The sequence below is a fragment of the Diabrotica virgifera genome, chromosome 6, assembly GCF_917563875.1.
Source record: "Diabrotica virgifera virgifera chromosome 6, PGI_DIABVI_V3a".
NCBI classification, from domain to species: Eukaryota; Metazoa; Arthropoda; class Insecta; order Coleoptera; family Chrysomelidae; genus Diabrotica; species Diabrotica virgifera.
The window spans coordinates 199,335,728-199,624,085 of record NC_065448.1 but is presented as its reverse complement, the minus strand read 5'-3'; the positions used below and the strand labels follow the sequence as shown (position 1 = coordinate 199,624,085).

The 288,358-nt window shown below is 33.2% G+C and overlaps 3 protein-coding genes across 4 annotated transcripts in view; 1 reads left to right on the top strand and 2 right to left on the bottom strand.

The window, feature by feature from the left end:
* LOC126887131 (organic cation transporter protein-like) overlaps positions 1 to 59,345 on the bottom strand; it is a 179,370-nt gene extending 120,025 nt beyond the window's left edge. The window contains exon 1 of the mRNA XM_050654487.1: positions 59,171 to 59,345. Within this exon, the coding sequence (XP_050510444.1) occupies positions 59,171 to 59,219 (49 nt within the window). The 5' untranslated portion in view covers positions 59,220 to 59,345. The remainder of the gene's footprint in view (positions 1 to 59,170) is intronic.
* Positions 59,346 to 75,272: 15,927 nt separating this feature from the next.
* Positions 75,273 to 99,997, top strand: LOC126887132 (cyclin-K). Its single transcript, XM_050654489.1, has 4 exons — positions 75,273 to 75,507; positions 78,601 to 78,860; positions 88,749 to 89,093; positions 98,333 to 99,997. The coding sequence occupies exons 1-4, from the start codon at positions 75,411 to 75,413 to the stop codon at positions 98,807 to 98,809; spliced, it is 1,179 nt and encodes a 392-aa protein (XP_050510446.1). The 5' UTR covers positions 75,273 to 75,410; the 3' UTR covers positions 98,810 to 99,997.
* Positions 99,998 to 120,996: 20,999 nt separating this feature from the next.
* On the bottom strand, positions 120,997 to 240,976 carry LOC126887130 (tyrosine-protein phosphatase non-receptor type 21). 2 transcript variants are annotated; one of them, XM_050654485.1, is made up of 15 exons: positions 240,768 to 240,976; positions 240,294 to 240,665; positions 239,484 to 239,652; positions 235,002 to 235,246; positions 225,198 to 225,417; positions 223,103 to 223,328; positions 218,165 to 218,567; positions 186,713 to 186,927; positions 173,451 to 173,681; positions 163,701 to 164,194; positions 143,592 to 143,810; positions 141,409 to 141,591; positions 140,984 to 141,310; positions 137,559 to 137,635; positions 120,997 to 123,440 (listed from the first exon to the last, which is right to left on the bottom strand). In XM_050654485.1, the coding sequence occupies exons 2-15, from the start codon at positions 240,644 to 240,646 to the stop codon at positions 123,347 to 123,349; spliced, it is 3,456 nt and encodes a 1,151-aa protein (XP_050510442.1). In that variant the 5' UTR covers positions 240,647 to 240,665; positions 240,768 to 240,976; the 3' UTR covers positions 120,997 to 123,346. The 2 variants fall into 2 exon arrangements, with proteins under 2 accessions (XP_050510442.1, XP_050510443.1); XM_050654486.1 differs by having other exon boundaries at positions 240,764 to 240,946.
* Between the last annotated feature and the right edge of the window lie 47,382 nt (positions 240,977 to 288,358).

Genomic DNA, 288,358 nt, shown 5'->3' with positions numbered 1-288,358 from the left:
TTAAATGCACTTTTTACATAAATGGAACTCTAAATCATCATAATTGCCGTTATTGCTCTGATTAAAACTCAAAACTTTTATGAGGTGCAGTGGGATCATAGTCCAGAGAAATAAGATTTTTCTCGTGACACATCCCCCTCCAGGCCGAAACCAAATTGTTTGAGTAGTATGGACATCTATAATAATAACCTTGTTTTTATTTCTCTATGATAATAACCTATATGTTTACTGCAGCCGATTTTGATGATATACATAGTTATAAACAAATCAAGATCAAAAAACGGTAAATTTTCGGTTTTTTCTTCTATTACTAAAAAGTGAAGCATTCTAAACAAATTTGAGAATGAGATACTCATAAATCATATATAAAACTTCAATATGGCGTTCGCTAAATATGTCTATCCTTATTTGTTGCTTAGAAAATTGCAAAATAAGTCATAAATTTTGAGATTTTATAAATGTTCATAACTTATGTAAAAATTAAGTTAGAACCTTCATATTATACGGAGTGTTGAGACATATTTTGCTTAAATTATATTTTAAATTTCAAAGCAATTGGTCAAATAGTTTAAAAGTTATTTAATTTGTTTATCCCAAATTCATTTTTTTGCAACACTATAAGTCAGAAAATTATGAGGTTACAGTAATACTTCGGACAGTTAATGAAAGAAAAACATTTATACTATTAACTTAATTAAAAAAAATGACAAAATAGTTATTTATCTACCCTATGTCATATTATGTAGAAGTTTTTAGTTTGTGAAAACTGTCATTATAGATAGCAGTGCATGAAGGATTTAAAGTGTGCGTGAAGTAACAATGTATTTTAGATGGGACATACTTTTTCGCACTGTTTTTAACTTTCACGTTGTCATGGTGATGACATTATGAGCAATGAATTACAACAAAAGTTTTGACAGTTTTGTGGCTTGAAAGTAGTTAGAATTTTTAAATGTCAAAGTTCTAAAAATTGTACAGAGTTACAGCTTTTTTTATTTGTTTATCGTAGATAAAATATTGTATGAAACTGTGCGTGAAGTACTTTTTGCGAACTTACGCGATTTATAGCACTCGCTCCGTTGTCGCTCGTGCTCTAAAATTCGCGTGCGTTCGCAAAAAGCATACTTCACGAACTGTTTCATAAATAACTATTTCCTAACAAGTGCAGAAAGTCATACTTTTCAGCACGCGACTGCAGTTTGAAGAACGACGCAAAGCGGGAGTTCGGCAAGCAGTCGAGTGCGGAAAAGAGACTTTCTGCAAGAGTTAGGAACAATATTTTTTCTACGAGTCTTTAAAAAATGACCAAATCTTAATCAATTAGTTTAATTAATATGAAAATACATACACAAATTAATTCTTTGACAAGGTTGTCAAAACCAAACTTTCAATATAATTAGTTAGCATGACGACGATCTTGGTTTCCATGACGATGATTCAAAACGACTGTTATTGTCTACCGATTTGGCTTTCGAATTTATGTCAAAATAATTTTATTTCATCGAATTTTCGCGTTAATTTCATTAAAACAGGAGCACAATAAGATACATGTGAAAGAAAATAGTAAATAATATCTAAATATTAGTTTATTGCATGTATTGTAATTATTTTAAGGCCATATTAAAATATCTAAACGAGTGCGGAAAAGTAAAACGCGTGCGGAAAAGTAAAACTTTCTAAACTAAAACGCGTGCGCGAAAGTAGACATTTTTGCACGCTCGTAGAAAAAGTAATTTTAAACAGTGTAAAATTATTTTGCAAAAACATGTCGATTTTTTGCTTACTTATAAACAATTAGAATAACTTTTTAACCGGTAACCGTAGAAAAATTATTTTCTCATATTTAGAAAGACTGGATTTTTATACACATTTATAAAGAAAAACAATTGTACTAGGACAATTAGGGACGAAGTTAGCCCCCCTCCCATTTTTTAAATTACATGTTCTTGCAAAATAATTTTGCAATATTTAGAATTATTTTTTGTCATTTTTTTAATTAAATTAATAGTGTAAATATTCTTCTTTCATAAACCATCCAACGTATTACTGTAACTTCATCATTTTCTGACTTATAGTGTTGCAAAAATATTAATTTGGGATAAACAAATTAAATAACTTTTAAACTATTTGACCGATTGCTTTGAAATTTAGGGTATGATTTAAGCACCAGAAGTCTCAGCATTCCGTGTAATAAGAAAGTTCTAAGTTAATTTTTACAAAAGTTATGAATATTTATAAAAACTCAAAATTTATGATTTATTTTGCAATTTTCTAAGCAACCAATAAGGATAGACATATTCATCGAACGCCATATTAAAGTTTTTTATACGATTTATGAGTTTCTTACTCCCAAATTTGTTTAAAATGCTTAACTTTTTGGTAATAGACGAACAAAGCAAAAATTTACCGTTTTTTTTTATCTTTATTTGTTTATAACTATGTATATTATCAAAATCGGCTGCAAGAAACATATAGGTTATTAATATAGATGTCCATACTACTCTAAAAATGTGGTTTCGGCCTGGAGGGGGTTGTGTCACCAACAGGATATTTTTTTCCTTATTTCTCTGAACTATCATTCGACGCGATCTAAGACTGCCTTATGATCTAAGACGTCAAAATACAAAATATTAATAAATAATAATAATTAATAATGTTTTGTATGTTGAAAACAATTTCCGAAGTGTAAATCGAAACGTCAAATAAACTTAATTTCTCAACTCAAGCTCTTCATAGAATCTGTAAAAATTCGTTTAAATTAAGTTTTTTTATAAGCCAAATATTAGGCAGTAATTTAAAATAATAGAAAACCCGGTATTATTGATAAACTATGATATTGTGTAATTAACTAATTTTTTGTTGATTTATAATACGTTTATTCCAATTTATTAATTGTAAAATTAATAAACAGGTTTTCTGATTAAATATTTATAATAATCGGAACCAAATGTGTTCAACACAATATTTGTGTATGTAAATAATTTTAATGAATAACAAAATAGTGTATATCTAATGATAAAATAATCTACCCTACCAGCAAGATGCTTTTAGACGTTCATAGCAAAAATGGGCGGAAAAAAAATTTTCTGTTGAGTTTTCTTCATTCAATTCTAATTGAGACCCTTAGAACACAAGGGGTGTAAGTGCTAAGTTTTAAAAAAACTTTGTTCAAAGTTCTAGACTTTAAAATATCCTGATAGGTACTACTTAGCATGTTTTCAATGACATGTCATTTTTAATCATGTTATTGTTAGTTTATGCAGAAAGTTTGAAGCCACCATGTTTTCTAGGTGTTTGGGAGTCCATTTTTGTATTTAACCCAATTTCCTAAAAATTGTCACTTACACCCCTTGTGTTCTAGGGGTCTCAATTTTACTTGTTCTTCTTTTAATAGAAGCTTAATATGTAGGTCTTTGGTTTTGTGCTCCTTTCTAAATATACAGGACGTTGAATTTGTTACGACTTTCATTTAAATTTGGTTAGAATTTTTTTAATGCCAAGAGGTAAAGTTTTCAATCCTAATAGCAACATTAATAATTTTGAAAAATATTAAAAATATTACTAAAAGATTTTTAAATTAAAAACTTATTGGTCCATTTCCCTGGTGACACCTCCAAGGCTTCTACAATTTGCAAGCCAGATGGATGTTGCAGTGAAGACAAAGGGAAGGAATTCTAAACGTTGCAACTCACAACCCCCGTCTGCAGCTTGGTAAAGTTCCAACGGAAAATGGACCTAGTTACTCTATAGGAGTAATACTAATATAAAATAAATAATAAACTAAAATAAAATAAAAATAAAAATGTATACCATTTGTATTCAGTTGCAATGCGAAGGCAAAACAATCTTATTTTTCACTAAGAATAAGGAGCGCAGTCCAGCACTCTGAATCGACGATTTTCGACTCTTATTGGAGTCATCATCGGAGAGGCGTAGGCCTGCTGCTCTCTACTCGAAGTGACCAACCATGAAAGTTTATCCCCACACTGCAACTGACGTGTATGAATTAGGTGACTAGCGTCATCTGGCAATTGAAAGGTAAAGTTTTCAATCCTAATAGCAACATTAATAATATTGAAAAATATTAAAAATATTACTAAAAAAATCACATAATTTTTGCGGAAGTGGATTATACAACAAAGCAAATTAATATTCAATGTAAATAAATAAGAACTTTAGAAACCGAAAACAAGAATTAAGTTATAATCTTACGTTAAAGTAAATAATAAAAACAGTATATTATAGTAATATAATAAAACAAATACTTATAGTAAAGAATAAAAACAAATATGAAGTGTCAATACCGCAACTGTCAAATAAATGTTACTAATTTATGCCAAAATGTCACCTTTGTTCGATTGCAGTTAGAGTGTAATCCGAACAAGTGTGCTTTATAAAAACGCTTTATATTTCACTTACACAAATTAAATGAAACAAATTAGGGTATGTTTCTTTAAATGTACATTAATAGAAATCTTCGAATATTATTTCTACGCGTATATAATAAAATATGTCTAGTGGCTGTAATTCCCGTGTACTCGGCTAAATGATTCTAAAAAGTAACAGATCTACCATCTAAATATTTCGTGTTGGTATCATGTGACGTCACCGGCTATGACGCGGATGACGTGCAACGGTAATAGGACAAAAAAGGTGATTAATAGCAAGCTGAAAATTTGTTAATAGCTTAAGGGTGTCTGGTCGGACAAAATTTTATATATGGGAACACTGGAACAGGGGAAGTTTTAATTGTGGAACAGGTTAAAAATTTTAAACGGTCAGACCACGAAAACGGCACATGTATTTTGTCCGAGAGAACAGACTTAAACTCTCCGAACAGAGATTAAACTCTCATGTAAAAATCAGACTGCTATTTATCACCAAATGGGCGTTTTAATGAGTGGAACATGTAAAATATGTCAAATGACAGGAATTATGACAGGTGATAAATAGCAGTCTGATTTTTGCATGAGAGTTTAATCTCTGTTCGGAGAGTTTAAGTCTATTCTGTCGGACAAAATAAATGTGCCGTTTTCGTGGTCTGACCGTTCCAAATTTTTAATATGTTCCACAATTAAAACTGCCCCTGTTCCAGTGTTCCCATATATCAAAGTTTATCCGACTAGACACCCTTAAGCTATTAACAAATTTTCAGCTTGCTATTAATCACCTTTTTTTCATACGCAGGATTCAGACCTATAAGTATATTCTACGGACTGTATCTATAGAGGCATCACGACGAAATGAATTTCTAACGAAATAATTCAATCCTACAAAAAATAATGATTTAACCACACTGCTGCGCTCTGGAGTCGTGAAATTGGCGAAAATTTAATGGTCTAAAACTCAAGTTTTGCCAATAAGTGACACCCTCTCATAGAATAGTCATAGAAAAGCCTGTACAAAAGAGCAGTTAAAGAAGACCATGACAAAAATGAAGTAATAATGTTAAAGAGGATTTAAAAATAAGCGTCTCTTTGTAAAGACAATGAAGTCGACTTTACTAAGTAACAAGGCATTTACTCAACACACACATTACACATTAGGTACACTATAATCTGATTGCGACTGGCTGAATGATCACGATGGGCCACATATTCAAATAGCGAGACGTACACCGGAAAACAGAACTCCGGGTCTATAAAACAATAATCGGGCCCATAGTAAGTTATGGGTGTAAAAGATGGCTTATAATACAGAAATCTGCCAAGGCATTAGACGTGTTCGAAATAAAAAAAAATTACGTAGGATACTGGACCCAATAAGTGAAAATAACAACTGGTGTGTGTGTGTTCACAAAGAGGGGATGGCATTAGATGAACTTTTTGCCACAGATATTTGAAAATTGAAGATTGAAGATGTCATATTAAATTTTTATTTTAGAATCTTTAAGAAATTGTATGATAATATCATTAATAGTTTTGGTATTGAAGCTTAGTAGATGTGAAATATTCAGCGGTAAACTTACATTCCGCTCCTGAAGTCTAGCAATTAGTGCTTTCGTATGGTTTTTATTAAGTTCACAATTAAAGATTATATGATTTAAATCTGCAGTAGAGTAGTTATCACATGAACAGAGAGAGTTGATACGCATTCCTATTTTAGCTAAATGTGCAGGAAAATTGCCATGGTTTAATCTTAAGCGACTTAGGGATGTGGAATAAAACCGAGTAACGTGATAATCAAATATGTGTGGGATATTTTGCGGAAGTTGTGGGTATATGTAAGTGTATGGATTCCTCGAAGTTTGTACAAACTTAAGCCAAATAGTTTCCCATTTCTTTCTTAATTTTTTATGCAATTCTGGAATGTAATCGCTGGAGATTGTTAAATCTACTATTTCATTTAAAGTTGCCGAATTCTTTGCCATTTCATCCACTATCTCATTTTCTTTGATTCCAGCATGTCCTTTTACCCAGATAAAGACCAAGTCACTACTCTTATTTTTAAATCGAGCGATTGTCTTTCTAATATGGCATAACAACTCATTGTTGTGTTTTTTGGTTATTGGTTGTGATATTGCCTCAAGAGCAGATAAAGAATCTGATAGTATAACCGTGTCTCCAAAGTTCTGTTCAACCGCGTAAGTTAGGGCTCTTTCAATAGCATAAAGTTCGGCAGTGAAGATAGATGTACATTTAGGTAGTCTAAAAGAATTACCACTTTTTATATTAGAAACATAATAAGCACTACCTACACTATTACATGTTTTCGAACCATCTGTATAGATGTATTTATAATTAGAAAATTCAGATAAGATTAATTTTATAATTTTATTGTTTTGGCATGGTAGGTTTCTATATGTAGGTTTTATGATCTTTGGAAAGATTGCGATTTCCTCAATAGAAAGGTTATATATGGGTAATATTTGTTTAGTGTTAATGCTAAAGTTGTTAGTTTCTAGATAAGCATCTGTAAGAGGGGGAGAAGTTTTAATTCTCCAATAAGAATTTGTTAAGTTATATTCAGTGAGACTGTTAATTTTACTTAATAATTTATGTGAGTCTAAAGTCCTGGTCTTTAATAGAAACTTATTAGACAAGAATTCTCTTCTAAGGTTTAGAGGAGGTTCCTGCGCTTCTGCTAGAATTGCAGCACATGGCGTTGACTTAAACGCACTAATACATATACGTATTGCCTTATACTGAATATGATCGATTTTTGATAAATTAGATTTTGACGATGAACCATATAAAAAGCATCCATAATCAATGATTGACCGAATATACGATTTATAGAACATTAATGCTATCTTTGGGTCGGCACCCCATCTAGCTTTACATATGCAACGAAGCATGTTTAAACCTTTTTCGCATTTGTTGATAATGTGATTCACATGGAGTGTCCAGGTTAGTTTTTTGTCCAAAACCACGCCCAGATACTTATGGTGAGAGGATACATTAATATCAACATTACTTAAATTTATACTGGTAGGGGAACTTAACCTATGTCTAGTGAAAAAGGTGATGCTAGATTTTTCAGGGGATAACGTGAAATTAAAAGCCATAGACCATCTTTTTACACATTGCATTATCAGATCCAAATCGCATAAACACTCATTATATGATTTACGGCTGCTGTATATACAGAAATCGTCTGCATACTGAATAATTTTAATTGTATTATTTGTTTCATTTAACATGTCATGCAATTCTGCAGTATAGATATTAAAAAGTACTGGACTTAGGACTGAACCTTGCGGAATTCCGACTGATAATAATCGAGGGCCGTAAATGTGATTTTCTGAATCTCGAATGAAAACTTCTCTGTCCCTATACAAATCTGTGATTCTTTGTGCGAATTTATAATTTAGACCGTATTTTATGAGCTGAACAGTTAAAATATCAATATCCAGAGTATCATAAGCCCCTTTAATATCTAAAAACAAGCATGCCGTTATAAGATTAACGGAAAGTGCATTCTGAATGTCGGAAACTAATTGAGCTAATGCTTCAGAGGTGCCTTTGCCTCTGCGATATCCAAATTGATTAATAGGTAATAAACAATTACTTTCAAAATGCAATTCCATTCTTAATTTGATAATTCTCTCAAATGTTTTTGTAATGCATGATATTAATGAAATTGGTCTGTAAGAGTTAGGTAGACTTAAATTTTTGTTGGGTTTAGCAAGTAAGCAAATTACAGTTTTTTTTAAACTTTGGTCATATAATCCTTGCAACCACCAACTATTAAAAATATTTAAAAGAATTCCTTTAGCAATTTCAGGCAAGTATTCAATCATTTTATATGTAATGCTATCAAAACCCGGTGCTGTACTTTTAGATTGTTTGATTGCTAATCGTAATTCCTCCAAACTGATAGGCATATAAAATGATTCATTGCATGCTACATTACTATTAAATTTACTGAAGTCGATTTTATTTGATGCAAATTTGGGAATAAAAAACTCAAAAAAATCGTCCACCATATCAGCTGATATACTGCCCGATCCCGTTGAGTCTTTGTTTGATATTTTTTTTATAAATTGCCAAATTTTAGTAGGGTGCGTGTTTTTATTAATATTGCTTATGAAAGATATCCAGCTATCTCGAGCTTTTTTAGAAAATAGTAATTTAGTTTGACTAGCTACATTTTGATATTGACAATAGTTTGTATAGTTTGAGACACGTTTATACTGGTTCAGGGCTTCTTTTCTGCGACGAAACATATCATAGCATTCGGTATCCCACCATATTGGACGTTGAGTTACTTGTTGTCTTGCTCTTTTTAGGGGAATAGTTGCGGATGCTGCCTCTGAGACCTTTTCCATAAAAATAGAGAAGCTTAGTAGATTGGAGTTTAGATTTTGGTTTGTACTAATTAACGAATTTTCCAGTATAGTGGAGTATGCAGACCAATCAGCTAATTTATCATTCCATTTAGATGCTGGATTTTTATTTATTATAACTCTATCCCTAATAATTTCAAATTTGATTAAGCAATGATCTGAACCTAACGCATCTGGTACGACATCCCATACACAACAATCACTAGCCAAACTAGCAGAGCAAAATGTAATGTCTACCGCCGAAGGTAGCTCTTCTGGACGAGAAATTCTAGTTGGTTTACCATTATTGAGAACAACATAGTTATTGTCATCTAAGGCTTCTACTAATTGATTACCACAAGCTTTATTAATATGAGATCCCCAAAGTGTATGATGGCTGTTAAAATCGCCACAGAAGATAACAGGAGAATTAAATTGCCGAAAGATATTTGACCAATCTGATTTAGAAACATTTAATTTAGGTGGTTTATACACCGATACTAGTATGATATTTAAGGACGGAAATTTAACTGCGCAAAGTTCTAAATCTTTTTTATATGCAAAAGTAATAGGAAAATTTATAAATTTAATGTCTTGGCGAACTGCAATGGCAACACCGCCAAAGCCATTTGCACGATCCTGTCGGATAATCTTATACCCTTTTAGTTTAAAAGAATGGTTTGGTTTTTTGAAGGTTTCTGATAAAGCTATAATATCTACAGGATTATTGTGTAAAAAATTTAATAAACTTGGATGGTTTTTAGAGAAAGAACGAATATTCCATTGGATAACTTTAATGTTTTTACTATTGGGTGTACTTATCTTATTAGTGGATTGAATCATCAGAACAAGATTCAATGTCGATTTCTGGAATTAGATTTGAAGGACTTAATATAGAGGAGATCATATTTCTAATATTTTCTTCTAAATTGTAATTTGTTTCGGATGAATCTGAATTAACTACTTGTTTAACTGCGGTTATTATCTGACTTGTTAGTTTTTCCTTATATTGGATAAAGTCATCTCTGTGAGGATTTGGTATGATGGGATTATGTGAAGATTTGGTTTTTTTTGATTGAAAATGGGAAGAAGTAGGCAGAGACGGAGAAATAGGTGGAGACTCCGGAGCAGATGGCTTACGTTTTTGCACTTGTCTTTTGGGTGAAGTATTTCGAACAATGGGTTTACGTAGCAAAAAGCTAGAATTTGGAGTTTGGGACGTACTGGGGAGTGGCAGAGAGGGAAAATTAGTGGAATTATTAAGAACTGAAAATCTATTATTTGTAGAAATCTTGGCATAAGATGGATTATCATGCAATCTTTCAGCTTCTTTAAATGTAATATTTTCCCTGGCCATGAGTTGTTTGATATTTTTTTGTTTCTTATATACTGGACAATCTCTGGATGTAGAGCAGTGTTCATTATTTTGGCAATAAATGCAGAATTTTTCGCAAGAAGAGTCTGACGTATGATTTAGGCTAGAACAGTTTCGACAGTGAGAAGATTTGGTTTTACATTGCTTGGCAGAATGCCCATATCGCAGGCAATTAAAACATTGAACAACGGGAAATATATATGGTTCTACAGAGAAATTGCATAAATTAATTGTTATATTTTGAGGAAGTTCATTTCCTACAAATTGAACAATAACCATTTGTCTGTTTACATATGAAATATTACCGTCTTTATCTGTTACCTTTCGTTTCATGCGTTGAACTTGAACCACCTCTTTATTAGATATTATGGCATTTTTTAAATATTCCTCAGAAAAGTATGTGTCAATATTCCTCAACACACCCTTCTTGTGTGTAAAAAATTTGGGTATATACGCTACTAAGTTATTATTAGACATAATTTTATTATTAACTAGATAATTAGCTTTTTCATAAGACTTAAAAATAACTTTAACGCGATTAAGACCAATCGATTTGATATCAAGAACATCGGATTTTATATAATTGTCAGTCAACAAAACGTGACCAATCCGGATTGGGAAAATTCTTCCCAAATGCTTATCAGTACTCTCAATATATACAAAATATGGACCTTTATCCTCAGTTCTATATCTATTATTTAAATCTATAAAATTATTTACATACCTATCCTCCTCTGCGTCCTTATTTTCGGGTGGCGAAGTGCCACCCGAGGTCTCATCCATTATATATTTTTTTAATCACTTACCTAACCTACCTATTATAAACAATAAAGAAAATTAACAAAAGGAACACTAATTAACACAATAACACACAATACACCGAGAACTGCTCGTTTGTATCGTTAAAATCAAACTATTAAACTGCGGAGAATAAAAATTCGTGTCCACACTTTGACAGTTATTTGACAATGAATAACAACTGGAGAATTAGATATAATAAAGAAATCTACGAAGAATATAGCGAACCAACACTAGCACAGTACACTATACTAAAATCAAAATAAAGATTCACTAGAAATAAGCAAACCAAGGCACGTTGAATTTTACAAGGAGCACTTCCACATCATGATTTACACTTTATTTATTTATTTAGCGTATGGCTTAAGTACATCACAGAATATTATTTAGATTTATGCATTATACAATGCATCACAAACAGATGTCCAGTTTTTTTTATATATTCGATTGACCCTTCGGTTGCCATTACAAAGTCTATAGGGTCGCCTCTGTATGCTCTGCGTGGGCAGTCCTGAACAATGTGTCTGATCGTCTGTCTTGCAGCGCCGCAGTCACAAGAAGGCGAGGGAAGTTTACCCCATCTGTAGAGGGAGTCGGCGCATCTTCCACAGTTTGTTCGAATTCGATTAAGGGCTGTCCAAATCTTACGGCGACGCTCAAATTCGCCAGGTTTTTCTATGAAGTCCGGTAGGCTATGGTAATGCGGATCTGTATTACTTTCCCAATCTTCTCTCCATCGGGTATTTAATTCAAAGTTGGATTGCTGCAGCGCTTGAGCAGACTGTAGAGAGGGTAACCTGGATCGGAGTCGGTTTCCAAGAATATCGGGGATGTCGTTGTGGACTAGAAGCTGGCGACTCTCCATTATTTTGTTGTATTCTTTAACCAATGCATGTTCGCGGCGTAGGTTGGGTGGTGCTATATTACTAAGGGTGGGTAGCCACATTGTAGGGGTGGGCTTAATTGTGCCCGTTATCATACGCATAGTACGGTTCAGTTGAGTGTCGACCAGGTGGGTATGCTTGCTATTTAGCCACACTGGTGCACAGTATTCTGCCACCGGATATATCAGGCCAAGAGCAGAGGATCTTAAAGTGGATGCTGTGGACCCCCATGTAGTGCCGCAGAGTTTCTGTATTATATTGTTGCGTGTTTTCAATTTTGCTGCTGTTTTCGTCAGGTGTTCTCTGAATGTGAGCATTCGATCTAGAGTAACTCCAAGGTATTTCGGGTATTTATTGTGTTTCAACAGCTTTTATTAAAATACACTCGCAATTCTCTGTTTGCCAGCTTGTTGTTGAGATGAAAAGCTGATACTTCAGTTTTTGTAGTACTTGGTTGTAGTCTCCATTTCTTAAGGTATTCGCTGTGGATGGATAAGTCATTCGTGAGAGTGATTTCTGCAGTTTCTAAAGATCGGTGGCTTGTTGCAAGGGTCCAGTCGTCAGCATATCCAAACTTCCGAGATTCGGTTTCAGCCATGTCAGCAATATAGAGGCTGAAAAGTAAGGGGGCAAGGACAGAACCCTGTGGAAGGCCATTGTTTAGTTTCATCTGTCTACTCGTCTCCTTTCCCATTATAACCTGAAAGGCTCTGTTTGTCAGCATGTTGTCAATGAGGTTAATTATCTTTTTGCAGGGGATAATACGGGCCAGTTTATATATTAATCCCTGTCTCCAAACAGTATCATATGCTGCTGTTAGATCTATGAATACTGTTGCTGTCTTTTGTTTCTTTTGAAAACTAGCTTCTATAAAAGTTGTTAATGACAGCACTTGGTCCGTACAGCTTCAATGAGGGCGGAAGCCAGCTTGTTCAATGGGGACGTTTTCTAGAATCCTGTGACTAATTCTGTTGAGGAGAAGCTTTTCTAATAGTTTATATACCATGCTGAGTAGATCTATGGGGTGGTAGTTTTCTGGCTTATCATTTGATTTGCCCGGTTTCGGAATTGTAATTATCTTTGTTCGCTTAAGTGAGAAAGGAATGTTACCTGACTGAAGTATATCATCAAAGAAAATTGCCAGCCACTGTTTCGTGCATGCACCACTATGTATCAAGAACTCAGGATGGATACCATCAAACTCAGGTGCTTTACCTGATTTCATTTCTCTCAGCGCATGTGTGATTTCAGAAATAAGTATTCTTGCTGAATATTCGGAGTTCGTTCTGTTCGTTTGTTTTAATGCCCGTAAGTCTCTTTTCACGTTGGTAGTATGTGTTCGATCTCGTGGAGCTCTGGATAGAGATACTATATGGGAGGCAACCTTGTTGGGAGACATTTTAGAGTCTCTGGATTCCATCTGGTTAGCTCCTCCAATTTTCCGCAACAGGGACCATGCCTGCCGGCTTGATTTTTTGAAGTCAAGGTTTTCGACAGTTTTTATCCATTTTTGGCGTTTAGCTGTATCGATGTTGTGTAAAAGCTCGTCGGCTATTTCTCGGTCACCACTTTCGAGAAACTTCGCGTATAAGTCTTCACATGTTTCAGTCCATCCGGGCACATATTCTTTGCGATACCCCCTAGGGATGGTTTCCTTGGCAGCGCTTATTACTGCACCCACGAACCTCTCATAATGTTTGCTGGTTGGAGGGACCCAGCTCAAGGTCCGGTCTAGTTGTTCAGAGAACTTCTTCCAGTTTGCTTTTCTAAGATTCCACCTGGGTCGAGGATATGATCTAATTATTGGAATTGATATTAGTATATGGGTTGAGTATGTGGGAAGTCTGCAAGGACACTTCTCGCAGTTGTTAGTGGTCTGTCATTAGTATCTTTTGAGACAAAACATAGGTCTGGGTTATACTCCTTTCTCCATGCAGCTGATTTAAAGGTTCCTCTGTCTTTGGCATCAAAAACTAGATATGTGTTTTGCTCTTCGGACCATTCTACTAGTGCCTCCCCATTTTCATCATTCGTGGTATACTTCCACATTTCGTGGTGGCTGTTGAAGTCACCGATGTATATAGTAGGATGAGGATGAGTCTTTAGCACTTCTGGGTTCCATGTAGTGGCTGGAGGTTTGTATATGTTAACTACGGTTATCTCTCCAATTTTGGTGACCACTTCATGTATATTATTTTCATTGGAAGCAGAAAGCAGGAAACCATTTTCTATATTGTAGCGAATGTAGGTTGCGACGCCGTAACGTTTATCATAAGTGGCTCCCAGTAAATCGTAGCCAGGTATCTTTCCCCTTAAATCAAGCTGGACTTTGTCTTCAGTATGGGTCTCTTGTATGGCAACCAGGTCAATGTCGTTATCGTGTAGGATTTTTTGCAACACTTGGCATTTTGCCTTGCTTGTGCCCTCGATGTTAAGGTGACAGACTCGGATACACGGTCCGAGATCTCTAGTCAGTTGGTTCTGAGAAGAACCTTTATTTGTTCCCATCGTATGTTTACGTAAAGATAAGATTTCTGTTTGTGATCTGTGATGTTGGCAGGATTTTTTTTTGTTTTCGTTCGTCTGCCGCCAAATTTTGCTAGTTCATTTAGCGTTACCCAGGGTGCACCACATGGAGGCGAACTAGCATTACACACCCATGATTTACACTGTATATACATTATAAATCCCAAATCATGATTTACAAAGTTTATACATTGTAGATCATGATTCGGGAGTGGTCCTCGTAACATTCAACGTGTCTTGGTTTGTTTATTTCTAGTGCATCTTTATTGTGAGTTTAGGTTAGGCTGTAGAGATTACGGTGGGCACGGCACGTGGTCGGCATGGCATGCATGAGCACAGAATCCCAAAAAAATGCTAAATGCAAGAATGCAAGGAAAAAGACCTGTTGGAAGACCAAAAAAAATATGGGAGGGCGAAGTAGATGAGGATGTCAAAAGGCTCGTAAAAACGCGTTCATGGAAAAGAACAGCACCAGCAGTACATCGAGATGATTGGAGAAGCTTGCTGAAGGAGGCCAAGACCCGCTATGGGCTGTAGTGCCATTGGAAAGACTGGATGCACAAAATAGAAGAAAATAAAAGGAACTGATAAATAACTTGTAATTTTTTGAGAAGTATTTTTTATAATTAGGTAGTTTGTATTGTGTGACTAGGGATTGCAATTGCTGGATCCAGAATCCATCAATCCAGCTGGATCCAGCGCTTTTTTTTACATGCTGGATCCAGCGAGCGGATCCGCAAACGTGTCAAATTCGAAATAAGTTACTAAATGTCTTCATTAGCCTCTTTATTCAAAGCCGTGAGTCGGCCACTTGCCATTCTATCGCGCTGGCAGTAGTTCAGTATTCTGGAAAGTTTCTATAGCTTAAAAGTTTGAATCGATAAAGCGTTGATATACATTGATTCTGCGATAAAATTCTCTGCTGGCGAGTGGTCAAAAATCGCCACTTTCCACGGGAGTTAATCGCCACTTTTAACCTGCTGCGGCTGTAGAAGCTCTTTGCAGAATAGAGTCCACTTTGTTAACGGCCGACACAATCATGAAATTTGTCTTAGACAAACTAAGGGCCAATTTCTCATATCGAGTTCAACTCCAGTTTAACCTGAACTTTTAGGGCCAATTTCTCATATCGAGTTCAACTCCAGTTTAACCTGAACTTCTAGTAAACGTCAGTTTAAAGTCAAAATCGTCTTTCTCAATTCCCGTTCAACCGATGGCAGTTTAAACTTGAACGATGCTTGAACGGTGGAATTCGGCCGTTCAAAGATTTCAGAACTCAGTTCAGATGATTTCATGGACTACGCATGCGTTGTATTAACACGAAACGCTGTCATAATATAAATATATCCTATTTTATTATATTAAGCCTAACGATAAACGATAACATTATTTGTGTTTTTATAATATTTATTTATAATTATTAAAATGACTATTTGACTATAAATACTTAAATTTAACTTTATTCAAAAACAGCATAAAAAGGGTAGTTCAAAATGGCGACAGTTTTTACCTTTTGCCATCTATTGGCATTTCTCGAAAGCTGTAGAACGAGCACTGACATGAACGCGCAATGAGAAATGCATTCCAAACAGAACCGGAGATCACCCGTGAACCCGGTTCAACTGAACCATAGATTAACGCAGGTATGAGAAATCGACCCTTAGTAAACGTCAGTTTAAAGTCAAAATCGTCTTTCTCAATTCCCGTTCAACCGATGGCAGTTTAAACTTGAACGATGATTGAACGGTGGAATTCGGCCGTTCAAAGATTTCAGAACTCAGTTCAGATGATTTCATGGACTACGCATGCGTTGTATTAACACGAAACGCTGTCATAATATAAATATATCCTATTTTATTATATTAAGCCTAACGATAAACGATAACATTATTTGTGTTTTTATAATATTTATTTATAATTATTAAAATGACTATTTGACTATAAATACTTAAATTTAACTTTATTCAAAAACAGCATAAAAAAGGTAGTTCAAATGGCGACAGTTTTTTGCCTTTTGCCATCTATTGGCATTTCTCGAAAGCTGTAGAACGAGCACTGACATGAACGCGCAATGAGAAATGCATTCCAAACAGAACCGGAGATCACCTGTGAACCCGGTTCAACTGAACCATAGATTAACGCAGGTATGAGAAATCGACCCTAAATAGCTAGGACTCTAGCATTAGTGCCGATCTACCGGAAGCACTACGCAACAGAATCACGGAACGGCGCCTCTCTGAGATTACGGGTACATTAGTGTTTGGCAAAATCAAAAAAAGTATGACGAAGGACTAAACAATCCTGGTTACTTCCCCATGCCGAAAAAGAATGCAATGCGACAAGAGATGAAAAATTTGTTGATTCGTATAAATAAACAAGTAACTATGAAACCAGTGCAAGATATACCCGTGAATTTTACTTTGGAACAAGAACTTAAGATTTAATTGAAACGAGAAAGAGAAAACATTTATAGCCAAAAAAAACTGGGTCTCAAAAAAATTACGAAAAGATTTTGGAAAAGGAAATGGCGGTTTATGAGACCGAAGGAGTGAAAGGCGATCGTTTGTCAATGGTCTATGACTATTTGATGACCTTAAAACCGACCAGAACAGAGGCCGAAAGGGCTTTTTCCGCAACCGGCTATATGTGCAGTTCTGTGCGAAGTAGGTAAGGCCTATGCTATTAAGGTATCACTTTCAAAAAACTAAATAATTCATAAAAATCTCATACAGAAGTAAAAACTTCAAGTTGTATACTGGTTTAAAGTTGTTTATTAAAAAACTTCATAAAATGTCGTGCAAAACGTTTTCGTTCTAATTCAGAACATCTTCAGTGCATTCTGTAAGTAATTGTAACTAGCACACTATTTAAAGTGGTAACTTCATAATACATGGTTTACATTTTAACTTTTATGAAAATATGATAACTACCAGTCGATGTTACAAGATTAAATTAAGTACATGCTTAAAGGGCACCATGCTTCCCTGCTCGAAAAAACTAGATACTTGCCAGTTCAATGAGCACCCACAGACCAACTTCCCTTTTCGAGCAGGGAAGCATGGTGCCCTTTAAGCATGTACTTAATTTAATCTTGTAACATCGACTGGTAGTCACCATATTTTCATAAAATTTAAAATGTAAACCATGTATTATGAAGTTACCACTTTAAATAGTGTGCTAGTTACAATTACTTAGCAGAATGCACTGAAGATGTTCTGAATTAGAACGAAAACGTTTTGCATGACATTTTATGAAGTTTTTTAATATACAATTTTATACCAGTAGGTATACAACTTGAAGTTTTTACTTCTGTATGAGTTTTTTAAACTATGGTATACAGCCAACTATTGGGATTTTCCCATTGATTTTAAATAATTCATGTTTCTGTTGTTTAAAAATTTAGCATACAGACAAAAAAAACGTTAAAATCGTGTTTTTATTTTGATTCCACATTTTGCTGGATCCGCGCTGGATTCAGGCCAATCTTGCAAAAATCCAGCTGGATTGAAAATGCTGATGGATTGCAATCCCTATGTGTGACTTAGGATTATATTTTTTAAGCCCTAGGACATAAGTGTAAAGTAAACAAATAAATATCTTTGTCAAGTACTGATCGACCCTATCAAATATTGATTTGAAAATTTTATAGATAAGGTTTCAATGATCCGCACTATTTGTAAACTCGTTTCAAAACGCAACATCAATTCAAGTTGCATCATCTTGCAACTTAGATATACCTCGGGAATTTTTATTTCTTGAATTCTTCTTTTTAGTTGTATTAAAAAGATGTTTTATAGTTGTATTTCCAGTTGCATTATATCGCTTTGCAGACATACCTGGGGAATCTCTGTTTCTTGAATTTTTAGTTTTTATTTAAACGGGATCTCTCGAAACTCGAGATACGTACGAGGACGAGGACTATTCTGCAAATTCTTGGTAATAAGAAAACTACTTTTTTTATATGACTAACGTTAATGTTTTAATAACTAATTTTCTGATTTGTATGGATTTTTTATTTCTTCTTATTATTTACAGAGTAATATATGCTAATATACTTTAAAAAGTTTCTTTTTGGAAGTCCCTACATTTAAATTCTTAAATTTTTAAATCTATAAATTATTTTATTTAATAGGAGAAGTTAAGCTACAGTCGGAAAAATGAAAGAATACCCATGAACGAACATATAAAATACGCTGTATTTTCCTGTCAGCGTGTCACAAAGAAAATTGTCCAGTGCAAGTACATGTAACAAAATTATTACATGTACTTGCGCTGGCCAATTTTTTGTGTGACACGGTGACAGGAAAATACAGCGTGTTTTATATGTTCATTCATGGGTATTCTTTCATTTTTCCTACTGTATATTACCAGTATTAAGCAAAAAGAAATTAGTTAAAAAATATTTAATAATATATGAGATATTTCATTTGTTTATCAAATGTTACTATATTTTCAATTGCAAAAACGCGGTTGTTATCAATCAAAAGAATATAAAACTGTGTAAAACCTCATTTGTTTTATATTTATGTATATTTTCGATAAATGTATTGATAAATTCAAATTTCAATTTAACTCCCCTCTAAAATGACATTTGAAAATAGTTCTAATTTGATTATAATTTGTCTTTTTAATAACGTCACGGGGATTAAATATTCTGAAATGCTGTTCCCATAATCCGGTTCCTGGGAATTTTTCACTAATTAACAAATTTTTTGTCGTTTTTTCTTCTTCTTCTTTTTCCTTATAGTAAAAGATATAGTTTTGCTGATAGAGGGGGATTCGTTAAGAATGTCCAATCTCTGAGTTATCGATTGTAGACCTCAAAATATTAAGATTTAACCAAAATCACTTCAATAAAATATGGCTCCTTGTTGAGTTACAGGGTGTTTTATTTAAAAATTATTTTTGCTCAGTATTTTAAAACTATTCTACATATCCTTTTCATACTTGGTAGAAAGTGTAGGTACTATACACCCTATGAAATTATGTTAAATGCAGGTTTCCGGCTATTACCACAGGCGTACGACAGGCGGACAGGGGAAAGCAAATGGTTGACCCTTCCTAAATTCTACGTCACTGGCGAAATTGCCATTTTAGCGCAATTTTTAGATTCTCCCATACTCTCAATGTAAATAACTTACTTTTCACTCGTAACGATAATGTCATTAGTTTTCGAGATATTTGCAGTTAAACATGTAACGGCACAGTTATTTTATTTTGATTAAGGTTTTGCGCCGCTTAATTTTTAATTTCAAATATCTCGAAAGCTAATGATTTTATCGTTAAGACTGAAGAGTGTATCATTCATTCTTAACGATAAAATCATTAGTTTTTGAGATACTTGAAACTAAAAATTAAGCGGCACAATATTTAATCAAAATAACTAAATAACTGCGCCATTACATGTTTAACTTCAAATATCTCGAAAACTAATGACTTTATCGTTACGAGTAAAGAGAATGTTATTTACATAGACAGTATTGAAGAATTTAAAAATTGTGATTAAATGGCAATTTCACCAGTGACGTAGAATTTGGGAAGGGTCAACCATTTGCTTTCCCCTGTCCGCCTGTCGTACGCCTCTGGTAATAGCCGGAAACCTGTATTTAACATAATTTTATAGGGTGTATGTATAGTAACCTACACTTTTTACCAAATATGAAAAGGATTTGTCGAATAGTTTTAAAATACTGAGCAAAAATAATGTTTGAATTTTTAAATAAAACACCCAATAACTGTAACTCAATAAGGAGCCATATTTTATTGAAGTGATTTTGGTTAAATCTTAATATTTTGAAGTCTAGAATCGACAACTCAGAGATTGGACATTCTTAATGAAACCCCCTCTATAAGCAAAACTATATCTTTTACTATAAGGAAAAAAAGAAGAAAAATGACAAAAAACATTTGTTAATTAGTGAAAAATTCCCAGGAACCGGATTATCGGAACAGTATTTCAAAATGTTTAATCCCCGCGACGTTATTAAAAAAACAAATTAGAACAATTTTCAAATGTCATTTTAGAGGGGAGTTAAATTGAAATTTGAATTTATCAATACATTTATCGAAATCATACATAAAAATAAAAGTAATGAGATTTTAAGCAGGTTTATATTCTTTTGGTAACAACCGCATTTTTGCAATTGAAAATATAGTAACAATTGATAAACAAATTAAATATCTCATAAATTATTAAATATCTTTTAACCAATTTTTTTTTGCTTAATACTGGTAACATAGCGCAACTTCTGTTATTAAATAAAATAAATTTATAGATCTTATTTAAAACGCAAAAAATATTTTTTGCAAACTTGATTTTTAAATTTTATATATAATTATTTAAATAAATAGGGGGTCAAATTTAATTTATTAAGTATTAGGTGAAAGATTTGTCCTTCAGCTTTGTAGAAAAAAACCCTAAAGACCTTCATTAAAATGTAAATTACGTCAGCAATTAAAAAAGTAAATATTGTGCAAAAATGACCCCTTTTTAATTATTTAAACAATGATCCCCTCATATGATTTGGATACTTTTTTGAAAATATCTTTTGTATTCACCTAAACTTTGATATAAAATTTATTCCAACCTGTACGGAATTACATTTTGATTTTTTTTATTTTATTAGGCTAGAACACATTTGTCATTGTTGTACCGCAATCATAGATAAACCGGCTTCAGCATCATCCTTCTATATTTTTCTGGGACGGTCTAATGATCTTCTACCATCAAATTTAGTCTCTCAAAAAATACTGTCTTTAACACTCTATCTTGATCTGATCTTACCATATAACCTGACCATCTTATCCGGTTAGCTTTTATGTCTGACGATGTTTTTAGTACCAGAGTCACCAATTCAGCATTGCGGCGCCTCCTTCACTCTCCTATCACTTTGAGGGTCAAATATCAATCTAGGAACCTTCCTTTCAAATACCACCAGCTTATTTCAGTGGCATAACCGGGGGGTTTGGGGGTTGTAACACCCCTCATTGGGTTACAGCCCCCAAAACCCCCCCATTGGGATGTAACTACTTTGAGCTATATACGCTTAACCCCATTACTATTCCATACCCCCTAGAGACCCTCCAGTAACCCCCCCCCTTAGGATCATCCTGGTTACACCGTTGGCTTATTTAATTCCCGCTGATGTAGAGTTCATGTTTCGCTTCCATATGTTATGTAACAACTGGGCGAATAATTATCTACTGTCTTAATTTAGATTTTCTTTTTACACACAGAACTCACAGAAGATTTTACACACGATCGAATAATTATTATAATATATGTACATAAGAACATGTTTCACGCGGAGTCATTCTATGTAGGGTTACTCTGGGTTACTGAATGTATGCTCTATATTATTCAAACAAAGAAAAATTTAGCAAGGAGCGTAGGCTTTGAAGACCATTATTTAAAAAAAAAACAGTAAAATCCTGTATAAAAGGTATATTTAAACTAAAAAGACTTGCCGTCTCACTCCCAACATGTGAACAAGTCATATCTAGATCTCAGATGTTGTCTAGGGCAAATTAAATAATATTTTAAACATCCAGGCTTAAGGTAGCCAGGGCCGTAACTACCAAGAGGGCCCCCGTTTGGTTGGCCTTGCATAGATTGTAACGAGGTCAAATAAACTTTTTAAGTACTTTCAGTCAAGTTCTACTTCGAGTTTTCCGATTATAATAAATAGTTACACGGCATATTAATTCTAACAACTTCAAAGATCGATTTTAACCTGTTTCACCTGCACCATTATAAAAAATTTTGTCTCAAAATCTCTTCATAAAGTCACCCTATTTTCTTTGCTTTCAAACCACACAGCAACTCCGTATTTTAGATGGCTTCTTATAATTTCTTTGCAGTCTTTGAAGTTCAGCATATGTTTGGATTTTTTTTAAGATTTTAATGAAAGGTATCGGATATCGTTTTCTAAATTAAATCTCTGCCAAATTGAATTCTGCTCTCATTAGAGCTGTATACAATTACTTTCTGACAGTCTCTTCCTTTTTGACATTATCCTATCTTCTTCAATTTTTCTTCCACTTTTTCCATATCGAGTTTTAACGCATTCTAGAATTTTCTTCCACTTTTTTAAGTTTCTGGATCTTCTCAGCAATCTGGTTTACCTCTTACTGCATTTTCTCTAAATAAATCTTCATATCATTCTTTCTTATCTTTCTTCAAACCTTTCGTTGGGAGGCACTGAAGTCCTCATACCAATCTGAAAGATGTGCCTCGAAAGTGACTCTAAAACCTCTCAATTCAACACGCTGGGCTGAAGACTTGATGCAGTCAATACATTGAAATACAGACATTGCGATGTTTTGAAGTGCCTTTCAAGTCTAGTTCTGACAAGTAACAAAAGAAATGAAAGAGACGAAGCAGCACAACTGAAAAATAGAAAATAGAACCATTCAAATTTGTTTTGTTACTAGTTGTGCAAAATAAAGTCCTTGAAATCCTCAACATAGTCTCGAAAACACTGCAATCAAAATCTTTGGACCTTTTAACAGCTTATAGTTTACTTAAAGAGAGCCTCTTAAAACTATCTGAAATGAGAGGACAATTTGAAACCTTCTTTGAAGTGGCTTCAAATATGTGTCAACGTTGGGGAATACCATTAGGGTTCGCTCCAAAGAGAATGCAGAAGATAAAAAAATATTTCGATGAACTGTGCGAAGATAAAAGACTTCAAGATCCCAAGTGATGCTTTAGGGTAACCGTGTTTTACTCAATGATCGACACATTATGATGCCATCAGCTAGACACTCGCTTTCAAGGAATGAAAGGAGTGTAAGATACGTACCGAATTGTTCAACCTGATTTTATTTTATATTCCAACGAACAAGACCTTCAAAACAAAGCAATCAACTTCATAAAACGTTTTCCAGATGATTCCAGATGAAAGATTGAGGGTTTACCCTTCCTCTGGGGGGTAAACCCCCAATACCCCCGGTAGGGGGCCCCCAGATCACGTTTGCCCCAGGGCCCCCAACATAGTAGTTACGGCCCTGAAGGTAGCATTTTATACCTATGTTTCCTTGACGGACTACTTTTACTGGGCTTTGACCCACATATTTTTGTTTAATACTATCTTGGTGGTTAGCATGTACATTGTACGTAAGCACTGATGATGACTGGTAAACCAGTCGAAAACTAGTTATGTGAATTTGATGTGGCCCTTTTGAGGGTTTTTAAATATACCTTTTATACAGGATTTTACTGTTTTTTTGTATCACATGGTGTACAGCCAACTACAGGAAAACTTTTTCCTTGTGGATTTATTATTTTTTAATTGTACACTATTTTTGGCTGTGATTTGGAGTTATATCTTCCTGGCGTTTCATCTTCAACCACGGCAAACTAATACACTAGTAAGTGTAAGACGTAATTAAGTTATTGCAAAATTGTCCATGAAAAAAATCTAACAGTAAGTCTCACATTTTTTCTTCTTTAGCCTGTTTGCATCCACTCCTGGACAAAAGCCTCCCCATGAGTTATCCACTCTTCTCTGTTCGATACTATTTGGTGCCAGTTTCTCCACACTTTTGCTTTGATGTCGTATAGCCATAGTTTTTTGGTCTTCCTCTACTACCACTGTGCTCGCATAATCTCCAATGTACAATGTTTCTTGTCCACCTTTCGTTGTTTTGTCGTAATTCTTCTAGTTATTTCTGCCGTTTGATTCTGTTTGGTTAGTTTGATTGTGTAACCTAGGTATACCCTTCGAGTATATTTTGTTAAACTTTTCAATAAGTGTATATTATGTGTTCTTGTATTAACAATATCTATTCTCTCCTACAAATAAGGAGTTTTATAAGATAAAAAACTGAAATTTCCACGAGAGTAGGGAATAAATACAATAATATAACATTTAAAACAACCAACACACTGAAATCACAGAATAGGAAACAATTGTTTCCTATTATGTGCTGAACCCTAAACCAAATCTAAACCTTTTGTATCCAAAACCAAACCAAACAATTTACAACAAAGATACAATAGCTGCTGTTATAAAATACTAATACCTTGTGAATGTTATAATTTTTATCTAGGTAAAACGTCAAAACCACTATCTAACTACGGACTGACGCCTGTTGACTATTAACTTTCACCAGCATTAATCTAAATATAAAAACAGATCAATTGATAGATCTCAAATATGCAAACATGCCTAAGACTGTGAACAGAAAGTCAAAAGTCAAATGAAAAAAATACATCAATAGCTACGAAAGAAACAGATAGTAAAAAGAAAAAATGATTAGAGGTGCCGCCCCCATCTTACTAAATAAAACAAAATATCTAGCAAACTCATCGATAGAATCCAGCAAGATCTGGTTACCGATACTCAAGAAGAAGTCACCAGTTAGATTATACAAATACTAATGATCCGACAGCAGATCAAGGACACACCATATAGTCGGTTCGCTAAACTCAGACACAACTGGCTAGTGATTTTAGTAGATAATTTTTTTTTGTTTTTGGCCCAATTTTCCAAAATTGCCAAAATTACTAACTATTTAGTAATTATTAACCATTTAGTAATTATTTTTTTGGCCAATTTTACTAAATTGGCAAAATTACTTACTAAAATCACCAGCCAGTTGTGTCTGAGTTTAGCGAACCGACTTTACGTGTATAATCAATATTAACATAATACCCAACCCAATATCCACAGAAAAATCAGCATTTCATATCTATATAACCTTTTAATCTGAATTATATCGAACCAAATCTAGTAGCTTGACATTCTCTGTCGCTTTTCTTTAAAAGTCACTAGATGACTCCTTAATATGTTTGATAAAATATTTCATTATGACTTTCTTCTTTAGAAAAAGTATAAAATAATGTGTAAATAATGTACTAAAAGGAATATGCATATCTTGTTTTGTCTAACCTGCCATTCGGTGACACGTGGTTCGCTCTTATTAGCTCATTAGACAGAACTTGCTGGTAAAGACGAAGCAAAGAGAATATTATTTCGTATATTGGTGGTTAATAGTAATACACAACCAATATAAGAACAGAAATATTTACACCTCGTCTACCTGTCATTCTGTGATACGTATTTCGCTATTATTAGCTCATCAGGCAGAACTTCCTGGTATAGACGGAGTGAAGAACGTATCCATTTGTATATCGGTGTTTGATACAATACTTTTCAGTCATTCACTGACTAGTGCAATCTAGATTATATCGAAGCAAACCTCCTAGCTTGACATTATCTTTAAAGACTAGAGCTAAAGACTAAAGAACTAAAGGCGCCTGACTTGACGGTCGTTTTTAGATATTTTATGAAAAAGATCAGGCGTCATCTACTGACCTTTAAATGAAAGGGACAGAGAATGACAAACTAGTAGGTTTGCTTCGATATAATCTAGATTACACTAGTCAGTGACTGATTAAAGGTTTTGTATCAACCACCGATATACGAATAGATACGTCCTTCACTCCATCTATACTAGCAATATCTGTCTGATGAGCTAATAATAGCGAAATACCTATCGCAGAATGGCTTATAGACGAAGTGTGAATATTTCTGTTCAAATATTATTAACACCTTTTAAGACTTTCAGCTCTAAAAATGCAATCATGCCTGATGGTTCCAAGATCAAGGCCAAATCTAGCTGTCAGAATTTCTTTTCTACATCTTCAATTAAAATTAGAGTCTATCCTACCCTTGTGGGATCGGCACTCACCGGAGGGACAGCAGACATTCGGATACAATTAGCGTATTTTTGTAAAGACAATGAAGTCGACTTTACTAAGTAATAAGACATTTACTCAACACATTCACTACACATTACACTATCTGATTGCGAAATCACTGTACCATGCAATGGTCATTAGTTGTCGAGTCATTAAGCTAAATAAAAAAAAATTCTTAATTTTTGTTCAACATTTTTATGAAATCGATTTTAGCATTGGAAATCGAAACAACAAATCAAACCAAACAATATTACAATAATTCATTGTGGTCTATTCTCATGTATAAAAATGTTTAGTAAAATTAAATACAAAATTAAATTTAACGATATTGTAGTTCTATAATCAATTTTTTGTGTAAGTTCTGATAACAACCGTGTATACTGAAAACCGTCAATTATGTTTAGTTTATTGACCTATTTTATTTATTGACTTTTTCCTTATCTTTAACTTAGTAAACTGATAAGTTTGAACTCAACTTACCTCCGAAATATCATTTCCGCTATTTTACGAGCATTTATCTGTAAATTATATCGTAAACACTGTGCGTAAATTATACAAGAATAAAAAACCGCTAAACGCCGTAAAAATGAGTGGCGCATACAATATTCCAGCTACAAAAGATCTGATATGAATATTACGTGGCGCGAAAATGTATTTTCATTTTGATGCAAAACAAAATTCTAGTTTTATTTTAAAAGATTTTCCATAATATTTGCTAAATTTGAAGTAAAAGGCGCCACAAAAGAGTTTCAAAATTCAAACTGTATTAAGGTTACTCTTTTGTGGCGCGTTTTACTTCAAATTTAGCAAATATTATGGAAAAATCTTTTAAAATAAAACTAGAATTTTGTTTTGCATCAAAATGAAAATACATTTTTGCGCCACGTAGTATTCATATCAGATCTTCTGAAGATCTTTTGTAGGAATGGAATATTGTATGCGCCACTCATTTTTACGGCGTTTAGCGGTTTTTTCTTCTTGTATCAGGAGTTTTTCAAAGTTATTTATAAATTAAATGTATGAAGTTAAATGCAATGTTTCTCGATTACGCGTTAAGCTTTATAAATAGTCGCCTTTGTCGCATTATCTTCCAAATGATCTAGTGTCCATCGAATGTACAGTAGATTTTTTTCTATTCGAAATAGAAAAAAAATATTGGGATGGCCGGTAAATGAACTCGAATTGCCTGTTGCCAGATCAAATTTAGCGTCGTAACCACTACAACTACATAAACCATTTAGGGAATAATCGTTAATTGGATTATACTTTTGTAGCTTAATAACTTCTAAACGGCTTAACCGATTTTGATCACTAAACATGAGTTTGAAACGTATTGACAAGTAGTACCTGATGAATCTAAGGTCAAGTATGATAACTGAAGCTATTACAGGAATTATTGAGCTTGAAAAGCCGTTTTTCCCATAAGAAATAGATATCATCATAATTTTGAAGCCTATAACTTAAAAATTCGAATTTTCCCGGATATGAGGTATACACCGTTAGATTCGCCTAAAGTCATTCTGCAAACGCTCAGTTATTGGCGCAATTCGTAGGTTGAAATTTTGAGTAATTGTCGAAAAACCAAAATTTTCAAAGTTTAGTTTTTCAGTTTTTCGGCTATTCTGAGCCGTGTGTATGTCATCCTGGCGGTTTAGACACCATTTGAAAGCTTAACTCAATACTATTGATTTGATGTATTTGCAGTTCTCCTGTCTCTTCTTGAACCGAAGATATATACCCCCAAAAAATATGCCGTTTTGTACCTACCAAGTCCGGGTAGTCAAAAGTTACAAACTACATCGGTTATGAATCGGCCCTGACCCCATCTTCGAACAGAGAAAAAAAATTCAGATCGGTTTAACTTTTCCACATACATACATACATACATGCATACATATGGACAAACATTTTCCCTTTTTTAAATAAAAATTGAGTCATATTTCTGAGCTCGGTAACTTTTGAATGGTATAACCGATTTTCAAAATTAGACATGCGTTAGAAAGGTAATGATCAGTACTATCAGAAGCCGCAAAGGTCGGGGTTAAATTTTCGAAGTTTTTGGGAGTTTTGGGGATGAGTACGAAAAACAGACCCTAAATAGGAAGGGCCGTAAAATCCACACCCGTGGACCAAAATGGATGGTTGACATATGAATGGGTGAGTCTTTTCCTGAACATTAAGATGGAAGTTGCCCCAATTTTGAATTCAGTCAGATTTAGAAAATCGAAAATTTCGTGTATATACAGGGTGTTTGGTAAAGAATGGGCCATAGCTTAACCTCAGGTTCCTGAGGTTAAAATAGGCCGATTTAAGCTAACTGACCGTAGTAAAAAGTTTATAATAACCGAGATACAGGGTGTCAAAGTTAAACTTTTTTTTATTTATTATTAAATATTTCCTGACAGGTATGAGATAACAACATCAAATTTGGTATGTGGGGATTTTTTGGGTCGAGAAAACTAAATTCTCTACCAAAAATTATGTATTGGGCAGAGGGCGCTACATACGCCTTTCAGCACTCATTTATTACGTTCAATTTTTTTTATCCCTCACTCTGTATAATTTTGACATTAAACTTTTTATTCTCCTATTAGTTCTACTTAAAAAAGGTATACTTCTTTCATCTCCCTAAACTCAACTGTTTTCGAGATAAACGCATTTTATATCTGCGATACACCATCATTTTTAGCATAATATCATTGTAGTTACACCCGAAAAATAACTTAAAACCATAAAATTATCCAAAAATGTATCGCAAATTTCTTCAAATTAAATTTGCGATGCAATGACATAAATTTGAGAACTGGCACAATTATTATGGTTTTAAGTTATTTTTCGGGTGGAACTACAATGATATTATGCTAAAAATGATGGTGTATCGCAGATTTAAAATGCATTTATCTCGAAAACGGTTGAGTTTAGGGAGATGAAAGAAGTATAGCTTCTTTAAGTAAAACTAATAGGAGAATAAAAATTTTAATGTTAAAATTATACAGAGTGAGGGATAAAAAAAATTGAACGTAGTAAATGAGTGCTGAAAGGCGTATGTGGCGCCCTCTGGGAAATACATAATTTTTGGTAGGGAATTTAGTTTTCTCGAACAAAAAACCCCCACATATTCAATAATAAATAAAAAAAGTTTAACTTTGACACCCTGTATCTCGATTATTATAAACTTCGTACTAATGTAAGTTAGCTTAAATCGGCCTATTTTAACCTCAGGAACCTGAGGTTAAGCTATGGCCCATTCTTTACCAAACACCCTGTATAATGTCGCGTCTAGGGGAGTGTTGATGTGCGCCACTGGCGAGAACTGCCGTTCTCTGTTAATTTACACATTAACATGTTATTTGCTTCTCTCTTTCCCAATTCATAATCTTTGGATTTTTATGACATATCTTTCCTCCAATATCCTAACTTAACTTCAGCATTTTATGTTTTTACATCTTAGTCGACCCTTCTTCTTCTTCAAGTGCAATCTTCACGACGCGACGGAGGTCGGCAATTATCATAGTTATTAGCAGAGCCGGATTTAAGGCAGTGGGGGCCCCTGGACAGAATTATTGTGGGGCACTACCTTCTATCATTAAAAAAATTGTTACTATAACTATGGTAGGTACCTATACACGTATACGTATACAGCCAACTGCAGGATTTTCCCGCTTAGAAATTAAAAAAATGTTGATCTAAGCTCTGCAGTTAGTTAGTATCAGAACTAAATATAAACGCAGTGTCACCTCAACGTTTCCCCCTCAACCCACGAAAACGCACCATTCACATTCTTTTCTTTTAGCAGTCGGTACATTTCAAGTTCTTTACTTATATTTGATGAGCCGATTTCCTCTTTAAATGAACTAAAAAATTCAACAAATTGTACCACTTCGATACATAGGTTTTCATCTAAATCATTGCTATAAATGTCGGTAAGTTTCATTTTCATTACATTTTCAAAATTATGTGAAAATACAAAATTGGAATGAATGGATTCGTATGCAGAAAGCCTCTGACTGAAATGAAGTTATTTATAATACCGATAAAATTTCTAGTCCTAAATTTCTCCGATGTTGTCATTTCAGTCTCTGGAGATGTTCCATAATCCAGTGGAGTCAGTCGAATATTCCTTAAAAGAATATAAATTCTTTAAATAATCTAAGTGCCACCACTCCTGAATTAAGGTCAATATTTGGATCTTGGAGAATATAACTTGAGCTGTTCGTCCTCTCTAAGATTTCATTCTAAAATATTGCAAATATTTCTGTTTCCAGTAAACACATTCGATTACACAAACCATTTGCATCGCTACGAGTTTTAAATTGCTGCTCTTCGTCTTCTGAAATTTTGGATAATGCTCCTTTAATCTGATTATAACCTTAACTAGTGCTTTTGCGGCATCACTTCTAAATAACCATCTAGTAGTATGTATTACTCTTTTAGGAACAATAATATTTCTGCCACGATAGACGTTGCTCTCGCTTAACATCTCGTTAAACATTCGATTAACAAGTTGTATCTATGTATGTATATGTAGAGGAAGTGAAAAATACATACAGTTCATATAGTTCTTTAAAGAACTCAAAGAATGCTATGGCAGCAGGACAACACTCAGCTGCAGCTTTTGCAACTAAATTTAGAGACTGGGCTGCACACGGAATCCATAACGCCAAGATATTATGTTCTCTAATTTTAGCCTGATAGTCCAGGAACCGAAGCTTTTCACCTCGCAATAGGGCTTTTCATTCACAGTCATTTGTTTCGAGCTTCTGTCAAGTGTCACATAATATTAATATATCTACGTCATACGTTATTGATATAACCAATTATACAAACCAAAGACTTATGACGTAGATATATTAATATTATGTGACACATGACAGAAGCTCGAAACAAATGACAATCGATGAAAAGCCCTATTTTTACAGAATGGATCGATTTGCTTGAATATTTAAGAATAAGTCCAAGGATCAAAATCTATATGATACCGAAAGGTGCTTTTACCATGGGGGTGGTTGCCACCCCATCTCGGGGATGGAAACTTTTTATTATATTTTGACCGCAAAAGTTGATAAAAGCATTCATTCTAAGCTAAAAATGTTCTATACATTTTTTTGATAAAATTAATAATTACTTGATTCTTGATTTTCAACATTCTTTAACTAAATCACTTGTTTCATAATTAAATTACATCTGTTGCATATCCAACCAATCCATTCTAACATTACACACCCAGTTTTTACATCTATAATTTTCTTGAACATCCTGAACAACATCTATTAATTCTATATAAATAAAATCTATACAAATAATCAAAATAACATCACTTTATATGTAAGGAACAATTTGTCGGTTTAATGTCGGGTTGGTTTCTTATTATTACCACCGTACTCCCCTCAAGATCCTGCCAAATTTTGTTAGTTTAATGCAGTCACATCTATAAAGAGAGGATAAAGAGACTTGGTGGTGGTCAAACGAAGTACAAGGAAAAATAAAAGAGAAGAGAAAATTATATAAAAAGTGGCAAGAAACCAGATCCGACACAGATCTTCAAAACTATGTATATGGTGGAGAAAAAGGAAGCGAAAGTAGCAGTAGCAAAAGCCAAAGCAGAAGCGTATTCAAACCTATACGATCAACTTGATACCACGGAAGGCGAAACGAAGATATATAAAATAGCCAAACAGAGAGCAAAGAAAGCAAAAGATTTTAATCAGATTAGATGTATCCGAGATGAAAATAACAAAATACTAATTCACGAAAGGGATGTCAAAAAGAGATGAAGAAAGTACTTTGACAGCTTATTAAATGAAGAATTTGACAGATAGCCTGTAGAGTCAACGGAGACAGTAGCAGCAATGGTCACCAAAATAACAAACGAGGAAGTGGCTCAAGCGCTTCAAAAAATAAACAAAGGAAAAGCGGTAGGACCAGATGATATTCCTGGGGAAGTATGGAGAGCATTGTGAGAGACAGGAACAAGGTGGCTAGCAGGTCTATTTAATAGAATTATGGAAGTTGGACAAATTCCAGACGAATGGAGAAGCAGTATACTGGTACCTGTTTACAAAAACAAGGGAGATATACAACAATGTGCAAACTACAGGGCTATAAAACTGCTTAGCCGCACCATGAAAATATGGGAAAGAGTAATTGATAGACGGATACGTGAAGAGATCGAAATATCCGAGAATCAATTTGGCTTTATGCAGGGCAGATCAACAACAGATGCAATTTTCATTATAAGGCAGTTGATGGAAAAATACAGGAGTAAAGAAACAAACGCTCATATGGTATTCATTGATCTTGAGAAAGCATATGATAGAGTTCCTCGAGAGATTCTGTGGTGGGCACTCAATAAGAAAGGAGTCCTTGGTGAATATGTAAAGATTGTGAGGGATATGAATGAGGGAGTAACGACTAGTGTTAGCACAGGTGTGGAAGAGACTGATAAATTTCATGTGAAAGTAGGATTGCACCAAGGCTCTGTGCTTAGTCCGTATAACCAGATAACAGCGAAACTACAGGGTAACATTCCATGGTGCTTAATGTATGCTGATGATGTCGTGTTAGTAGGAAATAGTGAAAGAGACTTGGAACAAAAACTGGAACAGTGGAGGCAAGCTCTGGAGGAAAAAGGTTTAAAACTTAGTAGGACAAAAACAGAGTATTTGGAATGTTCATTTAAAGATGGAATTACTACAAATTAAATGGTATCTTTGGATGGTGAACTGATTGTAAAAAGCAATAGTTTTAAGTACCTGGGATCGGTATTACAGAGTAATGGAGAAATAGATGGAGATGCATGCAGTAGAATTAGGTCTGGATGGATAAAGTGGAAAGAAGAAAGTGGTGTGATGTGTCACAGAAAAATTCCAATGAAGCTGAAGGGAAAATTCTATAACACAGCCATAAGACCGGCTATGATGTAGGGAACTGAATGTTGGGCAGTGAAGAAGAAGAGGAACAACGAATGCATGTGGCGGAAATGAAAATGCTCAGATGGATGAGTGGAGTGACAAAGAAGGATAAAAGTAGAAATGAGTATATTAGGGGAAGTCTAGGTGTGGCACCAATTGATGCCAAAATGAGAGAGCATAGGTTAAGATGGATTGGTCATGTTCAACGTCGAGACGTTAATCACCCAATACGAAGAATAGCTGAAGTGCAGATTCCTGGAAGGAGTAGGAGAGGAAGAACAAAGGAGACCTGGGGAGACGATAAATCAGGATACGTTGGTAAAGGGGATTGACATTGATATGACCCAAGATAGAATTGTGTGGAGAAATGCAATTAGGGAAGCCGACCCCGCATAGGAATAAGGCAAAGAGAATGATGATGAATGCAGTCACATCTATGCTAGCTACCAACCCTCCTTTTAGCAAAGTACTGAGCAAAAGTATGATAATGACTTCTACTAAAATCATCCCTTTTACCGGAATCATTAAATTTTACTTTAACCGAGACCTGAGGATGACGTGCAAATTGTAGACAGAGAAACCGGTCGTCAGTTGTAAAATAAAGATTTGTAAGAACGTCTTTTTTTGCTACATCAATTTTATTTCTTTTCGTACTTCCGGGCCTAAAGTGACAACTTCACTCCCTTGTGACAGGTACTAAAGTGTCACATTTAATCCCTCCGGGATTAAATATTGACGAAACTCCCGGAACGATTAAATCACAAACAAACGAATTTAAGGGATATTTTATTGAAAAATATAATTAATTAGAATGGTAATTAACGTTAATATTCAAATTAATATTGTGACAGTAAAGTAGACTAACAGCGCATTTTCAGTAGGTTGTCTCACATTTTTTAAGCGGCACCACTTTTTAAAAGCATCGTACTGCTGCTCGTATAGTTTTCTAGATTTCGGTGGTAACAATTCTTCACCTACTTCGGCTGCTCTTTTATCAATATCAGATACACCTTCTTCACTCATGATACCAATAATTATCAATAACAATGTTTCTTTACAATGACACTAGTAATGACAATGTTTCTAAATTATAACTGTCACAACGCAATGTTACTATGGTAACTTATTTTAAAGACAGTTTATTAAATGAGTTGAAGAGAGAAAAAACTGATTGAAATTATTGAAATAATTAATAAAATCATACCGGAAGTACGAAAAGTATCGTATATACCTTGCGACTGAAGTACATTTAATCCTTCAGGTAAATTATGGCCCTCCCTGCGGTCGGGCCATAAACTTTACCTTCAGGATTAAATGTACTACTTCAGTCCCGCGGTATATAATGTACTATTATTGCTAATTCTCGGTCACATTTTTTGATTTTTATTATTAAACGCTTTTTTTTAGTTCAATCGTTTGTGTCAAATCTTTAGACGTTGATTTGACTGCCTTTTCTTCAATGAAAATGAATGAAAATTTGCAGACATATGTACTCGCGGGAACAATACACGAATAGTCAATAATTTTTTTTTATTTTTATTAATTGTTAAAAAAACGATTTTAATGGAAAATTCTTCAATTCTCTTGTTTTTTACTAATTGTTTTGATTGTAGCTAATTATATGAACTATACATAATTTCACTTTTTACGTTAATTGTTTACGTTATGCTTCATAAATAAACAATAAATTTTCAAATTTTTTGCCGATTCCGACTACTTTTCATGTTTATACATAGTGTGACCAACTCCAATTCAGTCGAATCCGGGACAATGCTGAAAAAAATACCTAAAATCCGGGACTTTTGAATGAAAATCGGGCCATTTGTAATTTTTTTAAATACAGGACTCTAATATCATCATTTTATTGGTTATTTAACATTTTTATGTTGACAATGATATTTTTGATGGGCTTAATCAAATGATACGCCCAAACACCTTCCCGAGCTGCTGTCTCTAAATCAATGCTCGATGAAGCTGTTGGCTTGAAAAATTGGGTCCATTTTTTGCTGCTGGACGCGGAGCAGATACCTCTTCGGTGTTTTTCACTTTTGATGTGACTTAGTATATCCGCTCTACCACTGTGGGCGATCGAAAATTCCGATCCACAAGTATCACACTTCATGTCACTGTTAGAGTTACTTTTTTTTTCAAAAATAGAAATTTTTCTTCCAATATTTTATTGAAAGTGCAATATCGTTTTCTGTTTTTACTTTCTTGGGTTGGTTCCATATTCATATTAACAATAATAATATATTGGAATGAAAAAGTCAGGTCAAAAACAATAATTCCGAGATGGTCACTAATCGATTTTCGGATTCAAACTGATTACTGTACTGACAATAAAATAAATGTTTAGATAAAAAACTCATATTGCAACGCAGCAGATTTGAATTTGGCTCAAAGCATGCAACGGTTTGGAAATTAATCATATTTCGCGAATGAGCTCAAGAGGTTTATCTACTTAAAGTGGTTGACAAAACCGAAAAAAAAGATGCATCAGCAATCATTACATTACATTTTTCGATGCGGCATGCGTGCCTAGGCATGATTCATTGTGACATGAATTATTATTGTTTTTGAATGGTCTTTTCGGAAGACGATAGTTAAAACACAAATAAAAAAAATTCCACAGTTTTCGTTTTCTTTCATAGAACTATTAAAATTTATACCACGATAAAAATTTTTTTTTCGTCTCAACAATTTAATTTGATGTAAATTCTTAGAATAAAAACGAAAATATAGATTTTTACCAAAAAGTTGAAAATTCGGATGGCCCGGAAGCCTTGTCCGGGACGCCGGGACACAACTTCGTAATTCGGGCCATGTCCCGGATTTTTCGGGCTAGTTGGTCACACTAATACATCATGTCTATAAAAATCCTAAGCGGCGACGATTTTAAATGCTCATATTTTTTAAACTCTTTTATTTAGTTCAATAGATTGCGTCAAATCTTTGGATGTTAATTTGACTACGTTTTCTTCCATGCAAATGAATGAAAATTTGCAGACATATGCATTCGCGGGAACAATACACGAATAGAAAACAAAAAATTTTTGTTTATGTTTATTAATTGTTTAAATAAAAAAAAACGATTTTAATGGAAAAAGGCCTAAATTTTCTTGTTTTTTACAATGTCGAATCTTGAAACTTTTACGGATTGTAGCTAATGATATAACCTATACATAATTTCACTTTTTAAGTTAATTGTTTACGTTATGCATCATAAATAAACAATAAAGTTTTAAATTTTGAACACTCATATATTTGTTTATACAGTACGATGAAAATGAAAGGAATAAATTCGTTATTTCGTAAAAAGGCGACTTTAAGGAAAAATCCCGAAAGAAGTCGATTTTTATTTTTAAATTACGATATTTTGGCATATATGTCATACTAATGACGTCATACATCTGGGCGCGATGACGTAATCGATGATTTTTTTTTAAATGAGAATAGGGGACATGCGATAGCTCATTTGAAAGGTCATTCAATTCTTTATTCAGTAATATAAAAATTTCTATAATTATTTGTAATTATTTGTTTTTAATTAAATTATTTGACAAAAAAGAAGAATGTACCTATGTAATTTATTTAACTCAGAATACATTTTACAGTTGCCCGTAAACAGAAAAAAATGTGTATTTCAGAAATAAACATTGCTTTTCGATTAAATTAAATATTCAAGCCAGCTCCCGCCAGCCACCTACCTCTTGGAATTTTTAACATTCAATTTAAGCGAAAGGCATTATTTGTGATATAAACATTTTTGTCTGGTTTCTGACAGCAGTAAAATGTATTTTAATTTAAATTTAATAAGTTACACACATTCTTCTTTTTTTAAACGCTTTTCTTTGCTTCAATAGTTTGCAACAAATCTTTAGACTTTTTTTTTCTTTATCGAAATCTTTAGAGAAACAAACATGGCACTACCGAACAAGTACATAGAATAGTTAACAAGATTAACGATGACTTCCAACAAAAACGTTATTGTTCTGCTGCATTTATTGATATGTCACAAGCATTCGATAAAGTTTGGCATATTGGCCTCTTCTACAAAATTAAGAAGCTACTTCCATATCACAACTTCCTGTTACTAAAATCATACCTAACCAATAGACACTTCCTTGTCAGACAAAACCAAGAATACTCTTCTCTGAACGCCATAAAATCAGGGGTACCACAGGGCAGTGTACTCGGACCTATCCTGTATTTGTTATACACAAGTGATCTTCCTACTACACCGATGGTTACAATAGCCACATTTGCGGACGATACAGCTGCTCTCTCTTCACACGAAGACCCAAAGATGGCATCAAGACAACTTCAAATCTGCCTTAACAAGATACAAAAATGGCTGTCGAAATGGCGCATGAAAGCTAACGAACTAAAATCTACACATGTAACATTTACACTCCGTAAAGAAACTTGCCCACCAGTACAACTTAACAACAACGATTTACCTCAAGCCGAAGATGTAAAATATTTGGGAATCCACCTAGACAGAAGACTAACATGGCGAAAACATATTTTCACTAAACGCAAACAGTTAGGACTAAAGCTAAGCCGTATATATTGGATTATCGGCAGAAACTCAAAGTTGTATCTAGAAAACAAACTACTGGTCTACAAAGCCATTATAAAGCCCATTTGGACCTACGGTATCCAGCTCTGGGGAGCAGCTTCTAATAGCAATCTAAATATAATACAGAGGTTCCAAAACAAGACGATAAGGCTGATTCTTTATGCTCCATACTACGTACCCAACTACGTGATCCAACGAGACTTAGCAATTCCAACAGTGCAAGAGGTGATAAGTGAATATAGTGCAACATATCGCGAAAGAGTGTCTGAACATCCTAACGAGTTAGCCAAGCGGTTGTTTGAAGACTTACATGAACATGAAGAAAGAAGATTAAAAAAATTCAAACCAAGAGACTTAATTAATAGGTTTAAGTAATTAGTAATATACACATTTTTGTAAATAATAACATATTGTAAATATTAGAGGTAATGCCACAAAGTTAGCAATAGCTACATTATAAAACAGGGTGCTTAATGGAGCATCCTGTACATGTCATAATCATTTATCAACAAAGACGCTTATTGTCATTAATGATAGATTGCAGAATAAAGGAGTTAAAAAAAATCTTTAGACGTTAATTTGACTGACTTTTCTTCAATGCAAATGAATGAAAATTTGCAGACAATGCATTCGCGGGAACAATACACGAATAGTCAATAAAAAATTTTTTGTTTATTAATTGTTTAAATAAAAAACGATTTTAACGGAAAATGCTTAAATTCTCTTGTTTTTTTTTACAATGAAGAAACTTGAAATTTTAAAGATTGTAGCTAATTATATGAACTATACATAACTTCACTTTTTACGTTAATTGTTTACGTTATGCTTCATAAATAAACAATAAAGTTTCAAATTTTTTGCTGATTCCGAATTCCGACTACTTTTCATGTTTGTACATCATGTGTTTTATACATATTTTAATAACGGTATACATATTTTAATGTTTGAAAAGTGTAAGACTAAAAAGTAAAAAATAAAAAAATATGAAAAAAATATTTTTAGGAAACGCTTTTCTTTAGTTACGAGTGACTAAAATTAAACATATAAAAAAATGAACTAAAAAGCAAAAAATAAAAAAAATTGAAAAAATCTAACACATTCGTTAAAGAAAAGCGTGGTGCGAAAACCGTTTATTCGATAAAGACGCGCCACGCTTTTATTTGACGAATGTGTTAGATTTTTTTCAATTTTTTTTATTATTAGCTTTTTAGTTCATTTTTTTATAATATGTTTTTATAATTTTTATATGTTTTTATAGTTTTAGTCAGTCGTAACTAAAGAAAAGCGTTTCCTAAAAATATTTATATTGTTTATTTGTTTCATATTTTTTTATTGTTTATATAAACATCGGCGCTTATTCGTGTCAAATTTCAATACGTTACGAAACAAAACTTCAACCAAAACTCGAATTCAAAAAATTCGTGTTTTTAACGTAGTCTTAGAAAAACCACCGGTAGAGACGTTCCCTACTACAATTATTAACATTAGAATTCGTTTTGGCGTATTAATTCAAAGTTTGTTACGAACCCTTAATGGATGGAGTGGAAATTAACAGGGTTTACACCATGCAATTATAAAGCATTAGAAGAGATGGAAAGACTGCGAAAACTGTAATAGGTGTAAATAATGATTTTAATTAAGAAATGTATGAAGAAATTACTGGTGTTTGATCGGTCTATGAAGGAGCGGTACGGCAAGGGATAAGGGCTTGCGGCTTGGTGATACTCCTCCATAGATACCTACTGAAGGGCGTTGACGCCTACAAACGGTGTGTGTATATATATGAAGAAATTACAGAAAATGTACAATTTATGTATCAAATGTTGAAATAAATACAAACAAGCTGAAAATGCGAGCATTATCATAACGAAAACTTTGTTTATTTACGTATTTAAATTCATAATATGGAAAATTTATATTATGAAAAGTTGTTTAGTTTTAAATGCTATGTTTTAATATGCAATTATATCCTAATTTAAATATTGTGAAATAAGGTACTCTACTCTCGAACGAAATTCATATTTTTTGACATACCTCGAATAAAATTGATAAAATTTGATATATGATGATTGCATCTTAGATTTTAGACCATGCAGATCTTTTTATGAAGAATAACTTTTCTTCGTAAAATTAATAACAAAAGAGTTATGAATGAAAATGGTATTGGTATCCGTAATTTGAAAAAAAATTTCAAATACATATTTTTTTATCTTTAGAAGGATGTACCGGGTGTCCCAATAAGAATGGCTCTCGGCCATATCTCAGGAACCGTTTATAGTACAGCTTTGGGAAAAAAATTTTTATAACAAAAGTTGCCTCGAGAAAAGCCTGGAAATTATTTTCATATTTGTAAGTCCGCCGCTAGAGGGCGTAATTGAATATCAAAAATTTAAAAATCAAAATTTTACAAAATTTACGTAATGAAAGGGCACTGAAAATCTTCGCAAAATTCTGCGAATATTTGATTTCACAAGTGTAACTCTACCTTTGCAAATAAGAGGTGGGGGTGAGTGGGAACCTTGTTATGAAAAATGGCTGTAAGTCCGGTTCTGCTTAATCGATTTTTGCACACTTGGTCTCGTTGAAAACAGATCTTTTTCTTTAATGTAAAAGTTATAATTACGAAAGAGCCTAGTAAGTAATATGCCAGCTAGGGGGCGCTATTTTATGTTTTTCAGAAATCTAGTTTTCTTTGGAAAATATTAAATACAAGTATGCACTTTTAACCCTGTATTACAAAATTAGACCAAATTATCAACAGAATATCGAAAACCGCATGTCGATACCTTGTTTCTATCTCAAGATATCTTAAGAAACGTATAAATTGTAAACAAACTGATAATGTCACCGGTAAACAAAGTTAAGGAAATCAAAGTGAAAATAGGTAGTGTGCTATGGAAACAAATTAGAGCGGGGCACTTGCGGAGTGCCGATAGAAGTGAATATTTCTCATAGATTCAATTATATTCGGTTCGATTCAATTCGATTCCATTTAATTGGATTTAATTTTATTTATTATAATTATGCTTATAATTTAATATATTTAAAATCTACCCAATTTAATACATAATGGTTTGTCAAACGTAGGAAAGAGTTTGAAAATCTTACAATCGCCGAAATTTTTAAACTTTTTGCTACGTTTGACAAACTGTATTAGTGATTTTACCCATTAATTTTAGAATTAACAAACTTTCAAAAGAAGTTTTACTTCAAATTTGATAGTGAATTTAATTATTATTATATAAAATGAATAGGATTTTTAAAAATACAATTTGAGGATAAGTAGGTTGAAAGGAATAATGTAATCAACAAATTTAAAAAAGTCACTTTTGTATAACGGCCTCCCCTTTAATGAGAGTATCTGAAAATAAATGAACTCTTCCATGCATTATTTACGATTAAAATTTACACTAAGTATTTACTATACTTCATCAGTAATTACATTTTTAAATTAAAAAATATCGGTTACATTATTAAGAAAAATAATAATTTAAAGCTTTATGTATCTTTATATCTTATTAATCCTAATTTTAACGGTAAAATCACTAGTATATAATATTATGTATTAAATTAGGTATATATTATATGTTTATATTAAAATATAGATATAATATATATTAAATAAAATTAAATCTAATCGAATGGAATCTAATTGAATCAAACGAATATAATCGAATCTATAATAAGTATTCACTTCTGTCGGCATTCCACAAGTGTCACGCTTTAATTTTTTTCCACAGCACACTACTTGTTTCCACTTTGATTTCCGTAACTTCGTTTACAGGAGACATCATCAGTTATGTTTAAAAATTAACACGTTTCTTAAGATATCTCGAGATAGAAAAAAGGTATCGACATGCGGTTTTCGATATTCTGTTGACAATTTGGTCTAATTTTGTAATACCGGGTTAAAAGTGCATACTTGTATTTAATATTTTCCAAAGAAAACTAGATTTCTGAAAAACATAAAATAGCGCCCCCTAGCTGGCATATTACTTATTACCCTGTTTTGTAATTATAACTCTTACATTAACGAAAAAGATCTGTTTTTAACGAGACCAAGTTTTCAAAAATCGATTAAGCAGAACCGGACTTACAGCCATTTTTCATAACAAGGTTCCTACTCACCCCCACCTCTTATTTGCAAAGGTAGAGTTACACTTGTGAAATCAAATATTCGCAGAATTTTGCGAAGAATACGATGATTGGATTTTCAGTGCCCTTTCATTATGTAAATTGTGTAAAAATTTTATTTTTAAATTTTTGACATTCAATTACGCCCTCTAGCGGTGGACTGACAAATATGAAAATAATTTCCAGGCTTTTCTCGAGGTAACTTTTGTTACAAAATTTTTTTCCCCAAAGCTGTATTATAAACGGTTCCTGAGATATGGCCGAGAGCCATTCTTATTGGGACACCCGGTACAAGTAATAATTGCATATTAGAACATAGTTTTTAACTCCAAACAACTTTTTATAATAACACTTTTCAATATTGTGAAAAATAAAGTACTTTAATCTTGATCGAACTTCATATTTTTTGACATACCTCGTATAATATAGATTTGATATCTAATAAAAATAAATAAATACAAAATACAGTTTTCCTTGAGAATAGTGGACCGTAATTTAACATTACATTAACATAAATAAATAAAATTTGTTTTTCTACGACCGTTTAATAACGTGCTCATTATTTGCTATTTTTTCATAGATAATAGCACCCATTACTGTACCCGTGAATAATAATTCATTACTCACGGGCTGAAGTTACTCACGGGTCATTACTCACGGGCTGAAGTTAGATTCAAGTGGCGCATGCCACTTTTAATATTAATCGTATATACACTGCAAATAAAAGTACTTAAACGTGTTTATTTAATAAAATAATTATTTTAATTTATACCAATAATTAAGTACGAGAAATTTTTAAAGGAATTTTAACTGTAACAATGTCAGTATATTTTTGACCTTTATATTTTGTTTACTAAAAATTTTGACGTTTATCATTTAATTTAGTGACAGTGACATTAGCGCATTTTGTTTATGTTAATTGGAATTTATAACTAATATTGTGTTTGTTTTTTAAGTTATATTGTGTTAAATATGTTATAACATATTACGTAAGTTATATTATTATATTATATATAGTTAAATATAAATATACATTATAACTAAATATTACATGAAATACGTCCACCGACAACAGCCATTTCCTATTTATTAGATTCATTGACTGTAGGTACAAATTTAAGCTTATAATTTTTCGGAAACGAGTAGAACTTATATTGACTATTTCTAGTTGTATTTTTACAATAAATAAGAATTTAATAATAGTAGGCAACCAATTATTCAGCAACGTACTAGGGGTAAATAGCATTTAGGTATTTTGGTAATTTATTATAATTTAAATCTCGAGTAGTTGATAATTAAATTTTTTACTAATTAAAATAAAAAAAAGGTAGTAGAAAAAGTATAGTATTCTACTCGCATGTAATGGCTATTACTCACTCTGACGAATTACGACACTCGCCTACGGCTCGTGTCGCAAACTTCATCATCGTGAGTAATATCCATCATTACATGCTCGTTGAATAATATACTATTATCTGACATTTCAATTTTATGTTGACGTTTAGTTGCGTCAAACGAAAACAAAGTAGAGTTGACGTTTCTTTGTCGGAAGAAAATGACAATTTAAAGGAGGCTTGTGACGTCACAATGACGATTTTGAGGTCGGATATCTCGAAGATGGTTAGAGATAGCGAAATGCCGTTTTCAGATTTGGATTCAGAAGACAAAACTACATAGGAATCCATCGCTAGGTGGCCTCTAGGTATTTCAGGAGCGGCAACGCAATAACACACACACTTTTGCGAATTTATAAACGAAAAGTTTTCGTTGAAAATGTGTATCATATACATACATCTTTTTTTTTTTAAGATGACGATATATTTTAATGTTTGAAAAGTGTAAAACTAAAAAGTAAAAAATAAAAAAATATGAAAATTTTTTTAAGAAACGCTTTTCTTTAGTTGACGAGAAACAAAAATTAAAAATATTATAAAAAAATCAACTAAAAAGCCAAAAATAAAAAAAATTCAAACTCGAAGGATTATTCCAAAAAAACTGTTATGACAGATTAAATATACAAAATCTCACACATTTGTTGAAAAATTGAAAAAATCTAACACATTCGTTAAAGAAAAGCGTGGGACGCGTTTTCGTCGAATAAACGGTTTGAGGATAGATACTTTTTTACTTATCGCGCCCCACGCTTTTCTTTAACGAATGTGTTAGATTTTTTCAATTTTTTAACGAATGTGTGAGATTTTTGTATATTTAATCTAACAGTTTTTTTTTCGAATAATCTTTGGAGTTTGAATGTTTTTTATTTTTTGCTTTTTAGTTGATTTTTTTATATTTTTAATTTTTGTTTCTCGTCAACTAAAGAAAAGCGTTTCTTAAAAAAAATTTTCATATTTTTTTAATTAGATGCAATGTTTTAGATTTCTGTGATGATTAATTTGGTTTGGAATTATTGTAGTGACGTACGATAGATATTGAATCAAACCAAACATTGCGTATGACATATCTTTATTTGGACTTTGTTACTTTTAACAAATTGTATAATCTTTGTTTTGTTTTAAAGACTTGACTGTATTTATAACTATCTGAAGTCAAAATAACGTACATAGTTTTCACTATCTCCAAGCGATATCCCGCTCCGTTTGTGTTTGTGTTTTGCGGATGTATTAAAAAATAGTTAATTTGATAAGAATAAAACTGAATCATGTGTAAGAATATGTACTTTTTACCCCAAGAATTATGTTAGTGGAAATAACAAGTTGTATAGACATGACTCTGTCTGTTTTTTCAATGTGTCTCTAGTAAGTTGTCGTTCCATCATTTTCGTGGTCTTCCCACTGATCGTCTTCCTATTGGGGAACCGTCTCTCGCTGTCCCGACTACCCTATTTGTTGTCGTCAGTCGCCTAATGTGGTCATCCCATTCTATTCTTCTGTTTCTTACCCAGTTATTAATGTTATACACTATACACCTTGCATCTCCGTCGTATATCCTTTTTTGTTGGAAATAAGTCACAATTTTAGCTTGAAAATAAATTTATTTGACGTTCCCATTTCCACTTCGAAAATTTATTAAAAAATTTAAAAAAAGAACGATTTCCGAAGTTGAAATAGAAATGTCAAATAAACTTAATTTTAAAGTAAAATTGTGGCTTATTCCCAACAAAAATAGTAACCAACATTGATGCACACAAATGCTTTTTAATCTATATGTCGTAGTTTCTTAGAGAATCAGCGTTTTAGCTAAGAAACCAGCCACTTAGCTAAGAAGCGCTTCTTAGACTAATGAAATTTAATGTCTCCGCCCTCTTTTCTATAAGGCTGAAATATCCAGCTTCTTAGACAATTTTCTCACGTTTTAGTCTAAAAAGCTAAAATCTTCAGTCACTTAGACTAAAGTCATATAATTGCCCCGCCTCTTCTCTATAAAACTGAAACCGAAGCAGTTTTATAGAAGAATTATTGGAAAACATCTGTCTTAAAAGCTGTTGTATGTAGTAATTGTCGGTATAACGCCAAGTGGGAACTGGAATTCCCGTTATGTCAAATAACCTTTTGTTTTTATTTAACGAATAAACTAAAATCCCTCTTATTATATTATTTTATAGGCCTGGATCCCGCGTACCAAAAAAGATTAATCAATAGCAAGCTGAAAATTTGTTAATAGCTTAACGGAGTCGGACAAACTTTGATGTATGGGAACACTGGAACAGGGGAAGTTTTAACTGTGGAACAGGTTAAAAATTTGGAACGTCAGACTACGAAAATATACCATGTACCTATTTTGTCGGACAGAACTTCCAGTTGATTTGTTACCCTTTCATTAAACTCTCGTGCAAAAATCAGACTGGTGTTTATCACCAACTGGGCAATTTAATAAGTCCCACACGTAGAACATGTCAAATGACAGGAATTATGTTGGTGATAAATAGCAGTCTGATTTTGCATGAGAGTTTAATGAAACGGCAACAAATCAATTTGAAGTTCTGTCCGATAATATACATGGGACGTTTTCGTAGTCTGATATTCCAAATTTTTAACCTGTTCCACAATTACAACTTCTCCTATTCCAGTGTTCCCGTACATCAAAGTTTATCCGACTAGACACCGTTAAGCTATTAACAAATCTTCAGCTTGCTATTAACTACCTTTTTTTGGTACGCGGGATCCAGGCCCAATAGCATGAGCATTGCATATTATTAAAACAAAAATCTATTATATCGGCCCACATACTCACGCCTTTGCCCTAAAAGTGTACTTTAGTTTTGATAATACAGGAAAAGTAATTTATAAATTAATGGTTTAAAGGCCATATTATCTCATCTAATCTGAATACTTTTTCCTATAGATATAATAATAAGAAAAGTTTATTACACCAATAACTTCTCTTATACCTATAATTTGAATTTTATTATTCTAACTATAGTCGTTGCTATAGTACATAATATTATAAAGATTAAATACACCCCCTCTCTGTGGCTGAGAGGCAAGGGAACTTACTTTTGGATTCAGTGGTCGTGAGTTCGATCTCAGCTGGGAGGAAATTTTTCGATTATTAAATATTAATAAATGAAAATAATTACTATCCTTGTGAGATCGGTACTCACCGGAGGGACCGCAGACGTTCGGATACCATTAGCGTCTCTTTGTAAAGACAATGAAGCCGACTTTTTAAAGTAACAAGACATTTACTCATCACATGCACTACACACTACACTAGGTATCTGATTGCAAAATCAACTGTACCACGCTAATAGCCATTAGTTATCGAGGCATTAAGCTAATAGGTCTGGATCCCGCGTATGAAAAAAAAGTTGATTAATAGCAAGCTGAAAATTTGTTAATAGCTTAAGGGTGTCTAGTCGAATAAACTTTGATATATGGGAACACTGAAACAGGGGTAGTTTTAATTGTGGAACAGGTTAAAAATTTGGAACGGTCACAGCACGAAAACGGCACATTTATTTTGTCCGACAGAACAGACTTAAACTCTCCGAACAGAGATTAAACTCTCATGAAAAAATCAGACTGCTATTTATTACCTGTCATAATTCCTGTCATTTGACATATTCTACATGTTCCACTCATTAAAACGCCCATTTGGTGATAAATAGCAGTCTGATCTTTGCATGAGAGTTTAATCTCTGTTCGAAGAGTTTAAGTCTGTTCTGTCGGACAAAATAAATGTTCCGTTTTCGTGCTGTGACCGTTCCAAATTTTTAACCTGTTCCACAATTAAAACTACCCCTGTTCCAGTGTTCACACATATCAAAGTTTATTCGACTAGACACCCTTAAGCTATTAACAAATTTTCAGCTTGCTATTAATCAACTTTTTTTTCATACGCGGGATCCAGACCTATAAATAAAAAAAGACCATTGGAATGATACAGTAGATTTTTGCAATCAGGTACTTGTGTAATGTGTAGTGTGTGTGTTGAATAAGTGTCTTGTTACTTTGCAAAGTCGACGCCATTGTCTCTGCTAAGAGACGCTAATTGTATCCGAACGTCTGCGGTCCCTCCCGTGAAGAAAAAAATAAATACTTAAATATTATAGTAAAACCCGAAATGTAGAAAAATGAATTATTCAATTTATTTATGTATTTATTTATATATTTACTGATTTATTAGACTGGGAGACACGTGTTAAAATTTTGGTTATTAAAAAATAATAATTTGAATATTTAAATAATATTTCATTTAAACTTTTTGATCCCGAAACAAATTTTTTTATATATTTTAGAGTTATTCTGAAAAGCGCCTAGCTTTGGATCGAAAGGTCCGAATGGTCGTAAGTTCGAATCTCACCAGGGTCAGGAATTTTTCGTTTATTATAAATTAATAAATGAAAATGGTTTCTGTCCTTGTGGGATCGGTCGGTACTCACCGGAGGGACCGCAGACGTTCGGATACAATTAGCGTATTTTTGCAAAGACAATGACGTCGACTTTGCAAAGTAACAAGACACTTACTCAACACACACACTACACATTACTCCCCTGAGTTAGTGATAAGTTATAGTCTAAAAAATCATTATGAAATTGACTGGCCAGTTGGTTGTGAAAGCCAGTGATAATAAAATAAGTACAAACACACACACAGAGTTATTCTGGATCGAAAAAATCTCTTGTAAATTTTTTGTAACAGTTTTCCGGAAATGCGTCGTTGAAAGATGAAAAATCATGAATTTTGCAATTTTTAACCATTTGAAAAGTCACGAAAATTTCGAAAATACCGAATTTTCTACGTAATAGATAATATACATTGTCATATAAACTCTCATTTAGCAATAGATAAAAGCCGTTTTTTTGAGAACGTAATCTGTGAGAATGGTATTTGGAGAGGGTGATATAACTTCGAATTATACGAGAAGTATAATTATTAGTATAATAAAGAAATAGTAAATGGTAGATACATATATGTATCTTATGTATGTATTTGTCTTTCATAAAAATATGTAGGCTTAGATATACTGGACATGTGCCTAGAGCAAATGAAAATTACTCACCCAAACAAAACCTGTTAGCGGTACCAGTAGGAAATATGAGTAGAGGAAGGTCAAGCCTGAGATAGAGGGACAGTGTGGAAGAGAACGCGAGGAAGATCGTCACAGCAAATTGGCAACTGTTGTCGATGAACAGAAACGACGCGAAATAGACTGGGAAAGGTCGGAGCTCAACTGGGGCTGATGATGAAAAGTCGTTTTACGTTAGCTGCATTAAAAATGTGCTATTTTTCGATGTAAAGTTTTTTGCTTACGCCACGCTATTGCATACGATAGAAATTCCGAGATTTTGCAATTTTCCTTTAATTTTCATTTTCAGTGTTTATTTGCACAGGTAGAACTTGCATGACATCCAGAACTACACTTCAATTTCCCTTTTAAACGAGCACACCTATTGGTTTGGCATTGGCATTTTGATGCTTTACAGTTGCACTTTTTGAAGCCTAGATAAAGATTCGTGCTCTTTATTATTGCTATTTACTTCAGCTGTAATAAGTTCTTCGTGTTCCATAGAAGTAAAATCTGCATGGGATATATATACTCCACACGTGAAGATGTACCTTGTTCAGAAGTAGTAGAATCCAGTTCTTCAAGAAATGCATTTGTATTGTACGATTTAGTTTCTTCATTTGGAGAAATATTTAGATCCTGTCGGAGTGGATTTGTACTTATTAAATCAGTTAGGAATTGCCTTACTTCAACTTCACGTTCTACGGATGGAAGCACTACTAGCAGTATTATTGACTGTTTGCTGATGTAATTTGTTAGTAAAATGTTCTGAAGGTACTGCAGCTTCAGGTACAAACTCAGCAGATTAAGAGTTCAGAGGTTGCTCGGTGATAATTTCTTCATTTGAAGATAATAAATCCGTACACCCTCATGAGTCCTTTCGATTACCCTATGATAAGATAGAATTAATAAATAGAATTTCTTGTGATAAATGGTACAGAACCAGCTACAGAAAATAATTTTTTTGTGGATTTTTTATAGTTATTTTCCTAACAAGTGCAGAAAGTCATACTTTTCCGCACGCGACTGCAGTTTGCCGAAAGACGCGAAGCGGGAGTTGGGAGTTTGACAAGGTTGTCAAAATCAAACTTTCAATATAATTAGTTAGCATGACGACGATCTTGGTTTCCATGACGATGATTCAAAACGACTGTTATTGTCTGCCGATTTGACTTTCGAATATTATGTCAAAATAATTTTATTTCATCGAATTGTCGCGTTAATTTCATTAAAACAGGAACACAATAAGATACATTTGAAATAAAATAGTAAATAATATCTAAATATTAGTTTATTGCATGTATTAATTATAATTATTTTAAGGCCATATTAAAATATCTACACGCGTGCGGAAAAGTAAAACGCGTACGGAAAAGTACAACTTTCTAAACTAAAATGCGTGCGAAAAAGTAGACATTTTTGCACGCTCGTAGAAAATAGTATATTGTGCAACAAGTGCAGAAAGGTACTAATTTCTCACGAGTTTGAAAAGTTGCGGTACGAGCGCAAGCGAGTGCCGCAATTCAAACGAGTGAGAAATTACCTTTCTGCACGTGTTTCACACTATACTTTTTCTACAAGCACAGTTTTTCCTAAAAATAAAAATCACAATTTCCAAACGACGATTAATTATAATAGGTACCTATGTATTTAAACTGTATTTAATTAATACCTACTAATCAATTTAAATTCCTTATACCTAAATAAATTGCACAGAAATCAGTTAAAAAATTAATGCACTGCCTTAATTTGTTTAAATTTAAACAATTATTACACATTATTGACATTATATTTATGCAGTCACGGATTTACACAAAACCTACTTCATTCGACGTCTCTTGCACAGGTTGCTAAATCCTTATTGGTTATTTGATAATTATAAAATGTTTAATAAGAATAAAATTGTAAAATAAAACAGTTGTAACATCCATAATTTAGTTTCTATGCTATAGTTAAATATAATAATTGTCTTATAGGTTATATATTTGTCTAAAGTTTAACCACGGATGTAAACAGAATATAACGTTACTCAGAATGCGGTAGTCCACGGATGTAAACAGAATATAACGATACTCAGAATGAGGTAGTCAACTGTGCAGAAAAGAACTTTGCGGCACAGAAACGTCACTTTGCGGCACAGAAACGTCACTTTTCTGCACACTAATGTCAAATATCTTATACTGTGAGAAAATATCAAGTTTGCTAACATAAAACCGTGCAGAAAAGTGCACTTTGAATAGTGATTGTAGAAAAAATTATTTACTTTCGCCATTTTATCAAAACTAAACTACAATTTAAGGGCTAAGGGGTGAGTCTGTATCGGCTGATCTAATATATATTTTTTTTAAATACAATATAATATGCAATGCAAATATAATGTCAATAAAAATACAATGAAATATGCAATGCTCATGTTGAAAATATGCTCCTAGGGTTTTTAGTTTATTCGTTAAAAAATAACAAAAGATCATTTAACATAACGGGAATTCCAGTTCCCATCCTATTTGGTGTTATACTTAGAAGAGGCTGACAATTTCAGCCACAGATGTTTTCCAATAATACTTAATTCTTCTTCTATAAAACTGCTTCGATTTCAGTTTTATAGAGAAGAGGCGGGGCAATTATATGACTTTAGTCTAAGTGACTGAAGATTTTAGCTTTTTAGACTAAAACGTGAGAAAATTGTCTAAGAAGCTGGATATTTCAGCCTTATAGAAAAGAGGGCGGAGACATTAAATTTCATTAGTCTAAGAAGCGCTTCTTAGCTAAGTGGCTGGTTTCTTAGCTAAAAGGCTGATTCTCTAAGAAACTACGACATATGTCAAGTTTACTTTTATTTATTTTTTTAAGATAATTTGTAATCAATATCATGTATCAGAATAATCTACTTAAAAAATAAACGAAGATCAAATTTATAAATTACAAATAATAAAAAAAATATATGAATAGTAATTATAACAAAAATACAGGCCATAAATTAAATCACATATTCTGGGACCAAAAATTGTTTGAATGAACATAACTTACCTTAGTACAAATATGCACATAAAAAAAGTTACAGCCCTTTGAAGTTACAAAATGAAAATCGATTTTTTCGAATATATCGAAAACTATTGGAGATTTTTTATTGAAAACATTATGGCACATATAAAACACATATTCTTATGGCAGAAACATCTTAATAGTGAAATTTGTGCACCCCATAAATATTTTATGGGGATTTTGTTCCCTTAAACCCCCCCAAACTTTTTTGTTCGTCTTAATTAAATTATTATTGTGGTACCATTAGTTAAATTCAATATTATTAAAACTTTTTTGCCCCTTAGCATTTTTTTGGTAAGGCAGTTTTCATCGAGTTGAGGCTTATTTTTCAGTATGTTTACATAAAAATTTTATGGGGGTTTTGTTCTTTTAAACCCCCCAAATGTTTGTGTACGTTCCAGTTAAAATATTACTGCGGTACCATTAGTTAAACACAGTGGTTTTAAAACTTTTTTGCCTCTTTGTATTTTTTCCAAAAGGCACCTTTTATCGAGATGTGACTTCTTTTTTAATATGGTTCAAAATATCCCTAAAAATGTAAATCATAAATAAATGTTCATATTATTACCAAGTCTCCATAATCGTACTTAATTAACCATATACAAATATGTGGTGGATTTGACAAATATTCGAAATATCTCGATAAAAACTGACTTCTCGAAAAAGTACTAAGAGGCAAAAAAGTTTTAAAAACATTGTGTTTAACTAATGGTACTACAATAATAATTTAATTGGAATGTACACAAAAGTTGGGGGGGGGGGGGGGGTTTAAAGGAACAAAACCCCCATAAAATTTTTATGGGGTGTCCAAATTTCACTATAATTTTTTCTTAAGATCATACTGCCATAAGAATGGCACATGTCCATTTTCAATAAAAAATCTACAACAGTTTTCGATACATTCGAAAAAATCGATTTTCATTTTGTAACTTAAAAAGGCTGTAACTTTTTTATGTGCATATTTGTACTAAGGTAAGTTAGGTTTAATCGAATTATTTTTGGTCCTAGAATATGTGATTAAATTTATGACCTGTATTTTTGTTACACCCTGTATATTAGATAGTGACGCCTGTCAAACGCCTTAATGGTTAAATCATTTTGTCGTTCTCTAAAGTTTGCACTTGCCATGCGTGCTTTAAAGTGAAATATAAAAAAGCTTTGTTACGAATTCGTTGTGGAATTAATTAATTTTTATTATTTATACGTTACATCAGTTTCCATAAGTAGGTATACACGTAATAAATAATATAAAGTAATAATTAAATTTTTAGCAAGGAATCATAATATTTATATAATTGGATGCTAAAAGGACTATTAAAATGCCTCCAAAAAATAAAACAACGGGAAGAAGAGACAAAAAAGCAAAAAAATACGGGATTCTTTAAATTAGAAGAAATCTAGACAAAGTTAACTGAAAATAATTCTCAATTACAATAATTATATATTAATTCTGGATTCCAGCGAGACTTCTACATCTGGTCTACTCTCTGATACTCTCTACCTCAAATCTAAACAATCAACAACCGAAAACAAATCTGGAACTGCCTAACGTTAGTAAACAAAATGTTAAAACGCTCACTATACTACTCTCCAAGTCGATCGAAGTTCAGCAAGTACAAGAGTGTAGACAGGCACCTTATGCGACTTCGCTGTGCCTCGGCCTACTTCCATTCGGTGGCAGTTTTTGCGACCGAGTCAAAGGAATCGAAGTCCTTATCGCTTGGCGTGAATGTGTTCCTCGCGAAGTAGAACGAGTGTGTAGTGACGGTTACTTCGGACTTCGGTCAACTTTGCCGAAGTACTTCGCCGAGAGTGTGGTGTTTGCTTAACGAAAATTTTAAATATACCTGATGATCTGGGTACTTGACTAGGTACTTGAACTCTATTCTACATACAGATATCATATTATTGCATTTTATTTTTCGATAACAAAAGAAATTGATTATAATTTTATGTATCCACGAGATTCGGATAATCGTGATTTTAATAAAACAATATATCAATTATTATAGGATAACTTCAAATGGAGAGCATTTTTTACGTTCATGGTTATATTATTCAAGAAGTATTTGTTCTAAATTATTTTACACAGATAAAGTCAAGTGGTCCTCAGCAACAACAGGCGATTTTAACTGGAAACATAAGTAAGTATGTATTAAAACGGCATGAAAATGCTACTGAACATTTACTTAAATAAGTTTATTAAATGGTCTGATACACGGAAAAGATTTCGGATTTATAAAGTAATTGATATAAATATTCAATCATCTATTGCTAAAGAAGAGGAACACTGATAGAATTTATTAGAAAGACTAATGAATATTGTGTTATATTTAGCAAAACACAATTTGACTTTTCGTGGTTCATCCGATCAATTTTTCACTAAAAATAATGGGAATTTCTTGTGGTTGGTTGAACTTATAGACCTGGACCCCGCGTACCAAAAAAAGTTGATTAATAGCAAGCTGAAAATTTGTTAATAGCTTAACGGTGTCTAGTTGGACAAACATTGATGTATGAGAACACTGGAACAGGGGAAGTTTTAATTGTGGAACAGGTTAAAAACTTGGAACGTTAGACTACGAAAACTTTAAATGTATTTTGTCGAACAGAACTTCCAATTGATTTGTTACCATTTTATTAAACTCTCATGCAAAAATCAGACTGGTGTTTATCACCAACTGGGCATTTTAATAAGTGGAACACGAAGAACATGTCAAATGACAGGAATAATGTTGGTTAGTAATAGCAGCCTGATTTTTGCATGAGAGTTTAATGAAAGGGTAACAAATCAATGGGATGTTCTGTCCGACAAAATACATGGGACGTTTTCGTAATCTGACGTTCCAAATTTTTAAACTGTTCCACAATTAAAACTTCCCCTGTTCCAGTGTTCCCGTACATCAAAATTTTGTCCGAATAGACACCGTTAAGCTATTAACAAATTTTCAGCTTGCCCTTAAACAACTTTTTTTTGGTCTGCGGGATCCCGATCTATTAGTAAACATGACGTTACTTTATAATATGAACATGATCGTCAAATAATATCAAATGATATTGAAGTAAAACAAAACACAATGAGGTAATCACATTATTGGCATATTCTGTTGTCTGTTCGTGATAATGTTTGTGAACGTACCCGTAAAACGAAAAATTTTAATATTATATTAGATTCTACTTCTAGTATTAGTTATAAATAAAAATAAGGAACAACTTTCATTTACGTTACGTTTTGTAGATATAATGATGGCAGCTTGAAAATCAAGGAGCATTTTATTAGCTACCAAGAAATTGGAAAATCTTATTGTAATCCTCGTAAAACAAACTGGGACTGGGAAGCATATCAAGAAGAATTGCAACGTTGAACACTGGACTTTGATATGACCACCAAACAATTTCAAGAGGTGTCATGTCAGCGTTCGAAAACGATTGGCGGAGGCAGTGAAGAATTCCAACAGAAAAGTATCCTGGTGGAATGTCACCCTTGCAAATCAAAAGACAGAAGTCAGACCCAAATTTCATTTCACCAACGGCAAAGCTCTGACTAATAATAATAAGGAACTGAGAAGGGCAAGAGGAGAATCGTTGCGAAGGTATTACAAAGTGATAGAACATACTGTAGAAATGTCAAGGCTCTATGGAATTCCCTCAAAGAACCCTCAGATAAGTATTCCCCACTCTAAAAGGAGTTACTTAAATATACAGAATTGTGAAGAGACCCTGAAAGAACTTTTCATGGTGCACTTTCCCGAGTCTAAAAATGTGTCCAAATGTGATTTTTGTTCAGTTTTAGGGTAAGTTAATGTTATAATAGATCATAATGTCTTCTATCAATGAAAACTATTTATATTATTGCACTTTTCATTAGTTTAGCACTTTTGAATATACGACGAAGGTGGTCTTTATGTATTAGATGTTATGATTTGATAGATATTGCTGAATCAACTCATTGGTTTGCTATTCATTCAGTAGTGTAAATTTGGGTAGAATAGGTCTTTTCATCGATTGTCATTTGTTTCGAGCTTCTGTCATATGTTGTGTAATCTGTGTATAATTAATATGCACGGATTATACGACATATGACAGAAGCTCGAAACAAATGACTGTCAATGATAAGGCCTATACCCATTTGCCGAAATTAATTTATGATCGAACTTATCATCTGGAAAACCACTCAATTTTTAAAACTATGAGTATCATCATCAACCCGTACGCATCGACTGCTGGACATAGGTCTCCCTCAGCTCTTTCCATATGTCTCTGTTTTGTGCGGCTTGCATGCAGTTACCGATGATAACACGCTTCAAATAGTCGGTCCATCTGGTTGGTGGGTTTTTTGTATAAGACTGTCTTAATCGTGATGTTGAAAATAGTTACCTACCGAAGTTTTTTTTCGAAATAATTATGTTAACAAAAAAATGTGCATTGTTTGTATGTAACATTGAAGGCATGTCAAATATTTTAAATTATTTTCTAAACTTGGCTATTTACATGAATAAAAACAATTACCATTAATTTCTATCCTTGAAAATTGCATGATCTAATGTAAACAATTTGGAAAATATGTCACAGACGTTTTCAATTTCCATATTTTATCATATTAATTAATTCTTATTATATAGCCTTTTCAATATTTTAATTTTATTGCTGGATTGAAACAATATTAAATCAGGGTGGAAAGAATAACTACAAGACAAAACGCAACAAATATATCAAAGATAAAAAATAGATGCAGAGACTAAAAGTTAAAGAAAGAGTCAAAAATGAGAAAAAGAAATGCTGGAACAAGTTAGAAGAAAAAATGGAACCAACCAGTAAATAAAATGTAAAATTGTGTAAAACAAATAAATAAAACAGAAGAATATTGAAGAGTAAGGAAAAGCAAGTAAGGTCAACAAAGATAGAGAACTGCTAAACACTGTTAAACATCGAAAAATGTCTTATCTGGGACATATAGTGAGGGGAAGTCGATATAAAATATTACAACTGATCCTTAAAGGCAAAATAGAGGGCCCTAGAGGTGTAGGAAGAAAACAAATTTCTTGGTTAAAAAACATTCGAGAATGGACTCAGATACCAAATGCAGGACAATTATTCCATATTGCAGAAGATCGAGAAGCCTTCGCAATGGTGATCGCCAACGTCGGATAACTCTGATATGGCATGTGAAGAAGAAGAAGGAAAAGCAAAAGAAAATAAAAAACGTAATTGGCGAATCAGAAGAAAACACGGAGGAAACAAAAGCTATACAGAAAGACTAACTAGAGGAAGCAATAGGAAAGATAAAGACTGGGAAAGCTGCTGGGAGCGATGAAGCTAGTCCAGAGATTTTGAAATATATAGAAGAAAAAGCAAAGTAAAGATTATTATACATCCTAAATCTACTATGGAAGAAAAAATATTGTATAGCGAATGGTCAAATGCAATCATTGTACCAGTGCACAAAAAGGAAGCAAAAGAAATGAAACTAGTAGAGGTGGAAATTATCGATATAAACGTATGAATTAACATTATATTACATACAGTCGGAAAAATGAAAGAATACCCATGAACGATCACATCAATTTGCTATCTTTTTCTATATCAAACGTTTGTTATTTATAGAAAAAGACAGCTAATACAAAATAAGTGATTGATGTGATCGTTCATGGGTATTCTTTCATTTTTCCGACTGTATGTAGTTGAAACGTATCGGAGGAGTATGACAACTGTCACTGTGACAGGAAATGTTTATAAAATAATCCTCTTCTCACAAACGCCTAAATAGACCGATCAAAGAACAATCTGACCCCAAAAAAAAATAAAGGAAGGATGAAAATTTGGGAATAGGTAGTTGAAATTGTCTATTATTATAGAAGAAAAAGTTTACAATTCTACATCCCCTCCATTTTACAAAAATGGAAGGGAATACCCCCTCTCGAAGATGAAAAAAATTCATTCAAAATAAGACCGAAATTGGATAAAATAACTAATTCTAAACAACTTTTCTTCTATAGAGTTTTTTCACGAAGTCAATATTTTCGAGTTATTTGCGAGTGAATATGTTCATGTTTAACAAAATAAAATATGTTTTTGGACGGTTTTTCTGAGATAACTCAAAAAGTAAGTATTTTAGCGAAAAAAAATATTCTTAGCAAAAATATAGCCCATAAAAAACTTGAAAAAAATGGTGTATACATGAGGTCTGTAGACCCAGTAGAAGCAGAGTTGCAGCTAATAAAAAGTAGGTTCTTCTTCGTCAAATTCCAAATCGAATATTTCAATGTGAAATAACCCAAAAACGGAGCACTTTTAGGGGAAAATTCATTTTTAACTTTTTTAAAGTGTTTAAAAAAGATTTATTTTTGTTTTTAAAAAAAACTTGTAATATTAAAAGTAAGTGAATTACGCCCAAAATATTGTTGGTCCCTTTTATTTTTTGGTAAAAAAATCACGAAAATCACCCCCTAATTAGCATCACATATACATTTTAACATAACCACTTCACAATTTACTTTGTCTATGTATTATTTATATGATCTGTAAGTTTCATCGGTTCAAAGTGCTTCGTTTTGAAAAAGCTGCAGTTAAATGGCTTGAACGAGTAACTAATCACGAGTTTAGGCAAATTTTGAACAGCCATAGCATAACCAATTTTTGTCTATCAAGAAAACAAAACAGCAAAAATATTCAGAAAAGCAAACCGTACATTTTATTACTCTTTGAGATTTTTGGTATTCCTAATTGTTTTTAAGTTAATTCCATAAACAATTACGATTTTTTTCAAAATAAAAAAAAATGTTTTATTTTAAACCCAATTTTTTTCAAAACTGAGCACTTTGAACCAATGAAACTTATGGATAATATAAACAATACATAAGTAAAGTAACTTGTAAAGCGGTAACGATTAATTTTATTTGAGAAGCTAATTAAGGGGTGATTATTGCCATTTTTTTTACCAGAAAATAAAATAGACCAACAATATTTTGAGCGTAACTCACTTACTTTTAATGTTAGAAGTTCTTTTAAAAAACAAAAATAAACCTTTTTTTAAACACTTTAAAAAAGTTGTAAAGAATTTTCCCCGAAAAGTGCTCCGTTTTTTGGTTATTTCACATTGAAATATTCGATTTGGAATTTGTGGAAGAAGAACCTACACTTCATTAGCTGCAACTCTGCTTCTACTGGGTCTGCAGACCTCACGCATACACCATTTTTTTCAATTTTTTATAAGCTATATTTTTACTAAAAATATTTTTTTCGCTAAAATACTACTTTTTGAGTTATCTCCGAAAAACCGTCCAAAAACAATTTTTTTTGGTTAAAAATGAACACATTCACTCGCAAGTAACTCGAAAAGTATTGACTTAGTAAAAAAACTCTATAGAACAAAAGTTACTTAAAATTAGTCATTTTATCCAATTTCGGACTTATTTCGAACGTATATTTTTTCACCCCCGAGAAAAAATTTTTCACCCCGTATTTTCCAATTTTTGTAAAACGAAGGGGATGTAGAATTGTAAACTTTTTCTTATATAATAATATACAATTTCAACTACCTATTCCCAAATTTTCATCCTTCCTTTATTTTTTTGGAGGTTTTCGTAAAATTTTGCGTTCCCTGATCGGGCTAAAAGATGGGAAACTACATGTAATGTAATGTTAATTTATACGTTTATATCGATAAGTTCCACCTCTACAAGTTTCATGTTTTTTATTTCACAATGTATTATGTTTTCCATCTTTTGCGTTATTTTACCGATTATTAGCTCGCTCATCACTGTGTACCTGTGTAGGCATATCCCTATTATAGTCCACAGTAGGTATATCTCTTCTCAGAGATCTTACAGTCAGAAACTAATGAAATAAGAATCGTAGGGTAGCCTTATTAATAAAAGAAAAAAAAACTACTATATTCATGGATAATTCTCAAAATTTGTGAGAGAAATTCAAACACCATAAAATTTCATAATGATTATTTAAACATTTCCCTTACCTGTTTGTAGTAAACCAGATGCTTCATTCTGTTTTTCTTCTGTCTCCATCTCTTACTGCAGAAAATCGCGGTAAAAATCTTAACTACAACTACCACTGCTTTAAACGAATATGATTCCTTCACTCATAAATAAATTATCTATCTTCGTTTGTCTGTGTATTACATAGGACTTACTATAATAATATTATCTCTTTTAAAGTAGGAAAACATGTTCAACATATCATTAAATAAATATCAGATTAATAAATTAGTGAACGATTCTGAAAAGCAGGGTATACGTTGTCACCAAAAAATGTGTAGTAAACTTACCTTATCAATCACGGTAATGTCTAGACTACCTACACTTACATAACAATCGAAGTACATAGTAGTTATATACAGGGTGTTTCCGAAATTATATCAATAATCCTTTCCTGGACGATTCGGTTGTTTTAATTCCTGCAGATGTAGATATAGCCCAATAAATGACCGTTTTGGAGTGTAATTTCCAGGGGCAACTCCGAATTGCATGAAAATTTGGATTTAGGTTCTACTTACCCTCCACTTCAAAGTTGAATTTGTGCCGTTCGTTGGTTGCTTTTACTTGGGGGTGACATTTACACCTTCTCGGGGGGTGAAAAACACGTGTTTAAAGTAAGGCCGGAAATATTGACTTATTTTAAGCACCTTTTGTTCTATAAAGTTTTTTACGTAAGTCAATACTTTTCGAGTTATTCGCGATTTAAAATGTTGATTTTTCGACAAAAAAAACTACGTTTTCAAAGCGTTTTTCCCAAATAACTCAAAAAGTCGAAAAGTAGATATTTTATCGAAATAAATATTTTTAGCAAAAGTGTAGCCTATAAAAAAACGAAAAAATGGTGTACCAGTAAAGTCTACAAATTGAGCAGAAGCAAAGTTGTAGCTCATGAAAAATACGTTCTTATTCGTCTAATTTCAAATCGGATAATTCAACGCGAAATCACCGAAGAAAGAAGCGTTTTTCGGGAAAACCTTATTAACATTTTTAAAGTATCGAAAAAAAGCTTATTATTTGTTTTTTACAAAAGTTTACAGCATCAAAAATAAGCGAGTTACACTGAAAAAAGTTGGCCCCTTTTTTTGGTAAAAAAAATCGTGAAAACCTCCCTCTATTTAGCACCCTAAATGAAATTAATCGTTTGGCTTTACCATTTATTTTAACTGTATGTGTATTGTTTATGTGATCTGTAAGTTTGATTGGTTTGAAGTGCTTATTTTTGAAAACATTTGATTTTATAGTAAAAAAAAATTTCTAAAAATTTTTGAAAAATTTCATTTTTTCAAAATAACTTGAAAAGTATTAGTGATAAGAAAAATCTTAAAGAGTAAAAAAATGTAGGTTTTGCTATTATAAATATGCTAGTTTCATTTTGTTTCTCTGTAAGACAAAAATTGGTTAAGATATGGCTGTTCAAAATTTGCATACACTCGTGATTAGTGACCCATTCAAGCTTTCTCAATTATAACCCTTTCAAAAATAAACACTTTAAACCGGTGAGACTGACAGATCATATAAAAAATAGATAGATATGTAAATTGTTTGTAAAGCGGTAGCGATTAATTTCATTTGGGGAGCTAAACACGGCGAGATTTTCATGATTTTTTACAAAAAAAAGAGAGGGCCAACTTTATTTTGAGCGTAACTCGCTTATTTTTAATGCTAAAACTTTTGTTAACAATTAAAACAAAGCTTTTTATAAAACTTTAAAAAAGTTTTAATGAGGTTTTCCCGAAAAGTGCTTAATTTTTCGGTGATTTCACCTTGAAATATTCGATTTGGAATTAGACGAATAAGAACGTATTTTTCATGAGCTACAACTTTGTTTTTATTTGATTGATACACTTTACTGATACCTACACAATTTTTTTGGGTTTTTATAAGCTACACTTTTGCTGAGGATATTTTTTTCGATAAAATATTTACTTTTTGAGTTATATGCGAAAAACCGTCTGAAAACGAATTTTTTTTTGTCGAAAAATTAACATTTTCAATGGCAATTAACTCGAAAAGTATTGACTTACGTAAAAAACTCTATAGAACAAAAGTTGGTTAAAATCAGTCAATTTATCCATTTACGGTCTTATCTTGAACGTATGTTTTTTCACCCCCGAGAAGGGGTGACTGTTACCCCCCAAGTAAAAGCAACCAACGGCACAATTTCAACTTTGAAGTGGAGGGTAAGTAGAACCTAAATCCAAATTTTCATGCGGAGTTGCCCCCAAATTACACGGCATCGCCGAATTTCCCGTTCATTTACTGGGCTAATATTTCAATTTTTCATTTTGATCTTTATTCATTTTAATTAACGTAAAGAAGGTATCAGAAAACAATTCAAACTGCCGGAATTTTTTTCAATATTTTGCGCTGAAGCTGTTGCGATTTATGAAGCTTTACTTCTGTTTACTGAATGCAATTTTTAAAGTGTTTTAATTTTTTCATATTCGCTATCGGTATTACAAGCGATTGGAAAAATTGATATACCAAAAACACAAAGCGACACTTTGATAACTTTAATCAGTAAAAACATTTTCAGTTTAAGAAGTGTTGGAAGATACATAAAATTCATTTGGGTGAAAGCACACATTGGGATTAAAGATAATGAGACTGTTGATTTTTTGGCAAAGGAGAGCATTTTCGTAGGAGCGGAAGCTAATTATGATAGAAGTTCTAAGGATGTCTAAAAATAAAGTCCTTAATAGATGGAACTATGCATGGAAGGAATACTGTTTTACAAACCCCAATACATACAACAGTAGTCAACCAGTTCCCCCCAAAGAATATTGGCATAAAGAACTTGATGTGCCAAGGAAATACATCACAACGATATTCAGAATGAAATTTGGTCATGCATGTTATTCTTCACATTTATATAAGTTGAAAGTAACTGAATCTGAAAATTGTGAACATTGTGGCGTGAAAGGTGACTTAGACCATTTATTTTTTGGATGCATTAAAATATACAATAATCAAATAAATTATATAATAGTTTTTTAACGTTGGTATTGCAATCTCCTGCTAATATACAGTATTTAATATCTTTGGGATTGGAAGTAATATATTTAGGTTACTTATTGACTTTCTCACAAATTGTATTATAATAGTAGCTTAGGGTTTAGTTAGTGTTTGACACCTATGTCTAACCTTTTCTAAATTTACCTTACTTATCCGGGGCCTAGTCTTGTGTTGTTGTATACTACTACTATTGGTTTACAGCGTTCTCCGACGCCTACCGACTCCTAACCGCCATTCTTTTCTGTTTGACCATATACCTGGAGGTATTTCTCTTTCCTCTAGTTCTTTTTCAGTTCCCACCCTCTTCTTGGCCTTCCTCTTTTCCTTCTCCCTTTTGGTGTTCACGCCAAAATCTGTTTAGGGATCCTGTCAACTGGCAGTCTCTGTACATGGCGGTACCATATTAGTTGTTTTGTTTTTACGTCATCAATTATTGTATGTGTGACTCCCATGATTTCCCGTATTCTTCTTGATTTGCCTGCTCTCTCTTATCCAGAAGTCTATTTCTATTACTAGTAACACTTTCTCTGTTCTTTGTTTCAGTGGCCAAAATCACTGCCATAGAGATTACACTTTTAAGCATGGTATTGTATATGAGCTGTTTGTTCGCTTTAGATACTGTTTGGTCCCACAGAATGCCGTTCAGCTTAGATATGGCTTTTCTACCATGTATGTTTCTATCTTTTATAGCAGCATCGAGTGTTCCATGTTAAGTTATATTTATGCCCAGTTATTTGTATTTCTCACAGTGTTCAATTTCTACCCCATCGTCTAATGCACCGTTTTCCAAACTTATTTTTCTGTGGCCCGGTTATTTTTGTGCTTATCCTTCGTGACCCACAATTTTTTTGTATACCCTGGTATGTGTGTACAAGAAAACATATATTTAAATGTATATTATAGTTTTATATATTTTAATAAAGAATCATTAGCTCAAACAAAAATGTAATAAAACAAAATATAAATCAAATAATTTATTAATGATAAGTATGTTAGTTGTTTCTGGTTAACTAAAAAACTCACGTTTGCTCATTGCTGAGTGTCATGATTCCCTGTATACGAGCAACTATCTCTTTCCATCGGCTTCTGTCCTGAGCTTCCCTCATGAATTCAGATAATGTTTTTGCACTGGCTTTCTGTACTTGATCCGTCCATCGAGTAGGTGAGCGACCTCTACTTCTGCGCCCTTCAACGTTTCCCAAAATTATAAGTCTCTCAAGATTATCATCACTTCTTCTTGCAATATCGTCAAAAAATTTTAAGGCGGTGGAGAGGCAAATAGAGGAAAGTCGAGTCTGAATATTAAGCTCTTGGAGGATTGAGTGATTTGTTTGTTCCGTCCATGAGATCCGAAGCATTCTTCTCCAGCACCACATTTCAAAGGCGTCAATCCTTTTTCTGTCGTCCGATTTCATTGTCCATGTTTCAGATCCGTAATTAAATATGGGAAAAATTAAGGCACGTACTAGTCTTATTTTGGTGTTCTTTGACAAGGAGCGATCTTTCCAGATTTTCGATAATCGACTCATAGCGTTTTTGATCACAAGATCCTGTATTACTGATGTAGGTTTGTTTCACAAGATCCTGTATTACTGATGTAGGATCCTAGATAATTGAACTCGTTAACCACTTCAAACTGGTCTAAGGCTCCTGTTCTCTGAAGTGAATTTGAATTATCTACTATCATAATTTTTGTTTTTTGTTTATTGATCTTGAGACCACATCTATTGCTTTCGGCTTCCACTAGCTGCAGTAGGCTGGACATTTCTTCTTCGGATGCAGTTATTAATGTTGTATCATCTGCATATCTGAGATTTGACATCTTCTTTCCTGCGATAGAAATACCGCCATTCCGAAAGTTTATATGTACAGCCTAAAAGTTTGCATCGATAAAGCGTTGATAGACATTGATTCTGCGATAAGATTCTCTGCTGGTGAGTGGTCAATAATCAATGAGTTGATAGCCACTCTTTAACCGGTGAAACTGGTTGTAGAAGCTCTTTACAGAAGAGAGTCCACTTTGATAACGGCCGACACAACCATGAAATGTGACCGAGACAAACTAAATAGCCAGGACTCTAGCCTTGCTGTCGATCTATCGGAAGCACTACGCAACAGAATCGCGGAACCGCGCCTCTCTGAAATTACAGGTACATTAGTGTACTTACAAAATCAAACAAAGTATGACGAAGGACTAAATAATCCTGGTTATTTCCCCATGCCGAAAAAGAATGCAATGCGACAAGAGATGAAAAATTTGTGATTTGTATAAATAAACAAGTAACTGTGGAACCAGTGTAAGAGAACATAATGGAAGAAGATGGGCCAACTAATCCGGAGCCCGTGATTTTTACTTTGGAACAAGAACTTGAGATTGAATTGAAACGAGAAAGAGAAAACTTTTATAACCAAAAAAACTGGTTCTCAAAAAGATTACGAAAAGATTTTGGAAAAGGAAATGGCCGTTTATGAGACTGAACGAGTAAAAGGCGATCATTTGTCAATGGTCTATGACTATCTGATGACCTTAAAACCGACCAGCACAGAGGCCGGAAGGGCTTCCTCCGTAACCGACTATCCTGTGCAGTTCCGTGCGAAGTTGTTAGACTTATGTTTTCTAAGGTCTCACTTCCAAAAAATTCTGTTGTTTAGAAATTTAGAATATAGACAAAAAACATTAAAACCGTGTTTTTATTGTGATTACACATTCTTGGCAATCTTGCAAAAACCCAGCTGGGTTGAAAATGCTGCTGGATTGCACTTCCTATCCATAAAACTCCAGGAGAAGACGTGAATACCGAAATACCGAGCACCAGGTACCTCTTACAGTTTCGCTGACCCGATATTCGTGTTCGGTGACCTCAAAAACCCCCGATTATGAAAATTAAATTCATTTCCGTGATTAGTTTCCGAGTTGTGAATTTTTATTTTTTGAACACTTTGAGATATACTTTGGAAAATGCATTTTCCGCCTACAACAATGCAATTTTCATTTGTCCCTTATTTTGATAAGTCAACTTTTTTCCTGAAGCCCTCCCGATTCAAATGCAAAAGGTTTCATAACGTCTTAGTTTAAAGAAGTTTGAGATTTAGGTGATTTTAGTGTTTTATATCCTCGTCTAAGAGTAAGGCATAAGGTAGTGACTCTAAGGTAGCATAAGATTCGCGTAACTCAGAGGGCTATGGAGCTGCAGATGTTGGGTGTCTGCCTAAGAGACCGAATCCTAAACGAAGAAATACATCGTGTGTACAGACGCCGTAGAAAGAATCGCGTCCCTAAAGTGGAACAGGGCAGGACACGTCGCCAAATTATCAAACAACCGATGGACAAAACGTATTGTCAAGTGGAAGCCACGAGAAGAAGCACTACGGAGCATAGGACGCCCACCAACCAGATGGACCAATGATCTTAAACGTGTTACCAGTAACTGGATGCAAGCCGTACAAGGACAGAGACAGATGGAAAGAGGTGAGGAAGACCAATGTCCAGCAGTGGACGCGTACGGGTTGATGATGATGACATTCTAATTCTAGACTGACAAACGGGTCATGCACCATCTGCGGCTGGAAGATATTACAGAAATTATTGAGGCAATACTCAATGCTTAGTGCGGGGCCGCAAGTGTAGGTAACGGAGACCGGTAGAGTTACATCAAAAACTCATCTTAGTACAACAAGGAGATTAGAAAATGAATAGGTTCAGAAAATTCTGCGAATAAATCAACGGACTGATCTACGTACGTCAGAGAGTGGGAAAGAAACTGTCATGCTTTTATTAGAACCGTACTTCCTACATAGTGAACCCGTTCATGAATAAACGAAATAGGTAGGTACTCGCAGAGAAATCCATCCAGGAAAGCTGCTTCGATGATCAAAACATATGCAGTAGTGGACGGCAGGAGTCGGCAACAGACCTTCCACTCATACAAATTTTCAGGAGCAGACGGAATCTTTACACTCCTAAAAAAAGCATTACAGGTGCAGAGCCGGATTTAAGGCAGTGGGGGCCCCTGGGCAGAATTGGTGTGGGGGCCCCTGGGCAGAATTGGTGTGGGGCCCTACCTCCTACTATTAAACAAATTGTTGTTATGACTGTTATGACTATGGTATGGTCAAAGTCCGGGTACTTTTTGAGATTTCTTTAACTGAAAATTCCTTGATTATGTCGGGCATGTCTAGTTGCTTTAAGGGCCGGTTGTTCGAACGCTAATCAACAATGATCATTATCAAATAATTAATTACTGTCAATGTAAATTGTTAAAACATAATTAATTACAATTCTGAGACTATAATCAATTAATATAACAATAATTATTAACATAATTAATAATAAATCTCATAATTGTAATTAATTATGTTTTCAGCAACCCAAACAAAGTTGACATTGACAGTTTTGGTGACAGTAGTTAAATATTTAATAATGATCATTGTTGATTAGCGTTCGAACAACCGGTCCTTAGGCTATCATAGACCGAAGTCGATTTTTAATTAACTTCAATTTTTAGAATGATCTCTCTCCACTGCAGTTAGTTACCATCAGAACTAAATATAAACGAAGTGTCACTACAACGTTTGGAACCGCAGCATTCACATTTTTCTCTTTTAACCGTCGGTACATTTGAAGTTCTTTACTTATATTTGATGAGCCGATTTCCTCTTTAAATGAATTGAAAAATTCTACAAATTGTACTAGTTCGACACCTAGTTTTTTTATCTAAATCATTGCTATAATTGTCGGTAAGCTTCAGTGAGTGAGCTTCAATTTCATTGGGAGTTAAATTTTCCAAATAATGTAAAAATCCAAAATTGGAATGAATGGATACATATGCCGAAAGCCTATGACTTGAAGAGGAAATGAAGTGATCTATAATAGCTATAAAATTTGAGTCCTAAATTTCTCTGATGTTGTCATTTCAGTCTCTAAAATATTCCTTAAAAGAATATAAATTTTTTAATTGATCGTCACTCCTGAATTAAGGTCAATATTTCGATCTTGGTGAATACGACTTGTGCTGTTTGTCCTCTTTAAGATTTCGTTCTAAAATATTGCAAATATCCCTGTTTTCAGTAAACAAACTCGATTATACAAACCATTTGTATCGCTACGAGTTTCAAATTGTTGCCCATCGTGTTTTGAAATTTTGGATAATACTCCTTTAATTTGATTATAACCTTTAACTAGTTCTTTTGCGGCATCACTTCTAGACGACCATCTAGTAGTATTTAGTCTTTTTTAGGAACAATAATATTTCTGCCATGGTCGGCGTTTGCTCTCGCTTAAAGACGTTTTTAAACATTCGATTAACAAGTTGCATCTATATTATGTAGAGGAAGTGAAAAATACGTAGGGTTCATACAGTCCTTAAAAAAATCAAAGAATTCTATGGCAGCAGGACAACACTTAGCTGCAGCTTTAGCAACTAAATTTAGAGAGTGGGCGACACATGGAATCTACAACGCCAAGATATTGTGTTATGTAAATTTTAGCTGAACACAATTGTATTTTCCACTCATAACTGGCGCATTGTCGTAGGACTGTCCCTGCAGCTTTTCAAATCAATATAATCTTCTTGCAAGAATGTCAAATATATCTTCTGCTTTATGACCGTAATTTGCCAAAAATACATTTTTAATAGGAGAGAAACCTTCCATATAACGAAATATTACAGTTAATTGATTGACAAAAATTATTCTATGTGAATAAAGTGCTGTTTTTTTTAAGTTTGGGGATTTGTTGGGGCCCCCAAAATGTGGGGGCCCCGGGCAGCTGCCCAGCCTGCCCTCCCTTATATCCGGCCCTGTACAGGTGTGACAAAGCGGATTTGTATTTTGTATATAAAAGAATCGATCAGAGTACCTTAGAACTGGGATATACAGTATGTAAATCATTCAGCTGGACATAGGGAACATAACTCCTCTCCGTTTTTGTGAGTAGAATTTTTAGTTTACATTGATCATCCCGTGTTGTGTATCTCCACATTTAAAAAAACAATATAATAGATCCTGAAACAGTTTATTCCAATATACAAGTGTGTCATCAACATTTCGGGCCTGTATATTTTTGGAAGTTTGTGAAAGATTATAAGGTATTTATCTAAACAATCATCCTACAAGATTATTTCAAAAATTTTCATTCAACTCAATATTACACATCAGTGCTTTCACGTGACACATGACAGTAGTGTTTATAGCATTTTGAAAACAAATTAGGCATTCCAAATCACGTGATATAATATGGCTGCTGGATGGCGAAACTGTCATCCATAGGCGTATCCAATGTTTAAACCACTTCATATTTAATTTGCTATCACAATTTCACAAATTTCTCTACACAATTAACAAAAAAACAAAACCAAACAGGATATTCTTTGCAAATTTGTCAATATTCAATGTAAACATTAGATACGCCATGACCACCCCCCTTAACTATGTCTATGTGCATGTCAGTTTAGCCATCCACCGACCACCACTGACAGTTCATTGGAACCCCTAATTGGAATATTTGAAGTTTTCAGTAAAACATTGAATAAAACATTGAATTGTCTTTCTGTTGTTTTAATTTCCTGCGAAATTTCATCAAAAATCCCGCAAAATTTATAATTTGAAATTTCCACGTAACTAAAATTTGTCAATTTAGTTCCCATTCCAATCAAGAGATGGCGTTAATTCGATCCGAAAGATTAACATGGCCGTGAAACGTCTATGAGTATGTATGGTTTGTGACAACTCATTTCGACAGATACAAATAAACGTCAAAATATGACAATGTAGTAGCTAAATATTTTTGGCCTAAGGGAATGGGAAACCTGTTTAGTTTTGAAATTAATGTTTAAATAAAAAATATTTTAAAAATTAGTTAAAGTAAACTTTGTTTTTGAGTTATTTATGGCAGCCTTGCTTCAAAACCAACTCATTCTATTCGTTCTAACAGCTCTATCGCACCAAGAACCCGTACTCGAACAGAAGCTTCAACTAACACAGGTTAGCGCAGTTGCCACAATTCTCTCAATGTATATTCCCTATGTCCAGCTGAACGATTTACGTACTGTATACAAAAACATCACAGAGGAACAGTGGTGTGTGAAATGTGGAAGTAGAGCCCTTCTACGGGCGTATATGAAAGAATGACGCGACGGGCCTATAAATAAGCCTGGACTCAAAACTCCTGGACAAAATATCAAGCGCCTTTCAAGCGGAAGCTTCTATTAAACGATGCTGCCGTTAAAATGGGATCAAAAATATAGAAGACAAGAGATTATCGTAAGTAATTTCCTATGGCTAAGCAGCTATCAAAGCTTTGAAATCACATATATGATAAACTTCAAAGTGGTATGGAAATCGGGGAAATTAAATAAACTAATCAAGGAAAATTCAATTCACTCAACATATTATAAGGAAATAGAATCATTGATTTTATAAAATATTTCTAAAACTGACTGCTTGTTCACAATGGACGTAACCATAAGATGAACGTAAACCGTTATAATTTCATAAACCGTAATTTGTACATAATTTTATGCAGCGTTCGCAATAGACTTAAATTTTACGTAAAGACTTTATGTATCTTTACGTAAAATTTAAGTCTATTGTGAACGCTGCATAAAATTATGTACAAATTACGGTTTACGAAATGATAACGGTTTACGTTCATCTTCAGCGCTCAAAGACCACAGTGGCAGGTCCAAAAGCACAAATTAGTTAAAGATTAAAAACAGAATAATAGAATAATTATTGATTACTCTAAGAAAATGCACATAATATCAGAACATAGCAGGAAACAAATAGAATTTTGTTCTAAATACATATACGTTAATTAGTGGAATTGGCTCCGTGCGTCTCCCCTCTACTTACAGTCACGTGACACGCTGTCAGATTTTGTCAGGACGTTTTTAGCATTGAGTCTTATGGGATTATTTTGTTAAACTTGAATATTTTATTTTGTAGTGATATAATAACCGAATACAATTGTTAGAATTCATTCGTTATTAATTTATACTGTAATTTATACTGCAACAAAAATATTTTCTTTTTCGTTAATAAAGATTTATTGACATAAACTGCGATAGTGAGGTTATGTATACAAAATCAAACTGATAATCAATAGTGGAAATAGAAAAATTTATATCAGATTAAGTGCGTTTTTTTATTATATTAATACATAATATCACTAGCGTGACACGGCATTTTTTTTAATGTCTCTAATGTCTCATTTAAACATACACAAAGCGTCCTGATAAAATTTCAAAAAACCGCCACCATGAGCAGGTCGGTCGATTTTGCTTTGACACTTTGTTAACGCTCAGAGCGAATTGGCGAGGAACCGCAAAGTGGGCGACGCCTGGTGGCGAAATTGAAAAGCATCAACTCAAGGAAAACATTGACTTTGCCATTAACTTGTGTACATATTTGCGGTCAGTTGTTGTAATTAACAATTATTTCGACTTAAAAAAACTATTGCAGTGTTCCTCAGTATTCATTCCTATTATACTCTACGTAATGACCTAAATTAACCAATGCCAAATCACACATTTTGTTAATTTAACGTTTGTATTAAACGTAGTATTTTTTAATGTTTAAGCGACTGCAAAATTAAATAAATGAATAAGATGTAGTATACAGGGTGTAACAAAAATACAGGTCATAAATTAAACCACATATTCTGGGACCACAAATAGTTCTAATAAACCTAACTTACCTTAGTACAAATATGCACACAAAAGAAGTTACAGCCCTTTGAAGTTACAAAATAAAAATCAATTTTTTTGAATATATCGAAAACCATTAGAGATTTTTTGTTGAAAATGGACATGTGGCATTCTTATGGAAAGAACATAATAAAGAAAAATTTTAGTGAAATTTGTGCACCCCATAACAATTTTATGGGGGTTTTGTTCCCTTAAACCTCCCCAAACTTTTGTGTCCGTTCCAAATAAATTATTATTGTGGTGCCATTAGTTAAATTCAATATTTTTAAAACTTTTTTGCCTCTTAATATTTTTTCGATAAGGCAGTTTTTATCGAGTTACGGCTTCTTTTTTAATATGTTTACATAAAAATTTTATGAGGGTTTTGTTCCTTTAAACCCCCCAAATGTTTGTGTACGTTCCAATTAAACTATTACTGCGGTACCATTAGTTAAACACAGTGTTTTTAAAAAATTTTTGCCTCTGTATTTTTTTGATAAAGCATCTTTTATCGAGATGTGGCTTCTTTTATAATATGGTTCAAAATATACTTAAAAAAATGTAAATCATAAATTTTTCATATTATTACCAAGTCTCCATAATCGTACTTTACCATATACAAATATGTGGTGGATTTGACAAATATTCAAATATCTCGATAAAAACTGACTTTTGGAAAAAGTACTAAGAGACAAAAAAGTTTTTAAAAACTTGTGTTTAACTAATGTCGCTACAATAATAATTAAATTGGAACGTACACAAAAGTTTGGGGGGGTTTAAAGGAACCTAACCCCCATAAAATTTTTATGGAGTGTCCAAATTTCATTATCATTTTTTCTTAAAATACTACTGCCATAAGAATACCACATGTCCATTTTCAATAAAAAATCTCTAATAGTTTTCGATATATTGGAAAAATCGATTTTCATTTTGTAACTTCAAAGGGCTGTAACTTTTTTTCCGGGCACATTTGTACTAAGGTAAGTTAGGTTCAATCGAACTATTTTTGGTCCCAGAATATGCGATTAAATTTATGACCTGTATTTTTGTTACACCCTGTATATTCTGTACATATAATGTACATTGTTATGAAAAATATCCCGACCACTTCGTAATTTCCAGATATAACACAATTATTATAAAATAAATTCACCTACTTAGTTTCCAAGTTTCCAGTTTTTATTTAATTAAAAATTGTTATCTGTCGGTGTAAAATAAACTGTAGTGCACCTATTAATTAAATAAAAACAAAATTAGAAATCCTAAGATAGATTAATGATTTTTAGAACGCTGTGTGATTATCGGGGGCCAGATTTTTTTATGAAAAAAAGGTAAAAACAAATCAGTAGTTAGCATCAAATTTTAATGAATGCATACAGATTAAACATAATTTTGAGTCGTCTTTAACTTATAAGATGTCTTAGTTGCAAAACTTAGTGGTTACTTTCACAAACTATAAGGTAATATTTATCTAAACAATCATCCTACAAGATTTTTTCAAAAATTTTCATTCAACTCAATGGGTGCGTTCGGACGACCATAGCGGCTGGCTGTCAGCAGAAATCGGCTGAGTGGTTGAATCCAGCCGTGATAGGGAAAGCTTAGTAAATCTCTCAGCAGCTGGCTTCCAGCGGTGACGTCTGACAGCTACTGCTGGCTCAGCTGTCCAGCCGCTGTGGTCGTCCGAACGCACCCAATATTACACATCAGTGCTTTCACGTGACACATGGCAGTAGTGCATAGAAAAAAGTGTTGTGTGATTTGGTAGAATGCGATCTTACCCTTCAAAAAATATGTCACGTATTTCAGCACCTGGAAAATTGGAAGGATACTACAAATCTGGCCTCCACATAAGTGGTCTGTAGCTTCGACATGATAGGTGTGAAATTTTAAACGTTCTTGCTGTTGATTGGATAGGAAGGGTAGCGTTATCTAGCCTCCACGCTAGGTACACCATAGCCTCCATACGGTAGTTCCAATATTGAATATTATTTTATTCAAGTGGACAATAAAGGTAAAACACAAACAACTTTTGTTTCTTAATTATTTATTTATACAATAATGTGACATTTTACATGAAAATATGAGTATTTAATTTCAATTAAATATATGTTTACTTGTTGAATTTATCGGCTGCACACAACAGCTGATCGGCCATTAGACCCAACAACAAAACGCGAAATAAAATGTGTATTTTAAAACTGTTGGATAAACAGTACTACAATCAGAAAAACTTACCTTTAAAAAGGTACTCGATTATGAAATAACAAAAATATCAAAAAACACGACTGAATATCAGCTTTTTATGGTGACACAAACTAAACACAAACACCAAACCAAACACATCACATAACCGACCATATAAAATAAGTGAACGACAACGAACGAACGAACACGAACACAGCATAGGGATTACGTACACTCGATACGCATCGTATCCGCCATGTTTTCCCGTAAGGCGCTATGGGAAAACATGGCGGATACGATGCGTATCGAGTGTACGTAATCCGGGCCCAGATTACAGATTCACAGATAGCGCAGGATTTGTCAAAAGTCATGTTCCACCAATCACAATGCCGACATCAGCGCCTCTGACTAAACGGAAGGAAAATAAATACGATTACATGTTTTTTATTAGAGTTAGCGGGGCATGCAGTAGTGTTTAGCATTTTGAAAACCAATTGGAATATTTGAAGTTTTCAGTAAAATATTGAATAAAACATTGAATTGTCTTTCTGTTGTTTTAATTTCCTGCGAAATTTCATCAAAAATCCCGCAAAATTTATAAGTTGAAATTCCCACGTAACTAAAATTTGTCAATTTAGTTCCCATTCCAATCAAGAGATGGCGTTAATTCGATCCGAAAGATTAACACGGTCGTGAAACGTCTATAAGTATATATGGTCTGTGGTTACTTTGGCAAAACACTCCTGTAAATGATCATAGATTAATAATATAGTATTACCGGATAGATAGGCAACTCACTGTAAAAATTTGGTTCCTTTCGCCACTTGCGACCGTAGTGTTAACTAATCACCATTTGGCGGGAAATTTAAATGGACAAGCATTAATTTCATCCGTTCAGCGCCTCTTGCGGGCCCTTTCGTTACTAATTAAAATATCTTCTTATAATCTCACCTATATTATTAAAATAAAATACCAGAACTTACTAAGCTTGTTAAAGTATTTTATTTAAATAATATCTAAGTAATACTCATAAATTATTCGGAATTCCCAAGTTACAAAAATATGTTATTTTTGCTGTAAAATTTAGTAAGGAAAAGGGATATAAAAAAAGTTATGACAATGTTTTTCTAAATATAGGTACGTGTATTTATTTGTTGTTTCAGATAAAACAGTTATAAACTAATTACTATTTACCTATCTATGCATTTTTCTAACGTTTCTATGATTTGTACACAACGGTACACAACAATAATAAACCATGTTCAGTTTTTTTATTAACACAACACAAAAGTTCTTTCGTTTCGTAACTAAAACAAAACTACACTTTATCAACGAAGGATAAGGAACCAACTTAAATTGAAATTACTAAGAACAAATCGTTAAAGGTAATACAATAAAAAATAAAAACTGTAAACTAATGGAAAAATTTTTCCACTAACTGTCATTACTTTTGACAGAATTGACATTGCCGAGTTAAGCCTCGTTTGATTATTTTATTTATGACATTCAGATATGGCGTTAACATAAATGATTGGTTAAAGTCTTCGTGAGCGAGATAGGCTGTCATTTCTCTTTATTAGCTGACGGTAGTGAAAGTGATGGGGGAAATTCCCCAGTTTGTTCATATAAGATTCCGGGGCATGGTAAATGATTTTAGGCTTGTTCCAACTAGCGGTCAAACCAGTCAGAAACTATCAGCGAATAGTCGATTAATACGAGTAGAGGGGATAGCACTTATGACTGCATTATGTTCTCGCACTGGCCAACTGTTTGCTGACGATTTCTGACTAGTTTGACTGTTGGTTGGAACAGACCTTTTAATTTAACGTTTTAGAACTGTGAATTCAAATGACAAAATGAATTGTTTCCTAGCGTTGTCGTCCATCTTTGAAATTTTGAGCGCCCTCTGTTGGAATTTAATTTTGCGAATAGGCTTATTAGAAAATAATTATCGAAGATAATAGAAATATACGAAAAGTTTGAATGTTATCAGGCCGGTTCGAATACTAACCATTAGACTTAAGGGAAAGTACAGTTAATTTTAATTGTATAAGAATAAACAAATATTTCAATAAGATAAGTTGGCTGTAAACAATGACGCATAAAGTCATTGGCTGGATAGGTGTCAAGAAGAAGTTATTTGTTAAAATGTCATACGTCAGCGTTAAAATGTCACCACAAATGTCATAAACTTTCATTTTATAATAAGTTAGGTTATAAAATTTAGTTTTGTGAATTTGTGATCTGTTATTTTAGGTATTTAATAAATTACAAAACAAATGAGAAAATTATTAATCATAACTTACATTATTATTGAATAGAGTTAACCAGGAAAATGCCAGGGTGGTATTTTAATAAAAAAGAACTGAAAAATACACCTTCATCTCAAGATGGAATCGACTATAAGACTGAAATGCGATATCGTAAAGAAGGTAAGCTTCTTGTTTAATAAAATAAACGTTAAATAGATCTAATTTGTTTCTGTAAATGAATTCGTCAAGTTCATTGAAAGCAATTATCAGAAGAATTCTATAAATTTGTGATCTTTGAGTTGTAAATTTGGGTTCTTTAACTTGTTTTACTCGACCGGAACTAGTAAACACATAGGACCTATATTCTGACAAAACAAATTGCAAGTTTAATAATTACTATATTTCAATTTGGTTATCTTAATTTTAGTAGTTAATGTAGAAGAGTGATAGTGTTCTGCATCAAATTTTCGATTTTCATGGATACAAATTATATCACATAAAATATTATTGTGCTAAGCTTATCTTTGTACATTTTTGGGGTTAAAATCAATAATTTTCCACTCTATTGAAAACTGGTTTATTCCTAGTCTCACTCTATCTGAAACCCATCACATACAAAGTACAAATTTCACTCTTGCTTTTACTTAGACAAATATTAATGTCAGTATCTGTTCATACATGAATCATTTGTTACATTTTGCATGCAAAAGTCCATTGTTATATCATGATCATCAGTGGTGCTACAGCCCTAATTGAGTCTCAACCTTCCCCAGTCGTTTCTGTCCATTGCCAACCGTTGCCAATTTGCTGTTCTGATTTTTCTCGTGTCCTTGTCCACACCTTCCCTCCATCTCAGACTTGGTTTACCTCTATTCCTATTTCCTACTGGCGCCTCTAATATGGTTCTTCTGAATGGGTCATTTTCATTTGCTCCTGACACATGTCCAGTCCATATGTGTTTATGAAAGACATTAAATCTCTACCATTTACTATTTCTTTATACAGTAAAACCTCGATAGAATGGACCTCTATTTAACGGACTTCGGATATAATAGACAACAAATCCTATCAACTGTAAAAAAAATTGAAAACCGAATTCTGGAAGAAAAATCAGCAAGGACAGGTTCTCGGCACTGCTTTGTGCTAACGCCGATGGATCGCTTGGATTGTCTGCTATAATTTTGGCAAATCTGGTAAACCTAGAGCTGTCAAAGATATAATGCATTACCTGCCCGTTTCATATTATAGCTCTAATAAGACATGGTTCATCACAGCTATTTGTACCTGCATGTGCAGTGAGAAAATTTCAAGAGAAGAAACAGGAAATACCGCCGAAAGAGGTGAAATTTTTATTGATTTTAGACAGCGCTCCTGCTTACCCCATTGAAAATATTCGACATTTAGAAGATGGCATCTTCTATGTTTTTGCCAAAAAAATACATCGTTTATTCAACTCAGGGATCAGTGAATAATTTTGGCAACCAAACGAGTATATTGCAGATAGTTTATAGATGAAGTAGGAAAGTAAAAAAGTAGCAAAAAAACTGGATTTCTTGTTCAATTACAGATTTGTACACTGTATATAAATACAGCAGACGATATTTTCAAAAAAAAATGTGATTGATTTTAAACCTATTTTTATATAACGGACTTTCGGCTTTAACGGACATTCTGTCCCCCAATTAGTCCGTTGTATCGATGTTTTACTGTACTTGTCATATAATTCGAAGTTATATTGCCTTCTCCAAATACCATTCTACAGATTGCATCCATTATTCTACTTGGTTAGTTAGACACATTAGTTAGTAACACTGGAAACATTGATTTTCTATTATGCTGAGACATTCAATCCAGCCAGTCCAGAGCTTTCGAAGGTGGAAAATTAAAATGTTTTAAGGTGTATTTTAAATCTTGATATTATAGCTCATCTATATTTAACTCATTCGATATCCATACTGTAAACATACCTCAACTGAGGTACCCAGCTTGTAACAGTTGATTGTACCCTCAGTACCCTCATGCTGATACACTGTTGGAGTGAGCACTGATCGAGTTAAGGATATCTATTGTCCTCAATATTTTCTTTGAGCAAAATTTTGTATCACCACATTCAATTTTATAATACCAATGGTGGCCTGTATTAGATGTATCTACTTTTTAGTTTACTGGTTTAGTGTAGTTTTACTTTTTAGTTTAATATCTTGTTTATTATTTATAGATTATTTGTTTATAGAAGTGAACACCCACAATTTTTTCACCCCTGGAAGTTAATGTGGATTCCACAGCACCCGCTGTGGCCACACTTGAGTCAAGGGCTTCATAAGAAATATGAATGCTAATCATTCTCACACTTTAAGTGTGGTTTTGTATATTATTTCTAATATAAGAAAGCATTCTTCTTGTTTACAAGTTTACTGTTGGAGAAAATACAGGCCACATAATATTATTTTGGAGATGTGTTTTTGATGTAAGATAAGTGGTGCCACACATCTCACAACACTAATATTGTTTTTTAATCACAACCATACATGAACAACAGTCTAATCACTGTTTTATATATCCTGATTGTTGATGTTTGTGCTAGGCTGTTTTCTGCCCGAATTCTCCCTTTTATCTCTTCTGTGATATCATTATCTGCAGTGATTGTCTCTCTGAGATATTTAAAACTATCCAGTCTTTCTAAGTTATAGGAGTCTAATGTACATATATTTGGTTTTCTCTTCATTGACCCTTAGACCACTTTGCGTTGCCTCTCTCTAATTTATTCAAAATCTCCTTCACATTAGTGGCTGTTTCCCACAATGTCAATGTCATTCGTGCATGTTAGTAGTCATTTACTGTCAGTAGTTCTGTTCTAATTTATGCTGTTCTTACTACTTTTTCCGGGATTATATTAAAAAGGAGAGGTGACAGAGCATCTCCTTGTTTCAGGCCACTATTTATTTCTAATAATTCTGAGAGTTTGTTACCTGTCCACTCTGGATCTAACTAAAATATATCATATAACAATCAGTTTAACAGCTTGGCTGTGTTTAGAGATGATATTTATAAACTTACATCGAGTGCGTTAGAAGGCATATTTATGTCCTATATATGACCTTTGCCCCAGTGCGGTATGACATAGTCTACACAGCCAACCTTTAGTGTAATTACGAGGTCTATTTGTCTCGTAACTCAGCCAAGATGTAAAAGATGAATTTTTGTGTCACAATAGGACTATGACATAAACAGTAATTTTTTAAAAGATTATGTATTCCAATGATTGTTTTTCAGGTGCCAGGCTGATCATAGATACTGGTACAAAAATGGATTTAGGATACAATACAATGGCAACTGGTGTAGTTTATTACCACAGATTTTACATGTTTCATTCCTTTAAACAGTTTCCTAGATATGTCACTGCCTGTTGTTGTTTATTCCTGGCTGGAAAGGTGGAGGAAACGCCAAAGAAATGTAAAGACATTATAAAAACTGCCAGAGGCTTACTTAATGATCATAAATTTGCAACATTTGGAGAGGACCCAAAGGAAGAGGTAATATTAATGTTTTGTACAGCGAATATTATCTTGTGCAGTTTTTATGTAGGGGAAGGCATTGTACCTTGGGACGGTTTTGAAACAAAAATTTTTATTATTACTTGGGTCAATTTTATAATAGTTTTATTAATACTGAATTAAAGCCCATGTTTTAGGGAATCTATTAATATTTTAAAATATAAAATTAGTCAATTATTAAGTGAGTAAAAAATTATTTTCTTTACCCTTGCCAAGTATCCCAAGGTACATCAGGGTGTTGTACATTGGGATACAGGGTGTTGTACCTTGGGACTAAGTAAAAGAGTGGCATATGAGGGAGCGAAGGCAACTTGCATATGATTTCTCCCTCGTCTATTTCATAATTGAGTTTCCTTTCTTAACAGAAAAGTATTTCTTCCAGTTTTACAATGATTTCATACAAACTGTCTACATATTTTTTGTACAACTTTTGCTACATAATAAACAGATTTCTTCTTACCATCAATGTTAACTAAAACAATCGTCTTGTTTTATTTCTTCACATTTAATCTTCTCCTGTAAGGCTATATACATTTCTTCCTCCAAAACTCCTTGTATTAATTCTTGCATGGATATATCACAATCTTCTTCGTCGGACAAAAAAGTCATTTCTTCATCCTCAAAACTACCGGTCTCTACAGACTTCTTTTCTTTTCAAATTTGTTATCTATCTCCTTTTTTCCAGCGTGTCTGTCAGTATTCTGTTCCTTCCAGGTTGTCTTCCTCTTTTGGTCTTATTTCTCGCCTGAGGTTTTGGAAATAGGCGAATCGTTTTGGGTGTCACTATTTTAGATGTTAATTGGATCTGTAGGTGATATATATTCGATGATGATCGCTGGACTAAAGGCTCACTCACTTCAAAATGACTGGTAGAATCCAACACAACTTCGTTTCTTGGTCCTTGAGTCTTTTCAATGTCTGTAGGCCTACCAATTGTATTTTCCTGAACCAGTTCATGATCAGTTACATAGGATGAAAGAAACTCGTCATAAAATTTTTTTTTTTCAAATGGAAATATTACTACCGCCTGAAAACTTTTGTTAATATTTTATTTTGTAAATGCTTTGTTGTAAGCACTGCCAATTAATCCAACTACATTATATAGTCTGGTAAAATAAGATTACACTACATGTAAATCAAAATGTAAATTCGTACAGGTTGGAACAAATTTTATATCAAAGTTTAGGTGAGTACAAAAGATATTTTCAAGAAAGTATCCAAATCATATAAGGGGATCATTGTTTAAATAATTTTTAAACATTTTTGAACAATATTTACATTTTAGTGAAGGTCTTTAGGGTTTTTTTCTACAAAGCTGAAGGACAAATCTTTCACCTAAGACTTACTAAATTTGACCCCCTATTTATTTAAATAATTATATATAAAATTGAAAAATCAAATTTGCAAAAAAGTATTTATTGCATTTTAAATAAGCACTATAAATTATTTTATTTAATAGGAGAAGTTGCGCTAGACTACCACTATTAAGCAAAAAAAAATTGGTTAAAAAATATTTAATAATTTATGAGATATTTCATTTGTTTATCAAATATTTTTATATTATTATTAAGTTTTAGGTGAAAGATTTGTACAGCTTTGTAGAAAAAAAAACCCAAAGACCTTTATTTAAACAATGATCCCCTCATATGATTTGGATACTTTTTTGAAAATATCTTTTGTATTCACCTAAACTTTGATATAAAATTTATTCCAACCTGTACGGAATTACATTTTGATTTTTTTTTATTTTATTAGGCTAATATCCTATCTGATGTATCTAATACCTTTCAATTAATGCATTAAATTGAAAAAAAATATATCAGTGTTTTACCTTGGGACGTCCTAAGGTACAACTGCAGTTCAGTCCCAAGGTACAACACATTGCAGAAAACTAAAAAGTGCATCTTAAATATATTTGAGTTTAGTTGTACACGATAAATAATTATAGCATTGAGTAGAGCACATCTCAGAGTATAATAAATGTTTTATGTTTATCCATAAATTAAAGAGTAAAAATTATAAAAAATAAAGACTGAAACAACAAAAAATTACTTACGAATAATAATTTCGTATTTAGTTCTGTAGCTCCCACACAGCTCTCTTAAATGTATCCAATCACTTTACACTACCCCCTGGTGTCTAAGTGATAAACTTTAACAGGTTAGTTTGGTCTGTCACTCATATATGACAAAGCAATTAAGATCGTCCCTAGGTACAACGCTTTCCCCTACTTGAGTGATTTGATTGGCCTAGCATGTATAATTTTATATGTATTTAGCATTTTTCTTCATGTGTCCCTCCACTAAAGTAATATTACATCAACCGTGAATTCTTTGATGGTATTTTAAATACGGATAAATACAAAACATATGAGCATATAAATGTTTGTTTGAATATAGAATATAAAAAACATACAAATAAAAAGATTATTAGGTTTAATGGATAAAACATACAGGTAGTAAGTCCCAGGAATTCAACTCATAAATATTGGCACTATCATTTTAAAGTAGTCTACTTTAAAATGTGTAATAATAGGTATGCCTGAATTGTCAATATGAATGAGTCAGAAAATTTAACGCCAGTTGTTATCTTTTATTTTTAATCAGGTTTTGACACCGTAAAATTACTTATAATATTAATTAAAATCAGCTTATTATGTTTCATTTCGTCCGTTTTGGCCTCTAGACCTCTTCAGTCTTCGAAATCAAGCTGCCTATTTAAGGCCATCGGTACATAATTCGCAAATATTTTACGGCTATCCCTACTTTTCTGTCTTTACACGGCAAATTACGTGTAGTAAAATTCTCACTGGTATGGATATGTAAACTTTACTTAACAATGTCATCATTAACTTTAAAGATGGCTTTTGAATGTTCTTAGATAACTGTTACTTGTATAATTAATTCCCTTAATTATTAATTCAGTTAATTAATATGATTATTTCATTCATAGGAGATTCTGACCAATAGAAAGCTACAGAAATAAAAATTAAACTGATAATTTTTGATAATATCCCGTCGTCAAGTATATTACGTCAGATGCCCTTCGTTGCTACGAAAAAATACATTCAGTGACATTAATGACAATTAATGTTTTAAAAATTATAAAAGTGATGACTTTTAACCGTCAAATATTTATAACAACCTGTGTGTTTAATTGTACTAATTTGTACGTACATAAATAAATTACAATAAAATTTTGGTTTTCAACCGTTTTATTCATGAAATAATCGCAATAAATTGCACTCGATCCGATCTCTAAAATTATTATCGAATTTTTGCCCTCGTGACACTTTGACATTAAAACTGTCAAAGTGTCACTCGGGAAAAATTCGATAATTTTAGAGCTCTTGTGCAATTACTACTGATAATTTTTTCACTAACTGTGTATTCAGTGATTGTAATAATTTATCTACTGTACAACAAAAACTAATAATCAATCGAGAAAAGAGGAAAAGTAGTGATAAAGTGATTTTTTAATAATATATTGTTACTATGAAACGCTTACAATTTTGAACATCTTTAACAACAAAATACTTGGATCACTGAATATATCCTGGTGTATTCTCTGCTTGGATCTTCCATAAATAATAAACAATAAATAACTTTTTATCAAGTTCACGTCTTAAATCAATTATGTATCAAATACACTATGCTTTTTCTCATGAGGATCTTTCAGTGCGTCACAGTTTTTCGATTTCTTTCTAACGCATTAAACTGTATGTGACAGAAAAAAACGCACGTCGGTGATTACATTTCGTCGATGACATTTATAACATTTATTCTAGTTGTCAATAGATGGTGCTACAAGCGAAAATAAAATAATTTGCGAATTATATAATATATCTACGAATATAACTGAACAATTTAAAAGACTATACAAATCAAAGAAAATACCATTTTATAAATGCAATAAATACAATTGATTTGGTTTTATGCCAAATTGCAAATAAAATTTGACAACTGTCAGATTTAACTAAAAGTCATGTCACTAAAATGTATATTATCACGGACTTACCTTTTTTTTTTTATCATTTGTGACGCACTGAAAAATACTCATGAAAAGAAGCATATCAATATTATTTAATCAACAACTCAAAATATTCCCGATGCCATGTCAAATATTTAAAATTTTCACTGTCTGACTGACAATATGCTGACAATATTCTATTCGACTGATTGCGTTGTATGACAAAGATAGAGTTGGAAAATCTTACCACCGACATTGTGTTTATTTTTTTCGAATCCTGAAAAAACCAATAAATATTTTTGAAAAATTTAAACGCAGAATGAAAGACTAAATTATTACCGAGGGCCGAAAGTCCCTTAGAATAAATAAAAAGTTTATTTTGAATGAGATATTTGAAATTAAAAATCACTAAATTTTCTCTTAATTTTTCACCCCTGTAACTTATTAAAATAAACATTATAGAAGTTCTCAGGGACTTTCGGCCCTAGCTAATAACGTAATCTTTCATTCGGCGTTTAAATTTTTCAAAAATACTTATTAGTTTTCTCAGGATTCGAAAAAAATAAATCCCATTTGAATAGCATTGGAGCAGAAACTACGTACCCATCCTCTTAAGCAGAATTATAAAAATAAATGGCAGCTTGGTTTCGTTTTGATTCAGAGGTGCTCATGTAGCCCCACTGAAGAGGTCTAGAGACCGAAACAGATGTATGGGGATGGTGGATCATCTCTGAACCAAAATGAAACATAACGCTACCTACATTCTATGAGGATTTTTAGGCGAAAGAGTTAGAGGTTGATTCTGAGTATATTGCGCACGCACTACTGAATTATCCTAATCCCAAGTACAAGAAATACTGTTTTCTCGTACTTGGGATTAGAATCATTCGGTAGAGCGTGTGCAATATACTCAGAATCAACCTCTAACTCTTTCGCTTAAAAATCCTCATACGTAGTATTAGAATGTAGGTAGCGATAAGCTGTTTTTAATTTCAAGTCAAGTCAAGTCAAATTTATTCATCACATGCGACATTATACAAAGTTGTACATGTATGAGACAAGTCAAAGTTACAGACATATAATGTACATATTAAAAGTATATAAATTAATAAATACGACAAAACAAACTTAAAAGTTATTTTTAGAATATGGCTCTAGCTCACAAATGTATTGATGTACACACCTCCGAAAGTTTGGCTGATGTAAATTCATTCGTATATCTATTGGCAATTTGTTAAAGAAACTTATGGCTGCATAATGTGTGCTACCTTCCAACAAAACAGAACGATGTTGTGGAAGCATAAAGTGGTTGTCTCTGAGTCTTGTTGAATAAACATGGTTAAATTGAAATTTATTGAATTCATAAATTTTGCAATGTAAATACATTATACACGAAAATATATACAGACCAGGAATTGTAAGAATATTATTTTGTCTAAAGATACCTCTACAAGAATCTCTAAATTTCATTTTATATATTATTCTAATAGCTCTTTTCTGAAGTACGAATATCTGCTCTAATTCAGAGGTACAACCCCAGACTTCAATGCCATATTTGGCTATTGAGTAAAAATGGGCAAAGTATACTGTTTTTAATATTGATGTATTAAAGAGACGTGAAAGAATTCTCAATGCATAACATGCGCTACTTAATCTGGATTTCAAATTAGAAATGTGGTTTGACCATTTAAAATTACTGTCTAACAGGACCCCCAGCAACTTCGTGCAGTCTGTTTTATCTATTGCTGCTTGTATAGTGGCTTGATGGTTTAATAAATTATTTGACGTGAAAATCATATACTTTGATTTCTCTTCATTTAAAACTAGTTTGTTGGATAAGAAATAACTGTTGATGGTGGATAGTATCTGTGTAGTTTTATTTTGCAAATTTTGATCGCATGTTGCTGTGACTAGAATGTTGGTATCATCCGCATAACTGATGATGTTAACTCCACTCAGTGAATTAGTTATCAAAGCTATATCATTAATATATACTATAAAAAGTAGAGGACCCAATACACTACCCTGAGGGACACCATAATGGATATCCAACGTGTTTGATTCGTATTTAAGTCCATTAGATGTTATCTTTACTTTTTGTCTTCTATTTTCTAGGTAGGAAGTAAACCATTTTAGAACTACACCACGAATACCAATCCCCTCAAGTTTTATTAGCAACAAATTATGATCCAAAGTATCAAAAGCCTTGGACAAATCGAGAAATAAACCACATGCCTTCTCTCGTCTGTCCAAAGCATCCAACACTAAGCTGACGAAATTTGCAAGAGCTGTAGTTGTAGACTTAGAAGATGTAAAACCATGTTGAAAATTATGAAAGACACTATGCTTTTTTAGGAATGCGTTTATTCTAGTATAAACCAGAGTTTCAATTATCTTTGAAAACACAGATAAGAGACTTATGGGACGGTAGTTGTTAAGGTCATCTTTATCACCACTTTTGAATAAAGGGATTACAATAGATAGTTTAAACATACTAGGAAATATTCCTTGTTGAAAAGAGGCATTACAAATATCCGTCAGTGGATCTGCGAAAGCGTGAATGCATTGTTTTAATAACTTAGGGGAAATCTGATCAAAACCACAACTGTCTTTGGATTTAAAACTTCCGACTACACTAGTTATTTCCTGTGGGTTAGTTGGATATAAAAACATAGAACAACTATTACGGTTTTTTTATGCTGATGTAAACCCACCTATTTTAGTAGGATCCAAAGCATCAAGTAACTTTGGTGCCATTTCAACAAAATGGTGGTTAAATTTGTCTGCTAAATTATTATTATTATCACTAGGTACTTTTGAGTTGTTTTGTTTCCCGACTGTTAAGTTTACTAAATGCCAAATACATTTCATTTTATTTGATGATTCGTTTAACTGTCTCATGAAGTGACTACTTTTAGCTGCTTTTAATTTAATCGAATATTCTGTCTTTGCCAAATGAAGGACTGGCCTAAGATGACTATTTTGCTGACAGATCGTTTCTAAAAGTTTTAGCTGATTCCTTAAATTGTACAGTTCCTGCGTAAACCAATTCGAACGTGTACATTTTTTAGGTTTACATTTAAGTAGTGGAAAATGGGACCGAAAGTAATTTTGGATAGTATTTAAAAAAGCTAATGATTTATCCTCAGCAGAAATTGTATTAAATACCTCTGACCAATTTGTTGACTCAAGGGTTTGAACAAAACGATTTATGTTCCTTTCACCATATGAACGGATGAATATATAGGCATCATTGTCTGTGTTAATGCTACATCGGAACAATTGCGCACGATGATCAGAGATAAAACCTTCCACCTTTGTTTTTTGTTGGTGATTTATGTTTGTAGCAATATAATCAATTTGAGTTTTACTAGTTGCAGTTACTCTTGTATAATCATTTACAGTTACGGTTAAGCCATAAGAATCTAAAACATTTACCAAGTTCTCCTTACTTAGTGAATTTGATTTGAAATCTATATTAAAATCACCTGTTAATATTATAGCCTTACCTTCGGAGACTAGCACATCAAGTATTAGATCCAGTTTTGACATAAAAACATCAATAGAGCCACGTCCAGGCAGATAAATACACAACACAACACAATTAAAAAGGCAATAGTCTATTTCAACAGCACTCACTTCAAAATTATATTTCTCAGATTGAGAACATATATTAGAACGTTCCTTCCAAACCACACCCTCTTTCACATAGATTGAAGACCCTCCATGTTCCCCTTGGTCACGGCAGAAAGATGAAGCCAGAGAAAATCCATTTATATGGTGTAGTTCTAGTTGTTCTTTAGATTTCCAGTGCTCAGTTAAACAGACACATACATTATGTAGACCTTCGCACTGCAGGAAGAACTCTAGTTTTTCAATGCTTGTTGATACACATTGTATATTTTGATGAAGTAAGCCAAAACTTTTTTGATTGATAGTTGAAGCATTTTTACCAACTGTTTCAAAATTAGGAGAATTGAATACTTCTAACTTATCCAATTTAAAACCAGTCTTCTGACTAACACTTGGGATATTTAATAATGTAATATCTGGATCAATTATTTTTTCTGGTATTTTCCATTTTCCTCATATTTTGAGTACACGGAATTAACTTTCGTTGGAATTTTTAGACGAGTAGGAATGTGACTGTATATTATAGAGCCCCTTTCGTCTCCTTGCCTTATAAATTGTAAAAGGCAGCGATTAAGGATGTTACCAAAAAGTGGTTCCACGAGAATTTTCCAGATTTATTGTTTAGATCTGGGACTTCTCATTTCTCTACTTATAATATAAACTCCTGGACAAAATTAACGCACCACTTTAATTATTCTAAATATTTACAATATGAACACAAAATAAAACTAAGTTACATTGAAATAATAATACCTACAACTGACTTTATCATAATAATAATACTGACTTTATCATGACCTTAATTTGCCTTATTGTTTCTTTAAAAATTTGTTTTTGTCGGAAATGCGTAAATAAGCTAGCATAACTCCAAATTGCAAAAAGAAAAAAATCAGTAAAGTAACACAATAAAATGCATCTGGGTCAACACTAATACCGTGTAGGTCCTCCTCTACTTCTTATGACTGCATTTATGCGTCGAGGCATGCTTGATATAAAATGTTCAACAAAAGCTTGCGGAATATTCTCCCATTCTTCAATAACGGCCTCAATGAGTTGGTTGTGATTGGCAATAGGGAGTCTACGACTTCGAATCTTTTTTTTAAGATAGTCCCATAGATGCTCTATAGGATTCATGTCCGGACTGTTAGGTGGCCACTCTAATAATGGAATATCAACATCATTTAGGTAGCCAATAACCTGTCGAGCCACATGAGGACGAGCGTTGTCTTGCATAAATAAAAAATTATTTCCAAGAAACGGAGCAAAAGGCATTACATGTTCGACAATAATGTTGTCTTAGTAATAATGGGCATTCATAGATCTCGTACGTATGGGGACCAACTCCGTACGAGCTTCAAAACAAATTCCCCCCAAAACATTTTAGACCCACCACCAAAAGGTACTTTAGGAGAGATATTGCAGCTGGCAAACCTTTCTTCTCGCCTTCGCCAGACACGCTCACGACCACTGGAGCTTTTAGGCTTACTCTAGTCTCATCGGAGAAAAGAACTCGTTTCCCATCATCGATGGTCCCATTTTGATGCAATCTTGCAAAATTCAATCTCTGAACCCTGTGTTCTCTGGTAAGCAAGGGTTTTTTGGCCGGTTTTCTGTTGCTCAATTCTGCTTCATGTAAACGTCTTCTAACTGTTCGAGACGATATCGCGACATTTCTAACATCTGCTAGTTCATTTTTTAGCAAATTGCTGGTGACTCTCCTATCTCTGAGAGCACGTTGTCTCAAAAACGATCATCAATTTGATTAGTGCAACGTTTTCGCCCTTGCCTTATCTTCGATGGTACGACCCGTTACATCATATCGCCTCACCTTGCGGCTGATGCTGGAATGATGTCTTCCACAAACCTGCAACTTATCGCATTGAATATCCTTCATTTAGGAGAGTCGATGCTCGCACTGCCTCCTCCACTGACAAATTTCTTTGGCGGTTCATTTTTTATTTGATATGAACTTCCAAACATGCATGTGATGAAAAATATCACAATAAAAAGCTTGTTTCTCACAAGCACTTTGCTTTAATCGGCACTTTTTATGAAAAGTTTAACTCACTTTTAGCCTAAACCGAAGTTTAATACAAATTATTGTTAAAACAAGACTATTATTAGCTTACATAACAACTGTCACTGTCAAACAAGGTCCATAGGCAACTTGTGGTACAGTAAATTATTAATAAATAAAGATTATTGAGAAAAATATGAGTGGTGCGTTAATTTTGTCCAGTTGTTTATTTATGTTTCATATTTTAGGTGATGACTTTAGAAAGAATTTTACTTCAAACAATCAAATTTGATTTACAAGTAGAACATCCTTATCAGTACCTGTTAAAATATGCAAAATGTCTAAAAGGTGACAAAGGTAAATTGCAAAAGATGGTTCAAATGGCTTGGACCTTTGTAAATGACAGTTTATGTACCACATTATGCCTCCAGTGGGAACCTGAAATAATTGCTGTAGCATTAATGTACTTGGCTGGAAAACTTAGTAAATTTGAAGTTATAGACTGGATAGGCAGGCATTCTAAACATTGCAGATGGTGGGACATGTTTGTAGAAGATGTTACCATGGATCTATTAGAGGACATATGTCATCAGGTAATTATTATTATTTAATTATCTAATCTTATAAAATTAAAAATAGATAAGGCAGGAGGAGATGATGAAATTGAACCGGAAATGGTAAAATACATGGGAGAAGAGGGAATAAACTGGCTATGGACAATATATAAAGAGGTGTGGGAAAAACAAGCAATCCCTAGAGACTGGCAGAATAACATAATTGTACCAATATACAAAAAAGGAGAACATATAAACTGCGAAAACTACAGAGCTATATGTCTGTCATCGGTATGCTTTAAAATGTATACGAAAATAATAGAGAAAAGACTAAGGCAAGAAGTAGAAATGAAATTGGGAGATGAACAAGCGGCCTTTAGACCAGGAAGACAAACAAATGACAACATATATACCATCAGGAACCTAATTGAAAGATGCTTAGACACGGGGGGAAAACTGGTATTAGCATTCATAGGTCTAAGAGCAGCATTTGACACGATAGAAAGACAAATTATAGGGGAATGCTTGAGGAAAATAAATGTACCAAAAAGATTGATAAAAATTATAGAAAGTGCTTACAAAGAGGTAAAAGGAAGAGTACAAATAGCAGGGGAACGCTCAGAAGAATTTAATTGGAATAGAGGTATTAAACAAGGAGATAGTCTCAGCCCTTTGCTATTCATAATCGTAATGAATGAATTAATAAGAAAAACTAGAGCAAGAAACAACCAATTACAGACAATAATAGCATACCATAGATTACAACCGGTAACAATAGAGTCCTTAGTGTATGCGGACGACATAGTACTAATAGCAGATTCCGAGAACAAAGTGCAGAAACTAATGGATATATGGGTAGAGGAAATAGAAGAGATAAAAATGGAAATAAACGTGGAAAAAGGTAAGATAATGATAATCAACGGCAAAGAAGATAATGAAATAAAGATAAAATACAAAAACTCAGAACTGGAAATAGTTACAACTTACGAATACCTGGGAAGTATCATTACTAACGACGGAAAAATAGACTGGGAAATAACAAATAGAGCAAAGAAATCAAACAAGTTATACTATGCCTTAGCCCCAATACTGGGGAAAAGAGAACTTGCAAGAGAGACAAAAATAAACATATATAACACAATAGTGATACCGACTGTGCTCTACGCAAGTGAAAACTGGACAATTCTGGAAAAACATAAGAGCAGAATAAATGCAATGGAGATGAGACATTTAAGAAGGATAGTTGGAAAGACAAAATGGGATAGATTAAGCAACGATACTATTAGGAGAATGGCCAACCAAGAACCAATAATGAATAAACTAAAAAAGAGACAAATGAATTGGTATGGGCATTTGATGAGGATGCAACCCAACAGAATTACGAGAAGAATCCACGAAGCAAGGAACATTGCAAAAAGAAAAAGAGGCAGACCAAGAAAAAAATGGATACAGCAAATAGTAGAGGCGGGAAAAGTTGAAGGAAAATCACTCGAGGAATTAAAAATATTGGCGGAAAACAGAAAAGAATGGAAGAGATGGGTGAATGTAAATTAAAATAGCGATCCTAAATCCGACACCGTGATAGGGTACAAGGAAGGGGAGAAAGAAAGAAAGAAAGAAAGAATCTTATAAAATCCTAATGCGACAAGTCACGGAGTCTGTCCGGTACCTTTTCGATATGTAAACATTGAATTACGTTTAATAAACGTCATTTTATCTTGTTATATTTTTTTTATAACAGCTCCAGAATGATTGAATCGAATTAGCTAATTTCGATGTTAAAACATTTGAGACCATCAGAATCAAAACCTGCTAAATCCTAAATTTTTCGTTTTCCCTTTTTTACACAATTTCAAAGTTTAAGCATATATTAATCCACATGCTAAGGTTGTAGCTCACAACCTTATTAATCCTTTTCAAAATACCACTGAAATATTAACATAGAATCAAACCCTGCTATGTTCATAGTTTTATTAACAATAAAATACTTCTTTTTCTTGTATATTTTGTCTTCCTATAAAAAATGGTTTAATCACGCTAATGGACACTTTTAGTGCTTAATTGCGCCTAAAAGCAGTTGAAAATGAGCATTATGTGGGCTTAGAATCGAAATCTGCTAAATCCAAACTAAAACTAAAAGTACACATTTCTGAAGATTTAAGGGGCATTAGTGTGACCAACTAGTCCGAAAAATCCGGGACATGGCCCGAATTACGAAGTCGTGTCCCATCGTCCCAGATAAGTCTTCCGGACCATCTGAATTTTGAACGTTTTGGTAAAATTCTATTTTGAAATTTTGAATACGTTATTCTTCTAGAAATTTGTGGGACGAAAAAAAGTTGAGAATTTTTAAAGTGTGATACTAATACCACATTCAAAACGCATGCATTTTATATCGTGGATAGTTCTACGAAAGCTCAAACTTTGGACTTTTTTCGTTTCTGTATTTTAAATATCGTCTTCTGAAAAGACGATTCAAAAACAATATCAGCTGTCCGAGGCATGACGCATGCAACGATGTAGTGATGGCTGATAAATGTTTCTTTTTTCGGTTTTTGGAAAATGGCCTGATTTTCAATGAAAAGTCCTGGATTTCAGGTATTTTTTTCAGCCTTGTCCCGAATTCGACTGAATTGGAGTTGGTAACACTAGCGCATGCAGAAAAATGACTCTACAGGGTCATTGATTAGTAGGGTAAAGCTCAATAGCTCCGCTATAGTAATAGATAGCAATAAAAGTTAATAACAAAAATTTTAGCCACCTTTGAGCTTCACATTACAAAATTAATTAGGATGTTACAGGGTGTTCGATAACACAGTGGCAGACCTAACTTATGTTTTTTAAATGGAACACCCTATATTTTATTTTATATTCGAAATCCTGTTAACTTCTCCATCACAAAAATATAAAGGTTTGTAATGTTATACAGGGTATTTACAAAGTTATAACCAATTTTGTATGAAAATCGTAACAAGTTCAACTCCCTGTATAAATAAAAATAAGCACAACAGCAATGGTTTATTAATGCCATATTTTTTTATTTATTGTCAAAATTTTTAAGAATTGTTGATATTGCTAATTTTCTTTATATTGTAGCGTGATTAGTGTAATTACTTCTAATTACAATAAAACTAGCGGTTCGTAATTTATATACGACTTTATTTATATAAGTTACAGACGAATTTATCTTATACACTAAACTTATTCACAAAATATGCCCGTATTTATACCCAGTTGTTATTCTGGAACAATCGACTCCCATCTCGAGCTATCGGCTTGTTCCGCCTACGTGACGTACCTTCCAGAATTCTCCGGCGAGGCCTAGCACATCCGATTACGTCATTCTCGAGGTGTTTACTGTTATACGGGGATCGGCCAAGATTTCTCTTCCGCTACACTGCTCCCCTCTTAAGATCTGAGCGTCTCGATCAGCAACTCTAAATGAAGGCCCAGGATGGCGGAATCTACACGACTCTCCAGCTCTGCATACACCCTTCAAGAAGAAATAACAGTCTACTGTCTTTGAAGGGTACGACATCTTCGGGTTCATGCAACACACAGTGATTTGTACACCAGTTCCTCTGAAGACCACTTCAAGCATGCTTCTCACAATCTTCCAATCCAGATTTTCTACTGCATGGCCTATTTTTGGTAAAGCCAAATTTTTGATGTCATAATTACACACGATTTTCTTCAAATTAGTTAGAGCACGCCATATGTTCTCGTAGCTTGGCGTGTCCGTATAAGACTTTCTGGTCACCATATACAGCAAAGATCGAGGACCATCTTCCAATCGCAGTACTCTTCCAATTTTAGGCTGCTGATTTCTTAACTCGTCCAGGCGGCCGAACTTTCTATTGAATACGGACGATATTCCTTTAGTCATCTCGAGGTCTTGGGCAACACAGTGGGCCAGAGAGACGTTTTCTGGAACACCAAACAGATCTTGCTGAACTTCTGTGGTCACGCCGAATCTAGCACTCTTTCTCGCTGCGTAATTTGACATAAATTGATTAAAACTTGGTTGTGCGACATCTTTCATCTCCTGTTGGAGGACTCGTGCTTCTTCTGTTTCATTTGAGCCAGCATATGGTGCAAGACGATTTATGTGAATAACTTTTGGTTTACCGTTTGGCAACTTCTTAATTCTATATATTACGTCATTTATTTTCTTCTTAACTTCATATGGACCTTCCCATTGTCTTTGCAGTTTAGGACATAAGCCTCGACGACGTTGCGGATTATAAAGCCAGACAAGATCACCTTCTTCGAAGCTTTCATTCTTGCATCGAGAATCATATTGATCTTTCATTCTGTCACTGGCTATCTGGATGTGTTGTCGGGCAAGTTCATGAATGTTGTTCATTCGTAATTTCAGGCGGTCAACGTAGTCTTCGCCTGCAACATATTCCTCGGAAGGTCTGCAGCCAAACTCTAGGTCGCAGGGCAAACGAACTTCACGACCCAACATCAGGCAGGTTGGTGTTTGACCTGTAGTTTCATTCACGGCCGAGCGGTAGGCCATCAGGAATAAATGAATGTGTTGATCCCAATCTCGCTGATGTTCAGATACAACTTTGGACAAGTGTTTACCCATCGTTCGGTTCATCCTCTCGACCATCCCATCTGATTGAGGATGCAGGGGTGTTGTTCTGGTCTTATTGGCACCAATCAATTTACAAACGTTTTGGAAAAGAGCTGACTCAAAGTTTCGCCCTTGGTCGGAGTGGATCTCCAAGGGAACACCAAATCGGCTAAAGAATTCTTTAACAAGTACCTCTGCAACGGTAGCAGCTTCTTGATTTGGTAATGCATAGGCCTCAGTCCATTTTGTAAAATAATCCATGGCTACCAGGATGTATTTATTTCCAGCATCGGTTTCTGGAAATGGACCTGCAATGTCGATAGCTACTCTTTGCATAGGACTTCCAACATTGTACTGTCTCATGGGTGCTCTCTTTTTTACCAACCGGACCATTACCGGATGCACACAGTTCACATTTTCGGCACCATCTTCTTACATCATCTTTACAGTTCACCCAATAGAACCGTTCTCGAACCTTTTGCAGAGTCTTCGTAATACCAAAGTGTCCACCTGATGTACCGTCATGCAACTGACGCAATACTTCTGACACTTTACTTTTAGGTACAATTAACTGAAGCTTAGATTCTGTACCATCATCGTTCTCAAAGGTTCTGTACAGAAGATCATCTTTTAGTACCAGGCAATTCCATTGGCTCCAGTAGGCCTTGACTTCTGGACTACATGCACTAATGTTCTGCCAACTAGGTCTCTCACCTTGCCGCATCCAATCCAATACTCTTTTTATACATGGATCATCTTCTTGGGCGTCTTGTAACTGTTGGGGCTGCCATTGCTCATTAACGACGGTGGTTCGTCTCACAGGGCAAAGCTGCTCCTCTACTTTAAGCCGGTGATTACAACTTTCACCGCATGGCCGTATTGAGGAAGCATCTGTATTTGAACCAACTCTTCCAGCCCTCTTCACGCGTCTCTTCGGGATCGTGTCACGAATCACCCTCCGTACCATTTCCACCAAACGTTCATCTATTCTCTTATCGCCTTTTTCCACGGTTATTACTCGATTGTTTCGTGAAGCTTGGCTAGCTGCTTCGTGTTCCAAGGCAATAGCAAGTGCTTCATCTAAAACTTTCGGTCTTGCTAGTCGTAAAGCTTTCTGTAGTTCACTATCTTTCAGCCCATTGACGAAGGTATCTACCGCAATTTCTTCTAAAACGCTGTCTGGCACCTCTGGATAAGCCAACCGCACCACACGAGCCACATCTGCTTCAAATTCTTGCAGATTCTCACTTGCTCGTTGACTTCTATTTCTCAGTTGTGCTTTGTATACTTGTTGTAGATGGGCATCTCCATAGCGTTTTTCTAAACGAGTGAACAAGGTCTGGTAACATTTTTCTTGACCCTTAGGAATTGATCTTAATATATCTGCAGCATCACCTCGCAAAGCAGCAGTCAAGGAAACAGCCTTTTCTTGTTCGGTCCAATGGTTGGCGGTCGCAATAGCTTCGAATTGTCTAAGGTATATGGACCAAGAGGACTTCCCATCGAATGGTGGTAATTTAAATCTCATATGATGCGATATTTCGTCTCTCGGTGTTTCATCCTTCACTACAAGATCTAAAGCTACTGCATTAACTGATGGTTGTACTTTTGTATCAGTTATCATGCTCTCTAGTTGTTTGATCTTCTCTTCTAGCATTTCTTTATTGTCGTCTACACTTTTCTGTATCTTATCGAATGTTCTGGAAACTTCTTCAAATTTCTCGTCGGTCTGTCTACAAACGTCTTTTATTACTTGAGAAACACTTTCAAATTTCTCATCGCTTTTTCTAGAAGTTTCATCGATCTTTTGAGAAATGGTTTCGAATTTCTCATTGTTTTTTTTACTAACTTCTTCAAGTTTCTCGTCGCTTTTTCTAGAAGTTTCATCGATCTTTTGAGAAACACTTTCAAATTTCTCGTTGCTTATCTTAGAAGTATCATCAATCGTTTCAGAAACAGTTTTTAATTTCGATAAGATTGCTTGTTCTGCTGACTGGAAGTGGAACGTCTCTGGATCATCTCCGTTCTTCGTTAGGACTTCCTCGAGTCGTGCTTGTAGGACTATCTTGAGCCCACTGCTGTCCAGATCCCGTTCCTCTAGCTGTTCACGGAGCTGTTTTACTGTAAGTTCTCGTAGCAACATCTTTGGTCGGCACACACGTACTTTCCAAAATGTCTTTTAAAAGTCTTTCCGAATACCGAACAATCAACGCACTTTAACTATTCCCGACGAATAAAGTCCAAAAGTATTTTAAAGTCTTTCCGAATACCGAACAATTAACGCACTCCGGTTATTCCCGACGAATAAAGTTCAAAAGTCTTTTAAAGTCTCTCTGTAATTCACTTATTTATATCGCACTAAGTTTACCGAACACCGACACCAACTGTAGCGTGATTAGTGTAATTACTTCTAATTACAATAAAACTAGCGGTTCGTAATTTATATACGACTTTATTTATATAAGTTACAGACGAATTTATCTTATACACTAAACTTATTCACAAAATATGCCCGTATTTATACCCAGTTGTTATTCTGGAACAATCGACTCCCATCTCGAGCTATCGGCTTGTTCCGCCTACGTGACGTACCTTCCAGAATTCTCCGGCGAGGCCTAGCACATCCGATTACGTCATTCTCGAGGTGTTTACTGTTATACGGGGATCGGCCAAGATTTCTCTTCCGCTACAATATCAAATACAAGGTGAGTCAAAACGCAAGTACATTATTTTCTCAGTAATGTTAAATGGAACACCCTGTATTTTATATCATGATTGAAAAGTAACATTAACGTACTTTAATTTTTATATAACATTCCCTATGCCCAAATTTATTAGTTTTCGAGATATTTTCATTTTTAGAGCAAATTATTTTAGGTGTTTAAATTTATCTAAATTTTAAGTAAGCCATGACTGAATTGACAATTATTGAAGATTACCGATTGTTAATCCGGTAATCAATGTAACACTGTAGCAAATAAAGAAATAAAAATATTTAATTAGTAATACATTTTACAAACAAAAACACAACCACTACATGCAACATTTTTGAAACAATTAAAAACTATCTTTTTATGTAAATGCAACGAATAAACAAAGAAAATTAGTAATAAATTTTACAAAAAAAACACACTAACACAAAATACAATATTTTGTGAAGACAATTAAACACTACTTTTGTATGTAAATGTAATAATGTAACAAATAAAAAACGAAACATAATTTATCAGTAATACATTTTGCAAAAAAACATGTTTGAAAAAATTAGAAGCTACTTTTAATAAAATATTTTTAATATTTAATTACATAAGGTGTTTAAAATTATCTCCTAACACATTTATGTACGCCTAAAAACGATCATTGAATGAGCTACTTACTCTACGGAGCATTTGTAAATTAACACATCGAAATACACTTTGTATTCTATTTTTCATCTCATCCCTTGTTGTTGGAGGTATTTTATAAACTTCATTATTAACGTAACCCCAAAAAAATCAGTCCAGTTTATTAAATTCTGGTGATTTGGGTGGCCACGCTACTGGTCCATTGAAAAATGAAAATATCTCGAAAACTAATAAATTTAGACATAGGGAATGTTATCTAAAAATTAAAGTACGGTAATGGTACTTTTCAATAGTGATATAAAATACAGGGTGTTTCATTTAAAATTACTGAGAAAATAATGTACTTGCGTTTTGACTCACCCTGTATTTGATATAAAGAAAATTAGCAATATCGACCATTCTTGAAAATTTTGACAATACATTAAAAAATATGGCATTAATAAACCATTGTTGTTTTGCTTATTTTTATTTATACAGGGAGTTAAACTTGTTACGATTTTCATGTAAAATTGGTTATAACTTTGTAAATACCCTGTATAACATAACAAACCTTTATATTTTTGTGATGGAGAAGTTAACAGAATTTCGAATTTAAAATAAAATATAGGGTGTTCCATTTAAAAAACATAAGTTTGGTCTGCCACTGTGTTATCGAACACCCTGTAACATTCTAACTAATTTTGTAATGTGAAGCTCAAAGGTGGCTAAAATTTTTGTTATTAACTTTTATTGCTATCTATTACTATAGTGGAGCTATTGAGCTTTACCCTACTAATCACTCACCCTGTATACCAAATTGGTGTGCTATTTTATGACATTTATTGATTAAGAAATGACGGATACTTTTTTGGAAATTTACATATTTAATGTTTTTTTTCTCCTGAAAAATTTCAAAAAATGGATCTAGCAGGTTTGGATTCTACAGGCCTCATTTGTAGGAGTCCCAAGGAGGGTTTAAAAGGTGACAAAATGTGAAGAAATTGTAAAGAAAATACTAAAAACAACAATGTTATTGTCATATACACACATATATATTATACTCCTTTATATTTGCGTCACGAAAACTGCGAATAACTTCGGGTCTATTTACTTTTTACGTTTCCCGTGAAATCCACGCTTTTGACACCTTGTTTGATCTAAATATATGGTATTTAGAATGGTTTCCTTAAATTTTTAAATAATTAAAATGTATCGCCAATACAAAAAGGGACGATCTTGTTCTTAGAAAAGAGCCTCTCATGTAGCTAAAGTGTTGCAAAAGCCAAATCAGTACTTGTTTAAATTTAAATATATTAACTAGTGATAAAGGTACAGTAGTTAAATGTTTATCTTACATTTAAATGTTTTAGGTTTTGGATTTATATTCGCAATCAGATACAAATCCTCCAGACAGTCCACCAATGGCACAAAAAGGTCCACAAACACCATCACCAATACCAAGAGCTTCAAATGGTCACGAAAAACCTTCTTCGCCTGAACAGCCCCCTCCGATGGTCAAAATACCACCTCATTCAGAAGTGCCCCAATTTCCTTACCAAACTTTTACTTGTGGCCCCCCACCTACGGCTGTATATCCTACTCCAGTTCCAACATTCTCCGCACCTCCAACCACACATCCACCTCATCTAACAGGTCCTCCACCTGGACCACCTCCTCACATTAGCGCTCCTCCACCAAACGTGTTTCCATCATTTGTAAACCATCCTCCACCATTTGCTCCTCCACCTGTAGTTCCTACTGCAGCTCCTCCACCATTTTTCCCTGCAAATGCTCCTCCTCCGAATCAACCTCCACCACACAGGCCATTCTATGCGCCTCCTACGTAGTTTCCATTTTCCTAATTTTATAGAATAAACAATTAGGAATAGGCCCTAATGTTTTCTAATTTAAGGGTTCCATTTTTCACAATTTGACCAGATTTAGACAATTTATTGCATTTTGACGTTTGAAGTTTGCGATTTTGTGACACCACGTGATCAATATTACAGTCTGGAACATCTGGAATTACTGAGTTACGTAGTATTGGTATAAACTTACAGATGTTTGAAATGTGTCGAATACGTTTTAAATATCTTAAATTAAGTATTATACTAAAATCACCATAAAGATGCATCAGAAATAAACAAACCAAGACACGTTGAATGTTACGATGAGCACTCCCGAATCATGATCTACAACGTATAAACTTTGTAAATCATGATTTGGGTTTTACAATGTATACAGGGTGTCCCCGAAAATAGTGCGTTTCTTTAAGGTATGGATATAATACACAATTTAGAACAAAAAAGTCCTATAACATGTTTTTCTAAAGTTAACCGTTTACAAGAAAAAAATTACATTGTTCTCCAAATAAGTGAATTTTTATTTTCATAAATCTGAATGACATGGCAACGTAGCCTAGAATAACTTGCTGTGATTGTGGAAATTTAACCTAATAACCCTTTGTTTATTTACTTTGAGGTGTTATTTTTGGGGTTGTTGACATCGTAGATACCTACCTGCAAAATAATAATATGGGTTTGGTTGATATTTACATTATTTTACCAACCAGATGCAACTGACCTACAAACCTACTTTTTTAATCTCTAGATTTTTGAGTTGCGCGTTGTTGCCAGACTTCAATTTGCATATCAAAATGTATTTTCGTTTTTTGGTCAAACGGATCAATTTAGAAAAAAATGTTGTCTTTTTTGCTCTACATTGTGCCTTCTACTTATACCTTTAAGGAACGCACTATTTTCGGGGACACCCTGTATACATTGTAAATTATGATTTGGGAGTGTTCCTCCTAACATTCAACGTATCTTGGTTTGTTTATTTCTAGTGCATCTTTATTGTGATTGTAGTATAGGTACTTTAGTTTTAAGATGTGATATTTTTTACTAATGTAAAAAATGGTTGCTTCAAACATTGAATTTTTTGTTATTTTGTAAATTTCATAAATTATTTTAAAACATAAATGGGAGATATATCTTGTATGATACAAATGTATTATCAATATATTTTTATCAAAAGTGTGTTTTTTTATTTACTACCAAAAATGGAAGAGATTATTTTATCTCAAACAACAAAAGAATATTTGAAGACGTCACAACAATAAACAACGTAACCACGGATAGTGACCATCGTATAATTAGAGCAAAAATAAATATTAACATGAAAGAATAGAGAAAAAGGATCTTAAAAAACAATGCGGATAGATGCCTTTAAACTAAGAACAAATGAAGAGCAATTCCGAGAGGTCTTAGCGGATAAGTTCGAATCTGATCCTAAGACCAAATTGACGAGATTAATAAAAACCTTCTCGAAGCCGGATTACAAGTCGCAAAGAAGACAAAATAAGCAACGAACCTAAACAACTAATGACGAATCGAGAACTACTAGCGCAAAATAAACGCCATACTCAAGAATACATAGCACTTAATAAAACAATTGGAAAAGAACTAAATCGCGACATACAAAAATGGAACGAGAACTTAAGAGCAAACAGAAGCGATCAACAGGTAGCAACAAACGCGTTCCAAGATTGCGGCTCTAATTTTGAATATTTTGTCGAGATATTTGGCACACATATTCGTAATATAATAAAGAATGGCGGTACAGAGCCCAATTTCAGAAATATGTTAGTATGTGGAAATTACTCTACAACTAAATAAAATATTGAAAAAAGGAGCCTGTACTGCCATTAAGAAAGACAAAAAAATACACTTTCTTCAAATAAACTTTTTTATCCCGTGCCTAGATTTTGTGTCACATTGGAACTACTAAAAATCGATTTTTTTATAACAAAAAATCGAACGTCACTGGCTTGGCAACATTTCGCGCCTATGTGTATAAAAATTATTGTTTTTGATAGTGTTAACGTCACTGTCAGTGTCGAATTACCGACGCACTGTTACCTCACTTTTGAAAGTTCGCAGAACTTTCGCAATCTTGGACCGCGTTTGTTGCTACCTGTTGATCGCTACTGTGTGCTCTTAATAGAGCGACACATTGAAAACAACAGAGGCTTAAAATATCTAAGACCAGCACTGGGTGTTCAAAAAATCATCAAAATTAAAAACGCCAATAATAACCTAGAAGGCAAAACCTTGTACAGCTCGCAAAGCCAGCCAATGAATCAACAAAGGAGAACGTCAAAAGAAAAATAAAAACACAAGGATCTACAGACCGAGCTAGTCTCGTAAATTCCACGGCTTCGAGCCACGCTTCACGCAACCGTATTTGCGTACTTGTGTTTCGAGTTGTGTGGTCGTGCGCTGGTGGACCAAATTTAAATATAATCGTTTCTACTGATTCATAATATAATATATTAAAGTTTTTAACATTGTATTTTAATACAATTTTTTTATTCAGTCGTGTGATGGATGACCGAAGTGATCGTTAACGTAAAGTTACCCTGTAGTTATGTTATAATCCTCGAATTGGTGTGATGGATCATACTTGACTTAACTACTTGCGTTAACATTACCTAATTTTACCTAATATTAATTACCTAATATTAATATTACCTAAGTATTGCACCTAGTTCTAAAAAAGTACAAGATAAATACCGCGGTTTTTTTCATATGAAATGTTACACTTAGTACAACGATTCATTTTCTACTTACAACAAAAAGAACACTTTGAAAATAAAACAAGCGTTTAAATTATAAACACAAAACTAAATAAATAATTTCTCGCAACGGTTAAAAACCACACTTAAAAGTTTTAAAAATTCACAACACAGAATATCAGTTAGGTACGCAAATTTTCAAACAGAATCCAAACACCTGACACAGTGTCTCAAGTAAGATTGCGCGAGGCCGTGGAATTTACGAGACGAGCTCGGTCTGTAGATCCAAGTAATAAAAACGGGGGATCCGAAGTACCTACTACCAAATACATATAGACCGGGCAGTATCGTCCCCCCGCTAGCGCAATTATTCTGATTCGATTTTTTTGCACAAACTTACTCAAAAAGAGGTCCTTATAACATATCCACAGGGTGCCGGGCGGTGTCGTGGTCGAAAAATTTTTTAAATATTTTTTTTAAACAAATTCACAAAAATAATTTTTTTATTTCCAACAATTTTTTTTTTAATTTACATCATTCTGAGCAAAAAAGGTCTCCTGTCATTTTTCTCTAAAATTGTCTGTTGTCGAGTTATACGCGATTAAATATTTAAAAAATGCGAAAATGGCCATTTTCAAGGCTTCATAACTCGATTAAAAATGATTATTATGAAATTCAAAAAGTGATAAAATCAAGATTCAAATATGTTCTTCAACGTCTTGAAGAGAATTTTGGCATTATTTTATTACAAAGCTGTTACTTTTAGTTATTAACAATTAGCGCTATAGTCCAACTGTATCGTCGCCCCCGCTAGCGCAATTATTTCGATTCGATTTTTTTGCACAAACTTACTCAAAAAGGGGTCCTTATAACATATCCACAGGGTGCCAAGCGGTGCCGTGGTTGAAAAATTTTTTAAACAATTTTTTTTAAACAAATTCACAAAAATAATTTTTTCATTTCCGACAATTTTTTTAGATATTTTGGGTCATTGTGAGTAAAAAAGGTCTCTGGTCATTTTTCTCTAAACTTGACTGTTGTCGAGTTATACGCGATTAAAAATTTGAAAAATGCGAAAATGGCCATTTTCAAGGCTTCTAACTCGATTAAAAATTATTATTATGAAATTAAAAAAGTGACAAAATCAAGATTCAAATATCTTCTTCAACGTCTTGAAGAGATTTTTGGCATTATTTTATTACAAAGCTGTTACTTTTAGTTATTAACAATTAGCGCTATAGTCCAACTGTATCGTCACCCCCGTTAGCGGAACTATTTCGATTAGATTTTTTTTGCACAAACTTACTCAAAAAGAGGTCCTTATAACATATCCACAGGGTGTCGGCCGGTGCCGTGGTCTAAAAATTCTTTAAACAATTTTTTTAAACAAATACACAAAAATAATTTTTTCATTTCCAACAATTTTTTTTTATAATTTGGGTCATTCTGAGCAAAAAAGGTCTCTTGTCATTTTTCTCTAAAATTGACTGTTGTCGAGTTATACGCGATTAAAAATTTTAAAAATGCGAAAATGGCCATTTTCAAGGCTTCTAACTCGATTAAAAATTATTATTATGAAATTAAAAAAGTGACAAAATCAAGATTCAAATATCTTCTTCAACGTCTTGAAGAGATTTTTGGCATTATTTTATTACAAAGCTGTTACTTTTAGTTATTAACAATTAGCGCTATAGTCCAACTGTATCGTCACCCCCGTTAGCGGAACTATTTCGATTAGATTTTTTTTGCACAAACTTACTCAAAAAGAGGTCCTTATAACATATCCACAGGGTGTCGGCCGGTGCCGTGGTCTAAAAATTCTTTAAACAATTTTTTTAAACAAATACACAAAAATAATTTTTTCATTTCCAACAATTTTTTTTATAATTTGGGTCATTCTGAGCAAAAAAGGTCTCTTGTCATTTTTCTCTAAAATTGACTGTTGTCGAGTTATACGCGATTAAAAATTTTAAAAATGCGAAAATGGCCATTTTCAAGGCTTCATAACTCGATTAAAAATTATTATTATGTAATTCAAAAAGTGATAAAATCAAGATTCAAATATGTTCTTCAACGTCTTGAAGAGAATTTTGGCATTATTTTATTACAAAGCTGTTACTTTTAGTTATTAACAATTAGCGCTATAGTCCAACTGTATCGTCGCCCCCGCTAGCGCAATTATTTCGATTCCATTTTTTTGCACAAACTTACTCAAAAAGGGGTCCTTATAACATATCCACAGGGTGCCAAGCGGTGCCGTGGTTGAAAAATTTTTTAAACAATTTTTTTTAAACAAATTCACAAAAATAATTTTTTCATTTCCGACAATTTTTTTAGATATTTTGGGTCATTGTGAGTAAAAAAGGTCTCTGGTCATTTTTCTCTAAACTTGACTGTTGTCGAGTTATACGCGATTAAAAATTTGAAAAATGCGAAAATGGCCATTTTCAAGGCTTCTAACTCGATTAAAAATTATTATTATGAAATTAAAAAAGTGACAAAATCAAGATTCAAATATCTTCTTCAACGTCTTGAAGAGATTTTTGGCATTATTTTATTACAAAGCTGTTACTTTTAGTTATTAACAATTAGCGCTATAGTCCAACTGTATCGTCACCCCCGTTAGCGGAACTATTTCGATTAGATTTTTTTTGCACAAACTTACTCAAAAAGAGGTCCTTATAACATATCCACAGGGTGTCGGCCGGTGCCGTGGTCTAAAAATTCTTTAAACAATTTTTTTAAACAAATACACAAAAATAATTTTTTCATTTCCAACAATTTTTTTTTATAATTTGGGTCATTCTGAGCAAAAAAGGTCTCTTGTCATTTTTCTCTAAAATTGACTGTTGTCGAGTTATACGCGATTAAAAATTTTAAAAATGCGAAAATGGCCATTTTCAAGGCTTCTAACTCGATTAAAAATTATTATTATGAAATTAAAAAAGTGACAAAATCAAGATTCAAATATCTTCTTCAACGTCTTGAAGAGATTTTTGGCATTATTTTATTACAAAGCTGTTACTTTTAGTTATTAACAATTAGCGCTATAGTCCAACTGTATCGTCACCCCCGTTAGCGGAACTATTTCGATTAGATTTTTTTTGCACAAACTTACTCAAAAAGAGGTCCTTATAACATATCCACAGGGTGTCGGCCGGTGCCGTGGTCTAAAAATTCTTTAAACAATTTTTTTAAACAAATACACAAAAATAATTTTTTCATTTCCAACAATTTTTTTTTATAATTTGGGTCATTCTGAGCAAAAAAGGTCTCGTTGTCATTTTTCTCTAGAATTGACTGTTGTTGAGTTATGTGCGAGTAAAAATTTGAAAAATGCGAAACTGGCCATTTTTAAGGCTTAATAACTCGATTAAAAATTATCACTATGAAATTCAAAAAGTGGCCACATCAAAGTTTCAAATCCCTTCTTCAAGGTTCTGAAGAGATTTTTTCATTATTTTATCACAAAGCTGTTCCTTTATAATTATTCACAATTAGCGCTATAGTCCAGCTGTATCAACGCTCCCGTTAGCGAAACTATACCGCTAATTGTTAATAACTAAAAATAACGGTTTTGTAATAAAATAATGACAAAAATCTCTTCAGGGCGCTGAAGAAGGTATTTCAATCTTGATTTTGTCACTTTTTGAATTTCATAATAATCATTTTTAATCGAGTTATGAAGCCTTGAAATGGCCATTTTCGCATTTTTCAAATTTTTAATCGCATATAACTCGACAACAATCAATTTTAGAGAAAAATCACAAGAGACCTTTTTTGCTCAGAATGACCCAAGTTATCTTAGGTCAAAATTGATTTATTTGAAACGTCACTTCTAAATGTTTAAATCGTAAAATTTATTGTAAAAATAGATAAAACAGAATCAAAAGTCATGGTAATTCTCATCGAAGATGAATTCATGATGGGCGCCAGAGGAGCCCATCACAAATTATTTGCAATCCTTTTTTTTTAATTTTATGAGATTTTCGTAGATCCGATAAAGAAAATTTAAGAGTAACTGAATTAGTGAGAAGAGCAGCCCAAATTTGAAGACAGATGAGCAAAAAGACTATTTTTTATTCCTTTTTGTAAATTTTAAAATTATTTAGTGTTGTATTATAATCAAAATTTAACCCTCACGCACAAGTTGTACATACAACTTCAGTGAGGAACTGAGTTTATTTTATATGTACAATTTATTTGCTACAAATAAACTCCATTATTATTATTATCTAAAAAAAATTGTTGGAAATAAAAAAATTATTTTTGTGAATTTGTTTAAAAAAAATTGTTTAAAAAATTTTTCGACCACGGCACCGCAAGGCACCCTATGGGTATGTTATGAGGACCCCTTTTTGAGTAAGTTTGTGAAAAAAATCTAATCGAAATTGTTCCGCTAACGGGGACGACGATACAGTTAGACTATAGCGCTAATTGTTAATAACTAAAAATAACAGCTTTGTAATAAATTAATGACAAAAATCTCTTCAGAACGCTGAAAAAGGTATTTGAATCTTGATTTTGTCACTTTTTGAATTTCATAATAATCAACTCTCCCACTAAAGACCGATAAACAAATCGAACAAGCAGTAGAACATTTTAACACAGTTTTACAGGAAGCAGCATGGAACTCAACACCATTACCTACAAATCGACATATGAACAAACACTGTTCCAATACAATACATGAAAAAATAATTGAGAAAAGAAGACTCAGAAAACAATGGCAATTATCAAGATCACCTCAAAGTAAAACAAACCTCAATAAAGCACAAAAAGACCTAAAAAAATTGATAATAGCAGAAAAAAATGCAAGCTTTCAGGAATACCTACAAAAACTAGATGCAACTCAAGCTACTGACTACTCGTTATGGAAGGCTACAAGGACTCTACGAAGGCAGAACTATACAGTCCCACCACTAAGAACACAAACAGGACAATGGGCGAGAAGTCCTCTAGAAAAGGCCGAAACATTTGCGACACACCTTAAAAAAGTCTTTACATCAAATGAGGGAAGTTACTCACTACAAACTGAAGAAGAAATTATTTCGATACTCACAAAACCTTATCAACTAGAACTTCCTGAAAAAAGATTCACAAAAAATGAGGTAAAAAATATTATACAACACAACATCGATCCAAAAAAGGCTCCAGGATACGACCTGATTACAGGAAAAACTCTTCAGCAACTCCCAGAGAAAGGCTTCCAATTTCTGACACAGTTATTTAACTCTATAATGAGACTAGGTCATTTCCCATCACAGTGGAAACTAGCACAAATAACAATGATACCAAAGCCAGGAAAAGAACCAGAAAATGTACAGTCCTACCGTCCTATTAGTCTTCTTCCCGTGGTATCCAAAGTTTTTGAAAAGCTGACACTTACTAAGCTAATGCCTATACTAGAAAACAAAAAACTAATACCACCACACCAATTTGGGTTTATAAAACAACATTCAACAATACAACAGGTACATAGAATTGTAGAGAGAATCAACGAGGACTTTGAAAATAATAGGTACTGCTCGGCGGTATTTCTGGACGTAAGTCAGGCATTTGATAAAGTCTGGCATAAAGGCCTATTATGTAAACTAAAACAGAATTTACCTACAAATTACTATATACTCTTAAAGTCATATATCACCAACAGAAACTTCCAGGTAAAGTATGAGAATGAATACACAAACATACAACAAATTCTCGCTGGGGTGCCCCAAGGAAGTGTACTAGGACCTATATTATACCTTATATTCACTGCTGACTTACCGACAGATACACATATCACTACAGCCACATTTGCGGATGATACGGCAATACTATCATCGAACAAAAATCCCAAAATAGCCTCAGAAATCTTACAAAATAATCTAAATAAAATTCAACAATGGATGACAAAATGGAGAGTCAAAATTAATGAAAACAAATCGCTACACCTAACATTTACCACGCGTAGGGAAACATGTCCGGCTGTATACTTAAACGATAAAGGAATCCCACAAGGGGATGAAGTCAAATATCTAGGTATGTACTTGGACAGAAGATTAAACTGGAGGAAGCATATATTTACTAAGCGAAAACAACTGGGTCATAAGTTAAGAACCATATATTGGCTGTTGGGCAAAAAATCAAAACTATCAACTGAAAATAAAATATTAATCTACAAATCCATCCTAAAACCAGTGTGGACTTATGGGATAGAATTATGGGGAACCGCCGCACATTCCAACATTGAAATCATACAAAGATTTCAGTCCAAAATATTGAGATCAATACTAGGAGTTCCATGGTTCATAACCAATGAAGCCATCCATCGGGACGCCGGACTACCATACGTCAAAGATGACATCAAAAAGTGCGCGAAAAAACATACAGAAAAACTTAGTGCATCCAAACGTGTTAGCAAAAAATTTAGTGAATAAACCGCGTACTGTTCGTAGGTTAAAACGAAAAGTTCCGTTAGAGTTAAGTGAACAATAGGTACTAAATTAATGTGTATAAGTTTATGTCAGAAATAGTCAGTGTTGTAGGCTAAGTTTTAAAAAAGGGGTGCATCACTGGATGCCTCCCTACATGTCATTCCTAATTATTGTCAGTCCTATTACTTATTGTCTGTTATCTACCTAAACATTTAGGTTTAGATTGTATAGATAGATTGTAATAAATGTGGGGTTAAAATAAAAAAAAAAATAAATAATAATCAACTTGTCGAAACCAAAAGACTCCATTTTCAAACAAATAAATGTTTAAAAAAATAATAAAATCTTTGGATTTCTTAGTTCGGAAACAGATTCTCTCTTATACCTATTCCCCATCCTTCTAAAATTTGCAAGGAATAAAGGGTGATGAATGCAGAGACGTGGGGGTCTATATAGTTGCACTCCACAACACATCTTTTCATCGAGGCAAAGATCAACGAAACTGTCTCCTTGTACTCAATACGTGAGTAAGAACGTAGGTAGATAATTAAAATAATGCCTTTATCTTCATATCTTCATTATCAATTAAAATAAAAATAATGCCTTTATCTTCATAATAATCATTTTTGATCGAGTTATGAAGCCTTGAAAATGGCCATTTTCGCATTTTTCAAATTTTTAATCGCGTATAACTCGATAACAGTCAATTTTAGAGAAAAATGACAAGAGACCTTTTTTGCTCAGAATGACCCAAATTATCTAAAAAAACATTTTTGGAAATAAAAAATTATTTTTGTGAATTTGTTTAAAAAATTTTTCGACCACGGCACCGCCCGGCACCCTGTGGATATGTTATAAGGACCTCTTTTTGAGTAAGTTTGTGCAAAAAAATCGAATCGGAATAATTGCGCTAGCGGGGGCGACGATACTGGCCGGTCTAATATACAATCCGAAAAATGAAAGAATACCCATGAACGAACATATAAAACACACTGTATTTTCCTGTCACCGTGTCACACATAAAATTGGCCAGCGCAAGTATATGTAATAATTATTATTACATGTACTTGCGCTGGGCAATTTTCTTGACAAACTGGTCAAACAAAAGAGTAAATGAATTAAAAATGTATAAACGTTCTCAATTTCTTTGCAACACGAAAATGCAGCAGCTGCATAATACTATGGTCAAATCTGAGAGTGCAGGAAGAGTCTATACCGGTTTCGGGGGTTGTTTCCCCCTCATCAGTAGTCCCATATCCTCTTCTCTCAGATTCTTCCACGTACCACACTTTACACCTTTCCGAATTGCAAAGAAAGAAATGTCACGGATGAACTAGGGCCATCTACCGAAAAACAAAGTAAGTTATCAATCGAAGTAGCACAGAAAACGACAATAAACATCGTCTCCATACCACCAGATTGACAACTTGGTCAATATTCCAAGGTGGAATACTTTCTTTGGTTATTTTAATTAATTAAAATTCTCTCATCTTAATTTCCTCGGCAATATATGATTCCTCCTGTATGATTTATAAATTTTGAGAATCTCAGGAGGTGTAACCAAAGAAAGTATTCCACCTGTTGTCAATCTGGTGCTGGTGGTATGGAGACGATATTTATTGTCGTTTTCTGTGCTACTTCGATTGATAACTTACTTTGGAAATATATTATTCAGGATAGAGACCGATGGAAGGAGTTGGGAGAGGCATATGTCCAAACATGGACGATAGAAGGCCAAGAAGAAGAAGTGTTTTTTTTGTATACCTACTCCTTTCACAAAACTTTTTTTTTATTATTTTTTAACGACTAAATTTTCAATGTGACAAAAATAGTAACTAGTTTAACAGCATAGCGCTGTTGCCCATTTTTGCCTATTTTCTTCCAGTTGTCTTCATGTAGCTATATTTTCATTGTTTATGTTGTTCTGAAGCTATTTCCTTGTGGCATTTTTATAATTAACTATTTAGATGGGAAATAAGCCACAATTAACTTGAAAAAAATAATTTTATTAACGTTTCGACGCCCAAATCGGGTATCGTTGTCAAAATACAAAATACTACTAAATAAACAAAAATGTTAATGCTTAGTAAAAATTATTGTAATAATTTATTTAATCTGACTGATTTATATTGGCAATTCAGACATGTATTATTCATTTTAAAGTAGAAGACTTTAAAATAATATTGCCAATATTTATGAGTTGCGTTCCTGGGACGACTTTACTGAAAGATAGTTCATTCGATTACATGAAATCAACCCCAACTCAAGAATATCCGTCACAAAAAATCATAGTATGTGATCTGCCTTTAAAAAGACAACCAAATGCAACGGTGACAGTAAAATTCTCGCGTTAGAGATTCCATATAGTAAATCACGAGGGAAAACCAGGAAAAAACCTCGTGATACTATCCCGACATCGTAAGTATTTGGTCTTACATTTAGTTTACTCTCAAAACTAATACCAAATTCTGACTTTAAGGTACTGGTACACTTTAGAAGGCCAAAAATAAGCATTTTTTCAAGATTTTTTTTCTCGGAACCTTTATTAAAAATGAACATAAGACTTTCTACATATTAATATCTAACTCTTAGAGAATACCAAAAATATATAGTTTTTCATTTATGCATGTACACTAATATCGTAGAGGGCGCCAAAGTCGAGGCCTCGAAAAAAAGTAGTTCCGATGGCGGACAGTTAATCTAAGGATTGGGATCACTGAAACAAAAAAATCGTACGGCATTTAAAAAAGGAAGGTTTCTTACGTGACAATTTACCACCGTTAGTGAACAATTTCGCAAAACAAAGATTTTACGGAAATTTGAAAAAATTTTGTGAAAAAGTCACCCGTTTTTCTTCAGTTTTTCATGGTTAAAAAGTATTTATTTTTTATTTTTTGGTCAAATTGTGGTAAATTGTCACGTAAGAAACCTTCCTTTTTCAAACTCATTACGATTTTTTTGTTTAAGATATCCCAATCCTGAGATTAACTGTCCGCCATCATTTTTCGAGGCCTCGACTTTTGCGCCCTCTACAATATTAGTGTACGAGAATAAATGAAAAAAGATATATATTTTGCACTCTCTCAGAGTTAAATATTAATATGTAACAATTTTTATGTTCATTTTTAATAAAGGTTTTGAGAAAAAAAATCTTCAAAAAAATCATAATTTTTGGTCTTCTAAAGTGTACTAGTACCTTAATATATATATATATATATATATATATATATATATATATATATATATATATATATATATATATATATATATATGTTGTTTAAATTATAAATAATATTAATAATACATAGATATATAAGTAATACTAAAATATAAAATATTTACTAACTCAATATGTTATTGACTTACTATTCGTGGTATTTTCTTTCTATTGACTTCCTCTTTCAGTATGGGTAACCACATCCTACTGCATTCTACCGAGGAATTTGCGACACAATTGGTTTCATTTAGCATAATTAGAGCCGCTTCTTTGATTTTTATCTTTTTACCATCTATTTCTTTCAGGACTATACTTGAATCTCTCCACTGAACTCTATGTTCATTATCCCATGCGTGTTGACATATTTGAGATCTATCAAATTCTCTATTTTTAATATAAGACTGATGTTCACTTATTCTAACGTTTAATGATTTTAGATTCAAGTATAGTCCTGAAAGAAACAGATAGTAAAAAGAGAAAAATCAAAGAAGCGACTCTAATTATGCTAAATGGAACCAATTGTGTCGCAAATTCCTCGGTAGAATGCAGTAGGATGTGGTTACCCATACTGAAAGAGGAAGTCAATAGAAAGAAAATGCCACGAATAGTAAGTCAATAACATATTGAGTTAGTAAATATTTTATATTTTAGTATTACTTATATATCTATGTATTATTAATATTATTTATAATTTAAACAACATATAATGTATATTAAAGTCAGAATTTGGTATTAGTTTTGAGAGTAAACTAAATCTAAGACCAAATACTTACGATGTCGGGATAGTATCACGAGGTTTTTTCCTGGTTTTCCCTTGTGATTTACTATGGAATCTCTAACGCGAGAATTTTACTGTCACCGTTGCATTTAGTTGTCTTTTTAAAGGCAGATCACATGCTATGAATTTTTGTGGCGGATATTCTTGAGTTGGGGTTGATTTCATGTAATCGAATGAACTATCTTTCAGTAAAGTCGTCCCAGGAACGCAACTCATAAATATTGGCAATATCATTTTTAAGACTTCTACTTTAAAATGTATAATATATGTCTGAATTGCCAATATAAATGAGTCAGATTAAATAAATTTAATTATTAGAAGAATTTTTACTAAGCAACAACATTTTTGTTTATTTAGTAGTATTTTGTATTTTGACAACGACACCCGATTTGGGCGTCGAAATGTTAATAAAATTATCTTTTTCAAGTTAATTGTGGCTTATTTCCAATCTAAATAGTTAATTTCATTGTTTAATATACTAAACGTCTATCTCCTCCGGTATGGTTTCCATTTAACAAAAATTACTTTTAAAATGGGAAACAGTTTATTTAAATTTTAATTACAATATAAAATTATTGCATGATCACTTATGAATATAAAATACAATGGTATAATACAAGTAAGGCACTGGATCAAAAATCACAAGGAGCATGATATTCAAATAAAATTCGAACACGGATACAATTACATATTATACAAACTTATTTACATAGCCTTATAATAACGAATTTGTTAAATCAATTTCTAGTAAGTTTCAAAAGGTAAAATTTAAGTCAATAAAGTTCTAATGATCTATAATAATTATCAAAACTTTTTAACAGAATTGAGGCTATCAGAGAAACAGTGGCCTAAGCCCAAAAACGAAGTTTTGAGATAAATGCAATCTTTGCATTCGTATTTCCATTATGTTTATGATATGGCGATACAAATTATGTAGCGCCATCTAGCCAAATTTAGAGGTATGTTGTGTGAGCACCTGTAAATACGAAGATTTGTTGTTGCTGCTTTTATTGATATATTAATCTAAAAATGCTCAATCTGTGGGTTAGGCCACTGTTGCTCTGATGAGTCTGAGGATATTAACTGCTTAAGAATAATCGGTTTAATATTTAACAACTTTGGTAAAGGAAGTCAACAAATAGGATCTGAAAGTGAACGAAAATGATAGTACAGTTTGCAGGTGTTCTATGTATAACTGAAATGTTCTTTATAAAATGTATATAGGCAGAATTTGAACAGAACTCAATTACACTAATTGAAAAGAAATTACACGAATACAAAAAGAATGCGAACAAATCCCTTTCTAATCTTTTATATCATGAAATAAAAAATAAATACGGAAAAACTTACTGTGTAGATAACATTGAAAGATTTTGTATTTTAGGTGAATGCTTTACATCTAAACCTTTGTGTTCGGTTATTGATTTTTCTATGTTGGTCACAATTATATTTTCACGAATTTCACTAAATGAAACATGCATATGAAATGTTCCACTATCATTCAATAGCTTAGTAGGTTTGCGTCTTTGTTCGTGATACACCCTATATATTAAATTATTGTCTAGTAAAATAACTAAAATTTAATATTTATTTTATTTGAAAACATAACAATCGCATAATACAATAGAATCTTAAATTATAAATAATATTGAATACAATTTACTACTCATAAATTGATATCTTATATTTTGCTAGACAAACACAATGTTACAAATTATATAAATAGAAGCGCTAAAGGCACACGTATATCAGACTCTTGAATCTCTAATATTACTCACAGATATTTAAAGCCAATTTAGATTTTTAAATAATAAGTAGAGGTCAGTTGGAAAATATCAATGGCAGTTACAGAATATTTATAAAAAATATCACTGAATATTTCCTTGTTAGTACAATTTTTTATCATCAATTCGTTAAATACATGAAATTTAAAAAGTGTTGTTGTCATTGAAGGGTGCTTAGAATAGCATGGACGCAGAAGAAAACACGAAAGTATTGCCAGAAATGGGCAGAAAATAAGCAATAATAAACGCAATAAAAATTAAATTGTGCCTATACTTTGTTTCAAGTTAAGAATAGAACGTTACGCTTACGGAGATCAGTGGTGCCAAACCTATCGCGCACGGGTGGAGACTAGACTGCCGATATATGATTCATTCTAGTCAGTACGGCGTGGCATCGGCGCACTTCTATCGTCCGTAAGAAATACATGGGGCTATCTCCGTAATGTTCTATTCTGAACGTGATTCGCTCTATACATATTTGTCTGCTTAGATATCTGTGTCAAGAGATATGACCTAGATTTTTAAGTTTTTTTCGGTTAATTGTGCTCGCGATTTTTTTTTCAAATTCTGTGGATTACCTACCTCTATGTTGGTGACATGTTCGGTCCAGGATATATGAAGATTGCGTCGGTTTATCCACATGTCGAACGTCTTTGTTAAAAAATAAATGAATATACTTTATAAAATATCTGGGAAGATACACATCTCTCTACACAGAGAAATAACCGAAAGCATAAACCATATACATTCAAGGTTGAAAATATCAATGTATCATAACAAAATGAGTGGAATGGAATTTATTATCAGGCTAAAAGAAGGAAGAGGGTTAGAATCACCAATGTTAGCGCAACACTTTGCCGCTAAATATTTAAAATTAAAAGCTTCAAAAAACACACAGCTAGTTCTACGCAGGGTACCACTGCTGCGCATAAGCGCTAGAGGTACGACCAGAGAGATATTAGAAAACCGGCGAAGAATCAACATCTAAGCACCGTCCGCGTGTAACAAAATTTCTCGTCTAAAATCAATCATCGGCGTGATACACGAATCTAAAGTTGCTGCTTTGGTGCATTTAAGAGTGCAGCGCTGATGCCCCACATTAGAAGAAAACAACGACACTAAAGGTTGGTACCCAATTTTTTATATCAGTTGTGTGTTTGGCTGAACATCATTTTATCTAAAAATAAAATAAAAATTTTATTTTTAATTCAGTTGCAATGCGAAGGCAAAACAATCTTACTTTTCAATTAGAATACGGAGCACAGTCCAGTCCCTTGAATCGCGATTTTCGGCTCTTATTGGAGCCTCATCGGAAAGAACGTAGGCTTGTTCTCCATACCCCAATTGATCAGCACTTAGAGGTTCTCCCACCCATTGCAACTGAAGTGAAAATATTAGGTGACTAGCGTCATCTGGCAATTAAAAGATGAAGTTTTCGATCCTAATAGCATTATTAATAATATTTAGAAAATATTAAAATATTACTAAAAGATTTTTAAATCGAAAAATTTATTGGTCCATTTCCTTGGTAACACCTCCAAGGCTTCTACAATTTGCAAGCCAAATGGATGCTGAAGCGAAGAAGACAAGAGGGAATTCAAAAAACTTACAATTCACGACCCCGTCTGTTCAGCTGGTAAATTCCAACAGAAAATGGACCTAGTTACTCGAAGGAGTAAAGACCAATATAAAAATAAAATAAAAAGTTTATTTTTAATTCAGTTGCAATGCGAAGGCAAAACAATCTTACTTTTCAATTAGAATACGGAGCACAGTCCAGTCCCTTGAATCGCGATTTTCGGCTCTTATTGGAGCATCATCGGAAAGAACCTAGGCTTGTTCTCCATACCCCAATTGATCAGCACTAAGAGGTTCTCCCACCCATTGCACCTGAAGTGAAAATATTAGGTGACTAGCGTCATCTGGCAATTAAAAGATGAAGTTTTCGATCCTAATAGCATTATTAATAATATTTAGAAAATATTAAAATATTACTAAAAGATTTTTAAATCGAAAACTTATTGGTCCATTTCCTTGGTAACACCTCCAAGGCTTCTAAAATTTGCAAGCCAAATGGATGCTGAAGCGAAGAAGACAAGAGGGAATTCAAAAAACTTACAATTCACGACCCCGTCTGTTCAGCTGGTAAATTCCAACAGAAAATGGATCTAGTTACTCGAAGGAGTAAAGACCAATATAAAAATAAAATAAAAATTTTATTTTTAATTCAGTTGCAATGCGAAGGCAAAACAATCTTACTTTTCAATTAGAATACGGAGCACAGTCCAGTCCCTTGAATCGCGATTTTCGGCTCTTATTGGAGCCTCATCGGAAAGAACGTAGGCTTGTTCTCCATACCCCAATTGATCAGCACTTAGATGTTCTCCCACCCATTTCAACTGAATTGAAAATATTAGGTGACTAGGGACTGGACTGTGCTCCGTATTCTAATTGAAAAGTAAGATTGTTTTGCCTTCGCATTGCAACTGAATTAAAAATAAACTTTTTATTTTATTTTTATATTGGCCTTTACTCCTTCGAGTAACTAGGTCCATTTTCTGTTGGAATTTACCAGCTGAACAGACGGGGTCGTGAATTGTAAGTTTTTTGAATTCCCTCTTGTCTTCTTCGCTTCAGCATCCATTTGGCTTGCAAATTTTAGAAGCCTTGGAGGTATTACCAAGGAAATGGACCAATAAGTTTTCTATTTAAAAATCTTTTAGTAATATTTTAATATTTTCTAAATATTATTAATAATGCTATTAGGATCGAAAACTTTTCATCTTTTAATTGCCAGATGACGCTAGTCACCTAATATTTTCACTTCAGTTGCAATGGGTGGGAGAACCTCTAAGTGCTGATCAATTGGGGTATGGAGAACAAGCCTACGTTCTTTCCGATGAGGCTCCAATAAGAGCCGAAAATCGCGATTCAAGGGACTGGACTGTGCTCCGTATTCTAATTGAAAAGTAAGATTGTTTTGCCTTCGCATTGCAACTGAATTAAAAATAAAAAATTTTTATTTTTTTATTTTATTTTTATATTGGTCTTTACTCCTTCGAGTAACTAGGTCCATTTTCTGTTGGAATTTACCAGCTGAACAGACGGGGTCGTGAATTGTAAGTTTTTTGAATTCCCTCTTGTCTTCTTCGCTTCAGCATCCATTTGGCTTGCAAATTTTAGAAGCCTTGGAGGTGTTACCAAGGAAATGGACCAATAAGTTTTCGATTTAAAAATCTTTTAGTAATATTTTAATATTTTCTAAATATTATTAATAATGCTATTAGGATCGAAAACTTCATCTTTTTTCATCTTTTCATCTTTTTTATCATTTTATCTTTTTATCTATCGATATCAAATTTGGATGTTAGTGCATGGAAGTACCAATAGCAGACCTAAATTACAGTCCACAAAATAAATCCATCACGTGCGTTAACAACCAATATGACATCAGAGTGTGGTACAGCTCCAAAAGAGGGGGAGCTATGACTTTATTTTAGCATTAAGGAGTTGATGATTTTAACTGTGTTGTGTCTTACGTATTTTTCAGTTTATATTGTCAGTAAATTATATTTGACCACTCTCAATTGTTTATGATATTAAATGCCACTGATATTTTCTAAGAATTAGGAGTGAAAGAAAATTTTTACACGTTTTTTATAGAACTTTTTAGAAATTGTTTATAGTCATATTTTATAGATGCTTTGCCATTAAAATTACTAAAAATTTTGTATACATCTGAACATTACTTTAAAATTCAATTTATATTTCACTTTTTCAAAAATTAAAAAGTCGTACTCACATTGCATGGCAATTAAATAAAATAACTAAGAACTATAGTGTAATACAACGTAAATAATGAATTATGGAAAAGGTAGCTGCTTTAAACGTAAAAAAAAAATAAAATAAATGAAGGGCCGCGGCCGTAAGAAAAACGGAATTTCAAAGAATTTGCTTATTGGTAACTATATAACATTTACGCTTTGGATTTTTCATTTGGATTTAACGGTAAACAGGTTATATGGATAATGATGCAACTCTTAAAATATGCCGACGAATCACTCAGCTGAATTACGAAACATTCACAATGCCATTGAAAAACAAGTTTAACCCTTAACTGCCGCCCTGTCATCTCGAAGACGATAGCATTTGCTATACTAATATTTTTTAAATCAAAATTTACTTGCATTTCAAGTGTGACAGCTTTCATTACATATCGACATTGCTTTCTTAATACTGCTCTGTATATATTAGTAGGTATTTCTTTCTCGACAAACATAATCCAGCTTTGTGCTACTTTCCCCTCCATTATATCTACTTAACTCACAAAATAGGTCGAAATGTTCGTTAAAGGTCAAATTTTTTTACCTCATACATAAATCTAACAAGGTTATTACCCTGACCCATCGCCACAAAACAAGTAATTTGTGCCGACCTTTGGACACCTTCACGATTTATTAGCGTTAAAAGCTTTTAATAGCCGGTTGTTAGATATTTTATTGCTTTTAGCTAACTGTAAGCTATAAATCACACACCTGTATTTTTTATCGTTCTATTTTTACTATTGTGCGTTTCGCAGTCACTTTGCAGTGCGAGCAGCATATCCCCATATAAATCTAACGGAACCTTGCAGATCAGTGTTACAGGTTTTAAGAAGACGAACTTAAAGTCCGTCTATATAGAATATTCGAGAAGTCCAAAACATCTTGATTTGAAAATCTGTGGGTTTTGTTATTTTTAGCCAATTCATAGATAGGTACTATGAAATATTTTTATACGGTATTAATGATAACATAGCAGAAAAATATCAATTGTTTAAAATATATCTCTTGGCAACACTGTTCTTCGTAAGAATCTGTACTGAAAGGTGACCGTGAAACGAAGGATAGAAGGTTTCTTAATAGTCGAATAAAAGAAACGTTTGAATGTATACACTAGAAGGTAATAAAAAATATCGTTATCCTAGTTACTACAATTCCCTATAAATTGCCGCTTCTTAGCCGTAACAACTCATTCTCTAAACAGTTCACAAGACTGATGTACGGTTATTTCATGCTTCAAACATTAACTACTCAGTATAGTACAAATTTTGGACATTTTGGATATTAGTGCATCCTAATAATATGTCTGTGTAGATTTTGGCATTGGATCCGACCATCACTTGTAACACCGTTGCCGTATCCTCTATTTTTTCATACTATCACGTTACAATTTTTTGTGATATTATACACGAGCGGAACACCCTCAAAAAAGCGCTTAGTTTTCGAGATACTGACCACGGAGGGGTGAATGGCTAATTTGATTAACACTTTATATTTTCGAGGGTGCTGAAAACGAAAATGAGGTTTATTTTGAATTTCATGTGGGGGAACATTGTCAAAATCGCAATTTTAACCTAAAAATAAAAAAATGAAATCACGTTTTTTGAGTTTACCTCGCTACAACTCTGTTCCATTTTAATATTTTTTTCTGAAATTTTTACAGTATATAGCTCTAACATTTCTGAAGACAGAGGTACCTACTTCAAGTTTTTATTCTTATCATGATAAAGGTTATGAATTTTTCAAAGAAAAAGGTGCGGATTTGTGCATTGCAAAGTTTAATCGCAAAAGTTGTGTGACAAAGTTTAAAATTTAGCTTCTTAATCACGTTTATTTGAAAGTAGAGAGTACAAAGAAGTTTTCTGGTAAGTTTTAGATCAAAATGTTTTAAAGAAAAAAAATAGTGCAACTTTTAATGCCGACACTAGAAATCCACAATATAACGCTTATTTTTTGAGAGACAGACAATCTAGGTCTAATTTCTCACCTTTAGTACTATCCTTGGATTATAAGCTTTCATTTGACACCTCATTTGTCATTCTACCTAATATAATGACGGAGAAGTAAACGTTCTTATTCTATTATTCTTTTAGGTACATTGAACATTGATTGAAATTATTAAAGAAATGGCATGGCAACACTGTGACGCACAAACATAAGATTCCGCTGTGCGGTACATAGGGTGCACTAATATCCAAGATGTCCCAAATTTTTTGGGTATCGTCTTGCAGCGGTAGTATATGCGTTCTAGCATTTGCATGGGGGTACTTAAAGGTTAATTTAGAATTAAAATATTCTTCCCCATATCTAAATTAAAAGTCATTTCTACTGAATATTCTGTATAAAATAGCGCTCCTATCATTTTCCGTCAGTCCTTCAAATTAAAAACATGATTTTATTTAGTACATTTAAATTCTAGGTTTGTTCCAACACAACGAAAAACGGTTACGCTTGTGATGGTTTCATTAAAATCATTTCAGTAATCGGGAAAGTACAAGTATAATACTACCAACTTTCTAAAAGAAACTCTTTAATATTCAAATAAGTGGTGTGTGAAATTCTATAAACAAACCTATTTTATTAAATTATGCCTTGTTTATGTACTTTACAACCTCAAACAATAGCATCCCACTGAACTGAATATTAATGAGTCTCTTAGATAGATGGTAATACTATACTCGTTGGGCTTACCTCGTCGCTTGAAAGACATAACGACGTAACTGCCAAAATTGGCTTTTTGAGTTTTTAGTGCCTCCATAATGTTTTCAGCAAGCTCTATCCAAAAGCCTAATCGGCGTATCTGTATTTCTACCTCTTAAAGTGATATTACAATTTCATGCTGTGACGTAAATGTGAATTTTTAGGTTTTTGGGCCATCACGGCCACTGATGGGGCCAACTATATGGTGTAGTACCCTCAGCCTACACTGAGGGGAACATGCCAAAGAAGACCATCAGGGCCAGCCCTGTCTCTCGTAAGAGGCGAGAAATGGGCCTGAACGAAAGGTGCTTAGGCCGTCGTTTGAGGTGTCGAGTTCGTAGAAACGAGTGCAGGGCGCGATCCACTTGCTGCTTGCAGTAAGGGTAACGTGGCCGTCGTTTGAGGTGTCGCCAGGCGGGAGGGGCCTGATAGTATCCGAGACGAGCCATTAGTCGCACTGACCAACGGTCTACGTACTTAGTATCCGAGACGAGCCTGATGGGGGACCACTCTACTTTCGTTCTGTATAACCTCGCCAATGGTTAGGCGCAGTCCGGGAACGACAAACCCTACTGTGACTTTGGGTTAGGCAAACAGCAAACCCTGGAGGCGCTGGTAAGGCGTTTTAGCATACCCTGCGACTCTCAGGTTAGGCGACATGCAAACCCCACTGACGCTTATAGGTTAGGTCACATGTTCTTAAACGCTGGATCCAAGGGCCAGCGTGGACATAGCAAACCCAGAAGCGTGGAGAGAGTGGTACAGGAGTAGGCTCCTGGAACGGTTATCCTGTCAAACGTGCTATGCTGGTGGACCATTCCACCAAGATGTCGACCTGTTCTGCCGGATAGGACTTCATCTAATAGCGACACAGGTACTACGGGGAAGGGGAGCCCCACGTGTTCGGCCAGCGTGCCCCTTCACTGGAGACGGACTCGTAGGGGCAGTAGTCTTGCTTGATAGGACAGTTTCTTCTCCTGATGCGGAGACACTCTCGGCGTGCACCTTTCCTCCCAAATGGGTGTTTGCTGAAGACTCCGGATCGGGGAGACCCCAGACTTCACCACCTGGGGGGGGGATGTCTCGTTATCCATTTGTGTTGACACGACATCCTTAGTAGGGCAGGGGGTTGATGGGTCTCCTTGGCTTCCATCGACTTCTAATCCCACACTGACGCGCAGGTGCGTCCTTCTAACGAGGGACGCGTGCGACGGTGCCGCTCACAGACCGGAAGATCGTCTGTACATAGTCCATAGTTCCTCCTGGAAAGGCCATCCAAGGCGTAGCGCCGCACTCCAATTCCTGCCACTTGGAGCACTTGCACCGGCATTTAGCAACGAGGAATGGTGTAACGGGACATCCGGGGAGGAGTGGTCGGTATTGCGGGCAAGTTGCGAGTACGGGAGGAGGCCGCATCTGTCTCCACAAAGACTTTCGAACATTTACGGGGGTCCTTACGGGATCAAAAGCCTCTTTTGGTTTTGGGGGGGATTACCATCCCCCCCAAGCCGCCCTGGTGCGGTCGTAACTATGACTCTCTTATGATATTACAATTTCATGCTGTGACGTAAATGTGAATTTTTAGGTTTTTGAAAAGTCATAGTGACGTATCTTGACTTACGCCATTATGTCTCTAAACGAATTTTGTGATGGACCTTTTTTTAAAAAGACATAGTGGCGTAAAATTTTACCATCTATAACTTGTCTTCAAGTGACTGTAACTGCTACCTTTGGCACGAAGGACTAAGCAGGCGTGGTGCTTCAGAGATCTCGACTTGTGTTTACCTCTTTTTAAAAGAATTAGATGAAAGGGGCGTTGAAGAAGTGTTTTTGTTTTCAGATGGCTGCAGTGGCCAGAACAAAAATTCAGGTATAGCTACAATGCTTTTACACTTCGTCTCTGTCTCCAAAAACATTTTGAAGGTATCCTTAAAATTCTTTGAACCATATCATGGACAGAACGAAGGGGATTCCGTGCATAGTGCAATCAACACTGCTCTGAAAGCTTCTGGTAACCTGTACGTTCCATCACAGATCGCAACTACCATCAGACTTGCCCGTATCAAAAAACCCTATAACGTTTTTCGTCTTGAATCTAAGGACTTTCTAGATTTTATGGGTAAAGCGAAACAACTTAGAGTGCTAAGTGTGAGGCAAGACGATGAAGAAAGCAGCGTCAACTGGCCACGAATGGTTGAGTATTTGGCGCTAAAGAGCCAGAAAAAATATTTTTCGAAACAAGTCATTGCTCTCAAGTATACAGAAGCATCACCCAAAAGAAAAATTTGAGGACCTGATGTCGCTCTGTTCAGGACAAACTCCAATCGTACGAAATGAGGAACATGTTTTGTTTTATAAGAATTTACCCCATGCTTAAGGAAACCCATTTACAGAGACTGCACACAGCATAAGCTCAAAATGTTGCTTAGACTAAATATTTAAGAAAGTGACTGTGATCAATTTGACCTCAAAATGTATATTAGGATAATGTAGTTATTTTGTGACCACTTGTTGACATTTTAAAGTGTAACAAAAGTTTTACTTTTTTGTTATTTAGACATGAGATGATAATTGTTTTTTAATATTTGCAACTAAACATTACAATGAATTTAAAAATAAACTGTTCTTGGAACCTCACACTATATTGTTTAGGCTTTATCATATTCTTTTTAGGTTTAAAAAAATTGTGTACTATTCTAACAATGTTAATATTACTTTTAAGGTTATTTTATCATTTAAAGTACAATGATCCTTGTTGTGGAACTATTTCATTCCTAAGTTTAGAATTTCATTAAAAAAACATTCACCATTTTTAAGTGTTTACTTTATGACCCCCAATGAAGTATTTAAGCAAATAATAAAAACAGCCTTCTACAAAAGATTCTAAAGCAAATAAAAAAAACAAAGTAATATTTTGGCGTAAGTGTTTGAGAAAGTTCAAAGACAAAAACACATAACGACGTATCTGCTTTGGGGGGCGGCTGTGGGGTGGGGGGAGTAGGGGAGCGGGAAGCAGGTAAAACCTAAAAAACAATAAAACCTATTAAAATAACTCTTTAACTATCTATATTCATATTATCATTTACTTATCACATAACACATGACAAAAACACATAACGACGTATCTGCTTTGGGGGGGCGGCTGTGGGGTGGGGGGAGTAGGGGAGCGGAAGCAGGTAAAACCTAAAAAACAATAAAACCTATTAAAATAACTCTTTAACTATCTATATTCATATTTTCATTCACTTATCACTCATACTTTTTGATATCTGAACATAAACGTAACAATAGAAAACTTTACAACTGCTCTCCTGTAAAATAGCAAAAAAGCAGTTACGTCGTTATGACTTTCAAGTGACGACCTGCGCACTAAGATTTTATTCTCTTTTCGAATTACCGTCTGTGGACGATACGAATTGTGAATATACCAGTACAAGAAGTTTCTGGACACTACAAAAGTTGCGTATTGGGACAAACCTTACATGAATTTACAATGAAACATTCAAAATAGATAAAAAATTTAAATTGTGTGTGTGTTTTATTGGCACTGGTTTTCACAACCAGCTGGCCAGTCAATTTCATAATAATTTTTTAGACTATAACTTATCACTAACTCAGAGGAGTAATGTGTAGTGTGTGTGTGTTGAGTCATTGTCTTGTTACTTTGCAAAGTCGACGTCACTGTCTTTGTAAAGAGACGCTAATTGTATCCGAACGTCTGCGGTCCCTCCGGTGAGTACCGATCCCACAAGGACAGAAACTATTTTTCATTTATTAATTTATAATAAAAGAAAAATTTCTGAAATTAAACTAATGAAATGAATGTTTTAATTTGCACAGTAACAAGAATGGCAACAATATCCCATATAGCACACAACGTCCGATGGACGTCCATATAACGTACATTTAAAGTCCAAACGTCCATGGACCAAAACTGGACGTACTATGTACGTCCATTACGCGACATCTATTGGACGTTTGATTTCAACGTACATTGGACATCCATTTGTGGTCCATGGAGATTTTACACAAAATGCGACTATTATTATGAGTAATTATATATAGCTTCTTGTTTTAATCAAAGCAATATTATTAGTAGAATACAAGAAGCTTCTATGTAGTCACATATTTTTTCATCATCGAATTAAAACACTGAACCACTAAAATTATTTTAATTAAACCTATATAATATTAGATGATGATAAAACGATGGTAAACTTTTTCAGAATAACGGAGCTACATCGCGCATCGGTAATTATAGAACTTACAATAATTAGACACTACCAATTTAAATCTTAAATGTGCATTTTGTAACTCTTAAATTTCCCGCCAAACTAAATGAGAATCTTCTTGACAACGTTGTCGTTCTTCACGCTATCGGTCGTAAAAGGTAGTACTAGGCAGGTACTTTTAGGGGATTATCGCTGTTAATTGTTGTGGAATACTGAAGGAGGATTTATTTATGATAATTCACAGATTACACAATCGTACTGACTCTCAAGTTCTAAGAAATAATGTTTGGAAGGAACAGAACAGAAATAAACCTCTTTTAATGTGCATGCATCATAGGGCGTCGTTATCTGAATGTTGTCTTTATTAAGTTATTACATCATCCTGTGATATCTTTGTGTTTCCTGTTTATCGTGCAAGTGCAATCGTGCATTAATGAAGTTCCTATAATAAAGTATACATAATAAAGTTATAATAAAGAGAAATAAAAAAGGTTATTTGTGTAATATTTTAAAGTATAAGTTTAGTATTATAGGAACTATTTCCTATACCTAAAGGCTTTTTGCTATGTATGTATTCAAAAAATTATGGACACTAGATTGCTTTCTGAAAAGTGCCCTACCAAAAAAGTCCATAAGACGTACATTGAATGTACATCAGATGTACATTGAATGTACATAAAATGTACACTGAAAGCTTCAACAACGTACACTGTACGTTTGTAGCGGACGTTCTATGGACGTCCAATTTTGTGAACTCTGGACGTTCGTTGGACGTCCATCGGATGTCCATTGTACCTTAGCGGGACGTCCATTGGACGTTCCAATATACACAGATGTACGTCCATAAAACGTACTTGTGCTATCTGGGATGTGAACAATCTAAACTTAATTATCTATTGAACGACACTTAGACTTCTACACCTTTCCTGAAAATAATTTCTCAATACACTCAATAATACTGATGACTAGTAAGAGGACTGCTCTTAGTTTATATATGGCAACCACAAATTTTGAAGAAAGAATTGAGAAACTTTAAATCTGACAATAACGTTGTAAAGTTCAATATTTTAAAATATGTATAAAAGAGGGGAAATCTTTTGGTAAAAAATTACCAAAATACAAAAGCTCAGTTGAACGGTTAATTGTGTTGACATTTCAGTAAAATTGACGGCTCCATGTTAAATTGATGGTTTGAAATGAACAACTTAAAAATAAACATTCATTAAATCTATTAAAACAGCAATGATAGCACGAAAATATAAACAAAATTGCCAAATATTTCTCTTGAAAAAGATGCTTATAGGCCAATCAAGTTAGGTTTTTTCTAGACATAACGGAAAAGACGAGGTTTGACAGTTGAAATATGTAGTATGAGATATTACAAAAAGACTACCATCTTGGGATTCATCAATTTTTTAGTGGAACATTTTTTAAATAAACAATCAAAACGTCAAACTTAGTTTTTTGCTCATAACTTAAAAACTTGTTTATTTAGAAATTTGACGTCCACAGATAACTTTTTCAGAAAAAAAAGATACATCGAATGAGATAGGCTAAATGAAAATCGGTTAATAAACAAAAAAGTTATTGCAAAACGGAAGACAAAATCACTGTTTTTGAATATTGTTAATAACAATTTTATTGTTTATTAGAATATGTTTTAATATAACTAAAATTGAGGGCATTATGGTGTTTGAACGGTGTGCAAAGAATGGTCCAGATCTGTTAAATAGTTTTCGCAAAATTGAATTTGTTTATAAAATTTTTTGAAAAACGAGCTAATTTCTGAGGCTGGTCCAGTTAATATAGCTGAATGTATCTCAATAATCCGGAGCTCATTTCCTTCGTTAAGATGTATACTAACAGCCTATGAAACAAAAAAAGTAAAAAAAATACATATACGTACACAAAATTATTTGTTAATAAATAGCAGTTTTTAAGCTTATAAACAATTACAATAATTTCGTAGAAATTAGATCAAATTAAATGGCAATAAAAAATACGGAAAGCTGGTTAAAATACACAACTTCTAAAAAAAAAATTTTAGTTCGTACGACCCTTGGGGTTCTGAGATAGCCCCTTTTTTTGAAAAAATCACTGTTACGTTAATTAACAACACTAAGATCTGAAATTAACCAATATTTTATAAGAAAAGTCAAAGTTTTTAACAAAGTTTTTAGCAAGAAAAAATGTTAAAAATTGTTTAAACAGTAGTGTTATAAACAAAAAGTATTTTGCGTTCCGACTAAAGTAAAAAATAGCGGGCGTAGTCGACTGACTGAATAGTGCACGCGGTTGACGACCGGCAGCAACTCCTAAAATTACGTTATACCGACCACAAAAATCAACTTTAAAGTGAATAACAAATTTTCGTCATTCCTTATGTTTTCGAGGTCTCCGAATCCGAATATGGAGTTTATTTTTTTCTAGAATTAGTGGAACATGTTCAAAAATCAAATTTTATGCCAAAATGCGATAAATCAATTTTGATGATTTTTCAATTTTAACTCACTGTATTTTTGGTCGCTGTAAATATTTCCTTTTGAAAATTTTACTGTGTTATCTTTGAAGCATTTAGATAACAATGAGATTTGTCCAAAATGATTAAACACATTAAAAGAGAAGTTGTTAATTTTTAAACATCTTGTCTTCAGATTTCGTTAGTTTCATGCTTACTTAAAAAAGTTGAGTGACAAACTTTTTAGTTTATAATTTTAACTAACACAGAAATAAAATATAATTCATGAAGAAGTTTTCCAAAAAAATTTAATTTAAAATATGCAATACGAAAAATGTTATGTGACTTTATAGACGAGCGGCACACTGGCACACCCCAAAAAAAGCTTATTTCTCGAGATACTGATACTAATTTTGGTAATAGGTACTTTATATTTTTGATGGTGCTAAAAACGAAAATTAGGGTTGTTTTGAATTTTACGTGGGGGAACATTATCAAAATCGCAACTTTACCCTAAAAATAAAAATCACGTTTTTTGCGTTTAACTTGCTACAACTCAGTTCCATTGTAATATTTTTTTCTGAAATTTTTATAGTATATACACACACCGGCAAAATTAGCCGAACACGTTAAAAATGGGACATGTTTGATGTCTCGTACTTCATAAACCAGTGGTCCGATTTGAGTGATTATTTTAGTATGTTATAGCCTTATTATTTAAGAATATCGGTGTTATAATATTTTTGCTAGACAGGTAGATGTCATTTTATACCGGGTGTAAAAAGCATACTGTGTTTTTTTCTTAAAGTTCGGAACACCCTGTGGAATATTCCAGCATATACAAAATATTAAAATTAAAACTCGATTGCAGAATTATGCTTTCTTAACATTTTCCTTTTTGATTCATTTGCTTATGTTGGAAAATAAAAAAGTTATGTGCTTTAACAACTAGCCATGTGTTTTATCAATAAATCCTCATAGTAGGGGAGAAAAGTATGCTAAATTTGCAATTACTCGAGCGTTCTTGTGACCTGGAGTGGATTGTGAAGAGTGGGTGCTACAACCAAAAAAAGTTAAGTTAAGTTTTCCATAAAGTGTGGGACTCTCCATTTTTCAATTTAATTTTCCATTTCCACCAATCGTTTTTTCCGATTATAGCGCTAGTAATCCATAATAGGAAAAAATGTTGCGAATAAAAGTTGCTTATTTTTACGTCAAGGATCCAAATCTGCAATAAAAATTGGGGGCTCCTATTTAATATTTTAATGTAACCCCCACCCCACCTCCGTGGGGGGTGGTGTTTGGTGCCATTCGGTAGATTTTTGAAAAATATTGAATAGGTGTATTTTGCAGTTTTACGATCTGATGTTCATTTAGCAAAATATCGCAGGGATCGTATTTATAACTTTAATTTACCCCCCACCCCTCTCCCTGGGGTGTCATGAGCCCCCACGGAGGTGGGGTGAGGGATTTAATTTAAAATATTAAATAGGAGCCCCCAATTTTTATTGCAGATTTGGATTCTTTACGTAAAAATAAGAAACTTTTATTCCACATATTTTTTCGAATTATGGATAGATAGCGCTATAATCGGAGAAAAATGATTGTTTCAAATGGAAAATTAAATTAAACAATGAAAAGTCCCCCACTTTATGGAAAACTTAACTTAACCTTTTTCTGATTTTAGCACATACTCTTCACAATCCAATAAGTTCCCATAACGCTCGAGTAACTGCAAATTTAGTATACTTTCCTCCCCTACTATGAGGATTTATTGATGAAAAACATGGATAGTTGTTAACGCACATAACTTTTTTATTATCTCACATAAGTAAATGAATCGAAAAGGAAAATGTTAAGCAAGCCTAAGTCTACAATCAAGTATTAATTCTAATATTTTACATATGCTAGAATATTCCACAGGGTGTTCCAAACTTTAAGAAAAAAATACAGTATGATTGGTACACCCGGTATAAAATGGTATTTACCTGTCTAGCAACAATATTTTTACAACGATATTCTTAAATAATAAGGCTATAACATACTTAAAGAATCACTCAAATCGGACCACTGGTTTATGAAATACGAGACATCAAACATGTCCCATTTTTAACGTGTTCGGCTAATTTTGCCGGTATGTGTATTTCTCACCATTCTGAAGACAATGGACCTGCTTGAATATTTCTGTCTTGCTATAAAGAAAGTTATAAATTGTTTGAAGTAAAAGGTGCAGATTCTTGAACTGCAAAGTTTAATCGCAAAAGTTGAGTGACAAAATTTGAAATTTAGCTGTTCAATTAATTTAATGTTAAAATCTAGAGTACAGAGAACAAAAGGTTTTATAGAAAAAGGTGGTGTAACTTTTAATTTTAAGGAAAACGTGATTTCATTTTTTTTATTTTTAGGGTAAAATTTCGATTTTGACAATGTTTCCCCATCTAAAATTCAAAATAAAACTCATTTTCGTTTTCAGTACCATTAAAAACATAAAGTAAGACCAAAATTAGCCATTCACCACAGTGTGGTTGATATCTCGAGAAATGAGCGTTTTTTTTTTGGGGAGTACCACTCGTCTATAAGGTCGCGTAACTTTTTTTCTGTTGCATATTTTGACTTGAAATTTTCGAGAAAACTTCTTCAGGACCTATGTTTTAATGCTGCGTTGATTAAAATTATAAACTAAAAAGTTTGTCACCCAATTTTTATAAGTTAACAGAAAACTAATGAAAAAATTGTTTAAACAATTTTCCGGCCGCGGTAGCTCTTGGTACCCTTTGGATTTGTTATAAGGAACTTTTTTTTGAGTAAGTTTGTGCAAAAAATAATAATCGGAATAATTTACCTAACGGGGTCGACGATACAGCCTGGACTACACACGGATTCAAAATAGAGAATAAAAAATGGCCTATACCTACCAATCGGGTTCTACTGTACCAAGTTTACAATTTTTTTATCTATGGTACCACATTAAAATAATTATGTTTATCTTATTTTCATTGCAAAATTATCCAAAACAAAGCAGCTAATGGGATGTATAAACCTTTTTTAAGTGGCCTTTTTATTGTCATTTTTTAAATTTATTTATTTAAAATATAATTTTACTAAATAAATGTGCAAGATAATAATATTCATAAAATGCAAGTTTCTACCAAAATATCTAAATATAATATTAAGCTTCAAATCCGGTATACTGTCAATGTTAAAAATGGGCTACACCGGTCTAGCGCTAGCGAATGGTAGTCCGCAAATTTATTCTCATTCGGCTACGCCCATTATTTTTTTTTACTTTAGTCGCAACGCAAAATACTTTTTGTTTATAACAATACCGTTTTAACAATTTTTAACATTTTTTCTTGCTAAAAACTTTGTTAAAAACTTTGACTTTTCTTATAAAATATTGGTTAATTTCAGATCCTAGTGTTGTTAATTAACGTAACAGTGATTTTTTCAAAAAAAGGGGCATTTTTTCAAAACAACCCTAATTTTCGTTTTCAGCACCATCAAAAATATAAAGTATTACTTCTTCATGAATTATATTTTATTTCTGTGTTAGTTAAAATTATAAACTTAAACGTTTGTCACTCAACTTTTTTAAGTAAGCATGAAACTAACGAAATCTGACGACAAAATGTTTAAAAATTAACAACTTCTCTTTTAATGTGTTTAATCATTTTGGACAAACCTCATTGTTATCTAAATGCTTCAAAGATAGCACAGTAAAATTTTCAAAAGGAAATATTTACAGCGACCAAAAATACAGTGAGTTAAAATTGAAAAATCATCAAAATTGATTTATCGCATTTTGGCATAAAATTTGATTTTTGAACATGTTCCACTAATTCTAGAAAAAAATAAACTCCATATTCGGATTCGGAGACCTCGAAAACATAAGGAATGACGAAAATTTGTTATTCACTTTAAAGTTGATTTTTGTGGTCGGTATAACGTAATTTTAGGAGTTGCTGCCGGTCGTCAACCGCGTGCACTATTCAGTCAGTCGACTACGCCCGCTATTTTTTACTTTAGTCGGAACGCAAAATACTTTTTGTTTATAACACTACTGTTTAATCAATTTTTAACATTTTTTCTTGCTAAAAACTTTGTTAAAAACTTTGACTTTTCTTATAAAATATTGGTTAATTTCAGATCTTAGTGTTGTTAATTAACGTAACATTGATTTTTTCAAAAAAAAAAGGGGCTATCTCAGACCCCAAGGGTCTGAGAAATTTTTTTTTAAAAGTTGTGAATTTTAACCAGCTTTCCGTATTTTTTATTGCCATTTAATTTGATCTAATTTCTACGAAATTATTGTAATTGTTTATAAGCTTAAAAACTGCTATTTATTAACAAATAATTTTGTGTACGTATATGTAATTTTTTTTTACTTTTTTTTTCATAGGCTGTTAGTATACATCTTAACGAAGGAAATGAGCTCCGGATTATTGAGATACATTCAGCTATATTAACTGGACCAGCCTCAGAAATTAGCTCGTTTTTCAAAAAAATTTATAAACAAATTCAATTTTGCGAAAACTATTAAACAGATCTCGACCATTTTTTGCACACCATTCAAACACCATAATGTCCTCAAGTTTAGGTATATTTAAACATATTCTAATAAACAATAAAATTGTTATTAACAATATTATAAAACAATGATTTTGTCGTCTGTTTTGCAATAACTTTTTTGTTTATTAACCGATTTTCATTTAGCCTATCTCATTCGATGTATCCTTTTATCCTAAAAAAATTACCTGTGAACGTCAAATCTCTAAATAAACAGGTTTTTAAGTTATGAGCACAAAACTAAGTTTGACGTTTTGATTGTTTATTTAAAAATTGTTCCACTAAAAAATTGATGAATCCCAAGATGGTAGCCCTTTTGTAATATCTCATACTACACATTTCAACTGTCAAACCTCGTCTTTTCAATTATATCGAAAAACGGCTTATTTTTTACTAACTTGATTGGTCTATTACGACTCAATTTAAAAGTCGCATGTATGTATGTCGTTTTATTAACTTATTATACAAATAGAATGGTATGGCTAATTGAAACAAAAATGGCATCACATCTTTAAACAACTTTCTAAGAAAAATTTTTACATATTGTATTTATGGACATATTCCACAAAAATAACTTCTACCTCTTGTGTTTTTATTTTGTAAAAAAGGTGTGAATATTCAGTTTATACTACTTTTAAACAAGGCAGCAGCCAATTAAGTAAAATAGAAATAAATAAATAATTTTCATACAGTTCACATCAGTTCTTACTTACAAATAAATTTTATATATATATATATATATATATATATATATATATATATATATATATATATATATATATATATATATATATATATATATATATATATATATATAAAAAATAACAAACCGTTAAGGCACCTTACTTTGTAACCCATATACACACATCAAATAGTATCTAGGGATATTTAATATAATTTTTTCAAATATTTATTTCGCATAATGGCTAACCTTTAAAGATACCTTTAAATGCATTCTTGAAAGTTGCCCATTACAAGAAAAAAATGAAAAATATTCCGAAATAAAAGCTAGTTACAAATAAAAATTAGTTTTTATGTATTTCCCCTATAAACGCCTTTCTAAGGGTTAAGATAATTATACATTTAGCGTACTACCATCTCTCTGAGACACTCATTAATATTCAACTAAATCTGAGCTGAGATAAATAGTAATAAGTGTCTTATAAAATTAAAACTAATGGTAAAACTATTAAATGCACAATTATCCGAAACCTATATATTACCAAACGACTTAAACAAAATTGATACCGTGGTGAAACCGTCAAATTTTTATAATTTCTTCCCATGGTTCTCTGTTCTAAGTTAGCTAGCTCAAGCCTCTTTGGCCTCTTGAATTCTTCGGTTGAACAGTGCTTTTATTTGGAGACGGCTTGGAGACCTTCCCCTCGGTATTTTTCTTCAACTTTGCCCTAATTTATAAAAATTTTCATCGTGCCTGTTCTTCTAGTAGTGTCCAAAAAATACTGAACATCTTATACTAAACTCAAGGTTGGAAAGAAGAGCACATTTAAATTGGAATCAGCAGAACACTGCTCAGTTATCCTTTTAATTCCAGTTAATTGTATATACACCGTTCTTAGGCGTCAACGCCCTTCGGTAGGGATCTATGGGGGAGTTTCACCGAGCCGCAAGCCCTTATCCCTTGCCGTACTGCTCCCTCATAGGTCGATCAGATGCCCGCATATTCAGGTCTAAGCGCCAGATTCATATTTAGAATTTTATACTGACGCGTTAGCCTTTTTGTTTTCCGATGGCCTGGGCTGGGCTTGAACTCTCGTACCTCACGGCGAAGTGAAGTGCGGGTCAGCCGCTAGTCGCACTGAGCTATCTGATCGACTAATTCCAGTTAATTCATTATGTAATCAAAGTGATTTATTTCTCTGAAACGTTTTTTTTTTTGTAAGCATTTATTAACAATCAGAATTACATATTCTATAAGTTAATTTGATAACAAGTACAATAACTTATATCAACTATAGTATTGTACACTAATGGCGTTATGAGGTACACCCAGCGGTTTCACCTCAGTTTCAGCGAAGATCTATGGGCCATAATCTTCGCAATCTTCTGTTGTTTAGTGGCTGCAGTAGGTGTAATATTAATTGGTTGGGGTGGCCTTTCAATTTCTCGTGGTGTCTGTTGGCTCTTTCTTGAATTACTGTGCTGACTAACGGGATGTTTAGGTCTCTATGAAGGGTTTGGTTGTCAATGTACCACGGGGCATTTGCGATGGTGCGTAGAATGTTTGATCGAGTTCTTTGGATAATTTTTGTATTTGATTTGCTGGCACAACTCCGTAGTTCTATACCGTACGTTCATATAGGTTTGATGACTGTTTTATAAATTAGCAGTTTGTTCTCAATTGAGAGTCGAGATTTTCGACCTATAAGCCAAATTTCTTTCACTCTCAACTCAATTTGTTTCTTCTTCTTTAAAATGTGTTGTTTCCAGTTTAATTTAGAATCAAGATGAAGCCCCAGGTATTTGACAATATTCTGTTGGGGTATGTTGACTTGATTAAGGCTATCTAATAGTTGGGCATTGGTCTTTCCTTAGTGTGAAAGTTATATGTGTTGACTTAGTTTCATTAGCATTTATCTTCCATTTCTTTAACCACTGTCCAATTTGGTCTAGGTGTTCTTGAAGATTTAATACTGCAGCTGTTGGATCGTCTTCAGTTGCAAATATTGCTGTGTCATCAGCGAAAGTTCCAATGGTGGTTTGTGGATAGGTTGGTAAATTGGATGTGTACAGTACATAAAGAAGTATACTACCAGTATACTATCTTGTGGGACTCCTGATTGAATTTTGTTACGATTTGATAGTTCATCCTCCACTTTAGTTTCAAATTCTCTGTGATTTTGATATGATTTTAATAAGTCAAAGTATTTGTTGGATAGAGATTTTTTGATTTTATAAAGTAATCCTGGGTTGATATAATCCTGGTTTTATAAAGTAATCTGCAACGTTGTGCATTAATATATTGTCGTGGTATAAAGTAATCATAACTGCAATAATTTTATGTCAAAAATACGTTGTTTTCGGTTTATCAAACACACATGATAAATTCAGTCCAGCAAACAAACCCCTTGTTTCGTATGTCCATGGGCACATCATTTTAGGATTTTTGAACCATATTTCATTAAATTTTTAAAATATATTTTTAAATATAAAAGTACAACATTAAAAAATGAGTAATTTTCGTCAATAAATAAAGTTAAAGAATAAAGATAATATTAAAAATTGTATAAATTATTCCTAGAGATTTTTGATGACTGTATTTTAACTAACAATAAATGACCATCAAATAAAACAGAGCCTACGGTTAATTTTTAAAATTTTAGCGATTGAAAAGTCCCTTTTGATTCTCATAGTAAGAGTTTTCAAGCAAATACATATACATAAATAAATATACTATCAGTTTCGACTGATTATTGTCATTGTTTAAAAAGAATAGTTGATCAACGCAATGAATCAATTTGTTTGATTCTAATTGAGACAGTCACCAGATGTCATCACCATTTCTGTCAGGGTTGCAATGTCAGGCGTAACTACGATAAATTCAAAATGCATAGATACCAAGTTGGATACGATCCCATTCATAACACACCAACTCGCATACAGTCGGAAAAATGAAAGAATACCCATGAACGATCATATCAAGCACATATTTTGGATTTGCTGCCTTTTTCTATAAATAACACACAAGAGATAGATTATTAAGTGTTGTCTACTAAGCAAAAACGTTATCCAAGACATACGCAGTTACATATTTATAATTGACAGAGTGAGACGGCGATACAATTGTTCAACGTAGTTATATTAATTTAGTAGAAAATTTAAACTCACACTTGACTATTTCTGTACTTCTAATGTCATTCTTAGAAAAACATTCAATATCAGTAGAGATAATGATTGTATAAACTACTATTCGAGTAATCGTGCTGGTCAACTATAATCTGACAGATTCAATTTCGGTCACTTTGACAGTGAAACTTGGTTAGGTTCGGTAGAGTTTATAAATTTTAATAATCAGTTGTATTTACTTGAATAAACACAGTTCTTCTAAAAGCTATTTTGATATTATATTGTATTTTTGGTTTGGTAAGTATTTATTTAATTAAAATAAGTCAATAAAATTTGTAAGTAATCATCTGTCAATATGGTTAACTTCTGTCTATGAGTTTGCCAAACGTGTACATATTACTCTGACTTTTCAATCATAGTGTATAAAATTACAGATTAGTATATCTTTACGAATGTACATTTATTTGCAGATAATGTCTGGAAAATGATCTGGATACCAAAATGATCTGAATTAATTAAGTTTACTTTCATTTAAGTCACTTAATGCAGCTGACATAAACGACATTTTTTAAATTCCTGTTACTATTTACGTCCGGCAACTTTAACATGGAGAAATTCATAATACTATATTTGATTACTCATTATTTTTGTGTTATTAATCTATATCAAATAATGAATTACGGTAGTAAAAGTAACATTTATTACCAATAAATAAATATATAGGTATTATCAGAAAAAGAATAACATCACAAAAAATTTTTGACACATTTACGTAGCGAAAAATCGTACGGTGGGGTAGTAGTCACATCCGTTTTTTTACAGTATTAACTTAGTTTAGATGTTGTTTTGACTAGAAATTTTTGATTTGATTCGTATGCATATCATCGATGACGCATGGGTATTCTTTCATTTTTCCTACTGTACATATTAAGAAAAATAAATATATTGAAGAATATATTTAGAAATTGAATTATTGATGTCATGCTATTATATGTATAATGTATAGTAGCATGCCATCATTAATTCAATTTTTAAATATATATTCTTCCATATATTTATTTTTCTTAACATGTATGCGAGTTGATGTGTTATGAATAGGGTCGTATCCAACTTGGTGTCTATGCATTTTGGATTTAACATAGTTACGCGTTACATTGCAACCCTGACAGGAATAGGGTGACATCTGGTGACTATCTCAATTAGAATCAAACAACTGTTCTTTTTTAAACGATATAATTTATAATAAACTGGGAGAAATCATTTATGAATAATAGGCAGTGTTGTCCGATTGTTAAATATTCCTTTCTGGACAATAAATGTGATCCAAGCCGATGGAATTGCATTGCAAAATAGTCATTCGATAGCTACGATATACAGCACTCAATGTTGGATAGGTAAGGGCAGAAATATTATTATATTAATGAGTAAAATGAAATTTAAAAAAGGATAAAATTAATAATGAATAAATTTGTTCAAATTGTCAAAATGAGTGAGCATAGATTGATGATATTAGAACATGTTTAAGTGCATATTTAATGGAAAATGTCGATGAAACGATTCTAGAAGTCAAACTAAATGTAGCTTACATAAAACTAGAATTGGTAAAGATACATGTTGGTAAAGGGGACTTACTTGGATCATCACATCAAACGAATATGGGGCGATTAAGAAAACGCTCGCAATGTATGGTAAACAAAATAAATAAAAATAAAAAGATGTAAAATTTCACCAAATTGGTTGACCACCAACTTTTTTTATAATTGAACATTAAGCATCTAAAATAGACAAAATTGTCAGAACAACATTACATAGTTTGGGTTTTGCTTTTTACTAAAAGGGCTAAAGGCATTTTAATAATTTTAGTTAATCTTCAATATTAAAAAAATACTATTTAATAAAATTGAGGAGATATATCAAGAAAATATTTAAAAATTAACCGAAAGCTTTCAAAAACATTTTTTATTATACTTGGGTTAATTTGTCATGACAGCAACTTTGGTTTATTTTGCAAAACTTATAACTCATAAAAAAATTCACTCGCGTAATAATTATTCTTTGTAAATGATCGAATTATGTATCACATTTCAAAAATAAGCTTCTAAATCTAAAAGATCATCTCGTTTTAATACAATAAAATATCATAAAAATTGCACGCACACAAAACTGGGTAAACAAAACGAAAAGTGCTATATTAACCTAGTCTGTTTAAGATAATGTATTAGCAGTGAATAAACAAACCGATATTGCGCTATTGTTTGTATCATATAGGCACGTTGGTGGCGCAGGAGACCCACGACTCTTGGTATGCAGACCTCCTGAAAATGATAAAGTAACAATTATATAAAGAACCTGTAATTCTGATAAAAATTAATTAAAAATTGTCAATTTTTAATTGGTTTGTAGTTGACTAGCAAAAGTTCAAGTTTTTAATCTAATAGCACATAGATTAAAAACTTAAATGAAACTTTTTCCCTGCAGATGTCGCTAGGACATCCATGCCATTTCGTTCGTTGCAATCCGTGACGGCACGAGAAGTATTATTCTACTTCATTCAGAGAGAAGAGCATATGGATCTCCTGATGAGGGGATAAGAAGCCCCGAAACCGGTAGAGATCTTTGCTGTACTCTCTGATTGAACTAGAAATGTAATGCGACTGCGGTTTCGGGTTGCAACTAAATTGATAATGCTTATTCATTTTTAATTAATATATAAATACTAGTTTTGATGGGAAATAAGGTTTTTTTTCTATCACGAGGTTTTTTCCTGGGTTTTCCCTCGTGATTTACTATGGAATCTCTAACGCGAGAATTTTACTGTCACCGTTGCATGTGGTTGTCTTTTTAAAGACAGATCACATGTTATGTTTCTTTTGTGACGGATATTCTTGAGTTGGGGTTGATTTCATGTAATCGAATGAACTATCTTTCAGTAAAGTCATCCCAGGAGAGCAACTCATAAATATTGGCAATATCATTTTAAAGTCTTCTACTTTAAAATGTATAATAATATATGTCTGAATTGCCGATATAAATGAGTCAGATTAAATAAATTATTAGAAGAATGTTTTAATAAGCAACAACATTTTTGTTTAATTCATTAATATTTTTTGTATTTTGACAAGGGCATCCGATTTGGACGTCGAAACGTTAATAAAATCATTTTTTTAGTAAAATTGTGGCTTATTTCCCATCAAAACTAGTAATTATAAAAATGCCACAAGAAAATAGCTTCAGAACAACATTAATATATAAATGTTTTTTTAATAATTAATATGATATTATTTTGTACGCGTGTTTTACTAAACAGCCTAAAACGAAAGCTTCTTTTTAAGTTAATAACGGGAGAGGAAACAGTCATTAACAAATTTTTGATAATTTTGTTTATGAATCTATATCAAATTTTAGAAAGGTTTGTACACCCTAATTATTTTCTAATCAAAATGTATTTGTTTGTTTATTTATCTGTATCATTTTTCTATTAATATATTGAATTTCTTAGTATTCTCCTTCTCATAGGCATCTTTCAGTGCGTCACAGTTTTCGCTTTCTTTCTAACTCATTAAGTTGGAAGTAACAGAAAAAAAGGTACGTCCGAGATTAAAATCATTTATAACATTTATTCTAGTTGTTGATAGATAGAGCTATAATCGAACAAAAAATTATTTATGTATTATCTACAAGAATAAAAAACGCTAAACGCCGTAAAAATGAGTGGCGCATACAATATTCCAGCTACAAAAGATCTGATATGAATATAACGTGGCGCGAAAATGTATGTTCATTTTGATGCAAAACAAAATTCTAGTTTTATTTTAAAAGATTTTTTCATAATATTTGCTCAATTTGAAGTAAAACGCGCCACAAAAGAGTAACTTTGATACAGTTTGAATTTTGAAACTCTTTTGTGGCGCGTTTACTTCAAATTGAGCAAATATTATGATATATCAGATCTTTTGTAGCTGGAATATTGTAATCGCCACTCATTTTTACGGCGTTTAGCTGTTTTTTATACTTGTATCAGGAGTTTTTCAAAGTTATTTATAAATTAAATGTATAAAGTTGAATGCAATGTTTCTCGATTACACGTTAAGCTTTATAAATGGTCGCCTTTGTCGCATTATCTCCCAAATGATCTAGTGTCCATCGAATGTACACTAGAGTTTGTTCTATTCGAAATAGATTGAAAAAAATATTGGGATGGTCGGTAAATATACTCGGATTACCCGTTGCCAGATCAAATTTAGCGTCGTAACCACTACAACTACATAAACAATTTCGGGAATAATCGTAAACTGGATTATATTTTTGCAGCTTAATAACTTCTAAACGGCTTAACCGATTTTGACCACCAAACATGAGTTTGAAACGTACTGACAAGTAGTATCTGATGCATCTAAGGTCAAGTATGATAACTGAAGCTATTACAGGAATTATTGAGCTTGAAAAACCGTTTTTCCCATAGGCAATAGATTTGATCATACTTATGAAGCCTATAACTTAAAAATTCGAATTTTCCCGGATATGAGGTATACACCGTTAGATTCGTCTAGAGTCCTTTTACAAACGCTCAGTTACTGGCGCAATTCGTAGGTTGAAATTTTGAGTAATTGTCGAAAAACCAAAATTTTCAAAGTTTGTTTTTCAGTTTTTCGGCTATACTGAGGCGTGTGTATGTCTGATCCTGACGGCTTAGACACCATTTGAAAGCATAACTCAACACTATTGATATGCCATTTTGTACCTACCAAGTCCTATCCTATAGCTGGCTTATGGTTGGTCAAAATTTAAAAACTACACCGGTTCTGAATCGGCCCTGACCCCCTCTTCAAACACAGAAAAAAAATCAGATCGGTTTAACTTTTCCACATACATACATATCCACAAACATTTTCCCTTTTTTAAATAGAAATTGAGTCATATTTCTGAGCTCGGTAACTTTTGAATGGTATAACCGATTTTCAAAATTAGACATGCGTTGGAGTGGTAATGATCAGTACTATTAGAAGACGCAAAGGTCTGACTTAAATTTTCGAAGTTTTTATAAGTTTTGGGGACTAGAACGAAAAACAGACTCTAAATAGGAAGTATTTTCCTGAAGTTTAAGATGGGAGTTGGCCCAATTTTCAATTCAGTCAGATTTAGAAAATCGAAAATTTCGTGTACATAATTATAGTGTCGCGTGTAGGGGGGTGTGTGTGTGCGCCACTGACGAGAACTGCCGTTCTCTGGTAATACGACTATAATTTGTACAATTTATAAAACTATACAAATCAAAGAACATACCTTTTTATAAATGAAATAAACACAATTGATTTAATTTCTATACCAAATTACGATAACGATTCTGACAACTGTCAGTTTTAATTAAAACGTCATGCTATGATATGATTCTCTACATTCTTAAAATCATATATTACATCATTAATGACACACTGAAAGACTGAAAAGAACTTTAAATTATAGTCGTATAGATGTAATAGGTAAACCTAAATCTTTTTTTTTCGGTTATAGCGCCATCTATCAACAACTGGAATAACTGTTATAAATGTGTATGTATCACGGACGTGCCTTTTTTCTGTCACTTGCGTCACACTGAAAAAAGCCTCTTAGAAGAACCATACATATCTGTTTTGTTTAATATAGTATTTGATTTAGTAACATACCTGGTTATGGTCAACAGTATACAACAACAAATCACATAAAATGGTAAGTCCTGTTCTTCCGACTCCTGCCGTACAATGAACGAGAATAGGTGGATTTTTGTTATGCCCCGGTGGAATTTCTCCCATAGAATGTTGATGAACGGACTGCATCTCTTCTAGAAATCCCAAAAAATGAGCAACAGAATTTGGACAGCCTTGATCGCCCCAGTCCGTGTAATGTAGATGCCATATTGTACGATACCTTCTTGAAGCTACATGACACAGTCGTACTTTACTGGTAACGCAGTGACCTGTTTTCTGTGAGAACTCCCACCATATCTGGTAGTCCTATTAAAAGTCATCATATCAATTAATGAAACATTTAACTTACATATCAAAAATAACAAAGTAAGACTATACATCATGATTGTAGACAAAATAGTTACCTGATCAACATCAATACACCTCTCCCCTGCGTCAGGTAAATAAGTTATATCTTCACTTGGATCTGTAAGCTGCACCATTAAATATACTTCAGCTTCCCATATACACTGCCAAAAATGAGGTAACGTTTGCCTTGTAGGACCTTGAGCTGCTATATAAAATCTTTGTTTGCTACCTACAGTTGCCTGAAAATTAAAAACAACTGATAGGATTATCGAACTTGGGATCGGTAATTACATATTTCAAATCCTTAAATCGCTACTAGGCCTGGATCCCGCGTACCAAAAAAAAGTTTATTATAGCAAAGCTGAAAATTTATTAATAGCTTAACGGTGTCCGGTCGGACAAACTTTGATGTACGGGAACACTGGAACAGGGGAAGTTTTAATTGTGGGACAGTTTAAAAATTTGGAACGTCGGATTACGAAAACGCCCCATGTATTTTGTCGGACAGAACTTCCAATTGATTTGTTACCCTTTCATTAAACTGTCATGCAAAAATCAGCCTGCTATTTACCACCAATATAATTCCTGTCATTTGACAGGTTCTACGTGTCGGACTTATTAAAATGCCCAACATAGTTGTCGGACAAACATTTTTTCATATATTATATAAATTTTGTTATTGAACAAACTTAAAAACAACCTGCTGGTTTTCACAAACATAAACTTACCAATGTTCCACAATAAAAATCACGTTCCACAGTTAAAACTTCCCCTGTTCCAGTGTTCCCATACATCAAAGTTTTTCCAACTATTAGGGACCGTTAAGATATTAACAAATTTTCAGCTTGATATTAAAAAATTTTTATTGGTACACGGTTTTTTGTTTTGATCGAGAAGATTTGGAGAAGTTCTCGACTACCGGTAAAGGACTCGTAAAGGTCGGTACACATATGCGAGCCGAACTGTTCGCGAACGCTATATTCGTATAATTTGTACGGCGGGACGAACCGCTTGCGAGCTGTTCTTTTGTCGCTCGTCACGAACCACGGCCTGTCGGTTTTTGGGACGAACACAAAGTATATTCGCAAATCAATTTGGACGACGTTCGCAATGATGTGGTCTGTTCGTGTCGTCGCATCGAGATTGTGTGAATGACGTGTTCCTAAGAGATAAGAAATGTGAGGAACACAATGTAATCAATACCCAAATTACAAATTAAATGAATCAATAAACTTCACACAAGTTGGTTCGTAGTTGGTTCATCGCTTTCCAAGGATCGTGATGAATTCGCTGTAATATATTTTCAACGAACTGTACGAACAGTTCGGCTCGCATATGTGTACCGACCTTTAGGTTCCAGAGCATCAAGAACAAAGGTGTCCTTATATAAACCCACTGAGGTGGCCTGTTGTCATTAGTATTGGTGAAGCGATATCAGTATGAAATTTCAGCGATAATTTTTAATGCAATTACAATCTGGATTATTGGTGTTAAAATAAAGTTAGTTAATGCACGTTTGCTTCACTTAATCTCTAAATCGACGGAGAAACGTAAGAATTGGTGTCAGAAATTGGATTAGGTAAAAAAAATGTTTTCAAGAATTTTTATGGTGAAAACAAGAAACGAGGCCAAGATGGAGGAGATTCGAAATTTGATTGTTGCAATGTAAAAACAGCCAGAAGAAAAAGGAAAACGTAACAATTGGTGTCAGAAGTGGGATAAGATGATCTGAAGACACTGCCCCGGCTGTTGGCCGGCCAATTTGAGAAATATATCGACCCAATAGCTGATTTTTTAAAACAAAAACGTAAAGGCCAAAGTGTTACAATTGTGTATTGGTAGGCCACCTTTAACGTGATTGCAGACAACGCATAAGATCATAGGACAGAAAATCGATCGACAGGAAATCCCCACAATACAAAGGAATTCGAAAAACTAGAAGAAGCTAACGTCACGGGGCGCACGTTGGCTGCTTCGCCCCAAGCCATTAGATTATCAATATCTTTAGCAGAGCAATATCGAGACATCCCATATTGGAAACAGTGACAGATGAAAACATAACTGTTTATGGAGAGAAATGTGTACAAATCGAATTAAACTAATAACTTTTTGGGCAAAAACTAAGGCTTAAACATAAGAATTAAACTAAAGTTTGCATTCAATGTTATTGTTTTTAGTGCGATGAATTAGATATTATGTTAATAAAAGTTACGAATTTAAAGAAAACCTTAATACTTACTGTGATGTGAGATGCATTGATGTATCCATATTTATTATTTTTTGTAGGTGTAAGCCTTAATCTATTATCTTCGTATGGAAGCACGTCTTTAAATCTATTGAAAGCTGCATTTTCAGGTAAAAGAGCGGTTTTGAACTCAGCGTTCTGTTTTTTCTTCGGAATTTTATCAAATTCAAAAAATAATTGACTATCTGCTAGTTTGTTTTCTAACAGTTGGCACTGCAAAATAACATTGAGAATGTTAACGTAAATTCATTATGTTTAATTGAAAATATCATTACTCTACTTTGTACAAGACGCAAATGAATTTAAAAAAATCAGAACTGAAAGGAATAAATTAATAGTCAACTCAATAACATATGTCCAAAGTACAGACCAAAAATCTTACATGAGACGTTGGTTCAACTATTTAATAAATGCTTAAAAGGACAAAATATCCCTGATGATTGGAATGTTGGATACATCAGCTCAATATACAAGAAAGGGGATAAACGCATATGCTCTAATTATGTATAGAGGAACAACTGTTACCAGCTCAGTAGGGAGGTTGTACGGTCGAATAATAAAAGAAAGAATAGAATCAGAATACGAAGGCATGAAAGAACAAAGTGGATTTCGTACAGGAAGATCGTGCACTGATAATATATTCGTTCTGCAGCAGGTAATAAAAAAATGGAAGTCAAGGAATCTAGGTATCTACCCACCTATTGTTTGTAGATTTATAGAAGGCATACGATACGGTACCTTTAAAAAAACCGTTTCAAACATTGACGAAAGTAGGTCTTAGTAGAAAATATGTCGATGCTATCGCAAATATATACAAAAATGCAAGACGTGTCGTTAAGGAAGGAAACTTTATATCTGAATCATTTCCAATAACAAAGGGGCTTAAACAAGGATGTTGTGTGTCTCCATCTTTATTTAAAATATATATATTCAATCATCGCTAGAGCAGTGGAGGAAACAAGTATCCGGAATGGGAATAGACATAGGCGGTGGTAAATGTCTAATAACTTTGTTTTTCGCAGATGATCAGGTAGTCGTAGCGAATGATGAGGAAGACATTGACTACATACTTAAAAAACTAGAGAAAGAATTTGAAAAATGGGGCCTCAATATGAATATGTCAAAGACAGAGTATCTTAAAATAGGGGATGATGAAGCAGATTTAGATATTAGAACCACAAAAAGATGTAAAGAATATAAATATCTCGGATCTATAATATCTAAAGAAGGCATTACCAAAAGATACATCGAAAACAGAAGCAGCAGGGCAAAAAAGCGGTTAACATTCTAAGCTCTTTACTTTGATCTAAATATATAAGACCAAAAACGAAATTGACAATCTAGCGTACCTTGGTAGAGCCTATTATGACTTATAAGGCAGAAGTTTGGCAGATCACGAAAAAATATAGAAAAAGAATAGAAGTAGTAGAAGTGGATTATCTAAGGAGAGCGTGTGGTATATCCAAAAAGATCACATCAAGAATGAAGATATTAGAAGGAGGACAAATACGGTATATTCCAGTGTAGATAGAATTGAAATGAGACAACTAGTGTGGTATGGTCACGTGAAACGAATGAATGAAGATATATGGCCAAAGAAAGCTTTAAATTACATACCACAACAAAGAAGAAGAAGGGGAAAGACTTCAGTTGCCTGGGAAGAAAATGTACGGCACATCATGAGAGATAGAGCCATCAAAGAAGACGAATGGATGGACAGAAAAACATGGCGGTCGAAATGCGAGAAGCGGCAGAGGCTGTAGGAATCTCGCTTATAAACAGATAGACAAACATATATAGTATTATAATAAAGTTTCTTTTAATTGTCTTCCTTCCCACAAACCCTACTATTAGAGTTAAAACAACTTGGTGGTGGAACGATGAAGTGTAACAGAAAGTTAGAAAAAGAAACAGGCTGCAAAGAGGTATTAAAGGTCTAAGAGAGAAGAAGATAAGGATACAGACATACAAGGTAGCAAAAGGGAAACATAGCTGTTGTTGCTGCAAAGCTGTATAAAGGGTTTGAAACACCCGAGGAGATGAGAAGGTTATACAGCATTGCTAAAGCAAGGGACAAGTCATCATAGACTTGACTCACGTGCGGCAGATTAAGAGTGTTCATAAAAAAGTGTTAAAATCCGAAGTTGAAATACGGCAAAGAGGATATGAGTATGTTCTTTAAAAAGTTGCTAAATGAAGAACACCCGAGGAGAGAGAGGATGCGAGATCAAAAATAAGAATATAATTAGGGGAGTGCATATAGATTTTCACTTCGGAAAAAATCAAACAAGATAGAACTTTTTGTAATTTCATTAAGAAATGTTTAATAAACAACATATCAAAAAGTTCTACTCGAGAAGTGGGTGCTTCATTTTTTATTAAACAAATGAACTACGAAATTAGATGTTTTTTAAATAACTCCGAAAATATAAATTCTAAAAAAAACTGACTTGACCATTGAAAAATTCAGAACATTTTACAAAAAAAAAACCTTATATAAAGAATTTTCTCAAATTAAATCTGTATCTTCTATAATTTTTTATTTATAACGCTAACGTCACCCTTCTCCCAAACATTGGCGCACTGTAAACTAGCGTACGGCGAAGTGCACGATTGAGTTATTTTAATGTAATTCTTCAACTAATGGATCAAACGGCATTTTTATAATTACTAGTTTTGATGGGAAATAAGCCACAATTTTACTAAAAAAACGATTTTACAAATTGAACATAAAAGAAGAATAATTAAGCTACCTTATGGTTATAATAAAAAGATACAAAATGTATGGGCATAAGTACTGTGGTGGCGGAAAGTGAGCCATACATGAATTTTGTTTAAAAATGATTTAAAAATGTGTAACTAATACAATTTTTCTTATAAAACCCCCTTAATTTTGCACAACTTTCCTTTCAAGCATCTTACTAAATGATATTTCATTCAAAAAAAATCTCTAAAAATTTAATTCAAATGATATGACGTCTCAAAAAATGTAATTTTTAAAATCTTCGTAGTTTTATAGAATTACCACCACTTTACGATGGTATTACTCAAGTTTGAACAGATCTATTAGAGTCTTATAAGTGCTTTTTTAAAGCTTAGGATGTAATCTTTAAAATGCACTAAATTATTTTACTTTAGAAATGAAATAGACTATTTCTTTTTGAGAAAATTAAGAAAGATAACAAAAACCGAAAATTACCAGCTAAAAAAATGTTTATACAAAGTGATCAAAACTTTTTTGATTCAACAATAATAAATGTTCAGCAAAAAATTTTTTAGCTCTTATACAGTGTGTCTGCGTAACTTGGAACCTATTGATAACTTTTTTATTACCAGCTTTACAAAAAATAGTTATTATTTATAAAATACTCTGCATCGTCTATAATCTAAGATGCAATCATCAAATATCAAATTTAATTAATTTTATACGAGGTATGTCAAAAAAAAAATGAATTTCACTCAAGAGTAAAGTACTGTTAAATTTCAGAATATCGAAAATTGTTATTAAGAAAAAATGTTTGGAATTAAAAAATTTGTTTTAGTGTTCAATTACATCCTTCTAATTAAAATATTGTGAATAATAAAGGCACTTAACTCTTAAGAAAAATTCATATTTTTTACATACCTCGTATAAAATTAAAAAAGTTTGATATCTGATTACCCTGGGCTAATTAGCAAAATTCATGGAAAAGTTATTTACCAGCAATTTTATTGCTGGAATCGAATTATAAGATCCTATATATTAATAATATAGGTATGCAAAGTCCGCAGATAGTGTGCTACTTTTTTTATAAACAAAATGGCGCCGACAAATCGTATTTTTTTCAATTATTGCTCTATAACTCCGAAGATTTTAACTTTACAACAAAAACACCCAAATAAAAATTCACCGCAATTAAATTCTGCATAGAGATAGGTTTTTCACGATTTGCTCTGACGAAAATTTTCCTCGGAAAATGCGGGTTTTCCTAAAGGCGGAGATACATATGCGCTCTGCTCGGTGTGCGAGCCGCTCGCGCGCAGCGTATTCGTCAGATTAGTACGTGTTTTCAAGTGACGCACAAACGGCACGCACACGGCGCACCACGATCTAAATTCTGTCGGTTTTTCAACAAACGCTTTGATGGTTCGTAATACGTATTTGGACGGGTTTGCGAGTGGTTTGTTGGTTTTGGCGCGCACGAGTTGAATATTTGTTAGTAATGGAATGGTCGGAATTGTCGGAAGGAAATTGATGTTTACCGTGGAAAATCATTATTGTGGGATCCTCAATAAAGAACCATTTACTTTAAAGAAACAACTTAAATCCGATCTGAACGGAAATAGAAGCTGAAATAAAAAAATGTACATGCGGACCTTTTTAAAAAATGTTAGTTCATTGTTGTACTAAAAATAACATGTATTAAAAATAAGATTTACTATTTTATTTGGGCATAAGCCACAATTCGAGTTTGAAATCAAGTTTACTTGACCTTTCGACTTTCACTTCGGAAATAGTTATCAATATCAAAAAACATTCATAAGCAGATATATATTATGTGTCACCGGAAAGCGAAATAGGTAACGCACGACTTGGAGAACCTATAGTTTTCTAACTTCGTTTCTGGTGAAGCAACACAGTTGAAACAAGCGGATATAATAATTGTGTCACCGGCAAGCGAAAAAGGTAAGGCACAACTTGGAAGACCCAATAGTTTTCTAACTTCGCTTCTGGTGAAGCAACAGAGTTGGAACAAGCAGATATATTATAATTGGGTCACCGGAAAGCCAAAAAGGTAACGCACAACTTGGAAGACCCAATAGTTTTCTTACTTCGCTTCTGGTGAAGCAACGGAGTTGGAACAAGCAGATATATTATAATTGGGTCACCGGAAAGCCAAAAAGGTAACGCACAACTTGGAAGACCCAGTAGTTTTCTAACTTCGCTTCTGGTGAAGCAACGGAGTTGGAACAAGCAGATATATTATAATTGGGTCACTGGAAAGCCAAAAAGGTAACGCACAACTTGGAAGACCCAATAGTTTTCTAACTTCGCTTCTGGTGAAGCAACTGAGTTGGAACAAGCAGATATATTATAATTATGTCACCGGAAAACGAAAAAGGTAACGCACAACTTGGAAGAGCCTATAGTTTCCTAACCTCGCTTCTGGTGAAGCAACGGAGTTGGAACAAGTAGATATGTTATAATTGTGTCGTCGGAAAGCGAAAAAGGTAACGCACATCTTGGAAGAGCCTATAGTTTCCTAACTTCGCTTCTGGTGAAGCAACTGAGTTGGACAAGCAGATATATTATAATTGGGTCACTGGAAAGCCAAAAAGGTAACGCACAACTTGGAAGACCCAATAGTTTTCTAACTTCGCTTCTGGTGAAGCAACGGAGTTGGAACAAGCAGATATATTATAATTGGGTCACCGGAAAGCCAAAAAGGTAACGCACAACTTGGAAGATCCAATAGTTTTCTAACTTCGCTTCTGGTGAAGCAACGTAGTTGGAATAAGCATATATATTATAATTGGGTCACCGGAAAACGAAAAAGGTAACGCACAACTTGGAAGTACCTATAGTTTCCTAACTTCGCTTCTGGTGAAGCAACGGAGTTGGAACAAGTAGATATGTTATAATTGTGTCGTCGGAAAGCGAAAAAGGTAACGCACTTCTTGGAAGAGCCTATAGTTTCCTAACTTCGCTTCTGGTGAAGCAACTGAGTTGGAACAAGCAGATATATTATAATTGGGTCACCGGAAAGCGAAAAAGCTAACACAGGGCTTGGAAGAACCTATAGTTCTCTAATTTCGTTTCCAGTGAAGCTACGCAGTTGAAACAAGCAGATACATTACAATTGTGTCACCGGAAAACGAAAAAGGTATCGCATGACTTGGAAGTACCTATAGTTCTCTAATTTTGTTTCTGGTTGTAGGAATAAGCAGATATATTATGGTAGGGGAGCAAAGTATGCTAAATGTGCAGTCACTCGAGCGCTTTGGGGACCTATTGGGTTGTGATTATTAGGTCCTAAAACCAAAAAAGTTAAGTAAAATTTTCCATTTTAGTGGGGACTTCCCATTTTTTAATTTAATTTTCCATTTCCAATAATCTTTTTTCCGATTATAGCGCCATCTATCCATAATTCAAAAAAATGTTTCGAATAAAAGTTGTTTATTTTTATACAAACAATCCAAATCTGCAATAAGAAACGGGGTCTACCATTTAAGATTTTAAAAGAGACCATTTTAGATTTGTATTTAAAATTTTAAATTTACTCCCCACCCCTCTCCGTGGGGGGTCAAGTTTGGTATTTTTCGATAGATTTTTGAAAAATATTGAACACGTAGTTTTTAGTTTTTCAATCTGACGTTCATTTCGCGAAATATTCGCTTTTTTTGTGAAACTTTTTGACTCACCCATTTCCGTACGCCGCGCTCAAATCGTCATATTTTTGAAATATAGACTCTTTTGCATGTACTTAACTTACCTTATCTTAATCTGACAATTTCGAATATTTTAAGGATAGATTTTTTTTCGGGCCCCCCTGAACGAACTCCCCTGTGTTAAGAGCCAATATATGGTGGAGGTACATCTGCAGGGTACCACGTTTCTCCCCATATGATAATCTGACGCGCTCGAGTAACTGCAAAAATCCCCGCTTGGGCTCCCCTACCATTATATTTGTGTTGTCAGGAAGCGAAAAAGGTACTTCCCGAAATGTTCCCAAACTGTGGCTTATTCCACATAAAATAGTAAATTGCATAAGATGACACAAGAAAATAGTTTCAGAACAATACCAAAATAAGATGTAGTAGAAGTACAGGACAGAGACATGATTATCTACAATTACTAAACGTTCGTAAGTTTCCTCTGGATCGTCAAAATGAAAAATTTTAACGAACAATAACCGCGCCACGAACGCGCGGCGCACACACGGCGCGGAGTTCGCGGCGCGGATATGTATTTCCGCCTTAACAAAAACTCTAATTTTCAAATAAAGTTTTCGGTAAGTAATTATTAATCAATAATTAAATAACTTAGTGACATCAAAGCTTTCTTGGTATAGATTGTAATTCCAGAAGCTGGTGAAAATTAAACGAATATTTTAGCAACAATTCAATTGTTAATTAACAATTTACGATCGCAATAATAACCAAAATAATCATGATACGCTGTCAAACTTATAAAGATTATAAAGATGAGATGCTTATTTAATATTTTATCGACAAAATATAAATTTTTCTTTTTTTTGCATAATCTTTAAATTTTGAAAAAAAAAATAGTTATATACTACATTCGCTCTCGCGAGATTTTTTTTGAGACATTCGGAATAGGAAACGTACAACACAAAAATTCCTACCTCACACTATTAACTGCTAAAATCAACTCAAATCAACTTAATCTTTCATTAAAAAAAGAAGAATTATTAGAAATAGTGGGAGTGTCTACTAATCTCATAAAATTTTCTGAAGTTTATTTCTACAAAATATTTTTATTTTGTACAATAAATAATTTTCTCATTTGCTATCAATACATTATAATGGTTTAAATAAATAAATATTGATTGGCGTAAGGTTTATGTTATTTTTATGTCTGTTTACTATTAATAATATTGGATATGAGCAGGTGCGTTGGTTTTGTAGTAATTTCCAGTCACTTCTAACAACTGAATTTATCAAAAAAGAAATTACTAACGTCAGTGTCAAAAAAAATCTCACGAGAGCGAATGTAGTATACTACGCTGGTCTAATTAGTAAAGTACAAAGAAAGGTTATTTACCAGCAATTTTATTGCTGGAATCGAATTATAAGATCCTATGTATTATTAACATAGGTATGCAAAGTCCGCAGATAGTGTGCTACTTTTTTTATAAACAAAATGGCGCCGACAAATCGTATTTTTTTCAATTATTGCTCTATAACTCCGAAGATTTTAACTTTACACCAAAAACACTCAAATAAAAATCCACCCCAATTTAATTCTACATAGAAGCATGTTTTTTTCCGATTTGCTCCGACGAAAATTTTCCTCGGAAAATGTGGGTTTTCCCAACAAAATCTCGAATTTTCAAATAAATTTTTTGGGCCAGCAATTATTTATCAATAATTATATAGCTTGGTGAAATAAAAGCTTTCTTGGTGTAGATTATAAATTCAGAAGCCGGTGAAAATGAAACGAATATTTTAGCAACAATTCAATTGTTAATTAACAATTTACAGTCGCAATAACAACCAAAATAATCATGAGACATTGATCAAACTTAGAAAGATTATAAAGGTGTGATGCCTATTTAATATTTTGTTGACAAAATATAAATTTTTCATTTTTTTGCATAATCTTTAAATATTTAAAAAAAATTGTGATAAAAAAATTAACATTTCTCAGAAATTGTTTATTATATTCTAATTTTATAAAATACTTAAAATGCGTATTTCATAGGTCTTGAAAATGAATGCTTTAAAAAAATTTTCCAACCATTTGCAAAAAAGTTATGAAACATCGAAGTAAATAATCGATTTCTCCGTTATTTATACTTTGTTTTAATTGTTTCAAAGCTTAAAAGTGAGTCTATGGTACAATCTAATTACTCACAAAGTATGTAAAAAATTAGTGCAATGGTTATATTTTAATCAAAGATTCAAAATACTTTTTTTTTTGTAATTTTTAGCGCAAAATTAGGCCTGATACAGAGTCTGAGCTAAAATGTTCACTCGAAGCGACTGACACGCAGCATATATTATTTATAAAAGTGTACGTCTCGCGCGGCCGGTCGTCGCTCCGAGTGAAAATTTTAGCTACATTACTGTATTATTCTACTTTCGCGCGTGTAAATTGCAAAAAAAAATATATTTATAATCTTTAATTAAAATAGAACCATTAAACTGATAATCGATATTTTTTTGTAAATAATTAGCTTGTACTTTAAACTCACTTCTACGCTTTGAAAGAATTAAAAAAATATATAAACACCCTAGTAATCGTATGCTTACTTTGCTGTTTCATAACTTTTTTGCAAATGGTTGCAAAAAAGTTTTAAAGCATTCATTTTCAAGAAATTTGAAATGCGCATTTTAGCTATTTTTTAAAATTACAATATAATAAAAACTTTCTGAGAAACGTTAATTTGTTTATAACTATTTTTTTTAAACATTTAAAGATTATGCAAAAAAACAAAAAATTTATATTTTGTCGACAAAATGTTAAATAGGCATCTGATCTTTATAAGATTTCAAAGTTTGATCGGTGTATCATAATTATTTTGGTTATTATTGCGACCTTAAATTATTAATTAACAATTGAATTGTTGCTAAAATATTCGTTTAATTTTTATCAGCTTCTGGAACTATGATCTAAACCAAGAAGGCTTTTAAGTCACCAAATTATTTAATTATTGGTAAATAATTACTTATTTAAAACTTTATTTGAAAATTAAAGATTTTGTAAAGAAAACCCGCATTTTCCGAGGAAAATTTTCATCGGAGCAGATCGGGAAAAACACGTCTCTATGCAGAATTTAATCACGGTGAATTTGTATTTGAGTGTTTTTGTTGTAAAATTAAAATCTTCGGAGTTATAGAGCAATAATTGAAAAAAACACGATTTTCGGGCGCCATTTTGGTTATAAAAAAAGTAGGACACTATCTGAGGACTTTGCATACCTATATTATTAATATATAGGATCTTATAATTCGATTCCAGCAATAAAATTGCTGGTAAATAACTTTTCCCAAAAATGGCCTATTCTCCGATAATCAGCCCAGACTAGATGGTTGTATCTTAGATTTTAGACCAGGGAGAGCATTTTATGAAGAATAACTTTTTTTCGTAAAAGTGATAATAAAATAGTTATCATAATTCTAATAAAATGATGATGAGTATCCGTAATTTGAGAAAAATAGCATTTTTCATAATAGCGTTTTTTGAAATTCTGGAATATAAAGGTACCTACTTTACTCTTTAACGAAATTCATATTTTTGACATAACTTGTATAAAATTTGATATCTGATGGTTGAGTTTTAGATTTTTGACTATCCAGAGCATTTTATGAAGAATAACTTTTTTTCGTAAAATTGGCAATAAAAAAGTTTTCCATGTGGTTCCTAGCTACGCATACATACTGTATAAGAGCTTATGTATAAGAATTTTCAAATTGCAATGCCATATTCGGATTCAGCATAATCAAAAACAAAATAGAAACATATTTGATCAAAGTAAAATGATGAATTTAACGATATTTTTTAAATTATTTATAAAAAACAATTGTTATTGTTTAAACAATTAATAAACAATTAGCGGCCAAATCTGCGAGTAAAACTTTTTACTTTAACATGTATATAAACTAACAAAATAAGTTTTAGAAAAATATAAGCTTGTTTGAATTTTTCCGAAACATTGCATGTTTTCGTTCTAATTGCATTCCCCTAAATATCCGATAACGAAATATTCCTAAATATCCAAATCCCACTAGTCACAACCATTCCACGACCACGCTGGAACTTTAACAAAGGTAACTGGCCCGCCTTTACCAACGAACTCGATAAAATCCTACGATGGATTCCACCAACATACAAAAATTATGAAAGGTTTAGAGGGGCAATAATTGCTACAGCAAAGAAACACATTCCCAGGGGCCATCGTAAGCAATACATACCCGGATGGAGTGAGGAAAGCCAAAACCTCTACGAAGAATATCTTGAAACCGGTGAAAGTGACATTGCGGACGAACTTCTCCTGAGCCTTGATGTAGCAAGAAGGAAGAAATGGACAAATGAAGTCGAATCGTTAGATTTCAAAAAGTCTAGCCGTAAAGCGTGGTCGCTCCTAAGAAAACTCGGAAGTGACAAACTGACAACATGACAAATCCACGACTTCAACCCTAATAAAATTGCATCACATATAGTTGCCACCTCCAGAGGAGCATGTGATAAAAAGTTTACCACTACTATAAAAAGGGAGCTTAAACATCTAAAAGCTGCCTGTCCATCAGATACAGAGTACTCCGCACCGTTCACTCCAGAAGAAGTCTCAAACGCCATTAAAGACATTAAACCTAACAAAGCTCCTGGTACATATGGTATACCTCCCGAATTCCTGATCCATTGTGGGAAATTTGCAAAAACCTGGTTGTCTAAATTCTATACAGATATACTCAAAACAGGTAACCTACCAAACATCTTTAAACAAACAAAAATCATAGCCATTCTAAAACCTGGAAAACCAACAGACAACCCAGCGAGTTACCGCCCCATCGCTTTACTCAGTTCAGCTTACAAGCTACTCGAAAGACTGGTCCTGAACAGAATCGGCCCAAAGCTACTTCAAAAAATACCAATTGAACAAGCAGGATTCAGGCCTCAACGAAGCACCACTGACCAAGTGCTCTCTATAACTACCTACATAGAGGCAGGTTACCAAAGAAAACTAAAGACGTCTGTGGCATTCATCGATTTATCGGCTGCATATGACACGGTTTGGAAAGATGGCCTCATCTATAAGCTCCTGAAAATAATCCCCTGCAAAGCAACCGCCCGACTCATAAATACTATGCTGAGCAGTAGAAACTTTCGTGTAACCATGGGAACTACAGTGAGCAAACAGAGAACGCTTAACAACGGCCTCCCCCAGGGCTCCGTACTTGCACCGCTGCTATTTAGTATGTATATAGCTGATATGCCTCCTACCAGATCTAAAAAATTTGGATATGCAGACGACTGGGCACTTGCAACTCAAAGCTCCTTAATACAAAACTCCGAGGCAATCCTAACGGAAGATCTGGAACGCCTGGTTAAGTACTTTAAACAATGGAGACTTAAACCTAACCCCAAAAAAACCGAGGTTAGCTGTTTTCACCTGAACAACAATATGGCCCACACAAAACTTAAAGTGTACATTGATAACCAACTGCTCACGCACAACTATAATCCCAAGTACCTCGGCGTCACCCTGGACAGAACACTCTCCTTTAAGAAACATCTTGAGAACACCGCAGCAAAGCTGAGAACCCGTAACAACATCATACAGAAGCTTTGCGGGACTACATGGGGTTCAACAGCAAGTACACTTCGGTGTTCAGCCCAGAGAACAATAACCACAGAGAAACGACACGCCTTTGATCTTTCGTGGCTAAGCCGACAACAACACTTGAAGCAACCAGAGCGACCATCGAAGCAATAGTCAGTGGGCATATCACACAATATAAATTCGTAAATAAAATTAAACATTTATCGTTCATTTATGTTGACTTTCAATAAATATAAAATATCTCACCGAGAAAAAAGTTGCGTACAGGGCCGGCTTTTGTTGGCATTCTTTATAATAATGGAATTATTTTTGATTTACAAAAGGTTGCAAATATATCGCACAATGCAAAGTAATGGTGAAAATCATATGGATTGGAACCATAAATGAAAATACCTTTTTGTTTATCCTGATTTTGGCATTGAAAGACCAATAATAAAATATATCTATTTATTACGGTAGGTGTGACATTCACTGCTTGTTTTTGGCTTGGGCTGATACAAGATATAATTTGTTCGTCGAGGTATTTCCTAATAAATTATATTTTTTAATATAGGTTATCGAAAAAAACACAGCCATTGTAACGGCCACGGAAATGTCACAAACTCTGAAAGTTCCAATTATCTTTGGGTGACAAATGTTCGTAATCGATAACAAGAAACTTTATGTTGAAATTGAATGTCAATATTCTTCTTGTCTTGGAAACGTATCAAAAGTACATTTTTCCTTTAAAGTCGAATATCGGAGCAAACGAATAAAAACCCAAGAAGTACTGTAAGAGTATATTTCTATAAATATAAATATGCAACAATCTAAACAATAATAAAAAAAGTCTTATACGAATCGTTACAATTACACCGATTTGTAACATTACATACACTATATACATTCAGTATCATTGTAAATCCAAGATGTCCACCGCTATAAAATGGCGGATTACATATTTTTTCACAACTACTTCAATATGGGTATCAAATGAAAGGGCTTGACTATTAATAAAGAGTTCATTATAGAAAATCCAACAGGGCCGCCAAAAAAAACAGAGTTTGATTCGTACAGCCGGTATACAATGAAAATTTACCTGTTTAGCAATAATATGATTACAGCGGTATTGTTTAAGAATCAAGCTACAACATATTAAGAAATCACTTAAATCGGCCAACAGGTTTAGGAAATACGAGATATCAAAAATGACCAAATTTTTAAATGGACTGATTTCTATGCACGCAAGTTTATTTCTCCCTCGCTTTTTTGCGGCACTCCCCATCGGCTCGTGCCAACAAACTTCTGCGCTCGTGAGAAATATGTGTTTTTTCTCACTTGTTGTACAATATACTATTTTTAACTGAAATGTACACAAACCTAAAACGATAATCTTTTTTGGTGGTTCTTGAATATCTTCACCGTGGTCAATTATATTGCTTATATTGCATAGAAATATTGTAGGTACTGCGTCAGGGACTAATGTTTTTCTTGTATTTCCTTTTAAAATAAGCTTGTCTTCAAAGTGCAGTTCACAAATCCTATAACTATTATATAGTGAATCCATTTTAAATAGCAAATCTTGTCTGTTACAAGCTTTTATCCATGCTTGGGCACTACAAATGTTAAACAAAGAATTTATAGATTTTTAGATAGAAAGATATTTTTAAATTTTATGGACTATATATGGACTCTGATATATCTTTGGAGCAAAAGTATGAAGACATTTTACATTTAATTCTCTCCATGTTTTATAATTTGACAATTTTTCTTGAAGTTGAATTTTATCTCTGTATTTTAAATAATAGTAATAATAATAGTTTTAATATTTTAAATAGCTCTAAGCAGTACAAATATGGCCGAACGTCAAGAACCTAAAGCTTGTCACGCACGGGGACCTATACTATAATATTCAGTGATAAGAGCGCTAATACCCGAAAAAAATAACGCAAAAAACGGAAAACATAATACGTTGTGAAATAAAACACAAGACTACAATATAATATCGATGTATCCACCTTTGTACCTTTGCATCCACAAAAGACATGTTAAACTACAAAATCGTCTATTTTCTTTGTTTCTAAAGATATCAGGTACATTCAAAAAACAAAATGTTAACAAAACATATGACTACAATACGATTTAGATGTATACTCCGATCGATATATTTAATCTTTGTTATATTTAACGAATTAAAAGTTGGCAATATTTTTGTATACTGCACTGCAGAAGGTAGATAAGTATTTAATTTTTTCATAATTTAATGTAAGTTTGTTAATTTGCAACCATGTTTTTGCAATTTTGAAGTCTTGTTCTGCTATAATTTTAAGATTTTCAAAATTATCGCCCCAATTATGTCTCCAACAATTTTTAGTTTGAATAGTATTTTTTTTGCGTCGTTTAAATCAGATCAGAAATTGTGTATATAGAACTCTTTACATATTTTTATTTCATAAAGATAGGATATCTTGGAATGCGATGACACCCGGACAACATCTGGGGCCTGATTCTAATTCATTTCGACAGTCGCAATTTCATTTCGACACCGCCATGACAGCAACTGGGGATATTAACCTTATCATGTTGAGACTGCTCAGAATTTGGGTTGGCGCTTCGGTTTCTTGGATTTTGTTGATAGTCTGGGAAAATTATCGAAATAATAGTACCATTTTTGGGAAAAATTATTTACCAGCTATTTTATTGCTAAAATCGAATCTTAAGATTGCATATATTAGTAATATGGGGTATGACAAGTCCGCAGAAAGTGTGTTATTTTATTTATAAACAAATTAGCACTCCTAAATCTTCTTTTTTTTCAATTAGTGGTCTGTAACTCCTATAATTTTTCCTTTGAGCCAAAAACACTCAAATAAAAATTCACCGTAATTTAGTTCTGCACAAAGTTATTTTTTTTCCGATTTCCTTCAACAAAAATTTTACTCAGAAAATCCGAGTTTTCCCAAAAAATCTGCCATTTTCAATTAAAATTTTAGGGAAGTACCTAATTATTTATCAATAATTAAATAATTGAAGACATAAAAGATTTATTATAGTAGATTATACAGAGGGGCTAAATTATGGAATAAATTCATTTCTTTAAAATGGACGATTTTGGAGCAAAATCCCGAAAGAGGTCGATTTTTATTTTTAAATTACAATTTTTTGGCATATATTTCATACTAGTGACGTCATCCATCTGAGCGTGATGACGTAATCGATAATTTTGTTAATGGGAATAGGGGTCGTGTGGTAGGTCATTTGAAAGGGCGTTTAATTCTCTATTCAGTAATATAAACATTAATATCATTAGGTATTTATACAGGGTTGCCAAAAAAAAATTTTGAATTAAATTAATTGGCGCAAAAAGAAGAATGTATGTAATTTATTTAACTCAAAATACATTGTACTGCTGTCAGAAAATAGAAAAAAAGGTTTATTTCACAAATAAACATTTCTTTTCGCTTAAATTAAATCACAAACAGCCTCCCTCCTACCTATTGGCAGTTTGAACTTTTAATTTAAGCTAAAAGCAATGTTTATTTGCAAAATAAACATTTTTTTCTATTTTCTGACAGCAATAGAATGTATTTTGAGTTAAATAAATTACATGCATTCTTCTTCTTGCGTCAATTAATTTAATTCAAAATTTTTTTTTGGCCTCCCTGTATAAATATTGATATTAATGTTTATAATACTGAATAGAGAATTGAACGCCTTTGTAAATGAGCTACAACACGAAACCATATTCCTATTTAAAAAAATAATTACGTCATCACGCTCGGATGGATGACGTCACTAGTTTGAAATATATGCCAAGAAATTTAATTTAAAAATAAAAATCGACCTGTTTCGGGATTTTTCTCTAAAATCGTCCATTTTAGAGAAAATGAATTTATTCCATAATTTAGCCCCTCTCTGTATATCAGGAGACCGGCGACAATCTAACCAATAGTTTAGCAATAATTAAAATGTTAATTAAAAAATTTCGGTCGAAATAATAACCAGAAAGATTATGATACACCAGAATAACTATGATTTTCATATAAAAAAGCACTATACCTATTCAACGTACCTTACAGGATTGAAATTGGACCATTTGAGCGGTCTCAGGAATGTTATAAAGAAACAATTTTTTGGCTTATAAACAAATAGAACCCCTCAGAAAATATTAGATTAAATTAAATTAAGTTAACGCTGTTCAAAAGAGCACGGCTTCTGTGTCCTTTTCGAAGAAAAACAAATTGAATTGCGAGGAGTGATTCCAGGTATAACCGGTCAAATTTGACCGGCATTTGCGACAGAGTTATAAACAACAGGATTTTAATCTTTGAACCATTAGATACATTTTAATTCCGGTCCTCTTTGTACATACAAATTTTCATATCTTCAAGACACTCATAACAAAAAAGATTTATGTCACTGTCACCAAATTATTTAATTATTGATAAATAATTACTTCCCTCAAATTTTAGTTGAAAATTAAAGATTTTGTTTGGAAAACCCGAATTTTCCGAAGAAAATTTCCGTCGAAGGAAATTGGAATAAATTATCAATGTGCAGAATTAAATTACTGTCAATTTTTATGTGAGTGTTTTGGTTTAAAGTTAAAATTTTCGGAGTTATAGAGCAATAATAAAAAAAAAGATTTCGGAGCGCTAATTTGTTTATAAACAAAATAGCACACTTTCTGTGGACTTTGCACAGCTATATTACTAATATAGGAAATCTTAAGATTTGATTTCAGCATGTCCAGCAATAAAATAGCTGGTAATTAATTTTCCTTGTTTTTTACTAATTTTCCCAGATTATTACCTCACATCTTTCATTGAGTTGATGATTCATGTTGTGGACATTCTCAATTATTATATTTCTAATTTAATACTATTCTATCTAATTCCTCAAAACAAGCAAATTTCAATTAAACCCAGCTATATTATAATACCTTTTGATTTAGTTTTCCTTGCAAGAAATAAACAAAACACATCTAAACTAAACCTAACCTCGCTTTTGGCCATTCATTCATCTCCGTGTCAAATAATTTCGACAGTCGCCATATTGAAAGCGACTTGTTTTTGGTCGAAATTTGATTTAGAATCAGGACCCTGTTTTGACCTGGTTGGCCCTTTGCAGACTTGCGTCTGTTATGAAATACATGCACTGACACCAAATTTATTATTTTTTGAAATATCCGTTGCTTGGCAGAACGAAGTTTAGTTTTTTTATGCATTACTTAGGGGTAATGTATACAAGAAAATGAATCACTTTCGTCATGATTTATTATCAATAATATTTAATCAAGTCAAATTAAGACTATTAGAAACCTAATAACTAATATGTATAAATTACAAAGCAATAACAATTACCTGTTATTATTCTTAGGAAATCTAAATAAACTTATTCCTCTTCCTGTCGCAGAGGAACATCCGTGAACCACACACGAGTAACCAGACATTTTAACTATTATGTATAATTATTATATAAATGCTCAAACTTGTTAAGTCGAGTATTTACCATACACGCCTACGGACTATCGTAAAACAACCAGAGCGACAGCATTAGCTGGACTTAGCATGTGTTGGGAACACTTAAAGCAACCAGGTTCGCGCATGCGTCTACAAAAACAGTACACGTTTTAAGTACGGTCGTGACGCTTCTCTGTGGTTATTGTTCTCTGGTTCAGCCCTTGGACTCGTATACTCCGCAGCTGAATACTGCTCCCCTGTTTGGCTGAACAGCGTTCACACAAAAATTATAGATACTCAGCTCAATGTCGCCATGCGTCTCATATCTGGAACGATCAAGTCTACACCTGTGGAGTGGCTTCCACTACTGAGCCACATACCACCACCTAACCTTCGTCGTCAGCATGCTCTGCTTAGAGAATTCCAAAAGCTGCTTAACAACCCGCAGTTACCTATACACACATATGTCGCCGACGCTAACTCACATCGATTGCGCTCCAGAAAACCTCCGACTAGAGATGCAATAAACTTGAGTTCCAACAATTTCCAAATGAACTCCCAGTGGAAGAACATGCAGAGCGACAGACCGAACCTAATAATGAGAAACACACCATGCATCACAGAAACTCCACCAGGTTTTGACCTCCCCCGAAAATCATGGTCAACTCTTAACAGGATAAGAACGGGTCATGGAGTCTGCGCAGATTCCCTTTATAAATGGAAAATGAGAACCTCTGCTGAGTGCGACTGCGGCGCCGAGAAACAGACCATCCAGCATATGATTGCCGAATGCCCTCGGAGGAAGTATGATGGAGATCCTCTGGACTTCGCCTCTGCAACACCAGCGTCGATTGAATATATTAATACATTAGATGTTAGACTATAACATATGTGTGATAATGTTGTGTATCAAATTGCCATACGCTAAATAAATAAAATAATCCGATAACGAGAGATGAGGTTATCGAGGTTTTATAGGATTATGGATGGTAAGGTAATAGGACCTGATGGAACACCTGTGGAAGTTTGAAAGGCTCTAGGAGAGGAAATCTCTAGTTTTGTGGCAAATGATGGTACAAAGGATGGCCAATGCACGAAAGGAGAGCATTATTAAGTTGTCTGTAAACCTACTATCGTCATTGCGTTTAAAGAAAATAGTGTTCACATCTCTAAAGGCGCATTTAAATCAAAGCGAACACGAACGAACGAACGAATTCGTTCGTTAACTTTATTGTATTTGTACAGAGAATCGAGCACGACCGAACGAATTCGTTCGCATTCGCACATGTTCCAACCGATGTCGGTAAGTGAGCGAATCATCAAAGGAAATCGTTGTTCAATGTGGACAGTGGATAGACGGTAGCGAACGAATTCGTTTAGAAGTACTGATTTAATTTATTTACAAACATTAGTTTGAGAGGGTTGTTTAACTCCTAACATTTCTATAGGAATGGGTTGTGATGTCTCTGAACTAAAAAAATGAATTAGCTTCTGGCATCATTTAGACGAGAAAGACAAAAAGAGGGTTCGAAGTGGTTTGCTTTTAAAAGCCTAATGTGTTTATTGGATAAATTTCAACCCAGAAACACTAATGAGGTAACCAATTCAAATTAATTGCTAAAATTAATTAAAAGCAAATTTATTTTGATACGCCAATTTTACAATTAATTATTTGAACATAATATAGTCATAATATCAAGAGCAAGTAACTTTTTCGAGGAAGAATTTTAAGAAAGCTGGTTCTTTATTACATATGTTATTTTCTAAGCTCCCTCAAACAGCGTATAATACCTGCTACCTGCTATTTTTGTAAGCTATTATTGTATTAAAATTTACCCAGCAAGAAACACGAAAATAAACTTAAACACAATGTGTGACTGGAACTGGCCCATCAGCCCATCTTAAAAACATCTGCGGGCAATATGCACTCCGGATCATCAACGAATGCGAACGTTCGCTTCAATGTAAATGGCCCTACTTTGTAGCGAACGAATGACCAAGTGAACACCTACGAATTCGTTCCTTCGTTCGTTCGTTCGTGTTCGCTTTGATTTAAATGCGCCTTAATGAAAACATAAAAAATATTACAAGTATGTGGGATTGGATAATTATTGTTATACTACATTCGCTCTCGCGAGATTTTTTTTTGACACATTCGGAATAGGAAACATACAACACAAAAATTCCTAATGTTGTTCTGAAGCTATTTTCTTGTGGCATTTTTATAATCAAGTATATTAAAATTAAAATATATATACAAAAATTCCTACCTCACACTATTAACTGCTAAAATCAACTCCAATCAACTTAATCTTTCATTAAAAAAGAAGAATTATTAGAAATAGTGGGAGTGTCTACTCATCTCATAAAATTTTGTGAAGTTTATTTCTACAAAATATTTTTATTTCGTACAATAAATGATTTTCTCATTTGTTATCAATACATTATAATGGTGCAAATAAATAATTATTGATTGGCGTAAGGTTTATGATATTTTTATGTCTGCTTACTATTAATAATATTGGACATAAGCAGGTGCGTTGGTTTTGTAGTAATTTCCAGTCACTTCTGACAACTAAATTTTTCAAAAAAGAAATTACTAACGTCAGTGTGAAAGTGAATCTCGATAGAGCGAATTAAGTATATTAACTTACCATTGTTTCTTTACTAATAGATGGCGGTAGAGGATTGAATCTTGGCAAACCAGTAGACCATCTGTGTCTATTGTTTCCTTGACTTTGATCTTCCTCTTTCTTCTTCTTCTCCCTTCCTAAAGTAGCGCTTTTTACCTTTTCTCCCGACTTACTCCTTCCCATCAAAATTCCCCATCTTTTCTTTTTCGATTTAGTGGAACTCGCATTCGATACTGAATTAGTGTCGTTATAGCTTTCGCTCGCTATACTGTTACTCGTATCAATGAAAGATGAGCCACTATTATTTAAACTTGATGAGGCTTTGACGTAAGACTTGTCGAGAGGTTTAGGCGAATCGGTAACGTTTTGAATGTTTGACATCTGCGTGTTGTCAAGACCATGGACGGAACGAGAAGTTTCATTTAGGTTATGTGAACTTGAATTATGGGCACTTAAGTCGGTTTTGGAAGGCGATTTGAATCGGTCGATATTTACATAAAGGTTTTCTCGGCTACCTACAAATAATTCATCATTTAGTGAGGTAATAACAAATTATATTTATACAGGGTGTCCAGAAACTCTACCGACAAACGAAGACGGGAGATTCCTCATATAATTTTAAGACATTTTAACACAATTCATCTAGTCCGAAAATGCTTCGTAAGGGAGCTAGAGCTCTTTGAAGATGGCGTCTTGTAATTAGTTTTTCTTAAATACCTCCAGAACGCTTCTATTTAGAAAAACAAAAATTGGTACACATATTTATCTTCCAGAGATAAATCGATTTCATCCATTGTGAATTTCTAGTACCGGTCACAGGCGTCCGTTTTGGGTAGGGCAACGGTTATTTTATCGCATAACTTTTTTGTCTTTAACTTTTAAGCATTTTTGATACTGAATTATTATATTGTGAGATATTCTAGTACTAAAAGGTACTCTTGATTTAAGTCGGTAGGACACACCGTTTTCTAGAAAAATCGATTTGAAAATTTTTCGTTTTTTGAATTTGAAAAAAAAAATGAAAAAAATTTTCAAAAAAAAGCGGTGTATTTTACCAACTTATAGCAAGAGTAACTTTTAGTACTAAAATACCTCACAATTTAATAATCTAAAATCAAAAATTCTTAAAAATTAAAGACAAAAAAGGTATGCGATAAAATAACTCTTCACCTACCCAAAACGGACGCATATGACCGGTACTAGAAATTCGCAATTAATGAAATCGATTCGTCTCTGGAATATAAATAAACGTACCAGTTTTCGTTTTTCTAAATGGTTTTTTTTGAAATTTTTTTTGGAAATTCAATAAACGAAAAATTTTCAAAATCGATTTTTCTAGAAAACGGTGTGTCCTACCGACTTAAATCAAGAGTACCATTTAGTACTAGAATATCTCACAATATAATAATCCAGTATCAAAAATGCTTAAAAGTTAAAGACAAAAAAGTTATGCGATAAAATAACCTTTGCCCTACCCAAAAGGGACACCTATGACCGGTGCTAGAAATTCACAATAAATGTAATCGATTTATCTCTAGAAGATAAATATGCGTACCAATTTTCATTTTTCTAAATAAACGCGTTCTGGAGTTATTTAAGAAAAACTAATTACAAGACGCCATCTTCAAAGAGCTCTAGCTCCCTTAGGAAGCATTTTCGGACTAGAAGAATTGAGTTAAAATGTCTTAAATTTATCTGAGGAATCTCCTATTTTCGTTTGTCGGTAGAGTTTCTGGACACCCTGTATATTCAGTCTATTTTTTCAGTATACATTGTGTCCCGTTTAGATTGGAAATATCCCTGGACAATTATTAACGGATTTCAACCATGAATGTCAAGTAATGAAAAGTCTACTTCCAGATAACGTGATATGTATATTCGAATTTTAGAGCAAATAACGATACTTAGTCTAACGATCTAGGTAAAATGAGAATTCTTATTAACAATTTTTATGAAAATAAATTATTACGCCACTGGATCCATATATATTTCAAATATATGTGGTCAAGATTTCAGATAATTCCTTCTTTGATGTTTACGTTGTGGTTGGAATTGTGGTTGTTTAAATTACCACTCCAACTATAACGTAAACATCAAAAAAGAAATTGTCAAATCCCTATAGGACAGAACCCCATGCACCTGCTCCAATAAAAATGTATTTCAGGAAAAAACCTGCTAACAAAGGTAGCCGCTTATTTCATCAGAAAGGAAAATATCCCGGAATGTGGACATTTGCTTAAAATTAACGATAAAACTAACACACACTGGACAAAGGACAAATACATTAAAATTTAATTGCTGCTTCATTATTCGAAGTTAGAGGTAAGTATGAATGTTTCTTATTTGACGCAAATGTTTAAGTGATATCTGACAAAGTGATATCAGCAATATACATATCTGGGCATCAATTTAAATAGCCAATGAGGCCACTCAACAGAAATTAAACAGCGCATAATAAATGCAAAAGCAGCGTACGTTAGAATGAGACTCGTTTTAGACATATCATTAAAAACAAAATACCGTCTTTTAAAATGCTACATATTCACAGTTCTGCTCTACGGATTGGAAGCGTGGACACTAAATGTTGCATCTATGAATCGGCTCGAAGCTTTCGAAATGTGGTGTTATAAGAGCAACTTACGTATATCCTGGGTTGAGCGAATTACTAATGTGGAAGTCCTACGTAGAATGGGGAAAGAGTGTGAAATTCTCATGACCGTCAAAACTAAAAAATTGAAATACCTAGGACATGTAATGAGAAATCAAGAACGTTACGGCCTTCTCCAACTGACTCTCCAAGGGAAGGTAAATGGTAAGAGAGGACCGGGAAGCAGACGCATTTCCTGGCTTCAAAATGTACGAAATGTATAACACGACTACCACTGAACTGTTCCGCACAAAGTCAAGATAGCCATGATGATCGCCAACATCAGGAACGGATAGGTACTTTAAGAAGAAGAAGATATTTGACAAATGACATCTAATATGGCTTTTACTAAAATTACGTACAGTCACTACAAAGTGAACTGCACGTTCAAAGACTCTAAGACCGTTCGCACATGGGTCGATCGAAGACACGTCTCGAAGTTCGCGCGTCTTGCTCGTCTTGTACGAATCCTGCGTCACAAGCGATTGCCCTCCGCACACTAGTCGATTCTGTTTTTATAAATTAACGTATTTTTTATATAGTAACCAAAACAACTATTTCGATCTGTGAAGAGTACGGTATTATTACATTTTTATACAGTTGCATTATACAGTTGAGGGTATTTTTCTACTTCCTCAACGAATTTTATAATAAACATCTAGAAACAGAAGTTCAATGTTTTCAGAATTTTACATTACAAACAATATATTTCTACAAAGCTAATAGTACTAAAATCAACGAACATAACATTCACCGATCTTTAAAAAGACTAAAATTTAATTTAGGGCAAAAATCAACAAAAACGAAGCAAACAAATAAAATAATGACTGTAAACGTGCGTCTCACTCGAACTTTCTCGTGCGCTTCAGATCGCACGGAACGAGAGTCGTACAAAACGAGGAGGTTTGCAATCCTAAACGCTCCGTGTACGGAACTCAATGCCACAACGAAGGAACTTCAGTAATGGGAAGAGATTTACGCGATTGGAATCGAGTCGATTACTTCGAGCGTCGCTCTATGTGCGGACGGCCTAAGGTAGACTGAACACCGACCACACGTACAACAGAGTAGTAGTATACTAGAAGCCAGGAGATGAAATAGGAATTAATGAAAATATGTTAATTGTTGGAAGTTAGAATGTATAATCTAGTTCACACACTCAAACCTGTAGTGGGCATAGAATGAATATGAGAACCAAACTAATAGTGCAGTAACTGAAGGTGGATATGAGCTATTACCTCCGATTACGTTGAACCTCCGTCGATTTGCATGAAAATTGGTAAGTGGTTAGAGGATATCTCAAGAAACAAAGATGACATGGTGCCAACTTGCGCTTTTACCATGGGGGTGGATGCCACCCCTTCTCGGGGGTGAAAATTATTTTATTAAAAATAACCCCATACTTCGATAGAGGGACAAATTCTAAGCAAAATTTGTTATATAAAGTTATTAAAATAAATCAAAACTTTTTGAGTTATTAAAGATCAAAGATTTTAATTTTTCGTGACAAAAATGCATGTTTTTAACAGATTTTTCACAAATAACTCAAAAACTATAAGTTCTTACAAAAAAGCTGTTAATACCAAAATTGAAGCTAATAAAAAATGAAATGAACTCCTTATTGTCCTTTTCATGAGCATTTTTCAGTGCGTAACAAATGATAGAAAAAAGGGTAAGTCCGTGATAATACACATTTATGACATTTATTCTAACATGACATTTTAGTTAAATCTGACAGTTGTCACATTTTATTTTCAATTTGGAATAAAAACAAATCAAATGTGTTTCTTGCATTTATAAAATGGTATTTTCTTTGATTTGTATAGTCTTATAAATTATACAGATTATATTTGTAATATTACTATCTAATTAAAAAATAATTATTTTTTTATTATGGCGCCATCTATCGACAACTAGAATAACTAGAATAAATGTTGTAAATGTCTCTAATCAAGGACGTGCCTTTTTTCTGTCACATACAATTTAATGCGTTAGAAAGAAATCGAAAAACTGTGACGCACTGAAAGATGATCATGAGAAAAATAATACTAGAAAAACCTTTTGGTGTTAACTAAAAGTGAGTTATAGGTAATTAAATGTATATTTTTTTCGGCGAGTACACAAATCTAAGTATTCAAGCTTAAATAACGGGAAAATGATACATTTTATAACATAAACTTATTAAACATTTGTCAAAGTACTTAGAAATATCTAGTTATCTGAGTTAGGAAATCTGACTGTTATTCAATTTACCGATAGGATATAAAAAATATATCAAAAAATAAACAAATTCCTTGGAGCCATTTTTGAGAAAATCTAGTTCAAAGTTATGTCAAATTTTGACCCCTTAAATATAGGCAACCCATAACTTTTTCTGAAAAACGATAATATTCTTGTTATAGCCCCATCTTTAGGCTATATAAATGTTTTTTCAAATTAAATTTATCTTAAACAAATTTTAAGATGGTAAGGAAATGTATCGGGTGGGCAGTCGGCCATGCTGGCCGCCATTTTGGATTTGGAAATGTCAAATTCCGTATTTCTACTTATCTATCGATGAGCTAACTTTAAGTTAAATTTCATTCGTTTCGGTCAAAATTTGCAAAAATGGGCCCCAAATAACCCCCCTATTTCGGCCCCCCTTTGAGAGGTTTTTTTCAAAAGCTTAGTTTCTCGACAAAATTCTCTTAAACTCACTCATACCGAATTTCATCGAAATCGGTCCAGTAGTTTTTGCTGGGTGGTGGCGACATACGTACGTACATACGTACATACTTCCGACATGTTTTTTTTATTTGCTTTTTAGACACAGGGGGACTCAAAACGTCGAAAAAAAGTGAAATCTGAAAAAATTTTTTTTGCACGATCCTATAACTTTATTTATTACTCATACTACGTATGTAGTACGATAAAGTAAAAAGTCGAAAAAGAATAGTCAAAGAAAGATGCATCTCAATCATGAAAGAAGATCCTCATCCTACTTAACGAAGAAAAATATGCAGCAAACCCATCCGCAGAATGCAGCACGCTTTGGTTGCCCTTGCCCATATTAAAAGAAGAAGTCAACAATAAGAACAGACCAACAATAGCGGAGTAAAGGAAGTCGAAGAACAAATCATCGACAATCTCATACACAATGCATATGCAACACATAATACACGAACACACATCTATGTACAAAATTTAAAAAACTTAATTTACACAATCACACCTATACCTACAGATTACACAACCAAATTAATACAAAATAACAAACAAAAACGGACAGAATTTGATATCCCTAGGGTAATAACATCTCTCAGACAATTTTTTTCAACCACACATTTGCTGTGGTCTACAAGATCTAGATCAAGTATGTCAATTTTTAAAAAGACATACATAACCTTTTGAAACTAGGTTATATAATCTTTAATAGATGAAGAGAAGTATCCATTCTCAAATGTGGTCTCGAGGTAAGGAAGTACAAAACTCAAAGAAGTACCACAAAATGTATATATTAATAAAATGGTCATATAAAGACGCGTTTCGGCTCTTCACGAGCCATCATTAGCTTAAAAATACAGGAGCAAAGACAAAACTGACCAGACCAGGAAGGAGGAAGAATCTACTAGATTACATTTTTATGGTTCTATAGACTTCTATAGACAGCTCGAACAGCTGTTCGAGCTGTTCGCAAGATGGTTCCTCCCAACGTGGAAGTCTTAAAAAAAATTTTTAAATTTTTACATTTAAATTTAACTAAATGTTAATACAACATATAAAAAACTTTAATAATGAAGTCTATAGAACCATAAAAATGTAATCTAGTAGATTCTTCCTCCTTCCTGGTCTGGTCAGTTTTGTCTTTGCTCCGGTATTTTTTAAGCTGATGATGGCTCGTGAAGAGCCGAAACGCGTCCTTATATGACCATTTTATTAATATATACATTTTGTGGTACTTCTTTGAGTCTTGTACTTCCTTTAATCTTTAATACACTTAAAATTCTGGCTCAATTTCATATAAACATGATACCTACTTAAATTAGACATGCTACAACAAAGTAGTTTCTGAACCTTTTTTTGGTATTTCCTATAATAACAGATATACCGGACTTTACCACAAAAGTTGATCACCTTGGATTAAAAAGTCCTTATTAAAATGCATTTCCGGAATACCAATTTATATCAATTTGACAAAAAATTATCTCCAGAATATATAATTAGTGACATTTTTATTTTGCGATAAGAACTGTACATATATATTTTATAATAAAAATCATCCAATTTAAAATTAGTTATTAAAATGTCCATAAACACATTGTATTATTAATGAGATAATAATTATTAACTTACATCAAATAAAACGCTAGAATTGGACACCTTTTTTAACAAGACAATAATATAATAGAAAAGTTTTCGTATCCCCAGAATAATATTAATCATAATACGATAACTGTATCAGTACAACTACATTTAGTTCGCACAAAACCTGTCGTTGTAATACAATAATCGGTACAATCTCATTAATTCCAGATGACTCGTTTCATATCCGAACTTGACGTAATTCTGATAATGAAACAGAAATATTACCTTGTTGATTGTTGATGGTCAATTTTTGTAATTGTGATTGAACTGCGTAGACTACAGAATGATTAACCTGGCATTGGTCGCCAGTGGCGCACCCACGGGGGGTTGGGGGTTAAAACCTCTCCTAGGGCATATAAAAAATGTATAAAGAATAGTAGGAAAATGCAACTTGTATTTCACAAACAATACAAAATTATTTCGGTGACCAAGCATACCCTCCCCCTAGAGGAAAATTCTGGGTGCGCCACTGATTGGTTGCTATACCTTTTTTACTACAAACACACGCTTACGTCATTCAAGATTTCTGACGTCAGAGCATTGCCAAAATATTAGAATATGATTTTTCATCATGGCCATGTTTCTTTTACAGTGAAAAGCTAGGCATCATTACTTATCAGAGATATTTTTCTTTGTTTTTATTTACTGTACAAATAATACCTATAATTCTTTATTTAATTAATGATTGCCAAATGATAATACATTGCTTGCCGAAATATATTAATTAACAACAATATTATTATAGTGAATACTCAGTAGTAATTACACGCGAGCTCTAAAATTATCGATTTGTTTCCCGAGTGACACTTTGGCAGTTTTAATTTCACGACCCGAAGGGGAGCGAAATTATGTCAAAGTGTCACGAGGGCAAAACAAATCGTTAATTTTGAAGAGCTCGAAAGTAATTCGGTAAGATTATTTCATGAATAAAACTCTTTTTAAATCATTATAACTAATATTTTTTTGATATTTTCGCCTGAAAATTAATTAGTGTGCGTTAGTTAGTGTGCATTAATTTCGCCTGAAAAGTGTTCTCTTTGTTCATGTTCTTTTTTACGTAGCAACGAAGGGCATCTGACGGCAGGATACTGGTACCTGTTTACAAAAACAAGGGAGATATACAACAATGTACAAACTACAGGGCTATAAAACTGCTTAGCCACACCATGAAAATATGGGAAAGAGTAATTGATAGACGGATACGTGAAGAGACCGAAATATCCGAGAATCAATTTGGCTTTATGCAGGGTAGATCAACAACAGATGCAATTTTCATTATAAGGCAGTTGATGGAAAAATACAGGAGTAAAGAAACAAACGCTCATATGGTATTCATTGATCTTGAGAAAGCATATGATAGAGTTCCTCGAGAGATTCTGTGGTGGGCACTCAATAAGAAAGGAGTCCCTGGTGAATATGTAAAGATTGTGAGGGATATGTATGAGGGAGCAACGACTAGTGTTAGGACAGGTGTGGGAGAGACTGATAAATTTCATGTGAAAGTAGGATTGCACCAAGGCTCTGTGCTTAGTCCGTATTTATTCTCATTAGTTTTGGACCAGATAACAGCGAAACTACAGGTTAACATTAAATGGTGCTTAATGTATGCTGATGATGTCGTGTTAGTAGGAAATAGTGAAAGAGACTTAGAACAAAAACTGGAACAGTGGAGACAAGCTCTGGAGGAAAAAGGTTTAAAACTTAGTAGGACAAAAACAGAGTATTTGGAATGTTCATTTAAAGATGGAGCTACTACAAATAAAATGGTATCTTTGGATGGTGAAATGATTGTGAAAAGCAATAGTTTTAAGTACCTAGGATCGGTATTACAGAGTAATGGAGAAATAGATGGAGATGCATGCAGTAGAATTAGGGCTGGATGGATGAAGTGGAAAGAAGCGAGTGGTGTGTTGTGTGACAGAAAAATTCCAATGAAGCTGAAGGGAAAATTCTATAAAACAGCCATAAGACCGGCTATGATGTACGGAACTGAATGTTGGGCAGTGAAAAAGAAAGAGGAACAACGAATGCATGTGGCGGAAATGAGAATGCTTAGATGGATGAGTGGAGTGACAAAGAAGAATAAAATTAGAAATGAGTATATTAGGGGAAGTCTAGGTGTGGCACCAATTGATGCCAAAATGAGAGAGCATAGGTTAAGATGGTTTGGTCATGTTCAACGGCGAGACGTTAATCACCCAATACGAAGAATAGCTGAAGTGCAGATACCTGGAAGGAGTAGGAGAGGAAGACCAAAAAAGACCTGGGGGGAGACCATAAGGCAGGACATGTTGGTAAAGGGGATTAACATTGATATGACCCAAGATAGAATTGTGTGGAGAAATGCAATTAGGGAAGCCGACCCCGCATAGGGATAAGGCAAAGAGAATGATGATGGACGAAGGGCATCTGACGTCATACTTGACGACGGGAAATTATCGAAAAAAATTGCCACTACAATTTTTATTTCTGTAGCTTTCTATTGGTCAGAATCTCTAGAATGAAATAATCAATAAAATAGATCATTTATTAATATTTTATGGCTAAAAATGACAGATGCATGTACTGAATGGTATTTAACACATTGAAGGCCACGTGAGTTGTATTTAACTCAGACCCTGTTTGGCCCAGGCGTTCTGTGAGTTAAATATAATTCACATTAACAGTGAGATTCTGACCGTGGAGCCTGAAGGCAAAAACAACATTTACGTTCTTTACGTAAATTAAAGTATAGGGATTAATGCCTGGTTGCAATTCTAATAATGAAACACAAATATTACCTTGTTGATTGTTGATGGTTAATTTTTGTAATTGTGATTGAACTGCGTTGACTACAGAATGATTAACCACTTGGCTAATTTCAGGAGCGGAATGAATACTCTGCGTTCTTCCCCTCATCTCTCCTTCGTTTTGCCACGGCAACGGTATATTCTCATATATGGGTTCTGTGGAATTATTCAGATGGTGATCATGGGCTACCATAGCATTTTGATTCCGTGTCACAACAAATCCTACAATAAGATTAGCAATAGCAAATAATCTTACAGCTGTTCAAAATTTCAACAAAACACAAAACATTTCTGTTTTTATACTATAGGTATACGAATATTACGAAAACAATGTATATTAAATATTATTATCATTTTAGACAATATTTACGCAAAGGTTGTGGTTGTGGTTAATTTTAAATTTAAACTTGTAAAATATAAAAATTGTTAATCTTAGTCCTACATAATCCATCTGAGCTATAAATATCCTAATCAGAATCACAGATTGGTGCATCGTCACCGAAGTCAATTATAATTTGATTAAAAACTGCATCAAGTAAAGGCATTTTTGATATAAAGGCATCCTCAACAGAGCCGGATTTAAGGGGTGGCAGGCTGGGCAGCTACAAAGCCTCAAACGCAAAATTCAAACGCAAAATATCAGCAAATTATTCACATAGAATTATTTTTGTTTTATACAAACACTTGTGCCGTCCACTCTCTAAATTTAGTTGCAAAAGCTGCAGCTGAGTGTTGTTCTGCTGCTACAGCATTATGTGATTTCTTAGAAGAACTACATGTATTTTCACTTCCTTTACATATTCGCGGTATGCAATTACTTGGAAGGGATACGTTAAACGATCGTGCGCGAATAGCGGAGAAATATTGCAACTTTCTTAAATAAAAAGACTAAGTTTTCACTCTAACGGCATATAAAACAACATAATGCTATTCTACGTCCCACCAGAATGAAAACAATGGGAACCTTCTCTGGTTACACCTCCGAGGCTTCTACAATTTGCAAGCCATACGGATGCTGAGACTAAGGAAGATGAGGGAATTCTACAATTTACAATTCACGTCCCATCTGCTCAGCGCGGTAAAGTTCCAACGAGAATGGTTCCCTTCATACTCCAAATGAAATTGAAAATGGTTATTCATTTTTGATTTACATTTACTCTGTGTGGAGTATGAAGGGAACCATTCTCGTTGGAACTTTACCGCGCTGAGCAGATGGGACGTGAATTGTAAATTGTAGAATTCCCTCATCTTCCTTAGTCTCAGCATCCGTATGGCTTGCAAATTGTAGAAGCCTCGGAGGTGTAACCAGAGAAGGTTCCCATCGTTTTTATTCTGGTGGGATGTAGAATAGCATTATGTTGTTTTATATGCCGTTAGAGTGAAAATTTAGTCTTTTTGCTAGCAGTTGCCGCTAGGGCATCTATGCCATTTCGTTCGTTGCAATCCGGGACTGCACGCTGGGGTTTGTTTTGGTTGGATCGGGGAGAGCAGCATATGTGCCTCCTGATGAGAGACTAATAAGTTTCGAAACCGGTAGGGGTGCTTGCAGCACTCTCTGATTGGACTAGAATATGGTTCGGCTGTGTTTTCGTTTTGCAACGAAATTGAAAATGGTTATTAATTTTTTTTTCTTTCTTAAATAATTCATCTTAGGTTTGTTCTAGCATCAATTTCAAATCGTTTAAAACTATCAGAAGCATGCGCATTTGTTTAATGGCGTTCAAGCACACAAATTACTAGTTTGAAACTACTAGTCGAGCGTTCTAACATAAGTAAATTTTGATTTGGAAACTGGCTTAAAACGATCAAAAGAGTTTGCGGATTTTGTTCGGATTTTCAGTTTGTGAGTTGCGCAGTGGAATTATTTGTTTGACGTTTACAAATTTTAAGTTAAAGTAATATGTTTTGACTATGTTACTTGCCATTATTTACGTTTATAATATTAATTTTTAATATTTAGCATAAATCTTGAAAATTTGGATACTAAAAAGAAAAATGTGTTTCTAATCTAACCTAAAAATTATAAATAAAAACAAACAATTTGAAGTTGGTATTTACTCCGATAAAAAAGCGTTCTAGCAAAAAACAGTTTGTTACCAGGTTGTGGATTGAACATGCGCGTAAAAAAGTCCAATAATCTGGTTTCAAACCATACAAAATTACATGCTAGAACAAACCTATTGTCAATTGAAACTGTCAAATTGACGTACATTTCATATATACTGTCATTGAAAAAAAAATTGTATGTTGCTCCACAATATTGATATGATATGCAATTATTATATAAAAATAAATTTAATTAATTGTATTTTGCTTGCAGTACTGCATTTTAATAACTAATTTTATTTACTACATACAATTGTTTACGTTTTAATAACATAACCTGAATCTTATTTTTTCTTCTTATTATTTTTTGGGCTATGGCCTTGGCAATTAGCCAGTAACCAGGACTAATATAATTGGCCAATATAATTAAAAGTGCGAATAAAGTTGCAGAGCGTAAAAATAGGTGTCGCTTTGTCGAACTTGCACGGTCCCAATCGATATAACTTGTTAATCAAATGTTTAAAAGCTGCATCTTTAAGCGACAGCAACGCAGACCGTGGTAGAAATATTATTGTTCCTAAAAGAGTAAATACTACTAGATGGTTATCCCGACGTGATACCGCAAAAGCACTAGTTAAAGATTATAATCAGACTAAAGTAGACTTATCCAAAATTTCAGAAGCAACAATTTAAAACTCGTAGCGATACAAATTGTTTGTATAATCGAATGTGCTTACTGTAAACAGGAATATTTACAATATTTTGGAATGAAATCTTAGAGAAAACAAACAGTCTAAGTCGTATTCTTCAAGATCCAAATAATGCCCTTAATTCAGGAGTGGCAGCACTTAGATCATTTAAAGAATTTATAGTCAAGACGTGACAATTTCAAAACATATGAGACGTGAGGAGCGATGGTAAGCGGAAGTCAAGACTATTCGACACATAGAAAATGACTACGGAATATTCGACTGACTCCACTGGATTATGGAACATCTCAAGAGACTGAAATGACAACATCAGAGAAATTTAGGACTTTTTTTATCGCTATTATAGATCACCTCAAATCAGAGGCTTTCTGCACATAAATGCATTCATTCCCATTTTGGATTTTTACATCATTTAGATATATTTTGGTCATGCATATATGTACAATATTTTGACCATGTTATGCGACATCCAGAGAGATATGATATACTTCATTTAATAATACAAGGCAAGGTAGACCGAAGAAGAGGGACAGGTCGAAGAAAAACGTCATGGCTTAAAAACCTGAGAGAATGGTTTAACAAATCCTCTACATCCCTTTTCCGAGCTGCCGTGAACAAAATTACTATAGCCGATTTGATTGATAGCCAATGCTCGATAATCAAGCAAGGCACATGAAAAAGAAGACATCATTTAGCTTCAGAGCTATCAAAGCTTAGGTACTGACATCTGTAGCAATGATTTAGATGAAATCCTAGGTGTCAAACTAATACAATTTGTAGAATTTGTCAAAGAGGACTGCTAGAAGAAAAGAATGTGAATGATGCGTTTCCAAATGTTGAGGTGATACTTTGTTTATATTTCTGATACCAGCTGACTAGTGGGGAGAGGTAATTCTCAAAACTTAAGTTAATTAAAAATTGGTCTATGATGGGCCAAGAGCGTTTGAATCATCTCTCTATAATGAGCATTGAACACGATGTCTTAAAGCAATAAGACATGTCCGACATAGTTCAAGGAACGTTCAAGTAGAAAATCTCGAAAAGTATTCGGACTTCAACCCTACATCCTACTATGTTTATTTTTAATATTTTACTGTAACAAATTTTAATTTTAAATTTACTGTATTTAAAAATATAGATGTAAGCTTTGTGGTGACACTGACATTGGCAATTTGTCATTATTTTTATTTAAATGATTTGGCTTCAATTTTAAAAGTCTTTAGAAGTTCAACAGACGATTTAAGTTTTTAGAATAATTGTAAAGCATGAACATTTAATTGTCGATTTATAAGATTTTGGATTTTCCTCAAAGCAAAACAGTTTGGAAGAAGACAGGAAAATAGCATTCCAAAGGTCAATAAAATTACACGAATATAATAAATCCTTATTTGATAAGAACAGGTTGCAGTATGATTTTAAAAAAGGAGATAAGGTATTTGTTGACTATGGAAACAAATTAAATAAAAAGAAAATGGATGGAATTAGAATTGGTCCCTTTGAAATAGAAGAAAAAATATCGGATTCAGTTTTTAAAATAAATACCGGTCGTGGAACAAGATCAATTGGATTGTATCATGTCACAAAGCTCATTCCCATGGTCACTGACTTTTAATTTTTGCAACTAAATTTTACGAAGAAAATTTGCACTTCGAAGGGGGTGATGTAAGCTTTGTGGTGACACTGACATTGGCAATTTGTCATTATTTTCATATAAATGAATTGGCTTTAATTTTAAAAGTTTTTAGAAGTTCAACAGACGATTTAGGTTTTTATAATAATTGTAAAGCATGCACATTTATTTGTCGATTCTTTGTTTTTAGGTTAGTATTTTATCAGTTGATATTAGTTATGTGAAAATTAAATAAACTTTGTTTTTAGAAGAGAATCACATTGTGTTTTGCTTTGAGGAAAATCCAAAATCTTATATAGATATTTATAAAAATAGATCAATATTTTTTTAATGGTAGGACGAAGGGCCCTCACAACAAATCTGCCCAGGGGCCTCTACTGCCTTAAATCCGGCTCTGATCCTCAAGTAAAACGACTTCATCGCAATTTTTTTCATTCTTTAACAGGAAATGTATCAAAACTTATCACGTAATTTCATCGTGTCATTTAATTTGTTGAAGTTTATCCGTAAGCCATTTCTGATAAGTCTCATATCGCCATCACAAACACCATTATTATTATCAGCAGCAACAATAATTAAGTTTTGTTCTTTGGAAACTGGCTTTCTCAGACCGCTACAACTGTTTTCTTTTACGTAATCCGAATGCAAGTGTAAAATCTATGTGTCATCTGTGAAAACAATCGTTCGGTTTTCTCTACGAAATTGTCTAATTTTCCGAAGATAATCTAGTTTTAACTTAAATATTCGCTGTGAGCCGATGAGTAGCGGGGATTAAATAGTTTTCGCCAGCGCTGTTAGTGGCAGTTTTGTGCATTTAACTTGAACAATTTTACCAGAAAAGTACAAGTTTCAAACCCCGAGAGAGCACTACACAAAAGAAAACCACGTCAGAAAAGAAATGGATTATGTAATAATATAAAATTTGGTCAACAAAAAGAGAAAATAAATAATCCAGATTTTATCGAAGCTAAATTTCGTCAAAAAGTTTCAAAATTATTTTATGGTAATTTCGACAAATATACCTATTAAGATAAGTTAATATAGCGACACAATAATATCTACTATAAATATAACATACACAATATTCAAAAGAACATTTTTCATTTTAATGTTACTTGAGAGTAAGAGAATATAATGTCAACGGGCTAACGATATATGTGGCGTACAAAATCTCACCAGTCACAAAACATGTTTTTCTACATAGCATTGTAGTCCGTTCTTTAACGGTAAAATATTGCAAAACCTCTAAATTTTAAAGAACCGCTTGAATTGACATGGAATTTGGCATACACATAGCTAACAAGTCAAAGAAAAAAAGTGATATTGTGCCGATATGTGCTTTTGCCCTGGGGGTGGTTTTCACCCCCTCTTGGGGGTGAAAAAATATTCGTCCAAAGACAGTCAGGAAATCGATAAACTGGCTAATTTTAAGTAACTTTTGTTCTATAGAGTTTTTTCACTAAGTCAATACTTTTCGAGTTATTTGGCAGTGAATATGTTTATTTTTTCAACAAAATAACCACGCTTTTAGACCGTTTTTCGCAAATAACTCAAATAGTAAGTATTTTGTCGAAAAAACATTCTTAGCAAAAATATAGCCTGTAAAAAATTTAAAAAAATGGTGTATATATCACGTCTCTACACCTAGTAGAAGCAGAGTTATAGCTAATGAAAAATAGGTTCATATTCGTCAAATTCCAAATGGAATACTTTAACGTGAAATAACCAAAAATGAAGCACATTTCGGGGAAAACTCATTAAAACTTATTTAAAGTGTTTAAAAAAAGCTTCATTTTTGTTTTATAAAAAAAAATTCTAGCATCAAAATTAAACAAGTTACGCTCAAAATAAAGTTAGTCCCTTTTGGTTTTGGTAAAAAAATCGAGAAAATCACCCCTTAATTAGTATCTTAAATGAACTTAATCGTTACGACTTCACAAGTTTCTTGACTCGTGTATATATTGTTTATATGATCTGTAAGTTTCATCGGTTCAAAGTCCTTATTATTGAAAGGGCTGTAGTTAAAAGGGGTTGAACGAGTCACTGATCACGAATGTATGCAAATTTAGAAACACCAAATCTCAATCAATTTTTGTCTAACAGAAAAACAAAAAAATACATGATATTCAGAAAAGCAAATCTGACTTTTTTAGTTTTTCGAGATTTTTGGTATCTCTAACAGTTTTTAAGTTATTTTGAAAAAAAGCATATTTTTCAAAATTAAAGTTTTTAAAAATTTTACTTTGAAACCAAATTTTTTCAAAAATAAGCACTTTAAATCGATGAAACTTACAGATCATATAAACACAACATAAGTGAAATAATTTGTGAAGCAGTAACGATTAATTTCATTTAAGTTGCTAATTAGGGGGTGGTCTTCCCGATTTTTTTTTTGCAAAAACAAAAGGGACCAACTTTATTTTGAGCGTAGCTTGCTTAAATTTAAAGCTAGAAACTTTTTGTAAAAACAGAAATAAAGCTTTTTTTAAACACTTTAAAAAAAAGTTATAATGGGTTTTTCCCAAAAAGTGCTTAATTTTTTGGATATTTTACGTCGAAATATTCTATTTGAAATTTGGTGAATATGAATCTATTTTTCATTGGCTATAACTCTGGTTCTACGAGATCCAGAGACCTAACGCGTACACCATTTTTTTTTTACTTTTTTATAGGCTATATTTTTGCTAAGAACGTTTTTTTCGATAAAATACTTACTTTTTGAATTATTTGCGAAAAACCGCCTAAAAATGTTGTTATTTTGTTGAAAAATGAACATATTCACTCGCAAATAACTCGAAAAGTGTTGACTTGGCGAAAAAGCTCTATAGAACAAAAGTTACTTAAAATTAGTCAGTTTACCCATTTCCGGACTTATTTTGGACGAATATTTTTTCACCCCCAAGAGGGGGTGAAAACCACCCCCAGGGCAAAAGCACACATCGGCACAATATCACTTTTTTTCTTTGACATGTAAGCTATACGTATGCCAAATTTCATGTCAATCCAAGCGGTTCTTTAAAATTTAGAGCAAAAACCGTGAAAGAATGGACTATTGGTTCTTTATTCACAATAACAAACAGTATGTGTCTAATTAGGTAAAATAGAGCAAAACAATACAAAGCCCATTCATATAAGGTTTGTTCCAACTCGATACGAAACCGTTCTTGAACGGCTACGAGTATGCGCAGTAACGAAGAATGTGTTACTGCGCAGAATTATTCGTTATTGCACATGCGCGTAACGATTCAAGAACGGTTTTGTATCGAGTTGGAACAAACCTATATTATTAAAAAAGTAATGATTCAGCGACAACGCTCACATGCCCACTAGTCTGATTGTTTTTAGATCGGAAAAGACGTGGTAGTCGCTGGCCACCAGATCTGAACTATACGGTGGGTGCGGAAGCAATTCCAAGCTCAATTCTTGCATTTTGCCATCGGTTCCATCGACTTGTGACACAACAATTTTTTCTTCAAGAATTGAGGCCTTTTCTTTGCGATTTCGGTCTTCAAACTCTACAATAAACCAATGTAGTAGTCGCTGTAGATTATTTCTCCATGATTTAAATACAGTCGAACCCGCTTATTAGAATACCTCTTAAAGGAATATCCCGGTTTAAGGAATAGAAATTTGAGGACGCGAAACGTTGTAGTAGCCACCATTGATCGGTTATTAGAATATCCCGGTTTTAGGAATATTTTTGCTTAGCACAAAGGCTATTCCAATAAGCGGGTTCGACTGTAGTCAATAAAAATATTAGGGCAGTCAATGAGGGTATTTGGCTCCGAATTCCATCCTACTACATCGATTTACTTGATATTTTCACAGTAAGTAGGGAATAGCTCAATAAACAAAGTCTACCCTATGCCGATGTGCGCTTTTATCTTGGGGGTGGTTCCCACCCCTTCTCGGGGGTGAAAAATGTTTTGGTTAAAATAGTCACGGAAGAGGCTAGAGAACCTAATTTTAAGCAAAAACTGTTCTGTGATTATTTTTTGAAAACTCAATACTTTTTGAGTTATTCGTGGTTGAAAATTGGCCATTTTCATTGAAAAATTACACCTTTTCGGACGGATTTTTACGAATAACTTAGAAACTATGCATCTAACAAAAAAACTATATAAAATATTTCTGTAAGTTATAAACAAATAAAGAGATTCGTTCCTTCATAAATCTTCTAGTTAAAATACAAAGAGGGATATGGTAGGTAAGAAGAGTTTGTTTTTTTGCTGCATGCTCAAATCGGTGCATTCAACTTAAAGTAACAGAGAAACGGTCAATTTTAGGTGTATAATGATACTAATAACATTTGTAGTGCTTGAAAAGGCCTTTAAAATGAGCAATACTAAATATCGATTACATTCAAACTAAGCGAGATATTCGGCAAAAAAGTTGATGATTAATGTATTTTAAGAAGAAATGAGAAGTATATTTAACCCCTCATCCATCAGAATTTAAATACATCGTTTTCCTTCTACAATACTTTTTACTATAGCGTTATTTCTATGTTCAAAAAGTTGGAATGATTTTAAATGAATGGTTTTTGAAAAAAATAAGATGAAATTATAGGGCGCATTTTTAAATTTTCTTAAAAATCTTCCTTTTTCTCCATGTAAATCGAAAATGATAAGAGATACGAAAAAAAATACCACACAAAAATGTAGGGTTTTTTCAGATAAAAATTTCCTTTTTATTTTTCATTACTGTATCTCGTATAATTTTCAAGTTACAAGGAGAAAAAGAAAGATTTTTAAGAAAATTTTAAAATGTGCTCTATAATTTGATCTTTTTTGTTTCAAAAACCATTCATTTTAAACCCGTCCACCTTTTTGAACATAGAAATAACACTATAATAAAAGGTATTGTAGAAGGAAAACGATGCATTTACATTTTGGTGGATGGGGGATTAAAATTACTTCTCATTTTTTCTTAAAATACATTAGTTATCGATTTTGTTTGCAGCATATTTTATCTCGCTTAGTTTTAATGTAATGGACCTTTATATAGCTCTTTTCAAGCACTACAAAAGGTATTAGTAGCATTGTACACCTAAAATCGACCGTTTCTCTGTTATTTCAAGTTGAATACACCATTTTGAGAATGTATCGAAAAACAAACTATTTTCACCTACCATATCTCTTTTTGTATTAAAACTGGAAGATTTATGAAGGCAAGTGTCTCTTTGTTTTTTTTTATAGCCTACAAAAATGTTTGATATAGTTTTTTTAGTTAGATGCATAGTTTTTAAGGTATTCGAAAAAACCGTTCGAAAAGGTATTGTTTCAATGAAAATGGCCAATTTTCAACCACGAATAACTCAAAAAGTACCTATTGAGTTTTCAAAAAAAAATTATAGAACAGTTTTTGCTTAGAATTAGGTTATCTAGCAAATTCCGTGGTAATCTTAACCAAAAAATTTTCCACTCCTTAGTAGGGGTGGGAACCACCCCGAAGATAAAAGCACACATCGGCATAGGGTAGACTTTGAATTAGGAGATAAGTAGAGGTTAGGCCCAAAATTTCATTAAAATCCATGCAGTAGGATAGAATTCGGAAGTAATATCCTATTATTGCTCCCATTGACTGGTGTATATGTAATTCTTTGTAACGCTTTGGATACTCTTCACTCAGATGAGTGCCGTGCCGATTTGATTCCTGAGTGAAATGATGGATCCATGTTTCATCCATTGTGACATACCGACGCAAAAATTCTTCTTTTTCTTCTTTTTGTATAGACATGACTCTGTCTGTTTTTTTTTTCAATGTGCCTCCAGTAAGTTGTCGTTCATCGTTTTCGTGGTCTTCCCACTGATCGTCTTCCTATTGGGGAACCGTCTCTCGCTGTACATTTCAGGCAAAAATTCCGACTTATTAATTCATCATCGTTGTTGTTTTTGCTCCTGTGTGAGAAAAAATCCATTTGGACAACAGCTTTCTCATACCCACATGTTCGTGCATATATGACTGAAAACGCTACCCTTTGATAACATTAGAGGCTACATGGAGGCTCAAAAAGTGTTACAGTTCCTGTAACACGTTTTGAGCCATTGCTCAGTTAAGACGGTATTTTCCCACCGAATAACTTTCTTCTTTTTCTTCTTTGGTTTATTGGCCTCCACCTACTTGGGTATTTGGTCTGTACATCGTCGCGGGATAAAGAAAAAATCCCTTATTCACCCACAATTTGGAGTTGGAATGGGACAAATACTACAACATTTTGACAGTACGCTTTTGATGGTTGACACTATCTAAATGTCATGGATGATTTATTCGTGGTGCTATCTCATGGTTAGGACTGGAACTTATTGACCGTCGTAATAGAAATGAAGCTGGAAATGATAGGCTGGAATTAGCAACAGCACTGTATACGGCGATTGTTAACAAAAAGTCTCAGAGTAGCCTACGTACTGAAATAAAAACAAAATGTACATTAAACGAAATAAGTTTAGAAGTTGATAAACATTTCTGAAATTAAATATTAGGGATCTTTATCAATCTACACTTAAATAAGGGAGAAAACAATGAAAGGGAAATTATATACAAAATCTTCAGATTGCCTTGGTTTTGTTGACGAATGAGACAAAAGAAAAACAGTGTTATTGTTTATTTTAGCAACTCGTTTTAAACTCATATTAAAAAACTCTACAGTAAAACTAAAGAGTATGTCATGCATTTCCAAAATCTCTAACAAGCAACAGAGATACCTACTCAAATAAATTAACGCACCATCTTAAAACTGGAACATTGTTGATGTCTCGAATTTCCTAAACCTGTTGTCCGATTTGGGTGATTTTTTTACTATGTTATAGCCTTATTCTTTAAGAATATCGCTGTAATAATGTTGTTGCTAGACAGATAAATGTCATGTATACCAGGTGTAACAATCATACTGTGTTTTTTTCCAAAAGTTTGGAACACCCTGTGGAATATTCTAGCATTTATCAAATGTTGAAATTAAAACCCAATTGTAGCCTTAGGCTTTCTTAACAGTTTGTTTTTTATTTATTTGCTGATGTTCGATAGGTAATAAAAGAAATATGTACTTTTATATTACAAATGAGGTTTGCTATTTGGTATTGATCAATATCATTCCAAATCTCGAGAGCTACTGTTTTTACCTCTTGTAATGTTCTAGGAGGTGGCAAACGCTGTCGTAGTCTTCTGCCAATTATGTCCCAGCAATGTTCGATCTGGTTAAGATCTGGACTATGCTGTGGCCAATTCAAATTTCGAAGATTTACCTGTTGTAAATATTCGGTTACAGTTCGTGCAACGTGAGGTTTTGTATTATCGTACATTAGCAAAAAATGTTTCGTCAATATAAGGAGCCTTGAACAAACTAATCGCGCGTCAAATTCCTGGAAGCGCATTCAATTTCCACTAAACAACAAAAAAAAATTACGGACTTAATTGAAACTTTAAATAATAAGGGCCGGTTGTTCGAACGCTAATCAACATTGATCACTATCAAATACTTAATTACTGTCACAACTGTCAATGTCAACTTTGGTTGGGTTGCCGAAAACATAATTATTGATGACAATTATGAAATTAGTTAATCAATTATGTTAATAATTGTTATGTTAATTGACTAACTAATCTCATAATTATAATTAACTATGTTTTCAGCAACCCAACCAAAGTTGACATTGACAGTTGTGACGTAATTAAATATTTTATAGTGATCAATGTTGATTAGCGTTCGAACAACCGGCCCTTAATCTACTAATTTTCACAACAAACCGGACACTTTTTGACTTAACAAGTTGACATTTATCAAATTGTTAATTTCTCATAGCCTACTTCAGGCTTGTTTATTATATTAAGCAGAAAATGAGGATATATTGATAAAAAACATGGCTAGTTGTTAAAGTACCTAACTTTTTTATTATCCAACATAAGCGAATTAATCAAAAAACAAAATGTTAAGAAAATCTTAGGCTATAGTTGGGTTTAATTTCAGTATTTTATAAATGCTAGAATATTCCACAGGGTGACGCGAACTTTGAGAAAAAATCACAGCTTGATTGGTACACCCGCTATACAATGACAGTTTACCTGTCTAGAAACAATATTAGTACAGCGATATTGTTAAATGGGAATAGGATATACGGAATAGGACCGACAAACATGGAAGGCAATAGTAAACGCGGCAAAGACTCACGAAGAGTTGTAACGTCATTTATGATGATGATATTGTTAAAGAATAAGGCTATACCATATTAAAAAAATTCACAAGGAAAAAGGTTTTCCTGTAGCTGGATGTATATGTACCATATATTACAAAAAATAAGTAAAATCCTTTATAAAAGGTATTTATTAAAATTCCCTAAAAAGGGCTACATCACAAAAGCAGAACTAGTTTTCGATCTGATTACAGATCATCATCAGTGCTAATTAGATGCTGACCTGCTAAGCCACCAAAACGGAAAATATGGCCAACGATCGTTCAACATGTGAGGGACGTTTTCAACTCAATTGAGGGTCAGATGGTACCCGGGGTCTAATTAATGTGATATCTAATACATCTATGTTTATTTTAATAATCATAGTCAATGTTTCCATGACTAATTAAGTTTAAATGGTTTTTACCCAAATATTTTCAATTTTGGTCGCTTAGCATGTCAGCATCTAGTCAGCACTGATGATGATCTGTAATCAGATCGAAAACTAGTTCTGCTTTTGTGATGTAGCCCCTTTTTAGGGAATTTTAATAAACATACATTTAATAAAGGATTTTACTTGTATTAAAAAATCACTTAAATCGGACAACAGGTTTAGAAAATTCGAGACGTCAAAAATGACCCATTTTTAAGATGTGATAACTTACCTATATTGACCCCTGACCCATATTTATGATAACTTACCTGTACTTGGTAATTGATTTTCTTGCAGTATCTGTTTCATATTCGCAGGCATACAATAAATAATATTTCCATGTTCGTCGTAAACTTTTTTTATGTGCTTGGTTATGTTAGGATTCTCTACAATAACTGCTTGGGGTCTGCCCAACATATTATTGTTAAAGATCGAGGCTAGATTTTCGTAGGTACCATGTTGAGGAGGCAGATAACTATGCGATCTATTAATACAAAATCAAAATTATTTCAAATTAATATCTTACTTTTTAAATATGTATGTATATTGAAAATTTCAAAATATATGAATAAAACAGTAATTAAACGTTATCACTTTTTCATTCAGAGTTTACCTTGTAGATAAACATAATTTACAGAAAATTTCTAGGAAATTGTTGTTTGTTTAGTGTGGATTAAAAATATATCTTATTGATAAAATTGTAAATATAATACGCCAGTACGAGGGAACAACATAAGTTTTACAATACAATACGTTAATAAGCTGCTACAACACAATAAACTAATAAAATAATTTTATTATCTTGGATATAGAAAAAGATATGAGCATCATTAGCACCTATTGTCCTAAATTGTATCCATTGTACCTAAAAGAAACATACAAAGGCACGTGGAAAATTTCAGGCGCATCAGAATGTATATCAAATAGATAATGTACTCGTTTATAAAAATCATGCGAAGACGATAAATTATAACGTAATGTTCCCTGGAACGGATACTGATTCGGAATCGTTCTTATAGTTATAAAAGTTAAAACTAAGACTGTACATATAAAAAAATCTACGAAGAATCGGCAAAGAGTAGAATAAAAGAGATGACTTAAAGAAAGTCACAATAAGCAGTAAATATCACGCGAATAAGCTCAGTAGCTGGTAAGCTAATAGTAACAAGAAAGACGTGCGGATTGAAAAAGAAACAGACGAAATAAAGAAATAATAGAGAAGACCTATGGAATACAACAGAAAATTCTTCTAAAATAGTAATGGGAAAATATTGTATGACGATGATTGTAAATGAAACAGTGAATAGACAATCGCAGTTTAGAATAATAACGAACCATAAAAAAACATAATTAACACTACGACTACTGGTCAAATATTCTACCGGATGGTGAATTGGAAAACGGGCCATAGGAAACTCAATGTAAAATTCTAAACTGTTGAATTCCTGCTTCCTTAATTATTTTACATCAAAAGGCATAAGAAACTATTTGTAGAGGATTAAAATATGTATTGAAAACAACTCTTCAAATTGTTATACGAATTAAACATATTCCAAAATTTTGTAAAAATGTAATTCATTTTTCAGAGTAATACGCCAAAGTTAGCCCACACACAGTGCATTCATGTGTGTAACGGTGGCGTCTTGTCACAATGAAGTTATTATAGGTTTGTTCCAACCAGTGATATGGGAGAGAGGGGATACGACATAAGAAATGATTTTGTATTTACTAAATGGGACCACTTGATTTGACACTTTTGTGCTACATCCAATATGGCGACGGGCAGGTTTTTATATGTTATATATGGAATATGTTATTAATTGGTTATTAAAATTATTAATTATTTATATATTTATATAATATAATATAATTTTATAATTATATATTTTATAATAGAGCAGAATACACTACCAAAGAGTTGTTCCGCCATATTGGATGGAGCGTTTTTGTGAGTGAAACCGAGCCCATCTACTTCACCGTATGCCGCATCCCCTCCCTCCCACATCACTGGTTCCAACACAACGAGAAACCGTCCATAGGGCTTTTCATCGATTGTCATTTGTTTCGAGCTTCTGTCATGTGTCACATAATATTAATATATCTGCGTCATACGTCTTTGGTTTGTATCATTGGTATGTACCAATAACGTATGACGTAGATATATTAATATTATATGACACATGACAGAAGCTCGAAACAAATGACTGTGAATGAAAAGCCCTATGTAACGATCACCGTCCTGCGCAGTAAACAAAATAACCCATGGAACGCACGATATACAGACACAGAACGTATGGAACGTATTATTTTATAGTAACGTGATCATTACAAGACGGTTCTCGTCGTGTTGGAACAAACCTTATATTAACCGTATTGAAACTGTCAATATTTTTATTTTATCATTTATTGTTTAAAAAACAATAAAGTTAATAAGATGCAATCAGTTGAGGAGAAAGTATTAATAAAGGGTCGTTTAAACACAGCGATAAATCAAACAACTTATCAAGGTCAATCAAGTTGTTGCAACTTATCATTGTGTGTAAACGGTGCATCGCACAACTTATCAAAGTTGGAGTTGGGTTGAAGGTGGTATCGCATTGAATCGCAGCGTCTAAACAGCGTTTCAACTTGTCATCACAACTAGTTGCTGTGACTTATCGTTGTGTTTAAACGACGCTTAATAAAGATGTTTTATTCAGTGAACAGTGTGCGCACTGTCAGTTAAATTTTAATAGTAACGTGTGACCTAACTTTTACACAGATAAATCCTGTGGCAAACGTATTCCATTTTTAAAAATTTTGGAATGTGTTTAAATCGTAGAACAATTTTAACTTTCGTTGTTAATACAGATTTCAATCCGCTACAAATATTTCCTCATGACTGTTGATGTTAAATAATTACAGAAGCAGAAATTCAACAAATTAGAATTTTACATTAAGTTTCCTATGGTTTGTTTTACGATTCACCACCCGCTACATGAGCTAAAATGAGCTACATTTTGTATCTTTTCTTTTTGGGGTTGCTGAATACGAACACGCCATCAGAATTGACCCCCGGACCACCTGGTGTCCAAGGTCACTGTAAGGCATGTTATCTTCTGGAGTTTGGAGGGTTTTTGGGTACCAGATGCACCGGGGGGTCGGTTCTGATAGCGTATTGTTGTTCAGCAGCCCCAAAAACTCCGAGTAATCAGATTGCATCAATTTAGTGCGGAAAACCCTCTAAAGCCTTGAGGTTCTTGAGATTCTTCACTTTTGTTGTCCAAGTTTCACATCCATAGAACAAAACGGACCAGACGTAGCACTTCAATACTCTTAGACGTGTGGTCAATGAAACACTTCTACTGCACAATACAGAACGCCAGCTAATGGATACGTACCTTTATATCATTGCATAGCGTTGCAACTATTTACGTAAAATGTCAGAGTTCCATGAACAACATAAAAACCCTATTATTTAAACGAAGACTGTTAAAAAATAACCAAATGTAAATGACTGGACTGTAAGAAGTATATACTCGGCAAGCTTTTGTTGAAGGTCTACCACAATGATTCCGAGGACGGAAAGGTAAAGGACAGCGACTCATAGAGGCCCACATTTAAGTGACAGTGACTTTCTAAATCTCATAGATTTGGATCCCGCGTACCAAAAAAAAGTTGATTAATAGCACGCTGAAAATTTGTTAATAGCTTAACGGTGTCTAGTCGCACAAACTTTGATGCACGGGAACACTGGAACAGGGGAAGTTTTAATGTGTGAGTGGAACACGAAGAACATGTCAAATGACAGGAATCATGTTGGTTAGTAATAGCAGTCTGATTTTTGCATGAGAGTTTAATGATAGGGTAACAAATCAATTGGATGTTCTGTCCGACAAAATACATGGGAGTTTTCGTAATCTGACGTTCCAAATTTTTAAACTGTTCCACAATTAAAACTTCCCCTGTTCCAGTGTTCCCGTACATCAAAGTTTGTCCGACTATGATCTGTTCACAATTTCTTGAGAGCTCACTACAAGTTTGACCCTCATTAGAGAAGATAAGTAATATGAAATACAGAGAGGATAAGTAATATGATATAATAACAAAAGCCAACCTAAAACTCGCAGTTTAAGATGTTTTCTACTAACCCACCTTGTATCTGAAGGAATACAATAGAATTGTAAAGCTGATTACCAAAAATTACCAACCAGTGTCGTAGAGTATATGATTAAGACATTTATTTGAACTAAATAAATAATATATTAGTAAATTGTATTCTTGTTTCAATAAAATTTCTTTATTTTATTCAAAAATAAAAAGTTACTTGCAATTTGTAAAGAAACATATATTTAATTATTACCATAGACGTAGGTATATATTAACATAGAGTGAGCCTACGCTCCGCGCTTCCTGACAAGATCTCATGGACTGGTTTGGTGCTATCTCTTTCTAGCACATTGTATCGAGAAACTAAAATGACATTAGGTGTGAGTATAGGCACGGAAAGGGAGGACTACCGTCGCAGCTTTACTATCCGTACAAGTGAAACAGCATTGAGCCAAATAAAAAAGATGGTGTCGTCGCTTCGCTCTGAATGACAATATGTCTATGATAATATATAATTGATGGATTCGACCGTTACTTGATGGAAGTTCATTTTATCTCACAATAAAACACTGAAAAACGTTTGTTTTTCTATACTTCCACAAAATTTATTACAACTATGTTATTACTACAGCTGTTTCGGCAAAGTGCCTTTCTCAAGTGATATATTTTACAATGTGTTTGCCTTTTTAAGTCTTTAACTGAAGAGGTTGAGGAGTGGGGAGCTGTTTGTCTCGAGTTGGTCATTCAGAATTATATCTGTATTTTTCAATTTATTAATTTCCATTGATTCTAAAAGTGATAGCTTAAGGCCTTTATTTTGAATATGTAGAATTTGAAACTCTTCATTGAAAGAATGATTATGATCTAGAAGGTGAAGTGCGTATGTAGAAGTGTCTGTTTTTCTATTGTTGAAAGCCCTTTTGTGTTCTGCTGTCCGTTTGTCAAAAGTTCTGTCAGTTTGACCGATGTAAGTTTTCGGACAGTCACCACAAGTTAGTTTGTACACACCACTCTGTAGTTGCTTTCTCTTTCGGCTTTTATTGTTTTTAATATGTTTGCTTAAGTTGTTGTTAGTTCTGAAAGCTGGTGTTATTCCTTTCTTTTTTATGTATCTGGCTATTTTTGTTGTTATTTTGCCAGTATATGTGAGAGAGCAGAAGGTACTGGGTTCTTTCTGTGGTGGTGGATACACTAATTTCAAGGCTTTCTTATGGAGTTTTTGGTTTAAAATGTTGTTAACTGTTTGTTCGTTATAGCCATTGTTTACTGCTATTTGTCTAATGATATTTAGTTCTGTTTCGAAGTTATTTTTTGTCATAGGAATTTCTGTCAGTCTATGTATCATGCTATGGTAGGCTGCTAATTTGTGTTGTGTAGGATGGGATGATGAATTGTGTATAGTTGTGTCAGTATGGGTAGGTTTATGATATACGGAGAACTCATGTTTGTTGTGTAGGCTGGTAATCGTTACATCTAGAAAGTTTATGGAATTATTCTGTTCTGTTTCTATTGTGAACTCAATATTACTATGAAGTGAATTAATGTATGATAGAAATTGGTCAAGTTGTCTGTTAGTTCCTGTAAAGCAGACTAGTATGTCATCCACGTATCTCCACCGATATAAGAACTGTTTAAATAAGGGGTGTTTAGAAATTGTTGTTTCAAGTTGGTTCATAAATATATCTGATAGTAATGGGCTTAGAGTATTACCCATAATAAGTCCTGCACTGTTGTTTGTGTAAATTTGATTATTGAATTCAAAATAGTCTTGACTTATGCAAATTTCAAGAAGGTGTAAAATTTCAGATGCAATGATCGGATTTGTACTATTATGTTCTAAAAGGTTTTTAACTAAAACAAAAGTTTCTGTAGGAGGAACACTAGGAAAAAGATTTTTTACGTCAAATGAAATTAGTCGTTAGTTGACACAACTATACACAATTCATCATCCCATCCTACACAACACAAATTAGCAGCCTACCATAGCATGATACATAGACTGACAGAAATTCCTATGACAAAAAATAACTTCGAGACAGAACTAAATATCATTAGACAAATAGCAGTAAACAATGGCTATAACGAACAAACAGTTAACAACATTTTAAACCAAAAACTCCATAAGAAAGCCTTGAAATTAGTGTATCCACCACCACAGAAAGAACCCAGTACCTTCTGCTCTCTCACATATACTGGCAAAATAACAACAAAAATAGCCAGATACATAAAAAAGAAAGGAATAACACCAGCTTTCAGAACTAACAACAACTTAAGCAAACATATGAAAAACAATAAAAGCCGAAAGAGAAAGCAACTACAGAGTGGTGTGTACAAACTAACTTGTGGTGACTGTCCGAAAACTTACATCGGTCAAACTGGCAGAACTTTTGACAAACGGATAGCAGAACACAAAAGGGCTTTCAACAATAGAAAAACAGACACTTCTACATACGCACTTCACCTTCTAGATCATAATCATTCTTTCAATGAAGAGTTTCAAATTCTACATATTCAAAATAAAGGCCTTAAGCTATCACTTTTAGAATCAATGGTAATTAATAAATTGAAAAATACAGATATAATTCTGAATGACCAACTCGAGACAAACAGCTCCCCACTCCTCAACCTCTTCAGTTAAAGACTTAAAAAGGCAAACACATTGTAAAATATATCACTTGAGAAAGGCACTTTGCCGAAACAGCTGTAGTAATAACATAGTTGTAATAAATTTTGTGGAAGTATAGAAAAACAAACGTTTTTCAGTGTTTTATTGTGAGATAATATATAAGTCTATGATTAATACCTATTTTTAAATTATACAAATTACGATTACAAAACTAGTCAAATTCAAAATAAACAAAATCATCTTCGGAATCCGAGTCGTCTTGCAGGTTATTAATTAGCGGGTGTGTCTCTACCGTCGTGTAACTTACGTTATCAAAATTCCACATTATTTTTGGTTCTTCTTCTATTACATGTCTTCTGCATCTCACTAGTTTTGTTCTGTAATATGTTGAAAAGACTCAACAATTCACGTACAGCTTGTATTTTATATAACGTATTTTTTCTAGCCACAGAACTTTTCATTTGTTCCCAAATGAGTTCAATTGGATTTAATTCGCAGTGGTACGGTGGAAGTCTAAGAACTATGATGTTTCGCCTTTTCGCCATTTTGTCAACTACGTATTTCTTGAACTAAGATTTGTGGTGCCGGGCAATTTTTAAAGTTCTGCTTTAACCATTCCATCTTCGTAAGGCAGAGACTTATACCGCAGCCAGTCAAGGATATCCTGTTCCTTCCACGCAGTCGTTAGAAGTCTTTCTAGTAGTCGTGAATGATAAGGTGCATTATCTAATACTATAATTGAATTTCGTGCTATATGTTTAATCATCTGCTCAAAATACTCTTCGAAAACATCAGTTGTCATTTCCTCGCGATAGTCTTTTGTGCTTTTGGATTGAAATTCCAACAAACCATGCTTAACAAATCCTTTTTCACTGCTAATGTGAGAAATTATTAATCTATTATCTTTACCAGAAGGCGGGGAAATACCAGTAGACCAACCTTCCATAAAGGCTTGCCTGGAGCTTGATATATTTTTATCTGACCACATTTTTGTTAGACTATGACCTGAGTTTACCCACGTTTCTTCCTGATAGTAGATTTTCCTTCCTTTATCCGGAATTTTCGTATGAATCTTAGATAATTTCTTGTCCAACATATTATCTCTTCCAGGTCGATCAAAAGTGATTTTTGGTCTGATTTCTTCCACCAGAAATTTAATTCTTTTAAAACTTGCCACAATTTGGTTCGTCCGATATGAGGCAAATCCGGGTCGTTTATAACATCTTGTTTAAGTTGTTAATTTTGTTTAAGTTGGGTAAGTATTTCTTTTTTTGAAAAAAAAAATCCATGAATTTTCCTTTGAATGCCCTTTTTGACAAATTCATCAATTTTAATAGGCTTTTTCCCCTCTTTAATTGTTCGTTTGTATTTGGGTTAGCTATACGCTGTGAGCTTCGCTGGTGTCGCTCCTAGCGGACTACTAATTCAACTTTCACCGGTAATTTTTAAATTTATTATTTAATTGTTATCGCTTAATATTTACAACGCAAAAAAGTAATTAAATTGTAATCGATTTTTTTAAGATTTTGCTAATCATTTTGACGTTCTATTGACAAAATATGAATTTCTTACTTCGGATACTTTCACAATTATCGTGTAGATGGCGCTAAGATTAATTGATTAATAGATTAATAGAACATTAAGAAAACGTAAATTCAGTATTTAAAACGTAAGTATATTTAAGGTAAAAATATATACCACAGCTTTGAACAACTAATATTTTTTATAATTAATGTTTTTAATTTTAATTTTAAATTAATCACTTTGACATGTATGTCAAATTTCCGGTAAAGGTTTACAGACTTGTCACTACTGGCGCTCGCGAATTTGTAAATATCCCCTCTACGTACGAGCTCACAGCGTATACCTCACGGTTCTTAGACTTTACTACGGTTGCTTAAATCGACTAACCAATGAACATTAAGGGTGAGTTTACTGTCATTTGAATCGTAATATGATTTTTTTCGAATCCTGAGAAAACCAAGTATTTTAGAAAAATTTAAACGCAGGATGCAAGATTACATTATTACCGAGGGCGGAAAGCCCCTTAGAATAAATAAAAAGTTTCTTTTGAATGAAATATTTGAAATTAAATATCACACTTCTCTTTCATTTTCAGCCCTGTAACTTATTAAAATAAACATTATAGAAGTTTTCAGGGACTTTCAGCCCTCGGTAATAATGTAGTCTTTCATTCTGAGTTTAAATTTTTCAAAAATATTTATTAGTTTTCTCAGGATTCGAAAAAAATGAATACAATTAATGCGTCAAAATTTTGCATTAACTCAATGTAAAATTCTGAACTGTTGAATTCCAGCTTCCCTAATAATTATTGTACATCAAAAGACATTAGAAACTATTTGTAGAGGATTGAAATCTGTATTGGAAATAACTGTTAAAATTGGTCTACGTAATTAAACATATTCCAAAATTTTGTAAAAATGTAATACATTTTAGTTTTCAGCCCAAACTTAGGCCACACACAATGCAATAATGTTCACATTTTTGAACTGTCAATATTTTTATTTTATCATCTATTGTTTAAAAACAATACAGTTGATAAGATACCCTCAGTTGCGGAGAAAGGATTAATAATAAAGATTTTTTTATTCAGTCAATGGTGTGAGCACTGTCAGTTAAATAGTAACGTGTGGCCTTACTTTTACACGCATACCTATTGTGGCAAATGTATCATATTTTTCAAAATTTTGGAATGCATTTAAATCGTAGAACAATTTTAACTTTTGATTTTAATACAGATTTTAATTCTCTACAAGTATTCTCTCATGACTTTTGATGTAAAATAATTAGGGAAGCAGGAGTTCAACAATAAATTCAGAATTTTACATTGAGTTTCCTATGGCCCTTTTTACGATTCACCACCCGGTATAAGATAAAAATGTGTACTATTTGTCTAATTATTTCATAATAACACAAATAATACACATATATACACAATAACACACACTCAATGATCGAAAATCATTTAAAAATATGGGAATGTAAACTCTTGTGACGTAAAGTCAAAAATATAAGTCTCCCCACCACCGTCGGACAAGACAACCGTAATAAAGTCTAATAACCGTGGTATACCTTACTTTTTTCTTTGTGATAGGAACCTGTAACTACATTGTTGACTCCCCTACGCCCGTCATGTTGGCACATGATCGTCGATTGGTCCGTCGATTATGTTCCGGGCAGTGTTTCTGGGATTCTGAGAAACTAGAGCATGGTGAACGTTCAGGATAATAGTCTTCTCTCTTGGTGAATATACAGACTTACTGACTGTACGCAACAGTACCGGTGTAAAAATTGATGATGATGTGCGTATATGTTCGTAGGAATATGGAAAAAAATCTACCCCCGCACTGCACAAAATTCGCAAAACATATATTCGAGACGCTAATTACTGCCGTATTTTATTCAAAATAGAATACCAATAAACGTTTTGGAAAGGAAGATAAAATGTAAATCTCCATTAATTTTAATGAATAAACACTTCCGTAACCTCCGCCTATGATTTTACTAGTTTCACGACCGTTTTATGACTTTGAGGCAAATTTTGTGACTCAAGAATATATGAACGGACCATAGACACCGTTAAGCTATTAACAAATTTTCAGCTTGCTATTAATCAACTTTTTTTTGGCCAGGTCTAAGAATGTTTGATTTTTTTTACAAAAAAAAAACGATTTCAGATCATTTCGAACAAAGGTTTCAATATGTTCTGCAACGTGTTGAAGATAACTGCGTCATCGTTATGGATTATGCATAAGACCGTAATCGCCGAAGTGAACAAATTCCCACTTCAAACAGCCGAAAGGCTGAAATTCAAAAGTGGCTCCGGGAAAAAATCCTTACTATGATAATGCAGTTACGCTATAGTCCAGGGCGCATCTGTTTTGAGATGGACGTTGAGAGGTGACTCAAATTTTTTTGCAGAAATTGCTTGAAAATATTTCAAATAATAATATTTGAGTTATCCTCCCTCTCAAAAAGGTCCGGAACATTGTTTAAATAATCAAAATGTCAAAAAATGAAGGAAAAATTCGATTTTTTTCTTGGTTCTTTGATTATAACTTTAAAAGTATTCATTTCCGAGAAAAGTTGAACTGACATAAAAGTTGCGCAATTAAATTTCCTACAATATAGAATTGGTTAACAATTTAAAAAATAGTCACCCTTGTTGCAAAATAGCAATAATTGCGAAAAAAAACATACAAAAACATGTATTCACATTTTACGTTTTTCAACCATTTATGCTACACTTAGGACCTTCATATTTAATCCAGAAAAACATTATGATACAGTAAAACAATACGATAAATTTCATTAAGATCGGTTCAATAGATTTTGCAAAATAAATTTTGCGATCCAGCTTTCGCAAAAAAAATTCATTTTTTCAAAATGTTACAGGACTGAAAATAAAGCAGGTAGCAAGTTGAATTTTGTTTGCTTATAGAAGTGTACTGTACATTTCATTTGCAATTTGCAAACTTAAAACCGATTAATTACCACGGCGTCGGGAATTTTTTTTAAATAAACATTAATTTTTGGTGCTACGCGCAGGACAGCGGTGTTCGAACACACAAGTTGATTTCCACCAAAATTTCTTCCAATCTTTATCTAATACATTATTTTCTTACTCTATATTTTGTTGTATTTTATTATTTTAATTCCACAAAAATCAAACTAATTTTATTATAGTTTGTGAAATATTGTTTAAACAATTGCATATGTTTAAAAATAATACACTTTTATTCTCTAAGTTAAAATATATGAACAAAGAAAGTTTTTGCTAAAAAAATGTGTTATTTCAAAGGATACAGTATGTGTTTTTATTTTGCAATAAACAAATTTATTTATTTATATCGAAATGTAATAAAAATTAAAATGTATCAATCATTATCAAAGGTCATTGGAATGCCCAATCAGAGCAAACTATCCGCTGCCCTGCGCGTAGCACCAATAATTAATGTTGATTTAAAAAAATTCCTGACGCCGAGGTACTTAATCAAATTTAGTTTTGCAAATTGCAAATGAAATGTACAGTACACTTCTTTAAGCAAAAAAAAATTCAACTTGCTATCTGCTTTATTTTCAGTCCTGTAACATTTTGAAAAAATGAATTTTTTTGCGAAAGCTGGATCGCAAAATTTATTTTGCAAAATCTATTGAACCGATCTTAATGACATTTACCGTATTGTTTTACTGTATCATAAAGTTTTTCTGGATAAAATATGAAGGTCCTAAGTGTAGCATAAATGGTTGAAAAACGTAAAATGCGAATACATGTTTTTGTATGGTTTTTTCGCAATTATTGCTATTTTGCAACAAGTGTGACTATTTTTTAAATTCTTAACCCATTCTATGTTGTAGGAAATTTAATTGCGCAACTTTTATGTCAGTTCAACTTTTTTCGGAAATAAATACTTTTAAAGTTATAATCAAAAAACGAAGAAAAAAATCGAATTTTTCCTTCATTTTTTGACATTTTGATTATTTAAACAATGTTCCGGACCTTTTTGAGAGGGAGGATAACTCAAATATTATTATTTGAGTTATTTTCAAGCAATTTCTGCAAAAAAATTTGGGTCACCTCTCAACGTCCAAATGTACTAATATTTTTACAGATGCGCCCTGGTCTATTATGCAGAGTTGATGTGTTTATTTAAACAACATAGCACATTGATTACGTAGTGAATGAAAGGGCCCGTGCTCATGATGTTATTATTTTAAGACTTCCACCATATCACTGCCAATTGAACGTTTGGAATTATGGAAGCTTCGAAAAGTATATGTCAGCTCGTTTTTAGGCTTATTAAAGTATCTCATGAGTAAAAAGGCGAGAAAATCATAAAATTCGATTTGATAAATAAAAATTTGTAATTAACTCAAAAAAATGGTAATCACACTAAGGCGGCATAAACTGGATTTGTTAGAGGAGAATGATTCGAAATAAAGCTATTACTTACTACATAGTATTCACAGTTCACAGAAATAACATTTACTTTAGCTGTTTTATGTGACTAATCCCATTTTTATTTGTTTTTTAAACGTTAATTAGATAAAGTTCAGATATACAATATCACATTGGTTTTAACAGATTAGATAAATTTTAACTCCATGTTACTTCTCCACGATTCAATCAGCTTTGCAGATAAAAGATGAAGGACACCTCGGGTCAGTAGTACACGGCTTGTCCAATAATTTTTTTTTTAGATATTTTAATGTTCTAAAAATCGTCAAAAATTGTCAAAGTTTAAATGCGCTTTTCAAAGTTCCTCGTGAATTTTTAAAGATTTAAACTTTAAACGGTACCGTAAAATGGGGTGCAGTTGACCGTTTTTCAACTTCAACTAAAGATATTTTCTAGATAACAAAATAAAATGTATCATCTATTTTTGCATAATATGTGTATAGGTCTTGATCTAATTTTAGTAGAAAAAACAACGGGTATTTAAAAAAAAACAAACTTAGAAAAAATAAATTGCTTCTTTGGTCAACTTCACCCCGAACGGGGTTAAGTTGACTGTCTATGGTTTTACTTAATAAAAATGATTTTTAGTTAACTGGGGTGAAGATAAACACACTAAAATGATTTTAAATTATAATAAACATTTTAATCAACTTTATATTATATAAAGAAAGTTACTTTTTTAAAATTATATGCAGACAAGTCCAAAACAAAACACAGCTCGCCTCGTCGGCAAATTTTTGGCGCATTTAATACTTTTTTATGTTACTTAGAGGAACATTGTCTTCTTTAAGAATATCAGGCCATATAAATTTTCCCAATTTTGAGAGTTTTAGGAAATTAACATTTTTTTCATCATCTTTAATAGCTGAAATTTGTCCTACAAAATGTTTAATATTCTTCTTAGTTTGATATTCTATTACAACCCATGAATTTGCTTCTATATTATTAATTTGAAAGTACAGTAAAACCTCGATACAACGGACTAATTGGGGGGACGGGGTGTCCGTTAAAGCCAAAAGTCCGTTATATAAAAATAGCTTTAAAATAAATCAGATTATTTAGAAATGTGTCCTCATTTTGCTTATTGAAATTCTTTGAAAAAGAAGTTTATTGAAATAGTTTATTGAAATTCTTTGTAAAATACAACGTTTGGGATCCACGGGGACCCCGTTGTTATGCATATGCAATGTATGTTAGTAAAGGCAGGGTTAAGTAGAATAGAATAGAATAGAATTTATTTCATCAAATATACAAAATTTCTTTTGTTTTTGACAAGTCAAAAGAGTACGTACCTACATTATAAAATTTTGACAAAATTTAAAAGATAAATATTATAAATTATAATGAACAGATATACAAACAGGTACTAACAAATTTAAACAATTTAACACACTATGTAAAAACGTAAAGACATGAAATAAACTTAAAAACATAAAATATCGTCATAATCGGCAAAAAAACCCTGACCAAACTAGTGTACTTATTATAATGTATTATAAGCGGTACCTAAGTACTCTGTCTTTGTGTAAAAACAATGTTTTAAAAAGTGTGATTTTATTTTATTTTTAAACGACTGTAAAAGAAGATTTTTTACTTCATCTGGTAAAAAATTGTACAAACTAACATCAGTTGAGTTTTTTATACTTTTCGTCAACCTAAAACGTTGTGCTCTAATAGCATCGCTCGATCTTGTATGGTGATCATGGAAGTTGGAGTTTATGTTAAACCTACTTTTGTTGGAATGAATTTCAATTAGCGTCTCATATATATATAGAGTGAAGGTAGTGACATAATACCTAACTTCTGAAACAAAGGTTTACAGTGTTCCCTATACTCTGCTCCTGCAAGTATCCTCACTACTTTCTTTTGTAACTTAAAAATTCTGTCTGCGTGACAAGAGCCACCCCAAACAGTTATTCCGTACTTTAAATGGCTATGGAACAGTGTAAAGTAGATCATTTTAAGGGTACTTTTAGGGATCATAAAAACTAAGTTGCGTATCAAAAATATAGTTGTAGCAAGTTTAGAACTTAAGTAGTTTGTATGAGCACTCCAGTCCAAATTACCATCTAGGAAAATTCCTAAGAGTTTAACACTATTTCCTAATGCTAAGACATACTTCCGGTCAGAACTAAACATCAAATTCTGATTTTTGTCTTCATTTAGCTTCAGACCATTATGCAAAAACCAGTTTTTTGCTTTCTGGGTATCACTATCTATTTTAATTTTCAAATTATGATGATTAATATCAGTATTTATGAGAGTGGTATCATCTGCAAAGCACACACATTTTATGGGAAAAGTGTAGTGAAATAGATCGTTCAGATAAATAAGAAACAAAGTGGGTCCTAGTATTGAACGTTGAGGAACCCCGTATTCGACCGTGTTCAAATCAGAACAGCTATTATTAAGAAAAACTGCCTGTTTTCTATTTGTTAAATAAGATCTAAATAGATTGAGAGTGGTTCCCCTTATACCATATTTATGCATTTTTTCCAACATTAATTTATGCGAAACACAGTCAAAAGCTTTGGATAAATCACACAATGTCAAAGACACAAAATGACCTTCCTCCATGCCGTCGACTATATCTCTCACAATTTTCTGTATAGCTTGTGTAGTGCTGCACTTTTTTCTAAAGCCATATTGGTTACAGTGAAGTATTTTGTGTTTATCTAGATATTCTATCAAACGAGTATTAAGAATGCTTTCAAAAATTTTACCGAAAATGGGAATGATAGAGATGGGACGGTAATTTCCAATTTCATCTAAAGACCCTTTTTTGAATAGTGGCAAAACTTTTGTTACTTTTAGTACATCAGGGAAAATCCCCTCAGTAAGGCAATTATTATAAAGTAAAACTAATTTGTCAATAACAATATCAATAGTTTCGACAATTATTTTTTTGTTTAAAAAATAAAAATCTGTACAATGTGAATTTTTCAAGCCACGCAAAGTATGTATAAGATTAACAGACCGTTTTAATTTTTTTTACATTTGACCTTATCTTTGGTCCGTTATATCCGAAGGCCGTTAAATAGAGGTCCGTTATATCGAGGTTTTACTGTATTCTGTTTCCTCAGCAATATTACTTTGAATGTCTGCAAGTTCATGGTCTTATTATCCTTATGCTTATACACTGCATTATCTTTAAAAATATTTTACGCATCAGCTCCCGTCCGCGTTTCAAACTATGAAACAATAAAGCAGCGTCGATTGAATGTAGGTCCTGCAAGTTTTGACCTGATGGACATCGTCACCCCAGCGGTCAACTTCACCCCAGCGGTCAACTTCGCCCCAAAGCGAAAAGTGCATAAGTTGACAAATTTGAAGATTGTAACGAAACTTAAAAATTCATTCAAAATTAGTAACTGGTATTTTTATCTACGGTTAATGATTCGTTGAAATATTACCAACAGTTGCCAATAATATTAGTAGAACCTCGATTATCCGTCAGGGCACCGGACCAAGGGTATGACGGATAATCGAAAAGACGGTTAACAGAACATTAAAAAAATTAAAAATTCATAGTACAGCTCTCAAATTATTTTATTTGTATGTTTTGTTTGACAATATAAGAGAGATTTGTGTTCGTAAAATCTAATCAATTTGTCAGCTGTAGTCTGTGTCAGCTTCTGAATCTGCTTCCTCCGCCTCTGTTGCCATTTCAACGATTTCATCATCTGTCAACAATGGATAGCTTTTTGCGTCCTCATCACAAATTAACTATTCTTTTATGTCATCTTTAGGCCACGAAAACAAAACAGTTAATTCATTCTTAAAATATGGTGATAGCAAAACTGTACATTTCAGCGAATTTCACTTGGCCTATCGACTTATCGCAAAGCTCAAACAAAATGAATTTATGACTCATTTTTTACTTCTGTAGTCAATACAACTTATGTACGGACCCTGACGGTTAACAGAGGTGACGGTTAATGGAGAGACGGATAATCGAGGTTCCACTGTATAATGATTTTTATAACAAAGTTTAAGAATATTCATTTTCTTACAAATTAAGTTAATAATTTCGAAGCCGCGTTTTTGGTATGTACAAGAAAAAAAATTAATAACCAAAAAAAAATAAGCATGTTGCAATCATTTTCGAACTTTTCAGTCAAATTCACCCCATTTTACGGTACTAAACAGAAAATTCCAATAAAATTTTGTTACTCAAGAATACAGTAATAAGTGTGCTAATAACCAGCAAATTAACGGAAGAGACGGAAAACGTAATACGCTGTGAAATAAAAAGAGATGAAACTAGTAGAGGTGGGAATTATCAATAGAAACCTATACATTTACATTATATATTGATAGTTTCCCACCTTACCACAGGAGAATTTTATAAAATTTGCAGTTGTAAAACTCTTCCGATACGTCTAAAGGTGGGAAACTATCAATATAATATAAATTTATAGGTTTATAATGATAATTCCCCACCTCTACTAGTTTCATCTCTTTTATTTCACAACGTATGTTTTCCGTCTTTTGCATTATTTTGTGCCCTTCTTTCACTATAGTGTTTAAAATCTGGGGAAAAGCACATTAACATTTTTATTATACAAAATAAAATGGTTCACAAAAATTCCTAACCTTTGCTTGGGGACTATCACTAAAAAACTATATTTCATAGAAATTTAAGACCGAAAAATAATCTATTTGCTTAAAAGAAACTATAAATAATCAGGAAAGTAGCAGAGGAAGCAAAATTTCAACTTTATAGGAATTAAAAAGGCTTGAGATTGGGCAAATCCTGGCTTTTCAACCTTTGTTTACAAAATGATAATAACAATATGACGTCACACTTCGGCTGTCAGCCGTATTGATACATTAGCACAAAATTATAGTGAAATTTTAAATAATCTCTTGTTTTTGTAAACACACATAAAGCATACACATAAGATCGTCCCCCACGTGACTTATAATCATAGTAAACGCTCTCAGCGGATAGAGGGTTCTTTGTAATATTGATACAACTAGTGGTTGAACCTTATTCTCCACATATTCTTGTTCTCATGATCATTTTTCAGTGCGTCATTAATTATGACGTCATATACTGTATTGGCTGTGTCGAGACTTATTTCATGTAATTATTGACGAATCTGACAGATGCCACAATCGTACTTAGCCATAGGTGAAAAGCTTGTGGAATTAGTAATTTAGTAGATTTGATTTTTACACAATATGTTAACATGTAGGTATTTTTTATAAAGGGGAATAGAATTAAAAAGTAAACAATATTGTTAATTAAATTTATAAACATGGAAACATTAAAAATGACACAAAACTATCCATAAACTGTGTTTTTATCTTCTTCTCTAGGTGCTGTCTCCGCTTCAAAAGTTAGCAATCATCAGAGAGATCTTTATTTCTGAAACAGCGGCTCTAAATAATTCATTGTTATTACATCCAAACCAGTTCCTAAGGTTCTTCAGCCATGAGTTACGTCTCCTTACTATGGATCTTTTTCTTGCATAATGACCTGGAGTATTAAGTCGACTTTACACTACATGATTTATCATGTGATTTGTCATATGATTTTTCCCATGACGAGCCGCATGACAATGCTTATGACAAAACGAGCCGTATTAACAATGCAAAATCATATGACAAACCACACAGTGTAAACATGTAAATTTCACTCCATGACCAAATCATATGACAAATCACATGATAAATCATGTAATGTAAAGTCGACTTTAGATATACATCTCTCATCACATGTCCCATATATCTCAGTTTTCTTCTTATTTGTTAGTTCTCGTTCCTTATGCGTAAGTCTCATTATCTCCACGTTGGCTATTCTATCTACTCATGAGATATTTAGCACTCTTCGGTACATCTCGAATGTCTCTAGTCTCCTCACGTCAATGACTAACTTTTAACGAACTAAATTCTAAACCAAAACACAAAATAATGCACAAAGACGTTGTGAAACACAAGTGAAGTCGAATTTGAAATTTCAAAATGAGAGGTAAGGTACACAAAATACTGACCTGAATAATAACCGTCACTTGACTCTTTGACACTTCTAAAAAATGGCCAAAATGGACGAAGTTTTCGTCAAATGTTCGTAATACGTGTATTTGATTGGCTAGAAAAAACGCGCATTCTAAATATCAACGAATCAAACGTAGGTTAGGAATAGACATCTTATGTATATAACCATTGTAATGCTGCATTATTTTTGTGTTTAATCACGGAGCTACCGCTTTTTCCGTCTCATCTAACTTAATGCATTAGAGAGAAATCGAAAAACTGTGACGCACTGAAAAATTATCATGAGAACAAGAATACCATTGTCACAGATGGGTCCCAAAACCCTTCTCAGAGTATAATATGGACACATCAAATTCAGAACATCGAGTTCCCCCTGTAGAAGAATTAATATAAGCTATTTACTATGTAAAAAAAGGTTAAAAGGAACTACAACGTTAAAGGAGATTTATTGTTTCATAATTATTATGTTCAATTGACCCCCAACTATGAAAAAATCTCGGACTGCTACCATTTAAAGGGATGCGTTTTTGGGAAAGGGTGAATTAGTTCCTATGCACAAGGGTGCATAGAGGGGATTCTATGCACTTTTCGTACATATCCATTTACAGAAAAGTTGTTCAAAAGTAAATTTTCTATCAAAATGTCACCTAAAGTCAAAAAAAAATTTTTTAATAAAAATAAACTTACGTGCATAGAAATCGGCCCACTTAAAAATTTGGTCATTTTTGATGTCTCGTATTTCCTAAACCTGTTGGCCGATTTAAGTGATTTTTTTAATATTTTATAGCCTGATTCTTTAACAATATCGCTGTAATATTGTTGGTAAACAGGTAAATTTTAATTGTATACCGGGTGTACGAATCAAACTGTGTTTTTTTCTCAAAGTTCGCATCACCCGGTGGAATATTCTAGCATCTATAAAATACTGAAATTAAAACCGAACTATAGCTTCAGGTTTTCTTAATATTCTGTTTTTTGACTCATTCGTTTATGTTGAATAAAAAAGTTAGGTACTTTAACAACTAGACATGTTCTTCATCAACACACGGTATTTCTAGATAAATGTGACAAACTTTAAGGATTAATTCTGCATGAAAAAATAATGACAGTTTGCTTTATAAACGTATGTTTGCAAATGTTTCGTTTCCGAGATACGGTATGTTGAATTTTTTCTTACACACTGACGATTTATTTATTGTTTTAAAACCGATTGAGATATGCAAATGAAATTTAGTGGGTTTTAAGAAGAAGTTATTGCACATTTTTTGACATACAATTAAGAATTTAATATTCACCATTAGCGCGCATACGGGTAATATCACCGATCATATTACCCGTATGCACGCTAATGATGAATATAAAATTCTTAATTTTATGTCAAAAAATCGGCAATAACTACGTCTTAAAACCCACCAAATTTCATTTGCATATCTCAACCGGTTTTAAAACAATAAATAAATCGTCAGTTTGTAAGAAAAAATTCAACATCCCGTATCTCGGAAACGCAACATTTGCAAACATACGCTTATAAAGCAAACTGTCATTATTTTTCATGCAGAATTACCACTTAAAGTTTGTCGCACTTATTTAGAAACACCGTATATTGATGAAGAACATGTCTAGTTGCTAAAGTAGCTAACTTTTTTTTATTATCCAACATACACGATTGAATAAAAAAAAACAGAATATTAAGAAAACCTGAAGCTATAGTTGGGTTTTAATTACAGTATTTTATAAATGCTAGAATATTCCACAGGGTGATGCGAACTTTGAGAAAAAAACACAGTTTGATTCGTACACCCGGTATACAATAAAAACTTACCTGTTTAGCAACAATATTATTACAGCGATATTGTTAAAGAATCAGGCTATAACATATTAAAAAAATCACTTAAATCGGCCAACAGGTTTAGGAAACACGAGACATCAAAAATGACCAAATTTTTAAGCGGGCCGATTTCTATGCACGTTAGTTTATATTAAAAAACAATAAAGCAAACACGTGAAAAACGCGAGAGCTTATACAGTAAACGCCACCATACTAGACACATAGGAACATTGAGCTATTACAGTCCTGGACCCTTAACTTGTTGCAATGTTTATTTTTATGTCTAGTGACGTTTAGATCATCAGAAAATGTATAGAAACTGAATACCTATTACCTAAAATAGAAATAAAAAATTTTTACGTTTATAGTTGTCATTTTGTTAAAGTTGTAAAAGTTTTAAAATATTGAAATATTATTTTTTTCTACGACCGTTTAATAACATGCTCATTATTCGCTATTTTTTCATAGATAATAGCACCCATTACTGTACCCGTGAGTAATAATTCATTACTCACGGGCTGAAGTTACTCACGGGTCATTACTCACGGGCTGAAGTTAGATTCAAGTGACGCATGCCGGCATGCCTCTTTTAGTATTAATCGTATATAAACTGCAAATAAAATTACTTAACGTTGTTTATTTAATACAATAATTATTGTAATTTATATCAATAATTAACTTCAAAAAATTTTTAAAGGAATTTTAACTGTAACAATGTCAGTATATTTTTTACGTTTATACCTTGTTTACTAAAAATTTTGACGTTTATCATTTATTTTAGTGACAGTGACATTAGCTCATTTTATTTATGTTAATTGGAATTTATAACTAATATTGTGTTTATTTTTCAAGTTATATTGTGATAAATATGTTATAATATATTATGCATAGTTATATTATTATATATTATATAATATAGTTAAATGTAAATATACATATAACTATTGAAATACGTCCACCGATAACAGCCATTTCCTATTTATTAGATTAATAATTGACAGTAGGTACAAATTTAAGCTTATAATTTTTCGGAAACGAATAGAACTTATATTGACTATTTATAGTTGTATCGTTGATTGATAAATATAGGGGGAAGATACGAAACCATGTGCATTATTTTGTTCCCTTTAAAATTTGCCTGTATAGTGGCGCGCCTAGCGTAAATTTGTTGAAGCTAGCCAAGAACAAGCACTTATTCTACGTGGTCCGTATTCAAAATTTTAACGCACAGTCGCTATCATATTAATCTGTATTAATACCTGTATTAATTTTTTTTCTGCAAAAACGTTGAAAATATAAATTGATTATAGAGTTTTTTTCACTAGTCTTGACCTCACAAGTAAATACTTCTCGAGTTATTTGCGCGTGAATATATTCATGTTTCAAAAAAAGTATGTTTCATGAGGAAATGAGGAAGTATTTCGCCAAAAAAATATTCATAGCAAAAATACAGCTTATAAAAAAATGAAAAAAATGTTTTATATATGACATATGAAGTCGTAGACTCAGTAAGAGCTGAGTTGTAGCTAATAAAAAGTAGGTTCTTATTCGTCAAATTCCAAATTGAATATTTCTACGTGAAATAACCAAAAAATTAAGCACTTTTCGGGGAAAACTCATCATAACTTTTTTAAATTGTTTAAAAACAGCTTTATTTTTTTAAGTTTCTAGTATCAGAAGTAAAAGTTGCGCACAAAATAAAGTTGATCCCTTTTTTTGTAAACAAAATCTTAAATATCACCTCTTAATTAGCATCCCAGATGAAATTAATCAGACCTATGGATATGACCTTTACACTTTGGGATATTTCGTATCACTGATAATTATAAAGTTATTTTGAAAAAAAGGCATTTTTCTTTCAAAACAAAAAAAATTACTGTAAAACTAAATTTACGATAAAACTTACAGATCATGACAAGGCGAAAACGGCGGGTCCGTTGGGAAAAATATTCCCATGAGATTTTTTTGCATAATCACATTCGTGAGACATCCCAGAATAAGGTTCAAGAAGTCGCCCACGTGAAAAGTGGGCCAAATTTTTTTTAACAATTTTTTTTAATCAAATTGCAAAAATCAATATTTTTGGCTCGGACATTTGTTTTTGTAGGTTTTTTGGACCATTCTGGATAAAAAAGGTCTCTTATTATTTTTCTCTAAAGTTGATCGTTTTCGAGTTATAAGCAATTTAAAACTGAAAAAAAAACGAAAAATGGCGATTTTCAAGGCTTAATAACTCGGTTAAAAGTTATTATTATAAAAGTCAGAAAGTGACTAAATCAAAGTTTAATGCCCCCCCTACAAGATCCTGAAGAAATTTTTGTCATTATTTTATTACTAAGCTGTTATTTTTAAGTAATAATAATGAGTGCCATGCACGAGGTAGGCGGCCGTAAATGTGAGTGCAAGTAAGATGCACAATTGGACTGCCGGAGTGGCATCTCTCTCGCACTCAGCATTTACGGCCGGTAACCACGTTCATGACGCTCAATATTATTACTTAAAAATAACAGCTTAGTAATAAAATAATGACAAAAATTTCTTCAGGATCTTGTAGGGGGGCATTAAACTTTGATTTAATCACTTTCTGACTTTCATAATAATAAATTTTAACCGAGTTATTAAGCCTTGAAAATCGTTGTGGCATGTTTTTATGGCAGCAACATCTTTAAAAAAAATTAAGTAAAATTTGTGCACCCCATAAAAATTTTATGGGGGTTTTGTTCCCTTAAACCCCCCCAAACTTTTGTGTACGTTCCAATTAAATTATTATTGTAGCACCATTAGCTAAACACATTGTTTTTAAAACTTTTTTGCCTCTTGGTACTTTTTCGATAAGCCAGTGTTTATCGAGATATTTTGAATATTTGTCGAATCCACCACATATTTGTATATGGTTAAGTACGATTATAGAGACCTGTTAATAATCTGAAAATTTATTTATAATTTACATTTTTAGGTATATTTTGAAAAAGAAGCTACATCTCGATAAAAGGTGACTTATGAAAACAAGACTAAGAGGCAAAAGTTTTAAAAACACTGTGTTTAACTAATGGTACCACAATAATAGTTTAATTGGAACGTACACAAATATTTGGGGGGTTTAAAGGAACAAAACCCCCATAAAATTTTTACGTAAATATATTGAAAAAGAAGCCGCATCTCAATAAAAACTGGTTTATCGAAAAAATACTAAGAGGCAAAAAAGTTTTAAAAACGTTGTGTTTAACTAATGGTACCACAATAATGAATTAATTGGAAGTACACAAAAGTTTAGGGGGGGGGGGTTTAAGGGAACAAAATCCCCATAAATTTTTATGGGGTGGACAAATTTCACTATAATTTTGTTTTAAGATGTTCCTGCCGTAAGAATCATACATGTCCATTTTCAGTAAAAAATCTCTAATAGTTTTCGATATATTGAAAAAAATCGATTTTCATTTTGTAACTTCAAAGGGCTGTAACTTTTTTTATGAGTACATTTGTACTAAGGTAAGTTAGGTTCAATCGAACTATTTTTGACCCCAGAATGTGTGGTATAATTTATGACCAATCTTTTCGGGACACCCTGTATAACGCGTACCATTTGGGGATTAGATATAAGAATTCTATTAAGTTGTTCAATTCAAGGAAATATAAAATTTATTAATAATTATCTATATAGACGAAACTTATTCGAATAAATAACGTTCTTTTAGACTCAAAAATCCAATTAAACGGCATTCCTCAATGGTCTACTCTTAGTGTTGCACTTTTCCTTATTGCAATCAATCACATCGCTAAATCACTTAATCCACTACTCATTTACAAAATTTAAGAATTGTTCGAACACTACTGGCTTAGAATTTTCTCCCACTAAAACGAAAACAGTAATCATCAGTAAAACTCCAAAGAAGCACATTATACTACCGAAAATCTACCTAAAGAATTTGTTCTTCTTCTTTTTCTTTTATATAGGCAGTACTGCCCGTTTTTCTTCAACGGTGCCTTTCATTCTGTCCCTAAATTGTCATTCCATCTTTTCCTTGGACGTCCTATACTTCTTCTGGCTATTCTTACTATCCTTGATTCAGACATCCTGCTTAAGCGTTGATTCCACTCTTCTTTTCTATTCTTTACCCAGGCATTTATATTGTCTATCCCACATATGCATTTGATTTCCTCACTTATTACCCTGTCCCGTAGTCCTTTTCCAGCAATCCTTCTTAAGATCTTCATTTCGTTGGTCTCCAGATGTCTTTGTGTTTTGCTTGTATCTGGTCTTGTTTCGGCAGTGTAAGTCATAACTGGTCTAATAACTGACTCATATTATATTCTGGCCTTTGTTTCCACTCTTAGGTGTTTGTTTTTCCAAATTGTGTCGTTTAGGCATCCGGCCGTTCTACTGGCTTTAATTATTTGGTCTTTAACCTCTTCTTCGATATTGTTGTCGGCTGATAGATTAATTTATTATTAATCCAAGGTATTTGAAAGTCATTACTTGTTGTATAATTTGATTGTCCAATTTGCATCTTATTGATTCTGTGGATATTACTAAGATTTTTGTTTTTTTAGGCTGATATTTTCATATTCATTTCTTTTACGTTAATGTTGAACTCGTGCAGTATTCTTTGTAGGTCGACTTTGCACTCTGCTACTAACACGGTGTCATCAGCGCAACAGAGTTTTTTATCTCTTTATTGCCCATTTTGTACCCTCTTTTTTCTTCACTTGTTTTATTATTGCATCCAACTTTATTTTAAACAGTGAATCATGTTTAGTGAATCTCCTTGCTTGATTCCTGTGTTTGCTTCTATGGGTTCTGTTATTCATTGACTTTCATTTCTATTTTATTTCTTACATGTATGTTTTCTATCAGTTTTATGATATCCAGTGGTAAATTTTTGATATATAGTAGGTGTAACGCATCTTTTAATTGTATTCTATCAAACGCTTTCTCTAGGTCTATGAAACAGAAAAAGGCTGGCTTATTATATTCTAATGATTTCTCCGCTGTTTGCCTTATCACAAAAACTGCATCGTTACATGATCTTCCACTTCTAAATCCTTGTCGTTCAACCGATATATTTAAGCACCATTATTTTCTCCATCAGTATTTTTGTTGTTTCAGTATAATACTGCTCAGTAAATTTATCCCTCTATAATTACTGGGGTCTGCCCTATCACCGTTCTTAAATAACGCTATCATTTGAGTGGTTCTCCATTCTTCTAGATTTCTTCCTGTATTTATTATTTTACTTATTATAATAATAACGGATCTGTGTCCTCTTGTATTTTGGAATGTATATTTTTATTGATCGTAGTTCCTAAAGAAATTACAATAAATTATTCAGAATTGATTAACTTCTTGGGAATAAAACTGGACAATCGTCTATCTTGACGTAAGACAATATACACTCACTCCAACTGTCAGCTTAAACGGCCTCAACTTAATGAAAAATATCTCCCATAAAAAATGGGATGGCGACTTCCAAACTCCTATGACTGTTCACTGAAAGTTGGATTTCTACCTGAGATACAATATGCTAAAGTGTTACGTTTGGCTTTTTCTCTTGTATGGAATGAAAGCATGGATATTAAATGCCGGTTCCATTAAAAAACTTGAAGTCTTTGAAATCAGGTGCCTGCACCGAATGCTTTAAATATCATGGACATGAACGACCTGAGACATAGTCTCAGCATCCGTTATGGCTTGCAAATTGTAGAACCCTCGGAGGTGTTACCAGAGAAGGTTCCCATTGTTTTCAATCTGGTAGGATGTAGAGTAACATCTTTGGATGTTGTTTTAGATTTTGCTATTAGATTGAAAACTTAGTTTTTTGCTAGCAGTTGCCGCTAGGGCATCCCTGCCATTTCATTCGTTGCAATCCGTGACTGCACGCCGGGGTTTGTCCTAGTTGGGTCAGAGAGAGCAGCATATGTGCCTCCTGATGAGAGACTAATAGGTTTCGAAACCGGTAGAGGTGCTTGCTGCACTCTCTAATTGAACTGGAATATTGATGCGGCTGTAGTTTCGTGTTGCAACGAAATTGAAAATGGTTATTCATTTTTAATTTACATGTTTACTCTGATAGGAGTATGAAGGGAACCATTCTCGTTGGAACTTTACCGCGTTGAGCAGATGGGACGTGAATTATAAATTGTAAAATTCCCTCATCTTCCTTAGTCTCAGGATCCGTTGTGGCTTGCAAATTGTAGAAGCCTCGGAGGTGTTACCAGAGAAGGTTCCCATTGTTTTCAATCTGGTAGGATGTAAAGTAACATCTTTTGATGTTGTTTTATGTGCTATTAGATTGAAAACTTAGTTTTTTGCTAGCAGTTGCCGCTAGGGCATCCCTGCCATTTCATTCGTTGCAATCCGTGACTGCACGCCGGGGTTTGTCCTAGTTGGGTCAGAGAGAGCAGCATATGTGCCTCCTGATGAGAGACTAATAAGTTTCGAAACCGGTAGAGGTGCTTGCTGCACTCTGATTGAACTGGAATAATGATGCGGTTGTAGTTTCGTGCTGCAACGCAATTGAAAATGGTTATTCATTTTTGATTTACATCTTTACTCTGATAGGAGTATGAAGGGAACCATTCTCGTTAGAACTTTACCGCGCTGAGCAGATGGGACGTGAATTATAAATTGTAAAATTCCCTCATCTTCCTTAGTCTCAGCATCCGTTATGGCTTGCAAATTGTAGAAACCTCGGAGGTGTTACCAGAGAAGGTTCCCATTATTTTTAAAATGGTAGGATGTAGAGTAACATCTTTTGATGTTGTTTTATGTGCTATTAGATTGAAAACTTAGTTTTTTTTATCATGGACATATTTCGGGACATATTACGAGGAGAACGATATACGGCAACTGGTAATCAAAGGAAAGATAGAGGGTAAGAGAGGTCTAGGAAAAGATGTCATGGCTGCGTAATATTCGCCAAATGATATTAATGAAATTACTCTTAATAGAATAATGTAGGTAATTCTGACTATCTAATATCTCACCTGACAATACAATCCACGGTGGACGCCTACGCAGAAATACAAGGCACCTTTAAGAAGTAAAGTTAATAATAGATAAATAATTCAATAAGTATACTTAGTCACGATTTTCCCCCTAACTCGGAAAATATCGACCGCATGAAAAAACTTGGAAGAAATTGTAGGAAATCGCAACAACTTAAGTCCTTACCATTTTTTCGAAGAGTTTAAAGTGGCCGAGCGGTTTACTTAGTAAATTTTATATTAAGTAAATACCGTTGCAATATCTCCAAACAAAATATACAATCATCAGAAGAGACTGTAATTAACGAAAATACCTACCTAATTTTTTATCGAGATTATGAGGCAAATAAGATAAATTTATAATATCTAAAATCACCCAGTGAGTATTTTTCTCGTTAAATAATTTTTTTATTTGGAATATTCAATGATTTCTTTCAAGAATTCAAATTAAAGACAAATTACAACTACAATTCTTGTTAATTTAAAAACGAGTTTAGAAAGTAATAGGTGCTAACTTCAATAATTATTTTAAAGATTGTCTGATTGTCATGATCATGCCACTATTATCGCTGAATAGTTGAATGATAACTCAAATATAAATGAATGAAAAGAAATAAATACGTTATATTATACTCCAGTCGGCCGACCGACCCCAAATTCCGATAACCAAAGCTACCTGAATACGTCTCATCGTTGTCTCAGGTAAATTCAATCTCGCACCTAGAAAGCTGCTAACGCCATCTATTTCTAAAACCACTGGTGTCGTACATAAACGCTCGTTTAGTTTCGTATCTTCTCCCCTATATTTATTAATCAATGGTTGTATTTTTACAATAAATAATAATTTGGTAATAGTAGGCAACCAATTATTCAGCCACGTACTAGGGGGTAAATAGCATTTAGGTATTCTTGTAAATTATTAGAATTTAAATCTTGAGTAGTTGATAATTAAATTTTTTACTAATTAAAATAAAAAAAGGTCGTAGAAAAAGTATAGTATTCTACTCGCATGTAATGGCTATTACTCACTCTGATGAATTACGACCCTCGCCTACGGCTCGTGTCGCAAACTTCATCATCGTGAGTAATAGCCATCATTACATGCTCGTTGAATAATATACTATTGTTTGAATAAAGTTATTTTAAAACAAAGTAGTAATACTATTAACTAATGTATTTTTTGTATCTAAAAACAATTATTTTGAATAGTTTCTTGACAATAACATGACGGGGATGAAAGTCACATCTGAGAACGGACAGGATTAGCCCATAAGCATTACAATTAGGTACCTACCCATGTGTCTAGTACGGTGCCGCGCACTGTATACAATACCTTTAGTTTTCGATTAGGTACAGGCAACTGAAGGAAGCGCTAAAATCTGCAACATTGCTTATGAGAATGAGTTGCATTGCCACCGTAGAATGACGAATGACTGAATGAGTCGGCGCGAATCAAGTGTATTAGGTGGGCAGCGGGGAAGCAGTGTTGCCATTTATTTGCCAGTATATCTAATTTAAAACTAAACAGTCTGTAAACATGGCAGATCTGTCGAAATCCCGAGGACGTATAATGATTAATGGAAGATGTACAATAAACCAATAGGGAACTTGCACATTTTTTATCCAAAATTTCACGCTTTAAAAACTCATAATAACTTAGAAGTACAAATTTAAAGTCCACTGTATTTTAAAATAGTTCAAACGACCCGTGACGTCACATAGTTTAACTATATGGTTCCGTTTATGGTTATATTTAGGTATATTCTTCTTCTTCTTTAGTTTATTGGCCTCCACCTACTTGGGTATTTGGCCAGCTCGTCGTCGCGGAATAAAGGAAACATATTTATATTTTAATGACATTTATCGTATGTCATTGTAATAATATATACCAGTTTGTTGAGATTGGAGATTGATATACAGGGTGACTGATTAGTAGGGTAAAGCTCAATAGCTCCGCTATAGTAATAGATAGCAATAAAAGTTAATAACAAAAATTTTAGCCACCTTTGAGCTTCACATTACAAAATTAGTTAGAATGTTACAGGGTGTTCGATAACACAGTGGCAGACCTAACTTATGTTTTTTTTAAATGGAACACCCTATATTTTATTTTATATTCGAAATCCTGTTAACTTCTCCATCACAAAAATATAAAGGTTTGCAATGTGATACAGGGTATTTACAAAGTTATAACCAATTTTGTATGAAAATCGTAACAAGTTCAACTTCCTGTATAAATAAAAATAAGCACAACAGCAACGGTTTATTAATGCCATATTTTTTATTTATTGTCAAAATTTTTAAGAATTATTGATATTGCTAATTTTCTTTATATCAAATACAGGGTGAGTCAAAACGCAAGTACATTATTTTCTCAGTAATGTTAAATGGAACACCCTGTATTTTATATCATTATTGAAAAGTAACATTAACGTACTTTAATTTTTATATATCATTCCCTATGCCCAAATTTATTAGTTTTCGAGATATTTTTATTTTTCAGAGCAAATTATTTTAGGTGTTTAAATTTATCTAAATTTTAAGTAAGCCATGACTGAATTGACAATTGAAGATTACCGATTATCAATCCGGTAATCAATGTAACACTATAGCAAATAAAGAAATAAAAATAATTTATTAGTAATACATTTTACAAACAAAAACACAACCACTACATGCAACATTTTTGAAACAACTAAAAACTATCTTTTTATGTATATGCAACAAATAAACAAAGAAAATTAGTAATAAATTTTACAAAAAAACACACAAACATAAAATACAATATTTTGTGAAGACAATTAAACACTACTTTTGTATGTGAATGTAACAGTGTAAGAAATAAAGAACGAAACATAATTTATCAGTAATACATTTTGCAAAAAAACATGTTTGAAAAAATTAGAAGCTACTTTTAATAAAATATTTTTAATATTTAATTACATAAGGTGTTCAAAATTATCTCCTAACACATTTATGTACGCCTAAAAACGATCATTGAATGAGCTACTTACTCTACGGAGCATTTGTAAATTAACACATCGAAATACACGTTGTATTCTATTTTTCATCTCATCCCTTGTTGTTGGAGGTATTTTATAAACTTTATTATTCACGTAACCCCAAAAAAAATCAATCCAGTTTATTAAATTCTGGTGATTTGGGTGGCCACGCTACTGGTCCATTGAAAAATGAAAATATCTCGAAAACTAATAAATTTAGACATAGGGAATGTTATCTAAAAACTTAAGTACGGTAATGGTACTTTTCAATAGTGATATAAAATACAGGGTGTTCCATTTAAAATTACTGAGAAAATAATGTACTTGCGTTTTGACTCACCCTGTATTTGATATAAAGAAAATTAGCAATATCGACCATTCTTGAAAATTTTGACAATACGTTAAAAAATATGGCATTAATAAACCATTGTTCTTTTGCTTATTTTTATTTATACAGGGAGTTGAACTTGTTATGATTTTCATATAAAATTGGTTATAACTTTGTAAATACCCTGTATAACATAACAAACCTTTATATTTTTGTGATGGAGAAGTTAACAGGATTTCGAATATACAATAAAATATAGGGTGTTCCATTAAAAAAAACATAAGTTTGGTCTGCCACTGTGTTATCGAACACCCTGTAACATTCTAACTAATTTTGTAATGTGAAGCTCAAAGGTGGCTAAAATTTTTGTTATTAACTTTTATTGCTATCTATTACTATAGCGGAGCTATTGAGCTTTACCCTACTAATGAATCACCCTGTAGTTAGTGAAGGAAAGGAAGGAAGGTTTACTATGGAAAATAAAACCATTTTGTAAAAGTACAAATTTTCTATGAATAGTTCAAACGATCAAAAACACTTGTAACGTCACATGACTGTATTTTCTACTGACGTCTATAATGTCTAATTTAAAATTATATACAATTTTGTTTACTTTGTTGTTACATGATACATGTAAATATATAACCCGATGACGTCACGACGCATTTGGGCTGGCTGGTATAATTTGAATTTTTAATCGTCTTTAGGGGCCAAACGAAAGACAAACAAAACTTTTTTATCTTTGATACATGTTTTAAATTATGTTCTGTTGTGATTTATACCATTTTTTTCCAATTAAAATTTTATGCAAGTTCCCTATTGGCTGCTGTATCTCCGGTGCAAGCGACTTGACAATAAAAAATTATTAAAATAAAACTTACCTGTGAACAGGATGAGCAGGATGGCCTGCATACAGCTGTCTTAAATAAAAATTTCCTCCTGAAACCAAATCGGGACTTGATCCACTGACGATATTACTAACGAATCCAGTATGCGGCTTGACTTGCTGTGATATGCCAGCTAAATCAGGTGTCGAGTTTGAGCTGATTTTATTAGTAGGATATGGGGGAGGTGATTTATAAACATGAAGCATCCCCATGTTATCGACCACTGGTGATCGAGGAAACGCCGTACTGTATAACAGATTCTTTTGTTCTATATTATTGTGCGTGACGTCAGGATAGTGAAGATGAGTGGGATAAGCGTCTGTTTGATGTATTTCTGGCTGAGAACTGTACAAAATGGGATGAGCGTCTCGTAAAGGTTCCCTAGAGGGTATGGCACCTGTAATTGAAAAGGTATGTTTGATTGTCCTGATTCTACTTAGAAATTATACATTTCATAATACGATATAATACTTCCATTTACATATACAGTTCAAATTTTAAATACCTATGTTGTTTGTATTTTCATGCTGACATAAAATTGTTTTTAATATGAACCAACATTCCTTTCTGTCAAATTTGATAGACCATTACCACAACAGCAACATTATGCATTTTTAATGAAGTTCCTCTTTTACTCAAATCTATACCTCCGAAACTGTGGCTATTAACCCTTTCAGTGCAAAATACTCATGATACTACGACAACCAGAGATAAAGCCACGCGCATGAATAAGCCTGTCTCTCTCTCTTCTACGCCTACGTCGCTGACCGACAAACGCCCGGCCAAATGTTCGATTTTTAACTTGGGTTTGTTATTTTTATGCAGTTTGCGAAAGTTTTCGGAAAGCATAAAGCTATATTTTCGGGATAAAATTTTTAAATATTATAAGAAATAGTCATTACTGCCCTTTCAGCATGGTGGTATTATTGTTAGTATTAAATCTTTGCGACTACTCTTTCTAGATTTAAAAAAGATTTCAACATCAATTATATAACTATATATAATTTAAATCAAGATTGCTTAGGACTATTCTCAGTAATACGTGCGATTGGAGGTTTACATGATCATCCGTTTCCTTTGCAATTTAAATATCGTCTTCGTAATTTTATTATGGGTCGGAACGATGAAGTTATTTCATTCTCAGCTAATGTAAGTAACCTACCAGAAACAACAAACATGTCGCTTCAAAACATGAAAGAAGTAAGCTCTTTGAATCTTGATTGATACAACAATGACGTAGTAGATTCAGTGATGATAACCGAACCACTCTTTAGTCAATTAAATCTTCCAGTAACTTCATAAAATGAAAACCATCAAACAGATTTTGAAATGGAAGAGTTGTATCATGATGGACTAGAAAATTTAGCTGGTTTCATAACTTTCAAGCTACGACATGAAGAGAGTTTGGGCAGTTCTACAAATAGTAACACCAACCTTTTGGGTTGGTCTGTACCCATTGAATTGGCAAGTACCTAGCATCTTCGAGCAGGAAACCATGGCACCCTTTTAGCATGAGTTCCACTTTATCTATCAACATCGACTTGTAGTCATAACATTTTAATATATTACATTATGTAAACCATATACGATGATGTTAACACTATTTACAGTGTGCTAGTTTCAAAATACTCGGCAGGATGCACTGAAGATGTTCTGTTTAGAACGAAAACGTTCTGCAATCCATGACATTTTATAGTTTTAAATAAACGATTTTATACCAGAATACATCTCGAAGTTTTTACTTCTGTATTGGTTTTTTATAATATATTGTATTATTTTACTGGTATGATTATAACAATTCATCAAAGTATAAATTAAACAGTGTAACAGAACATACGAACGGCAATTTCAGTTATTTAATAACACGAGAATGTATAAAACCGTATAAAACTCTATGCTTTCCCATAAGTCTCCGTACAAGTTTGTCGGGCGCTGACGTCATGCGCGCACCGGTTAAAAGTTGTTCTCGAAGTGGCTTTATCTCTGGTTGTCGTAGTATCATGCAAAATACGATACCCTGTTTTTAAACCAAGAGGAGTAATTCAAATTTACCGCGCCGTAATGCTTGTTTGTAATTATTCCAACCTCAGGCAAGTTTACTCTACTGTTATGAAATTTTGACACTATTGACATTTATGAAATTTTGACACTATTGGCATTTAATAGGTTAATTAAGAAATATCGGCGATATTTTGTGTTTTCTGAATTATTCCTTTAAATTTTAGATTTTTAGTCTGCTTTTATATAAAAAAAAAACAGTTGTTTGTAGAACAACTCGTTTAGCGACGTATTACTATAATATAATATTTATGGATTACCGTCGGAGACCGACATGGCCAACCAAAAAAGAAGATGTATTTGGTGATTTTTCTAGTGACATTATTGGGTGTGAATCCGTGTTTTGAGTTTACTCCTCCTGGTTTAAAAACAGGGTATTAACAGGGTAGTAATTGGATCATGTGAAAAAAAAATTCAAAAAGATTTTATTAGCTTATGAATTTCTCGAAATAACGCTATCGAGTTTTTTTTTAGATTCAATGATTTTTGAGCTTTTGGTATCATTCAGAAGTCAAAATAACGAGATGGGTGAAAATCAACATTTGTATTTATTATTGTTAAACAAAAAATAAGCAAAAAACAAAAAATATCTCGACAGTGTTACCTCCCGAAATGTCCAAATAAAAACTTATGCAAAAGTGATGCACACCGGAAAAGTTTTTGAATTGCGGAGTAATTTACAAAAGAAAAGGGGGAAAAGGCCCGGGGGAAAAGTGAAGGTAGGGATATTCAACATAAAGCGAAGGTGGGGATATTCAACATGCTGTATTTTCGGTAATTTTGCTCCGATCAATCTGAAATTTTGAGACAGTATTCTTGATTTATGCACTTTCAATTAAATAATAAAACAATCGAACAAAATTTTCAAACTATAATCCCCTCCCCCCTAAATAAATGCATTCGAATTCACAAGGTATTTTATAAATACAAACTGTTGTTGTTTCTTGTTTGATATTAGGTTTGTTTTTAATACAATAGATCTGAATGTGTTATTTAGATGGTTTTAAATGTCGAATTTATTTCTTATCTAATTATATTTTTCTGATGATCCTTTTATGTAACATACTATTTATTATTTTTCTCGTATTGTGTCTTGTACATGTTCTAGGTTATCCAACTCGGGGAACTGTACAAAACAAAGTAACTTAGTGGTGAATTTGCGTAAAATTTGTCGTCCTTATGAGACCTACTGATGGAGGATTCATAGTGTTGACAACAACACGAAATTTGGTAAGTGGTGCTGGTACTGTCCACCCTACTAAATTATGTTAAACAAACGTTTCTGGCTACTACCAGAGGCGTACGACGGGGGAACATGAATGGTTGACCCTTCCCAAATTCTACGCCACTGGCGGAATTCTTATTTTAGTGCAATTTTTTGATTCTCCAATACTTTCTATGTAAATAACATACTCTTCATTCATAACGATAAAGCCATTAGTTTTCGAGATATTTGAAGCTAAAAACGAAGGAGCATAATACATGAATCAAAATAAGTGTGCCTTTTCATTTTTAACTTCATATATCTCGAAAACTAATGACTCTATCGTTACGAATGAAGAGTATATTATTTGCATACAAAGTATTTTAGAATCTAAAAATTTTGCTAAAATAGCAGTTTCATCAGTGGCATAGAATTTGGGAAGGGTCAACCATTCACTTTCCCCTGTCGTACACCTCACGTAGTAGCCAGAAACGATTATTTAACATAATTTAGTACGGTCTACAGTGCCTACACGTTCTGCCAAGTATGACATGAATATGTCAAATTATTTTAAAGTATTCTTTTTTAAATAATTTATTCTTTATTTAAAACTTTAAGAACTAGGTATGTGTGACCGGTACTATAAAACTATTTGACGTATCCTTATGATACTTAGCAGAAAGTGTAGGTGCTGTACATCCTACTAAATTATGTTAAATAATCGTTTCTGGCTACTACCAGAGGCGTACGACAGGAGAAAGTCAATGGTTGACCCTTCCCAAATTGAAACTGATGAAACTGTTATTTTAGCATAATTTTTAGATTCTCCAATACTTTCTATGCAAATAATATACTCTTCATTCGTAACAATAAAGTCATTAGTTTTCGAGATATTTGAAGTTAAAAATTAGAAGGCACACTTACTTTATTTAATGTATTATGCTACTTCGTTTTTAGCTTCAAATATCTCGAAAACTAATGGCTTTATCGTTAAGAATGAAGAGTATGTTATTTCCATAGAAAGTATTGTAGAATCAAAAAATTGCACTAAAATAGCAATTCCGCCAATGGCGTAGAATTTGTGAAGGTTCAACCATTTACGTTCCCCCGTCGTACGCCTCTGGTAGTAGCCAGAAACGTTTGTTTAACATAATTTACTAGGGTGGACAGTACCAGCACCACTTACCAAGTTTCGTGTTGTTGTTCCATGCCTGTCAGGAAATATTCAAAAATGAATAAAATACAAGTTTAACTTTGACACCCTGTATTTCGGTTATTATCAACTTTCGTACTAAGGTAAGTTAGCTTAAATTGACCTATTTTAACCTCAGGAATCTAAGGTTAAGCTATGGCCCATTCTTTACCAAACACCCTGTAGAGAATCATCCAGCTAATCGTTGCGTCTCGTTCGCTTGCGGCTTAATTCAATATAAAACGTTTCTTTCCCAATTTTTGGTGCTTTCGAGACATTCTTCAAATTTAGTGTATGTTTTAGAAAATTTTCAAAAGAAGTCTCAGAAAGTAAAGAGTACACACTATAGTGCTCAGTACTTTATTGCTGTATAGTAAAAATATCTATACAAAAAAACTAACTTACTTCACTACTAGAAAATGTTATAAAGATGTTAAACAAAGTTAAATTGATTAAACCATAATGAAAAAACAGTTACCTGAAGAATTTCTGTATTTAAGCTGCATCGCAGTCTCATAATCAGGAGCTGGACGGTAGGAAGGTAAAAGACTCCTAAGAGCCTCTAAATCAGTCTGTTTGTTGAGATCTAAGCATGATGTCGATTGTGCTCTATGTGTCAAACTTTGGGTAGAAGAAACTGGTCGGTCCCACTGTATCGACGAATTTGTCACATCCTCATAGCTGTCTCTTTGCTTAAGTTTATCCTAAAAGTTGTACATTAGAAGTATGGTCGTAACTAGTAACACTGAATAGTTAAGGACGTAGGCGCAAAATTTCGTGCAAATGTGTTTTAAATGCATTCATTTTTTTTTTTCGAATCCTGAGAAAACTAATAAGTATTTTTGAAAAATTTAAACGCAGAATGAAAGATTACGTTATTACCGAGGGCCGAAAGTCCCTGAAAACTTCTATGTTTATTTCAATAAGTTACAGTGGTAAAAAAAAAAGAGAAACTTTAGTGTGATTTTTAATTTCAAATACTTCATTCAAAAGAAACTTTTTGTTTACTCTAAGGGACTTTCGGCCTTCCTTAATAATGTAGTCTTTCATTCTGCGTTTTAAGTTTTCAAAAATATTTCTTAGTTTTTTCAGGATTCGAAAAAAATCAACACCATGTCCGTGGGGATATTTTCTAAATCGAACAATCGCTATATTTGTCATACAACGCACTCAGTCGATGTGGTGACAAGACAGTGACAAACAAGACTACTAAATATTTGACACGGCTTCAGGAATATTTTGAGTTGTTTATTAAATAATATTGATAGTGTATTATTTGATAAATAATTCATTTAAGACGTGAAATTAATAAAAAGTTATTTATTGTTTATTATTAATTATGAAATATCATCATCCAGCCTCAAAAGTCCACTGCTGAACATAGGCCTCCTCCCCTCGTTTCCAACCCCATCTATCCTGCGCCGCCCTCATCCAGTTTTTATTTACCTTTCTTAAGTCGTCAGTCCATCTTGTAGGCGGTCGACCGACGCTTCTCTTGTCTTCTCTTGGCCTCCATTCCAATAACCTCTTCGTCCATCGCCCATCTGTCATTCTGGCTACGTGTCCTGCCCATCTCCACTTCAACCTGGCTATCCTCTCGATGACGTCAGTCACCTTTGTTCTTCTCCTGATTTCTTCGTTTCTGATTTTGTCTCGCAGAGTTATTCCTAACATTGACCGCTCCATTCTTCTCTGCGTGACTCTTAGTTTGGTAGCCGAGGCTTTAGTTAAGGTAAGTGTTTCTGATCCGTACGTCAAGACTGGGAGGACGCACTGATCGAATACCTTTCTCTTTAGACATGTGGGTAACTCACTTTTAAAAGTTTCTCTCAGTTTTCCAAATGCTGCCCAGCCAAGACCGATTCTTCTCTTCAGCTCATGAGTCTGGTTATCCCTGCCAATCGTAATTTCATGTCCCAGGTATTTATATCTATCTACGAGTTCTATTTCCTTCCCACCAATACTGATGTTCTGGTTGGGTACCAAATTTGTCATTATTTTTGTTTTTGAGATGTTTATATTTAAACCATAAATTCATAATATCATAATATTTCATCATAATAACATAATATAATCATAATAATTTAAATATTATGAAAGATACAAGCAGAGAATACACCAGGGTATATTCTGTGATCCAAGTATTTTGTTGTTAAAGATGTTCTCAAAATTTATCTAAGCGTTTCATAGTAATAATATATTATTAAAAAAATCACTTGTTCTTTTTTCTCGATTATTAGTTTTTATTGTATAGTATACAAATTATTGTAATCAATGAATACATAGTTAGTGAAAAAATAATCATATTAAGTCACTGAATAAATAGTTTAGGCGATTATCCAAGAACATTCAAAACCCATCTCTAAGTTAATGATGACAATGCCATTGTCAATTAATGTTTACATCTCTAAAGAAAGAAAAGTAGGGATAGCCGTAAAATATTTGCGCCTACGCTCTTAAACAAAAATTGTTTAAGATTATATTGAAAAAAGTGGTATAACAGTGGTATTCTTTATACATTTTGATGTGTGTAATAGCAAACTAACCAGTTAGTCGAATAATTTAATACTTACCTCATTTTGTTGAAAAACTGGAGGTTTGGGTGAAGCTTTCTCGTTTTCAATATTATTCATTTCATACTGTCTGTAAAAAATGTGCTGAAGAACACAGAACCGCCATGCATTTTTTGCACTTTCCACATCGTTGAATTGAAATTCTGCTTTATCAATACCACCAACAGATTCGATAGTAAAATCTCTTTTGTGGTTAATAACGTTGCTTATATCTGACCAACTAAAAAGATAAGATTTGTTACAAAAATGCCACTTTTCAGTATTCACTATAACATGAAAGTTAAAATCAAAGATGTTAAAAGTAAAATCAGAATTAATACATACAGGGTGTTAGTAAATTTAAGGGCTAATTCTACATGAAAAAATAATACCGGTTTGCTCCATAAACATATGTCCGCAAATTCTTCGTTTCCGAGATATGGGGTGTTGAAATTTTTATTTCAAACTGCCAATTTATTTATTGCTCTAAGACCGGTTGACCTATGAAAATGAAATTTGGTGGGTTTTAAGAGGTAGTTATTGCGCATTTTTTGACATACAATTAAGAATTTTATGTTCATCTTTGGCGCGCATACGGGTAATAGTCTGAATTTTTTTAAAGAAAAAATAGTACGCCAATGAGATATTTCAAATTAAAAATTATTTTAAATTCCACGTTTCATTTTTTATGAAAAACCTTGCTTGCCTTTTTTTCATATGGTGCACCGTTTTTATGCAGAAAATTAAAACACCTTGACGCGTATTTTTCATTTCTTAATACATTATCAAGAACTATCCAATATAATAATACTAAACTAGAACAATAACAGAAAATATTACTAATAAGATTTTAACTAGATGCAAAGCTGCAAGAAATGTTTAAAATGATCTCCTTTACAGGTAACAGAAGAATTTTATATTCATCATTGGCGCGCGTACGGGTAATGGTCTGAATTTTTTAAGAAAAAAATAGTACGCCACTGAGATATGTCAAACTAAAAATCATTTTTGAATTCCTCGTTCAATTTACGACAAAAACATCTTCCTTGCCTTTTTTCATACGAGGCGCCGTTTTTATACAAAAAAATAAAACATTTTAACGCTTACAATGTATTTTGAGTTAGTTTCCATAAATATGCATAGAAACTTAGTTCAAATACTTTGTAAACGTTAAGATGTTTTATTTTATTTCATAAAAACGGCGCCGCATATGAAAAAAAGGCAAGAAAGATTTTTTGTCGTAAATTGAACCAGCAATTCAAAAATGATTTTTAAATTGACATATCTCAGTGGCGTACTATTTTTTTCTTAAAAAAATTCAGACCATTACCCGTACGCGCGTCAATGATGAATATAAAATTCATCTGTAACCTCTAAAGGAGGTCATTTTTAACATTTGTTATAGCTCTGCACCTAGTTAAAATCTTATTAGTAATATTTTCTGTTATTGTTCCAGTTTAGTATTAGTATATTGGATATTTCTTGATAATGTATTAAAAAATGAAAAATACGCGTCAAGATGTTTTGTTTTTCTGCATAAAAACGGTACACCATATGAAAAAAAGGCAAGAAAGGTTTTTTTATCATAAATTAGACGTGGAATTTAAAAATAATTTTTAATTCAAAATATCTCAGTGGCGTACTATTTTTTATTCTTTAAAAAAATTCAGACCATTCCCGTAGGCGCGCCAATGATGAATACAAAATTCTTAATTGTATGTCAAAAGATGCACAATAACTACCGCTTAAAACACAACAAATTTCCGGTCTTAACCGGTCTTAGAGCAATAAATAAATTGGCAGTTTGATATAAAAATTTCAACAAACGAAGCATTTGCGGACATATGTTTATAGAGCAAACTGCCATTATTTTTTCATGTAGAATTACCCCTAAAGTTTTTCATACTTATTTACTAACACCCTGTATATGTAATATCAAAATACCAGAATAGATACCCTACCAAGATAAAAGTCGAAATCTTACAATATGACTGACTACAAAAGAAACCTATTCCAAAAAAGAATAACAAAAAGAAACACAAACATACATATCACAGAAAGTGGTGGAGTCGAAGAAAGCTGAGCAAAAATTAATCTAATATCTTAGACTCAGTCAAAGAAGTTCTTGGGGAACAAACATCAATAAAAATAAATCACTCCCAAAGCGGATAACTCAATGGTTTTGGTACAGAAGTGAAGGAAAATGTAAAGGAAAGAAAAAAGCTTACCTGAAATACATGTCAATCGAGACACAAGAGGCATACTATAATTACAAGCCAATAGGAAACTAAACACATTCACTTGTAAGAAGAATAAAAAATGATTACTACAAAAGGAATTATGGCGCTTTATAAGAAGTCAAAGAACGGAGGTAAATTAACTAATAGAACCAAAACACAGAGAAACAGATAAATGGATAGACTATCTAGAAAATCTCTACGCAGAGGAAGAACAAATGACGCTAGGACCGGAAACACCAGAAATTACCAGAAATGAAGAAGTTAATATAAGTACACAGGAAGTTCGACTAGGGGTCGACAAGACAAGAATTCTTGTCTTGATAACAACTTCTTGTCTCGTCTTGAGAAAAAATCAAGAAAAACGTCTTCTTGGCATCTTATATCTTGTCTTGACTTAATAAATTTCAAGATCTCGAAATATCTTGATTTCCCGGTCCGGTGATTCCCCGGCGAGCTTTTTATTGCGTTGCGTGCTAATAAAATAAGCATTTTATATGTCTCGCACATATTCTAAACTTAGCTATCCAGGATTTTATAAAAGTTGTTGAACCAAATTGAAAAAGTTTAGACATCGAAAAGGATTTTGATTATTTGGAGGATGATATCAAAGTAGAAAATGATTGATACTGCTTTAGATTTCAACTCTCCTGGAAGTAAAATTAAATACTTTGTAATAGAAATCAAAAACTCAGAGCAAATGCAACTTAAACTTAACAGTGGTTAGGAGACCATAAATTGTAAGATTTGTAAGATGAATATGCCAAAATTAGATTTGCGTACAAGATGGCATTTAACATTCGAGATGCTAATATGGGGTTTAAGTGTAAAATAGTTATTAAGGTACGAAGGGTATTATAAGGATAATAAAGCTTGAGGTCAATGGTGTTTATACCAAGGGCCTTTGGCCCGAGGGATATACGTTGACCGAAAGCATTATTATCCATAATACCCGTGGTGCCTTAAACGTTTAATGTCCGGCCAAATATTCTTTATTCAAAAAATTTGAATGAATTTTGAAATAATTAGTTTTCAAATAAGTACATTTACCAGCAATAGTCGTAACGTAATTGTGGTAACCATAGTTTTACTTAGGTTTTCATTTGTCAACTTGACAGTATTTAACTAGTTATTTAAATTTAACGCCCTAGGGCATTATATCATATTTAACTGACTTCGAAATCATGTCATTATTTGTCATATAATATATACCAGTCGGACATTAAATGATTTAACTATATTTTGCGATAACATCGAAAATCTAAATCATGGCAAGATATTAGATAAAAAATGGGCTCCGATCAGTAAATTTTGTTAGTATCTGAGAAGTTTAAAACACTTTCTTCAATACTCGAAGGGGAACAATATTGCCCACTCCCTTTCGTGGTAATTAGAATAAACTTATTTTTAGACAAACTGGAAATATGGGCTCATGACCTTAAAAATAAAATTGATGGGGGCGCTACCGATGAGCCATTAATTTACTGCATTAAAGCTGCGAGAGATAAATAAATACTGAAACACTATAACAAAACTAATAATTGAATATACTGTATAGTTCACGATATTTCAAGATTTCTTGTTTTCTTGACAATTGGTATTGACATGAAATTTCTTGTCTTGTCTTGAAATCTAAAATTACTTCGTGTCTTGATCTTGTCTTGAAATCAGAACAAGATCAAGACAAGATCTTGCAATTTTCAAGAAATTGGCGACCTCTAAGTTCGACAAACACTTGAAAAGCTGAAGAACAGAAAAGCTGTAGGTAAAGATGAAATATCAAACGAATTACTTAAATATTGTGGAGCAGTAAAGACAAAAGCAAAGAGACTAGAATGTCTTATAGCACTATATGGCAAAACCGTGATATTAACACTGAGATGAAATCAAGAATTAATAAAGCCAAAATAAAACAAATAATGACATAAGCATCAGAAACAAGAACCGATAGAGCCACAACACAAGGACTGCTCGAAACGGCAGAGATGAGAGTACTGAGAAGAATTACAGGGAATACACTGAGAGATCGAAAGAGGAGTGAACACACTAGAAGAAAATCTAACAGTATAAACGAATAGACACTAAAAAAAAGAATGGGATAACCACATAAGCAGAATAGGTGAGACCCGTGTGGTCAAAATAGCAAGAGATAAATCACCGATCAGTAGAAAAAGTATCGGCCGACCGCGCAAAAGATGGAGTGACAACCTTCCATAGAGGTATCAATCCGCCAATGAACAAACAGAATTGCTTATAAAGAGGAAGAAGAAAAATATGATGAAAGTTGAAGAATAAAGCCACATCAATCGTTTAGCTTGGAATAATTACTAATAACCGCTTGGTATGTAAGTAAAAACAGCCAAACTACTTAAAAACTACAGGCATTGTTTATAATAGAGTAATAGTTGGTCACGCAATAGATAAATTTGTTTGATTATAATGGAGACAGTCACCAGATGTCACCATCATTTCTGTCAGGGTCGCAACGTCAAACGTAACTGCAATAAATATAAAATGCATAGACACCAAGTTGGATACGATCCCATTCATAATAGGTCTGGATCCCGCGTATGAAAAAAAAGTTGATTAATAGCAAGCTGAAAATTTGTTAATAGCTTAAGGGTGTCTAGTCGGATAAACTTTGATATTTGGGAACACTGGAACAGGAGCAGTTTTAATTGTGGAACAGGTTAAAAATTTGGAACGGTCGCACCACGAAAACGGTACATTTATTTTGTCTGACAGAACAGACTTAAACTCTCCGAACAGAGATTAAACTCTCATGCAAAAATCAGACTGCTATTTATCACCTGTCATAATTCCTGTCATTTGACATATTCTACATGTTCCACTCATTAAAACGCCCGTTTGGTGATAAATAGCAATCTGATTTTTGCATGAAAGTTTAATCTCTGTTCGAAGAGTTTAAGTCTGTTCTGTCGGACAAAATAAATGTGCCGTTTTCGTGGTGTGACCGTTCCAAATTTTTAACCTGTTCCACAATTAAAACTGCCCCTGTTCCAGTGTTTCCATATATCAAAGTTTATCCGACTAGACACCCTTAAGCTATTAACAAATTTTCAGCTTGCTATTAATCAACTTTTTTTTCATACGCGGGATCCAGACCTATAACACACCAACTCGCACACATATTAAGAAAAATAAATATATGGAAGAATATATTCAAAAATTGAATTAATGATATCATGCTGCGTATAATGTATAGTAGCATGACATTATTAATTCAATTTTATAAATACACTCACCGGCAGAGAAAACGGGCACCCCAAAAAATGGGTCATTTTTAATGTCTTGTATTTCCTAAACCTGATGTCCGATTTAAGTAATTTTTTTAATATGTTATAGCCTTATTCTTTATCAATATCGCTGTAATAATATTGTTGCTAGACAGGTACATTGTCATTGTATACAGGGTGTACGAATCAAACTGTGTTTTTTTCTCAAACTTTGGAACACCCTGTGGAATGTTCTAGCTTTTATAAAATACTAAAATTAAAACCCAACTATAGCCACAGATTTTCTTAACATTCTGCTTTTTTATTCATTCGCTTATGTTGGATAATAAAAAAGTTAGGCACTTTAACAACTACCCCTATTTTTCGTCAATACAGGGTGTTTTTCAATAAGTACGGCAAGCTTTAAGGGGTAATTCTGCATGATAAAATAATGACAGTTTGCTTTATAAACTTATGCCCGCAAATACTTCGTTTCCGAGATAGGGGGTGTTAAAATTGTTCTTACAAACTGACGATTTAGTTATTGCTCTAAAACGGTTTGTTATATGCAAATGAAATTTGGTAGATTTTAAGAGCTAGTTATTGCGCATTTTTTGGCATACAATTGAGAATTTTATATTCACCATTGGCGTGCATACGGGATATATCTAAAATATTTATACCCGTATGCACGCCAATGGTGAATATAAAATTCTTAATTGTATGCCAAAAAATGCGCAATAACTACCTCTTAAAATCTACCAAATTTCATTTGCATATCACAAACCGTTTTAGAGAAATAAATAAATCGTCAGTTTGTAAGAACAATTTCAACACCCCCTATCTTGGAAACGAAGCATTTGCGGGCATACGTTTATAAAGCAAACTGTCATTATTTTATCATGCAGAATTACCCCTTAAAGTTTGCCGTACTTATTTAAAAACACCCTGTATTAACGAAAAACAGGGGTAGTTGTTAAAGTGCTTAACTTTTTTATTATCCAACATAAGCGAATGAATCAAAAAGCAGAATGTTAAGAAAACCTGAGGCTATAGTTTGGTTATAATTTCAGTATTTTATAAAAGCTAGAACATTCCACAGGGTGTTCCAAAGTTTGAGAAAAAAAACACAGTTCGATTCGTACACCCTGTATACAATGACAATGTACCTGTCTAGCAACAATATTATTACAGCGATATTGATAAAGAATAAGGCTATAACATATTAAAAAAATTACTTAAATCGGACATCAGGTTTAGGAAATACAAGACATTAAAAATGGCCCATTTTTTGGGGTGCCCGTTTTCTCTGCCGGTGAGTGTATATTCTTCCATATATTTATTTTTCTTAATATGTCGAGGGCTGAAAACAATAAGGTTCCAAGCGCCATATCATAAATTTTTCAGGAGACAAATTTCTAATTTTAAACTATCATAACTTCGTTATTTAAAGGACTGTAAATCTCAAAAATTATTTTATACTGCAGTGTGGTAAATTGTGATAACGCCTCACGTTAGGTAATGTCATAAGTAAGATTCTAATGTGCAATTTTGTAACATATTTACTGACGTCTGCAGTGTACTTGGAACCTTATTGCACTATAAGCCTTGTACTTGGAACCTTATGGAATTATAAGATAAACATTTCACAAAAATTTTTAAATTTTCCAAAAATTGTTAGCGCAATTGGTGAAATTATTATTTTAAATACAAAATCATAACACAAATCCCGAGTGCCCTCTGTTTTTTTTTATTTTTTTAATTTTTGTTGTAATAAAATTTTTTGGAAAGTAGTACGAGTAAGTATAAAAATTAGTTTTTCTATTCTCATGCTATAATATGTATATCAATTATGATGTCACTACCTATATCATAATGAACTTCATTATGATACAGATTTTTAACCAATAGAATCGCGATATGGCATTCGCGATAAAGGTGGCACACGCGCTGTGACCAATGGCGAATCAAATACATACGCTTTGACAGTTCTCAATATGTAAACAAACTGCCAAACTGACAAACTACTTAATTTGTTTGCGCCACAAAATTAATAAATTTTAATACACTAAGCACCAAAATTAACGCACCACCTTAAAAATGGGACATTTTTGATGTCTTGTATTTCCTAAACCTGTTGTCCGATTTTAGTGATTTTTTTAATATGTTATAGCTCTATTCTTCAAGAATATCGGTATAATAATATTGTTGCTAAAGAGATAAGTGTCATTGTATACCGGGTGTAACAATGATAGTGTGTTTTTTCCTCAAAGATTGGAACACCCTGTGGAATATTCTGGCGTATATAAAATATTGAAATTAAAACTGAACGGTAGCCTTATGCTTTCTTAACATTATGCTTTAGATTCATTAGCTTATGTTGGATAATAAAAAAGTTAGGTAGTTTAACAACTAGCAACGTTCTTCATCAACACAGGGTGTTTCTAAATAAGTGCGACAAACTTTAAGGAGTAATTCTGCATGAAAAAATAATGACGGTTTGCTTTATAAACATATGTCCGCAAATGCTTCGTTTCTTGGATACGGGATGTTGAATTTTTTCTTACAAACTGACGATTTATTTATTGCTCTAAAACCGGATGCGATATGCAAATGAAATTTGGTAGGTTTTAAGAGGTAGTTATAGCGCATTTTTTGGCATAAAATTAAGAATTTTATATTCACCATTGGCGTGCATACGGGTAATATGAGCTGGTAATATGACCCGTATGCACGCCAATGGTGAATATAAAATTCTTAATTGCATGCCAAAAAATGCGTAATAACTACCTCTTAAAACCTACCAAATTTCATTTGCATATCTCACCCGGTTTTAGAGCAATAAATAAATCGTCAGTTTGTAAGAAAAAATTCAACATCCCGTATCTCGGAAACGAAGCATTTGCGGACATATGTTTATAAGGTAAATAGTCATTATTTTTTTATGCAGAACTACCCCTTAAAGTTTGTCGCACTTATTTAGAAACACTCTGTATTCATGAAGAACATGACTAGTTGTTAAAGTACCTAACTTTTTTATTATCCAACATAAGCTAATGAATCAAAAAGCATAATGTTAAGAAAGCATAAGGCTACAGTTGAGTTTTGATTTTAATATTTTATATACGCCAGAATATTCCACAGAGTGTTCCAAACTTTGAGGAAAAAAGACACTATCATTGTTACACCCGGTATACAATGACACTTATCTGTTTAGCAACAATATTATTACAGCGACATTCTTACAGAATAAAGCTATAACACATTAAAAAAATCACTAAAATCGGACAACAGGTTTAAGAAATACAAGACATCAAATATGTCCCATTTTTAAGGTGGTGCGTTAATTTTGGTGCTTAGTGTATATTTTTTGTTGTGAATGATCATAGAAAAAATCATGTATACAACTTGCATTTAATTATCATTATGAAGCTCGTACTCATCCCTAATACTCGCTTCATAATGACCATCGTTAAATGCTCGTTGCATAATATACTATTAATATTTAAAAAAAATACCAATAAACTGTTAAAAGTATATTTATTTCGTTAAAATCATATAATAGAAGTATAACTTCTTATGTGTGTATTCTTTTTTTAATTTTATTTTAATAAAAATTTTTAGAAAGTAGTAAGTATTAAAATTAGTTTGATATTTAAATAAAATACAAATAAACTGTTACAGTGGCGAACCTAGTAGAATATTCCTTGGACGGGGGGGGGGGGGGGTGTTGGCTTGAGCACCGAAATTTTTTTGTATTGTTTGTGAAAGACAAGTTTAGTTACATTTTTCTACTACTCTTTAAATATTTTTATAAGCGCTGAGTGGGTACGGCACTGAAAGTATATTTGTTTCGTTGAAATCATATAATAGAAGTATAACTTCTTACGTGGGTACAAAGTACACACACTCTTAATTTTTCTAAAGTATTTGTCGCTTGGAACCTTATTGCCCGAACTTGAAAGTATTTCACGTACTTGAAACCTTATTTCATCATTGATTACACCGCCATCTAGAAACAATTCAACGTTTTTCAACTATCATTCGATGCAGAATTCTTTATTAAATATAATTCTTTAAAAAACCGATTTTGTACAAAATGTCGCTTGGAACCCTATTGTTCTCAACCCTCGATGAATGCGAGTTGGTGTGTTATGAAATGGATCGTATCCAACTTGGTGTCAATGCATTTTGGATTTATCGTAGTTACGCGTGACGTTGCGACCCTGACAGAAATGATGGTGACATTAGGTGACTGTCTCAATTAGAATCAAACAAATTTATCTATTGCGTTGACCAACTATTACTATATAAACAATGTTACAGGTTCTGGGTAATACTGAAATAACTACCTAAAATGACGCCCTTCTTTGCCGCCAGGGTAACCAACATAAACTCCGGTTAAACATATTCCAATTAACGTGTCCACACCTTCGTGGTCTTTTACCACATAAACTTCTTGTCCATATCCATCTAAACGTTGGCAGGCACAAATATAATATTCTTCAGCAGTACCCTGCGGTAAGTTATGTAAGGCAGAATGTTGCCTACTTGCTGCTTCTGTAAGGGTTTCTAGGAGGGAAGAATCCGTAAAAGCCTACAAAAAAAGTTATAATAAAAAATTCACAATCTGTCTCAAATAGTCCATTCTTCCACAGTTTTTGCTCATGATTTTAAAATTGACACGAATGATCCAATGACCAATGATCCAATTGACACGAAATTTGAAACACGCATAGAAAACATGTCAACAAAAAAAGGTAGTGCCGATGTGTGCTTTTAGCCCAGTGGCCCCTTCATCGGGGTGAAAATATGTATCATTTAAATAATAGATGTGGATCCCGCGTATGAAAAAAAAGTTGATTAATAGCAAGCTGAAATTTTTTTTAATATCTTAAGGGTGTCTAGTAGGACAAACTTTAATGTATGGGAACACTGGAATAGGGGAAGTTTTAATTGTGGAACAGGTTAAAAATTTGGAACGTCAGACTACGAAAACGTCCCATGTATTTTGTCAGACAGAACTTCCAATTAATTTGTTACCCTTTCATTAAACTGTCCTGCAAAAAGCCGACTGCTATTTAACACCAACTGGGCATTTTAATGAGTGGAACAAGTAGAACATGTCAAATGACAGGAATTATGACAGGTGACAAATAGCAGTCTGATTTTTGCATGAGAGTTTAATGAACGAGTAAAAAATCAATTGGAAGTTCTGTCCGACAAAATACACGGAAGGTTTTCGTGGTCTGACGTTCCAAATTTTTAACCTGTTCCACAATTAAATCTTCCCCTGTTCCAGTGTTCCCATACATCAAAGTTTGTCCGACTAGACACCGTTAAGCTATTAACAAATTTTCAGCTCGCTATTAATCAACTTTTTTTTCATACACTGGATCCAGACTTAGTCCCAAACTCGATAGCGAATTTAATTTATAGCAAAAAATGTTTTACAGACTTTTTCCGGTAAGTAAATATTTTCCAAGTTATTCACGCTAGAAATGGTTGATTTCATACCTAAAAATGGCATGTTTTGGGTGATTATTCGAAAATAACTTGGCAACAGCACATTTTAACCAAAAAGTTATACCAATCAAAAATAAATCTTTTAAAATAACAAATCCAATCGTTTTTTAAATAATTGTCGCAGCTATACAATCCGAGTTACAACCTGATGAAGGTGAGAGTTTATTTGAATTAAGCTACAATCAAAATTTTTACCATCAAATAACGTAAAAGAGGATTTTTAAAAAATACTCAAAATGTTTTTAAATGTATTTAATAAGAGCTTTAAAGTGAGCTGAGATAAAAGTCATTCGGATGGAATAGCACCCAAGTGATTAAAAAAACACAACAATTATCATATTCAAAAAAAGGAATTAAATTAACAAGTTTTCCACAAAAATGAAAATTAATCTTATTCCATGTTCCAAGCTTTAAAATTATAGCTAGTTTAAAATGCCTAGATTTGAAAAAAAAACTTTATTTTAGTATTAAACTAATTTTTGAATATTAATCATATTTTTCTATTTTTTCAAAATTACTCTGTAACTAACAGAGATATGGAAAATGTACACAAATAAGAAAATGTAGTATTGTTTTGGCGGATAATGTATCATTTTTTTTTTATTTTTATAGGATAAAAACTAATTGAGATGTTGACGTTTCAAGTTTGCACATTCGTGTGTGAAGTTCTTTTTTTTAATTCTTTAAATTGCATGCTTTAAAAATCAAAGACTACAAAAAAGTTCAACATATATCATATCTTGTAGTCCTCAAAATTCCCTGCAATATATGCTTTGAATCTATTAAATATCTTTGAAATTAAAGAAGTTATAATAAGAGAACTATTTACGTTTTCCTATCAATTATTTTTGCTGCTAAGACATCTGATAACTTTTTTAAATAATTTTTCTGTCATGTATATCTTTAATCACTTTACTATTGGGTATTACATATATTTGACAGTTTTATCAAAAAAAAAGACCTATCTTTTTGTTTCTTTTTAATTATCATGATTTAGTTCAAATTTTCATCTTTTTTCTTTATTGATCAACACTTACATATTTGACTTACACTAACACTACTTACAATTTTTAACATCATTTCATCATTGTATAAACCTGGATTCCGTGTACCAAAAAAAAGTTGATTAATAGCAAGCTGAAAATTTGTTAATAGCTTAACAGTGTCTAGTCGGACAAACTTTGATCTATTATGGGAACACTGGAATAGGGAAGTTTTAATTGTAGAATAGGTTAAAAATTTTAAACGTCAGACTACGAAAATGTTCCATGTATTTTGCCAGACAGAACTTCCAATTGATTTGTTACCATTTCATTAAACTCTCATGCAAAAATCAGAGCGGTGTTTATCACCAACTGGGCATTTTAATGAGTGGAACACGAAGAACATGTCAAATGACAGGAATCATGTTGGTTAGTAATAGCAGTCTGATTTTTGCACAAGAGTTTAATGAAAGGGTAACAAATCAATAATTGGATGTTGTGTCCGACAAAATACATGGGACGTTTTCGTAATCTGAGGTTCCAAATTTAAACTGTTCCACAATTAAAACTTCCCTGTTCCAGTGTTCCCGTACATCAAAGTTTGTCCGACTAGACACCGTTAAGCTATTAACAAATTTTTAGCTTGCTATTAATCAACTTTTTTTTGGTACGCGGGATCCAGGCCTAGTATTCTGGTATCCTGAATGTTATTTTTTATTTTATTTATCAACGGGCAATCACCCAATTAAAATACAGTATAAACATTAATCACAGGAGATTTTTAACCTAATCTACAGTAAATTTAAAAATTTTAATCATACAAACTAGGAACATTAAATAACAAACATTAACAAAAAATGTACAGAACACAAGGACATTAAGTTATCACACACAGTTTTTAAGCTGAGCTTTAAATTCTTTTGGAAAACTATAACAATCTAAACTTTCAGAATATTGGTTAGCAAACCTAGGTGTTCTAGACATGAAGGAGTTGTGTACATAGTTTGTGCGATGGGGTCTAACGTAAAAGGGTTGATTTAGCCATGTTTGTCTACTGGGAACATGGAGGCTAATTTTCTCCAATAGTTGAGGACCAAAATTATTGTGAGTGTAGTATGCTATAAAACATTGTGAGATCCTTATGCATGCGTCAGATTTGGAGAGAGGTTATGTTGAGAGACTTTTCCATATTAGAATAGTTAATTTCATCAACCCTCTGGTTTTGTTTAAATGCAATAAATCTTAAGAATTTGTGCTGAACTCTCTCAATATCTTGAACATGGGTGTTATAGTGTGGAGACCAAACAAATGAACAGTAATCTAGTGAGGTCTCACAAGTGAACAATACCATATTTTTATGGATGGGATATTTAGAAAGTCTTTAGACTTTAGCACAATGTTTGATAAACCCTAAAAGTTGAAGTGATTTTGAAACTATAGATGAGATATGGGGGATATAGGATAAGCTGGAATCGAGCACAACACCTAGGTCTTTTATCTGAGATACAGAGTCTAAAGGACAATCCTTAATAGTATAGATATGATTTGTAGGAGTTCTATTTCGACCAAAAACCATTAAGTGACACTTTTTAACATTAAGTTAAATTCCGTTGCTATCACACCAATAGCTCAACCGATCTAAGTCAGATTGTAATTTTTGATAGTCACCATCATTCTCGATTTTCAAATATAATTTTAAATCGTCAGCAAACATTAGGAAAAAAGCAAAGTGGAAACAGGAGGCAATATCATTAACTTAAGATATTGAATAGAAGGGGTCCCAGATGTGACCCTTGTGGCACTCCTGAAGGTACCTTAATTTCAAATGATTGAAAACCCTGAACAAGTACTATTTGTATTCTTTCAGATAGGTAGGATAACAACCATTCTAAAAGTTCACCCTGGATACCCAGACCTCTCAACATATTGATTAAAATCTTGCGATTTACCTGGTCAAACGCCTTCATAAAGTCTGTGTATACAGCATGAACCTGGAAGCCACCTTCAAGATATTCCACAAGGAAGTCGGTAAATGGCAATAAATTAAGTTCAGTGGAGCGGCTAGAGAGAAATCCAAATTGCTGGTCGATAAAACAGCCTTTTAAACTTGCTGACAAATAGTCACAAAGAAGACTCTCAAAACCTTTGGGAATACAACTCAGAATGCTAATCGGACGATAATTGTTCACTTGAGACTTATCTCCAGATTTCAGTATTGGGGTAATAAAGCTAGTTTTCCAGTAGGCTGGGTTATATTATAAAAATGGTAAAAATTTTGTGTTTAATATGTGTTTTGTGTTTGATTATTTTTTATGTTTGACATACCTTAGGAAAAAGCTGGAAATCTTTTAAATAATGAGCAGTGTGTCTTTCAGCATCAAAATTACCAAACTCAGCTTGCATTGAATAACTGGCCAACTCTACAGCTTGTTGCGGCGTGCAAGATATTCTACCTTCTATAACATCTTGTTTGAGTTGTAAAAAATAATGGTACCTACAAAATATTAAAAGTTTTACATCAATTCACAAAAATGTTTGGGAAAAGCCTAAAAACATAAACGAGATGGAAAAAGATAAAGGAGACAACAGTTAAGAGTTCATCTGATCATAATCATTGAAAAAATGTAACAATCTTCCATAGGGGATACTTTTACTTTAAATTTATTTTGTAGAACTGTTTACAAAGTGTACAGGTGAGGAGATCCTTTCAGACAAGTAGTACCTTTCCAGGGCCACTGCATCGTTAACCCTGTTTGAAGTAGCTAGTGTCAATGCACACTGTACCTGGGGGACTGACAGCTTAACATACCCTCTGAAGCACAGTGAACGGCTCACATCATTTTTAGAAATGAAAATGTAGTTGTTGGTACCAAGATTTGAATTCAGCACCTACATCTTCTGCTTTTTTAAGTGCTGGCAACTCTTCCCTCAGACACATTGAACAAAATCCTCCTGTTACAGTATGACTCCGATACATCTAAAGGTGAGAAACTATCAATATAATGTAAATTTATAGGTTTCTATTGATAATTTCCAACCTCTCCTAATTTCATCTCTTTTTATTTCACAACATATTAGGGCACAGTTATTAGGGCACTCATCACTGTATACATAAAATAATACCAAACCGCTTACCGTGAAACCTCATCATTGAATAATCTGACCCCAGAAATAACATAGTACATGACCCTAAGACATACACAAAGACCCTTAGCATGTTTATCTAATTGCCTTTTTATGGGTCTATCCAATTCTAACCAACACAAATTGTTGTCACTGTGCCTACTAATATATTGAAGTCCAAAGAATTTTGGTTGGTTTAAACTTAGCTTTTGGCATACTACATCTAGACAGTCTTGCCCAGTACTCTCTGAAGAAAGTGTACATTCTACTGTAGTTCCATCAAGAATTTCAACAGATATTACAAATAACGAATTTGATACAACACTATAATGTCGGGACTTTTTTAGTTTTAATTTAAAAGGCATTCTGCATATTTTTCTGTCACTAAAACAAAATAAGGCAAAGTTAAATAATTTGAGTGGTTATCTTAATATAATTATGTTAGTCTTATAATATTAGTGTATGATTTAAATGACATTAACCTACACTTGTGAGAAAGAGCTGAATTGAATCTATTTTTACGCCTTATTCTCGTACATATTAAACTTATTTACATTCTATTCACATTTCTGACACAGGAAAAATATCTTTTTAGAAAACAACAGACTTGTTCGTTGACATCTTTAGTGTTTGTCTAATGTCAGGCGTTCTCTTTCTAGCTTTAGGTGTGTGCTATTTGTTATTAAAAATACCTGAGTACAGGTGGAACAGTGTAAACAAATAATCAAGAACGGCAACCGCAAACAACAGTAATGACAATGACAACTGACATTGACAACGTCAGTTGTCATACACTGTTAAAGTCAAACTTCATTTTGATACATACAAACTGTTCAGTTTTCAATTAGATATACGCACTATAAATGGCAACGTTATTTCTCAGCTGCCCACCTAATGCACCAGATTCGCACCGATTCATTCAGCCATAGGGCTTTTCAACCATAGATATAATAACTATGGCCTGTTTTGAAACCAAGAGGAGTGAGTCAAATTTACCGCGCCGTAATGCTTGTTTGTAATTAGGCATTACTGAACTGTCAGAATAGCCGACGGATGGCACAATGTCAAGTCATATCTAATGTTTACATTGACATTAATTTGTAAAGAATATCCTGTTTGGTTTTGTTTTTTTGTTACTTAATTGTGTAGCGAAATCTGCGAAACTGTGATAGCAAATGAAATTTGAAGTGGTTTATCGCCTACAGAACTGAATAGGGCTTTTCATCGTTTGTCATTTGTTTCGAGCTTCTGTCATGTTGTATAATCTGTGTATAATATTAATATACACGGATTATACGACATATGACAGAAGCTCGAAAAAAATGACTGTGAATGAAAAGCCCTATTATCCCAAAGTAATAGTAGTTATCAGTTTGTGTCAATTTGTTTAACGGAAGGGGGAACTACTGTCGCAACTTTACTATGCATAAGAGTGAAACAGCACTGAGTCAAATAAAAAAGATGGTGTTTTCACTTCGCTCTGAATGACACTCTGTCTATGATAATAGGGCTTTTCATCGATTGTCATGTGTTTAGAGCTTCTGTCATATGTTGTATAATCTGTGTATAATATTCATATATACAGATTATTATACAACATATGACAGAAGCTCGAAACAAATGACTGTGAATGAAAAGCCCTATATATAAGTCTATGATTCGTCATAGGGCTTTTCAACCAGAGACATGTTAACAATAGACTAGGCTAGGGATATATGCCACTCAGTGCATCGGGGTGTAACGCCAATATCAAGTACGTTGGTCTAGCTATCTTTGTCTGTCGTACGAGTGTGAGCGTATCTACCAAGAAGTTAGAGTAATGGAACGACACAGACACAGAGGCTGCGGCGATCATAATATGACCCACATAACAATGATGTTCGCATCATGTTCTAAGCATATACTACCAACATTCGTCGGAGTATATTCTTTTTAGTATATGTGTAGTACAAGCATAGCATCTACCTTAAAAAACATTCTAAATTTCATGTTCTTTGCATATACTTCAGAGTATATTCTCGTACCGAATATACTAAGTATATTCGTGTACGTAGGATCTCGGAATATTCGTAAAAGTTTATTCTTAGAATATACCTTTATCGAATATTCTTAACACATACTTATAAGTACATTCTTAACACATACTTATAAGTAGATACTTTTAAAATATCTTAAAAATAATTTGTATGTATATGTATAGGAAGTATAATATTAGCCTTATAGATTATCAACTTCGTTATTTTTTAGAATACATAATTAATAAAATTTATGTATGTAGGTAGTATTGGACGAATTTCATTTCAAAATTGTTGTAGGGTAAAAAAGTTTAAACATTAATTGTATTAACGTTTACATAGATACTATTAAAAATTCGTTTTCATAATTGAAATGACTTTACCATTTCGAGTTTATCATGAATCATTAGTATTTTTACATCCTTGGAATTTGAATTTAGGTACATTCAATTCAATTGGCTGTGAGTTTCGACGGTAGCGCTATCTCGCGGTTTGAAACAAATACTTTTCTGATAAAATTTATGTATGTGAAATATACAAAACGAGAAAAATAGATACTTATCTAGAAAGACACAAATTATGAACTGAAATATTATTGTAACCTGATTACTAAATGAATACACAGAATTAATAGCAAAATTAATTATGTTTTTTTATTTTATTCATTATAATTTTAATATTTAATAAGTTAATATATAAGTTCGTGTGACTGGATGACTGCTTACGCAAGAGACCATTGAGGAAAAGAATAAGTTTAAATGAATTATTTATAGTTTAAATGTTACCTCTGTTTATTTCTGTGTGCTTACTGATTTGCTTATTAAAATTTGTAATTTGTATGAATTGTAATTTGTTTGAATTCTATCAAAATGGATATTAAACATTATACTGGATTCAAGTCTTATTTCCCAATAATCCAATTTCATTCAGCAACACCAAAAAAGGAAAGGATTTAGTTGATGCAGGACATGTACGCAATGTTTCCCCATATAATAAATGCATCCAGTGTCCAGTACTGTTATATTCAGTATTTTTACATGAATCAATACAACAGCTGCAATAACTTGTTTTCTTTTTTGAAAAATCCATATTATCCGCCATTTCAGTTTATGAAGTTTATCAAATGCACAAAACAAAACTGCCAACTGCCACTAACACAGCGTTGCCACATTTTATTTAGAAAATCTACTGTAAGTTTAGCTTATCTACTTATCAAAAACTAAAATATACTATAAAACTTTATTAATATATTTGTATATAATTTAGGACTTTTTATAATAAAAATAACAGCTGACTAACTAGAAATTTTTTTTATTTAGCTAATGCCTCGACAACTAATGGGCATTGGCATGGTGATGGTACAGTGGATTTTAGCAATTAGGTAGCTAGTGTTATGTGTAGTGTGTGTGTTGAGTAAGTGTCTTGTTACTTTGCAAAGTCGATGTCATTGTCTTTGCAGAGACGCTAATTGTATCCGAATGTCTGCGGTCCCTCCGGTGGGTACCGATCCCACAAGGATAGAAACTATTTTCATTTATTCATTTATAATAAACGAAAAATTCTCTACCCTGGTGAGATTCGAACTCACGACCATTCGGTCCTTTCGATCCAAAGGTAGGCGCTCTTACCACTGAACCACAGAGGGAGTTTAACTAGAAATTAATATGACTGTTTGTAAACAAAAACCAAACTTTTTTATATTTTAACTGGGGAACAAAAATGATAAACTATTATTAATTTTTATCAGTTTTATATTTAATTTTTTGTCATCTACTGATTTTAACATCTGAATGTCTGGAATCATATTCTTCAAACAATTATTTCGCATTTTACATTAGAAACACGCAAACACAACATTTGTTGTTTTGCAACGTTACATATATTTCAGATATTTTAGTTTTCCATCGTTAGCTTCTAACAGGCTCACCGAATGCCAGAACTCTTCAATAACACCTGAAATAGGTACTGATTGCACTGCTACTTGAAATCTGCAAGTTTGTTACACCAGAATCCAGTTTCATTTCTGTTTAATATTCATCATCTACGTCCTGGCTAGATTCCGTGCACTGTAGATATCTACACTTCGCTTTCTATCGATGTCAATTGTCGTGAAAATATTTGAATTTTTAGCTTTAATTGAATTATTTTCTAGTTTTGCTAGTTGATGCTGAATTGACACTTAGTAAAACAAGAAAATATTTGAATTAAAACTAAAAATTCAAATATATTGACATTAGAGAGATATTTCATAGTCACTTTTGCACTTGCTGTATTACAGCACGCGTTATTTTGACAGTAGAGCATGCGCAGATGTGATATTTGGCTTACGCTGCGTTATTGAAAATAGTGCCTGCCGCTATTAGGGGAGCCGTTACGCTGTGCGGTATTCGTTGCGCTATTTTCTTTTCAGGTTATGTTTGTTGTTTTTCTTTCATTTAAACCAAGTTTATTTGTAATGATTTTCTAAAATGAGTACCTCAGACAGTAGCAAACGAATCAGATTTACATCTGATGACGATTTGTGTTTATTAAAATAAGTTGTAAGTCAAAATCAATTGACTTATTCAGAAAATTGGACGTTAGTTCAGGAAAATATGAAGTGTACAACAGGAAATTTTTTTATTTTAAGAACACTCAAGGATCATTTTTTCTCATGCTCGATATTTGGAAGAGAATTCAAACCTTCCTTCCATTTAAATCAAATTCTTTATTTTTAGCATGTAATAGGTGTTTGTTCATCTTCCAGAATGTTATGTGCAAGATGATAAACTAGATGTTCTTATCGTTAGCATTGGCCAAAATGAGAACTTCTAACTAAATCTTGATCCAAAATTGCATACAAATTAGACAAACAACTAATCTTAATCGAGCCGTAAAAATACCGCCACCAAAATGTTGAGCAATATCTGTATTTATGACACGTCTGAGAAATGGCAATTCTGTCAAAATAGCGCGGTGTAAATAGCACAACGTAGGCTGTATTAAATTTGCAATATCTCTCTATTGATAGAAAGCGGTCGGCGGTATTAGCTATTGTACACAGAATCCCACCCCTGAATCTTATTTTCGGTAATGACATTGGGAAATTGTAACAAAATGTCTAAAAATTAATTTAGAAATGGGGTAAATACTATTAAAAAGCAAATTTTATTTTTGTCATAAGAAAATGTTGAAATATACCAAAAATCTACTAAAAAATATTGCCTACTAGAATGTTTTAAAAAATATCAAAAATCTACCAAAAAAGTAGAAATCTACTAAATGTGGCAACGCTGCACTAACAGCGCTGGCCAAAACCGTCAAATCCCCTCTGCTCTACCCATGGCGCGTCATTTAAATTTATCAGATAAATGCACAAAACTGCCACTAACAGCGCTGGCGAAAGCTGTCAAATCCCCTCTACCCATCGGCTCATGGCCAATAGGCCATTTCGCAGAACCAAAACGTGCCAAACTGCACAACCAAAGCAACCAAAGGCTTTGGCGTTGCCAACCGTCGAGTAAGCTTTTTCCGTCAACTTACCTTAAAAATTCCCACTTTTATAAAAAAAACTTCCCTCCTGTTTACAAAATCTGAGAAGATATGTTGAATTATTTTCAAATATTTTGATTTTTTCTTAATATTTTAAAATTTGGACTGGAACAATAATTCCCTTTTGAGTTAACTTTTTCCCTTTATCACCTTTTATGTTGAAAATTCCCGCAAAAAGGGAAATTTCTCTCCGTTTGGCAACACCGATTTTGTTATTCCACAATACATTCATAACCCCCCCCCCCTCCCCCATCATATTCTGACCATTTCTATTCTTACCTGAATGGATCAGGGATAGGAAAAAACCGTAAAATATGAAAAAGAAAACAGGCATTATTTCATTATTTGTATCATCTATGGATCTCGATCTATGCAGTGTTAAGGATGAAGGCGAATGATGTAGTAGTAGGACTAGGACTGAAGAACATACATAATCTGTTTATTTTGTTTGCGGTGCTTCAAAATACATATAATCTATTTTGATAACTCAATATTACTTAAATAGGTAAGTACATATAAGTATTATATAAATTTTAGTTACTTATTATGCATAGTTTAGTTTAGCTAAATATTATATAATGATTTATATAAATAACTAAAATTTATAAATATGTACTTACTTTTTAAGTAATATTGTAGAATGTAGGTACTAACTACATTCTCATTTGCAATTAAAATATGTAAATAGATATTTGGTAGAACCAGTAGAACCTAAGATGAGATTAGGTGATGCTGAAAACATACTTCTAAGCAATATAGCACTTTCTTAGAATATTCTTAAAAATATAATATTCTTCCCATACAAAGATGTGCGGTAGTACGTTCTTAGTATATAAATAGAAGGTTTATAGCACTTCCTTGGAATATTCTAAAAAGTACCTTCTTGGTATAAACTAAAAAGATGTGCGGTAGTATGTTCTAAGTATACACATAGAAGGTTTATAGCACGTCCTTGGAATGTTCTAAAAAGAACATTCTTGGTATATACTGAAAAGAAGTGCGGTAGTACATTCTAAGTATATACATAGAACGTTTAAGTACTGTAATGTAGTATATACTCAGTATCTGCTCTGCACATTCGCAATGGTAATTACGCACATTCTCAGTATATACTTTTTCTGAAAAGTATGTTCTATGAATCTACTAAGAACATGAAATTGTTATGTGGGGATATGCTAGAGAGAGAAAGCTAAGTGCCGGTAGAGAGAGATAGATAGACCACTGACCCGAACTGCTCCGCGTTACGCTATTTTTCGGACCTGTCCTAATATATTGGTTATTATATCTATGTTTTCAACGCTTCTTATTTGTTTCGGATACCTGTCATATGTCGTATTATATACGGATTATACGACATATGACAAGTTCCCGAAACAAATGAGAAAATTTCTGATTTTAGCGCTTCTTTAATTATTGGGGTATAATATCTAATCAAACACTAACCAGTCTGTATTTAAAATAGGAAGCGCGCATTCTTTAATTTTCATGACTTTCATACTAATATAATTAGTATTAAACAAACAATCGTTTGTTTCATAATTATTCATATTATATCGACTTATCTATTTTAATTATTTTTACGTGGGTGAAATATAAAGTTGATATTAAGTTTTTTTTTTCAATTGGGTTCTCGAATATTTTAATAATTTAATAGTCTGTCAGAAAACAAAAGATTTTGTTAAATACGTAGTCAGTTGGGTTTAACTAATCGTTTTAATCGAATCGTTTTATAGTTATTTTCCTAACTAGTGTTCCGCACTAGTTTCCCGCACGAGACTGCGTTGACCCGAACGACGCGATAGCGGTTAACAACTATTTTGTTAACTTTTGTGGTAAACTCCTGGCCTCGCCGCATTTATTATTTATGTTCTTTCTACGGTCTAAACAAGAGACCTAACATTGACAGATACCTTTCCGTATGTACCTACTCGTTTTTATTTACTATTCTTCACAATAAAAAAATTGTATACAGGGTGTTTCATTAATAATTGTCCATATGGTAACTGGAGAAACGTTAGCACAAAATACAAGATTTAACCTAAAACACTTAAATAAAATGTGGTCCCTTATTGAGTTACAGGGTGTTTTATCTAAAAATTTAAAAACTATTTTTGCTCAGCATTTTAAAACTATTCAACGTACCTATCCTTTTCATACTTGGCAGAAAGTATGACTGCTATACACCCTACTAAATTATGATAAACAAACGTTTCTAGCTACTACCATAGGCGTACGACAGGGGATAGTGAATGGTTGACCCTTCTCAAATTCTACGCCACTGGAGGAATTACTATTTTAGTGCCGTTTTTAGACTCTCCAATACTTTCTACGTAAATAATATACTCTTCATTGGTAACGATAGAGTCATTAGTTTTCGAGATATTTATTGAAGTTAAATATGAAACGGCACAGTTATTTTGATTAATTTATGAATATGATTCATAATAAGATTAAAATTTAAAAATTATTTGTACCCAGTACTTTAAAACGATTTGGCGTAGCCTTATCATACTTGGCAGAAAGTGTAGGTACTGTACACCTTACTAAATTAAGATAAATAAACGTTTCTAGCTACCACCAGAGGCGTACGACAGGGGATAGTGGCTGGTTGACCCTTCCCAAATTCTACGCCACTGACGAAATTGCTATTTTAGTGTAATTTTTTGATTTTCCCGTACTTTTTATGTAAATAATATACTCTTCATTCGGAACGATAAAATTATTATTTTTCGAGATATTTGAAATTAAAAATGAAGCGACACAATACATTAATCCAAATAACCGTGTCGTTTCATTTTTAACTTCAAAGATCTCGAAAACTAATGACTTTATCGTTACGAATGAAGAGTAAATGGCAATTCCGCCAGTGGCGTAGAATTTGGAAAGGGTCAACCATTCACTTTCCCCTCTCGTACGCCTCTGGTAATAGCCAGAAACGTTTGTTTAACATAATTTAGTAGTTTGTACAGTACCTATACTCCCTGCCAAGTATGAAAAGGATACGTCGAATAGTTTTAAAATGCTGAGCAAAAATAATTTTTAAATTTTTAGATAAAACACCCTGTAACTCAATAAGGGACCACATTTTATTTAAGTGTTTTAGGTTAAATCTTCGTATTTTGTGCTAAAGGTTTCTCCAGTTACTATATGGACAATTATTAATGAATCACCTTGTATACCTATTCCTTAAAATTTAAATCTAAAATACATTAGGGATAAATATAAACAAACAAAAAACGTCAAAAAGTTTATTAATTTACAGAACATTCAAATATAAGTAGACAACCAGAAGATTCCTTTAGCATTTTAAATTTTTTCTTAATTATAGAACCAAAATTAATCATTGAAATTGAATACATTGAATGGTTTTCATACATAGTATTCTGCAATGAGTTTCTTAATAAAAATTCAGTATAAAGTTTTATTAATCCATATAGTTCTACAGTTTTAGGTCTATATAGAATATGAACTTATCGTCTGCAAAACCAGGATTATAGTAGATATCTTAGTACCAATGAATAAAGGACATTTATATAGTAACCGCCACGCTACACTAGACACACGGGTACATAGAGCTAATACAGTCCTGGACCCTTCACTTGTTGTACTGTTTACTTTAATGTCATAAACTAAACTTTTATACGCTATGAGCTCGTAGGTAGAGGGGATAATTAAAAATTCGCGAGCGGCAGTAGTAACAAGTCTATAAGCTTTTACTGGAAATTTGACATAAATGTCAAAGTGATTAATTTAAAACATTGAAATTAAAAACATTAATAGGAAATAATATTAGTTGGTCAAAGCTGTGGTGCATGATACTATAAATAACATATAAATGTTATTTATAGTATCATGCTGTGGTGTATATTTTTACCTTAAATATACTTAAATTAACGTTTTAAATACTGAATTTAAGTTTTTTTAATATTTCGTAATATGTAATTATAAATTAATCTAAGCGCCATCTACACTATAATTGTGAAAGTATCCGAAGTAAGAAATTAATATTTCATTAATAGAACGTTAAAATGATTGGCAAAATCTTTAAAAAATCGATTACAATTTAATTACTTTTTTGCGTTGTAAATATTAAGCGATAACAATTAAATAATAAATTTAAAAATTACTGAAGAAAGTAACATTGACAGAAAGTAACAGTACCGTGAAAGTTGCATTAGTAATCCGCTAGGAGCGACACCAGCGAAGCTCAGAGCGTATAAACATAGAAAGTTGACAGTTTATAGAACAGTTGTATTTGAAGTTTATAAATAGTTGTCATTGTGTTAAAGTTGTAAAAATTTTAAAGTATGTATTGTAATATTGTTGATGTTTGAATAAAGTTTTTTAAAGCAGACTAACAATATTATTAATTAATGTATTTTTGTAAGGAAAAACAATTATTTTGAATAGTTTCATAACTCACATTCTCACATGACATGACAGACATGAAAGTCACAGGTGAGAACGGGCCATTTAGTCTGAGCCTAGCAATTATAGGTACTGTGTGTTTACTAGCGTGGCGCTTGCTGCATACCTACGGTGACCATATGTACTTATTTAAGTAGGACAGTACTTATTTTTAAATATTGTCCTAATGTACTTTAAAACCTTTCTAAGGACACGCGAATGTACTTATTTTTTCTAAAAAATGAATATTTTTATCTTTTACTACTTTTAAACAAATTTCTTTGTATACTGTTCCAGGTATTGCAGCTTTTGTGTCTTGATGGTTTCCAATATTTCCATTCTTTTGTTGACTCTTCTCATTACTTCGTTGTTTGTTACAGGCTCGGTCCATGCGATCTTCAGGTACCTTCACCCACAGTTCAAATGCTTCCAACTTTTTAGTAGTCGAACTTGCCAGCCTAACTCTCAAGTCTTAATTATTTCAGTTCTCTTGCACAAACTACCTTTCTCATTTTATTGAAGTTGGTTCTTGCCTTCTCTATTCGAACTTTAATTTCTTTGGAGTAATCGTTTGTGTGATTAATTATTGTGCCAAGATAGTTGTAGTTTTCAACTTGTTCTAAATTCAGGCTTTTATCATTATTTTGGGTTTTTGATATCCTCATAAATTTAGTTTTCTTGATGTTTACTGATAATCCATATTGTTCTCCATACTCAACTATCTTGCTCATTAGCTTTTGGAGGTCTTGGAGGTTGTCCGCTTTTATGATAGTGTCGTCCGCATATCTAATGTTGTTAATTGGCGTTCCATTTAGGTACCTTTATTCCTGCTGTTTCTTCCTCAAGAACTTTTTTCATAATTTCTTCAGAGTATGTATTTAATAGTAGTAGTGACAATACACACCCCTGTCGCACTCCTCTTTTAATTTTGAACTCTTCTGATGTGTGTTCGTTAATGCGTATGTGTGCCTGCTGTTTATAATATAGATTTGTTATAATTCAAAGGTCATTGTATTGTAATTGTTTTGCTTTGAGGACGTCCATTAGCTCTTTGTGGCGGACTTTATCGAAAGCCTTGTTGTAATCTATGAAACAGACGTACATATACTGGTTCACATCCAAGCATCTCTGGATTAGTAATGTAAATCCAAAGTGGGTTTCTTCAATATTCATATCAAGTGTGGTAAATGCGTTTATGAATGATCTTTAAAAACATTTTAAGTGTGTGAGACATCAGGCTTATGGTGCGGTGGTCGTACACAAAACTTCACTGCACAAGTGAAACATTTTTACACAAAATGTGTAACCTACCTAGAAAACTGGAGTACAAATTTTCATGAATTTAAACTATTCAAAAGCATAGATCTAAAGTGGGCTCCACACTCTCGGCGAAGTTACTTCGCCAAAGTTGTCCGAAGTACCCTCTCTACACACCCGTTCTACTTCGCGAGGAAGTGCGATACCGACAAAGAGCGGTGCGATACCGACAAAGATCCCTTTGACCAGACCGACAGAAAATGGAAGTAGAACGAAGTGAGGCAAAGTTACACAAAGGTGGCCGTCTAAACTTTCGTATTTGTTGAACATCGATCGACTTCGGCGAGAGTGTGGAGCTCGCATAAGAAGTGAAATAACATGGAACGATGTTTGTTATTCTCTAGAAGCTTTTAAATTGTATATCAAGGCAACCATGTTAAACGAAGATCAACTCTTTGACGAACTGGGAATTTTGAAAGACGTGGCTACAAGTGAAAAAATTGCTGAGTGGAACAGAAAAGAAAAAAATATTCAGGATCGATGGCTTAAAGTTTTTAAGTGTGTAGATCAATTCAAACTGAAAAACTTACAAATATTATGCGAATTTATTTTTTCCCTTCCGGGTACTAGTGCGGCTATCGAGTGTTTATTTTCTGTAATAAATAATTATTATTGGCCGTCGGAAAAGTCACAAATGTCCATATCCACTCTCAAGGCAGCGATGCTGGTGAACGCAAATTTTGATGAGACTTGTATGAAATGTTTCATTTACTTCAGTCGAAGCCGGCTTCTTAAATTAATTTTAAGTTCAGAAAAATATAAATGATGCAAAAAACCGGAAGAAGATGAGGCTATTCCAGGTCTCTCATCTAAAAACTCTTAATTACAGGCTTGTAACTTTTTCAAAGTGAATGTAATGTGTTATATTTAGTTTAATTGATATAATTTTTTATGTTTAGCTACATAGTTCATTTATTTTTTAATGCCAAAAAGTTATATTTGTCCAATAACAAGATACATTTTGCGTTTTTAATACATTTTTGTTTTTTGTACTTTTTTTCTGTAAAAAGATATGGTCACCGTAGCATACCTACGTTTTATTTAGCTTCTAAAATTGTAATCAGTAAAATTATAACCAAGATTTTTACTTAGAAAAGATCCAAGTATTGGCTGTGGTATAAAATTTTAAAAATGTGACTTTGGAGAACGATCATTTTATGTTACATATAATGTTAATTTTAAGTTGTTATGATATGAAGGTCAAAATTGAATTCAGTGTGTACATATAAAGCTGTTGTGTGATGTGGTGTTTCATATTGTGTGATCTGGTACAAGCATGCATACAGAACTCCAAAAGGAGAGTTAAGTGATCTGTGTCCAAAAGAGCAAACAGGTGACCTCACATATTGGTCGCATTCAGGAGACGGTAAAGTGAGGGAGCAGTTCCCGATGGAGCGATAACAGTTGTGTTTCGTCTTGTGAACGCTTCGCTCCCTAAATTCGTGACATCATATCACTTTCTGGCTTGGCTCTGCACAATAAATTGTTTTTATTTCATAATCATGGCCAAAGGCCATATATTGTTTAACGTCTGCGCTATTTTCAAATTGATAATTAGTAGGTACTTGACGCCATCTTTCAACACATCTATTGAGAAATTCGCAAAATTAGCATGCGTTTGACGAAGGTAGCGGAATTAAAATGAGCTCACCGTCATGGCGACCGTTCCGTAACACGTTCCGCAAGTAGCGCCACATTCAGAGAACGAATTCCCAACACAGTTACGGAACCGTTCCGTCACTTTTTCGTCTTCTAAATGCAACATGTTATCAATTAAATACAGCTATCCGCTGGGAGAGTTGAAATGGAGGGGACATGACATTTCTCACGGTGGCATAATTTGTAAGCCGTGGGGGGGACGGGCGATAAATTCAGTTCTTTTTCTTTACTATATTTTCTTAGCTTAGTAATGAAATCCAACTGGCCTTTTGGACCAGATCCTTTGGAAATATCCAAATCCAAATGAAATCCAAATGCAATGGTTAACAAAAGGTCCTAACATTTGCTTGGTGAATATTGCTAAAAAAATATATTTCATAGAAATTTAAGACCGAATTATGATGGTATTATCTTAAAACACTACCCAAGAAGAAAAAGCAGCAGAGGAAGCAAAATTTCCACTTTATAGGAATTAAAAAGGCTTAAGATTCGACGAACCCCACACAGTCCCTGGCTTTTAAACCTTTGTTCACAAAGTGATAATATCAATATGACAGTCGTGACGTCACACTTCGGCTGTCAGCCTAAAATCTCTTCGTATTTTTAAACTACCTATATGAATCATGTCATATAATGTAAAGTAATTATAGAAAATTTCTAATAATGTATTGATACATTAGTACAAAATTAATATAATAAGCATCCGCATAAAATCATCCTCGGCGTTGCCAGACCTGCCGTCCTATAATCATAGCGCTCCCAGCGGATATAGTATTAAAACAATTTAAAAAATATTACATTAACTGTAAAATAATTATAAAATATGTCAATATTTTGGAAATAAACATTGGTAAAAGGTGCTGGTTTATGACAAAAAATCCACTGGCAGTAAATTTAGGCATAAGATATGTCGACATGTCTGTAAGTTGTACAACAGTATCGCTTTCGTTATTCTTAAAAATTTGCAAGTAAACGCACGTTTGTCTAAACTTCTTTGCCTTTTTCTCAACTAAATCACATGATAGGATTAGGACAATGCAGTCCATCTAAAACAAAGAAAATCATTAATATTTATAATATATTTTAATAAGAATCTAGCAAAACACTCACAAAGAAAAAGAGAAAGGGAGGAGAGAGAGAGAGAGAGAGAGAGAGAGAGAGAGAGAGAGAGAGAGAGAGAGAGAGAGAGAGAGATAAGTAAACACTAAATCCCAATATTTTTGTTATTTTTTTTAATAAGCTCTACAGGCCTTGTTGACCTAGGGCTAAAATATTTACATTTCTGATTACATTTTATTTTAGCATTATAAATTTTATTTAATTACACTTCAGTCTTTTTATACACTCCTTTACCACCTCCCTCCATCTCCTTCTATCCAATGCTAGTTCTTTCCATCTCTCAATGCTAGAGATGCTACAACATTCTTCATCATAACAATCTTTTGTTTTGTGTTTTCTCTTGGATTTCACTTATACTGATTGATATTGCCAATATTTATGAGTTACGTTCCTTCCTGGAACGTTCATAAATGTGGGGGACTGTCTGAATAGCTACCCGCCGTCAACACACCCCCGGTTCGGAAATTAAATAAAAATCCTTCTACTTTAAAGACTTCTATTTTCTAATTCAGTTCTAAATCAAAACATCAAATGTTGTACAAAAATTAATAGCGAAAACAGGTAATCTCTAAATGGATCTAAACAACAAGAATAATTAAAAATGTGTTTTATCGCGCAGCTCGGAAAGTCAACGATCACCGCTTGTCTCGTCTTCGACTTCGACGCAATTCACATTCTACTACAAACTACAACACTCCCAGGAAACAGGTTTGAGCCCAGTTACGTGATTATTACGTTAAATTTACGGCAAATTTCAACGAATACGTAACTCGGTGATTTATGACGGGAAAAAAACGTATTTCAGTGCCAAATCATTCACCTATATATTAGGGCTTCCTTTATACATGTTTGACATTAGCATAATATAAAATCATAATGACGAGTATAGTACATGTTTTTTATAATAGGTGTAAATGTCGGTTACATCGCAAAGGTACGTTTATTTCACGTAATAATCACGAAACAGAAATAACTCCCTTTGGTTAAATTTTGAGAACTATTTTGGAAAACAAAATTTTACAACGGTGTTGATTAAATACGTATCGCTTGAATTTTACTCACTGTATTTTATGGACGTCGAAAAATTAGATGTATTTCACGTAAAAGTAATGTAAATAATACCAATATTTAAACAAAAAGTTTATGATTTCGCTTTTAAAATTATTTTGCGGAACTATTTCAATCCAACCTTGATTTGACGCTATTTTTGCTATTTTTTTCTTTAAAAATATTACAGGAGCTAAAATGATGTTGAGTCTAATTTTCAAATCGCGCGCGGTGATGACGTACTACCAAGCCTCTCTCCACCGAACAACCTCTCTCCTCCTTTTAATACTATCACGTGACCACGGTACAGGATTAACATAAGGTGTTTTCGTGGTGCACATCCTGAACGTGTTCAGAGGAAGAACGCTTGCGCATTAGAATTTTGGCTGTTCGCGGTGTTCAAAAATCTTCCTCTGAAAAAAGTTCTCTGTTCGCGGAGCGCAACAACTTGTCCTGAACGTATTCGGAATGCGTTCAACAAGTTCTGGGATTAAAGAGAGGATTTATTGTCCGCACATGTGCAGAAGTTGATTTGATGAATTTATTTATTTTGCTTAGAGATTCGAGATTCTATTTCTAACCTAACAGATTTTAAATTGTTGTGTTATCATAAAAATTTTGTAAAAGGTAAGGTTTTTTAAATTGTATTATGTATTTCAGTTTCTTATTTTTAAAACCTTTTTAGATGATGAACCTCAGTTCCAGTGATGAAGATTTGGAAGAGATTGTAGGAGTTTTAAATGTTCCAAAAAATGCAATTTTTTTTTAAATGTGGAAAATTACTTTTCCTGTCTCGGAGGTGTCCATGTCGTAGATAAAGATAAAGAATTAGGCAATTGGCATAGGCAACCCAAAAAACATCCAGAAATTGTTCGTGCAGAAACAAATTCAGAATATATTCGGAGACACGCTTGCGCATATATTTGTATCCGGGTTAAGTTCAGAGTACATTCAGGATGTGCATCGCGAAAAGACCTATAGTTGGTTCGAAAACTAAATTAATCGATTTATCGAATAATAGATACGTTTCGATAGGATTATTTATATTAGTATTTATATTATTCTGGTATTGAAATAGATTTTTAGTACCTAAGACCAATTAGTTAATAGTAGAAGAAATTTAAAAACAAAAAGAAAATACGTAATACTAATTTAAAGTAAGTAGAATAGTTTAACTGTCATTTAAAAATAATCGATTTTTAAAATCGATTATCATAACCTCTAATATCAGCTTCTCACCAATCTCACTCTCACATTTCTCACATGCTCACAACAAAAAGTGAAAGTAAAACGTGAAGAGCTTTATTTCCTTCGATTTATTTTAGGCGGGTTTATTTATAATAAAGTCTTTCTTATTAAGGTTTACCTCACTGCTCGAGGGTTGAAGTGCCGATGATGCAATTAGAAAAAAACAAGAAAGTGTCGAAGTGCCTCCTAGAAATAAAAAGTGACCTGTGTTGTGTTTTGTGTTGCCAAATTTTTTAATGTGCCTTTAGGTCGGTACCATTTTTGGTTCATTATATTGTATAATAATTATACAAGACAAATGTTTTAAAGTCTCTAAATTCTACTAAATAAATACATTGTTAATACTTTATATTATGCTTGTTTTATTTATATCATATGAGAATAATAATTAGGTGATTCATAAGTTAATTAAGGTCGAATTATTTACGTGAACCGAGGACGTATCTTTCACGTAAATACTAATATATACATTCCCTAAAAGATACGTTAATCAACACGTATTTGCAACGTGAATTTCCCGAAACATTTTATTGCTAATTAAGGTAAATAACACGTCTATTGAAGACGAGTTATTCACGTAATTTAAAGACGTATTTTCAATGTGACATTCCAACCAAATTTTCACGTGAAATTCACTAAGCAATTTACGTATATTGGTGACAAATGTACCAAAAATTCACGTAATTAACACGTCGTCGGTCTGTTTGCTGGGTACTGGCCAAAATTCTCATCATTCCAGTGGTTAAAATCTTCGCAGCGTCTATGGTAAAAATCTGCAGACTTAGCATGACCTGATTTATTCGACGTAATAGGTAATTATTATCAAAACAAACAGATAACCGTCTGTAAGTAGAAGAGTCGGGCGTTGTGCTTACATTATGAAAAGTAATCATTTCTCAAGGCTTTTGAACTTCCCAATAAATTAACGGTTTTGAATACAGGATGGAGCCTCAGACAACTAAAATTATTACAATATTTAAATGGCTGGAACAATAAATGTGGCAATATAATTTTAAAGCCTTCTACTGTAGAATGTATGTCTAATATATATGTCTGAATTGCCGATATGAATGAGTCAGATTAAATTAAATTATTAGAAAATTTTTTACTAAGCAACAAAATTTGTTTAATTTACTAATATTTTGTATTTAGATAACGACCTCCAAAGCAGTAGCGGATCTAGACATTTGCTTTTGGAGGAGACATTTGCCTTAGGGGTGGAGCTTTCAATGAAACACCAACCAAAAGACAGAAAAATAAACCCAAACTGCGTAATAGACATAAATAATAGCTTATATTATATTATATGCATTAAGGTCCCTTAATTTTCCTAACTAGCGTGTTTGCTGGGGTAAATTTGTCTGCCTGTGATGTGAGTTTCATGTCAGCTAATATATTTTTACGTTTCAACACCTTATTTTTTTCTTTAATTTTGGACCTTGTTGGGGGGGGGGGGGCATTTTTCCTTTTTTTCTCCCCGTAGATCCGCCACTGCTCCGAAGTGAAAGTCGAAACGTCAATATTTCAAATCATTTTTTTTTTCAACTTTTGGTGGTTATGACTTTTGTGGTCAAATTATTCAGGTCATGTTTATTCCTCTGTAGTTTTCGGGTACCAACCGTTATATTACCCTTTTTAAAAATTAAGATCGTTGTGCTAGTGCGCCAGCTGTTAGGTATTCTATGTCCCGAAACAATTTTTTGTACAATTAGTTGTTCAGTTAATGTGTTTCCACCGTATTTCAGCATTTCGTTTGGAATCAGGGCCGCCGCTACCATGTGTGCAAAGTGTACATCGCACACAGGCGGCCAAAAGCAGGCCACTGATGATATGTACTTTTTTAAAATGAAAATAACTTCAAATAATTAAATAGTAATGATTCAGATAATTCTAATTATAAACTCTAATATTCCAAACAATAATCATTATTATTATTACCTGACAATACTAAAATGCATTTAATTTATCGTTTATAGTTCTTTTTTCGAGAATCTTATTATTTTTTTATTATATTAGATAGCCCAGATATAACGCGCGTAGAAAAAATAACAAATATAGTAAGATGTGTTTCCACTTCAACACCAGTTCGGATATTTGAATAGGTCTTAAGCCAAGGGCGGATCCAGGACCGATTTTCGGTGGGGGCCATGGTCTTTTTTTGGGGAGGGGGTACTGGGGGACTGGAGGAAAATTTTTAAAAAAATTAGGTCTAAAACGGTGAGTTTTAAGGCAATTTTCACATACTTTGGAGTACCATAAAGACATTCAAAATTTATTCGCTATTAAAGTATTATTGAAGTCAGTACCGATTCCTACACATTTCTTCGGATCCAAGTGCAGTTCTTTCAACAAGTTTAGTTCTATTTTTCCCAAGGCTTCTTTTGTCAGGCGTAGTTTTTCCCCTCTTTCTTGATTTTCACTAAGTATTTTTATGTTCTCATAAGCGTCAATGAACTTGACAAAGTTTTCACGAATGTTGTTATTGTGTATGTATCTCAAATTTAGAGAAAGCTGTTCCACGTGGGATACGTCGCGCGTCGGTCGTTTCGTCAAATATGACAGAGTAACAATTTGAACTTTGAACCTGATTCATTATTTGTTCAATTATTTCTTCACCACAATATGTGTATGTTGCTCGGAAAGATGCTGTGTATAGGTGTATCACCTGATGCGATTTTATTCCTTAACAGTTCCCTGAAATTTCCCTCATTGATAGGTCCAGCATTTTCGTCCAGAAGCAGAAGGCCATCATCACGATATCCCCTTAGAGGATTATTTTGTCGACCTAAGAACACTATAGACTCTAATATTGGTCGTAGTCTTTCTCCTATTTTTTTTTGTATCTGTTTAGACCTCTGAGAGTATAGCGGGTTAATGACTGACATTTGCGGGTTGCGATAACTTTGTAAAAAATCCAGGCCAACCTGAACGCAATCCTTGTGGTATGATGTTTTTTTCCTGAGTTTGTATGGGCACTCCGTCTGTGCCCATGAGTTTGGCGAAAGATGAAGGTTTCGTGACAAGGCTTTGGGCTGTCATTCCTTTATGGTGACCGCATTTTTTTCTTTTTCAGTCTTTGTGTGTACAGAATATAGAAATTGATATCATTTTGATTGCTGCCAAGGTCGTTCTAACAATTGGCACTTACTGCTTCCAAGAAAAACACACAGGACTTGCTCGAATATCTTGTGCACAAACGGATAATAATCAGCTACTCGTTCTAGACAAAACAAAGGAATCTCCCTCGGACCAGGAAAATTAACTCTTCAACCGGTCGACGATTTGGTTTCAACTTGATTCTGCTCGCAAAGGCCGATCACACCACTCTACACTGATTCTACACTTTATAAAAAATTGGACTGCTCTCTTCCGATGTCAGTTACACAGTGTCTTTATTTTTCTCTCAAATCCATACTCTCACATTCATTATCCCTTCTCCTGATATTTTCCATCCAATAGACAACAACCTCTCTCAAACCATTTATTACTTAAGAAAGAAAATATTCTTCCAACAACCAATTTGTCAAATTTCAAAGAATATCATAATTAGTTCTTTACTACTTTCTATTTTTACAACTAAATACTAATACAGTTTGTTTACCACATTAAAATACCTTCCCGGAAGGATCTTAAAACCGTCTTTGTTTTTGACCACGATGTCCACTATCTAATCACCGCATTGTTTGTTCATGTCCTATGCATTTCGTCGAATCACTTATTTGTCGTTTCACTTTTTCCCGAAACACTTGCTTAATAGTAAAATTAAATTCTAAACAATTTTGGTGATACACAGGGTGATGAAAAACTATGATTTCATGGTCGTTGATATAAATTTAATTTTTTCTGAATTTCTTTACAAAAAAAAACAATTCTACAACAATATATATGTTTGAAACTAAAAACATTTGAACTGCAAATATTTAAATTTATATATTTTTTAATTCTCGGAGGGGGCCATGGCCCCCATGGCCCCCTCTCTGGATCCGCCCTTGTCTTAAGCTTTTCTCTTGTAACTGACGAAAATGGACAAGGTCTCTTTGAATTTATAGAGAATAAACTTGGAAGAAGTCAATATAAATATGAATATTTTGCGTGGACAGGGTTGCGATAATGGAGCCAATATGCGTGGTAAACACATTGGATTGCAGAAAAAAATCTTAGAGAAATATCCTCGAGTATTTTTTATTCCCTGTTCTGCGCATAGCTTAAATCTGGTGGTGAATGATGCAGTAAAAATAAGTTTTGAGTCGGTGTATTTTTTTAATACTCTACATGAACTATATGTATTTTGTTCTTCTTCGAATATTGGATGGAACATTTTATTAAAGTACCTTCCAAGGTTGACATTAAAGCATTGTCGGACACACGATGGGAGAGTCGGATCGATGCAATCGCACCATTAAAAACCCAGATAAGTGAAATATATGATGCTTTAGAAGAATTGTAAACTGATAACAAAAGAAATATGAATACAAGAACTTTAGCAAAATCTCTTAAAAATAAAATTTGGAAATTCAAATTCATGTGTTATGTTGTATGGCAAGATATTTTAAGTAAAATAAAAGTGGTTAGAAAAATCCTTTAAACTCCAAAAAATGACATAAAATCTTCAGTTGATGCACTTGATAATTTAAAAAAATATTTCATAACTAAACGTTCTGACGAACATTTTAAAAATTTTGTAATCGAACCCAGAGAGATATTGGGTTGAGAGACTACAAAAGCTAACATTGAAGAAGATTTCCTTAGCTCCTCTACCGAACGAATTAGAAGAAGACAGGTGAACTTTGAGTATGAAGGAAATGATGAACCTATATTATCTTCGGAATTGTCATTTAAAATAAATTTTTATTTTAAGATTTTGGAAACTGTCATAACAGCAATTAAAGAACGGTTCCAATTATTTAACAGCACACAGACATTTTTAGTGTATGTAATATATGGCATAACCAAAGTTAAAAACGATGATTAACTTAAAACCATTTGTGAGAAAGTGCATAAAGCCCTTACAGACACAAACAGCTGAGACTGACATTAGTGCAATCGATTTATATTATGAAGAAATATATCAACATTTCTAAACGATAATCGTACGTATATTCCTAACTCTACCCAGCTACTACTGTAGCTACGGGTGAGCGGTAGTAACTTAAAATTATTATTATTAAAAACTATTTGCGATCCTCAATGAAGCAAGATGAAGATCAAGATCCTCAATGATCCTCGAACATGAAGTGTGTGCGACATGGGATATTAAAGACATTGTCAAAAAGTTTCCCGAAAAGTTCGTTTTTAGGTTTTTATGTGTTTATGTTATTATGTATATTCACGGTTTATTTTAATTAAATAGACGTTGGATCATGGATATTAGTCTAAATGTTCAAGTATTTATCTATTTACAAATTATTATTGTTATACATCTTCTGCACATTTCTTTAAATACTAGTAGGTATGTAAATATTTCTAAAGTGTTGGAAGGGGGGCGGCAAATATTAAGTTGCACACGGGCGGCCAACACCTTAGCGGCGGCCCTGTTTGGAATCTTGTCTGGTCATGAATATTTACGGTTTTTTAGTTTCGCTAATGCTATCTATAATAATTTCCTTCGTTGTGACGATTACATTTTCGGTTGTTATCTCTGGAGTTTCTGGTAAGGTCTGGTCTTCGCCTGTCTTAAACAATTGAGTAAGATATATATCTTAACCACCAAAAACACCCACGAAAAAGATCTAGCAGATGAACAACAAGGCTTTATATCCGAACGATCCTGTAATGATGCAGTTTTTGTCGCCAGGCGAGTCATGGAAAAATCACTAGAATACAACGTCCCTGCTTACTGTTGCTTCATAGACCTACAAAAGGCATTTGACCGTATAGATCTGAATGACGTAATTCACCTGTTATATAAACGGAACGTTCCATCAGATAATTATCAAGACTATCGTAAACATATATACAGCAGAAATAATATACAGGCCAGAATTAATAACAAACTAACACAGTCGAAGACTAACCAGTGGAAAGAGGCATACGTCAAAGAGACTCATTGAGCCCGCTGCTGTTTAACCTCATCACTAGACTTAGGCAAATATGCAAATAAAAAAGTATGAAATATGCGCATAAATATGCAGTATTTTATGCAAAAATATGCAGTATTTTATGCAAAATATGCATATTTATCTAGAAAATATGCATCTAATAAAAAATATTTACAATATTTTTTATTTACAAAAATACTTACAATATTATAAATACATAACATAGACAATTATTTTAACATATAAATATTATTTTGAATTGTGGTAACAATAGATTATCAAATATGATCAAAATTTTCTAATAAAAACTTATGGCTTCTATCTGAATACATATATTTGTAAATAGAAAAACTTCTTTCGACATCTTACATCAACTGATGTAACTGAGGCATTTTTCAAATTTACTATAATAGATTGTTCTAAATTAAGTGGTTCGGAAAATGTCCCAGCTAGTACTTGAACCACTTCAGAAAGAACCTGGTAACCACTATTTTTTTCCATGGTTACTTTAAATATTTGAAAAATTTCCTTTCCAATAGTACCTTTAACGTTTTGACACAATGACTCAAATTCTTTTATCAAAACTGTACTCTCTAACAATGATCATTTGGAGGATTCTAATTGAGTTATAGTTTTCTGGACAAAACTATAATTTGATTTTATGAATGACAGTTGCTGTTGGAGGATGTTATTTTGGAAGGCTTGTTTAGCTTCCAATAAAGATTGGCAACTATCATCCGTTAAAAGGTTAATTATTTTTTTTAAATCAACAAAATGATCAGCATAGAAATTAGCTACTTCCAACTCAACCATGTTCCTCAAAGTGTTAAAATGGGTTGCGGTGGCAGTGGAACAGCAGGAAGCATATCTCTGTAACATTGTTCAGGAATACCTTTTTGACGCTCGCTATTAAACTGTTAACTGGTGGAAATTTTTTTCTTATTCACTCCACAACTCTGTTTATTCCATGCGCTAAACAAGTGACATGTATTAAGTTTGGATAAAATATTTTTAAATTTTATCCTGCTTTCACCTTATATGGTGCGGCATCAGATAAAATAAGCAATAATTTATCATTAGGCACAGCAGCAGGAAGAAGAAAGTTTGCTAATGCTTCTTGTAGAAACCGTGATATTGTTAGAGCGTTGGTTTTTTCCACTTGCTTACAGGAAATTAAATACGATGTTGGAAAGGTTTCATCGCTAAGTACACCAATCAATAACTGGGCAATGTATCTTCCTGACGAGTCAGTGGTCTCGTCCACACATATGTTAAAGTAATTATTACATATGTATTTCGGCTTTTATGTTGTGGATAACTGAAAAGTATAACAAATTGACATTATTTCCCTTTAGAGTTTCGTTCACTGGGAATGTTTTGTTTGCAATATTTTTTTAAAAAAGAACTAAAGTTTTCATTAGATAATTTTGAAAGCGGTATATTAGAAGATACTAATGCACGACACAAGTCTTCGTTAAAAGTTTCTTGTTCGGTTTGTTTTTTGGAACTTGACTGAAAGCACTTGGATACTGAAGGTTGATATTTGTCACCGGATGTGGTTTTTACTTTTTTAGCTAAATGTTTCGCGGTTCTGACATGCTGATCTATTTAAAAATTTTTTTCACATCAAATCTAAAAAAGAATATACATATTCTATAGTTGTACCCATTTTTAAAATCCAAGATTTTAGAAATAAACTAAAAATGAACCGTTTTTGCATAACAATTAAACTATTTAAATTAAATCAAATAAAAATCGGTGTAGTAATCTTGAAAATGTCAAGAAATGAGTGTGCAAGAAGGAAGAACCCCCAAATATTTACAAGAGGATCTTGGTCTTTTCTGTTTACATTTAAAGAAAAAATACTGTGAGGTGAGCATAAATTAAAAGCACTTCATTAATTAAGTCCAATATATGATATGTTTTTGTTTTTAGCAAAATTAAAGCAAACTATGCTATTATTAGAAAAAAATGTTAGCGACCTTTCAGTAGACTATTGAATGATTTGAATTTTAAATAGGTATCCTATTTTTTATCGCAAGGAGTTTAAAAAATGCTTGAAAAAAGAAAAAATACATCGATTTATTGCGAACTAGCCTTGTGTCTGTACTTTTCTTAAACATAATCTCCAATTGTAAAATCGTTTGTTTGTACCACCGTGTAAATTTTTAAAATAAAATAAAAAATAATACGTATGTACTTACGGTTTTGCCACAACATAAGCAATAAACTTTATCCATATCCATAGATAGCTCTTTGTAAGGTTTTATCCAAGTTGAAATATTGCTTATTTTCGGCATTTTCAAAGCACAATAATTATTCACAATTAGGAATACACGTTTACGCCTCCAATTTTACAACAAAAGTGAAACCAAGTGAAACTGACCGTCAAAATAAAAAAATTTACCTAGAGACATAAACTGGCAAACACAAACTCTTAATTCCAGGACAAAACGTGACAAAACTATAAGCCGCTGTCTTTAATTAGTTACTCCAAGAATTTGAATACCAAGTGATTATAAAACAAAATTAAATATTGGCATTTTCATGCTATCTGTAAGTTTAAATATAAAAATATATAGTTAACACCAAATTTTCGAATTATATGCACTTTATGCTCACTTTTATAAAAATATGCAAAATTTGACATTTTTGCATTTTTTATGCATTATATGCAAAGTATGCAATTTGCATATTTGCCTAAGTCTACTCATCACGGATGAAATTATTCATAAAGTCAAAAACCTGAGTATGTATATAGTAGGGGAAGTGCGGGGACAGTGTTACAAAGGGAACAGTGTTACATTTGAGTTCTGTTCCATCTCTTGGTAGATAGGCGAACTACATGTGCCGCAACCTCTTAAAGGTAGGATGCCTTCCATAAATCAGTTATCATAGTTAAATACAAAGTGTTTGGTAGTCGCATATTTTCATAATAGTTTTTATACCTGTAAAAGTAAAATTTTCCAGATCCAAGTGTATTAGCGTAGGGTAGGTGGGGGCAAAGGTACGCATTTTCTAAATTTTCATCTCTAGTGAATCTCCTAATGCTTGAATTGGCACGGAGTATAGATGAAAGTGAAATTGATACATTTTGTAATCATATTAGGCAAGTGGAAATTCTTCAATATCATTTTTGTAGTGTTGATAACTTTTTGAAAAAAAAATGTAAATGCGTACTTTTGCCCCATTCAATGGGGCAAAAGTACGCATGTGCGTACTTTTGCGGATTTGGGACATTTTGCAATTAAGCTAAAAGTAGCTGATAGATTATCAAGCTCAACTTGATATTCATTTTGAAGATTGACTTGAAACATGCATTTGCCAAGTCTACCTCACTGGGGGCAAAGGTACGCACTGCGGACGTTTGCCCCGTTTGTGTGCATTTTGTAGGAGTACTTTTGCCCCATCCGGCAACCAATAATATATATAACCTCAATATCAAACTATGCACATGTGAACTTCAAACTGTCATGTGGAAGAAGTCTTCTAACAATACACTTTCAACATGCCTAACCAATAATAATCTGAGTGTGAAAGATTAAGAATTGGACTCAATCAATTTTTAAGAAAAATTAGATCAAAAGGTACAAAAATCATTTTTACCTCATTTTTGTTGTTATATTCGCCCTGATTGCGCCAAAGTTTCTCATCCAATGCTACTGAGTAGTACACACATATGCAACAAGATGCTGTCGCCAACATATAAGAAGTTACTGAAAAATGTAAGTGCGTACCTTTGCCCCGTGCGTACCTTTGCCCCCACCTACCCTATGGGTAAGTACGTTGGTAATTCATTAATGTTATAATTATGGATGGAAAGTAAATATATTTCTACTGGATTTACGCTTAAAACCATAACCTATATTTCATTATGGCGCTAAAAAATTAGTTATATGTGCATTGGCGTACAAAAGTGAACAGTGTTACAGGGTACAGTGTTACACAAATTTTTGTAACACTGTACCCTTAGTAAAACAAATAATTATAATTTTATTGATTACAAATTTATTTTAGTGAGAAAATGCCACGTAAAAACAATGGTGTAAGAACCCTTTTAAAAATCGATGATCAGATTATCAAAAAAGCTGTTCTTGAGGTGGTTGAAAATGAAATGAGCATTAGAGGAGCAGCGAAAAAATACAAATTATGTCACATGACGTTAAAACGTTACATAATAAATACAAAAATTCAGAAAATCCTCAATTAATAAAATTTAAACCAAATTACAAAATAAATCAAATTTGTTCCAAAGAGTTGGAAGATGAACTCGAATAATATTTAATAACAGCAAGTAAAATGCATCTTGGTCTGACCCGCAAAGATACGTTGAAACTAGCTTATCAATTTGGCTGTAAGTAAATTGTTATAACAATTTAAAATTATCTACTTAGAATTTTTATGTTTCAGGTTCGCAATGGGCTAAAGATTCCGAAAAACTGGGATACTAATAATTCAGCGGGAATAGACTGGTTAGTAGGATTTCGTAAGAGACATCCCATATTGTCTTTCCGCAAACCTGAAGCAACAAGCTTATCAAGAGCCACAAGCTTCAACCGGACTAATGTAAATGCTTTCTTCGAAAATTTAATCAAGGTATATGAAAAATTTGGAGATACTATATCCCCCGATTTGATATATAATTTGGATGAAACTGCAATCACCACGGTTCATAATCCACCGAATGTGCTGTCTGCTAAAGGACAAAAACAAGTTGGCCAGGTAACATCAGGCGAGAGAGGAGTGCTGATTACCGCTTGTTGTATTGTCAATGCTGTTGGAAATACTGTTCCACCATTTTTAGTTTTTCCAAGGGTCCATTTCAAAAATCAAATGTTATTTGGTGCACCTGCAGGCTCAAGTGGCAGTGCAACAAAGAATGGTTGGATGAAAGGGGAAATTTTTGTTGAGGTTCTGATCCATTTCCAAAGACATGTTAAGTGTTCAAAAGAAAACCCAGTGGTACTAATTTTTGACAATCACGAATCGCATATCACAATTGGCTCGTTGGAATTTGCAAAACAAAACGGGATAATTATGCTAACGTTGCCACCACATACAAGTGGAAAGCTTCAACCTCTTGACAAAACTGTTTATAAAAGCTTAAAATCCAATTACAATTCTGCTTGCAACGACTGGATGATCTGCAATCCTGGAAAAGTAATTTCCATCTATGATGTTGCTGCTCTATTTGGTAAAGCATTTCCTAAAGCATTCTCTATCTCAAACATAGTCAATGGGTCTTCTTCGACAGGCATATGGCCTTTAAATCGAAACATATTTACAGACGATGACTTTTTGTCATCCAGTGTGACAGACCGCCCTTTGCCTACCGCATCTTCATTGCAGACTTCAAACAGAGATCAACCTCAACCTTCTATCTCGGCACAAGTTCCTTGTGACATAACACCTGAGCATGCATTACATGTAACCGATTCGAATCATGAAAATATAGCTGAAAAGTCTCTAACTAGTCCTTCCACTTCAACTCTTTCGCCTTCACCTCGCATTATAATATCTCCATCTACACCTCCTAGGAATATGCAGCACCAACAAGAAGAGAGACCCTATATTCCAAGTGTATTAGTCGAACAACCAACTTTAATTTCACCTGAACTCGTTAGACCCTTTCCAAAAGCTCCACCAAGAAAAACAAACAACACAAGAAGGAATGGAAAAACCATGGTGCTAACAGACACTCCTACCAAGGACGAATTAGTAAATGAATTATTGGAACGAAGTAGAAAGAAAGCCAAGGCTGTCAAGAAGAACATCGGTAAGGAGAAAAAAGAGGTCGAGAGTTCTGAGGAATCAGAAAGCGAAGTTCCTTATGCTGAACTTCGTAGTGTGAATGAGTTTGCCGAGATAATTCCTCTACCATCTTGCTCTCACGAAAATGTTGTAAAGTGACAAAATAAGGCAAACCAGCAACACTCTATTGTATTTACGTCAACACCGCTAAAAGAAGAGCTAGAAAAAAAAGAAGAGAAGAAAAATAAAAAGACAACAATCAAATCAGATAAGGCTAAAAGAAATGTATTTATGACACAGGACATTATTTATGACTACATTAAGACAAAAATCAAAGCGAAAAAAAAAATTGCCTTAAACTATAAAATATGTGAAGAAGGCGAAAGTGAGATAGAGGATGATGACGATGTTAGGGACAAGAACATTACCGAAGACATTTGCATTTTGTGTGGAGAATTTGGCAAGAACAGTGAACTTTGGCTAAGATGTGTGTATTGTGGTCATTGGGCACACAAGGCATGTTCTAACTCTCCAAAAGACAAAAAGTTTATTTGCGACTTTTGTTTGTAAAAGGTGTCCGTCATTACCCCAACATAGAGGGTAATACCGGACAATGAAAACTTTTTTATATGTATATTTTTAATTTTGTGTTGTAATTTTAAAAAGTTTTTTTAATCAAAATTTGTAGACTAACATGTGTTCTTCATTTTTGCTTAGGTTTAAAATTTTAATGTCGACTAATAATATAATAAATTCTAATTATCTTTAAGTGTACGCCATTACCCCACCCTACCCTATAGGTTTAATGAACAATAAATATTTTCCTAATTATTTGGGTATTTAATTTCATCTTTCTCATGTTTTTATGCTTTGTAACACTGTTCCATGCTCATTGTAACACTGTACACTACCGCAGGGTACAGTGTTACAAATGACAAATTTTCAAAATCGTGCTATACTTTCATAACTTATTCTTGTATTGTTATAATAGTTTATCAAAAAACAAAGTAAACTACAGTCGGAAAAATGAAAGAGTACCCATGAAAGAACATATAAAACACGCTGTATTTTCCTGTCACCGTGTCACAAAGAAAATTGTCCAATGCAAGTACATGTAACAATAATTATTACATGTACTTGCGCTGGCCAATTTTTTGTGTGACACGGTGACAGGAAAATACAGCGTGTTTTATATGTTCGTCCATGGGTATTCTTTCATTTTTCCTACTGTATATACTATCATATAATGATAAAAAGAAACTTAAAATATTCATGTTAGTCAACTTTGTGATGAATTGAAAAAAGTTGTAACACTGTTCCCGCACTTCTACTGAATGGGTGAAGAAATTATCTCTATAGTATGCTATGCAGATGATGCCACACTTATTGCAAAGAGTGAAGATGACCTTCAGAGACTTTTAGATTAAGTTAATATAACAAGAAAGTTCAACATGATAATATCACCAAATAAAATAAAAAGTAGGTATGATACAGTGGCGTGCTGGCCATATAAATGAATCGGTGCAATCACCGAGAGGCCGCGGCCTCTTGAGGCCGGTCAAATATTTTCACAAAATTTTTTAGATGTAATAAAAAAAATATTTTTTTTAATTTCTAATCTGATGTTAATTTTGCTAATAATATAATTAAAACATTAAAAAAAAATTTAATTTTTTTTAATTGTGAAATACAGCTTAAGTAAATGAATAAGACTTTATAGTCTATATGCATAAATAGATTGCTACAGATAATATTATTTATTTTCATACATACAAGTATATTTATGAATTTCCTTCAAACATGTATGTACTCTGCAGAATAAAAAATGGAAAAACGTCTTGCTCACTTTTGACCGAATTATTGGAAGTATCGAAAAACGATTTGATCAAGACAAATCAAACCGTTTTATGATGATCTAAGCACTCTACTTCCTAGAAATTTTGATGCTATAAAAAATGGTATACTGAAAAATTAAGAAATTTTTATCCTACCATATCTGCGACTGCAATTAGAGAAGAACTCGTGGATTCTTCTGATAAATGTATTGTATTAAAAATAGGATTTTGCAAAATACATACTGAGATTATAGAAGATCGAGTTAATGATGAATATGTTCAGTCTACAGAAAATATGAAAAATGATAATATGATATTATTAATCTAAGTGATAATGAACATGAAGTAACAAATGACAATGTTGATATCGTGAAAACTTCACCTCCGTGTGGTACTAAAAAGTGTAAAGATTGTATAGCTTGCTGTTACGCTGTTTTGTAAAAGTACAACTTATATCAGTGTGCTGTGTGCTTATCAAAATTTAAATAGTATAATATAAAGCATTTATTAACTCTTTCAGTGACACCAGTATCTTGCAAAAAAAGCTTTTCAACATTGAAATGCATAAAAAATCGGTTAAGAAGTACTTACTTTAACACAAGATCACTTTTATGCTAATGGCTATAGAAAAAGAAGCTTTGTCTGAGCTTAAAAATGATGGAATAATCGACGTATTTGCTCAACAATCGAACAATCTACTTAAATGCGGAAATTATTGATCAAGAGTTAAGTAATTATTTTGTAAAATAATCGCAAAAGAATATTTAGATTATTGCGTTGCATTAACATTTTAATAGTTATTTATGATATGTGTTAAAAGTACACGTTTTAGGCACGCATGTGCAGTGGCGGATCTAGGGGAGGGCGATGGGGTAGTTGCCCCCCTCTCAAACCAAGTTATATATAAAGATTATAAAAACATTCAATTATTCATTTATTTTTCATAGAAATTTAGCCAATCGGCCCCCTCTCTTGACGATGCTGGATCCTGCTAGATCCGCCACTGCGCATGTGAAAGTTTTGCAGAATGAGCGAAGCGAATTCTGCTATTCACATGAGTGCCTTAAAAATGGAAAAATATTTTTTCTACAAACGTCTTATATATCAACAATTATAATTTATTCATTACAGGGCAATATCTACAAAAACTTTTACTTGAACTTGACTGACATTCCATTTTTATATTGTCCTTGACATTACATCAAAACCGCCTATACTGTCAATACGTAAATCATAACAACTATAGAATAACATCTTACTTTTATTGTTGTATATTCTAACAAATTTTAATAGTTTTTTTCTACAAACGTGTTAAAAATGCAATAATACAGTTTAAATTAAATTTAAAAAAACCTTTTAAACCACGTTTTTCAAATTGCGCAAGTTTTACTATTAATATTAATGTTAATAAATGAAATATAAATATTTTGACGTTTCAAAATCTGACATTTCTCTTTTTTAACTGGAGTGCCTTAAAAAATTTTTAAAGCACTAGTGCCTTAAAGTAGCATTTTTAACGCTCGTATGGAGTGCTAAAAATTGCATTTTTAACACGTTTGTAGAAAAATATTTTTAAATTAAAGTATTTGCACTCTACTTGCATTTGTACTCTCTTGTATAATTAATTTACTAAAATTGAGCTTAATACATAATTGAAAAATTCTCAAAATTTTATTTTACTTTTATCTTAATTACATCAAATTCATATTATATTTATTCAGGAAATTATGGTTTCTGCGTTACTGCATACAATATTGTCATACATGTCATTTATTATTTGTAAGATTATTATTCTTAAATGAAAAAATATGGCAAATTAAAAAAATCATTGAATTCGAAGTTTTATGTTTGTATCAAAAATAATTTATATTTTTGTTTTTGTTTTTTGTTTTTTTAAATAACGAATAAAACATCCTGATAATAGAAGGTAAAATGAGGATGGGAGGCCGCTTTTCTACAAAATCACCGGGCCGCTTGAAAAGTTCCAGCACGCCACTGGTATGATAATCTCTAAAGATCCAATAAGATGCAAACTGGAAGTGTACAGCAAAATAATCCAGCACGAAAGAAGTATCAGCTATCTGGGAGTACCAAAGCACATTTATAGGACAGTAGTTAGGCCAATTATGACTTACACTGCGGAAACAAGACCTGACACCACAAGGATAAAAAGATAGGAAAATCATTATGGGACAGACAACGTAGCACAGACTTCAGCCAAAGCTGTAATATAGAGAACATAAATGACACGACACTGAAAAGAAAAAAAGAATGGTATAGCCATATAACCATTCGGTAGCGGGTAGGAATTCGGTAGCGGGTAGGAACTCCTTTGGATAGTCCTATCAGGGAAAATGAATCAATCCCTGCCCTCCGTAGATTCCGGGGGTTTCCTGGCCCGGAAAACTAGTACCTGTTTATGATCCCTCGTCCAGGGTTACGGATGAAGGGGCGTAATGAATCTGGTCACATTTTAATACTTTTAGGGTCGATTCTCACTATACCTCCCGTTTACTTTCAATACGCATGGCATTCCGTTTCCATAAAATATTATTAAATACAAATCATATAGTATATGCCCACTTTCCGTTACGTTTACCTACCATTCCCGAATCTTTGCGTTCAATATCGGCCACGTATTTTTCGGCGACGTCTCGGATACCCTATGGATAATGTGAATATTGCTATTACCTCGCGATTCAGTCACGTATTTTTTTCTACGACAAGGTGTGACTTGTCGGGTAGAGTATGGATTGGGGGAATACATAGCGGTTATGGATAGGGGGAATGCATGGTGAGAAAAATTTGGACAATAAAAAATTTATAGAACTTGTCTCACATGACTTTTTAATTTTGAAAATAAGAAATACAGTGAAAATACATTTAAAGACGGCAATATTTTGGGCAGCTGTTGCCAAGGAATTAAAATATTTTCTTCATCTAATATCTTCTTAAGCAATTCCGCTGGTTCATCGGCGGATTGATAATCTCTACGGAATATTGTCACTCCATTTTTTGCTTGTTCGGCCGATACTTCTATCGATTGGTGATTTATTTCTTGCTATTTTGACCACACGTGTCTCTCTATTCTGCTATGTGGTTGTTCCATTCTTTTTTCTTCTATTTAGTGTCCATTCGTTTATACATCCTGGGATATATAGTCCTGAACATTTCAGGGACTACCTTCTTCGCTTTCCGGTGACACAGTTATAATATGTTTGCTTGTTCCAACTGCGTCGCTTCACTAGAAACAAAGTTAGAGAACTATAGGTTCTTCCAAGTTGTGCGTTACATTTTTCGCTTTCTGGTGGCACAATAATTATAATATATCTGCTTGTTCCAACTCCATTGCTTCACCAGAAGCGAAGTTCGAAAACTATAGGTTCTTCCAAGTTGTGCGTTAACTTTTTTGCTTCCCGGTGACACAATTATAATATATCTGCTTGTTAAATCTCCGTTGCTTCACCAGAAGTGAAGTTAGAAAACTATAGGCTCTTCCAAGTTGTGCGTTACCTTTTTCTCTTTCCGGTGACACAATTATAATATATCTGCTTGTTCCAACTCGGTTGCTTCACCACAAGCGAGGTTAGAAAGCTATGGGCTCCTCCAAGTTGTGCGTTACCTTTTTCGCTTTCTGGTGACCCGATTATAATATATCTGCTTGTTCCAACTCCGTTGCTTCACCACAAGCGAAGTTAGAAAACTATAGGCTCCTCCAAGTTGTGCGTTACCTTTTTCGCTTTCTGGTGACTCAATTATAATTTATCTGCTTGTTACAACTGCGTTGCTTCACCAGAAACGAAGATAGAAATCTATAGGTTCTTCCAAGTTGTGCGTTACCTTTTTCGCTTTCCGGTGACACAATTATAATATATTATCTGCTCGTTCCAACTGCGTTGCTTCACCAGAAACAAAGTTAAATTTTTAATTTATAAATGTTTTTTATATTGATAACGATTTCCGAAGTGAAAGTCGAAACGTCAAGTAAACTTGATTTTAAACTCGAATTGTGGCTTATGCCCAAATAAAATAGTAAATCTTATTTTGTATTTCTCACGCCGCGCGCCGGTAAGAAAACAAATGTGAAATAACCTTTTTTTTACATTGGTCCGCATGTATATTTTACATTTCTATTATTAAATTTTCTTCAGACCACATATTTCATCAAGCCGGAAAAAACACGTGTATTCGAATCAAAAATTTAGGGTAAAATGTTACCAAACCGGTACAAAATGTGTGGAATATTAAATGGGGAAAGTAAACGCGACGTCTAGTGAGAATGGTGGTTAAATTAATGGAAGGTGTATGGAACGTGTATGGGAAGTAAACGGAACGTATAGTGAGAATAGAATTTTAATGGGAGGTATATGGAATGGTTATGGAAAGTAAACGGGAGGTATAGTGGGAATCGACCCTAAAATGTGTGGAATATTAAATGTGAAAAGTAAATGCGACGTCTAGTGAGAATGGTGGTTAAATTAATGGAAGGTGTATGGAACGTGTATGGAAAGTAAACGGAACGTATAGTGAGAATAGAATTTTAATGGGAGGTGTATGGAATGGTTATGGAAAGTAAACGAGAGGTATAGTGGGAATCGACCCTTACCCTCCGATAAGTGCAGGTAACAAATAAATATGTACGAAAGTGGTCACAACAAGCGCAGGTACTACGACTCTAATTAGGTAGGCACTAAGTACTACCTTTTAATCTAAATTTAATGACTTTCGTACATATTTAATAACTTTATTTAATATTTTCGGGCGATCCATCAGTTCCAATATAGAGGTTGAAGTGCAAACAAGTGAAAAAATTTTGTTAGCGAATATGTTTTCTAATGTTGAAGTTATGTCGAGTCAGCGAGATGTGTGGAGATGTGCCAATCGAAAATGTTCAAAAGTGTTTATTTACACAATGGGCCCGATTGAAAACTTAGTTATTACTTCAGTGAAAGGCCAGCATAATCACCCCTCAGAAACCAAACAAAAAATATCAAGACAAATTGTTACCGCAGCATGCAAGAGGAAAGCAGAAAGTGATATAGTGGAAAAACCAGCAAAAATTATTCGAAGTGCTATAGATAAAACAGACCACGTTAGTGTTTTAACCTGCAACGACTTAAAATGTATAAGGGAGAATATGTACAATCAACGTCGAAAAACGTATCCGACTATACCGCGCAACGCAGAGGAAGTACACAAGTTCCTTAGTGATTTTCATCATAATTACAAGACATCCAAAAATGAAGAGTTTATTCTATACAATGAATGTTCACAAGGAATAATTGTTTTGGGATGTAAAGCAAATTTAGCAGTTTTAGCTAAATCAGAGATTTTATACATGGACGGAACTTTCCAATATTGCACAAAATTTTTTAAACAACTTTTTACTGTGCATGGTTATTTTGATGGACACTACATTCCATTATTATTCTGCTTACTTAAAGATAAGTGCGAGTTAACATACAAGTTGTGCTTACAGGAAGTTAAAAATCTGTGTTCTGAACATAATTTGCTTCTTCGACCCACAAAAATTGTATTAGACTTCGATACTGCTATTCACAATGCCGTGAAATATGTATGGACTGACATCATAATCCATGGGTGCAGATTTCACCTAACGCAATCTTGGTGGCGCAAAATTCAAAGTTTAGGCTTATCTTGTGAATATAAAGACAAAAGTTCTGATATCGGAAATTGTTTTTCGGAATATCGGAACAGTTTTGACTAAATTTCAAAATGAGGTTTATATCAAATGTAACAGTATAAATACTCCTATAAAATCGAGGAATTCGCATACTTTACGAAGAAAGCGCTTTTTGGAGAATCTTTTACAAGATCTTAAGGACAATCAAATTACAACCATGCATTTTGTAAAAAGTGTTTCTCACATATATTGTGCTACAATAAAATAAGATATATTTTTTGTATTTTAATATTATACTTGTACCTACTACGATATAAATAAATTTCTATAAATTAAAAAAAAAATGTTTCCAGTTTCCTTACAATTTTTATTACCTGACTGATGTGACCAGATTCGTAGCCCTCTTTTTTGGCCAGTGTGACCAGTTTGGTACATCAAAATCCTCATTACCTGACTGATGTGACCAGATTCGTATCGCCCGGATGAAGTCCACAACGGCAGACATGGCAAAGAAGAACACCTTCGGTACGGTATGGATGGCGGACGTGGCAACCCTTTGATCTTAGGGTTTGTATGGGATCAAAGCAGCGCAGCGTCTGACTCAGAATGAGCCGCTGAAAACAGCGTCTGACCCAGAATGGGCGGCTGAATGAAAACTCGCCAACCCGCCTGACAAGCGTGGCGTTTTAATGTCAAACAACCCTCTTCAATAAACATGTCGAATCACAAAACAAACTGAATATTACCCCAGGTGGGTAGAGATAACAACTCACAGTTTCACACCGACAAACCGGTCTGCCTCAAGGATTCTGGGGGAGGCAAACATTCGACTAAACTAAACGTAGGGACATATAACATCAGATCCATGAATGAAGACACTAAACTCCACGAATTAGAAGAAGAACTAACTCATATACAATGGGATGTCATCGGTCTGTCAGAGATAAGAAGAAAAGGAGAGCAAAAATACTATTAAACTCGGGAAACATGCTGTACTACAAAGGCAATGAAGATAACACCAACAACGGAGTTGGTTTTATAATAAACAAGAGAATCGTTAGATACATACAATCCACCAAGGGTATATCAGACAGAGTAGCCTACATTATGCTTAAATTAAAAAGAACGTCTTTGAAAATTATACAGGTATACGCACCAACAAGCACATATAAAGATGAAGATATTGAAAACTTCTACGAAGAAATAACACTCGCTATGGAAGAAAATAAAACTAAATTGACTCTAATAATTGGAGACTTCAATACCAAATTAGGGGGGAGAATAGACGAAGACGAACACAGAATAGGACAATATGGATACGGCGAAAGAAATAATAGAGGACATACATTAATTAACTACTTGGAGGAGAGACAACTTTTTGCTATGAACTCGTTTTTTAACAAAAAAACCGCAAAGAAACTGGACATGGATAAGTCCCAACGGTAATACTAAAAACGAAATAGATTACATCCTTACAACACAAAAAGCCATCATCAAAGATGTTACAGTACTGAACCGTTTCTCAACCGGTAGTGACCATATAGACTTGTCAGAGCCAAACTCAGCATTAATAGCCAATTCGAAACAAAAAAGAAAATGGAAAATAAATCTAAACTAGATATGGGAAAACTTAAGAAAGCAAAAGAGGAATATAAACAAAAAATAAGGGAAAGTATACCGGTCACTAGAGATTTGGAAAACAAAAATATCGATGAAATACATCAGTTATTAACCGATACATTGAAAAGGCGGGAAAAGAGGTAGCACAAACAAGGATAAAAGAAGGAAAACTATATTTCCCAGGAAACAAAAACCTCATGAGCAAAAGAAAAACATTAATAGACCAAGATAAGAGAAACACAGTAGATTACAAAGAGGTAAACAAAGCTATCAGAAGGAACATTAAGGAAAGCCAAAGGAGAGTGAGTACAGGAAGAAAAAATAGAAAAAACCATTGAACAAAATAAAAATATGAAGTGCTTAAAACCACAGCTTGGAAGCATACAGATTAATAGTATAAAGAACAAAGAAGGCATACAGACTAATAATATAGAAGAAATTATACGGATAACACAAGAATATTATAAAAATGTGTACAATACAAAACAGAAACCAACACAAGAAATCCTTAAGCAACTACAAATGAAAATAAAAAATGTAAGTTCCGACTTACAACCAGAAATCAGTAAGAATGAGATAAAAAGAGCACTCAAGGAGATGAAGAATAATAAATCGCCAGGAAAAGAAGGGATAACTGTAGAAATGTTAAAAATGGTGGGAAAACAACTAGAGAAGTTTTGTACATACTTATGAATAACATTTTAATGACAAAACAAATACACAACACTTGGAACGAAGCAGTAACACTGTTATTATTTAAGAAAGTAGATAAAAAGGATCTACAGAATTCCAGACCCATAATTTTACTAAATTTGATGTACAAACTATTAACCAAGATACTAACAAACAGATTAACAACTAAATTAGATGGATACCAGGCAAGAGAACAAGCCGGATTTAGAAAAAACTTCAGTATAAGTGACCACCTTTTAACGATGAAGATATTAATCGAAAAAGCTAACGAATATCATATCCCGCTATACATGGCATTTATTGACTTCGAAAAAGCATTTGATAGTGTGGAACACTGGGCAGTAAAGAATTCCCTACAAAACAGCAGAATAGACTACAGATATACCGACTTAATTACAAATATATATAATAAGGCAACAACAACTATTAAGCTAATGAAACAAACGGAGCCTATTGAAATAAACCGAGGAGTAAGACAAGGAGATACCATCTCGCCCAAACTATTCAACCAAGCTCTAGAAGATGTGTTTAAACAACTACACTGGGATGGCTTGGGTATAGACATAAACGGGAAATATCTGAATCACTTACGATATACTGATGATATTGTATTAATAACAGAAAGAAGTGAAGAACTACAAAGAATGATGGAAGAACTAGATAGAGAATCGACAAAGATAGGACTGAAGATGAATTACAGTAAAACAAAAACCATGACCAATCAACAAGAAGAACTAATAATTACAGTGGCACAAACAAGAATAGAACAAGTAAAAGAGTATATATATCTAGGACAAATCACTAGATTAAATAAAGAAAATCAGACCGAAGAAATAAAGAGAAGAATAAGATTGGCCTGGGCATCATCCGGAAAACTGTCTTATATTCTAAAGAACAGAAAATACCCACAATATCTAAAAACAAGAGTCTTCAATCAATGTATACTCCCTGTTCTAATATATAGCTCTCAGACATGGACGTTTACAAAAGAAAATATGGAAAAAATAGCAAAGACAGAAAGATCCATGGAAAGACAAATGCTGAACATTAAACTAACAGACAGGAAAAGAAACGAATGGATCCGTAACAAAACAAAAGTGAAAGATGTCTCAACCCAAGTAGCAAAGCTTAAATGGAAGTTCGCCGGACACACCCTACGGCAGAAATATGAAAGATGGACTATATGGAAATAAGACGATTATACATTGGAGACCGTGGAACCAGAAACGAAAAAGGGAAAGGCCACAAATGCGATGGTCAGATGACCTGAAGAAGCACACTATTTTTAGGTCAAAATGGATGCAAATTGCCCAAGATAGAGAGGCATGGAAGAAGGAAGAGGAGGCCTATATATCCAAGGATGGATGTTTAGGGCTGATAAGATAGATAGATAGCCATATAGACTGGTAAAGATAGCACGAGACAGATCACCAAATGGCCGAAGGGGTGTAGGAAGGCCAAGGAAGAGATGGAGTGACAGCCTGGATATCTGACGAGGAGGTATCCGAAGATGGAACAAGCGCCACCCTATTAAGGAAGCAGGAAGAAAAAGAAGATTTTTCAACTTAAATTTAGGCTAATTTCCCAATTAGAATAGTAACTAAATTACATAAATGCCACAAAGAAATAGCTTCAGAACATATAGCTTTTTAGTTTTTAAAGAGTCTATTCTTTAATTTAGACAACAGCTACTAATGTTCATATGTCTAATAATTGTGGACGATTAATAGTTATTTAAAATACGTCATAAAATTATTCGTAAAAGCTTTTTGTCATAAAATAGAATCATTAGAATCCCTGTACCTAATCAATTCAAAAGCAATTTATCAAAGATGCAGTATTTGTTAACTGTTCAATATAGAGAATAAGAAATTCTCTTAAAATTCTGCTATTTATATTTCTTTATAATTCTGAAATTATTTGAACTGCTATTATTATTTAATTTAGAATATTTACAATATTAGATATTTTGAAATACGATATGCGGCAAACAGTACTGCAAACAATACCTACAGTAGGAAAAATGAAAGAATACCCATGCGTCATCGATGATATGCATACGAATTAAATCAAAAATTTCTAGTCAAAACAACGTCTAAACTAAGTTAATACTGTAAAAAAACGGATGTGACTACTACCCCACCCTACGATTTTTCGCTACGTAAATGTGTCAAACAATTTTTGTGATGTTATTCTTTTTCTGATAATACCTATATATTTATTGGTAATAAGTGTTACTTTTACTACCGTAATTAATTATTTGATATAGATTAATAATACAAAAATAATGAGTAAGCAAATATAGTATTATGAATTTCTCCATGTTAAAGTTCCCGGACGTAAATTGTAACAGGAATTTTAAAAAATGTCGTCTATGTCAGCTGCATTAAGTGACTTAAATGAAAGTAAACTTAATAAATTCAGATCATTTTGGTATCCAGATAATTTTCCAGACATTATCTGCAAATAAATGTACATTCGTAAAAATATACTAATCTGTAATTTTATACACTATGATTGAAAAGTCAGAGTAATATGTACACGTTTGACAAACTCATAGACAGAAATTAACCATATTGATAGATGATTACTTACACATTTTATTATTTTAATTAAATAAATACTTACCAAACCAATACAATAACATCAAAATGGCTTTTAAAAGAACTGAGTATATTCAAGTAAATACGACTGATTATTAAAATTTATAAACTCTACCGAACCTAACCCAGTTTCACTGTCAAAGTGACAGAAATTGAATCTGTCAGATTATAGTTGACCAGCACGATTACTCGAATAGTAGTTTATGCAATTATTTTTAGGTGCGTTCGCGGGTACAGTTGACAAATTGTCGCCGACAATTTCTAACCTCACTTAATATAAATAATACCGTTAATAGATAAATATACAAGGTATGTTTACTTTTAATTAATATTAATAACTAATTATTAAATTATACTAGGCAAATATACCTTGTATATTTATCTATTAAAGATATTATTTATATCATTTTAAAGTGCGCATGCGTTTTGCTGCTAATTTGTCGCCGACTAGTCTCCGACAGGCTCCCGCGAACGCACTTTCTCTACTGATGTTTAATGTTTTTCTAAGAATGACATTAGAAGTACAGAAATAGTCAAGTGTGAGTTTAAATTTTCTACTAAATTAATATAACTAGGTTGAACAATAGGGAACTTGCACTAAAAAATGTTTTTGCATAAAATTGTTAATTTATGTTTTAAAATGTTATATTCAAAATATTACGTCTTAACAATGAATAGTGTACTTACAACATCTAATCAAAGTTTCGCGCCTAAAATTTCCGTTTTAAACAACTTCAAAAGCGAGACCAGGGCCTCGATTTTTAACCCTTCGCTTCGTTATCGAACGTATTCGCTTCGTATACTAAACAGATACCAAACGAATACGTTCGATAACGAAGCGAAGGGTCAAAAATCGAGGCCCTGGGGTCTGACGTCACAGGCCCCTCGTATCGTTTGCCCGTTCGGGGTGGGCTATTGCATTTAATGCAGTTTGCCCATAGATAAATAATCCCTAATAGCACACGACGTCCAATGGACGTCCAAAATAGGTCCATTTTTGGTCCTAACGTCCATGGACTATAAATGGACGTCCTTTGGACGTCCCATGTTGGACGTCCTTCGGAAGGAATAAATATGGACGTCCTTTGGACGTCCGACGTTGGACGTCCTTCGGACGGAATAAAAATGGACGTCCTTTGGACGTCCGACGTTGGACGTCCTTCGGAAGGAATAAATATGGACGTCCTTTGGACGTCCGACGTTGGACGTCCTTCGGACGGAATAAAAATGGACGTCCTTTGGACGTCCGACGTTGGACGTCCTTCGGAAGGAATAAATATGGACGTCCTTTGGACGTCCGACGTTGGACATTCTTCGGACGGAATAAAAATGGACGTCCGACGTTGGACGTCCTTCGGATGGAACAAATATGGACGTATATATACTGGACGAAATACGGACAATTCCCTAATAGCACACGACGTCATTTGGACGTCCAAAATAGGTCCATTTTTGGTCCTAACGTCCATGGACTATAAACGGACGTCCCATGTTGGACGTCCTTCGGAAGGAATAAATATGGACGTCCTTCGGACGGAATAAATATGGACGTCCTTTGGACGTCCGACTTTGGACGTCCATACTGGACGAAATACGGACGTTTTATGAACGCTTATATTGGACACATTATACCAATTACGAGATCAAATAGCAAAATAATTCAATAAAATATTAACTTGCGTTAACTTTACGTTAATGAAATACAGTCAAACCTGTCACTATCGGCCACTAAAATGAAAGAACTATTGGCCGATATAGAAAAGTGGTCGTTATTGCCAGTTTTTGTAGCCTAGATATACAGTACAACCTGTGTTACTGGCCACCTGTACTAACGGCCAGTTTAAAAATTCCCCAAACCAATTATATCTAGACTACAAAAACTGGCAATACCGGTCACCTTTCTATATCGGCCAATAGCTTTTTCATTTTTAGCGGCCGTTACTGACAGGTTTTACTGTAATTAGTGTGGGGAATTTTTAAACTGGCCGTTAGTACAGGTGGCCGGTGTTGGCAGGGGGCCGGTAACACAAGTTTTACTGTAGTTTAAATCGATTAGATCGAAAGATTAAATCTTAATTCAAAATTGTATATTAAATTATTACAATTATAAAACTATATAGTTTAATATCCAAAACATGTTTTGATTTCATGTAATGTAATGAAAATCTTATTTGTAAATTATTGGTTACAATGTTTAACAACAGGAAATATTCAAGAATAAATAAAATAAAAGTTTCCCCTAACAACAAAACATTCCAGGAATTCTACTATCAAAGTTCTATTCCGTGAACATCTGATTAAATTATGGCTGGAAAGTTACCACAAGATATTCTATGAAAAGAGTACAATGTCCTCCTGGAGGGGTAAAATTTTCCATACTCTAAAGAGAGGCCATTTACTATTCAATTTGCGTTCATTTTCAAATTTGCCGCGCGAGTATCTATGTAGCGTCGCGTGGTCATTGGTCATCAAGTCATCAATTATTTCATTTTCATCATAAGATAACCTAAAAATTTAGTAAAAATTTTGATTGGAAAAAAATGCATCGATAAGGGGGTGAAAAATGGAAATTAGTGGCTTTTTTTGCTGTACTCAACTGTACTGTTTAGTATGCTAGTTTTGGCTATGGCTGGATCTCTTAAACAATTATGTAAGTATTATAAAATCCGTTTTCAATTTTCTTTATGAAACGAATCATTTATGCATGTATTACCTGTAAATATTTTGATTTTTAATTGTAAAGAATAGAAAAATTACCGTTCATTTTAATTTTTTTTAGAATCAGCTGAAAGTGGTCTACAAAAAACCAGATATAACCAAAATAAAGATATAAAAAGTGTATTGGCTAATTGGAAGAAACAACATTGTCCATGCATAATAAGTTATTACTTTATAAACAAATATTAATACCTAGGAATGGAACCTGGATATAATCATCAAGAAGATAGCAGGAATCCCGACAAACAACTTAAATAAGTACAAGAATATTGAGGAAATCCTCCTCGATACTACTGGGCAAACTAGAAGATTGAAGAGGACAAAGCCTTTTGAACTAGTTTGAGTGATAGGTGATAGTGAAAAGCAGAGCATAGTGCGTGATGTGGCTGTGTATGTTAGAATAGTGCACGATCTTGTTAGATTAGATAAGAGACGCTATCGGGTAAGCTCTTCATTTTAAGAAACATTAGTAATTTAGGTTAAATTAAAATTGCTCATTGGTCAGTTATGACCAGATTGCTTTTTTTATGTTTGGCAAAAAGGGCGTAAGTCAGAATTGCACATTGCTAATGTTTTGATGATTTCTGGACCAGCAAAAAACTGTTGTAGACGTAAACTGTATGTACCAATAAAAAGAGCCGATTTTTCTGGTCCAGAAATCATCAAAACATTATCGATGTGCATTTCTGACTTAAGCCCTTTTTCCCAAACATCAGAGAATTGTAATGTACAAATTCTCCTATCTGATTTTTCATGAATTTTGTAGGAGACGAAAAACCATTTTTAGGATCATCTCCTGCTTTCACATGTAAATTTTGACATGTCTTGTAGTAAATAGATAGTTGAATTTACTACAAAACATGTCAAAAAATATATGAAAACAGGAGGTAACCATAAAAAAGTTTTTAGTCTCTCTTACAAAACTCATGAAAAAACAAATCGGAGGTATGTCACATCAGTGACTATATCCAGGGAATGTCTAAAAAATATACTTTGATGTCCCAAGAACCAAATATAACCTTTATATATATACAGGGTGTAACAAAAATACAGGTCATAAATTTAATCACATATCCTGGGACCAAAAATAGTTTGATTGGACCTAACTTACCTTAGTACAAATGTGCACAAAAGAAAAGTTACAGCCCTTTGAAGTTATATATTAATAGCACCAAGGGCCTTAGAGGCCCATGGCTTGAAAAGTTTGTTTTTTCTTCATTTTCACGTTTCTTTATGTACTGAGATCTTCTCTGGCTTGATATGTGATTTTTCTCCATTCCTTCCTCTTATTCATTTTTCTTTTCTGACCCTGTAACACCATTCTTTCCAAATCTTTTTCGACCTCTTGCTTCCATCTATTTTCCGGTCTTCCTCTTCTCTTTCTTGAAGCTATAGTGTAGTTTAGTACCCTTTTCGGAGTCCTCGTTTTTGGCATCCTTTCAATGTGACCTCGTGATCTAAGTCTCTGTGCCTTTATCACTCATTTGAAGTTACAAAATGAAAAGTGATTTTTTCCAATGTATCGAAAACAATGTGTTTTGTGCACGTTTCAATTTAATTATTATTGTAGTACCTACCATTTAAACAACGTTTTAAAAACTTTTTTGCCTCTTATTGCTTTTTCGAAAAGTCAATTTTTATCGAAATATTGTGAATATTTGTCAAATCCACCACATATTTGTATATGGTTAAGTACGATTATGGAGACTTGGTAATAATATGCAAACTTATTTATGCTTTACATTTTTAGGTATATTTTGAACCATATTAAAAAAGAAGCCAGACTCGATAAAACGTGCCTTATCGAAAAAATACAAAGAGGCAAAAAAGTTTTGAAAACACTCTGTTTAACTAATGGTACCTCAGTAATAGTTTAATTGGAACATACAACATTTGGGGGGTTTAAAGGAACAAAACCCCCATAAAATTTTTACGTGGACATATTAAAAAAGAAGTCGCAACTCGATAAAAACTGCCTTATCTGAAAAATACTAAGAAACAAAAATATTGAATTTAACTAATGGTACCACAATAATAAAATTGAATTGGAACTTACACAAAAGTTTGGGAGGATTTAAGGGATCAAAACCCCCATAAAATTTTTATGGGGTGCACAAATTTCACCATAATTTTTCTTTAAGATATTCCTGCCATAATAATGCCACATGTCACATGTCCATTTTCAATAAAAAATCGCTAATAGTTTTCGATATAATCGAAAAAATCCATTTTCATTTTGTAATTTCAAAGGGCTGTAACTTTTTATGTGCATATTTGTACAAAGTAAGTTAGGTTCATTTGAACTATTTTTGGTCCCAGAATAATGTGATTTAATTTATGACCTGTATTTTTGTTACACCCTGTATATACAGCCCATTACGCACCACCTTAAAAATTGGGCATTTTTGATGTCTCGAATTTCCCAAACCTGTTGTTGCATCTAGGTGATTTTTTTTATAATATTCTAGCCTAGGCCCTAGAATATGTTACCTCCTTATGCTTGTCATGCACAGGGAGCTATACTGTAATATATATTATATCACATTACTATAGAGAGCGATATGATATAATATACATATATTACAGCATGACAAGCTTAAGGAGGTAACCTATAGCCTAGGCTATAATATTATAAAAACATCACTTAGATGGGACAACAGGTTTAGGAAATACGAGACATCAAATATACCCCATATTTAAGGTGGTGCGTTAATTTCTTGGAGAAGTGTATTGTAATTTAATGTAAATACTGTAATATCCAATAATTGTAATTTGATATAAGATGAAATATAAGTTCCTTAAAAAATATATTTTTTATTTCCCACAATACATTCTCCACAGGTCTAAATATCGTCGCTAGACGTCCACCGAATGACCTTCCAGGACGTTAGATGGATGTTCAGCAGCAAGACATTGGACCAAACTGGGACATCCTATGAATGCCCAAATGACGCCCACCGAACGTCCCCTCCGACGTTAGGTGGACCTCCATTGGACGTTTAACAACTTGGCCTTTGGACCAAAATTGGACGTCCTGTTAAGGTCCAATTCACGTCCCCTAGGACGTCCGATTAAGGTCCAATTCACGTCCCCTAGGACGTCCGATTAAGGTCCAATTTACGTCCGATTAAGGTACAATTTACGTCCGCTTAAGGTCCCATTTACGTCCGATTAAAGTCCAATTTACGTCCGATTAAGGTCCAATTTACGTCCGATTAAGGTCCAATTTACGTCCGATTAAGGTCCAATTTACGTCCGATTAAGGTCAAATTTACGTCCTATTAAGGTCCAATTTATGTCCGATTAAGGTCCAATTTACGTCCGATTAAGGTCCAATTTACGTCCGATTAAGGTCCAATTTATGTCCCCTAGGACGTCCGATTAAGGTCCAATTTATGTCCGATTAAGGTCCAATTTACGTCCGATTAAGGTCCAATTTACGTCCCCTAGGACGTCCGATTAAGGTCCAATTTGCGTCCGATTAAGTTCCAATATACGTCCCCTCGGACCTTAGATGGACGTCCAATGGACGTTCGGTAGCGCGACATTTGGACCAAAATAGGACGTATAAAGGACGTTCCTCGGACGAAAACGGACGTCCAAAGGACGTCCCTAAAGTCCGTGAAGGACGTCCAATGGACGTCCATTGGACGTCCTTGTGCTATTAGGGATATAGTTGAAATATCTTGTTTTACTCTGTGGCAAAAATGATTTTTTTCTGTGACAGGCAAAATATTAATATTTTATCTCTGTTGACATGTATCAAAAAGTTTTTTTATGAAATTACTTTTGTCGTTTCTTGTGTTGAAGAACAAAGAAGAAACAAGTAACTTAAAAATAAACAAAACTTTTAGTAATAAAAGTAAGAGTAACTAAAAAGTGTTGGTGCTACTATAGTATGCGGTCTACAGTCGGGTTTCTACTATAGCTTGCGGTCTACCGAGGGATGCGGTGTAAGTATAAGCTGAGATGATATAGATATTAACTTGTAAAATTACAATAATGATTCTTCTTATTTATGCGTATTATTAACTTTGTAAAGAAGGATTTTGTTGGCTATGTACACGTTCTATCGGTACGTCTGCTAATCACCATAATATTTTCTCAGAAGGCTTTGAACATAATAATGAAAGGCTCCAGTATGTACTAATAAACATTACAATAAAATATAATCTTTATTATAATGCAAATTATACCGTAATCTTTTCCAGGATATACGAAATCCTTCGATTAGAGGTAGGTAGATCAAACCCACGGGGTAAACTGTATACTATAATATAATGGTACCAAACTATTGTTATAAACGGTTTAAACATGCTTATTAATAACTCTTACTTATTTGCCTTGACACCTCGCATTTCTCCAATAGAATAGCTTTCACTACTTTTTATAAAAGTTGCCACGATGAAGACATCAACGGTAGGTAAGTTAGTCAGATTGACCTGTTGAAAAACCCTCGTCCGTCATATTATGCGTTTTAAACTCTTTACAAAGTAGCACTCAACTTTATCAATTTCAGTTTAAAACTAAGCTGATTGGGGAACTACTTATTACAATATATAAGATGAACATAAATAATACCTAGGAATTTTCCATTAAAGACGATTAAAATGTAATATACCCGTGATACCTACCCTAATCGCGTTGTTTCCGACTAGCTAGCCCGGTTGACGGTGGCCCGTGACGTCGAACCAATAGAAGGACGTTCAAGAGCCTACTAAGATATTTGAATTTTATAGCATTTTCAAAGCGTCGTAATTAGCGTACGGGTTAAAAAGATTTGTCTTTTTCGCATGCAAGCGTTTTAAGATCATGTTACCTTATGTTTTTTA

Coding starts and splice junctions, on each gene's coding strand:
- LOC126887132 (XM_050654489.1), top strand. CDS start 75,411: ATGCCAGGGTGGTATTTTAATAAAAAAGAACTGAAAAATACACCTTCA. Junction 75,508..78,600: donor AATGCGATATCGTAAAGAAG/GTAAGCTTCTTG, acceptor ATTGTTTTTCAG/GTGCCAGGCTGATCATAGAT. Junction 78,861..88,748: donor GAGAGGACCCAAAGGAAGAG/GTAATATTAATG, acceptor TTCATATTTTAG/GTGATGACTTTAGAAAGAAT.
- LOC126887130 (XM_050654485.1), bottom strand. CDS start 240,646: ATGCCTTTTAAATTAAAACTAAAAAAGTCCCGACATTATAGTGTTGTA. Junction 235,247..239,483: donor ATTTCCAGCTTTTTCCTAAG/GTATGTCAAACA, acceptor CTTTTTTTGTAG/GCTTTTACGGATTCTTCCCT. Junction 218,568..223,102: donor TAAATACAGAAATTCTTCAG/GTAACTGTTTTT, acceptor TTTCAATTACAG/GTGCCATACCCTCTAGGGAA.